The 288,358-nt window shown below is 44.5% G+C and overlaps 3 protein-coding genes and 7 pseudogenes across 10 annotated transcripts; 1 reads left to right on the forward strand and 9 right to left on the reverse strand.

The window, feature by feature from the left end:
* Positions 1 to 12,237: 12,237 nt before the first annotated feature.
* Positions 12,238 to 39,091, forward strand: LOC308164520 (NAD-dependent protein deacetylase sirtuin-3, mitochondrial-like; annotated as a pseudogene). The gene is made up of 4 exons: positions 12,238 to 12,317; positions 34,973 to 35,156; positions 35,688 to 35,920; positions 39,024 to 39,091. The product of its transcript is annotated as an NAD-dependent protein deacetylase sirtuin-3, mitochondrial-like (transcript).
* A 2,168-nt stretch (positions 39,092 to 41,259) lies between these two features.
* On the reverse strand, positions 41,260 to 61,432 carry LOC308164521 (importin-4-like; the record flags this gene model as incomplete). The annotated part of the gene is made up of 28 exons (XM_080538590.1): positions 41,260 to 41,756; positions 41,846 to 41,915; positions 42,292 to 42,396; positions 42,906 to 43,038; positions 44,507 to 44,733; positions 45,313 to 45,489; positions 47,071 to 47,193; positions 47,719 to 47,789; positions 47,900 to 48,005; positions 48,225 to 48,282; positions 48,612 to 48,689; positions 49,557 to 49,701; positions 50,117 to 50,230; positions 50,543 to 50,650; positions 50,784 to 50,919; positions 51,224 to 51,332; positions 51,526 to 51,635; positions 53,028 to 53,081; positions 55,260 to 55,409; positions 56,711 to 56,794; positions 57,158 to 57,280; positions 58,062 to 58,127; positions 58,448 to 58,633; positions 59,549 to 59,678; positions 59,881 to 59,922; positions 60,540 to 60,613; positions 60,823 to 60,909; positions 61,367 to 61,432. The coding sequence occupies 28 exons, from the start codon at positions 61,430 to 61,432 to the stop codon at positions 41,626 to 41,628; spliced, it is 3,063 nt and encodes a 1,020-aa protein (XP_080394716.1). The 3' UTR covers positions 41,260 to 41,625.
* A 209-nt stretch (positions 61,433 to 61,641) lies between these two features.
* LOC308164523 (polyamine-transporting ATPase 13A3-like) lies at positions 61,642 to 118,899 on the reverse strand (annotated as a pseudogene). Its single transcript has 22 exons — positions 118,849 to 118,899; positions 118,419 to 118,592; positions 117,980 to 118,147; positions 115,181 to 115,251; positions 114,908 to 114,991; positions 114,541 to 114,610; positions 114,274 to 114,408; positions 114,011 to 114,083; positions 113,447 to 113,578; positions 112,643 to 112,810; positions 67,230 to 67,304; positions 66,671 to 66,753; positions 66,311 to 66,500; positions 66,089 to 66,150; positions 65,665 to 65,815; positions 65,125 to 65,250; positions 64,970 to 64,987; positions 64,559 to 64,712; positions 63,636 to 63,750; positions 62,926 to 63,050; positions 62,411 to 62,577; positions 61,642 to 61,740 (listed from the first exon to the last, which is right to left on the reverse strand). The product of its transcript is annotated as a polyamine-transporting ATPase 13A3-like (transcript).
* A 62,008-nt stretch (positions 118,900 to 180,907) lies between these two features.
* On the reverse strand, positions 180,908 to 187,536 carry LOC308164524 (heat shock 70 kDa protein 12A-like; annotated as a pseudogene). Its single transcript has 4 exons — positions 187,255 to 187,536; positions 186,902 to 187,126; positions 182,816 to 182,987; positions 180,908 to 181,951 (listed from the first exon to the last, which is right to left on the reverse strand). The product of its transcript is annotated as a heat shock 70 kDa protein 12A-like (transcript).
* A 19,085-nt stretch (positions 187,537 to 206,621) lies between these two features.
* On the reverse strand, positions 206,622 to 211,689 carry LOC308163351 (fibroblast growth factor 18-like; annotated as a pseudogene). The gene is made up of 2 exons: positions 211,163 to 211,689; positions 206,622 to 206,723 (listed from the first exon to the last, which is right to left on the reverse strand). The product of its transcript is annotated as a fibroblast growth factor 18-like (transcript).
* Positions 211,690 to 224,808: 13,119 nt separating this feature from the next.
* Positions 224,809 to 226,491, reverse strand: LOC308164525 (RNA-binding motif, single-stranded-interacting protein 1-like; the record flags this gene model as incomplete). Its single annotated transcript, XM_080538592.1, has 2 exons — positions 224,809 to 225,546; positions 226,486 to 226,491. 2 exons carry the CDS (start codon positions 226,489 to 226,491, stop codon positions 224,809 to 224,811), a joined length of 744 nt encoding a protein of 247 aa, XP_080394718.1.
* A 1,563-nt stretch (positions 226,492 to 228,054) lies between these two features.
* On the reverse strand, positions 228,055 to 232,646 carry LOC308163368 (glucose-6-phosphatase 2-like; annotated as a pseudogene). The gene is made up of 5 exons: positions 232,429 to 232,646; positions 232,081 to 232,190; positions 228,878 to 228,985; positions 228,665 to 228,786; positions 228,055 to 228,572 (listed from the first exon to the last, which is right to left on the reverse strand). The product of its transcript is annotated as a glucose-6-phosphatase 2-like (transcript).
* Positions 232,647 to 234,134: 1,488 nt separating this feature from the next.
* LOC308164526 (RNA-binding motif, single-stranded-interacting protein 1-like) lies at positions 234,135 to 236,272 on the reverse strand (annotated as a pseudogene). The gene is made up of 3 exons: positions 236,245 to 236,272; positions 235,580 to 235,812; positions 234,135 to 235,038 (listed from the first exon to the last, which is right to left on the reverse strand). The product of its transcript is annotated as an RNA-binding motif, single-stranded-interacting protein 1-like (transcript).
* A 7-nt stretch (positions 236,273 to 236,279) lies between these two features.
* Positions 236,280 to 237,949, reverse strand: LOC308164527 (RNA-binding motif, single-stranded-interacting protein 1-like; annotated as a pseudogene). The gene is made up of 2 exons: positions 237,941 to 237,949; positions 236,280 to 237,372 (listed from the first exon to the last, which is right to left on the reverse strand). The product of its transcript is annotated as an RNA-binding motif, single-stranded-interacting protein 1-like (transcript).
* A 7,281-nt stretch (positions 237,950 to 245,230) lies between these two features.
* On the reverse strand, positions 245,231 to 250,014 carry LOC308164528 (heat shock 70 kDa protein 12A-like; the record flags this gene model as incomplete). The annotated part of the gene is made up of 4 exons (XM_080538593.1): positions 245,231 to 245,820; positions 246,261 to 246,432; positions 249,380 to 249,604; positions 249,733 to 250,014. The coding sequence occupies 4 exons, from the start codon at positions 250,012 to 250,014 to the stop codon at positions 245,231 to 245,233; spliced, it is 1,269 nt and encodes a 422-aa protein (XP_080394719.1).
* Positions 250,015 to 288,358: the final 38,344 nt, after the last annotated feature.

Raw genomic sequence — 288,358 nt, forward strand, 5'->3', positions numbered from 1 at the left:
GAGTGAGTTCTAAGCAGAGTGTTGAAAGTCTCTAGATCCGGCGCATATATGTGTATTGACTTAAATGTGGCAGACTTTGCATTCCTCAACACCTTCTGAGAAGGAGTGTGTGTGTTGGACCCGTGTGGTTGAGTTTACATGACAGTGGACATTACTCACTTCTCTGTTATAAAGCTCCCCAGCTCCTTCATGATACCAATACTCGTATCTATTTCCACCTACATCGTTTTTATGCACCTGATAGAACACAAACATAAATGGTTGAAAGGATTTCAACACATCCATGCTATTTAATGTAACAGCAATGTCAGAAAGATTCCCCAGATTAGAGAGGGATAACAGTCTCACTCTGGTCAAAGTGATTGCACCAGGTTGGGTCTTCGTTCGTTGGTCAGTGTATCTCTTGGTCATTCATTCATTTTGAGAGACCGCATTTCCAGTATAAATGCGCCTCCCAATCAGTCTGATTAAGAACACCTGTGCTGACCTACAATGCAATGGTTGATCTTGTTTATGGGACTATATTCTGTGGCGGAAGGATATGTATTCTGAAACGATTAATGATTGTAAATAAATGAATTTACATTTATGTTACAACTGTGTATTTTTTATATTATATGGTGGCTGTTGTAGAAAAGCAATTGACCATCGGAGGGCGGGGGTTGTGGAGACATTTACCACTGGTACTGAGCTTGGCCTCGTGCCACAACCCTGTACCAGTGGTAAATGTCTCCACAACCCCCTTCCTCTCATGGTAAATCGCTTACTTTTTATTCATATTCTTAGACCGCATGTTCGTTTACAAGACAAGAGTGCCTCTCTCTCGTTCGATCTCACCTGAGAAGTGACAGATGTGATGATATGTTTGTGTCCAACACCAAGCCTATAGAGGGACATTCTGGTTGGTCCTACCCGGTGTGACAGGCTGCATCATGTTTGTGGTGGGCTTTCCTGTTGGGCCTAATTTACACCTGTCAACATTTGAAAAGCTCCTGGGGCGTGCCACCACCCGTATACCGTTGTCCATATAGAATACCCAGAGTTCCCACACCTTCTGAAACATCACATTCAAGCACGGCAAGGCAAGTTTATTTGTATAGCTATAGCACATTTCATACAACAGGGGCAATTCAAAGTGCTTTACATACATTATTTAAAAATACAGCAAGAGGAGCATAGTAAGAAAATACAAATTACAATGAATAAAAGCAAATAAAAGAAGTAACTAGATACAATAGTTAATGGAAAAAAAGACATTGATAGAAGTGTTTGTGCTTAATCCTAACTGCTGCAAAACATGAAGGTTTTTTAGCTTAGATTTAAATATTTTAAGGGTTTGGGCCTGTTTGATTTCTTCAGGGTGTTTGTTCCAGGAGCATGCAGCAGCGTGACTAAAAGCTGCTGCACCGTGTTTTGTTTTTACTCTTGGAGTGATTAGCTGATTAGTCTCAGCTGACCTTAGGGGCGTTGCGGGAATATAGGGTGGGAGGAGATGAAGAGAAAACATCTTGGATTGAACAGCCTTGATCGTATTGTGTGTGGTGTGCGTCGATATTCCCATTTCAGCACCCCACATACATAAAGATTACCATTACGACAGTCTAGTCTCGTTCCCCAAGCCAGAAATCAAACGTGATCTAACGTAGTACCCTGACTGACCTGTACGAGGCAGCCATGTGACAGGGCAAATAAAGTGCCGAAGAACGAAAAGAAGAAGTCAGCTCGCTTCTTGATTGGCTACATTCCATCCACGTCACAATCGGACTCGCAAGTAGGGTCTCGTTCCCCAAGCCAGAAATCTAACGTCATCTAACGTCATCTAACGTAGTATCCTGACTGACCTTATAACAACTCCCCCTCCTACTTATGAAACGACTGTGTTATCACAAAAAAAGGTATAAACAGAACAACCACAAGGCAAGACAGACCCCGTAACTTCAATGTAAATAATATCTGTATTAGACCCTCTTTAGGGTTTCAAGCACACACAATAAACAACAAATGAAATACAAAGGAATAATAAATTCACTTCACTCCTCCAGCAATAATAATAAACTGAATTTCTCAATAATTATAAAGTAGGTGCTTCAAAATGATTACAGGAGTTTAGAATGTTTCTTTTCCAGTTACTCTTCTGCTTGTACATAAAGCAGAACATGCCCTCCACTTATACATCAGAACTGGACCATTTTGATTCTGATGACTGACAGTTATCTATATCTACCCCTCAGGACCTCATCACTATGAACAGTTATCTATATCTACCCCTCAGGACCTCATCACTATGAACAGTTGGTTATCCAGTATATCCACTTCCCTGCTGTGCTGCATGGCTCCTGGGGGGTATTCCACGAAGCTCGATAAAGTTCTAAGCCTCGATAAAGTTTTAAGCCTCGAAAATGTTAGCTTGCGTTCGGTGCCATCAATGTGGCTCAAATAATTCGCTGCTTGGTTGAGCTCCTTCTGAGTCAGATATAATTAGCCTGCTCGCGACCAGGCTAAAACACAGGCTATAGTGAGACGCGCGTCAAAAAAGGCACACAGGCGGAAACTAAACCCCGAACGACAGTTCCTCATGTGTCTTTTAGGAAATATTAGTTCCCACTTCACACGAGATAGATAGATTAGATAGTTTGACTGTGTGATAGATAGATAATTTGATATTTTGAAAGTGTGATCGATCGATAGATAGTTTGATTGTGTGATAGATAACTTGATATTTTGAAAGTGTGATAGATAGATCGATAAATCAATAAAGAAAAGAGTTTTAAAAAAAAAAGTAATTGTGTCAACTTGCATTGCTGTCATCACAGCGGTCTGGCTGGCGTAGTGGTTAAGGCAGCCGACTGGAGTTCCAAGTGTTCGAGACTTGACTAAGTCTTTTTTTTTTTTTTTTTTTTACATTTAACCGAAGATTTCATGCAAAGGCTTCAAACACCATTGTAATCGTGTCCGTTCTTGTAAATTAGCCTGCACCATAATTTTAAAGCCTACATACTTTTTTAGATGAGATTTTAGATTAGATTCAGACAACGAAATGCAGTAAAAAGTGTGTCTGAAGAGGGATTTGAACCACCGATATAAAATGACGAATTAATCCTATGGCAGCGGTCGGTACCACTAGGCCAGGGGTGTTCACACTTTTTGGAACCAAGATCTACTTTTCAAGTAGCCAGTCTGCCAAGATCTACCAGTCTAGTTTCAACATCGCAAACGTACATGCACGTACTACAAACACACACACACACACACACACACACACACACACACACACACACACACACACAGTTCCCAGCCTGCATAGTAAACTCACAATACACTTTCCCTCTCTCTGTCACACAGCCACAGGAGAAGACCATCACAAACCCTCCCTCTTTGCTATTCTCGCTCACACACATTCACACACACACACACACACACACACACACACACACACACACACACACATTTGCCAGTCTGCATAGGGAGCCATAGCACAAACCCTCCCTCTCTCTCCCCCTCTCTCTCCCTCTCTCTCTCTCACTCTCTTACACACACACACACACACACACACACACACTCACTTTCTCTCACTCACACACTGACAGCCAGTCTGCAGTACCATAGCCAACTACTGATCCAACAAACAGAAAAGTAAACCAGATACAAAACAGGTAGTTCCCTAGTTTGAAAGGAGGAAATAAATGCATTTCTCTACCTTAGTGGGAGACCTGGCACTGGGAGGAGGCAGCTAGTTTCTAGTAGTCAGGGCTGTAGGAGCTGGTTGCAAGGTGTCATCAGCCACTGTGGATCTGTCATCGAAAAGGCAATCTGCAGCCTCGAGAAACTTTTTTCACAATTTCGCCGTCTTTGAATGACTTCTTGTGTTTAACAAGAACGTGACTGACGCGATAAGAAGCTATCGTTGCAGCCGTACGTTTTCGCTCTTTTGCCACATTTCCCTTCTTCGAAATAGCCATCGTAGGTTTGCAGATCAGACAGACGCATTTCCAATATCACATCGTGTAAAAAAGTCCTCCTCCCATTCTGGATGGAAGTTATACGTTATTGGTTTCTTACTTGGTCCAGCTTCCCCACTCATTTGTATAGCCTTTATTTAGTATTATATAGTAAATAGTAGAAATTGGAAGGCTAACTAGGTAATTAGTCTCGCCGGTATTTTGTATTTTGTAGTTGGTGCTGTTGACTGCGCATGCGTGGTGAACCGCGTGTTAGGTGTAGGTGAAAAGATCAGATCTCAGACTGGCTTACCTGTACGTCAATCAAGTGGCAAAAGCCATAGTGAGGATGGATGATAGGCGAACTTTTTTTTTCGTTTTCGTGTTTTTTTTCTTATTTTTCTTATTTTTTTCCGTTTTGTTCAATGCCATGCGATCTACCCATACTACCTTTGCGATCGACCGGTCGATCGCGATCGACGTATTGGGCACCCCTGCACTAGGCCATTGTGGCATTATGACGGTTTGTAGCCTGCTGCTGATATCACCACAGTAGTAAATATTCATTTATTAAAATATGAACATATAACAATAACTGGGGCTAGTATGACCTACGCATTTAATCGGTCAGCAATTTCTTGCCAAACCATTTCCCTCGCCTTGTTAATTACGGCAGTATTGCACTATTTTACATCTTATTTTTCAGTCTTCATAAAAATCAATAATTCGGAATGCTGCGCAAATGTAGTACCCCTGCAGAGTGGAGTATCTTCATTTCGACAGATCGACTCTTCGGGGCTGCGTATGTCTGCATGCACGCGCCCATATCGAAGATTTGTAAGCCTGTCTTCTGTGAACACTGATGACACAAGGCTGATCCTCGTTCAAGGAATCACCTGAGGCTTGAATTCCAATCTCGAGTTGCCTGAGCGCCGCATTTATTTATATCGCGGCTATACTGATCCACCTTTAGTGGAATGGCCCCCTGGTCAGGAGAACCCTGGTAACCATGATGATGGGCGGTTATGTCCACTGTGTGCTGCTACAAGGCTGCACTCCGACCACTAACGCCAGGTGAGTCCTGTACGTTTAACAACACCAATATAAAACTCATCAATCATTTGGCAAACAGAAGAAAGTTGAAAGTTTAAACGTCAAACTTGATTACAGACGTCAGTAGGTTGAATTACAGTAATACATCATACACTAATCCAAGTTTACAGCCCAATTAGTTTCTCTACTCTTTCTATAAGATATTCTCCTGAACTGTGGGGGATAGGATATGTAGGACCCTTTATTGGGGCCATGTGGGCATTCTAAAGATGGCTCCTTGTGGCCTGGGCCCTACCCCCTGGCCTATAGCCCAGGTGACATCATGTAGGGTCTGCCTAGTTGCTACAGTAAAATGATAGGACCATTGTTGAAGCTATATTTGCATATCAAAAAGGTATAAAGGTGATGAAGGTGAAACAAATGAAATCAGCTGCCTCTTGACCACTCCAGCCAGCTCTCTCATCATTCCAGCCAGCATCACCAACAACTTGTAACTTGTACTTTTGTTTAATAAATAGTCTTAAAACTCAGAAGGTTATTCGTGATCTATCTCAAACAAGTTACTTAAGAAGAAACAACACTAGCGAGTTTGTGTTGTGATTCTCAACAACGTTGAAACATAGTTCCATGATTCAAAAAATCTGAACATTTTAATTGGTTGCCGACATGCGGACCAAATGATTAGACTGTGTCAGAAATGAGTCCACCTAGCAGTTTAGTTTAGTTTATTAGTTTATTATATCGAGGACAATCCAAATACATGAACCATATAAAATACAGTAAAAAAGTCAGTGTTAGCCTAGTCAGCTAATTTTCAGTTGAAGTCCCCGGCCAGTTGCAACATGGCATCCTGAAAAGTAACGTCATTAATTAAAATAAAACATTTCAATATTCTAAGAACACGTGACTGAGACAAGGTACCCCAACATCACACTTGACAAAAAACACAAGTAAACAAGCTGAGGTGATTACAAGCGGCTGCAACAAACACTAACAGCGCATAGGGGACAGGGACACATGAAGTCATAGCAAACACGTAGAAGCACACAAGCCAGAGCATGTTTACAAACCACACCACATACACACTTATGGGAGCAGCGACATTTCAAGCACCTAGAAGCCACAGGACAATTACAGGCCACACAACATTAAGCACTTACAAACAGCAATACATTAAACAAACCAAAACATACAAAAAAGGCGTTATGGAGAGGCAGCACAGGAGTCCATCCCAGTAGCGTAGCCACGTCAGGCCCAGGCCCGCCCACTTTACTCATGGGCCCATCCTGAGAAAGCTTCGGTGTAGTTTATTTTCTCATTATTATTAAAAAACCATCGCCAAAAACTATCACCCATTGAGAATATCCGAGCATTCAAACCAAAACAAATAAGAAAATATGTGAACAAATATCAAGTTGAATTACTGTTGTATGCAGGGGCGCCGCTAGGGGGGGGTAAGGTTAGGACGATTCTAAAGGCCGGTTTAGGCTTCTGCGTAAATTCGACGCAGAACTCTAAATCGGCCTTAAGGGCCCAGCACTGACAGGGGCCCAAGATAATCTTTTTTTTATATATTATATTTATAATAATATTATTATTATTATCATAAGGATGTTAATGTAGCCGACTTCAAATTATAATTCTATGTATTAAAAAAAGTCACAAAAGAAACAAACTGGAGTTTTGTTTCTCTATGTTTGACAAAATTAAGCCTTATTATTTACCTGTGTAGTGCTGAGAGACGGGATTCGGAGGCGGCGTATCAAATATCACAGCTAGACGTTTATTGACAGACATGAACGAGTCTCAACCACACGCTTCAAGCAGTAACTATATCTGACGTAACAACTTGGGTACCACGCACTTAACTCTCCGTGCGGAACAATACTCCCAACCCATAGTTCCGTGGGTGAATTATGTCAACCCACCACACAAGCCCCCCCATTCACCCATAGTCAAAATCCCTGTGTCGGGGAGGGACGACGATCCGACCCCGGCGGGTGCGGGACGCAGGGGCAGCCGGGGCAGGGGCAGGGGCAGGGCCAGCCGGGGCCGGGGCAGGGGGAACCGGGGCAGGGGCAGGGGCAGCCGGCGCAGCTGAAGGCACCGCGACCGGGGGCGGGGGGTGGGGCATGGGGGGGCGGCCACGGCGTGGGGGCTGAGCCAGTTCCAATGGCCGGGAACCGTCCACGTGAGCGGACTTGATCCTATCAATGGAGACCGTCTCGTGTCTACCACCAACGTCCACCACCAGGGTCTTGTCCCCGTGTTGTAGGACCTTGAACGGGCCATCGTAAGGGGGGCGTAGGGGGCCGCGGTGGGCGTCGTGGCGAATGAAGACAAAGTCTGACGAGCGCAGCTCGGTGGGGACCCGGAAAGCAGGGGTACCGTGCTGTGAAGTGGGGACGGGTGCGAACACCTCAGCGGCCTCCAGCAGGGAGGAGCGCTGCCTGGCTGCAGACCAGGGGACAGTGGCATCCGGGATGAAATCCCCAGGGACTCGTAGGGTTTGGCCGTATACGAGTTCGGCAGACGAGGACTGCAAGTCCTCTTTGGGGGCACATCTGAGGCCAAGCATGACCCACGGAAGTTTGTCCACCCAGTTGCCGTCCGTCAAACTCGCGCGTAGGGCCGCCTTCATTGAGCGGTGGAACCGCTCGCACAAACCGTTAGCCTGGGGGTGATAGGCAGTAGTGCGGTGCAGCTTTACCCCCAAACCACTAGCTACAGCGTTCCACAGTTCCGAGGTAAACTGCGAGCCACGGTCAGAGGACAGGTCAGACGGGATCCCAAAACGCGCGACCCACGTGCCGATGAACGCACGGGCCACGTCGGAAGACGCCGTCGAGGAGAGGGGAACGGCTTCGGGCCAGCGGGTCGTCCTGTCCACCATGGTGAAAAGGTAGGTGAAGCCGTGAGAGGCGGGCAGTGGTCCCACAAGGTCGACGTTGACGTGGTCGAACCTCCTCTCAGGAACAGTGAAGGGCTCAAAAGGGGCTCTGGTATGTCGGTGTACTTTGGCGCGTTGACAGGCCACGCACGTGTCGACCCAGCCCCTTACCTCCTTCTTGAGTCCCTGCCATACGAACTTCTCAGAAACTAATTTCACGGATGGTTTCCGGCCGGGGTGGGAGAGGTTGTGTACAGCCTCAATAACGGGCCGGCGCCAGTTCACAGGGACTAGCGGCCGCGGCTGGCCTGTAGAGAAGTCGCACAGCAGTTTTGCGCCTGAGTCACCGACTGCGACATCCTCCAAGCGTAGCCCTGTGTCTGCGTTCTTGAGGGTCTGGACCCCGTGATCGGAGGCCTGGTCCGCACTCATGTGGAGGTAGTCGAGACCCAGTTGAATGGCCCCGACGACCGCTCTGGAGAGACAGTCCGCGACCACGTTGGACTTGCCAGCGATGTGTTGGATGTCTGTGGTGTACTCAAATATGTACGAGAGCTGGCGTTGCTGGTGGGCAGACCAAGGCTCGGCCACCTTGGACATGGAGAACGTGAGGGGTTTGTGATCCATGAACGCCGTGAACTCACGGCCTTCCAGCAGGAACCGGAAGTGGCGGACTGCCAAAAAGAGGCCAAGGAGCTCCCTGTCGAACGCGCTGTATTTGCGCTCTCTGGGCGTCAACTGACGGCTGAAAAAGGCGAGCGGCTGCCAGGCGCCTGCGACCCATTGTTCGTGCACCGCGCCGATGGCGTAGTCAGACGCATCGGTGGTGATGGCAATAGGGGCCTTGGGTGACGGGTGGGCCAACATGGCGGCCTGGCTTAGGGCGGTCTTGGTGGCCATGAAGGCGGCTTCCCTCCCGGCCGTCCAGTCGATGGCCTGGTTGGGGGATTTGTCCTTCATAGCCTCGTACAGCGGGTGCATGGTGTGGGCTGCAAGGTGGATGAACCGGTGATAAAAAGTCACCATTCCGAGAAACTCTCGGAGTGCTCGAGCTGTGTGTGGGCGGGGGAAGGCGGAAACGGCCTCCACCTTCGATGGGAGGGGAGCGGCCCCATCTTTGTTGATGAGATGCCCAAGGAATTGGATGGAGGGTAACCCGAACAGACACTTCGCCGGGTTAATGATCAGGCCATGTTGGCTGAGCCTCGTGAAGAGGTCTCGGAGATGTGCCAGGTGCTCTTCCTCCGAGGAGCTGGCAACGAGGATGTCGTCCAAATAGACGAATAGGAATGGCATGTCTCTGAGCGTCGAATCCATTAGCCGCTGAAAGGACTGGGCTGCATTCTTAAGTCCAAACGGCATACGTAGGAATTCGAATAGCCCGAACGGCGTGATCACCGCCGTTTTGGGAATGTCTGAAGGGTGCATGGGGACTTGGTGGTAGCCACGCACTAGGTCCACCTTTGAGAAAACCAGCTTACCCGCCAGATGCGCAGAGAAGTCCTGAATGTGGGGGACTGGGTAGCGGTCGGGTGTCGTAGCGTCGTTGAGGCGGCGGTAGTCGCCACACGGTCGCCATCCGCCGTCTGGTTTCGGCACGATGTGTAGCGGTGAGGCCCATGGGCTGTCTGAGCGGCGGATGATACCAAGGCGCTCCATGTTGGCGAACTCAGACTTAGCGACTGCTAGCCTGTCGGGGTTGAGCCGCCGGGCCCTAGCGTAGATGGGGGCGCCCTTGGTCTCTATGTGGTGCTCCACCCCATGCTTGGTAGTGGTGGCGAAAAATGTGGGCTGTGTCAAGCTGGGGAACTCGCTGAGCAGGTGCTGATAGTTGTCACCCTCTGAGAGTGAGCTGGAGAGCCCGCCGTATGTCGCCTCACCGCGGACACATGCAAGTGAGGAGAATGTCAGTGCGTCCACAAGGCGGTTGTTCTTGATGTCCACGAGCAGTCCGTGAGCACATAGGAAATCCGCACCGAGGAGGGGGAAAGAGATGTCGGCCGTGACGAAGTCCCATGTAAACCGCTCACCCCCGAAACATAGGTCTACAGCTTTCGTGCCATAGGTGCGGATGGGGGTGTCGTTAGCGGACTTTAAATGTGGGCCATGACCTCCCCTGGCGGTGTCATCCACTGTCGCAGGCAGGACGCTCCTCTGAGCACCGGTGTCACAGAGGAATTTGCACCCGGAGAGAGTGTCTCTGATGAATAGTAGCTGGTTTGTTGTGCCCACACTCATAGCCACTACAGAGCGCAGGCTTTGCCGTTTCCCGCCGAGCTGTAGTTGCAAGGGGAGCGGCACCTCTTCGCTTTCGCGCCAAAGCGTGAGTGAAAATAGCACATGCCTGGGCTAGTACGGCTATCGGTGGTAGGTAGGCCCTTGTTAGCTAGCCTGTCTCTGCCAGGGGGAGTGTAATTGTGTGTCGGGGCTAGCACGTCAGGGGTAAAACGCTGGGTAGCTAGGAAGAAGCGGTCAGCCTCTTCTGCTAACTCACGGGGTTCAGTAATAGTCGTATTAGCGAGCGCTGTCTGTACATGTGCTGGCATGTGCCGAAGAAACAGTTCAATAAATAGAAAATGTGGTCCTTCCGTACCTAGTAGGTTCAGCATCATGTCCATGTGAATGAATGAATGAATGAATGAATGAATGAATGGTCTTTATTGTCATTGCTACAGTACAGGTACCAAACAACGAAATTTAGGAGGGGTGGCTCCCCTGGTGTTAGGAAAGAGAATTTTTTTTTTTTTTTTTTTAAAACACAAGAAGGGAAGGAGCTGGTTTACATAAATAAAGGCTATGTACACTATCCACTATACTATACTGTACAGATAGACGACCAGGGTTGTCATATTGCACATTTATTTAAAGTGTCGCAGTTTGCAGGCTTGAAATGTACATATTTGTGCCTCAGCACTACACCTGATTTTTTTCAGTCCAGCAGCTGCCATCAATCCGTCCAGACTGTCCAGGGCCCAGAACCTAGGTCTTTGCTGTGTAAGGCTTGCTGTCTCCCAGCCCCTGAATTGCGGACAGACGTCGGGCTCGTTCTGACCGTGACAGTTCGAAGGTCTTGAGGAGGAGAGCCTTAAACGCTGTATATTTACAGTATTCAGGGCAGGGGGAGCTGTAATGAAGCCCACCGTTCTGGCTGCAGTGGAGCTCCCCAGCGCCGAGACGACATGGTAGTAGCGTGCGGCGTCCTCTGCAATCCCACGGAGGGCGAACTGCGCCTCCGTCTGTGCGAACCATGCTGCCGCGGATGTCTCCCAAAACTCCGGCAATTTGAGAATAACAGCGTTATTTGCCATGTTCGGTTCAGTCTCGGATACTTCAACGGGACTGACGTCGGGGTCACCAGTGTAGTGCCGAGAGACGGGAGTCGGAGGCGGCGTATCAAATATCACAGCTAGACGTTTATTGACAGACATGAATGAGTCTCAACCACATGCTTCAAGCAGTAACTATATCTGACGTAACAACTTCGGTACCACGCACTTAAATCTCCGTGCGGAACAATACTCCCAACCCATAGTTCCGTGGGTGAATTATGTCAACCCACCACACCCCTCTATTTAGTCATTGCATGGTTCAGTCCACCGCGCGCGAGCTGCTAGACTAGAGGAAAGGCGAAGTCAGTCAGGGTCTCAAAAGAGAAAAGCGAAGCCAAAGTCAGGGTCTCACAAGAGAAAAGTAAAGAACGAGGAGAGTGACAAAAAATAAAAATAAAGAAGACTGTTCCGGTTACGATGTGAAAGGAGGTAGACGCGTGGAGGGTGGCTCCCAGTATTTAATCTTTTAAATCTCAACTATCGTGATCCCTTAAACATATTTTTAAGAAAAACAATTAGAAAAAGTTCAGTTGTACAACTTGTCTCGAGGATATGCCCAACAAACGCACCAAAAGGGGCACACGATCATCTACACCTCAACAGCTAACAGAAGACGCTAGCGAAGTAGCTAATATGGCGGCCGAAGCCTCAGCGAACCTGCCTACCGACCTACAAAATCTCCGCTTAATGCTAGTCACAGACATGAAGGACATGATTAAGGGATTGATTGAAAGCGCCCTCTCTCCACTCAAGGAGTCTTTAGATGCTGTGCAATCAACCACCCTTGACCATGGTAAACGCATTGCTGAATTAGAAAGGGCGCTCAACGGATACAGTGACACGACTATAGCCCTGGAAAAGACCTGTGAACGACTTAGCTCCGAGAATGAAGCTCTCGCTAGCCGCGCGGAGGACATTGAAAATCGGTCCCGCAGGTGCAACCTACGAGTCATCAATATTCCAGAGAACGCGGAGGGAACGGACACTGTTAAGTTCATGGCTGAGTTCTTTACAGAGGTCTGCAAAGATGTCTATCCAACTCCCCCCGTGCTGGACCGTGCACATCGGATTGGCCAAGTACGCCCTGGACCCACTGGACAACCCAGAGTGATGATTGTCCGTTTCCATTACTACCAGGACAAAGCCCGGGCTCTGAGATGCGATCGTAATCAGCTCGTATGGCGTGGACGTAAAGTACCATTCTTCCCAGACTACAGCATCAACACATCCAAGCAGCGTGCATCATTCGCCCGAGTGAAATCACTGCTCTACGAGAAGAAGGTCAAGTTCTGTCTAATTTATCCTGCTCTTCTAAAAGTGGACTTCAAGGACAAAATCTACGACTTCAAGACTGCCCCAGAAGCACAACGGTTTTATAACCAACCGCAGGAGCGGATGGTGGCGGGGATGCTGACTAGTATATGGCCATATGCGGTGAGCATAAGCTATTCTGTAGCTGACACCGCAAGAGAAAACGATTACCTTCATGACTGCTAGTATAAAGTTAAAGCTATGCTTAGCCTAACTAACTTCTATATAGCATTAACCATTTTTCTTTTTGCCCCGTAATAACGTTACACGAAGGATTGAATGTATATGACCCTGATCATAAGCCACCGGGGCTGGCTAGCTCTATGTTTTGTTTATACTGTGCTTATTTTTCACCGGGAGGCTGCATCGCTTTTTTGAACTGCGATACTATGAGAGGACAATTGGACCTATAACCGAACTTATATGCCTGATTCGATTGAACACTTTATACACGGACCAGTTTAATTAATCACTGAAAACCGTTCAGACTCTCCATAGGCTTCATAGGATGATGATAACGTGAGTAAACAGTCCCCAGGTCATTATCCAGCTAACTCTGAGCTAATTTCAGGGATTGCTCAACTCATTGACTGTTGTTATTACATAGTTACATAGCGCTGTATTATGGGTTTACTTCTTACCTTGACGCATGCTTAAGTTGACGTTACATAGCGCTGTATTTCGGGTATACTTTCTCCTATTGCTAATATGTGTGTGTTGGTGTGCATGTGTTTGAATTGACGTTGCGTGATGCTGTATTACGGACCTACTTCCTTCTTTGATTGAATGTGTGTGCGTGTGCTTAACAGTATTGACGCTTCAAACGCCTTTATTACTTTTCATCTATAGCCGGATAGCTCTTGTATGATAGGCTACCTAGAACTAAAATAACACTGGAGCAGTGACATATCTAAAGGGGCGTGCGTTTATACGCGCGCATATCATTCACGCGGCGGGTGCATACATGCATAGGCAGGTGTGTGTGTGTGTGTGTGTGTGTGTGTGTGTGTGTGTGTGTGTGTGTGTGTGTATGTGTGTGTGTGTGTGTGTGTATGTGTGTGTGTTGCTGTGTGTGTGCTTGTTGCTGTGTGTGTGCGTGTTGCTGTGTGTGTGTGTTGCTGTGTGTGTCTGTGTGTGTGTTGCTGTGTGTGTGTGTGTGTATGTGTGTGTGTGTGTTGCTGTTTGTGTGTCTGTGTTGCTGTGTGTGTGTATGTGTGTTGCTGTGTGTGTGTGTGTGTGTGTGTGTGTTGCTGTGTGTGTGTGTTTGTGTGTTGCATATATTCTGAACCCCGGCAGCTCTGTTTTAGCGACACTGGATATGGGCTATATTCATTCATCATATTGACACTGTTTCTTTTTGGTTTTTTGTTGTTTGTTGTTGTTTTTCTTGTACTCTGGGAGCCACCCTTAGTGCTTTAAGGTTAGAATGTATAAGAGTTGCGTTAACTGGGAACATTTTGGATGTTTTTTCCCTCTGTCTTTTTCGTTTGGGGAAGAAGACTTAGGGACTGGGGAGGGACTGTCTGCAGAAAAGTGCTACTCACACCAGAGGTTTTATTGTTTGCTTTCTCTTTTTATTCATTTTCTTTCTTTTCTTTCTGTACCTATTTTACCCCATCTATTTTGTTTTGTCATCTGCTTTGTTAAACAAGGAATCATTCGCTCTCCAAGACTCAATCGAAGTAGGCCTTGCAAAGGCATTACACTCACTGTAAGGATGCTTACAATTACTTACCTGCTACACTCACAATATGACCAATTTAGGCAATAAGGATAAATACTCAAATGTTCGGTTCCTATCATGGAATTTGAAAGGCTTGAATGGTCCAGTCAAAAGATCTAAGGTTTTTCTACACTTAAAACGTCTAAAAGCAGATGTTAATGTTAATGTTAATGTTAATGTTAATTTTATTTATAATGCGCCCCCCATCCAACTTTTACATCGGCCCGGGGCGCAGCCCGGGTAAAGGAACAGATAAAGACAAGGACAAGGACAAGGAACACAGAAAGCAAACAGATACAGACTACTTAAATGAACATCTCAAGGGATACAATTTACAACAAATAGGGAGTAGACTTAGGGAACATCATTGACGAAGAGGTGGGTTTTTAACTTGGCTCTAAAGGAGTCCAGAGTGGGGGCAGACTTGATGGCGGAAGGGAGCGCGTTCCACAGGGTCGGTGCTATCACCGCAAAGGCACGGTCACCCTTCCTCTTGAGGTTGGTGCGGGGGACCCTCAGGCTGAGTTGGGCGTCGGACCTGAGCCTGGGCCTTGAGGTGGAAGACAGGTCTAGGAGGTCCTTGATGTAGGGTGGGGCGAGACTGTTGAGAGCTTTGTAGACAAAGGTGCAGATCTTGAACTTCACTCTCTTCTTTACTGGGAGCCAGTGAAGGGAGATGAGGACAGGGGAGATGTGGTCCCTCATTTTAGTGCCTGACACCAGCCTGGCAGCGGCATTTTGGACTAGCTGCAGGCGGTAGATGGTCTTATCAGGAAGTCCAGCATAGAGTGAGTTGCAGTAGTCGAGCCTAGATGAAATTAGCATGAGGACGACCCTCCTCAGGTCACTGGGGGTGAGGAAGGACTTGATCTTGGCTATGATACGTAGTTGGTAGAAACATGACTTCACGACGGAGCTCACTTGTCGGTTAAGGTTGAGCTCGGAGTCAAAGATGACACCGAGGTTCTTGACATGTGGTCTGACAAGGGTGGACAGGCTTCCCATGTTGGTGCTGAGCTGAGTGATGGCGGTGGTGTTGCCGATGAGGAGGATTTCCCCCTTGCTCTCATTCAGCTGTAGGAAGTTCTGGGCCATCCACTCCTTCACATCGTGGAGGCAGTCCATCAGGCGCATCAGATCGGCGGGGTCGTCAGTGTTGATTGATAAGTAAAGCTGGGTGTCGTCCGCATAGCAGTGGAATGAGATCTGGTAGCGTTGAGGGATTAGACAGAGGGGGAGCATGTAGAGGGAGAACAAGTTAGGGCCGAGGGTGGAGCCCTGAGGGACCCCACAGGTGAGGTTGGCTTGTCTGGAGGAGCTGTCTGCTATGTGGACGGCATAGGTTCTATTGCTGAGGTAAGGCTTGAACCAGGACAAGGCGGTGTCGGTGATGCCAACCTCCTGCTGGAGTCGATTAAAGAGGATGGCAGATATAGCCTTTTTGCAGGAAACTCATCTTCGGCTGTCAGATCATGTTAGACTACGTAGTAACTGGGTAGGCCAATACTTTCACTCGAGCCTCAATAGTAGGTCGAGAGGTGTAGCTATTTTAATTAATAAAATACTTAATTTTGTGGTCTCGGAGGTCAGGGTAGATACAAAAGGCAGATGTGTTGTTGTGGCGGGTACCCTTTGCCAAACACCGGTACTTTTAGTAAATGTATACGCTCCCAACTGGGATGATGCAAGCTTTGCCAGCAACCTGCTATCGTCCCTTCCACACTTGAACACTCACCATCTTATTTTAGGAGGCGATCTGAACTGTGTGATGAACCCTCTATTAGATAGATCAAGCCCTAGGACTCAACAACAGTCCACTATGTCTAAACATACCCAGCCATCACCTTGTCTCGAGACATCTTAAGACTCATTTGTCAAGACGTCTTGAGACACGTCTAAGGACGTGTCTATAGACATGGGTCTTAAGATGTCTTGGAAATATGAAGATGTCTTAAGATGGCTTGAGATGTCTTGGAAATATGAAGATGTCTTGAGATGTCTTGAGATGTCTTGGAAATATGAAGAACACAATGAATGTCATAGTATTGTCTCAGCATTTTATTATTTAAAAAACAACATACACAAATACATAATCATACTGTGGATTACTAATTGATAAAGACATTTACAGGAAATTGCAGGAACTATTATAAATAGGAACAAAATGATTATGTGTACAACATTATTATATGAACAAAATTATTATATGTACAAAACCTTTTGTAGGTAGGACACTATTGGACCTCGGCCCAAATCTAGTACTGAACCTGACCCCCCATGCTAAACCATTTGGAAGTACAGTATAGTAGGACTCCAATTCAGACACACTGGGGGGCTGTCACAAATCTACTAACTCTAATTATGTAAAATACAAATAAATAAATAAACAAGAATGTGTTGTGTAACAACTCCCCCAAGATTCCCCTCCACCACAGAGAGACTAAACTGTCCTTCTGAAAGAGACTACACTGACATCCTCCATCCCAGACAGACTACAATGACCACCATCACAGTGTGACATGGGAGAGTTACTCCATATGAGAGTGGAGAAACCTATTCTTCAGGTAGCATGTGTTCCTGATGTTGTGGACTACTCTTTTATCAACAATTTCACAGCATTGCCCATTGGTGGCAGTTGACTTCATACCTATCCCAACAAGTTGGCGTGGTTCCCAAAAACATTTATGATGTAGGAACAGGAGGGTGTCAGTGATGGCTGAGGGTGGGAAGAGAAGCTTTGCTCCCTCCTTGTACTCTTCACAGCCTGTCAGGGGGGATCTCTGTGGAGTGGCAGGAACACGGTCCCTTCAAACAGGAGCTGTGGATTCTCTGAAAATAAAAGACATCAAGTATTAAGGTAGGCTATAGATTCCCATCAATATTTTTTATACAAGGTCTTTCAGTAAGACTATTTTACCTGACATGGTAGCCCATATGCCTGTGATTTTCACCGGTTGCCTGTGGTTCCTGTCTTCACCAAGTAGGGTTGGGTTGAGTTGGGTTGGGGTTGTCTCCACAAATGACCCAACTCTGATAGTCTTTATATCAAATCTGAGAACGAAATTCAGTATGCTAATTATAAAAGGGGTATGCTATTGATAATAGCATATTATTTAGATTGTTTTTAATGTATTATTTTAGATAATTCATTATTTTAAAATATTATTTTCTTTAGATAAACAACTAAAATAAAAAATCTAAATTAGATGCTATTGATACTGCATAGAAACACATTGATATAATATACTTGTATGTTTCAGGGGACAATGTTGCACTCTGATATTGAGTGTGTCTCCTCTGTGCTGCTTGCCCAGCAAGAGGGTTGTCAATATTTTGGATGACAGGCTTTCCCCTTTTCCAAACCTAGGAAATAAAACAGCATGCATATGATTCAAAGAATGCTCTCTTACAAGAAGTTAATACTGACTTATTTGATAATTAATTGTATTAAATATTGTATTGAAATAATTAATACATTTATGATCAACCCCACCCTACCATACCTTTGGTCCGAGGAAGACCTGTTCCTGTGTCAGGATTCTATTCTCCATCCTCTCCATTAGATCAGGTTGCCGCATATTTTTGGACACCTGTAGTTTTGACAGCTCTGGCAACACCTCGTTTCCATGCTGCCTTAAGCCTGTTTTGGAACGAGTTATATTTTGGTACCAACATTCTAGATATCTTTGGTATAACTGACATGCAGGAAATAATACTGTACATGATAAATACAGATAATACAGTTACTTAAGTAAATAAACACATTTTGAAGTAGATGTTCCTACCAAGCGCTCGTCTTTGCCGAAGATCAGTGGCCGATACTAATGCGACTGAACCAGATGCTCTGTATACAGGGGCATAGCCTGGCAGCCCGTGTACAGGTGTATTGTCTGCCACATGATTGGGTGCTGACAATGTGGTGATGGAATCCAAGACTGCAATCCTCTTGACCATGGTCTTCTCCATACTAACACCATTCTTGTGAGCGATGACTGAAGTACAACATTCATATAAAACAATTAGCTTTAAGCACCTATATGGCCTTGCAAATTAAATACTGTATGTGTAGTTACATTTAGCCATGTCCTTGACCCTGTGGTGGTATCGTTCAAAGCGGTTGCAGTCTCCAATCATGGGGTGGCCCAGCACATCTGTTTGCTCTCCAGTGTGATACCCACAATGAATGTTGGCACGGTTTGCAACATCTGCTTTCCATATCTTAAAGAAAATATGACACCAAAATGTACTTACTTCTGCTAAATGGTGTTAATATGAGTTAATATGTTAATATGAATTAATATCTAATCAAACCACACTGTTTTGATGCAAAATCCTGTAAGAAAAATAATATATATATAATAATGATATCAATAATAACTCACCCTCTCGAAAAGTTTGTGGTGGTCACATATCTCGACCTGGAGTTGCCTTGCTTCGTCATCCGTCAAACTAGCTGATCGGATCAAAGCCAAGTATCCACTCAGCAAGATGTTGGCTTTAGTCACTAGTCGGCAGGTGTTGCGGCCAATGTATTCAGCAGAGGCTGCTGTAAATGCCTCAGGGCAACACATGACATCTCTGGCTATGATGGGCCACATCTGAATGAGATGGAGTACCTCACAGCCAGTGGCACATGCCAAGTGATGAACATCTGGGAGCTGAAAGTATAATGTGGTGTGTAATGCAATTTCATTCAGAGCTGTTCACACTTCTCACAGGACATGGACTTTAATGACAAAAATGTACTATTTAGTGATCTTAAAACAGTTGCTTGTTATATTAAGTGTGTTCTTCACTTCAACTTCCGTAATATGGAGAAAAAAACCAACAAATTCTAGCGCAATTCAGGATTTGCAGAGAAGAGGACCAAATTACCAGCGGGTGTCACATATAACAAACAGGCAGACTATTAGAGAGAAAGCTAGTTCCCATTGACTTTGGTTGTTCTTTACTGAAGTCAATGGGGACTAGCTTTCACTCAAGTAGTGCTGGCAACCTCCCTGTGTGTTATATGGACAAACTGCACCTGTGTTTCAAGTGGCATGTCGGTGAGGAGATGACACAAGTTTCATTTTTGGGTAAACTGTTCCTTTAACAATTAAATACACCAGCGTCAAAATGTATAACTGTGACTTACCTGCTTGAGCCAGTGTGGTCTGTCAATTGCAACAATCAGATTGGATACGAACAGTTGCAATTGTGTCTTGATGTTGCCACAAATTAGACTTATTTGGAGTCTTCCAACACCAAGGGCATCTAAGTGGAAGTGATCGATTCTTGTCTGTAACAAAATACAAAGCCAACAGTTGTATTGCTTTTACATGGTTTTATCATTATATGCTTTCTATTTGAATCATTTTTAACACAAGGCAGAACAGGAGATTTTCAGTCCATTAGTATGTTTTTCTTAGTTGCAACCATTTCCAGCAACATGGCAAAAACATATACCTTGCTCTGAGCTTCATTAGGCATAGGTAACATGCATGTATAGACAGAGCTTACATTAAAACATTTACCTGAATGTGCGGTTCAATGACAATGTCATCAGAGAAAAGCAGGTTGTTTTGGCTGAACAAGGTCCCAGTCTCTGTTTCTTGTCGTTTCCTCTCCACTACACCCATCTCAGACATGCCAGCGATAATGATGTTGGTGTTGGACTTTGTTCTGCGGGGTGCTTCACTGGCAATCTGTGGGTTGGAGAGGTCGGCATTGTCGACTGTGCAAATTCTGCATCTAAGAGAGACATCATTTTAATAAGGGATGCATTTGAAAGATTTCACACAATGTACATAACCAAGAAGACCAAATGGCCAGAGAAGTTATACTGAATCTAACCGTTTGTTTGCGGTGGAAGACAAACAGTTTGCACAGTGGTTTGCCTGGGGCATATCGGCATTGATCTCCCCAATTCCTCCACATACAAACACATTGCCTCCATAGTAAGGGCAGTTTGCATAATACCCCTCCTGTAGTCTGCGTATGTATGGAGAAATGGCATTCATGCACTGCTCAAATGATGTCCCTGATTTGGAAAGAAGATATATCTCAATCTCACATGAACCATGACTTAGACATTTTAACCATTTGTTAAAATGTGCTGATTATTATGCTACCTGGTTCTCCAAGGCCTATGATGCCCATGTGCTCCCTTTTTGCCGCCTCAGAGCGGGGCAGGTTACCGACTGAAAAGTACATTCCGTTAGTGGAATGGTACTTCCTCCTGTACAGCCCAAATCCATCAAAATATAAATGGATGTAGAGTGGCAGAACTGGTACCCCTTTAACGAAACAATTTTATGGCAACCATTACTTCATGCATGTTCTTGTTCAGCTTACTCACAGCAACCTATCATATTTGATAAGCCATGAAACTATGACTTAACAGTGCCAATGAAAAGCAGTAGTGCAATATCATGGTAAGCTTTTTAGCCTACCTGTGGGTAGTTCTCTTTCTGGCTGCCCTTCACTACAATGAGCAGGGAGAGTTGCTACATCTTTGATGTATCTGCTGCTTGGCTCTTCAAATGCAGTGGCAGAGTGGTTGCTGTATATGTAGTAGCCAGTGAACTGTGGAATCTGAGGTATTTTCTGAACCACAGTATCCACTTTGATGGACTTAAATGCATCAGATATAAATAGTTGTTCTCTAACAGGTGTTAGACTGTGGAACTGTTGATGATTCCTCATCTCAAGGCCACGGAAAAGTATTCTGCACCTGAGCACTAGATCCTGGATGGAGCTGTCAAATGCTATGGACTCCACTCTTGCAAGACGCGATCTGCGGTCGATGTTGATTTTGATTATGTCACGGGCAGTTACCTTGAAATATGAAAAATGAATCAAGTTACACAAACTGATGACATGCATCTTTTTGGGTGGGCGCTATTTACCACATTTAAGGGCAGTTACCTTCCCTACATTGGTGCCAATACATTGTATTCCAAAGAGTTTGCTCTCATGAAATAGCCTGGAGTTACAGGCGTCTCAATGGCAGTCGGTCACTGGCACAAAAGTCATTTTTGCCATATGCTTGTTGTTCTCCAAAGTTTTTGCCACTGTTTTCTCCATGTCGAAATAATAAAAAGAAGAATCTTCTCCATGCACACTAATAGGCACCGTAGGCAGTTTTTTTTCTGATATTCTGAAATAAGGAATAGCAGTGGAATTACATAAATACAGTATATGGTCTTATAGTGATAGCTATTTCATTAGCATAGAAAAATTACTTGTATCACTATAGCCTACCTTGAGAGCACTGACATTAGGTGGGACGTCCTCCTTCTTGAAACTCTCATGTGATATGATTTCAAGTAAACTTGAAAATGTTGCCTCTGAAATTCCTGAGGTTTCAAAAAACAAGCTCAGGGCTGCTTCTGTGAAAGATCTCCATGGATATGGATCTGGCTGAAGGGGCAAGATAAGTGATGAGTAGAGACACCCAAGCAGATCACATCCCTATCAAAACCATAATAGTCAACAACAACAAGACTGCCAATAGCAGTTTACCACTCCATTGTCATGAGCATTTCCAATGTCCATCTCCTCCTCTTCCTCTGGCTCAGGGGCTTGATCACTGTCCATCTCCCCCTCTGAATGAGGCACCTCTTGCTCTTCATCATGACCGTTATGATTGTCATCAAAGTCAGATTCCCTGTCACTCTGAACTAGCAAGCAAGGCACAAAAAGCAATATTTTATCAATAGGCCTAGACAGAATCTGTAGGCACCTATGATTAGATTGACAAAGCTGGGGATGACATTTTCTCCATACAAACTGACACATTCATTACCCAAAGGCAAATCTTAATACCAATACAGCCAATTCGATCAAGTGAGGCAATGCCAATTTGACATTACCATATAGTAGTAACTGTTAAACGCTTATCCCCTAAACTCAACATAACAAATGAGGACTTTGTGGAGTGCAAGGTTCGTTGGATGCCCTTCAGATATATAAATCTCACGTCAAACATGACACAACACAAGAAAAGCACAACAGGTGGACAGCAACATTGTAATGATCCCACTCAGCCAACTTATAGATAATAAACCATATCTCAAAGTAATTTGTCTTAAATTGAAGTAGTGTCAGTGTCTGTCTTGAGACATAAACGTTGGAATGTCTCAAGACAGTTTAGATGTTAAAAATAATATAGGCCTACTACTACTAGCCTACCAACTGTATGTTCTCTTATTCTTAACAGGGGGGGAGTTTTGTCCAAGCGATCCGAACGAGTCCGACGCATTATATAGGCTACAAAATGTTATATTTATCTAGAGCAAAACTATCTCTATGGTGTTGCACCGAAGCTCGGATAATGTCTGGCTGTACCTGCTAAGGTTACTATGGAACAGAGTTGCGCGTGAGCTAATCTGAGTAATTCCCGCCTCTCGCTGGTGCGCGACCTACAGAACTAAGCTTTCTCCCTTACCCTTATAATGATAAACTCACCTGTGTCATCCAGAAGCAGATGTTTCTGGAGAGGAGAGGAGAGAGGATGAGAGGAGAGGACGACTCCTTGTTCCAAATTTGAGCAGATTCGGCCAGAGCAGAGGGAGAGTCGTCAGAGGTGTGTGATAAAAATATATACAAAGGTGGAGAAGAGCATTTTGTGAACGCAAACCTGGTCCTAACCATTTGTTCCTGGTCAAAACAATGCCACGTGGCAAAATGCCCTTGTACAGAAATGGCAGAAACAATACAACACCCAGAATGCAGTGGGGTTCTCCCCCTTTCCAAGGCCACTCCCCATGCCTCTTATTGGACCAGAGCAGGGCACCCACAGGCCACTCTGATTGGACCAGAGCACAGCTAGTGTGTATAACATTATTATTACCCATTTAAAACCTAAAATGTAATGATAGAAAGCTGGTTGAAAATGGGTGAATCCGTCTTTTAACTGCGAGGGCAGAGTAGCCTCCGCACTATAGTCTCACCAACCAAGAGAAAATCTACTTCAAAGCCCATTGCACACCGTTTCACACCACTTTGAGGAAACATGCAAGTCATTAATATCTGTATTTTTTCGATTGCAGATACAGCATGTTCAATGCTCTCAAGAAACGGGCCGAGAGGAAGATCCTGCCAACCTCCACAGAGGCTGAAGTGAAAAATTTGGTTCAGAGAGCCACCAAGCTTGCTTTCAAGCATATGGGAGGGAACGGGAGGGAACTGAATGAGTCGTGCCACAGCATGACAGACGTTTTTCTGTTGGCGTGGCACAAGGCAGTGCAAAGTGATAAAGATGCACAGACCGCAGCAGTTAACGCTGTTAAAGACAATGATTTATGATTTTACTTAGATTTTTGTACAGTTTTTTTTATTATTTGTTACATAAACGGCTGTCATGCTGTGGCATGACTCGTTCAGTTCCCTCCCATATTTTATAAAAATGAAATTGTATATACCGTAATAATTTAATATATTTAATAATGTAATATATTTGTTATATATTTATTCTATTTATTTAATTAATATTTATTATACTATTTACTTGTTCTAATATTTAATGATTTGTTACATATTTAAAAAGATAAAAATGAAATTGTATAATAATTTAATATATTTAATAATATATTTGATATATTTGTTCTATTTATTTAATTAATTAATATTTATTATACAATTTACTTGTTTTCATATTTAATACACTGTATTTACTTGTATTAAACTATTTTGTACTTTTCTATTTAATTGTACTTGTATTAAATGTTTTATCAACTTCCCAGAGATGTCACTCGTTGTTTATGCTCATCGTGAAGGCCGGGAGTGCATTCTGAATAGCCTAAAGTGCCTGTAAGTAAAAAATGATAGGTCAAAAAGTGTTTTATCTTGTTTGATTCCTATGCAAATCAGAGACCCTATAAAAACAAAGATATTGATTCCAAAATTACATTAACTATTATCCTTGCATTAATGCTCCGTTTTTTAATTCTCATCCATTTTATGTTATTGTTCTTGATGCCTATATAGTTTACCTTGTATTTTTTTAATTTATTTTTTATAAAATCTATTATTTATTATATATTATTTTAATTCACATTATTTAAGATCAATTCAACTTATTTAGTGATTTGTTGATTACATTTTTTGCTTTCTTACGCGATTTGAAAAGTACACGCACAGATTTGATAGGGGCAGAGAATCACGTGTTTGCACCGCGTGTTTGGAAAGGTCAGGGGTGACGCACACACACAGGCTTTGATTCCATCCAACTTTATTTGATCGTCAACGAACAAGGTGCAGCAGCACTTTTGGAGCGAGGAAGAGACCTCAGTCTTCCTTCAAATTATGAAGGAATACATATTAAAATATAATGGAATACGTCGTCGAAATAACGACATATTTAAATAATGTGTGTGACAAACTTCAGGAGGCAGGATTTGACGGAACAGTCGACAGGCGAGGTGCCGGTGGAAGAGCCCCCAGGCGGCCTTATTCAAAGGCTAAAAGACAGAAAAGCACCAGCGGCTCGAATCCTTAAAAACTGGATTAATTTCGCCGCTATGGATGAAACACTGGGACGGAGACGGAGACCACACACGTTGAAGGGGAGTGGATGTCGTCTCTGAGACCATCCACGACGACGACACCGGTGAGTTGAGCTAACTAGCGACTCTGACCTCTGAAGCTAAACTAAGCTAGCACAGACACGTGCTACAGGGTTAACTAACAATGATCACCTATGTTAGGCAGCCATCTACTTAAGCTAAGCTAAGCTAGCACACACGTGCTGCGACTACACTCCTCATACACAATTATCGTTTATCGCATACAGTTGTTATTAAGACATACAATTGTAATAGAAAAGTGAAATGTTGTGTTACACTCTAACCAAGTTACTTAAAGCTTAAAGCAAAGCGGCGACAGCATGTGGGACATGAACAATTAGTGGTCGTATTGCTACAACATCAACACATCCTAGAACCGCTTCAGTGGTAGCCGCCACTGCTCTCAGACAGGACACCAGTCCCTTAACAACACTGTCAAGCTTCTTAGAATAGTACGCCACGGGTCTATATCTGTCCCCATGTTTTTGTGGCAGAACTGCTGACATGAAACCTCCTTTTTCACATACAAACAAATGGAAAATCTTGTCATAATCAGGCAATCCTAAACAGGGAGTCGAGGACAGTTTTTGTTTCAACTGAGTGAGTGCCAGTCTGATTTCATCAGTCCAGGTTACTTTGTCTGAGGGTGCTAGCTTCTTACCATGGGCTAGATCAGACAATGGTTGTGTGATTTCCGCATAGTCAGGGATCCAGGCTCTGCAATAGCCAAACGTCCCTATAGTCCTTGGGCCAAACCATTTTTCACTACCAAATTCTGGGCAAATCCTAGATGTGATTTTCTTATTCCTATACATCCCTAGATTATGTTTTGATATGATAGACCTTTTGGATTGGCAGCTTATTAGTAGTTATCACCTCGTAAAGGTACGGAGTGCTTTTTTCAAAACCGGAGTTTTGCCTAGAAAAGTCCCCTGCCATATATTGCTCCCCTTCGTATGATTCGCGCCTAGCTGTGGTGTGGTTGTGATAGAGACATGAGCCTTTTCATGTTCTTTATGCGCCTGAGTCTCCTAAACACGTAGAGACCAACCCCGAGTCGATCAGAGATTCCTACGATGAGCTATGGTAACTTTACCGCACCTACCCCCTACCGATGAATGCCTAATTTTTGCGGTTTTCCGGAGGTATTGTGCGGTAGGTGCGGGAAAGTTACCATAGCTCAGCGTAGGAAGCTCTGATCGACTCGGGGTTGATCTCTACGTGTTCAGGAGACCCAGGCGCATAAAGCTAACCTGGCTCATGTCTCTATCACAAGCACAGCCCGAGCTATGCGCGACTGACGTGAAGGGGAGCAAAATATGGCAGGGGACTTGTGGACCCGAATGCAGGACACTGAGGCGGAGTCAGATGAAAGGTCAAACCCATGGATGGGTACATTTATTGTTTTCTGAATTTGTATGTTTAAATATACAAATGATACATTATCTACTTAAAATATGCGTTAATTTACATAGTTTTCCAGAATAACAATCTAAAACAAAGTGCTTAAAACAAATAAAGTGTGTGTTTACCTCCTCAAATAAATTAACTTAGCCCCAGCCAGATCCATATTTAGAGGTAAGTTAGCAAGCTAGTTTAGAGTTAGTGGTAATGTATAGCTGGTTACTGGTTAGATAACGAAGCGACCTTGGGTTCCCTGAAAGGTGCTATGTAAATGCAAGTTATTATTATTATTATTATTATTATTATTATTATAACTAGCTAGCTAGTTTTTTCTACCATAAATCATCTCCTGAAGCCACAACCATCTCCCACTACTGAGGCTACAGAGCAGCAATGTAACAGCTTCATTGACTTTTTCAGATCCAAGGTCAACAACATTCGCTCTCTGATGCCCAGCTCTTCCTCTCTGTCTCCCTCTGCTACCAACCCCTCGCCTGGGAGTTTGCCATCTCTCCCATGTTTCACAGAGGTTCAACAGAGCCACATTATGGAAATCCTTAGAGGAATTAAATCATGCACTTGCGCCCTGGACCCCATTCCCACTGCTCTGCTCAAGTCATACACCAACCTTGCCTTCCTGTCCAAGGTGCTAGTGAAGGAAGTTGCTTCCCAACTCCAGGATCACCTCAAACACAACAACCTGTTTGAAAGATTTCAGTCAGGCTTTCGCTCAGCCCACAGAGTACAGAAACGGCTATGCTAAGGGTGACGAATGAACTGCTAATGACATCCTCCTGGACCTGACAGCAGCATTTGACATGGTGGATCACACTATCCTCCTAGAGCGCCTCCACACCACCATTGGACTCTCAGACTCTGCACTGAAGTGGTTTCAGTCCTATCTCTCTGGCAGGACTGAATACGTCTCACTGGGAGGATGCAAGTCCAGACTTCTCCCTGTTACCTGTGGTGTTCCACAGGGGTCAGTTTTCGGCCCCATCCTCTTCATCACCTACATGCTCCCCCTCGGTCGTGTCATCACCAGATATGGGATGTCTTTCCATTGTTATGCTGATGACACACAGCTCTACATTAAAACTACCCCAAGCCCCTCTGCAGCCATGTCATGTCTCACCACCTGTCTTGAGGAGATAAAGGCATGGATGAACAACAACTTCCTTCAGTTAAACAGTAACAAATCCGAAGCTCGTCTTGTTGGCACCCCACACCAGGTTCAGTCTTCGCCCATATCACAGCTCACCTTCGAGGGTCAAGTCATCCTCTTCTCCTCCTCAGTTTCAAATCTGGGGGTTAGGTTTGACCCTCACCTGACCTTCAGTGACCAAATAAAACACCTGTGCAAAACCTCCTTCTATCATCTCAGAAATATTTCCAAACTCCGTCCCACTCTAACCCTGTCAGATGCAGAGAACTTGTCCATGCCTTTGACTACTGCAATCCGCTCTTCATCGGGATTCCTGGCAAAAGCATACAGAAGCTGCCATACATCCAGAACAGCGCTGCCAGGATCCTGATGAGAGTCCACAAATACAAGCACATAACCCCTGTTCTACACTCACTACACTGGCTCCCTGTCTCATTCAGGGTTGACTACAAAGTCCTTCTTCTCACCCACAAATGCATCAACGGACACGCACCTCCCTATCTACATGAACTCATCACTCCACAAACCTCCACCCGCACCCTCAGGTCTTCAAACAGTTTGCTCCTCCAGGTCCCCAATACCAGGCTCCGCACCATGGGGGACCGAGCCTTCTGTTCGGCTCTGCCGTGCCTGTGGAACAGCCTTCCTAGCCAGCTAAGGGCAGTACAGAGCCTGTGCAACAGCCTTCCTAGCCAGCTAAGGGCAGTACAGCGCCTGTGGAACAGCCTTCCTAGCCAGCTAAGGGCAGTACAGAGCCTGTGGAACAGCCTTCCAAGCCAGCTAAGGGCAGTACAGAGCCTGTGCAACAGCCTTCCTAGCCAGCTAAGGGCAGTACAGAGCCTGTGGAACAGCCTTCCTAGCCAGCTATGGGCAGTACAGAGCCTGGACTCTTTTAAGACAGGCCTTTGACTGTTGAACTGTGTTCATTTTTGTGATTTATTTTGAGTTGTTTTACTATGTTTTTAACTTATTATGTTTTAGTTTTTTTTACTCTGTAGCACTCTGAAATTCTTTTGAATGAAAAGTGCAATACAAATAAAATGCATTATTATTATTTATAGTTAATAACACTTTAGTTAGCTAGCTAAACTAGCAAAGTAGCCTGTTGTGTACCCAGGCTTGAGACAGGGTTTTATATTGTAGTAATATTAATGTAACTTAATTTACATTACATTTACAGAAGATTCCTTGTTTGTAGCCCCTCTAAGTTGTAATGAGATCTGCCCCAATTACTGCACCCTGACAATATTTTAGTTTAGAATAAGGTTGGTAATTTAATGTCAAACTAGATGTATTCCTCTATTTCAGAGACCCACATCATCAGCAGTAAGTGTAAGTCTAATGATGGATCCAACTTCAGGTGAATGCAGCAGCAACCTGCCAAGAAAGCGGCATGGACAGCATCATCCACTGCTCTGATGATGGACAGCATCATCCACTGCTCTGATCATGGACAGCATCATCCACTGCTCTGATCATGGACAGCATCATCCACTGCTCTGATGATGGACAGCATCATCCACTGCTCTGATCATGGACAGCATCATCCACTGCTCTGTCATGGACAGCATCATCCACTGCTCTGATCATGGACAGCATCATCCACTGCTCTGATCATGGACAGCATCATCCACTGCTCTGTCATGGACAGCATCATCCACTGCTCTGATCATGGACAGCATCACCCACTGCTCTGATCATGGACAGCATCACCCACTGCTCTGATCATGGACAGCATCATCCACTGCTCTGATGATGGACAGCATCATCCACTGCTCTGATGATGACTCCAACTCAAACCTGGTGTCACCCCAAAACCTGGACTTATGGAGAACTTTGTTGAGGGCGGCAGAAATCAGAAAACATCTCCCAATTTTGGACCACACCTACCACCGGACTCCATACACCTACAGCTTTCACTGCCTTGTGGGCTAAATAAATGTAACTGTTCATCTGCCTCCGCCTCAGTGTCCTGCATTCGGGTCCACTCCCGTACAGAACGTAGGCTAACACACATTTTAAATGACAGCAGTCCATACTTTAAGAGGGGATAAGGTATTAAACTACTAACAACAAGGTCCAACAAGGTCTATCACATCAAATAATATTCTAGGGATGTATAGTAATTAATTACTGTCTTTATCCAATCTGTGGTCCAAATGTTCTTTAAAGATATGCAAATTAACTCATATTTTAAGTAGATAATACATCATTTGCATATTTAAACAGAACATTTCTGAAAACTTGTAATACAAAAAATTATTGTCTCAATGTAAGTAATCAACTGGGGAAGTTTCATGGTGATATCTATTAGGTAAAATGTTTTACCCATCAAAAAGTCCCCGGCCATATTCTGCTCCCCTTCGCGTCAGTCGCGCATAGCTCGGGCTGTGCTTGTGATAGAGACATGAGCCAGGTTAGCTTTATGCGCCTGGGTCTCCTGAACAAGTAGAGACCAACCCCGAGTCGATCAGAGCTTCCTACGCTGAGCTATGGTAACTTTCCCGCACCTACCGCACAATACCTCCGGAAAACCGCAAAAATTAGGCATTCATCGGTAGGGGGTAGGTGCGGTAAAGTTACCATAGCTCATCGTAGGAATCATTGATCGACTCGGGGTTTGTCTCTACGTGTTTAGGAGACTCAGGCGCATAAAGAACATGAAAGGGCTCATGTCTCTATCACAATCACAGCACAGCTAGGCGCGAATCATGCGAAGGGGAGCAGGATATGGCAGGGGACTTTTCTAGGCAAAACTCCGGTTTTGAAAAAAGCACTCCGTACCTTTACGAGGTGATAACTACTAATAAGCTGCCAATCCAAAAGGTCTATCATATCAAAACATAATCTAGGGATGTATAGGAATAAGAAAATCACATCTAGGATTTGCCCAGAATTTGGTAGTGAAATGTTCAATTTGGGGGTTTGGCCCAAGGACTACTAGTAGTGACATCATTTGGGCTTTGGTTGTGGGCAAGGGTAGTGCAAGAATAGCCTCAACACGGCTAGTTGCCAACGCTCTGCCATCTTTTGTTATCACATGACCTAGATATGTCACTTGGTGCTTTACCAACTGAAGTTTTCGTTTTGACACCTTGTGACCATTTTCTGCTAGATACAACAATAATGCCCTTGTGTCTTGGGCACATGAATCTTTTGAGGCAGATGCCAACAATAGATCATCCATATATTGTACAAGGATACTCCCACAGGGAGGAACAGATCCCTCCAAATTTCGAGCTAGTTCTGTTGAAAAAATAGTAGGTGAGTCAATATATCCCTGGGGCATAACTGCCCATGTCCATCTTTTCCCCTGAAAAGTGAAAGCAAACCATTCTCTTGAGCCCGGGTCGACTGGAATGCTGAAGAACGCATTAGACAAATCAATCACAGAAAAATGTGTGGCTGTGGCAGGCACGGATGACAGTATGGTAACAGGATTTGGAACAATAGGTGCATTTCCATGAACTGCATCGTTCACAATTCTCAAATCTTTTGACAAAACGTCACTCGCCATTGGCTTTCCGGACAGGCAGAATAGCGGTGTTACAAGGTGAATCTAGACATGGTACTATAGCCCCCCTTTCTACCAGCGAAGCATGTACCTTAGCTATACCCTCTTCTGCCTCTGCTTTAAGAGGATATTGAGCGCGGCGTGGGCGGAAATAACTTTTTGGGTGAACAACAACAGGGTTAGCGTTTTTTATTCGACCAATGTCGAATTTGTCTTTAGCCCATAAAGTTTCTGGCAACCCCTGTAGTACAAATGAATCATCTTTGATGTCAGTGAGTGTTTTAACAAATATGGAGTTGTGGTATTGTCCGTGTATTCCACGGTGTACTGGTACTGTCCAGTGCCAGGGAAAACATCTCACTCCCTTCGTTGGAGAATATCTCATCTGTGAGGTTTCTACCTGCCAATCAGTAATCTGCATAACTCCCTTCAACCAGTTTCCTGTATCTTGTCTGTTGACAAACTCAGAATTAGCAATTGAGATATGTGGGACATCATTATTTACATCATATAGCTTCCTTTGTGTCGCTGTCAGACAGACGGAGAGGGTTGCTACATCAGAACTGACATATAACATATTGCATACAAGGTTCTCATTTGATAATGATAACCAAATCTTCTCAAAATCGTCATTCTGTGTCAATGGTGAGATACATGCAGTGCAATGCAACGTTGAGTGAGGCTTAAATCCTCCATCACAGGGCCAGTATGTTTTTATCTTGGAAAACAACTCATTAAGTTGAGGTGTCTCTTTCTGAACATTAAGGTCCCATGAATATGTCAAGCTAATCTGAGGCTCAGAAAACAATTGATGTCGGGGCATGTCTTTGTCCTCTCTGATTATTGTAACACCATCCTGGTTACAACACATAGAGATACCTAGTTTACATAACAAATCTCTACCCAACAGATTTATAGGGCAACAACTAGAATAGATGAAATAGTGCTGAACCATAGTTTCCCCATCAACAACAGTTAAAGGAAGGGTCAATTTTTCTGAGATCGGGACACCGGAGGCTCCCACTGTTTTTTCAGACAAATCAGATAAACCAGGGACCTTCTTCATCACACCTGTCCGAATGACTGATGAATGAGCCCCTGTATCTGCAAGGAAAATGAGATTTTCACCATTCACACAGAGAGTTACAAGGGGATTTTCACTTGGAAAAGAATGCAAAATAACACATTGTTCCAACGTCTCTTGGTTTACAATATCTTGATTGTCATCTAGCTGGGTAGTTTCTGTTTGTTCCCCCTTCGTACTCTCTTGTGTCTCCTTCCCCCCTGCTTAGTCATAATGGATGTGTATCGCCCTGTGGTCTATTCATGGTTATGTCTGTAGGAGGCGCTGAACCCCAATCGTTCCTGGTCTGATGTTGTCCTCTCTGATTGTCTCTGTGTCTGTATGAGTTGTGTCGATGAGTCGTATGTTTCTGTTTCCCATGGTTAGGAAACCTTTGTGACGTCGGACAGGATCTGTAGGAATGGCCGCCCCTACCACAATTATAACATGCAAAATCCTTAACAACCTGCTGCCTATTATTTGTTTGTGGCTGTCTATGCTGTTCTCTAGAATGTTCCTCTTGTCCTTCATAAAATCTAATTTGTGCAGCTTGTTGACGCACCTGATCCTGTGTAGACACTTTATGAGCCTCCCCCGCTATAGTAAGGTGTAATCTTTCTGCATGTTTACAGTGAGCTATCAAATTTTCTAGGGTCCCCGTTAGGGATGGACGGTTTCCAATTATTGAAACCGAAAAACCGTCAAAGACTAAAACCGCGGTTTTCCGGTTAACCGAAAAACGAAAGGAAAAAAAAAAAAAAAAAACGAAAAAAAAAAAAAAAAAAAATCTAATAATTGAGCCCTACTGCTACAATACACTCATGTCGAACACCATTAAAACACCGTAAGCACAGTCGCAACACATTTAGGCTACTTAGTTTCACAAATATAAGTGGAAAGGCAGACTTTTGTAAGCTACACCATACATGAAAACACATGAACTCTTAACACACCAGCTCCGCTGATCCAGGGTGCTCGCCTGCACGGAAGATCATCTCTTGGAACAGCGTCTTCATTGAATGAACTGCTTTCTCAATATCTTGGTTCTTAGACAAAGTTTCAGCTGCTGCTCAATGTATTTAAATATTTGAATACTGCTCAATAATCACTGAAATATTAGACTTAGAATTATGCAGTGAACATACTTAAAGCTTTTCATAAAAACCACATGCCGCGAGACTGACTCGTCCTGAACTGTCGTAAGTCAATCAACAAAGAATGCCCCATCAAAATAAAAGTGCCCATGGTAGAGCTGTCAAAATAGAGCTTTCAAAATAAATGTACTAGAGATAAATACAGAACTACCTTTGCGTCACTAAGTGACCGCGTATCTTCTGAGACATGCGTTCTGTCATCACTTTCAGTAGCGCCTTCACACACAGTGGTGCTGTGCACAAACACTCTTGATCCGTATAGCTCTTGTTTTATTATATTGTGGTTTAGTAAATACTGCACTTGGAGTTACATTCAATGCATGATTTGTGCTATAGAACATAAATAAAGTTTGATTGATTGATTGATATCAAATCAAATCACATTTTCTTTCTATAGCGCATTTCTCACAAAAGTGACCCAATGCGCTTTACAGAGAGCAGCGAAAATGATCTTATTAAATAAATGTAAGCGAGTAATTGTAAAAAACCTTTCCTATCTACCAATAACTGAAGGCAACTATCTTTCCCATAGAGTGATTTGTTACCCTTAAATATAATCCCAATTAGATATTAATCCTCAGTTATTCTTCACAACTGACCAAACCTCTCACTCATTGCGCGGCAGATTCAGACTGTATCATTGTTATTTTCACACACGACAAACATGTGACATGTTCCAGTTTTATTCTTTGAACAACATAGGAAAAAAAAAAAAAAAAATAAAAAAAAAAAATCCGGTTTCAGACGGTTTTGATAAAAAACCGTTTCTATTTTTTATAAACCCCGGTTTTCGGTTTAACCGAAAAACCGTCCATCCCTAGTCCCCGTCTCCCACCCAATGCAGGCCAGTCTCACTTGCTCACTCAAAGTCGGTCTTAGTCCATTTACAAGTGCAGGTTTCAGTAGTGTGGAGTAGTTATTATCATCCCGAGCTACACCACTGTGTAATATAAAACATTTCTCTAAACGGACATAATAGTCCTCGAACAGTTCCTCTCCTTTCTGAGTACACATCTGGACTTTGCTCCAATCAATTATCTTTGGCCACTTGTCTTTGATGCGCCTTAGTAATTGTTGGAACTGTGGGTCATAATCTCGGTCGTCCACCATCAAGTTAGTGTCAAAATGTCCCCGTACTGTCAACCATTTCATCCCTAACTTAGCCCGTCATAATGGTACCTATCTCAGCTGCAGAAGGTCTGTACATGGCCACTAAGGCCCCGTCCCAATTCACCCCTAGCCCTTCGTTTTCACCCCTATGGCTCGATTTGCGCGTTCACGTTTAGGGGTAGGGCTGTCCCAATTCATATTTCATCGAGCCATGGCTTCATTTCGAGGGCTAACTATGACTTCGTTTCGAGCGATTTCAGGACCAGACTAGCTTTGAAGCCATATGGGTACGCTACCCCTTGATTCCAGGATGCATTGCGAATCATCTACAGAAATCTTATGTCGCTCTAGGCCAACAACAGCTAAGTTCTGATCAGAGGCAGAAGGGTTTGTGTTCAGCTCAGGACAGGACAGAGAGATTCAAAGGTGCTCAACAACCACTACTACCTGCCCTCTGGAGGTAAGCATAGAACCTCATTCTGACCTCACAATAATAATAATAATAATAATAATAACAATAATAATTATAATAATAACAACAATAATAATAATAAAAATAATAACAATAATAATAATAACAATAATAATTATAACAATAATAATAACAATAATAATGATGATAATAATAACAATAATAACAATAATAATAATAATAATAGCATTCTGGTCCATAATTTGTCACACCCGACCAACTCTATGCCAGCTTTCTTTGAACTTTGGAAACCTGGTTCCTCTGGTTCTAATGACTTCTTCCATGTTTCCCTACAGGCGCCACGGCCTCTGGTGGGATGGGGCCCGAGGGCTGTTCTCCAGGGGTGGCGGGGGGGGGGGGCTCCAAGCAGCAGCAGACCCTGGAGGATATCGCTAAGAACATCAGAGAGCGAGAGTACAAAAGGATCGTGGTGATGGCAGGGGCGGGCATCAGCACCCCTAGTGGCATACCAGACTTCAGGTGACAGGATATAGAGACAAGGCTTTCCACACACCCTCCTGGCTCCTCATACTTATGTCCTTGCCGAGCTTCCTAGACACTTTTAGATCTGAGGTGATTGGATAGGTGTACGCATGTAGCTCTACCTTGCCCTCCAATAGACTTTGTGCAATTGTCAGCATCCTGCTTCACTGGCGGACTCAGGGGGGGGGCAGGGGGGGGCTACCGCCCCTCCTGGTGCCCCCACGATTGAAAAACGTCGCACTAAAGTGCCCTTTTGAGTGGCAAAATTAGAGGATGTGCCCTATTGGCTGCCCTTCCAATGGTCTAAACTTGACCATGTGCACTGATGGGGTCCCATGTTGTGCAGTAGGTGCCCTTTTTTTATTTTCGCCCCCCCTGCCCTTCAAACAGCCTGAGTCCGCTACTGTCCTGCTTATATCTACCCATTCCTTTCAGATACACACTCACTGACTTATCGCTGGGAGAGACGTTATGTGACTAGGCCTCTCATGTAAAAAAAAAAAAAAAAAAAACTCCCTCCTTTAACAGGTCCCCCGGCAGTGGTCTTTATGACAACCTCCAACAGTACGACCTGCCCTATGCAGAAGCCATATTTGAGATCAACTTCTTTCACCACAACCCCAAGCCCTTCTTTGCCCTGGCTAAAGAACTTTACCCCGGGAACTACCAGCCCAACTTGACACACTACTTTGTACGACTCCTCCACGACAAGGGTCAGCTCCTCAGGATGTACACACAGAATATCGACGGGTTAGAGAGAAGTAAGTTTGATCTCAATTATTAGTCTTATAATAAGAAATCTGGACAATTTAATATTTTTACACAGGAAATTGTGTGTGTGTGAGTGCCGGAAAAGTGTCCAAGACGAAGACCAGCAAACAGGTACTACCAGCACACCAACACTCACTGACTCAGCCATAGAGGAGTTCTTTTCCTTTGAGGATGAGGATGACCCCTCTGCTACTGCTGAAAGTGAAGTTGTGGATTATCTCAAATCAGGAGGACGAGGGATGGACACTCTTAATGGATTTCCACGGATAAAGAACATTTCACTCAAATACAATGCAGCCACTCCATCCAGCGCCCCCGTAGAGAGACTGTTTAGCCTGGGGAAGCTCGTCTTCACTCCAAAGAGGAACAGGCTCTCTGACCAGAAGTTTGAAAAGCTTCTGCTTTTAAGATACAATTACTGGTTTAATGGCTAGGATGGTTAGATGACTGGGTTGGCTGGATGAATGAATGCATGCATGGATGGATGAGTGTTAGGAAGGAGTGTACGGATGGATAGATGAATGAATGAATGTTAATCCGCTACTGCCTATAGCTAATTAAAACTTGTAAGTCCCATCGCTGTGTGGGCATGATTCGCGCGTGCATGAGAACATTTCGCACTGTTATTTTGGAGACCCCCACAGAGTTCAGCTTATAACTCGAACCCTGAGTAAACGTATGTTCAAAAAGCAGATAAGGAAACACCTGGGTACAGCAAACTTGTGACACTAGATGGAAATGTGTAGTCATCTCTAACATGGTTGTAATTTTGTTCTATTTTTATGTAACTAGAGATTTAAGTGTTTTATATTAGGCTATGCCAAATGTAAAATTGTATAATGTATGATATATTTTAATGTTTGATATTTGTAATTTAAAGTATGTTTTATATGTTAAATGTTACTTGTAATGTATGTTTTAAATGTGGACTCCAATTAGATATATAAGTGTTTTATATTATGCCAAATGTAAAATTGTATGATGTATGATATATTTTAATGTTTTATATTTGTAATTTAAGTATGTTTTACATGTTAAATGTTATTTGTAATGTATGTTTTAAATGTGGACCCCACTAAAAGTAGCTCATGCCTATGGGCATAGCTAATGGGGATCCTTCCAATAAATAAACAAAATAAACAAGATGCTTATGCAATTGAGCGTGTACGAATCCCAGTTATTTGTCTCTGAAAACTATACATATTCATGTGTGTGAACTTGTATGCGAGTCTGTCATCTGTATCTTCAAGACCTTCACTTTTTTTTAATAAAATATGAATATAAACAATATGATATGATGACAAATGATATCGTCAATTAATTAAGAATGAGATTTCTGAAACACTTCCGACGTAACTTAGAGCATCACGGACATTTCAGGTGAATGAAACAGCTGCATTACAGAGACGCTCATGTTTCCTTACCTGCGCTCATGTAACATTCACCGATCTCCACGTTTATAAAGTTGTTATGATCGACCTGCTCAACTTCTTCACGACCAGGGAGAATTGTAGCAGATTTAAGGTGTAATGTCTGCCCTCCGACACAGCTATAAACTTAATAATCACTCGTGAGGTCTTCGCTTCAGCACTCTGTTCGTTTCCACCGTCTGAGTTGTCCCTCTCGTCCCTCAGCGCTAAGCACTGAACTGAGTAGAATCTGCATCTGGCTAGCTGACAATAAACTATCAATACACCTAGGTAAAACTGAAACCATCCTATACGGATCCCCATCTAAACTCAGAAAGGCTGAACATTTTAAAATAAAAGTGGGTAACATTAATATCACAAGAAAAGAGGATATTACATACCTGGGCTCCATCTTAGAGGCAAATCTTTCCGGAGATAAAATGGCAGCAAAAGTAATCAAAAAAGTGAACCATAGAACTAGATTCTTGTATAGGATATCCTCACTTGTCAGTAAAAACACACTGAGGACCCTATCAGGAGCTCTCATTCAATGTCACTTCGACTATGCCGTAACATCATGGTACTATAGAACCACAAAGGCCCATAAAACAAGACTCCAGACAGCCCAAAATAAACTGGTTAGGCTTCTGCTAGGCCTCAACCCTAGGACACATCTAACCGCTGCTCATTTTTTTAGCCTTGATTGGCTACGAGTAGTTGACAGAGTGCAGCAGCTTGCACTGGGCCTGGTCTTCAAGATACGCTACACCACAAAGACACCCAAGTACCTGTCAACATACTTCCAAAAAGTGAACAACGTCCACACATACAACACCAGAGGAAGCTCCACGAACCACGTTCAACCGCGGTGCACCACATACAAGGGGTTAAACTCGTTTGCAAACTATGCAGTAAAAATGTGGAACGCCCTTCCTATAATCTTAAAGGAGTGCAAAACACTGCCCACCTTCAAAACCACTCTCAAAAAACATTTACAGGAGGCTGCAATCCGTAACTGGACCCTCTAAATCAAAAATCTGATTAAAAGACCCGAACTACCCACTGTACATACTTTGTGTTTTGTCCCCCGCCCCCACCTGTGGTGTATGTCCCCACCTGTCCTACCCGCTGTACATACCTTATGTTTTGTTGTATTGTTCTTCCCATGATGGATGTATGTTTATCTTGTAGATAGTAATAGTTATTTGTCTGTATTATCTTGTAGATAGTACTAGTTTTTTGTCTGTCTTACATGTAACGATGAATTGAGAATCAAGGACCCCAATTGAAATAAGCCAGTGGCTTTCTTGGGTTTTTATCCTGTTAGTTGACCTTGTATGTAATATGTACTGTCATGTACCTACTTCTGCAAATCTTCTAATAAAGTTTTCAATCAATCAATCAATCCTTCGTGTCGCTGGAATAGACTACTAGTCTGTCCGAGGACAGATTTATGACCTAAGTGGGTCATAAACCTCCTGGAGCTCAGGGTCTCTCTGGGGCTCTTGGTAGCAACAGATGGTAGTATTGATGTGCTCTAGAGTGCATTATTTGTCTGACAACACACACGCTCGACGTTATTCGCATTAACGGTTAGTTTGTGGTCAAGAAAGTAAATGTATCCATACAAAGTAACGTTAATCAATTAAAAACAGTTATTGTAACCTTACCGTTTAATCCACAGTGTCCCGTTCCCTTGTGCTGTCTTCAACTAAACCCGTCTACCTGTGCCCGATCACGGAGGTGAACTGAACATCTCAGTCAGGCTTAGTGAAATCTAATCAGAGTCGTTTGATTGGTCTGAAATCTAATCAGAGTCGTTTGATTGGTCTGCCACGTCCTCAGCCTCCTCGGTTATTGGTGCAAGTCTGAAACTTGAATTTTTAATAACATCCCAAAAACATTTTAAGAATGTTTGGGCATAATGTTTTAACAGGGTTTTCAGTAAACATTTTAAGAAGGTTATAAGCAAACGTTTTTAGAATGGTTTTTAGAGCACGTTATCCTAAAACATTCTGGGAACAAACAAAAAACTTAAGCTGAAAATGTTTTGAGAACATAAGGTGTAATGTTCTAGCAATATTGTCAACTCACATTTTAAGAAGGTTATTACCAAACATTTGTAGAATGTTTTTGAGAACATTATCCTAAAACATTCTGGGAACTTAAAGAAAACTTCCCGCTGAAAACATTTTCAAGAACATTTGGGCATAATGTTCTAGCAATGTTGTCACTTAACATTTTAAGGTTATCACACAACATTTTAAAAATGTTTTTAGAGAACATTATCCTAGAACATTCTGGGAACTTAAAGAAAACTTCCAGCTGAAAACATTTTCAAGAACATTAGGGCATAATGTTCTAGCAATGTTGTCACTTAACATTTTAAGAAGGTTATCACACAACATTTAAAAAATGTTTTTAGAGAACATTATCCTAGAACATTCTGGGAACTTAAAGAAAACTTCCCGCTGAAAACATTACGAGAACATTCTAGGTAACATTCTTTGAACATTTTTAGAACAAAAAAATCCTAGCTGGGAATGTTCTTCCTTTGTTATCGTGTAACATTGTGGGAACATTTTATAAAAGAACATTCTATAATCTGTTACCTAAACAATGTCCCCAAAACATCCTTGGAATGTTGCAGGTAAAACGTTCTTCCTTTGTTTACATATCACATTACAGGAACATTCTAGAAAAAACGTTTTGTGATCTGAGGCATCAATAACATCCTGAAAACATTATCGAATGTTGCTTTGAAAATGTCCTTCCTTTGTTATCATGTAACATTGTGGGAACATTTTATAAAAGAACATTCTATAATCTGTTACCTAAACAATGTCCCCAAAACATCCTTGGAATGTTGCAGGTAAAACGTTCTTCCTTTGTTTACATATCACATTACAGGAACATTCTAGAAAAAACGTTTTGTGATCTGAGGCATCAATAACATCCTGAAAACATTATCCGAATGTTGCTTTGAAAATGTCCATTCTTTGTTATCATGTAACATTGTGGGAACATTTTATAAAAGAACATTCTATAATCTGTTACCTAAACAATGTCCCCAAAACATCCTCAGAATGTTTCACCTAAAACGTTCTTACTTTGTTAACATTTAACGTTATAGGAACATTATTTGAAATGGTAAACATCCTTAAAATGCTCTTTGAACATTAGATGAAAACATTTTCTTTAAAACATTAGCAGAACTTGTCGGGAATGTTAGCCAATGTTGTGGGAACATTCCCTGCTAGCTGGGTCAATGCTGTTGTACCATTTTCTGAATCACACCATTATTTTTCTATGAATGTTGTACTTCTTTTGTGAACTATTTAGGGTAGAATATGTATATATTAACAAGAAAATGCTTTGTTTGATGCTATTACACTAGTGTGATGTGTTGTTTTTTCATAAAGTTTCCTCATTATCATCATCTCAATCTCTCCGTCTCTCACACACACGACTCTGTACACGTTGTGCAAAGAGAATGTACAGTATGCAAACAGAAGTTAAGATCAGTGCATTGTTGCAGGTTTGCCCTGCGTCAGAACCCCCTTACTAAGCAGGATCGGGGACTGACAGAGCGGGATACAACTGGAAGAGAAACAATGTTGTTTCAGAGAGCAGTTCCAGCTAGTCATGGGATTGGCCGTATTTAGGGTCAATTTATTACTTTCAATATCGTCAATTCATGACGTAAACTGAAGTGTCTACTTAATAATAGTTTAATTTCCATTTTTTAAATGTATTTATTGGAAATAAATGGCAGCTTTTCAATCCTTCAATTCAGTTTCTCTCTCACATATGACTGAATGAAGGGATTGAAAGAAACAGATTGATATTGGCCAGTTCTGGCAGAGAATACAGAATGACAGACAAGTCTGAGAAAAAGGCATTTATCATGAGTTCATTGCTTCACACTCTAAGGCAGACATTCATCAAATTAGTGGTGAAAGGGGACAGCAGAGAATAGATATAGGTGGCTCTCAATTATAACATGGGGTAAGCAAGTAATAGACTTTTAAAAAGAAAACAAAAAACAAAAAGAACAGAACTAATAGATAACACATGAATTCAAATCACATTTCATAAAAATAATAAAACAGACAATAAGTTAATACTTGTAACATAACTGCTGACTAGTAGTAGAATGATGGAAGTGCTAGGGTTTGTCCAATTTTAGAATTTCTCAACTGCTGTCCTATTTTCCCAGCCCTTTCGTAAAAATGTGTAAATCTGCTAGCTCATCAAAGGAGAATGGAAGACATGTTTGATGTGGACTACGATGGGGTGACTGCTGCGGCCAGCTTCATCTTCTGTTCTGCAGGAAGTGAGTTCACAGCTCCCTGAAACTCCTGTGCGTGGTGCTCAGCGAAGCCTCGGACCAACAGAAGCAGGGTGTTTTGGGTTTCTAGACAATGGAGAGATTTTGTGAGCAAGCGCATACTAATGCAGTAAGATAAGGGACTTGCCTAACATGATTTGTGGTTCTCTTCTCACCTGCGTCAAGCTCTTTGGTTCCCAAGACATGACTGGAAGCAGATATGATGGGCTTCATTTGACTTACCACCTGAGGGGGACAACGTAATCAAATATGATACAACGAAGGGACAACATAGAAATCTAGAGCACAGCGATGTTCGTGTCATGTTTCACTGCACAATTACACTGTTCAACACTGCTGAAGTAGCTATGACACAAAGCATGACCAGTGAGTACGCCCGCTGATCTTGCTGAATATTTGGTTAGAAGTAAATCACTTGGGCTGGGTTGCACCAACCTGGTTTACATTTTAAACCGGTTTAAATCAAGGTTTATCTACTAATCCTGTTGCACCAAACTTTAATCCTATCTTAAACCTAGTTTAATTTAATCCTGGTTTAAATCTAAGCCTCTGCTAATCCAGGTTTAAACCTGGTTTAAACCTGAGCTAAAAATGTAAATACCAGCGCAGGATTGCGGGAATACAGGAGGGCCAGGCAGCTGTACACAGTTTTATTCTCCTCCATGTCCTCCTTCAGAGGGAGACGTTCCACTAGGGCAGGAAACACCTAGGAGAAGAGAAGAGGTGTGCCTAGTCAGTGAGACACTCTGAAACACTACACTCCTTCAAAACATCTGACTGTGTCTACAGCACTCTTCCCTCATTTACACTACAGAGCCGGGCCAAGCTGAGCTGTACTGGACTGGCCTGGTTATCCACCATAGTTGCTGAAACAGTGCTGGAAAGGACAATTTGAAAGGAAAACCACAGTATGGTTTTGGTTGGCCCTGAATTGGATAAATCCACTTAGTAAGCTGCTGGCAAACTCTGCATGTTGACTGTTAAAGAATAGAACAATAAAATCTATTTAAAAAGGCGCTGATTCACAGAAACTAAAGAGAACTAAATAACTTGCAGTTGGCGCAGAACTCAGACTTTTACCAACTCCCAATGGTACATTTCCGCAAACCCTCTAGGTCACAACGCTTGCACTAGTTTTGAGTTCAGGAATAGTCCCAAAGCCAATCTACCGCATGTGATAATCACGCAATAACCGAGGTTAAGGCTGAACTCTACCTGCTCCAGAGGAACACCCTCCATGTGGCTCATGATCATCCTGCAGAGGGCAGCGCACAGGTTGTCGATCACCGCTTGGTCCTTCTCTTTAGACAGCAGGTTGGAGAAGAGGGACAGCATCATAGGGTAGTATCTGAGACAAGTTGAGGAACAAGACACCCTGAGAGACAGACAGATAGGACAGAACTAGGGCTACTTGTATTGGGCCCTATTACATAGTCAGTGGATAATCTTGCACACGGACATTGTGAGCACACATCTGCACACACGAGCACACGCACACAAACATCTTTAGACATTTACTGCATTGAGGACGGCAGTCACAACAGACACACACAGACACACACACACAGGAACTGAAAGGTGTAGCCTTTTCCGGAGCCTCAAGGTCAAAACTCAGAGGCTAACCAACAGCTACTTTCCCCAGGCGATCAGGCTCATGAACAAGCTTACTGTAGACCAGCGTTTCTCAACCGGGGTGCCGCGGCACACTGGGGCGCCGCCTGGCGTCTTCAGGGGTGCCGTCAAATAATTATATATTCTGACGTTCATGAATGAATGAATAAATCTATAAATAAATAAATGCAATACATCATTCAAATCTGTCTCGCGCGCCCCTTTCCCATGTCACAATGTCAATACCGGGTTCAGCGTAAGGTCAGTGTGTCTGCAATTAGCCTGCACGCTCGCCGGCAGCGTGTGGAGGTGGTTGTGCTATATGGATGATCGGTGACATTATTCTCTCGTCCGACTTCGGAAGCTAAGCAGGGTTGGAAAGTTCGGGAAATAACGCACGGTTTCGTTTTCATGCAATTAATTTAATACATCCAGACAAGGATGCGCGCAGCGGGAGAGAGAGACGCATTTTCTGGCTTAATAACTCTGCATCCCCGGTGTTTACGTTGAATGGACTGGATAGGTGTTTCCAATCAAATGTGGGAATATGAAAATGAATGTGTTCCATAAATTCCCGCGTTTGTTCGGTCACTGTGTCATGTTTATACAGCACGGTTACGTGCCTGATGCCTTTGATGCACACTTGCCTTTTTCCCTCCCTCCTCTCTCTCTCAATAATAATAATAATAATAATAATACAACTTTTATTTGTATCAATAGCCGCTGAGTGTGTGTGTGTGTGTGTGTGTGTGTGTGTGTGTGTGTGTGTGTATGGGGCTGTCTGGGTGATGCAGTGTCGTTTTTGAATAGCTATATTTTAGACTGGGGTGCCTTGAGATGTTATCGACTTTTGAAGGGTGAGAAACGCTGCTGTAGACAACTGACTATCATCCACAAACACATCCCATGCATATGGACTACCTAAGCTTAAGCTCACAGTCAGTTTACTACTGTCACTTATGTCCTGTAATATTGACACTTTTTTATTGAATTATGCCTAGTGCCTTAATGTCTACAAATTGCAAGATACTGCTTATTGTAAATAATCGAAGCCCAAGAATTTTACTCTCTTACATTTGTGTAATGTGACGTAACAATAAACTTGAAACTTACTCAAAGAGAGAGCTGAGCTGTGTGTCACTCAGATAAGATAAGCTACCGACCTCCCCTTACATAAGCGGTCTCAGACATTCAGGAAAGGATACTGGGCACCGGTAGGGCCTGCGGCCTGAGCCAGTGCTCCCAGCCCAAACACGCTGTTTTTGCGCACCTCTGCGTTGCTGTCCCTCACCCCGCCCACCAGCACCGGCAGCAGCAGGTTGGCCAGCTTTCCGGCCACGGTCCTGCCCCCAGACACACCCACCAGAGAGTGCAGGGTCTTCCCAAGTGTGCCCAGGGAGAAAGAGCGGTCAGCCACCGTGCACGAAGATTTCTACAAACAGAGTACACATTCTCTCATTCATTGACACTTCATATCTTTATGCTTTCATCTCAGCAGACTTAGACCGAGGGATACTTTGGTTAAATGTAAAATTACATTTGATTATTACAAACTAAAAACTCATGCATAACTTTATTTTGGTTGTTATTCACTAAATCAAGCACGACCAGGCGCCATTTGAAGAAGAAGGAACATTGTGGGATTGCTTGTTTGTGGAAATAGATTAAAGATGGTTTGGACAATAGACAGATTTGCTGGCTAGTCAGAGGTTAGCATATATGCAGATAGATAGAGAGATGAGAGAGAGGAAGTATAGACAGATCAATACAATTAAGAGTTTCATAAGTATGACTTATACTGGGACAGCAGTAGTGAATGGCAATAAGAAGAAAGGATGATGGCTGAGTAGTTGAAATAAAGTGATATAGTAGTATGAACAGTGGATTAAAGGAGACAAAGACGAGAGAGAGAGAGAGAGAGAGAGAGAGAGAGAGAGAGAGAGAGAGAGAGAGAGAGAGAGAGAGATAGAGAGAGCGACAGACAGAGAGAGACAGAGGCACCCTGACTCACAGCCTTGTTCATGATGAGGGGCAGCAGCTCGATGAGGTAAGGGGAGAAGACGTCGGCGGGCACGGCAGACGCCAGTAACGGGATGCCCTCGCCGGCAAACTCCTGCAGCATGGCGTCATACTCCGCCTGCTGCTCCTCATCCTCCGCCTCGTCTCCTCCTCCACCCTGACACACCGTCTGTATGGGGAAGAGGGGACAGGAGGGTCACTGAGACATTCTAATACACAGCAAAATGACTGGCTGGGTTCTGTCAGGCAGCCATATTGTTCTCCAAATATGTTTAACTGGTTGAAACAACAAAGAGAATCAGCGGGGCGGAGGATGGCCAGTTACCGGTCATTTAAGAAATAAAATACAGACATATAAGACGCTGCTTAAGCGATTGCATCATAACGACAGTCGTCTCCAGAACAGATGAAAGCTGTCTGGAGACAACCATAGCAAAAGCTTGTATTGGAATTTCCTTAGGTATCTAAAATGTAGCTAGTTTGTTGGGTAATTGAGCTTTTCATTTGATATATACAATACTGGCAAGGCAAGGAAAGTTTATTTGTATATAACATTTCATACAACTGGGGCAATTCAAAGTGCTTTACATATACGTATATTGCTTGTTAGGTGATATTCTCCCGATCTGTTTAAGTGGAGGCCGTCTCTTCTGAATAACTCTCAGCCTCCAGTAAATGTTCCAATGGTGAATAAATGTCATCCCTTTAAGTTTGCACGCTCCAGCGAGCCAAGTGTCAAGGCTTAGGAGTTGGCTAAATTCGGCCTACCGTGGGGAGGACTCCTGAGATGAATGTATCAATCTCAAGCTTGCCAAGTTTATTGAAAAGTTCTATAAAATCACGTCTCAAGTCTTGTGAGCCCATTTTACGAGAATCGATTGTTCCCACATGCAATATGAATCGCTTTGTCTCTGGGTGATCAGACAGTGTCTTTTCCAAATCTTTTGTTGTGTGTGAAACCATTGCATTGGGAAGACAGTGGATATGTCATTTTTTACCTTTCACGTTTCTGATCGTCAAGTCTCCAATAAACAAAGTATCATTTGGAGGTGAAGGCGGTGGGGTCTGTTCCAGGGCGTACTAGCTCTGTGTGGTTTGACTGGTGTCTCCGCTCCGTGTCCACGGGAGCCCACTGCTTTCCAGGCCTGTCCATCACCAGTGTCATTAAATTATTTGTTTTGTCTGGAACCTTTTTATCAGGGGGGTAGCATAAATCTAGCTCTTTTCCCATCCCGCTTCTGATGGCTGGATTACCAATCAACAAAGTATCTCTGTGAGGTGAAGATGGAGCTTGCCTCGGCTCCGTGTCGGAGTGCCTCTGACTCTTATCCGGGCGCTGTGCAGTCATGCAAGGCCGCAAGTTATTTAATGATAGGCTTCGGTTGGCTGCTTTTCAGTGATTTCTGTAGCCTGTGGAATCTTTCCGGGGGATGATTAATCTGTCCAGTGAATTTTGCAGCTGTCAGCTGTCTCATTAGCTCTGGAAAATGTGAATTATAATATTGATCCTTTAGAAAGGCTTGCGTAAGCGGAGGATCATTAGCGTAGCGAGTTTCCAGGGCAGCGAATCTTCTTTGCAGGCTATATTCTAATAAGTCGACTCTCTTTGAAAGATCCACACAGCTAACAGATAGTAGGCATAGTAAAAATAGTAGAGAGCAAAAAACGAGCGAGGAAGAAAGCAGATCTACTCTACTCAGAACCAGGAAGTAGTACTACTGGAGACCCAAGCCGGCCCAGCTTATCTCACCTTCTTCTTCAGTACGTCGCGGATGGCCTGGCTGATCTCTTGCAGGCGTCCGGGTGCCTGCAGCGCATCCCCCTGGCAGGCCTTGAGCACCGCATTCATGGCCTCCAGCACGCCCATCACCACCTGCGTTATACATGACATTTACATTATCCTGTATCATCACATTATCATACCATTATTTGACCAATTTAACTATATTATAACATCATGATTAGGGCATAGAACACTATGGATATATATATATATATATATATATATATATATATATATATATATATATAGCTGTTTCACTGTTCACAGCTATATTTATAGCTGTTTCACTGTTTATTGTTTTGTGCGTTTGTCTTTCTGACTCTGTTCCGTTTGTCCCATTCCCTTGTAAAGCGACCATGGGTCTGTGAAAGGCGCTATATAAATGTAAGTAATTATTATTATTATTATTAAACTTGGTGCGCAGGTCCATTAGACTCAGACACATGCAAATCAACCAACATTGGCGAGCAACCGCCATTATTTTGATACCTCTTGATGTGGTTCACCAAAATCTCTTAAAATGTTATACACATGCCATACATATAAAAACTGATTTCATCAAAGACAGTCTCTACTCTATTGCTATAAATGGCTCATCATCATCATAATCATCACCTGCCGCTCGCACTCCTTGCGTATTGCCTCCAGGAAGCTGGGCAGCACCACTTCTAGAAGCTTCTGGAGGACTAGGAGGGACAAACAAAGCAGCATGTTAGCTAACAACCTTTTATGGAAAGTGGGCACAGAGCAGTGATTGGGATGAAGAGAGAGAGAGAGGGAAGGGGGGGGTTTATACCCTGACGGTTGGTTTCTGAGGGACTCTCCTGACACACTTTGTGCTGAGCTCGGCAGAACTGGCCCATGGCCCCGAAAGCGGCCCTCCGCACATCCTGGTGGGGGAACTGACAGGGGGAGGCGGGCAAACAGAGGGTGTACACGGTAAGAGATGCCTCCGTTACTCACTCATAATATACAGTAGCACACTTATTCATACTCACATAGTAGCTAGCATACATCATTTAATCAGACATCCATTTACCGACACACACAACACCCTCCTCCTCCTCCTCCTCCTCCTCATTCTCCTTCTTAAGAAGGACAGAGCAAGCAGAGCTACTTACATCCTTCAGCTTATAAACCTGCTGGAAGCTGGACTCGAGGAAGGGCTGGAAGGCAGCACTGAGGAGTGGGTTCAGAACAGAAGAGTCAGAACCATAGCGGATATCCCAGTGTCCTATATCTATGGTGAGAACCGAGTGAGTGAGACTCCTAACTATCGACAGCAGCTATTAATTACTATGTTCCAAAAAGGACTGACTCCATGGCCATTCCTGTAGATCTGGAAAGAATTTGATAGGTGGTGGCAAAATGGCCACTCTACTATCATCATCAGAGTACACGGTAGAGCTGTTATTATTTGCCCTTCATCCATCTCACTCCTCTCAGATCTATAGGAGTATGTGGCTGGAGGTTGATTTGGGATTCAGCAGCATGTGTATGTGTGTTACCCAGTGTTGAAGGCAATCTCTCCTAGGGAGTCGCAGGCGTCCTCTTTCTCGTCAATGTAGGCGTTTTCTACACTGAACCTGTGGGAGAAGAGAGAGAGAGAGAGAGATCATGAGTGTGCTTGTAGAAATAGCATGGCCCCTTTCTTTCATTCTCTCCATGGCTTCATCCACATACAGTACGGTGCTTATAGAAATTATTCAGCCCTCTTTCAACACTTTCTTCTTTTGTTTCCCCAGAGCATCAAACAACTGATCTGCACACCCTATTGGACACTTTCAAATGTAAAGAAGACAGCTGCAGTAAAGGCCTGGCAAAACATCACAAAGGAGGAAACCCAGCATTTGGTGATGTCCATGGGTTCTCGACTTCAGGCAGTCATTGCCTACAAGATTCTCGACAAAGTATTAAACATTTGCATTTTATTTATGATTACGTTAATTTGTCCAATTACATTTGAGCCCCTGAAAATAGAGGACTGTGTATATATTTTTTTGTAATTCCTAAACCTTTCAATATTTTTGTTCAACAACTTAAATTAAAACTGAATGTATGTACTTAAATTGCATCTTGATTTTTTTCCTTTCAAATCCATTGTGGTGGCATACAGAGCCAAAATTATGGAAATTGTGTCACTATCCAAATATTTCCGGACCTAACTGTACAACCATACTTGTATAATGCTGGCTACAGTTTACCACAGGTTGGGCCATGTACATTAGCTAAAAAGTCAGGACACAACATAAATGAAACCTATAATGATTGGGAACGAACACATCTCGTTTAAGTCTGTTAAAACTAAGCCTGTTTTGAACTGGCTGCAATCTCCGAGTAGTGGAGTAGAAACGCCCACAGATGATCTATCCAGGCCGATCTTGGTGGAATCTCAAGACAAAATGGCTGTGTGTGTGTCTGTATGCCACTTCACACACACGGCTACTACTTACGTGCAGCGGCGCAGGTCTGGGTCGACCCACTTTGGGAACCTCGGGTCTATGGCATCGGTGAGATTGAGGCCCAGCAGAACACACTCAGCTGCGAGTGGGCTGAACACGTCTTTCCCGATGGTGCGTGCCTGCACTGACAACGTATCTGCCACGGGGACCGAGGATACATATCATCAACCTCCGTTTCTCCAACCCAGGACACACTTGTGGTAAATTAAACTGGGATGACGCTGCAGTGACATGCAGCTTGTACATGAGTGAAGTCAAAATGCGAAGAAAAACACAACACGTGTTTTAATAGGCTAGGTGCACGATCTCCACTACTTCCTGAAAGGCACCTTGCATGAACATATCCTGTCTCACTCTATTGGTTTAATTGATTAATCAGCAGTGCACTGTGTGTTCCAACAGTTTACCGCACAGCTGATTAATCAATTCAACCAATAGAGTGAGACAGGATATGTTCATGCAAGGTGCCTTTCAGGAAGTAGTGGAGATCGTGCACCTAGCCTATTGACAACATGAAAGATGACAAGATAGCAGCATTAGCGCTAGCTCACCCAGAGCCTGTGTCTGCAGGGACCTCATCTCGTCACGGGTGTCTGTGAGGAAGCCCTTCAGACTCTCGATGACGGGGGGGAAGTAAGGCACCAGCATCTCTTTAGTAGCGTTGGCTGAACCGCAAGAGGAAGGGAGGGGGGTTAATACAGTCTGAAAGGTTTACTACCCTGGTGGGTGTATTAACAAACAGAGTCTGACGTGGCTACCAATCCTCATCTCAATCTGCACTGACACGAAAGAACATAATAGCTAAAGCAATATGGTAAATGTCCACTAAGGGAACATGCTTTTTCCTAACCCTAACCCAATAATAAACTGTTAGCTGTGATATAACTAACTTTCTAAGTGTTACCAATACTAAGCTGATGTTCTGTGTGCTACCAGTGATCACAAACGTGTTCATTATTAGCAGTAATAAGCATTACCTATGGCTCCGGTGGCGCTGACCGCCAGCTCTTTGAGATGGAGACTGTCTGCGTTGCTCAAGGCGGACAACATTGTCTCCATGAGAGTGGGCAGGTAGGGTTGGATCTCTTGAGAGAGGGAAGGGGTTGAATGGTGTCAGTGAAAACCCACAACAAAGAATCTTTGATTGACCAGTTAAAAATCCCGTCTCCGAGTGGAGGCATAGCCATAGTAGATTCAGGTGAAGTGAACGGGCAGCACTCTCACCCAGGTCCTCCAGGAAGTTCTTCAGGGCGTAGAAAGCCTTGGTGACGTGGCCTATCTTGGACTGGTTTAGTGCTGACATGTAGCCCAGCAGCAGCGGCATCAGCTCCTTGCTGTACTTACTGACCTCAGGCTGAGAGGAAGGGGGGGGTTAGATAGGCTGTCCTTACTGACCTCAGGCTGAGAGGAAGGGGGGGGTTAGATAGGCTGTCCTTACTGACCTCAGGCTGAGAGGAAGGGGGGGGTTAGATACTTACTGACCTCAGGCTGAGAGGAAGGGGGGGGGGGGGTTAGATAGGAGTTCTAAAAAGTCCACATCTCAATATACAAACCTGTTCAGCTAGCTATAATGTATTTTCAAAGGATGCCTCTCAATCTCATTATTAATACGGTTAAATCTGAAAAAATCCCGACTGATCACGTCCGGTCTGACTGACCTGTAGGTGTTCAGAGAACTGTCCTAAAGCAAAGAGGCCTGCGCTGCGGACCACCTGGTTACTGTCTGACAGACTCTGGCACACTGTCTGCAGCATGGAGGACAACAACCTGACACACACAGACACACACACACACACACACACACACACACACACACACTTAACTACTGGACACATCTACAAGTGAATGAAAAGGAGAAGAAGAGGAGACATACAAAACTAACTGGGACTTTAACATGGGAAACAGTCCCAGTTAGTTGCAGTGTGCTTGTCTAGGGGACTTGAACAGGAGTTGTACTCACTTGGTCTGTATGTGGTCGGCGCAGCCTTCCGCCAGCCCGGCCATACACATCAGTCCAGCCTTCCTCTCGTAGGGGTTCTCACTGGCCAAGCATGCCTGAGTGAGGGACATCTGGGCCACAAGAGAGACAGCAGCACTTTATCATTTTTCTCATATTATTAAAAAAAAAGGAAAAAAACGTTTTTCTTCAGAGAGAAAACTCAAGGGATGACAGATGAGAGAATAAATAGAACAAGGCCACACAAACATGATAAATTGTTTAACGGATGCCTGTCACTTCACCAGTATTCAGAGTGATGACTGGAGACCTCCATTTGTTGATGTTAGTGTAACAGTGTTTGTGTGTTTGTGTGTTTAGTCAGGAATTTAGAATCATCAGAATATCAAAATGTTTATATGAAAGAGCTTACATATTGAATATAACATATTTGGAAGACATAATTGGTGTAACTGTAGATAGTCTGCTGTAAAACTTCACTTATCCCGCGCGAATGCATCACATGAAACACAGGCGTCGAGGGGGGGATTTCTAAATTACGGACCTCACCACATAATACTAGTCCCGTGCGAATATTGCTTGATGGATATTCAAAGTACTTTGATACTGTTTTTTTTGTTTTTTGCTTGCTTGCCCTCACCTTTCTGAAAATGAAATCCATTAAACAATGAATCAAGTTTGTATTGTCTAAATAGAATAACAGAAACAATAGAATGTCAGGTGCCAGGTGTAAGCTGAAATGTCTTGTGGACATACAGTATTCCGAGACGCTGAGCCCGACAACTATCATTTTACACAACTAAAACATTTATTATATAATAAATCATCAGGTTGAAAGAATATCATCAAACAGTACACATTTGAAGCAGGCACGTAAAGAATACCTCTGTGTCATTGGCTGGCATAACAGGAGAGAAACTCTGGGTGTGGCCCCCATCTTCCCCTGACCTCAACCCTACTGAGAACCTTTGGAGCATCCTCAAACAAAATATATATGAGGGTGGGAGGCAGTTCTCATCAACACAGCAGCTCTGGGAGGCTATTCTGGCATCCTGCAAAGAAATTCAAGCAGAAACTGTCCAAAAACTCACAAGTTCAATGGATGCAAGAATTGTGAAGGTGATATCAAAGAAGGGGTCCTATGTTAACATGTAACTTGACCTGTTAAGATGTTTTTGTTTGAAATAGCTTTTGATTTCAGTAAATATGACCTCCTAATATGACCTCCTAACCCTAAATTCATCAAATTACCATTTTTAGTTCTTTACAACCTATAAAATGTTTTGAAACTCTGTTGTGCATAATAATTTGGAACAGTGCATTTTGAACTTTTTATTTAAAAAAAAAATACTGTTATCATTGGGAGGTTTGTTCAATAAAATTTGAATTATACTCTAACGGTTGATGACTTGAAAATTATACTGATTGTCATTTGCATCGACTATTTAGGAAAATCTGAGAAAAATATAATTTGCATAATAATTTGGAACGAGGTGTATACTAACCAGCTGTTGGAATAGTTTCTCTGGGGGCATGTAGAGAGCCAAAGTGTCAATAACCTGCTGACAAAGACAATATTTTTATTTGAGGAAAATAAAGAGAAAGAAAGATGTCAACCTAACAGTACCTGACATAATGGGCCCTATTATGCACTTCATAAGGGCGGCTACACACTAGACGACTTTTCAAGTTGTAACATCTCTGAGCCTCTCACACTAAACGACCGTCGTGCTGGTGTCCGTGTCGCAGCGGCGTGCAGACGTCGCAGCACAGCGCAGACTACAGGATGTGTTAACGACGGGGGCTCACAGACTACAAGATTCTTCACTTGGTCAGGACGATTCCTTGACATGGACATGAACACACCTGCTACCTTCTTTGAAAGAAATCGCGATTTATTCAGTGAAAACTAGTACACCATTCAACATAGCATAACAATAGCATAGCATTCGCGGACACAGTCAGTCAATGCACCTAGCACAACAATAGCATAGCATTCGCGGACACAGTCAGTCAATGCACCTAGCACAACAATAGCATAGCATTCGCGGACATAGTCAGTCAATGCACCTAGCACAACAATAGCATAGCATTCGCGGACACAGTCAGTCAATGCACCTAGCACAACAATAGCATAGCATTCGCGGACACAGTCAGTCAATGCACCTAGCACAACAACTAGCGCCGTAGCTAAAGGCTATTATCACTCATTTCCCCGACCTCTCATTGGCTGTGCTGTCCACACGGGTCGTTGCCCATCTCAGACTAGCAGAATGTAGATTCCGTCGGCCGATAAAATGAAACATGTTTGAAAAGATCTGGAGCCCTGCGACGGCCCTAACGACGGGGTCGGCGGTCCTCCGATTGCGTCTCTGAGCCTGTCACATTAAACGAGCGTCGGAGACGGCGCGTCCCCGGGTTTGCAACGACTGGAGGATTTTGTCGCCGACCGCAAAAACTGGTCGGCGACAGCTAAATCGGGGTTAAAATCGTCTAGTGTGTAGCCGCCTTAAGTCTTAAGCAATAAGACGAGGCGGTAGATCTAAACTTAAGACGTGGAGGCGTGGTCAAGGCCACTTTGCTATTATGCGTGCGGTAGTGGGCGCCTAAGACCCGGCGCTAAGCCCAGAAATTAGTCATGGGTGTGTTTTGGGCGTCTTCTCAATCAACCCAATCAGTGTGCCAGGTGCCATTCCCTTTAAGAACCGGCTGCGTTAAGTCATAAGCGCTATGCTATTATGCAGTTCATAGGCGCTAGACTTCATGCACGTTTTGAAACACGAGCGCGCCTCCGCGGTTTGCGCATGCGCGCCGACCGACTTCTTAAGAAGTGGGTCAGCGCGCATGCGCAAACCGCGGAATAGCAAAGTGGCCTTGACCACGCCTCCACGTCTTAAGTTAAGAACTTTTCAAACCACTTCTTAGCGCTAGGCGCAAAGTCAGATCGCATAATAGCAGGGGCGCCTAGCGCACTTCATTAACATATGAACACTCCCACAATGAGTAATATATGCACGGGAGTCTTACGTCTTATGTGTGGGCGCCTAGCGACACCTGCATAATAGCAGTAGCGCGTATGAAGCGCATAATAAGGGTTGCGGTAGGTCTTAACCTGGCGGTGCGTCTTAATTAAGACTTAAGACGGCAAGTTAAGAAGTGCATAATAGGGCCCAATGTGTTTGACACATATTGGGCCAAACACAGATTAAGCCTAAAATTTACTAAAAAGAGTTTACAAACAATTCAGTTTTTCAGTTTTCAGAAGTCGTCCTAGTATGTGTTCAGGAAACTGTCCTATTATGTCTGCTGTGTATCACGCAATGTTGTGAACTGCTGTGGCGCAGCGGTCTAAGCATTAGCCTCTAGTGCAAGCTGCCCACCGGGGACTGGGATCGAATCCCGGTCTCGCCAGACCCGGATATGGCCGGGGCTCACAGGGAGCGGCATATTGAGCGGCCGCTCCCAAGGGGGGTATAGGACTATTTCCGGACAAGGATCCGTCGCGCAACACCGCCCCCGTCTGGTGCTGGAGTAACGGTGTCGGGCTCGAGGAGCCAGACAGCTAGTCTGCCTGGCGATCTCCTCTGGGGCTGCCGGCCACGGGGTCGTGCGGCGGATCCTACGCAATAGGCAGGGGATAATTGGATGCTAGGTTGGGTACAATTGGATACCAAATTGGGTGAAAAAGGGATAAAATAAAAAAATAAAATAAAAAAAAGAGGCACTAAAAGGATCACCCCAGCCGCGAAGTGTTTGGGACTGTCGGTGTCGTCCTCTGTGTCTTTCTCCTCGTCCTCAGGGTCCTCCTCCCCAGGCGGGGGTGCTGCGCTCAGCACGGCGAAGACCGTCTGCAGGATGGGGCCCAGCAGCTTCTGCTTCAACACCGTCTAAAGGGGAGGGAGAGTCATCACCAGCTCCGTATACTTTCAATGGCAAAAACGGAAAAGTGCAATGCATGCAGAGATGGCTTTCTTTTCTTCATTTCTCCAATGAAAAACTGCTGCAGCGTCCCAATTATCTACCGTCTTCTGCCTAGTACGGAGTGTGCACATTACTAGATGGATCACAAAACGGATGACGTCTTGTAATGCGTGGCATTGCACAAAAGCATGCTACAGGGGGAAAGGTAGAGCATTGTAACACAGCCTGAGTGTAAAGGGCAGAAAATGGATGAGGAAAGGATGGCACATCCTGAGTTTAAGGAGGGAGAGAAGTCACTGGGGGTTATATTAGGCATAGAGGAGCAGTATGTAGGGCATCCATTTATAGTATGGTTATAGTCAGGGGTGCACATAACTGGTGCGCCAGTGCGCATGCGTCGCCAAAATGCATGCTGCGCGGCAGATCAGCCGCATGAACGCGCTCTTGCGCACAAACAGCTGGAAACGCTGGGAGAGGAATTTACTTCCTCAAAATCCAACTGCTGACTGCTGACTGCTGCATCACTGCAGTGCAAGCCCCACTAAGTAACTATTTGCCGTCCCCTCAGCCGAAGGCCCGACGAGTAATCCATCACAACAGTCGACCGACGACGACCACGGCGACTCCCCTCACGAAAACATTCGGAAAGTATCGTAACTCGTACTTTCATTCCGCATATCGCGTATCGCACGGTTATCACGCCGCCACGTGAAAATTCAGACCCCTGACCCAGGGAATATGGTTGGGAATTCTATTAGGAAAAAAAAAAGGCTTTGTTGCACAATCAAAATAATGAGCTATTTAAAGTGATAGCCTACAACATCCTCTACCATGGTTGAAATTGAGGACAGTATTAACAGCAGTCAAGAGAGCATTGATGATGATTAAGCTTTGTAGCATAAATAAATGCTTAGGCTGTAACTTTTTGTTGAAAAGTTGATTTCAGTGTTTACAGAACAGAGCAGTGCTTAAAGAGATATCAGTTGATTTCATTGTGTTTAAAGGAGTCTGACAGACTTTCATGCTTAAAGAGCAGTCATTTGATTGTGCATTTGTTTCTTTTGTTTTGCACACAATAATTTGTTCGTTCATCTTTATTTATGAATAAATGTCGTTTTGCTAATATAAGTTATCCATGTATCCCTTTTTTATCCATCCTGTGGGACGGGTCGTGACTCGCGAGCTCGGGGAGCACCAAGCAGCATCCCTAGGTGCTCCTCTGAGCACTGGCCCCAAAAAGTTATGTGCACCCCTGGTTATAGTTTACCTTGCTCTTAAGTCTGATGAGAAAATTGATGCATGAGAGAGCCTGGACCCGCAGGGAGTCGCTGAGTGTGATGTCTGCGCTGACCTTGAGAGAGACACACACACACACACACTTCATTGAACTGCAAACAGAAATGCTGCATAAATCCACAAGAGATACTGTATGCTGCATGTATTGGTCAACATTACAGCCAGCTAAAAAATGTACGAATGAAAGGCTCACAAGAGTATGAGCTTAAAAAAACAACTGAAGTGTCAATTAAAAATGTGAATTTCACACCCAGTCAATCATGTCTGTTGGCTTAAGAAATTGTCATAATCAAAAAAGCTACTTCTTTTTGAGCATTTTAATTCTAAATGACTCTTGCCCAATCGGAATATTGAGCATATTCTGATTAATTAATACAGGAATATGGTGTGCATGTAAATGTAGTCACTGTGTTCTCACCTCCAGGCAGAAGTGGACGATTTCAGTGATGATTTCAGGCACAATGATGGACACTTCGCTCTCCATCAGCTCATCGTACACCTCCGTACATTCGTACACCTTCATGGCCTCGCTGGCCTGGTCCTGCACAATACACACAAAGGGCTCTAAATACATCCAGATAATGTGGCTTACGAGCTAGAATAGATCTGACATCCTAATCCAAAGCATCCAAGCCATTCCAGGCCAAATTTTCCAAAATTGGCAAATAAAGGTTAATGGCAAAGAGAGACATGAGCGTGCAACTTTCACTTCATATTGAGTTTAACTCACCTGAAGGTTTGCATTACTTCAAAACATTCTTTATTATAAATGTGTGTCTGTAAAACATCTGTCTTGCTCTGGCTAGATGTGTCATACTATGTGGTAGCTGTACATTTCTGGAACTTAATACCCAGCTCTATCAAACAATGTTCCACTCTGACAGGCTGATAGATAACCAATCATGTGACCACTGACCACAGACCCAAAACGTATTTCTTTCGGGTTATTATATATCATATTTTTTTACGATGTAATGTTTTCTTGAGTGTAAAGTGTGATGTTTTTATTTCCTGTAGTTCTATTTTATGTGATTTTACTATGTCCTGTAATTCTGTGATGTTTTTATTTCCTGTAGTTCTGTTTGATGTGATTTTACTATGTCCTGTCAGGGCTTGACATTAAGCTTTTTCAGGTACTTGTCCTTTGGACAAGTGAACTTATCTTTTACTTGTCCGAGAGCTCCAGTTACAAGTCCACAGCACACCACACACACACACACACACACACACACACACACACACACACACACACACACACACACACACACACACACACACAGCACAGTTCTACTGAGGGAATGACATATCAGCACATAACAAACCTGGTCTGCTTGGATGAGGTGTCTGAGGGCAACGATCAGTCTTGGGATGAGGGAACGCATTAAGTTCTGGAAGACATGTCATTACAGCTGTCAATCAATGAATGCGGAATGAGGAAAGACTGAACATGTGCTCATCCAACATGATGCATTGAGGGTCTCCCACACAATCATGCTGCCCACCCAAACCGTGCACTTTACATTATTTACTGCACATTCTCTGCTTTCCTCAGAGGTAACACAATGTTTTTCCGGGCCAGTTCAGCCCGCTTTAAAACAGCTACGCAATGTGAAAAGGAAATATTCGCATGGTATGGGTCACGGGCAGAATAGGGTGAAATGTAAGAATTTAAGTGGGCAATAATGACATGTGACTAGAGGGGACTCACCATCTCCTCTGTGCTGGTGTGTGACCGCTTGGTCATGGCGGTAAGAGTGAGGATGCAGTAGTACAGTGCATTGGGGTTGTTCAAGTCCTCCAGTACAGTGCCGAACAGCTCCAGCAGCTGGCGGTAGTGGGGCTTGAAGGACTCCGGGTTCGACTCCACCACTTTGCTGAGCAGGAGGAGACCCACCTGAGAGGAGGGGGACAAGAGTAGAATAAGTTACAATAAGTAAAAACTCTTCAGTCCATGAAGAAAGACCCAACAGTGAATCTATTCAGAAGTAATTTCAAAGTCAAATTATCTCACAAGGGAAATGTGTTTGGTGGTGCATAGCAAAACACAATAGTTTCAAAAAGATGCATCACCCAATTGACATATTTGTAAATGCACTGGCCCCCCAAAAAATCATATTTAAATAAAATAAAATATTAATAACAATTATTATCACAACATGCTCTACATTATGTAGAGTTTGAAGGACAAGTTCTGCTTAGGATTGATGTTTGATAAACCAGAGGGTTCACTGTGGATTAAAAATCATAAAATAATTGATTTTCAAAACATTAAAAAGGTGCAATATGTGTCTTTCTCCTGTTGAAAATGTAATAACCATGCTCAGTCATGACTTATGACGCATTAGCAGTCTGTGACGATGTGTGCACCTGCCAAGATGGTGGCTTTCTGCCAGAATGTTCTTTTCCAAAATGTTCAGGACGTTTGTGGAAGTTTCTGACCACTTGCTGCTCATTGGCTACCAACCTACCTACAGCAAGCACCTCGTTCTGGAAGCCCACCTAAGCACCTGAAGCTTTGTATGCAAAAACATTTCTAACATGTATTCTGATCACTTTGTCCTACTAAATATACTGTTTGACATTTGCCTATACTATTACTATGTCTGAGTTTTGTTTTGGGAATGAGGGGATTTGTTTGTAACTTTGGGTTAAAGTTGTATCCAGTCATGCAACCCTCGCCCTCGGTGACAGACATGGTTGCACAGTGATTGTATCAAGTCCACCACCATTTTAAAAAGCGAACCGTAAACTGATAACATGCAACAACAATTTATCTCTCATTACTCATTGAGGTGGTGGTGTAGCCTACCTGTCTGTCCGTTGGGTTATTACTCTTGGTAAACTCATTGAGCAGGGTGAGAAGAGCTGGCCAGCGGTCAGGTGTCTCATGTTTGACAATCACAGCACTGAGCTGTGAGAGGGAGTGACGCACTGTGTGGCTGCAACAGAGATACCACATTTACCATAAAAGACCAAAGCAAGGGGGTTGTTCATTGTATTATTAATTGTGTTTATGGTAGGATAAGCATAAAACTGGGTGCCATGACCCATTGGTTTTCATGTAGGCCAAACAAAGTTGGCCTAAAGTTTCAACATCAAATGCCACCTACATTGTCTTTCATATCAATACAACAAGCTTACTCTGTCTCCTGTTGGAAAGCTTGCAGGACCCCTGCCTTCAGACTATGGAAAAACAAAAACAAAATAAGAAAATAACATCTCAAACACAATGAAGCGTTATGGAATGAGAAGCCGTGGTATATCGTGGATGTTGGCACAGCCTCTTCTTCTTTGGTGTAACGTCAGAGGTCCAACTCGGTGTTGCGTAGCCATGCCCGCATCTCTGGTTCTAGGTCGAAGAGGCTGGCTTCTGAGGGTGGTCTATATAAGGGGCAGATGGTGATTATGTGGTCGGCGGTCTGCTCTGGGTCACCGCACTTGCATGCCGCACTGTCCGCCAGGCCCCACGCCTTCATTGATGTTTTAAAGCGACCGACACCAGTTCGTAGACGGTTCAGTGTGGTCCATTGCCGGCGTGGTAGGTCGTCTCCTCCAATGGCGCCATCTCCTGGGTCCCAGATGTAGCGGGCACATGTAGATGTTGGCACAGCTAGCGGGGTGGTTAGTTACACCCTCCAGCTGGGCCAATATCCACCATATACCACGGCTTCCAGTTCCAAGAAGGAGGAGGCTTTCCATCATTTGTTTCCTATGCCTCCTAGGCTATGACCCCCCCAAAAATACACAATGGAATAATCAACTCTTATTATTTCGTTTATGTAACAATTTTCTACTCTAACCTCTCTCTGTTATCCGGGCTAATCTTCTTCCAGCTAATCTTCTTCCTCAAAATCTCTGCGGCTGACTGGCGAATCTGAGAGAGATGGATTTATAATGCCCGGATGAAGGTGACGGTAGCAAAGACAACACATATCATTGACAACTCAACACAAGGTGAGCAAACCTGTAAGCAAACCTGTAAACCCCATTAGCCTCAACCTGTAAACCTCATTAGCCTCAACTGATTGTGAACTCTTCTCCGATGTGAGGGTTAGGGGACCCATGTTTGTACTTTGTACATACTTGTGGATTCTGGGAGCTCGTCATGACAGCACACAGAGCTGGAATGATGGCTGGGTCTTTGAACGCCTGCTCCATCTGAGCAATGGCCTAAAAAAAATGAATGAATGAATGGACTTTATTGTCATTGCTACAGTACAGGTACCAAACAACGAAATTTAGGAGGGGTGGCTCCCCTCCTAAAGAGAGGAAACAAACAACACTGTAACAGTGTTTTGCCAAGTAGTAACACATCTATATGAACATGAATGCTGACCACTGGCACTGTAGACACAGGGGACTGTCACGTGTATGAGTGACAGAAGAATAGCCTGCAGTGTCAGCTGTCAAAGACACACTGCATTTTGATCACTCTTCTAATCAATTTCTCATCTAGTAGTGACATTAGACTGGTAACTGATGTGTAGCAGTTGGTAGTAAACGGGCTAGCCCAGGGTCACCAAAGCTTTGCCACTAATGACGGTTGGTACTAATGGTTAAACACACGGTCGTGCCCATCCCGTTTGACCAGATCAATTAAGACAGCTGGTCTATCTGTTCACATTACCTGCTGAATGACGGCATCGTCAGGCTGGGTGAGCTGTAACAGAATCTGCTCTAGTCCCTCTGACATTTTGTCTCTTCCGAGATGATCAGCGTGAAACGGCAAGCGAAACTTCAAAACAAAACAACAAAGTTGACCCTTATACAGCAGCTGTGTCAGTAAGCAAATCTAAGATTAGCATATGACAGCAGATCCTCACTATCTAGTAAAATAGCTTAGATAGTTCAATCTATCTATAGTTTAATCTAGCTAACGTCTATGTTAGCTAACGCCTTACCTTAGGAAGGACTTCCAACTCCGGTGGCGGTTGGGATTGGAGTGTCGCTCCCCGGCCGCTTCGTTCCGTCAGGTCGCCTCGCGGGACGAGAAGGGTCCAGCTGCGGACATCACGCCTATCACCCGGAAGCTTGATGGACCATATTTGGTTGGAGCGCGTCATCACAGAAGTAACCGCGAGAAACCGCGAGATTTTGAAGGATCTTAAAGCAAGAGAGATTTTAAAGGACATTTAACACGAAGAGGAAGAAGAATTACAAATACAATGGCAAATGCAGCTCAGGTGAGAATTTCGAAATATTATTGTTATAGTGTTCAGATATGTATTTATTATTTAGGTTGTTGCATGTGTTACGCATTTGGCTGTATTCAAGTCTTAAAAGGAGGCATGCAAGCAACATCTCTCACTAAGTATCTATGACCGTGTGCCTGTTTCTGAATGGGCTACTGCTCCTAAAACACATACTCCATGCAACTTTATGGCACATGCAATATGTTTAAATCCCTTTGCGAGGGAGACCTGCTTAACAAGAAATGTGTGTTTATACTCTGTGTCTAGTAAATCTAGTCCATATCCTCCAGACCTGGGTCAATTCAAATACATACAAATCGTATGTTACTGTAGATACTTTCAAATACTTGAGCAACCTTTGATTTAGTTTTGATTAGTACAATGCAACCAATAGAAAAGTTCCAAAAATGAAACTCCAAGCTAAATCAAGCACAACTCAAATATGATCCAGATGTCCTAGACTGCTCTTCTCCCCACACCGTGTGGTTGTCCTTGTTCAGCTGAGTGGCATTCTCTGTGTAATGCCAGTTGATCTGGGCAGGCTGGGTTTCTTTAGGAGGCAAGGCATCTGCAATGATGACCCTCTCATGAGGGGTTATCATCCCACAGTTTCTGGCTACTGATATGGCTGTCAGCATATTGTCACCTACAGAGAGAGAGAGAGAGAGAGAGAGAGAGAGAGAGAGAGAGAGAGAGAGAGAGAGAGAGAGAGAGAGATACCACACACAGACAGGGAGAGAGAGAGAGACAGAGAAAGAGAGAGAGAGAGACAGAGAGGAGAGACACACAGGGAGAGACACACAGGGAGAGAGAGAGGGAGAGATGGAGGAAACAAGATGCTACACTTACATTGATATCAGTATAGATGTAGTAGGGGTGAGTTAGCCGTAAGTAGCTAGATCATTTACAAATCTCCAAGATTAACAACAGCTGCACGTTATCTGTAACCTGTTATCTGATAACATTTGTATTGTTATGAATGAGGTTGCCTTACCTGTAACCATCACAGTGCAAATGTTAGCACGTCGTAAGTCTGCTAAAACCCCAGCAGTCTCTTCTTTGAGCTTGTTTTGCATGATTATGAGTCCTAGGAACTCCATATTGGTCTCAATTACAGCCCTGGAGGGCATAAGAAAGAGAATTGATTTATGTCAGGACCAAAAAACATGCATATTCTCACAAGACAAATCTGAGCCATGGATTTCAGTCTCTCCTGGCTCATAGATATTCTAAATACTGTTTTCATTTGAGTGTATAATATTATATTATAATAAATATTATAATTGCAAAATCAAGAATGCCTCGAAAGGATAAGATTCCTCTTGGACACCTGTTCCCTTATTGACTCAGTAGCGAGCGAGTCGCAGGAGCCAGCATCAGGCGGGCGTGAGAGCGCCTCTCACTCGGGCTATGTGGCGGCTCTATACCGTTAACATGGGCGCCTAAATGAAACTCACACGTGCTGCTGAGGTAAGGCGAGGTTGACGCAGCCAGTGAGTTTATCCCTAAGTTGGTAGAGCATGGCGCTAACAACGCTTAGGATGTGGGTTTGATTCCCGCTCAACACTTAGGTTGTGGGTTTGATTCACGCTGGGACCATAATATACTGACACATGTATGCACTTACTGCAATGTAAGTAGCTTTGGATAAAAGTGTCAGCTAAATAGTATATATGATTATATATTTATATATATGTACTGTACCTGTTGAGGTTCTGAACTTTGTACCAGGAGAGCTTGGCCTCTAGCTGTGCCAGGGCGATCACTCTGAACCCTTGCCTGGTGTACGCCTCCAGTGTCTCTGGGAAACTCTCTGGTACTACAGGGGAGAGAGAGATGGAGCAGAATAAATCAACACTGTAAGGGCACTTGGGTAGATCTGAGAGGATGGAATAGGTTTAAGCAAAAACATGACAAAAAATTCCATCAGTCTGCATAATGCAATGCAATACAACTATATTCCTTACACCTGCCCAATCTTATATCCAGACATGTTATAATATAGTTACATATAGTATAATTATAATTAATAATCGTACACAAATACCCTAAAATAAAAGTTGAGTCTCTACTTTAACTTCATAATAAATAGAACAAATATTAAAATTAGGTTGTTGTTTTTTTAATGAAAAATAAAATGCTTTACTGTCCCATTGTTTACACAGGGCACTGTAATACATTGCCTGCAGAAATAATGAGTATCATTTAGTTTGCACCTTTTTACATTCTCTCGCTATTTCTATCAGTCCTAGTAAATTGTGTTTCCAGGTAGCGTTAAAATTGTCTAAACATTTCCAATTCCCTAATCTGCCTCTCCCCTGTCATGCTCTCTGGCATGCCAGCACCTGCAAAGAGTATAAGATCAATTGAAAGTGTGAAGCCTTTTTTTATATAGAGAACTATTGGCATCAATGAAAAACCTTCGATATTTCCAGAAAACGTCAGGTGCAGTAAATACAGTTCTTGATAGTAAGTAACTAAGGTGAGTATTCAAGCAGTCTCTCTCTCTCCACTCTTCCTAGTGAGCAGTTTTCTCCTCTGTTGGGCTAGGGTGTCACATCCACAGACTGGGCTTGACATTTTAGGCCCGTTTCAACCTCTATTCAAGGGTTTAGTAGATGGCTGACCTGTCTCCTCTCTGCAGAGGCTGGACACAACCTCTGGCGCCCCCTTGAGGTAGGAGTCCATGTGTTTCTCCCCGAGCCTCCTGACCACCACACTCATCCTCTGGAGCACCGAGGAGAACGGGAACTGGCGAACTATCCCAATCTCATAGGACTGCTGGAGGAAAGACAGGAAGACAAGATGGGAACCACTAAGTCAACCAACAGGTCCATCTGTCAGTCCAAGTCTCAATTCCTTCAAATGCATTCTTCCTTCATTTCTTGAGGTAATCACAAATCTAACCAGGTTCTAACCAGGCATGTTGTCTTCAAGATGAATTATAACCATAAGGAAACATGTGTAAAAGGCTGACTCTCCTTCTGTCTCTATACATCTAAAAAAGATACAGGAGGAAAAAGCCCCAGACTACTTACCGACAACTCAAATAGCTCCTGGAAAGGAAATAGAAGGTTTGCATTTAAAACCTCCTCGGTATATGAATATTGTATACTCAGTTCAGACAATGTAATGAGTTAGGCACACATATATTTGGAGGTTTAAGAGGTATAAGAGTATGTCCATAGTATACCATGTTCTGGGCTAGGTGATTGACACTCTGGTGGATCTCAGGGAGAATTTGCTTGGGTGGCCGCACAACAGTGGGCATTATGGGATTGTGGAGAGCTGTTTCCTGCTCTGTGGGCTCCTCCAGGATCTATACATCACAATTATTGGTGTTGAGTAACATGTCAATAACATGTCAGGTCTCAACTCTCCATCGAGAACCAACCGCCCCTTTTTGACCTGATGGAGTTAGCCTGGGTACCTGTCTGCTTATGTTTTAGGCAACTAGGTGCTGGCTTGGTGCTGTCACAAAGCAACAACAACGTAGCGTTCCTGTGCACAAAAGATGTATGGTATACAGACAAATGGAGGGGAATGACATTTATGTGTCAATACCCACACTAGCACTTTACCTTAGTATGCATGGCCAATACATCAGTTCATACTTGGTAGTGTGAAAGTTTGGATGTTGGATGTCATTCTTGTATTAAGGTTTATAGGCATGTGACTATAGTATAAGTATAAGATCCATAAAAGAACAGAAATGGCATTGAGACAGACTAACCCAGCCGGTAGCATTGAACATCTTGAGGTCCAGTGGGTCTCCGGAAAGTTCTCCCTCAATCTTAGTCAGTTCGTGGCAAGTTGCCATGCAAGCTACAAACCTAGACTTGACCAGGCTCTCTTTCTCAGGGTCATTCTCTGAAGGGAAGAAACTGAAGGAAGGGGGAAAAGAAAGGTTGAGTGATACTGAGTGTGACTTAAGGATAGGTCACCTAAATTAAAAAATCACAAGAATACAGAATCACACTTGAGTCATTTTTCCCTTTTTAACCCAGTGATGCTAATGCTAGTGTAGGCTCCGCTAAAGTAAATAAACCCAAATTATGGTTTGCTTTTTGCTGTAGTCTCCCATGCCCAGAAAAAAACTCCCCTTGCAGACAAACATTTACAAATGCAAAAACATGGACACTGCATGTCCTTCTCACCTGCCATTTTCAACTCTCTGGATACCCCAAAGATCCAAGCCATCTTCAGTGAGAGTACCAGTCTATGTAGGAAAGCGACACCAGTAACTAGACTACTCCTCAATTACAAATGATACGATGGAACCCAGTATGTCCTAGCAATTGAAACAGCCTGACACTTGGCATAATGTTTTCTGATGTGCTTTGGGCACGGGGGGGGGGGGGGGGCACTATGGGGGTCACCTTATCAAAACAGACTAGGTTGAGCTGCCCACACACGTTGATCCTCTGGGGGCTGATGCAGAAGATGCCCATCCGTTTCAGCCTGCGCTGGGCATAGACGATGCCCGCTGTCATGGCGGCAGGTAGAGCATGGTAGCACCATGATGGTGATGATGTCCAGAGACTCAATGATGATGGTTTTCGCTGGAACCTGAGAATGAACGGAAGAAAAGTGCTCAACAAACCCAAGAGTTTAAAGGGGAAGGAACTAGACATTTACTCTAAATGGCAAGCTGCATGACTAAGCACCCAATGAAAAGGCACTACACAAATGCAATCAACCCTTTAAATGGATGTACAGACAAGCACAGAACGGTGTACCTGGTTTATGATACTGAAGACTACAGTATAGATGAAGCCGATCCCTGCCACAGCCACCAGGCACAGCAGGAAGAGGTAAGCATCTCTTAGGGATGCTCCGATTTATCGGCCACCGATTTAAATCGGCCGATTTCACTCCAAATGACTCGATCGGTGATCGGCAAAAATGGCCGATCGCAAAAAACATATATATTTTTTTTTTTCCCCCCCTGGGGAAGACAGATAACTGAACAGAAAACATAGGAGGACGTAACAGTATGTAAACCATGAAGGCCACGTTTATGATGTCTTTTATACAGCCATATCGACTGACTTGGGCTTCAGGCCCTAACTGGGTGATAGGCCAGACCTTTACTATGCCATAAAAATGGGTCTGCGTTTGCTTGGTGCCTAATGGATCAAAACTTTTGTCTAAAAAGCAAAAAATATGTAGGCTATCCAGTCAGTAGGCCTACAGTTATGTATTTTTTTAAAAATCGGTATCGGTATCGGTTGATCTTGAGGAAAAAAATCGGTGATCGGTATCGGCCCCAAAAATCCAGATCGGAGCATCCCTAATCTCTGTACAGCTTGAAGTCAGTGGGCTTTGGGTAGAGGATGGAGCGCACTAGCTGGCCCTTCTCTGTAGAGAAGCCTGAGGGACAACACATATGGGAAGATAAGAGCTTGAATAGCACTTGAAAAAGAGGAGAATCACCCTCTTCCTCAGGGACCATGCTATTGTTGACTTTAAAAATAACCCGGATCAAGCAAGAGCGGTGTGGGGGGTGGAGAGATGGAAGGACGTCATCCTCTAAACCGCCCCCCATGCCGCGCCGCATCGCCCAACCCCCCCCCACCCCGGGCCTACCTCACTACACCACCAGTTCCTGCACTATCACCTTCACCACCGTTCCAGCACAAGCCCTGGTCAGCAGTATCACCATCACAAGGACCAGGAGAGGAGCAGCGCACAACACCAACAGGGAAGTTTACTGCACCTTCCACCACCTACACATGTACACAGCACTGACCCACTTCCTACCCTCACCAGAATATCACCACACACAACCCACAGCCGAACCAGCCGTCTCTGCCAGCACCACCAGCACCAGGATGACCAACACCACTGGGTCACAGGGAAGTACTGATCACCCGCCTGACACCAAAATGCACACTACACAAACCATGCACACCTCCCTTCTCTCACTCCTGTATCTTTTCAGGCACATGTCATATCCAGCTCTGACACCTACCCAGGCTTCCTGACCCAGGAGCAGAGACCGGCGGGAACCACCACGTCACCCCAGCACCAACCCCAGGTTCCAACTCAGCGACCCCAAACCCCCTGTTCCGGGCCCCCCCCCCCCAACTCCAGGCCCCCAGCTACAGGCCCAGTCCCCTACCCGCCAACCCCCAACCCCCAGCCCGGAACAAGCTGAGAAGAGCCAGGGAGCTTTTTCCCTGGATAAGCTGTGTACAGGTTTTTCGCCTCTGCTTGCCTGCCATGCGCCGAGCTCTCTGGGCCTCTCCTCGGGGGCTTCCGGTCGGCCTGCGTGCTCGATCTGCTCCGCCGCTGGGGCGCCTGGTCCGGCTAGCCTCGTGAAGGGCTACAGGAGTCTGAGCCTGGTGGGCTGGGCCGGATGCGCCGGTGGTGGGGCGGGTCGGGTGAGTCGGGTGTGTGGGGTCCCTCGGGGGAGGGAGGTGGGGGAGCCACGGCTTTGCACTGGTGGGCAAACTGGATAGTAGTCGCTCTACAACTAGAGGGCTGCAGGGGAATTTTTTTCCCGGATGCACAGCGAACAGGTTTTTTACCCCTGCCTCCTACCGACACTGGAACCTGGACACTGAACACTGAACACTGAACATTACACTACACTGGACAATACACTGAACACTGAGCACTTTAGTTAGTTTAATGTTGGTTGTTGTTGAATGTCATGTCTTAAATGTCTGATTGTTTGATTAATTGATTGTATACACGGTGTTGCGTTTTTATAAAAACCAATAAAAAACACCTTTATGCTTGGGAAATGTGTTTCTAAAGTGTCTGGTCTCGCTATCCATGATGATTATGTAAGATATTCTTTTCAGAGCATGAATCAGGTGAATAGAAATGACTGTTCATTTTTTTTCCACCATTGATGATTGTCCATTGTTCCTCAAAGGAACATGGGTGGAAAGAATATGTTCTGAGTGGGTACTTCTGCCACAGAAATAAGTAATTTGTTAAAAAATAAAAAATAAAAAGCAAGTTCAATTAATTAGGGGGAATTTGATCAAGACAGTTTTGAACAATTCTCATGATTTATGTTTGGCAGAACCGTCATAGCATGCTGTTCAATTTCCTTTTTGGAATCAGTACCATTATATTCTCCAAGTATGGAGGGAAGCGTAATTGGAAAATTGTTGATCTATGACTTACATAACTGGATTACAACAAGTGGTGACTCTTGAGAATGCAATAGAACACCGCGATGCAAATGCTGTTCTCAAGACGTTCCACACTTTGTACATTAAATGACACGCCAAGACTATACTTTCAGGGATCATTTCTATAGTTTTATGCTTGGGAAATGTGTTTCTAAAGTGTCTGGTCTCGCTATCCATGATGATTATGTAAGATATTCTTTTCAGAGCATGAATCAGGTGAATAGAAATGACTGTTCATTTTTTTCCCACCATTGATGATTGTCCATTGTTCCTCAAAGGCACATGGGTGGAAAGAATATGTTCTGAGTGGGTACTTCTGCCACAGAAATAAGTAATTTGTTAAAAAATAAAAAATAAAAAGCAAGTTCAATTAATTAGGGGGAATTTGATCAAGACAGTTTTGAACAATTCTCATGATTTATGTTTAGCAGAACCGTCATAGCATGCTGTTCAATTTCCTTTTTGGAATCAGTACCATTATATTCTCCAAGTATGGAGGGAAGGGTAATTGGAAAATTGTTGATCTATGACTTACATAATTTGATTACAACAAGTGGTGACTCTTGAGAATGCAATAGAACACCGCGATGCAAATGCTGTTCTCAAGACGTTCCACACTTTGTACATTAAATGACACACCAAGACTATACTTTCAGGGATCATTTCTATAGTTTTATGCTTGGGAAATGTGTTTCTAAAGTGTCTGGTCTCGCTATCCATGATGATTATGTAAGATATTCTTTTCAGAGCATGAATCAGGTGAATAGAAATGACTGTTCATTTTTTTTCCACCATTGATGATTGTCCATTGTTCCTCAAAGGCACATGGGTGGAAAGAATATGTTCTGAGTGGGTACTTCTGCCACAGAAATAAGTAATTTGTTAAAAAAAAAAAAAAGCAAGTTCAATTAATTAGGAGGAATTTGATCAAGACAGTTTTGAACAATTCTCATGATTTATGTTTAGCAGAACCGTCATAGCATGCTGTTCAATTTCCTTTTTGGAATCAGTACCATTATATTCTCCAAGTATGGAGGGAAGGGTAATTGGAAAATTGTTGATCTATGACTTACATAATTTGATTACAACAAGTGGTGACTCTTGAGAATGCAATAGAACACCGCGATGCAAATGCTGTTCTCAAGACGTTCCACACTTTGTACATTAAATGACACACCAAGACTATACTTTCAGGGATCATTTCTATAGTTTTATGCTTGGAATAGAACCCAAACCCCAACGCCATACAGGTAAGCCGGCTCCCCCCCCCAAACCCTCCTCCCCACCCTCTTCCTCTCTCCAGTCATCACATGCTCCTCACCCTGCACAGCCTACCAGCCACCCCCAGTCCATGCTCACCGGACCGTACGGGCCACCGAAAATCACCTCATCAACAACACAGATGAGGGGGCCACCAGGCAGTCAGTGGGGAGACAACCCCCACACCATGAGCAGCCAAGGGGAGGTGCCACACTATCTGGCCCCCAACGACCCATTGGAGGGCCTCATCCTCATTTGCAATAGCTTAGCAAAAATTGGAAAAAACCAAATCCAAGAACCATGAAGATAACAATCTCATCTCTCAACACCAGAAGCCTCCGGCAACCAGACAAACGGGAGGTCGTCTACCAGTACATCACCCAACATCAGTCAGACATGTATATCCTCCAGGAGTGCGCCATCCCATTCAAGGAGATGGACGCCACCCTGGAGGAGGAATGGACACGGGGGGACTCTCTCTGGTCAGGCTCAAACATCGATAGAGCTGATGGGGTCGGCATTTTGGTGGCCAACCCTTTTCTGCAGACCAAAAAGGGGGAGGTTGTAGAGAGCGGGCGAATCCTGGTTCTGGACCTAGAGATCCAGGGTTCGCCGCTGAGGGTCATCAATGTGTACGGCCCAACCAACGTGGCCAAGAGAGTCTCCCTTTTCAAGAAACTTCGGTCTCTCCTCCTCATTCCCACACCAGTCCTAGTGGGGGGAGATTTCAACTGTGCCCTCCGGGATGAGGACCGCAGCAGGCCCAGGAGAGACCGATCCACTACAGAACTTCAGTCCATCATAGACGACTTCCAACTGGTAGACGCCGGTGGCACCTCCCCGCCGACACACACAAGGGTGAGTTCCTCCGGGAAATCTTCCTCCAGGATAGACATGTTCTTGCTCTCGCCAGGTCTGAGGATGGGAACCCTGACCAGCCAGGCGGCCCACTTCTCGGACCACAGGATGTTGACAGTGTCCCTGGAATGGGACGGCCAAACAAGAGCGGGTAGGGGAACCTGGAGGATGAATACATCGATCCTTCAGGACCCAACAGTGGTGCATTCCTTCTCCAGGCGCTACCTGGAGTGGAGGACCCTAAAAGAACTGTTCGACTCCCCGATAGAGTGGTGGGAGATGGTTAAGGCCAGGACAAAGGGCTACTTCGGGTCAGTCGGAAGGAGGAAAGCGGCAGAACAGAGGGCCAGGTTTCAACACCACAACGCGGCCCTCCAACGCCTGAGTCTCCTACAGCTGGGTGGTCTGGATGTGGCCCGAGAACTGGCCGAGACCAAACAACACCTTGCCACCCTCTACCGGGAGCAACAACAAAAGAAACAGTTCAGGGAAAAACTCCAGGGCCTGGAGGAGGAGGAGAAATGCACACGCCACTTCTTCCACAAGCCTATCCTGTCCCTATACGACACCAATGGGGACACCGTGTCAGACAGAGGCAACATCCCGGGGGTGGCAAGAGAGTTCTACGAGAGTCTCTACAACATCAAGACAACCGACGAGACTCTCATGGCCACCTTCCTGGATGGTCTGGACCGGGTCCCCGAGGGTGGTGAGAGTGAGAACCCAGAGCTGACCACGGAGGAGCTCACCCGGGCCGTGCACTCCTTTGAATACACACAAGGCCCCTGGACCGGATGGGATCCCAGCAGAGTTCTACAAGACTCTCTGGGATCTCCTCAAGGAGGACTTGGCGGAGGTCTTCAAAGCCGTCTACAGGGAAGGGAGGCTTGGAGAGTCAATGAGACAGAGTACGGTCACACTGATCCCCAAGAAAGGGGACCTCAAGGACCTCCGGAACTGGCGCCCCATCAATCTCCTCCCAGTGGACTATAAAATCATGACAAAAGCCCTCACCCAACGGTTTCAAACCCTCCTCCCCTCAGTTATAGCCCCTGACCAAACCTGTAGCGTCCCCGGTAGGTCCATCAACGACAACCTGCTCCTGGTGAGAGACCTCATCCTGCACTCCCAGGAGCGGAGGTCCCCTTTAGGCCTTCTCAGCCTGGATCAGGAGAAGGCCTTTGACAGGGTTAGCCATGGTTTCCTGCAGAGGGTGCTGAGAGGCATGAACTTCCCCCAGCACCTGCTCAACTGGACCGAACTCTGCTACAACAACATCACGAGCAGAGTTCGGATCAACAACCAGTTGACAGACCCCTTCCCCATCAAAGCTGGAGTACGGCAGGGATGCCCCTTGGCCCCCATACTGTACGTCATCTACCTGGAGCCGTTCCTACGGAAGATCAGGAGCTCCCCCAACATCATGGGCTACCCTCTACCAGGGGCCCGGGGGGAGAGGCTCAAGGTGGTGGCGTACATGGACAACATTACCATCGTCGGCACAGATAGTCGCTCCATTTCCACAGCAACGAAAGTGGTGGAGGACTACTGTGCAGCCACTGGCGCCCTGATCAATAGGGGTAAGTGTGAGCTGTTTCTGTCGCAGCACTGGCAGGAGAACCTGGCAACCTCCTTCCCTGTAAAGACGGAAAACATTAAGCTGCTGGGGATCACCTACCAGAAAGATGGAGGAGCCTCCGGCAGCTGGAAGGAGACCATCCGCCAGGTCCAAAAGAAGATCTGTGAGTGGAGTGCACAGCCTCTCACAATGACAGGCAAGATCCTGGTCCTGAAGGCTATTGTTCTTCCCATTCTCCTTTACCTGGGCAGGGTGTTTCCCCCAGACAGAGCAGTATCCAAAACCATCGAAAGGATCATGTTTACCTTTGTCTGGGGGAGCCAGATGGAAAAACTAAAACGCACCACCCTGTACAAAACAGTGGAGAATGGGGGGAAAGGGGTCCCAGACATCCTAAACATCATTAGGGCACAGGGACTCTCCAACCTCATCAACAACATCAACAACAAAGATAGGAAAGCCAGGTTCTTTGAAATATTCTATGCCACACCCATCCTCCGGACACTCAGGGTGACCGCATCAATAAATCACACTGTGCCCTACAGCTGGGACCCCCCTCCAGTCTACAAGATATGGAGGGACTTTGCCTTCAAGACAGGATTGTCCGCGGCTGGGCTGGCCTCATGGAAATACAAAGACATTATGACCTTCATAAGGTCGAAGGAAACCATTACTCACCCCAAGGCCAGCACAGCCGTGGACTCCAAACAGGTATGGAAAAACATTAATCATAAATGTACTAACAATAAACAAAAAGACATTGCCTGGATGGCTGCTCATGGTTGTCTCCCCACTAGGGAATTCTTGCATAGGCGGCACATCGCAAAGACTGAGAAATGCCCCCACGGATGCACGGACACAGAACACATTAACCACCTGTTCTGTGAGTGCTCCGTGGCCAGGCGGGTCTGGGCCCTGTTTGTTCCCTCTGTCTCCCTAAACAGCCTGCTGACCCTGCCCCGCTTGACGGGCGAGAACATCCTGTATGGTCCTCCCGGGGGGTGCACAACCCCCCAACTACAACAACAGTGGAGGATCATCAGCGCCGTCAAGCAGGTACTCTGGGAGACGAGGAACATCAGGGTCTATCAGAAACAGAGCGTCGACCTGACAACCCTGAGGAGGAGAATCACCCTCTTCCTCAGGGACCATGCTATTGTTGACTTTAAAAATAACCCGGATCAAGCAAGAGCGGTGTGGGGGGTGGAGAGATGGAAGGACGTCATCCTCTAAACCGCCCCCCATGCCGCGCCGCATCGCCCAACCCCCCCCCACCCCGGGCCTACCTCACTACACCACCAGTTCCTGCACTATCACCTTCACCACCGTTCCAGCACAAGCCCTGGTCAGCAGTATCACCATCACAAGGACCAGGAGAGGAGCAGCGCACAACACCAACAGGGAAGTCTACTGCACCTTCCACCACCTACACATGTACACAGCACTGACCCACTTCCTACCCTCACCAGAATATCACCACACACAACCCACAGCCGAACCAGCCGTCTCTGCCAGCACCACCAGCACCAGGATGACCAACACCACTGGGTCACAGGGAAGTACTGATCACCTGCCTGACACCAAAATGCACACTACACAAACCATGCACACCTCCCTTCTCTCACTCCTGTATCTTTTCAGGCACATGTCATATCCAGCTCTGACACCTACCCAGGCTTCCAGACCCAGGAGCAGAGACCGGCGGGAACCACCACGTCACCCCAGCACCAACCCCAGGTTCCAACTCAGCGACCCCAAACCCCCTGTTCCGGGCCCCCCCCCCCCAACTCCAGGCCCCCAGCTACAGGCCCAGTCCCCTACCCGCCAACCCCCAACCCCCAGCCCGGAACAAGTTGAGAAGAGCCAGGGAGCTTTTTCCCTGGATAAGCTGTGTACAGGTTTTTCGCCTCTGCTTGCCTGCCATGCGCCGAGCTCTCTGGGCCTCTCCTCGGGGGCCTCCGGTCGGCCTGCGTGCTCGATCTGCTCCGCCGCTGGGGCGCCTGGTCCGGCTAGCCTCGTGAAGGGCTACAGGAGTCTGAGCCTGGTGGGCTGGGCCGGATGCGCCGGTGGTGGGGCGGGTCGGGTGAGTCGGGTGTGTGGGGTCCCTCGGGGGAGGGAGGTGGGGGAGCCACGGCTTTGCACTGGTGGGCAAACTGGATAGTAGTCGCTCTACAACTAGAGGGCTGCAGGGGAATTTTTTTCCCGGATGCACAGCGAACAGGTTTTTTACCCCTGCCTCCTACCGACACTGGAACCTGGACACTGAACACTGAACACTGAACATTACACTACACTGGACAATACACTGAACACTGAGCACTTTAGTTAGTTTAATGTTGGTTGTTGTTGAATGAAATGTATTAAATGTCTGATTGTTTGATTAATTGATTGTATACACGGTGTTGCGTTTTTATAAAAACCAATAAAAAACACATTTATGCTTGGGAAATGTGTTTCTAAAGTGTCTGGTCTCGCTATCCATGATGATTATGTAAGATATTCTTTTCAGAGCATGAATCAGGTGAATAGAAATGACTGTTCATTTTTTTTCCACCATTGATGATTGTCCATTGTTCCTCAAAGGCACATGGGTGGAAAGAATATGTTCTGAGTGGGTACTTCTGCCACAGAAATAAGTAATTTGTTAAAAAATAAAAAATAAAAAGCAAGTTCAATTAATTAGGGGGAATTTGATCAAGGCAGTTTTGAACAATTCTCATGATTTATGTTTAGCAGAACCGTCATAGCATGCTGTTCAATTTCCTTTTTGGAATCAGTACCATTATATTCTCCAAGTATGGAGGGAAGGGTAATTGGAAAATTGTTGATCTATGACTTACATAATTTGATTACAACAAGTGGTGACTCTTGAGAATGCAATAGAACACCGCGATGCAAATGCTGTTCTCAAGACGTTCCACAGTTTGTACATTAAATGACACACCAAGACTATACTTTCAGGGATCATTTCTATAGTTTTATGCTTGGGAAATGTGTTTCTAAAGTGTCTGGTCTCCCTATCCATGATGATTATGTAAGATATTCTTTTCAGAGCATGAATCAGGTGAATAGAAATGACTGTTCATTTTTTTTCCACCATTGATGATTGTCCATTGTTCCTCAAAGGCACATGGGTGGAAAGAATATGTTCTGAGTGGGTACTTCTGCCACAGAAATAAGTAATTTGTTAAAAAATAAAAAGCAAGTTCAATTAATTAGGGGGAATTTGATCAAGACAGTTTTGAACAATTCTCATGATTTATGTTTAGCAGAACCGTCATAGCATGCTGTTCAATTTCCTTTTTGGAATCAGTACCATTATATTCTCCAAGTATGGAGGGAAGGGTAATTGGAAAATTGTTGATCTATGACTTACATAATTTGATTACAACAAGTGTTGACTCTTGAGAATGCAATAGAACACCGCGATGCAAATGCTGTTCTCAAGACGTTCCACACTTTGTACATTAAATGACACACCAAGACTATACTTTCAGGGATCATTTCTATAGTTTTATGCTTGGGAAATGTGTTTCTAAAGAGTCTGGTCTCGCTATCCATGATGATTATGTAAGATATTCTTTTCAGAGCATGAATCAGGTGAATAGAAATGACTGTTCATTTTTTTCCCACCATTGATGATTGTCCATTGTTCCTCAAAGGCACATGGGTGGAAAGAATATGTTCTGAGTGGGTACTTCTGCCACAGAAATAAGTAATTTGTTAAAAAATAAAAAATAAAAAGCAAGTTCAATTAATTAGGAGGAATTTGATCAAGACAGTTTTGAACAATTCTCATGATTTATGTTTAGCAGAACCGTCATTGCATGCTGTTCAATTTCCTTTTTGGAATCAGTACCATTATATTCTCCAAGTATGGAGGGAAGGGTAATTGGAAAATTGTTGATCTATGACTTACATAATTTGATTACAACAAGTGGTGACTCTTGATAATGCAATAGAACACCGCGATGCAAATGCTGTTCTCAAGACGTTCCACACTTTGTACATTAAATGACACACCAAGACTATACTTTCAGGGATCATTTCTATAGTTTTATGCTTGGGAAATGTGTTTCTAAAGTGTCTGGTCTCGCTATCCATGATGATTATGTAAGATATTCTTTTCAGAGCATGAATCGGGTGAATAGAAATGACTGTTCATTTTTTCCCCACCATTGATGATTGTCCATTGTTCCTCAAAGGCACATGGGTGGAAAGAATATGTTCTGAGTGGGTACTTCTGCCACAGAAATAAGTAATTTGTTAAAAAATAAAAAATAAAAAGCAAGTTCAATTAATTAGGGGGAATTTGATCAAGGCAGTTTTGAACAATTCTCATGATTTATGTTTAGCAGAACCGTCATAGCATGCTGTTCAATTTCCTTTTTGGAATCAGTACCATTATATTCTCCAAGTATGGAGGGAAGGGTAATTGGAAAATTGTTGATCTATGACTTACATAATTTGATTACAACAAGTGGTGACTCTTGAGAATGCAATAGAACACCGCGATGCAAATGCTGTTCTCAAGACGTTCCACAGTTTGTACATTAAATGACACACCAAGACTATACTTTCAGGGATCATTTCTATAGTTTTATGCTTGGGAAATGTGTTTCTAAAGTGTCTGGTCTCCCTATCCATGATGATTATGTAAGATATTCTTTTCAGAGCATGAATCAGGTGAATAGAAATGACTGTTCATTTTTTTTCCACCATTGATGATTGTCCATTGTTCCTCAAAGGCACATGGGTGGAAAGAATATGTTCTGAGTGGGTACTTCTGCCACAGAAATAAGTAATTTGTTAAAAAATAAAAAGCAAGTTCAATTAATTAGGGGGAATTTGATCAAGACAGTTTTGAACAATTCTCATGATTTATGTTTAGCAGAACCGTCATAGCATGCTGTTCAATTTCCTTTTTGGAATCAGTACCATTATATTCTCCAAGTATGGAGGGAAGGGTAATTGGAAAATTGTTGATCTATGACTTACATAATTGTATTACAACAAGTGTTGACTCTTGAGAATGCAATAGAACACCGCGATGCAAATGCTGTTCTCAAGACGTTCCACACTTTGTACATTAAATGACACACCAAGACTATACTTTCAGGGATCATTTCTATAGTTTTATGCTTGGGAAATGTGTTTCTAAAGTGTCTGGTCTCGCTATCCATGATGATTATGTAAGCTATTCTTTTCAGAGCATGAATCAGGTGAATAGAAATGACTGTTCATTTTTTTTCCACCATTGATGATTGTCCATTGTTCCTCAAAGGCACATGGGTGGAAAGAATATGTTCTGAGTGGGTACTTCTGCCACAGAAATAAGTAATTTGTTAAAAAATAAAAAGCAAGTTCAATTAATTAGGAGGAATTTGATCAAGACAGTTTTGAACATTTCTCATGATTTATGTTTAGCAGAACCGTCATAGCATGCTGTTCAATTTCCTTTTTGGAATCAGTACCATTATATTCTCCAAGTATGGAGGGAAGGGTAATTGGAAAATTGTTGATCTATGACTTACATAATTTGATTACAACAAGTGGTGACTCTTGAGAATGCAATAGAACACCGCGATGCAAATGCTGTTCTCAAGACGTTCCACACTTTGTACATTAAATGACACACCAAGACTATACTTTCAGGGATCATTTCTATAGTTTTATGCTTGGGAAATGTGTTTCTAAAGTGTCTGGTCTCGCTATCCATGATGATTATGTAAGATATTCTTTTCAGAGCATGAATCAGGTGAATAGAAATGACTGTTCATTTTTTTCCCACCATTGATGATTGTCCATTGTTCCTCAAAGGCACATGGGTGGAAAGAATATGTTCTGAGTGGGTACTTCTGCCACAGAAATAAGTAATTTGTTAAAAAATAAAAAATAAAAAGCAAGTTCAATTAATTAGGGGGAATTTGATCAAGACAGTTTTGAACAATTCTCATGATTTATGTTTAGCAGAACCGTCATAGCATGCTGTTCAATTTCCTTTTTGGAATCAGTACCATTATATTCTCCAAGTATGGAGCGAAGGGTAATTGGAAAATTGTTGATCTATGACTTACATAATTTTATTACAACAAGTGTTGACTCTTGAGAATGCAATAGAACACCGCGATGCAAATGCTGTTCTCAAGACGTTCCACACTTTGTACATTAAATGACACACCAAGATTATACTTTCAGGGATCATTTCTATAGTTTTATGCTTGGGAAATGTGTTTCTAAAGTGTCTGGTCTCGCTATCCATGATGATTATGTAAGATATTCTTTTCAGAGCATGAATCAGGTGAATAGAAATGACTGTTAATTTTTTTTCCACCATTGATGATTGTCCATTGTTCCTCAAAGGCACATGGGTGGAAAGAATATGTTCTGAGTGGGTACTTCTGCCACAGAAATAAGTAATTTGTTAAAAAATAAAAAATAAAAAGCAAGTTCAATTAATTAGGAGGAATTTGATCAAGACAGTTTTGAACAATTCTCATGATTTATGTTTAGCAGAACCGTCATAGCATGCTGTTCAATTTCCTTTTTGGAATCAGTACCATTATATTCTCCAAGTATGGAGGGAAGGGTAATTGGAAAATTGTTGATCTATGACTTACATAATTTGATTACAACAAGTGTTGACTCTTGAGAATGCAATAGAACACCGCGATGCAAATGCTGTTCTCAAGACGTTCCACACTTTGTACATTAAATGACACACCAAGACTATACTTTCAGGGATCATTTCTATAGTTTTATGCTTGGGAAATGCCGGTCAAGGAGCTCACCCGGGCCGTGCACTCCTTGAATACACACAAGGCCCCTGGACCGGATGGGATCCCAGCAGAGTTCTACAAGACTCTCTGGGATCTCCTCAAGGAGGACTTGGCGGAGGTCTTCAAAGCCGTCTACAGGGAAGGGAGGCTTGGAGAGTCAATGAGACAGAGTACGGTCACACTGATCCCCAAGAAAGGGGACCTCAAGGACCTCCGGAACTGGCGCCCCATCAATCTCCTCCCAGTGGACTATAAAATTATGACAAAAGCCCTCACCCAACGGTTTCAAACCCTCCTCCCCTCAGTTATAGCCCCTGACCAGACCTGTAGCGTCCCCGGTAGGTCCATCAATGACAACCTGCTCCTGGTGAGAGACCTCATCCTGCACTCCCAGGAGCGGAGGTCCCCTTTAGGCCTTCTCAGCCTGGATCAGGAGAAGGCCTTTGACAGGGTTAACCATGGTTTCCTGCAGAGGGTGCTGAGAGGCATGAACTTCCCCCAGCACCTGCTCAACTGGACCGAACTCTGCTACAACAACATCACGAGCAGAGTTCGGATCAACAACCAGTTGACAGACCCCTTCCCCATCAAAGCTGGAGTACGGCAGGGATGCCCCTTGGCCCCTCTACTGTACGTCATCTACCTGGAGCCGTTCCTACGGAAGATCAGGAGCTCCCCCAACATCATGGGCTACCCTCTACCAGGGGCCCGGGGGGAGAGGCTCAAGGTGGTGGCGTACATGGACGACATTACCATCGTCGGCACGGATAGTCGCTCCATTTCCACAGCAACGAAAGTGGTGGAGGACTACTGTGCAGCCACTGGCGCCCTGATCAATAGGAGTAAGTGTGAGCTGTTTCTGTCGCAGCACTGGCAGGAGAACCTGGCAACCTCCTTCCCTGTAAAGACGGAAAACATTAAGCTGCTGGGGATCACCTACCAGAAAGATGGAGGAGCCTCCGGCAGCTGGAAGGAGACCATCCGCCAGGTCCAAAAGAAGATCTGTGGGTGGAGTGCACGGCCTCTCACAATGACAGGCAAGATCCTGGTCCTGAAGGCTATTGTTCTTCCCATTCTCCTTTACCTGGGCAGGGTGTTTCCCCCAGACAGAGCAGTATCCAAAACCATCGAAAGGATCATGTTTACCTTTGTCTGGGGGAGCCAGATGGAAAAACTAAAACGCACCACCCTGTACAAAACAGTGGAGAATGAGGGGAAAGGGGTCCCAGACATCCTAAACATCATTAGGGCACAGGGACTCTCCAACCTCATCAACAACATCAACAACAAAGATAGGAAAGCCAGGTTCTTTGAAATATACTATGCCACACCCATCCTCCGGACACTCAGGGTGACCGCATCAATAAATCACACTGTGCCCTACAGCTGGGACCCCCCTCCTGTCTACAAGATATGGAGGGACTTTGCCTTCAAGACAGGATTGTCCGCGGCTGGGCTGGCCTCATGGAAATACAAAGACATTATGACCTTCATAAGGTCGAAGGAAACCATTACTCACCCCAAGGCCAGCACAGCCGTGGACTCCAAACAGGTATGGAAAAACATTAATCATAAATGTACTAACAATAAACAAAAAGACATTGCCTGGATGGCTGCTCATGGTTGTCTCCCCACTAGGGAATTCTTGCATAGGCGGCACATCGCAACGACTGAGAAATGCCCCCACGGATGCACGGACACAGAACACATTAACCACCTGTTCTGTGAGTGCCCCGTGGCCAGGCGGGTCTGGGCCCTGTTTGTTCCCTCTGTCTCCCTAAACAGCCTGCTGACCCTGCCCCGCTTGACGGGCGAGAACATCCTGTATGGTCCTCCCGGGGGGTGCACAACCCCCCAACTACAACAAGAGTGGAGGATCATCAGCGCCGTCAAGCAGGTACTCTGGGAGACGAGGAACATCAGGGTCTATCAGAAACAGAGCGTCCACCTGACAACCCTGAGGAGGAGAATCACCCTCTGCCTCAGGGACCATGCTATTGTTGACTTTAAAAATAACCCGGATCAAGCAAGAGCGGTGTGGGGGGTGGAGAGATGGAAGGACGTCATCCTCTAAACCCCCCCCCATGCCGCGCCGCATCGACCAACCCCCCCCCACCCCGGGCCTACCTCACTACACCACCAGTTCCTGCACTATCACCTTCACCACCGTTCCAGCACAAGCCCTGGTCAGCAGTATCACCATCACAAGGACCAGGAGAGGAGCAGCGCACAACACCAACAGGGAAGTTTACTGCACCTTCCACCACCTACACATGTACACAGCACTGACCCACTTCCTACCCTCACCAGAATATCACCACACACAACCCACAGCCGAACCAGCCGTCTCTGCCAGCACCACCAGCACCAGGATGACCAACACCACTGGGTCACAGGGAAGTACTGATCACCCGCCTGACACCAAAATGCACACTACACAAACCATGCACACCTCCCTTCTCTCACTCCTGTATCTTTTCAGGCACATGTCATATCCAGCTCTGACACCTACCCAGGCTTCCAGACCCAGGAGCAGAGACCGGCGGGAACCACCACGTCACCCCAGCACCAACCCCAGGTTCCAACTCAGCGACCCCAAACCCCCTGTTCCGGGCCACCCCCCCCCAACTCCAGGCCCCCAGCTACAGGCCCAGTCCCCTACCCGCCAACCCCCAACCCCCAGCCCGGAACAAGCTGAGAAGAGCCAGGGAGCTTTTTCCCTGGATAAGCTGTGTACAGGTTTTTCGCCTCTGCTTGCCTGCCATGCGCCGAGCTCTCTGGGCCTCTCCTCAGGGGCCTCCGGTTGGCCTGCGTGCTCGATCTGCTCCGCCGCTGGGGCGCCTGGTCCGGCTAGCCTCGTGAAGGGCTACAGGAGTCTGAGCCTGGTGGGCTGGGCCGGATGCGCCGGTGGTGGGGCGGGTCGGGTGAGTCGGGTGTGTGGGGTCCCTCGGGGGAGGGAGGTGGGGGAGCCACGGCTTTGCACTGGTGGGCAAACTGGATAGTAGTCGCTCTACAACTAGAGGGCTGCAGGGGAATTTTTTTCCCGGATGCACAGCGAACAGGTTTTTTACCCCTGCCTCCTACCGACACTGGAACCTGGACACTGAACACTGAACACTGAACATTACACTACACTGGACAATACACTGAACACTGAGCACTTTAGTTAGTTTAATGTTGGTTGTTGTTGAATGTAATGTCTTAAATGTCTGATTGTTTGATTAATTGATTGTATACACGGTGTTGCGTTTTTATAAAAACCAATAAAAAACACCTTTATGCTTGGGAAAGGCCCAGGAGAGACCGATCCACTACAGAACTTCAGTCCATCATAGACGACTTCCAACTGGTAGACGCCGGTGGCACCTCCCCGCCGACACACACAAGGGTGAGTTCCTCCGGGAATTCTTCCTCCAGGATAGACATGTTCTTGCTCTCGCCAGGTCTGAGGATGGGAACCCTGACCAGCCAGGCGGCCCACTTCTCGGACCACAGGATGTTGACAGTGTCCCTGGAATGGGACGGCCAAACAAGAGCGGGTAGGGGTACCTGGAGGATGAATACATCGATCCTTCAGGACCCAACAGTGGTGCATTCCTTCTCCAGGCGCTACCTGGAGTGGAGGACCCTAAAAGAACTGTTCGACTCCCCGATAGAGTGGTGGGAGATGGTTAAGGCCAGGACAAAGGGCTACTTCGGGTCAGTCGGAAGGAGGAAAGCGGCAGAACAGAGGGCCAGGTTTCAACACCACAACGCGGCCCTCCAACGCCTGAGTCTCCTACAGCTGGGTGGTCTGGATGTGGCCCGAGAACTGGCCGAGACCAAACAACACCTTGCCACCCTCTACCGGGAGCAACAACAAAAGAAACAGTTCAGGGAAAAACTCCAGGGCCTGGAGGAGGAGGAGAAATGCACACGCCACTTCTTCCGCAAGGCACGGTCAAAACACAAGCCTATCCTGTCCCTATACGACACCAATGGGGACACCGTGTCAGACAGAGGCAACATCCCGGGGGTGGCAAGAGAGTTCTACGAGAGTCTCTACAACATCAAGACAACCGACGAGACTCTCATGGCCACCTTCCTGGATGGTCTGGACCGGGTCCCCGAGGGTGGTGAGAGTGAGAACCAAGAGCTGACCACGGAGGAGCTCACCCGGGCCGTGCACTCCTTGAATACACACAAGGCCCCTGGACCGGATGGGATCCCAGCAGAGTTCTACAAGACTCTCTGGGATCTCCTCAAGGAGGACTTGGCGGAGGTCTTCAAAGCCGTCTACAGGGAAGGGAGGCTTGGAGAGTCAATGAGACAGAGTACGGTCACACTGATCCCCAAGAAAGGGGACCTCAAGGACCTCCGGAACTGGCGCCCCATTAATCTCCTCCCAGTGGACTATAAAATCATGACAAAAGCCCTCACCCAACGGTTTCAAACCCTCCTCCCCTCAGTTATAGCCCCTGACCAAACCTGTATTGTCCCCGGTAGGTCCATCAACGACAACCTGCTCCTGGTGAGAGACCTCATCCTGCACTCCCAGGAGCGGAGGTCCCCTTTAGGCCTTCTCAGCCTGGATCAGGAGAAGGCCTTTGACAGGGTTAGCCATGGTTTCCTGCAGAGGGTGCTGAGAGGCATGAACTTCCCCCAGCACCTGCTCAACTGGACCGAACTCTGCTACAACAACATCACGAGCAGAGTTCGGATCAACAACCAGTTGACAGACCCCTTCCCCATCAAAGCTGGAGTACGGCAGGGATGCCCCTTGGCCCCTCTACTGTACGTCATCTACCTGGAGCCGTTCCTACGGAAGATCAGGAGCTCCCCCAACATCATGGGCTACCCTCTACCAGGGGCCCGGGGGGAGAGGCTCAAGGTGGTGGCGTACATGGACGACATTACCATCGTCGGCACAGATAGTCGCTCCATTTCCACAGCAACGAAAGTGGTGGAGGACTACTGTGCAGCCACTGGCGCCCTGATCAATAGGGGTAAGTGTGAGCTGTTTCTGTCGCAGCACTGGCAGGAGAACCTGGCAACCTCCTTCCCTGTAAAGACGGAAAACATTAAGCTGCTGGGGATCACCTACCAGAAAGATGGAGGAGCCTCCGGCAGCTGGAAGGAGACCATCCGCCAGGTCCAAAAGAAGATCTGTGAGTGGAGTGCACGGCCTCTCACAATGACAGGCAAGATCCTGGTCCTGAAGGCTATTGTTCTTCCCATTCTCCTTTACCTGGGCAGGGTGTTTCCCCCAGACAGAGCAGTATCCAAAACCATCGAAAGGATCATGTTTACCTTTGTCTGGGGGAGCCAGATGGAAAAACTAAAACGCACCACCCTGTACAAAACAGTGGAGAATGGGGGGAAAGGGGTCCCAGACATCCTAAACATCATTAGGGCACAGGGACTCTCCAACCTCATCAACAACATCAACAACAAAGATAGGAAAGCCAGGTTCTTTGAAATATACTATGCCACACCCATCCTCCGGACACTCAGGGTGACCGCATCAATAAATCACACTGTGCCCTACAGCTGGGACCCCCCTCCAGTCTACAAGATATGGAGGGACTTTGCCTTCAAGACAGGATTGTCCGCGGCTGGGCTGGCCTCATGGAAATACAAAGACATTATGACCTTCATAAGGTCGAAGGAAACCATTACTCACCCCAAGGCCAGCACAGCCGTGGACTCCAAACAGGTATGGAAAAACATTAATCATAAATGTACTAACAATAAACAAAAAGACATTGCCTGGATGGCTGCTCATGGTTGTCTCCCCACTAGGGAATTCTTGCATAGGCGGCACATCGCAACGACTGAGAAATGCCCCCACGGATGCACGGACACAGAACACATTAACCACCTGTTCTGTGAGTGCTCCGTGGCCAGGCGGGTCTGGGCCCTGTTTGTTCCCTCTGTCTCCCTAAACAGCCTGCTGACCCTGCCCCGCTTGACGGGCGAGAACATCCTGTATGGTCCTCCCGGGGGGTGCACAACCCCCCAACTACAACAACAGTGGAGGATCATCAGCGCCGTCAAGCAGGTACTCTGGGAGACGAGGAACATCAGGGTCTATCAGAAACAGAGCGTCCACCTGACAACCCTGAGGAGGAGAATCACCCTCTTCCTCAGGGACCATGCTATGGTTGACTTTAAAAATAACCCGGATCAAGCAAGAGCGGTGTGGGGGGTGGAGAGATGGAAGGACGTCATCCTCTAAACCGCCCCCCATGCCGCGCCGCATCGCCCAACCCCCCCCCCACCCCGGGCCTACCTCACTACACCACCAGTTCCTGCCCTATCACCTTCACCACCGTTCCAGCACAAGCCCTGGTCAGCAGTATCACCATCACAAGGACCAGGAGAGGAGCAGCGCACAACACCAACAGGGAAGTTTACTGCACCTTCCACCACCTACACATGTACACAGCACTGACCCACTTCCTACCCTCACCAGAATATCACCACACACAACCCACAGCCGAACCAGCCGTCTCTGCCAGCACCACCAGCACCAGGATGACCAACACCACTGGGTCACAGGGAAGTACTGATCACCCGCCTGACACCAAAATGCACACTACACAAACCATGCACACCTCCCTTCTCTGTATCTTTTCAGGCACATGTCATATCCAGCTCTGACACCTACCCAGGCTTCCAGACCCAGGAGCAGAGACCGGCGGGAACCACCACGTCACCCCAGCACCAACCCCAGGTTCCAACTCAGCGACCCCAAACCCCCTGTTCCGGGCCCCCCCCCCCCAACTCCAGGCCCCCAGCTACAGGCCCAGTCCCCTACCCGCCAACCCCCAACCCCCAGCCCGGAACAAGCTGAGAAGAGCCAGGGAGCTTTTTCCCTGGATAAGCTGTGTACAGGTTTTTCGCCTCTGCTTGCCTGCCATGCGCCGAGCTCTCTGGGCCTCTCCTCAGGGGCTTCCGGTCGGCCTGCGTGCTCGATCTGCTCCGCCGCTGGGGCGCCTGGTCCGGCTAGCCTCGTGAAGGGCTACAGGAGTCTGAGCCTGGTGGGCGGGGCCGGATGCGCCGGTGGTGGGGCGGGTCGGGTGAGTCGGGTGTGTGGGGTCCCTCGGGGGAGGGAGGTGGGGGAGCCACGGCTTTGCACTGGTGGGCAAACTGGATAGTAGTCGCTCTACAACTAGAGGGCTGCAGGGGAATTTTTTTCCCGGATGCACAGCGAACAGGTTTTTTACCCCTGCCTCCTACCGACACTGGAACCTGGACACTGAACACTGAACACTGAACATTACACTACACTGGACAATACACTGAACACTGAGCACTTTAGTTAGTTTAATGTTGGTTGTTGTTGAATGTAATGTCTTAAATGTCTGATTGTTTGATTAATTGATTGTATACACGGTGTTGCGTTTTTATAAAAACCAATAAAAAACACCTTTATGCTTGGGAAATGTGTTTCTAAAGTGTCTGGTCTCGCTATCCATGATGATTATGTAAGATATTCTTTTCAGAGCATGAATCAGGTGAATAGAAATGACTGTTCATTTTTTTTCCACCATTGATGATTGTCCATTGTTCCTCAAAGGCACATGGGTGGAAAGAATATGTTCTGAGTGGGTACTTCTGCCACAGAAATAAGTAATTTGTTAAAAAATTAAAAAATAAAAGCAAGTTCAATTAATTAGGAGGAATTTGATGAAGACAGTTTTGAACAATTCTCATGATTTATGTTTAGCAGAACCGTCATAGCATGCTGTTCAATTTCCTTTTTGGAATCAGTACCATTATATTCTCCAAGTATGGAGGGAAGGGTAATTGGAAAATTGTTGATCTATGACTTACATAATTTGATTACAACAAGTGGTGACTCTTGAGAATGCAATAGAACACCGCGATGCAAATGCTGTTCTCAAGACGTTCCACACTTTGTACATTAAATGACACACCAAGACTATACTTTCAGGGATCGTTTCTATAGTTTTATGCTTGGGAAATGTGTTTCTAAAGTGTCTGGTCTCGCTATCCATGATGATTATGTAAGATATTCTTTTCAGAGCATGAATCAGGTGAATAGAAATGACTGTTCATTTTTTTCCCACCATTGATGATTGTCCATTGTTCCTCAAAGGCACATGGGTGGAAAGAATATGTTCTGAGTGGGTACTTCTGCCACAGAAATAAGTAATTTGTTAAAAAATAAAAAATAAAAAGCAAGTTCAATTAATTAGGGGGAATTTGATCAAGACAGTTTTGAACAATTCTCATGATTTATGTTTAGCAGAACCGTCATAGCATGCTGTTCAATTTCCTTTTTGGAATCAGTACCATTATATTCTCCAAGTATGGAGCGAAGGGTAATTGGAAAATTGTTGATCTATGACTTACATAATTTGATTACAACAAGTGTTGACTCTTGAGAATGCAATAGAACACCGCGATGCAAATGCTGTTCTCAAGACGTTCCACACTTTGTACATTAAATGACACACCAAGACTATACTTTCAGGGATCATTTCTATAGTTTTATGCTTGGGAAATGTGTTTCTAAAGTGTCTGGTCTCGCTATCCATGATGATTATGTAAGATATTCTTTTCAGAGCATGAATCAGGTGAATAGAAATGACTGTTCATTTTTTTTCCACCATTGATGATTGTCCATTGTTCCTCAAAGGCACATGGGTGGAAAGAATATGTTCTGAGTGGGTACTTCTGCCACAGAAATAAGTAATTTGTTAAAAAATTAAAAATAAAAAGCAAGTTCAATTAATTAGGAGGAATTTGATCAAGACAGTTTCGTATATATTTTGGTATCTGTTACTTACTAAAAATGAAGAAGAGTTCTTGAGCAAATTTAAGACTTGTTTATTCAAAAAAGCAGGTTACACAGCATGGCCCCTCAATGGAGCTGATGGTCCGAATCGGTCACAGGATGGATGTGAAGAAAAAAGAGACAGAGCCCATCTGCGTAGAGGACTTTATACCCTGTCACTGCCACTTTCGCTGAGCCCACTAAACAGAGTCCACGTCACTTTAATTTGGTTGAATACAAAGTATATCAGTGAGACCATAGTAGGTGAGGCCATTCTCCGTCCTGCAAATAGGATGTCATTGTCTTATTATAATGCAACTCACCCTATGGTCTAATACAATTTCAATGCAACCTATGTTATGGGCGTCTTGCTGACTCGGGCCCCAATGCAATTATATCTTCCCATGATGACATTCCATCCTCTGCACATGCATGTCAAAAGGCCATTGTTTAGAGGGCCATGGCTATGGTTACAGAGCATGAAAATACACTACACTAGTCTTCCTGGGGTCCGACACAACAATCCTATTTGGACAGAGTGAAGTCAAATGTGTTGCCAGGAGAGGAGAAAGATTCCTAACAAACAACAGGCTTGTTTAATTTAAGAAATCTCTCCCTATCTCTCCTAACAGAAACAACACAAACGGACGGTTATCTAGTGAATAGGGGAACGAATCAGATAAATGACAAATATGTTTCTGCCCTCAAGCAAGCCCTGGATGAGTAAAGAGGGAGTCAAACAGAGTCTCCTACTGTGTTGCTTTCACTACGTGGCCGTTGGGTTGCCATGGCTACGGCCAGCTGCAGCAGTTGATGCATGCCCTGGAACGTGTTTCACTCTCTGTTTGGGCTGTCGGCTGGGTTTACACGCTAAGTCATATGAAAATACACTACACAGCCCCCCTCGGAACACGCAGAGTGTGTTCCGAAACTAAACGACAGACAGAAAAACTACATCAACCCATCAACTACATCAACACATCAACACATCAACACATCAACACATCACTCAGTTCATCATCCATAATACAAAAACTGAGATACAGAAATGTCCAACGACCGATGTTTCCCTCGTCCGAAGCGGCAGGGTCAGAGGTTGCTAGCACATGGCCCCAGTTGGAGAACAGCCTTTACCGCTGTCTCAGATTGATAACACTTTCATAGTCAGGAGCTTCCATTGTCGCGTAACCATTACATCACTTCACAACCGACATCAATCACATGATATAGAAAGAAACAAACAGGAACCGAAGCAAACAATCACAAAACATCACTTAATAAACAAATCATCAAAAGAGGAAACAAAATCAGAAAGCAAAGCAGAATCCAGCTTTTGCTCATCAGCTATGTCGGCCATCATCAAAGCATTAACCGGAACATCAGAAATACACTTTCCAAAACATTTGATTAAAATACCAAGTAACATAATACAGATGATAATGACAACAAGAATAATAGCGACGGACCTGATCATATTACCAATACCTGAAAAAGCAGAATCAAAGAAATCCAATGTATTCCAACCGTGTTCTTTACGTAAATCCTCTATACCCTTCTTGTTAGATTCATGGAAATCATACAGAGCGTTACCAGAATCCGAAATATAACTGCAACATTCACCGCCTATCAAAGCACAAGTACCACCCTGACTGGCCAAAATAATGTCCAAAGCCATTCTATTTTGGAGAGCTACATTCTTAGTTTCAGTCAATTCAGTAGCCAGGGCAGATACTACAGCATCCGAAGCATTAATGTGTTTTTCAAGAACGGATGATAGGGCACTTAATTCAGTCTGAGAGTTGTAGACACCATAACTTGGGAATATTAGGCCAAAAAACTTCTGAGCGGTAGATAACGCCCTACGACTACGATGGGTTGCTTGTTTGTGAAGTACAGACATCTCTTCCCGAGTAACTTTCCTAATCAAAGGTATCAGATGAGCTAAATAACAAAGACCCTCACTCAAAGCAGGAAGCTTAGAGAATGCATTATTATCACACACAAGAAACACACCCTCCGGGAGTTGAAGCTCCGTACCAGGATACGGGAAAATGACACCACCTATACAAGACGCGGCCCCTAGCTGACGAAGCGCGCTGCCCTTGAGCCGAGATTGTATGTCAATACAGGTTGTAATATTTACGAGAGGCATGACCTTAAGCTGCGTGGTGCCTTTCTGCCGTCTGGTAGTATTGGTATCATGTAATTTCATTTGAGGCACCATAGCACAATCAACAACTTTACATTTCAATCCAGAAATAACAACTGAACCTCTCCACCGTGTAGAAGTCACACTCCCAGAACATAACAGATGAGGACTCAATGCAGTACCATTCAATTGAACGAACATAGCTTGGATAATATATATCTTCTTCGGACCTGTTGGTTGTGACAAATGTGTAAGCCTATCAATAATAACCTTCCCCACACCGCTAGGCCTATGGTGTTCGTTAACTGCTGCTGTCAGACGTTCCAACACACCAATATCCACACCTGCATAGGAAGAATTTAAAGGAACCAGAATCGTGCTGGGCTGACAAGAAGAGCTCTGGTTCTTGCCCTGTAAAACAAATTGGGCTAAACCCTGCCAATTATAATGAAACCATTCTGCTTTAGTTAACGGTATGGGGAAAAACATAGGAGCAGATGTACTTACAGGGACCTGTTGACAAATCCAGCAATCAGAATAATTCATTTTTGAAGCAAAATCTTTCATGATACTAGTGGCAGAATTAGGGTGGGACCGTGTCCCCAGGTGATTAGAATCATACAACAAATAATCGTCAGTAGCGACTACAATCACCTTCGTAGAAGCCTTCACAGCAACATTTTCAACCTTTCCTGGTAACTCAACGTGAACATATTCATGCACAAATTTCTCACAGTCCAACCTATAGTAGTGTGGATAGTCAGGAGTGTTCCTACAAACTTTGTCCTTGAAATTGTTGGATTCACTAGACACCTGTTCACCGATATTACGTCTAGCACACCAATACGAGTTCAACACCTTGTCAACATTAGTTAATGTCACACGAGTTTCTTGCGTGTTGCTTGAGTGTTGATTAAGTGTAACATATTTAGCATCCAGTAAATACCACTCGTCCGCTTCGGCGGTATAGATCAAACAATCATCAACAGTACAACGTGAATGTGGGCAAATAAAAGATCTACCTGCTGTGATCATTCTTTTCTGACGTCCAGGCATAACAGTGTGTGAGTGAAGTGTAACATTGTCCAAGGAAGTCAATGGGGTAGGAACACTAAGGGGTATATTAGTCTCTGAAACGGCATGGCTTGAGTTTCCTCCTAATTGGCCTTGGTGTATCACTGACAGGTCTGTGTCTCTCAATGGTACCTTGGTCCGGGCAGCCGCCCGGGTTGCTGACATCTCCGTCTGGAGCATTGTCAGGGTCGGAAGGGGTGACAACAGGGGCAACACCAGGCTTGGTAGAACCCCCAAGAGGGGTGTCGCAGTCCCTTGGTCCTTCACGATCTCCATTGGCCCACTCATCTCTGGGCTGGACAGGGTCTGGGACGAGGCCCCCGGCATCATCTGCATCACGGCGCAGATACTCACCAACATCTTCGTCAGCCTGGATGTCCAAGCTGTGGACTTCCTCGTCCCCAGGGGTCTCCTCACCATCCTGCTGAGGCTCTCCCTCATCGTCCTCATTGGGTGCCTTGATGCAGTGATGAACGTGATACCAGGTGGGGGACCCCTTGATTTGGATGGCAGTCCCAGTGCACCGAACGACCTCGTATGGTCCTTCCCGTCGAGCCTCATGCCACTTCCGTCTGTAGACCTTCACGTATACTTTGTCACCCGGTTGCAACGCGTCCTTCCTCTCCTGTGCGTTCACCTCCTCTTCACGTTCCTGTTTGTGGAGCACATAAGAAGAGATACTCTTTTGCCGGTTAGTCATGTACTGTACATAGGCTTTCATGTCACTCTCCAAGAGAGCCAAACTTGGCCCTTTCCCACTGGTTCGTGCACAGGGAGCTGTCATTATTCTCCCCATAGCCAGTTCATGGGGAGTCAAGTGCAGCCCTCGAATCTCACTGGAACGACAGGCCATCAATGCAAGAGGGAGTCCTTCCACCCAATTAAGACCTGTATGCTGACAGACCTTAGAAAGACGGTTCTGAAGGACCCCGTTCATCCTCTCTACCATCCCCTGGCTTTGAGGTGAGTAAATACACCCAAATCTCTGCTTGATTCCCAACTTTTGTAGTATAAGCTTTACCGTCTTATCCACAAATTCCTTACCATTGTCTGACGCTATCCTATCTGGAATTCCAAACCTAGGTATGAATTCCCTGCATAGGAACTTTGCTACAGACTGAGCATCCTTTTTTCGAGTGGGGCATGCTTCTACCCATCTGCTGAACCTGTCCACTACAACTAACATGTACCTGTATCCTGCAACAGGACGAATCATGTCCACATAGTCAATCACCAAGTGTTTCATTGGCCCGTTTGGGGTAGGGATATGCCCAGTTCCCACTGGTATTCCAGGTCTGATATTGTTTTTCAAACAGACCACACATTGACCAAGGATATGGTCTATTTGTTCCAATAAATATGGAGCCCAAAAACCATATTCCTTGGTGATCTTGCGTCTTACCTCCCCCCTGGCCACATGAGCTAATCCATGGGCTTCCTGTATCAGCATGCCTAATAAATCTGGGGGTGCCACAACCAGTCCCTCATGATTTCTCCATAGACCTGTGTCATCCTGACTAGCCCCCCTTGTTAACCATAGGTTTTTGTCTAGCGCATTTGCCCCACTCTGTAACATCAACAAATCCTCAAGCGTGACCATGCCCTGTAACTGTGCTTCATGTGTGACCAGCAGAACTTTACCTGCTTTGTCTGCTCCTGTAATGGCTTTGGCTGCATCATCTGCAGCCCTGTTACCTTGTGTGACATGTGATGAGTCAGATCTGTGTGCGGCACACTTCACTATGGCTAATTCCCTTGGTTTCATCATGGCTTGTAACAGCTTCATGATTTGAGCGTGGTGCTGAATAGGCGAACCATCAGTTTTCTTAAAACCCCGTCCCTTCCATACAGCTCCATGTAGATGACACACATTATGGGCGTAGGCAGAGTCGGTGTACACTGTCACTCTTCGTCCGGTTCCCAAGTTGCATGCTTCTGTGAGGGCAATTAACTCAGCCAATTGAGCTGAACAAGGCTGAGGAACAGCCTCGGCTTGTTCCACAATGAACCCTGAATTTTGGGATCGGACTATGGCATACCCAGCACGTAAACTTTCTCCTACCCGGTAACAAGATCCATCAGTCCAATACTCAACGTCAGCTTCCTTTAAAGGCAAAGCTAGTAGATCTGCTCTAAGCTTAGAGTACCTCATAGCTTCCTTCACACAATCGTGTGGTTCCCCATCTTCTGGGGTTGGCAAGGTCTCTGCTGGGTTAAGTGTGTTACATCTTAGTAATGTTACATCTTCTCTTTCCAACATCCTGTAATAATTCCTAATCCTAGGCATCGTCAAAGTATACTTGCCTTGATTCAAAAGATTCCTTAGACTGTGGTGGCAGAGAATGGTAATTGGGTACCCCATTGTTAAGGTTGTTGCCTTCTCGTACATAAGATATGCCCCGGCCATTGCTCTGTAGCATGGCGCGAAACCCATTTCTACCTCTGAATATGCGACAGAGTAATAGGCTATGGGCTGTGGACTAGGTCCAATGCCTGTTGGTTGCGTAAGAACAGCGCAGGCATACTTCCCTTTGGCTGAAGAAGAAACATACAATCCAAATTCTTTGGAATAATCTGGAAGCGCTAAAGCTGGCGCTTCTTGTAATTTGTGTTTAATTGTCTCAAACGCCAAATCAGCTTCCCTTGTCCAAGTAATGCAACATTGGAGTTTATCACTACCTGTTTCCTTAATCATCCCCCTCAATGGAGCGACCAGTCTAGTGTAATCCTCCACCCATGCTGAACTATACCCAGTAATGCCCAAAAACATCATCATTTCCCTAACCGTTCGTGGTTTTGGAGCCTTCTGAATAGCTTCCAAGTGTTCGTTAGTGACACTGCGATGTCCCTGTGTAATAGATTGTCCTAAGTAAGTTACCTTTTCCTGGCAATACTGTAGCTTCTTTTTAGACACCTTGTGTCCCTTCTCCGCCAAAACCTTTAACAGTTTAACGGAATCCCTGTGACATGTTTCTTCATCTGGGGCACAAAGGAGTATGTCATCCATGTACTGAATGGCAGTACTACTTATCGTCTGCCCTAACCCGTCTAAGTCCTCCTTCAAGACCTGATTAAAAACATGAGGACTGTGTTTGTACCCTTGTGGCATTCTGGTATATTGATAATGTTGACCTTTGTAGGTAAACCCAAATAACCCTTGACTTTCTACACTAAGAGGTATAGAAAAGAAAGCCCCGCATAAATCAATCACTGTAAATACTTTGGCTGTAGATGGAATCTGAGTCAACAGCACATGAGGATCAGGAACTTCGGCTGGATAGCTGACAACTACCTCATTCACAGCCCGTAGGTCATGTACCAGACGATATGAACCATCAGGTTTCGTTACTGGCAGAAGAGGTGTGTTACTTAACGGATATTGAGTTATCTTCAAGACTCCTGCCTCTAACAATCCTTTGATCTGTGGCTCAATTCCATCAATTGCTTCCTGCTTCAATGGGTATTGGTTTTTCCAAGGGGGTTTTGCACCCGGTATGAGTTCAACTCTCAATGGACGAGCTGATTTCACAAATCCAATGTCTGTACTGTTCTTTGCCCACAGGTCTGCTGGCACATTCTGTATCATTTCTTCTCTGAGGTCTTTTTCAGGTTGTACAGGAAGGATTAGCTGGTTCATTAGCTTCACAGTCTGCGGATGTCCTATTCCTTGAGCAGAGATCATCAGTTTTGTGAACTGTCCATCAATGCTCCTCCAGATAGCAGGGTTTTCTTTTGTCGTTACAAATCTGGCTTTTTCTGAGTCTGCCATCATTGCCCCTAAATGCTTCTGTTTATAGTGTTCAGATATCATAAGTGTCACATGAGGGATGCTACCCTCAATCTTATGCTCCTGATCTAGATAAGTGTCACTGTTTATCTTCATAGCCACTCCCTGAGGGCCTAGGATTATACAACTTGTACTAAGCTGTACCTGTTTTGGCTGATGCTTCAGCCACTCATCTGGGTTTGCATCTGCAACTTCTCTAAAATACTGGAGTGTACAATGCAATGGATCAGTAGGCCTTCTGGCCTCTGACATGTGTGCCAGGATATAATTGTCCCACATCCTTGCTGGTTCCATTAGGTCTGGGCTAAGCCCTCCCACCCAATACACCATAGATGCGTTGTTGTCCATCATGACAGACAGCTGTCTGTTCTCTTGTGGCACTGTCACCCGACAGCCGTCAGGTGTGCATTTCACTGTACAGTTCAATTGGCATAGTGCATCTCTCCCTAGTAGCCCTATTGGCGTGTGTTCTGATACAAGTATTGACAGATCTGCTCTCTGTCCTTTGTACTCTAAGCTTACAAGCTCAGTAGTAGGGATCAGCTGTTTAATTCCCTCGAATCCGATTGTCTTCACATATTTCCCAGACATAGGAAGGTGCGTGGCATCTTCAGGCTTCAGACAGGTGTAGGCTGCTCCACTGTCCACCATCAATTCTAATGGACGTTGGTTGACCGACACCCATATGGTAGGTTCATCTTCAGGCCTGTTCGTCACCACCAGCTGGCACCCCCTTCTCGGATCTTCTGGGCACCCCTATAGCCCAGCTGCTGGGCCTCCGTAGGGGTTCACCACTCCTGGAGCCGGTGTAGCAGGGGGCCTATATCTTCCTTTTTGTTTCCCCCCTGCGCCCCCCTGGTTCTTCTTCCAGCAGGTACGGGCTAAGTGTCCATCCTGGCCGCATTGGAAACATGGTCCTAACATCTTCTTCCCGGCTGCGGTCCATCCCTCTTGTGGTGGTCCTTGGCCAGGCTGGTTGTATGGCTGGTACGGAACCACTTGCACCCCTGGTGGCCCCTGTGGGTATGGATACCCCCCTTGTGGCCCCTGTGGGTATGACTGGGGAGGGACAGTTTGCAGTTGCTGTGGCTGAGATGGGACCTGTAGGGCTATGGTCTGCACTCTCTCTCTGGTTTTCTTGCCTTCAGTCAATTGTACTTGAGTTAGTTTTCTGAGTGAGTCTTCGTCTTGTGCCTTCTGTATCTGAATCTTCTTTCTAAATAATTCTACTTGGTGTGCTACGTTGTCTATATAAACAGCCTTGTTCATGTGTCGTAGCCCCACCACTTCTGCTAACTTGTTCTTAACTGGGGTAGGGAGACCTTGTTGAATCTTTTCCCTGATTATGGCTTTTTCTAACGGGTTATCTTCGGCATCCTTCCCTGTCACACTTCTCCATTGAGAGTGCACACGGGCTACAAAACCCCTGGGATTCTCATCTTCTCCCAGTGGCATCACGATGATATTGTCTGGGTGAATGTGAGTAGGGTATGTCTCTCTGATTGCCTTCCACAGCCTGCCTCTGTTTGCTGCGAAGAGCTCTGGGTCATAAACTGATGTACCGATATATTTATGAAGTCCTGCCTTCGTCAATATTTCCTGCATGGTGTCCAATCCTGTAATAAAGGCTAAGAGTCTTTTCAGGTCTCCCATCGCGGCCTGCGTCCCTGTCAGTCTCACGTCCATCTCGTTAGTCCAAGGGTGACCCCCATCTTCTAGGACTGGGAGTTTTTCGATCACTTCAGACAGATCTGTATGACCCCAAGGACGATATTCTATCTTGTTATCTCGAAACAGCACCGGGAAGATCCCCTGAATTTCCTCTTCCTCCGATGCCTTCCCTCTTGGTCTAAGGCCATAATTGCTTACTAGTGGCTCCGTTCTTTCGTCCCGCCTTGGTGTCGCTGTAGACCTTGGGAGGTTCGGCTGGGATGTATGATGTGATGACACTTGACGATACTCTCTTGAGAGGTTCGGCTGGGATGTATGAAATGATGTCACTTGAGCTATCTGTTCTTCCAGTTCCTCTATCTGTCGTATACAACTTTCCTCCTCTCTTAGGCTTCTCTGGAGTTTTCTTGCCCTCTTTCTTAACTCCTCCTTATCCTTTTTCACCCTTTCTTCCTCCTCTTCCTCCGACATCCTCTTCTTTTGCTTTAAGCTCTCTTTCTTCTTCTCTATCTTCAGAGACTCCTGCTCATCTTCAGAACCACTTTCTTCTTTTCCCTTTTTATAGCGTCTTGTCCTTCCCTGTTTTTCGGCCCTGGCTATTAGTTTTCTGATCTGAGCACTGTAACCTCCCTGTGCATTGCTGTCAGCACCGGAACATTCGCCTTCACCTCCACTGCCATCTTCACTGTCATCTGTCTTGTTCTCTGGTTCGAAATCCACGGTCACTTTCGCTCTTCCCCTCTCTAGTACATTATCACCCCCATCTTTGATAGTGAAGGCTCCGTTCGTACTTAGGACGGGGACCTGAGGGTAGATCCGCTGAGAATTGTCCTCCAGTATCTTGGCATAGGGAGGAGGACTGGAGATTGGAGCTGTGTGTGAGAATGGAATGTTCACTTTCTCTTCCATTGCTTTGGCCAATTCATCTCTTTTTTCTGGATCCATGTGAGCTGTTTTCTCATTCCAAGCTAATGCTACTTTCTGCCCCTCTACCTTGAAGAGGTCTAAAATAGCTAACTCTAACCTGCGTTTCTCTGATCTAATCTTTCCTTTTTGATGCGCCTTATGTGCATTGATAAGTATCTCCAATGTTGCAATTAATTGTAAGTCAAAGGTGCCCTCTTCTGGCCATGGTTGTTCAATGTCTGCCCAACGAATATTCCATTTCGTTGACATTTTGCTAATCTCCTTAACAAGAGGATTCATTTTTTCCACTATAGCCACAGGGGATGAATTTGCTAATATTCCCTTGTCTGTATTAACAGCCCTCACAATGTTACTGGGTTTGGCTCCCATGTCTGAAATATTTATACTGCTTAATATGCTGAAAATATGCTATAAGGTGTACTTTTCTTACAACCCACCTTCTGTTGCCGTATCTGCTAAACAGATGCTAGTCCAACTTTTAACTGCGTCAACTGTCTACACAGAACATTACAATTCAGAACAACGGATTGTTTCAGTGGTATTGTGTATTATTGACTTAAATGTAATCTATGTGTGTGTGTGTGTTTTAATTTAAATTTAATTAAAATTTTAATTCAATTTAATTTAAATTATTTAAATAATTATAACTAATTAATCACCAACAATCAACTATCACTATTAATTAATATTAATTAATTATTAATAATCATAACTAAATAATCATTCAATTTAAATTTAAATTCAATTTAATTTCAATTCAATTCAATCCAAATTTAGTTTAGTTTTAATCTAAATGTTTTTCCCTTATTGTGTATGAATGTGTATCACTTAATTGCTCAATCAATACTAATTATAGTTCAGGTCAACTTTAATTATTAAACTACAAAGGCTGTTCAACACAATTATCAAATTACAAAGGCAGGTCACGCTCTAAGTCTTTCTGATTCACAAAACCCTTGACTGCTCAAACCTCAGATAGAAACTGTTCTGCTATTCTTTAATCAAAAGCTGTGAAAAAGAACTTAACTTGAAATAAAAAGATGTAAAACACGAATAATGACAACAACCTGTAAAGAAATCGATTAATTTTGGAAGGAATAAAATGATTAATTATTAATTACAATCTGTAAAGAAATCGACTTGTTATTTGAAAGGAATGCATAATTAATTAGACTTAGTCATTAACACTTCATTGATGTAACCCTGTGAAAGAAAACGTTACCATTGGACTATTACAATCTGTCCACTAGATGGCAGCAAGTTCCTTCCCCAGACCTGTCAATGAAATTTCTCCAAACCACTCTATCCCACTGGTCAATTCACTTTCCTTATCTTTTAGAATACGACACAACCCATGCGAAATGAATCCAATTTTATCTGCAAGAAATAAGTAATGTAATTAATCAAAGTCAGGTTCCTTTCTAAAGGAATGCTTATTATTCACCAAATGAACCTCACTCTAACACTCTCCATTGACCCCTCTCTGTCCCAGTATATTATCACCCGCAGCCCCCCTTTTCTCTCTGAAACTGGAGACAAAGACAGCCTTGTATGAGACAACATGTGTATCACTGTAGGCATACAGCATTAGAGAAAAAAAAGGAAGGAGGGGGGGTTTCTTTGCCTCTAGCTGTCCTCTAGAAAAAATCGCCCCTGTGGGATTTAAACTTTACACCGTACTGGCTTTCCACAATACTCTTATTTTCCACGACACAACAATTTCAAGATTATCTTTCAATGCAGTTAAATTATTAGTTACCAAACCAATCTCATTCTAATATTTTCTAATGCCTTTTTTCCACGGTCTCTCTCCCAAGAGAAATCTGAGCCTGTGTGTGTCTGCGCGTGCCTGCGTGCGTGTTTGTGCTCCGCTGACAAGGACAAAGGACCTCTTGTCTTCCAAAACAGACTTTACAGTCCAATTACACTTTTATCAAACAGGAATGCTCATTCCATACACATAATAACACATTAATACACTCATCAGAACTTTCTCTGATCTAATACACGTATTTCGGCCCACTGGGAAAACGTCTCCTCCTCAGTATTCTGCCAAAAGCTCGTCCGTAAGACGGGCACTGAAGCAATTCATTCTTTGCTCCACAACACACACGACAATATCGTACAATTACACATTTTATGTACAAATACAGATTTCTAAATCCGGCTCTTTAAATTCAATCCAATTGTAATTATCTTATATTTCTAACAGATACTCAACACAAATCTAAATTCTTTTGTTTACAGCTTAAGACCATTTAATTACATCAAAGCTGGAAGTCTGACAGAGAGAGAGAGAGGGACAGTTAGAGAGAGAGAGAAAGAGAGCAGAGAAAGGGGGAGCAGAGAAAGGGGGAGGAAGCAGAAGTCAATGGGTCACAGAGGGAGAGACAGAGAGAGCAGAGAGAGAGGGAGGGGGAGCAGCTGCTGGGTTACAGGCACAGAGAGAGAGAGAGAGAAAGAGAGAATGGTACTTACCTCCAGGCGCTGAATGAAGAGATGTAAAAATTGACGGTCACTCTAATCACTATAAGCTATATATATTTACTCGTGGGCTAGTCTCGCCATTATTTCGTATATATTTTGGTATCTGTTACTTACTAAAAATGAAGAAGAGTTCTTGAGCAAATTTAAGACTTGTTTATTCAAAAAAGCAGGTTACACAGCATGGCCCCTCAATGGAGCTGATGGTCCGAATCGGTCACAGGATGGATGTGAAGAAAAAAGAGACAGAGCCCATCTGCGTAGAGGACTTTATACCCTGTCACTGCCACTTTCGCTGAGCCCACTAAACAGAGTCCACGTCACTTTAATTTGGTTGAATACAAAGTATATCAGTGAGACCATAGTAGGTGAGGCCATTCTCCGTCCTGCAAATAGGATGTCATTGTCTTATTATAATGCAACTCACCCTATGGTCTAATACAATTTCAATGCAACCTATGTTATGGGCGTCTTGCTGACTCGGGCCCCAATGCAATTATATCTTCCCATGATGACATTCCATCCTCTGCACATGCATGTCAAAAGGCCATTGTTTAGAGGGCCATGGCTATGGTTACAGAGCATGAAAATACACTACACTAGTCTTCCTGGGGTCCGACACAACAATCCTATTTGGACAGAGTGAAGTCAAATGTGTTGCCAGGAGAGGAGAAAGATTCCTAACAAACAACAGGCTTGTTTAATTTAAGAAATCTCTCCCTATCTCTCCTAACAGAAACAACACAAACGGACGGTTATCTAGTGAATAGGGGAACGAATCAGATAAATGACAAATATGTTTCTGCCCTCAAGCAAGCCCTGGATGAGTAAAGAGGGAGTCAAACAGAGTCTCCTACTGTGTTGCTTTCACTACGTGGCCGTTGGGTTGCCATGGCTACGGCCAGCTGCAGCAGTTGATGCATGCCCTGGAACGTGTTTCACTCTCTGTTTGGGCTGTCGGCTGGGTTTACACGCTAAGTCATATGAAAATACACTACAACAGTTTTGAACAATTCTCATGATTTATGTTTAGCAGAACCGTCATAGCATGCTGTTCAATTTCCTTTTTGGAATCAGTACCATTATATTCTCCAAGTATGGAGGGAAGGGTAATTGGAAAACTGTTGATCTATGACTTACATAATTTTATTACAACAAGTGTTGACTCTTGAGAATGCAATAGAACACCGCGATGCAAATGCTGTTCTCAAGACGTTCCACACTTTGTACATTAAATGACACACCAAGACTATACTTTCAGGGATCATTTCTATAGTTTTATGCTTGGGAAATGTGTTTCTAAAGTGTCTGGTCTCGCTATCCATGATGATTATGTAAGATATTCTTTTCAGAGCATGAATCAGGTGAATAGAAATGACTGTTCATTTTTTTCCCACCATTGATGATTGTCCATTGTTCCTCAAAGGCACATGGGTGGAAAGAATATGTTCTGAGTGGGTACTTCTGCCACAGAAATAAGTAATTTGTTAAAAAATAAAAAGCAAGTTCAATTAATTAGGAGGAATTTGATCAAGACAGTTTTGAACAATTCTCATGATTTATGTTTAGCAGAACCGTCATAGCATGCTGTTCAATTTCCTTTTTGGAATCAGTACCATTATATTCTCCAAGTATGGAGGGAAGGGTAATTGGAAAATTGTTGATCTATGACTTACATAATTTGATTACAACAAGTGGTGACTCTTGATAATGCAATAGAACACCGCGATGCAAATGCTGTTCTCAAGACGTTCCACACTTTGTACATTTAATGACACACCAAGACTATACTTTCAGGGATCATTTCTATAGTTTTATGCTTGGGAAATGTGTTTCTAAAGTGTCTGGTCTCGCTATCCATGATGATTATGTAAGATATTCTTTTCAGAGCATGAATCAGGTGAATAGAAATGACTGTTCATTTTTTTTCCATCATTGATGATTGTCCATTGTTCCTCAAAGGCACATGGGTGGAAAGAATATGTTCTGAGTGGGTACTTCTGCCACAGAAATAAGTAATTTGTTAAAAAATAAAAAATAAAAAGCAAGTTCAATTAATTAGGAGGAATTTGATCAAGACAGTTTTGAACAATTCTCATGATTTATGTTTAGCAGAACCGTCATAGCATGCTGTTCAATTTCCTTTTTGGAATCAGTACCATTATATTCTCCAAGTATGGAGGGAAGGGTAATTGGAAAATTGTTGATCTATGACTTACATAATTTGATTACAACAAGTGGTGACTCTTGAGAATGCAATAGAACACCGCGATGCAAATGCTGTTCTCAAGACGTTCCACACTTTGTACATTAAATGACACACCAAGACTATACTTTCAGGGATCATTTCTATAGTTTTATGCTTGGGAAATGTGTTTCTAAAGTGTCTGGTCTCGCTATCCATGATGATTATGTAAGATATTCTTTTCAGAGCATGAATCAGGTGAATAGAAATGACTGTTCATTTTTTTCCCACCATTGATGATTGTCCATTGTTCCTCAAAGGCACATGGGTGGAAAGAATATGTTCTGAGTGGGTACTTCTGCCACAGAAATAAGTAATTTGTTAAAAAATAAAAAATAAAAAGCAAGTTCAATTAATTAGGGGGAATTTGATCAAGACAGTTTTGAACAATTCTCATGATTTATGTTTAGCAGAACCGTCATAGCATGCTGTTCAATTTCCTTTTTGGAATCAGTACCATTATATTCTCCAAGTATGGAGCGAAGGGTAATTGGAAAATTGTTGATCTATGACTTACATCATTTTATTACAACAAGTGTTGACTCTTGAGAATGCAATAGAACACCGCGATGCAAATGCTGTTCTCAAGACGTTCCACACTTTGTACATTAAATGAAACGCCAAGACTATACTTTCAGGGATCATTTCTATAGTTTTATGCTTGGGAAATGTGTTTCTAAAGTGTCTGGTCTCGCTATCCATGATGATTATGTAAGATATTCTTTTCAGAGCATGAATCAGGTGAATAGAAATGACTGTTCATTTTTTTTCCACCATTGATGATTGTCCATTGTTCCTCAAAGGCACATGGGTGGAAAGAATATGTTCTGAGTGGGTACTTCTGCCACAGAAATAAGTAATTTGTTAAAAAATAAAAAATAAAAAGCAAGTTCAATTAATTAGGAGGAATTTGATCAAGACAGTTTTGAACAATTCTCATGATTTATGTTTAGCAGAACCGTCATAGCATGCTGTTCAATTTCCTTTTTGGAATCAGTACCATTATATTCTCCAAGTATGGAGCGAAGGGTAATTGGAAAATTGTTGATCTATGACTTACATCATTTTATTACAACAAGTGTTGACTCTTGAGAATGCAATAGAACACCGCGATGCAAATGCTGTTCTCAAGACGTTCCACACTTTGTACATTAAATGACACACCAAGACTATACTTTCAGGGATTATTTCTATAGTTTTATGCTTGGGAAATGTGTTTCTAAAGTGTCTGGTCTCGCTATCCATGATGATTATGTAAGATATTCTTTTCAGAGCATGAATCAGGTGAATAGAAATGACTGTTCATTTTTTTTCCACCATTGATGATTGTCCATTGTTCCTCAAAGGCACATGGGTGGAAAGAATATGTTCTGAGTGGGTACTTCTGCCACAGAAATAAGTAATTTGTTAAAAAATAAAAAGCAAGTTCAATTAATTAGGAGGAATTTGATCAAGACAGTTTTGAACAATTCTCATGATTTATGTTTAGCAGAACCGTCATAGCATGCTGTTCAATTTCCTTTTTGGAATCAGTACCATTATATTCTCCAAGTATGGAGGGAAGGGTAATTGGAAAATTGTTGATCTATGACTTACATAATTTGATTACAACAAGTGGTGACTCTTGAGAATGCAATAGAACACCGCGATGCAAATGCTGTTCTCAAGACGTTCCACACTTTGTACATTAAATGACACACCAAGACTATACTTTCAGGGATCATTTCTATAGTTTTATGCTTGGGAAATGTGTTTCTAAAGTGTCTGGTCTCGCATCAGGAACATCAGGGTCTATCAGAAACAGAGCGTCCACCTGACAACCCTGAGGAGGAGAATCACCCTCTGCCTCAGGGACCATGCTATTGTTGACTTTAAAAATAACCCGGATCAAGCAAGAGCGGTGTGGGGGGTGGAGAGATGGAAGGACGTCATCCTCTAAACCCCCCCCCATGCCGCGCCGCATCGCCCAACCCCCCCCCACCCCGGGCCTACCTCACTACACCACCAGTTCCTGCACTATCACCTTCACCACCGTTCCAGCACAAGCCCTGGTCAGCAGTATCACCATCACAAGGACCAGGAGAGGAGCAGCGCACAACACCAACAGGGAAGTTTACTGCACCTTCCACCACCTACACATGTACACAGCACTGACCCACTTCCTACCCTCACCAGAATATCACCACACACAACCCACAGCCGAACCAGCCGTCTCTGCCAGCACCACCAGCACCAGGATGACCAACACCACTGGGTCACAGGGAAGTACTGATCACCCGCCTGACACCAAAATGCACACTACACAAACCATGCACACCTCCCTTCTCTCACTCCTGTATCTTTTCAGGCACATGTCATATCCAGCTCTGACACCTACCCAGGCTTCCAGACCCAGGAGCAGAGACCGGCGGGAACCACCACGTCACCCCAGCACCAACCCCAGGTTCCAACTCAGCGACCCCAAACCCCCTGTTCCGGGCCCCCCCCCCCAACTCCAGGCCCCCAGCTACAGGCCCAGTCCCCTACCCGCCAACCCCCAACCCCCAGCCCGGAACAAGCTGAGAAGAGCCAGGGAGCTTTTTCCCTGGATAAGCTGTGTACAGGTTTTTCGCCTCTGCTTGCCTGCCATGCGCCGAGCTCTCTGGGCCTCTCCTCAGGGGCCTCCGGTCGGCCTGCGTGCTCGATCTGCTCCGCCGCTGGGGCGCCTGGTCCGGCTAGCCTCGTGAAGGGCTACAGGAGTCTGAGCCTGGTGGGCTGGGCCGGATGCGCCGGTGGTGGGGCGGGTCGGGTGAGTCGGGTGTGTGGGGTCCCTCGGGGGAGGGAGGTGGGGGAGCCACGGCTTTGCACTGGTGGGCAAACTGGATAGTAGTCGCTCTACAACTAGAGGGCTGCAGGGGAATTTTTTTCCCGGATGCACAGCGAACAGGTTTTTTACCCCTGCCTCCTACCGACACTGGAACCTGGACACTGAACACTGAACACTGAACATTACACTACACTGGACAATACACTGAACACTGAGCACTTTAGTTAGTTTAATGTTGGTTGTTGTTGAATGTAATGTCTTAAATGTCTGATTGTTTGATTAATTGATTGTATATACGGTGTTATGTTTTTATAAAAACCAATAAAAAACACCTTTATGCTTGGGAAAGGGTTCCCGTCCCCAGACGGGAACCCAGTTCCAGACCCAAGCCAGAGTCCAAAATCTGCCGTGAGGACCTGAGAGGAACAACACCCCTAACCTAACGGCAAGTACCCTATTCCCCCCCCCCAAATTTTTTTATCTACAACCTCCCCCTAACCCTATTCCTCTCCCTCCTTCCTCCCTGATCCCCCACCCCCCCCACCCCACTCCAACGATGAACCCCGGAGCGATGCGGCGCTACAACGCCGTCAGGTTGACGCTCAACCCAACTGAGGAGGCTGCCATGGATGGAGCCCCCCAACAGAAGACTGCCAGACCAGTAACAACGATGACCCGCCTGGAATTCAGCAGGGCGGTTCTACAGAGAGGTATGGGCTTTGTGCCGTCTGATCTAAACTGCCTGGTGAAGCCCCCTGGGCCGAATGAATGTTTTGAAGTGAGCTTTAAAACCCCCCAACTGTTAGAGGAATTCTGGACCTTTCATAGGATTAATGAACACAAACCCCCACTTAACCGTTTTACAGCCCACCCACTAACGGATTTAGAATCAAAAGTGGTCACAATTCAATTCCACAATGAGGTGATTCAGGAATATGATATTGAGGTGTGGCTACACCGTCATGCCACCCTTATATCGGGGGCCCGGATGGTCCTGGATGAAGACGGAGTGTGGACGGGGGCCAAGAAATGGCTGGTGCAACTCCGTCCGGACCCGGAGGGGATAGGCGGAGTCCAACATATCCCCAGCACCATCAACCTGGGGAACAACAGGGGCTCCGTCTACTACTACGGTATGCCGAAGCTCTGCAGGAACTGCGGCCAATTGGGCCATCTGGCAGCGGCCTGCAAGGCCGTGGTATGTAAAATCTGCCGCCAAGACCACCCGACGTCGGAGTGCACCACGACCAGACCTTGCAACCTGTGCGGGGGACAGGGGCATCTTTACCGTGACTGCCCAAGTTCCTATGCAAGTAGAGCCCGGGGCTATAAATCCAACCAACCACCACCCCCACCCACACCCCCACCCCCACCCCCACCCACACCCCAACCCCCACCCCAACCCACACCCCAACCCACACCCAACATGGAGGAAGAGAAGGGAGAGACGGAGGAGGACCGGCGCTCGAGCGATGGGGGGGACGATCAGAGCTCGAGCGACGGAGAAGGAGAAGGAGAGGAACCAACCGTCCCAGCACCCCCTACAGACAACCTCAACACCCACCCCCTCCTAAACCCCATTGCCACCTCCACCCCCTGCAAAAACACCATGAAGGGGGAGCCGGCCTCTATTGAGATAGCCACCAGCAGCACACTGCAGATCCACCTCCCCTCCCAATCAGACAGTGAAAATGACTGGAGCTTGGCTCAACCAAAACGCAAAAGACCACAAAAAAAGGCAATCCGGAAAAAACCAGACAAAAAGACTACTCCAGAACCCAAACCCCAACGCCATACAGGTAAGCCGGCTCCCCCCCCCCCAAACCCGGCTCCCCCCCCCCCAAACCCTCCTCCCCACCCTCTTCCTCTCTCCAGTCATCACATGCTCCTCACCCTGCACAGCCCACCAGCCACCCCCAGTCCATGCTCACCGGACCGTACGGGCCACCGAAAATCACCTCATCAACAACACAGATGAGGGGGCCACCAGGCAGTCAGAGGGGAGACAACCCCCACACCATGAGCAGCCAAGGGGAGGTGCCACACTATCTGGCCCCCAACGACCCATTGGAGGGCCTCAACCTCATGTGCAATAGCTTAGCAAAAATCGGAACAAACCAAATCCAAGAACCATGAAGATAACAATCTCATCTCTCAACACCAGAAGCCTCCGGCAACCAGACAAACGGGAGGTCGTCTACCAGTACATCACCCAACATCAGTCAGACATGTATATCCTCCAGGAGTGCGCCATCCCATTCAAGGAGATGGACGCCACCCTGGAGGAGGAATGGACACGGGGGGACTCTCTCTGGTCAGGCTCAAACATCGATAGAGCTGATGGGGTCGGCATTTTGGTGGCCAACCCTTTTCTGCAGACCAAAAAGGGGGAGGTTGTAGAGAGCGGGCGAATCCTGGTTCTGGACCTAGAGATCCAGGGTTCGCCGCTGAGGGTCATCAATGTGTACGGCCCAACCAACGTGGCCAAGAGAGTCTCCCTTTTCAAGAAACTTCGGTCTCTCCTCCTCATCCCCACACCAGTCCTAGTGGGGGGAGATTTCAACTGTGCCCTCCGGGATGAGGACCGCAGCAGGCCCAGGAGAGACCGATCCACTACAGAACTTCAGTCCATCATAGACGACTTCCAACTGGTAGACGCCGGTGGCACCTCCCCGCCGACACACGCAAGGGTGAGTTCCTCCGGGAGTTCTTCCTCCAGGATAGACATGTTCTTGCTCTCGCCAGGTCTGAGGATGGGAACCCTGACCAGCCAGGCGGCCCACTTCTCGGACCACAGGATGTTGACAGTGTCCCTGGAATGGGACGGCCAAACAAGAGCGGGTAGGGGTACCTGGAGGATGAATACATCGATCCTTCAGGACCCAACAGTGGTGCATTCCTTCTCCAGGCGCTACCTGGAGTGGAGGACCCTAAAAGAACTGTTCGACTCCCCGATAGAGTGGTGGGAGATGGTTAAGGCCAGGACAAAGGGCTACTTCGGGTCAGTCGGAAGGAGGAAAGCGGCAGAACAGAGGGCCAAGTTTCAACACCACAACGCGGCCCTCCAACGCCTGAGTCTCCTACAGCTGGGTGGTCTGGATGTGGCCCGAGAACTGGCCGAGACCAAACAACACCTTGCCACCCTCTACCGGGAGCAACAACAAAAGAAACAGTTCAGGGAAAAACTCCAGGGCCTGGAGGAGGAGGAGAAATGCACACGCCACTTCTTCCGCAAGGCACGGTCAAAACACAAGCCTATCCTGTCCCTATACGACACCAATGGGGACACCGTGTCAGACAGAGGCAACATCCCGGGGGTGGCAAGAGAGTTCTACGAGAGTCTCTACAACATCAAGACAACCGACGAGACTCTCATGGCCACCTTCCTGGATGGTCTGGACCGGGTCCCCGAGGGTGGTGAGAGTGAGAACCCAGAGCTGACCACGGAGGAGCTCACCCGGGCCGTGCACTCCTTGAATACACACAAGGCCCCTGGACCGGATGGGATCCCAGCAGAGTTCTACAAGACTCTCTGGGATCTCCTCAAGGAGGACTTGGCGGAGGTCTTCAAAGCCGTCTACAGGGAAGGGAGGCTTGGAGAGTCAATGAGACAGAGTACGGTCACACTGATCCCCAAGAAAGGGGACCTCAAGGACCTCCGGAACTGGCGCCCCATTAATCTCCTCCCAGTGGACTATAAAATCATGACAAAAGCCCTCACCCAACGGTTTCAAACCCTCCTCCCCTCAGTTATAGCCCCTGACCAAACCTGTAGCGTCCCCGGTAGGTCCATCAACGACAACCTGCTCCTGGTGAGAGACCTCATCCTGCACTCCCAGGAGCGGAGGTCCCCTTTAGGCCTTCTCAGCCTGGATCAGGAGAAGGCCTTTGACAGGGTTAGCCATGGTTTCCTGCAGAGGGTGCTGAGAGGCATGAACTTCCCCCAGCACCTGCTCAACTGGACCGAACTCTGCTACAACAACATCACGAGCAGAGTTCGGATCAACAACCAGTTGACAGACCCCTTCCCCATCAAAGCTGGAGTACGGCAGGGATGCCCCTTGGCCCCACTACTGTACGTCATCTACCTGGAGCCGTTCCTACGGAAGATCAGGAGCTCCCCCAACATCATGGGCTACCCTCTACCAGGGGCCCGGGGGGAGAGGCTCAAGGTGGTGGCGTACATGGACGACATTACCATCGTCGGCACAGATAGTCGCTCCATTTCCACAGCAACGAAAGTGGTGGAGGACTACTGTGCAGCCACTGGCGCCCTGATCAATAGGGGTAAGTGTGAGCTGTTTCTGTCGCAGCACTGGCAGGAGAACCTGGCAACCTCCTTCCCTGTAAAGACGGAAAACATTAAGCTGCTGGGGATCACCTACCAGAAAGATGGAGGAGCCTCCGGCAGCTGGAAGGAGACCATCCGCCAGGTCCAAAAGAAGATCTGTGAGTGGAGTGCACGGCCTCTCACAATGACAGGCAAGATCCTGGTCCTGAAGGCTATTGTTCTTCCCATTCTCCTTTACCTGGGCAGGGTGTTTCCCCCAGACAGAGCAGTATCCAAAACCATCGAAAGGATCATGTTTACCTTTGTCTGGGGGAGCCAGATGGAAAAACTAAAACGCACCACCCTGTACAAAACAGTGGAGAATGGGGGGAAAGGGGTCCCAGACATCCTAAACATCATTAGGGCACAGGGACTCTCCAACCTCATCAACAACATCAACAACAAAGATAGGAAAGCCAGGTTCTTTGAAATATTCTATGCCACACCCATCCTCCGGACACTCAGGGTGACCGCATTAATAAATCACACTGTGCCCTACAGCTGGGACCCCCCTCCAGTCTACAAGATATGGAGGGACTTTGCCTTCAAGACAGGATTGTCCACGGCTGGGCTGGCCTCATGGAAATACAAAGACATTATGACCTTCATAAGGTCGAAGGAAACCATTACTCACCCCAAGGCCAGCACAGCCGTGGACTCCAAACAGGTATGGAAAAACATTAATCATAAATGTACTAACAATAAACAAAAAGACATTGCCTGGATGGCTGCTCATGGTTGTCTCCCCACTAGGGAATTCTTGCATAGGCGGCACATCGCAAAGACTGAGAAATGCCCCCACGGATGCACGGACACAGAACACATTAACCACCTGTTCTGTGAGTGCTCCGTGGCCAGGCGGGTCTGGGACCTGTTTGTTCCCTCTGTCTCCCTAAACAGCCTGCTGACCCTGCCCCGCTTGACGGGCGAGAACATCCTGTATGGTCCTCCCGGGGGGTGCACAACCCCCCAACTACAACAACAGTGGAGGATCATCAGCGCCGTCAAGCAGGTACTCTGGGAGACGAGGAACATCAGGGTCTATCAGAAACAGAGCGTCGACCTGACAACCCTGAGGAGGAGAATCACCCTCTTCCTCAGGGACCATGCTATTGTTGACTTTAAAAATAACCCGGATCAAGCAAGAGCGGTGTGGGGGGTGGAGAGATGGAAGGACGTCATCCTCTAAACCGCCCCCCATGCCGCGCTGCATCGCCCAACCCCCCCCCACCCCGGGCCTACCTCACTACACCACCAGTTCCTGCACTATCACCTTCACCACCGTTCCAGCACAAGCCCTGGTCAGCAGTATCACCATCACAAGGACCAGGAGAGGAGCAGCGCACAACACCAACAGGGAAGTTTACTGCACCTTCCACCACCTACACATGTACACAGCACTGACCCACTTCCTACCCTCACCAGAATATCACCACACACAACCCACAGCCGAACCAGCCGTCTCTGCCAGCACCACCAGCACCAGGATGACCAACACCACTGGGTCACAGGGAAGTACTGATCACCCGCCTGACACCAAAATGCACACTACACAAACCATGCACACCTCCCTTCTCTCACTCCTGTATCTTTTCAGGCACATGTCATATCCAGCTCTGACACCTACCCAGGCTTCCAGACCCAGGAGCAGAGACCGGCGGGAACCACCACGTCACCCCAGCACCAACCCCAGGTTCCAACTCAGCGACCCCAAACCCCCTGTTCCGGGCCCCCCCCCCCCCAACTCCAGGCCCCCAGCTACAGGCCCAGTCCCCTACCCGCCAACCCCCAACCCCCAGCCCGGAACAAGCTGAGAAGAGCCAGGGAGCTTTTTCCCTGGATAAGCTGTGTACAGGTTTTTCGCCTCTGCTTGCCTGCCATGCGCCGAGCTCTCTGGGCCTCTCCTCGGGGGCCTCCGGTCGGCCTGCGTGCTCGATCTGCTCCGCCGCTGGGGCGCCTGGTCCGGCTAGCCTCGTGAAGGGCTACAGGAGTCTGAGCCTGGTGGGCTGGGCCGGATGCGCCGGTGGTGGGGCGGGTCGGGTGAGTCGGGTGTGTGGGGTCCCTCGGGGGAGGGAGGTGGGGGAGCCACGGCTTTGCACTGGTGGGCAAACTGGATAGTAGTCGCTCTACAACTAGAGGGCTGCAGGGGAATTTTTTTCCCGGATGCACAGCGAACAGGTTTTTTACCCCTGCCTCCTACCGACACTGGAACCTGGACACTGAACACTGAACACTGAACATTACACTACACTGGACAATACACTGAACACTGAGCACTTTAGTTAGTTTAATGTTGGTTGTTGTTGAAATGAAATGTCTTAAATGTCTGATTGTTTGATTAATTGATTGTATACACGGTGTTGCGTTTTTATAAAAACCAATAAAAAACACCTTTATGCTTGGGAAATGTGTTTCTAAAGTGTCTGGTCTCGCTATCCATGATGATTATGTAAGATATTCTTTTCAGAGCATGAATCAGGTGAATAGAAATGACTGTTCATTTTTTTTCCACCATTGATGATTGTCCATTGTTCCTCAAAGGAAAATTGTGGTTCCTTTTGTGATGATATGCAGTTAGAGGCCTCCCACATGAACCATTAGAGAGGTATATATATCACAACACGTCCTAGTGGACCATGAGAGAACGTACCACTGGCGAGACTCAAGCTACCGCACAGGAATAACAAAACACACAACTTAAATAGAAATGTCCTATTGAAATAATAAGCACCTGCGTGCCTGAATGTTAATCTCCGCTGCCCCCTAGTGTCCAGATGGACACACACTGTACAGAGTGAAAAATGTAAAAGAACACAACAGTCTTACCAGTCCTAACCACCACAGCCTTGACAAGTTCCCTTGTGTAGAAGCGAGTCTGGATGACGTGGGTACCACAAAATAGTGTGTGTCTCTTGTGTTCCTCCACGCAGTAGGTTGTGGCCCCCTCCTCTCCAGAGCTAGGCAGGCTGGTCTTCGTGACAGGGACACTCTCTCCTGAGGATGGAGGATCCGTGGGACACTTATTCACATCATGAGGCACACAAAGTTTGTTACAGCACAATATCTAGATTAGAATGTTATCATAATATGAATGCCAAAGTGATGAATATTATTTAATTGCTAAAAATCAGGAAAATAATAGAGATTACCCTAAGATGTTTCGACTGTGTCAACATACCTGTGCCTGCAAATTGGTTATGTTTTGTACAGACCGAGACAACATGTTTGCTATCTGGCAGAAATGCTGCATTTTTAGTACATTAGTTTTCCCCCTACATAGCATAGCATGGTGAGTGAGAGCTTGATTTAAGGTGGTTTGCACTTCTATCATTCAACAATTGACTGGCTGCATCTAAAAGTCCAAAACAGGATTTGAATAAAATCCAACATTGTTGGGAGTCTAACCAGTGTTGTTGTGGTGTTGGCAGTTAGCGTACAATATCACAAAGTCACTTCTAAACCAACTTCCACCGGAGTGTGAGTGCGGCATGCAACGCAGCTGCTGTGTTGTAATCATGTACATCATATCCCATTGAAAACAATGGAGGTCCACTGGTCCTCAACTGCATCCAGCAGTCTGTCTGTTCAAGGCGTTCTTAGCATATAGAGAAAAAAGAACGTTTGTATCACCTGTCAGCATGCTCTCATTGACGATGCATGTTCCGTGGACCAGCGCTGCATCACAGGGCATGATCATCCCATTGGCTGGGATGATTACGACATCACCAGGGACCAGATCTGTGGACATGGCCTCCTCAACCTCTGGATTCAACCAAGGAAGGGAAAAAAATACTCATATATATTATTTCCAGTACATGTTGATCCAGTATTCCTTTTTTTCCTATGTTCAACACAACACCAAGAAGGTTTTGGATCATGGAAAATCAAACTTTAGCCCATAAGAAAAGCAAAACGGGGTGCCAATGGCTAAATCTAAAGACAGCCATTTCCAAAATAAATAGAAATAAACAGTCTACACTAAGAAATAAAGAGGCACTACTAACATAAGAATGAGAGATGATATTAGTACAGATAAACTACATTGTACTTGCATAGTACTTCAGAAGGCAAACATAACAACAGAAAAAGGATAATGTAACCAATTGAATGCAAACGTATTCATTACCAAGCGAGCACACATAGTGCTCTAACATTATCATGTCTGCCCCGCTCCCTTATGATATAATGACATACCTTTATTTCCTCTACACACTGAAACACGTACAATACTGTGGGCCGCCACCATGTCATGGAGCATAACATATTGCTGAGATAAAAAAGAGAGTATTTCCAATCATGATACACAAAATCATACAACATCTCTAGCAGACAAACACAGGTAATCAATTCATGGTTTATGAAAGTAAGTGATCTGAAATGTAGGGATCTGACATTAGGTACCTAAAGACAAGCATGACTGGTTTTACTTATTCAGGGTGGAAATGCTCTGCACCCACCTTTTTGACTGTGTACAGCGAAGTAGCTATTGATATGATAGACATGAAGACGATGGCAGCTACATAGTAGTAATATTGATCAGTGCTCCAGAGGATGACACTGAAGAGCTGGAAGATGTTGAAGGGATTTAGGACCTGAGGAGAATGACAGTGACTGATTATCAAGCAGTATTATATGGCTGTCTATACAATTTCTAACATTGAAGTAAATGGACAATTAACAGTATGTTTTAGACATCTTGAGAAGTAGTATACACAATAGCCTACCTCTTTTATGAGTAGTCTGAACACAGAAGGAACCCTCACAGCAATTTCATTCACCTCAAAGAACAATCTCCTATTTGAAGCATTGTGAGGTAATTCTTTGCTTCTAAACATGTTCAATGCCAACTACTGTATGTACTGTTTTGAATGACCAGTTAAGGCAAATGTTAGAAACAAATTGTGTACCTGAAGTGACAGATTCTGAGCTTGGGTGTGGTATCTGTATGGTGTCTGTATGGTATCTGTATTATATGGTATCTGTGTGGTGTCTGTATGGTGTCTGTATGGTGTCTGTGTGGTGTCTGTATGGTGTCTGTACGGTATCTGTATTATATGGTATCTGAATGGTATCTGTATGGTAGAGTAGTACCTGTAGTCCTGGAGCAGTTTGCTGAGACCTGTACTGTGGTCAGACTGGATGCTGGAACAGCTCAAGCTGATATCTTCCAAACCTCTAGAAGAGCAGCACACACAGTCATCTTCTCCATTGTAATACACACAGACACACCGAAACTCTCTCTCTTCTATTGGACAGATGAATAACCTCTATGGAATTCTGGTATTCATGTGGCTACTAAAGTCTCCCAAAATGGTTAAATTAGAACATTAAATCAGCACTTTAGGTTTGCAGTGGTACTCTTACTTAAACACTTCAAAATCCTGTAGCAGATCATTCCAGTAGTATTTTGTGCTGTGGTGGGTGAAGTAGTGTATCTAAGAAAGAGAGAGGGGAAGATTTGAGCTCAGGGGATAGCAATGCATCGATATACAGTGCCCTGCGTAAGTAATGTGACAGTGAACATGTTTTCTTCTTTTGGCTCTATACTCTAAAACCGGGGTCCCCAATAGGCGGTCTGTGGGCCACTTCTGGCCTGTGACGGGTTGATTTAAGGCCCACAAGAATTTTGGGATAAATGCCAGAAGGAAAAAAGAATAATTTCATAGGGAAATTATAATTTTTTAAAAGTTGTCTTCTTCCGTTTGGTATTTCTTTTTTGGAGGGATGACGACAACGACACTATTTCAAAGATAATTAATAATTTCAGCAATCAATCAAAGAAGAATTGTTCTCTGTTAATTCCACCCCGCATTTCCCCTATAGTCCAGCCCCCTTCCTTGGCACGCCACAGAACATTAGCATTAATATGTCAGTTGCAGTGAATCGAAAAGCGAGACAGATAAAACAAAACAGTAAGTTCATTGCTACAAAGAAATGTATAGTTGACACCGAAAATACACTGCTCAAAGAAATTAAGGGAACACTTAAATCACACATTGCGGATCTCAATGAACAAAATTTGAATATCTTTATTGATCGTGTAATTCGTCGAGAACAAAATCACCTAAGAACGGTCAATGGAAACCAAAATCATTAACCCATTGAGGGCTGGATTCAAAATCACACAGAAAATCAAAGTAAAAAATTGTGATCACAGGCTGATCCAACTTGCGTGAATTTCATCACGACAACTCATAATGTGGCTCAGTAGAGTGTATGGCCCTCATGTGCCTGTATGCACTCCCGACAACGTCTGGCCATGCTCCTGATGAGACGGCGGATGGTGTCCTGGGGGATCTCCTCCCAGACCTGGACCAGGGCATCAGTGAGCTCCTGGACAGTCTGTCTCCTCCCAGACCTGGACCAGGGCATCAGTGAGCTCCTGGACAGTCTGTCTCCACCCAGACCTGGACCAGGGCATCAGTGAGCTCCTGGACAGTCTGTCTCCTCCCAGACCTGGACCAGGGCATCAGTGAGCTACTTGGCGGTGGCGGCTGCACGATACATAACATCCCAGAGGTGCTCAATTGGATTCAGGTCGGGGGAAAGTGAGGGCCAGTCAATGGCATCAATGCCTTCATCATCCAGGAACTGTCTACACACTCTGGCCATATGAAGCCGGGCATTGTCCTGCAAAGACAGGGTACCATTGGCTAGCATGTGGAGGTTTGTGCGAGCCTCCAAGGATATGCCTCCCCAGACCATCACTGACCCACCGCCAAACCGGTCATGACAGATGATGTTGCAGGCAGCATAACGTTCGCCACGGCGTCTCCAGACTCTTTTCCATCTGTCACATGTGCTCAGGGTGAACCTGCTTTAATCTGACAAGAGAACGGGGTGCCAATGGCCAACCTGCCAATTCTGGTGTTCTCTGGCAAATACCAATTGAGCTGCACAGTGCTGGGCTGTGAGCACAAGTCCCACTAGAGTTCCTGGTTCTGGAAAATTCACTGGACAGATGAATCATCCCCCGAAAAGATTCCACAGGCTACAGAAATCACTGAAGAGCAGCCAACCAAAGCTAGCATTAGCGGCTAACCTGCGGCCTTCCATGACTACACAACGCCCAGATAACAGCCAGAGGGAAAAATAGATGAGATGAGGCAATATGCGCGTCTGGAGGGAGAACACGCAGTCTACCGCCCCCTACTGGCGGCAACTGGTACCAGTGGATGACAGTGTGCAAACTTGGAGGACTAAAGAGCAAACATCAATTGAATATTCCCATAACTCATTGCTCATATTTCTTGTTTACTGGTATTTACGTAACTTCGGTAACAAATTTACGTTTGGTTGTGTGATGGGGCTGGAGGTTGAGTGGCCCGCTATAAAAAGTAATTGGGGACGGGACCCCTGCTCTAAAAGTCTGGATGCACTTTATGTGCTAAGGGATTAATGAAATAGACATTATCTGCAGCCATCATCATAGACTCGCTGTGTCAATAGACTGAAGCTCAGCTTCTACCCCAGGGCCATTCAGGCCCTGAACACAGCAAAGACCTAGGTTCTAGGCCCTGGACAATCTAGACAATTTGATGGCAGCTACTAGATTGTAATCAAGTGCAATACTGAAACACAACTGTGAACATTTCAAACCTGCAAACTGCGACACTTTAAATGAATGTGCAATAACACTATGTGCAATATGACAACCCTCGGGTACATAAGGTTTAGAGATAGGAAATGTTAGAATAGGTATAGCATAGCATAGAGTACAGCACAGTGTTTTATTTGTATAGTATAGTATAGTGGATAGTGTACATAGCCTTTATTTATGTAAACCAGCTCTTTTCCCTTCTTGTTTTTAGTTTTTTTCCAAGCACCAGGGGAGCCCCCCCTCCCAAATTTCGTTGTATGGTACCTGTACTATATCAATGACAATAAAGACCATTCATTCATTCATTCATTCATTCATTCATTCACAATTGCTGATTGTGTCTCAATAGTCAATAGTAGATAGCTTCCTTCCCAAATCTCTCCTCCCTCTCAGGACCACTGTTCTAACCTAAATAACTACTGGACAATATGGTGGAAACCAACCCAGTGCTTTCTCTTAACAGTGGTTATGAGGGAAAGGGAATAAGGTGAGCCATTTCAGACTATCAGGAAACAGCATCTGATGTATACAGTCGTAGTAGGTAAGTAATCAAAGGGAACTACCTGTATGGGTTCGAGATGGATATATTTTCCTTTCTGTTCCTCTTGGTTAAAGATGTGTGCTCCATCCCCAGTATGGAATGTAGTCTGGAATTCCACACTGTCAAATGGCCTCTTCCCTGGGGCAAGCATCACATGCACCCTGGCCCGGAACCACCTCTTGAATTCATCCTGAACAGTATGGAGCTGTGTCAGGTCACTTTTACACATTGTAAATACACAGTATGATAGCATTGTACACACCAACTTGTCAATACGGTAGATGGTCATTACAGTCAATATAATACTGTCTTGATACAATGGCCACATTACTGTGTGTTTATGAATATTTTGCATGTCATACATGGACATGCTCTACATAGATGATACATTTGCTTCACATTAAATGGAGAGAAAAAACGGTTGGAGGATGTCAGAGGGGAGAGATCTCCAGTGAGTGTACCGTGGACCGAAGCAGCAGGGTCTGGGCCTCTCTGACGGAGGTCCGTGTGCAGGTCCCTCTCACTCCCCACTCTGGCAGCCAGTATAGCAGCAGGAGCAGGAGACCACTGCTGCACACCGCCCCGACGCCCACCAGCACCATCTTCCACAGGCAGGGCTGATACCCCCACACCTCCTACAGCACAGAGCATATACATACAGAATATGGGCACACATTTGGGTCAGAGAACAACCCCCACTAGAGGGAAGGTGGCACTTTTGAAGGATTGTGGAAGTGATAGGGTCAAAGGGGTCATTCTCCACGTCATGCTGTCTTGACGCAATGTACACTGTCCCGATGGCAGTTATCACACTGGGCTCTTGATTGGTTATGGTTAGGGATATATAGTGCAATTTGGAGGGGAGAACAGTGCTTTGATCTGTATGTTCACCATCTCTTCCTCCAGGCCCTGGTTGACCATCTTCGATTCTTTCTTCTCCATCCTGTCAGAAGTGTTCAAAGGACCGACTGAAACAAAGAGGTCACATGTTAGAACAGCACCTTTCTCCATCCCTGATGATCCTGTGCTTGGGTATCATTTAGTCCCATCACTATTTGTGTAATTATGTCAAAGTTAGGTTTCAATACTGTCACAACCCTGTGTAACACATGTGAGCATCTCCTCCATGTGAATGAACTCTCTTAACCCTCATGGGGCAGTAGCGAGCATGGGCAGTAGCTAGCACGGGCAGTTCGATCCACGCTTAAGGCAAGATCCTCTACCCTGCCGGTCTCTACACTGGTATTAGAAGTGGTGATGGTCACCATGTGTGCCATTGGAGAGGCATGTCCACATAAGGGACTTAAGATATAGTGAGGGCACGCTCTCCTGAATGGATGGGACAGTGTAACGACCCTGTATAAGGCCAAGCTGAAGGCTGTGAGTTTGTAGCTTGCCCATTTGTATCTGAACATTCAAGGTTAATTTTTTATTGCCGCTGTTACCTTGATAAACTTGGGTTTGCTCTAAACAAAACATGACTGATTGATTCGGCTAATTTGTGTTGGGCTGTGTTTTAAATAATAATAATAATAATAATAATAATAATAATAATAATAATAAAATAGTGTTTTATTTGCCATGCAATCAACTTGTCAATCAATTGTTGGAATGTGGTATTTTTTTGCTCTAGGCACAGGGTCAGCCATAGTCAGTGCCCCTGTAGCGATTAGAGTTAGGGTTAGGGTTAGGTGCCTTGCAACAGCAGTGGTAGGCGCCTTAGATATAATGCCAGCAACCCTCCAGTCACCAGCAGCTCCCTCCTGAGGCTGGGATCGAACCAGCTAGCAATTGCTAGCCTGCCTCTCTAACCTCTAGGCTACCGCTGCCCCCACTTTTTACTTGTTCAGTTCGCCTTTGGAGCACAAGGCCGTCGTATCACATACATTTCTCAACCCTGTCTGGTCTATAAACATGTGGCAACTAGTATAGCATTTGCACTCTGTCAAGAACTAGGCTAACTAAATCTATAGTCTATATCAATAATATCATTCTCCATTAGTTCCGCAAGTATTTCATTTCAAAGCTGTAAATGTGTTTCTAGCAGTAATACATTCTATACTAACTAATACTCAATTCGTTTTTTTATCCATGTTTTATGTTCTGTTGTCATGTTCATTCATAACTTTCATCAGGCTACTGTAGCCAACTCTTGTCCTCCATGCTTGTTGTTTGTGTCACAAAGTGATGATGTCCTAACTGTCCTATAGGGAGTGACGAAAAATCACTTCAGGGCAAATAAGTTTGAAATGTGGTTTAAAATAGCCTATTCCACGTGGTTTCTGTATGTTCAAACATATTTTCGAATCAGATAGGAGATTTTTTTTTTTTTTTTAATAATAATAATAATAATTCATTACATTTATATAGCGCTTTTCCGAGGCTCAAAGACGCTGACAATATAGGGGATATGGGAAACACAAAAACAACAATTAACATGGAACACAGAGTCAGCGAACGGGGAGGGGGGGGGGGGGGGGGGTGGGGACAGGGGAGGTGGTTAGGGGTAGGGGGGGCTGTATGCATATCAGGGGGGTGGCAGGGTTAGGGGAGATGGGTAGGGGTAGCGGAGGTTGTATGGGTGTCAAGGGGGGGGGGGGCGGGGGCGCCGGGATGGGGGAGATGGCTAGGGGTAGGGGAGGCTGTAGGCAAGGGAGAACAGGTAGGTTTTGAGGTGGGATTTAAAAATGAGAAGTGAGGGTGAGTCTCTGAGTGGTTGGGGGAGAGAGTTCCAGAAGGATTCAGTTCCATGAGTTCCATGAGGGATTCAGCAGCGGACGGGGAGAGGCAGTGTCTGATTTTTGCTATATTGCGGAGGTGGAAGTAGGAGGTCTTGACGATGGAGCTGACGTGGGGATCAAATGAGAGGGTGGGGTCCAGGATGAAGCCGAGGTTGCGAGCCAGGGGGGAGGGGGTGATGGTGGTGTCATCGATGGTGAGTGTGATGGGTCTGGTTTTATTGAGGGTGGATTTGGTGCCGATGAGGATGACTTCGGTCTTTTCACTGTTGAGTTTGAGGAAGTTGTGTGTGAGCCAGGTTTTTATTACCTTAAGTATGTACCTTAGGTATGAATTAGCAGTCGAATGGAAGAGGCGAGTAGGCTAAATTCATCAAATAACATACATGAGGTACTTCAAATACAAACACGATCTTGAACAGAATAAATAACACAACACATGTATTATTGTTTCACATAGGATTCACCATTATACTGTGTTGCAACTATTTTATGGAGCATTTTATTATTATTTAAAATACCTGTTTCCATCAGTATTTCTGAGGAAATAATGTGCTGTAATTATGAGGAAACGTCCATGTCAATGCCATATTGCAACAATGGCTACTTTCTGGCCTGCATAAACAACACAAAAAACGATTACCAAAGACTACCAAGTGATGCTGTATAATGGTTCCCAAACAAACAAACAAGTATCAATACAGATTTGCTATTCTACTAATTTCACACAAATCACCATTAAAAAACTGGCTGATAATACAGTGCATTAAAAAGTGTTTAACCTCAAACCGATTAAAACAACAATATCTTATGTGCAAGACTGTTTGTATACTTCTATAAAATCAAAGAAAACATGACAGGAAATACCAATAAGAAATCATCACAACAAGCACCTGGGGAAACTCACAACAGACAAAATCAATTATACCAACTGTTTTCAAGTGTTAATTATATATGCTAAATAAGATGCTGTCAAATGAACAATCAGGATGCAATGTCCCGCAGTGTTATCTTCGCCTGATTACTTGTCTTTTCTTATAGTAATTGTTGGATAACAAACAAGAGACATTCAATACAGAATAGGAAATAACGTATTTGCAACTTCAGTTGAATCTTACAGAGCCTGCAAACTCCCCAACATAGTCTGTATGTGTAGTTGTGGATAACATCTCGCCCACCTCTTGTCTATGAAGTGATTATAACAAACTGATAGGGTTTCATCATTGTGAAAAAGGATTGATCCGTTTATTCTGATGTGGGCTGTGGGCCTTCTGCTTCTGATGTGAACAGAATAACACACTATAAGTGACAGTAATCTGTTTATAACAACACTGACTTAGATCAATCAATCAATCACACTTTATTTATATAACACAAGTCATGCATTGAATGCAAGTGCTGAACATAAAAACAATAGTAAATATATTACACTACAATAAGAGGTAGGAGATATGAAATAGATACATTGTATTTGTGTAAAATAAATACAACACAATAAAACCAGGAATAAAACAAGATATAGAAGATAACATAGGAGTAAAAGTGCAAGTTGACATATACTAGATAAAAGCAGGCTAAAAAGTTTTTTTTTTAAGTCCTCCGGCAAGCCGTTCCACAGTGTCGGGCAATAGTGGATAAAAGTGGCCTCGCCATGGGTCTTAGACCGGACCCCTGGAACAACCAAGAGACCAGTACCAGAGGACCTGAGGGATCTATAGTCGGTACAACTCATCCCTGCGAGTTATTTCTCAGGTCACCTTAGGAAGCAATCCCCACCAAATGAAGAATTTACTTAGATAGGGGATAGATGTCCAGTGCCTCCATTCAGAGTCTGTGTTCTATGGGATGTTTTGTCTCCTACTCTTTACCTTACAGACTTATGTAACAGAGTTGGGAATGTATGTTTAGTTGTGGTGAATGTAGATGAGTTTCGCCGTGCTTGAGCAGCCCTGGTTGTTGCTGGAGCCCCCTTTGGAGTTTGGGTGTACTGCAGGTCTGCGCGTTCTTTTGTCCTTCTGTTGTTGCCGTACTTACGGTGGTACCAGAATATGGCTGCCATCTTAATGGGTATGTGCGCGATGTAAAATGCTCCTCGTGTTTTGTTGTTTGTGTGGAGAATCTTGTAATGTAGGGTGAAAATGTTGGTGTAGTACTGTGCTGTTTGTTTTTACATGTATTGTGATGATGTGATGTATTGTGATGATGTGAAACAGAACATTTATTGTATGTTATTTTGAATGCGCAGATTCACAAGAGTTGCAGACCAGAGGAAGATTTGTGTTTTATATGTCTTCCATGCAGGTATGTTGCTCCACATGTTGTTTGTAATTGTTATTTGTAATGTTTGAGGGAAATTTGTGTTCTTTCTGTAAACAAATTATCCTGATGTGAAATATACATACACGGTGGGACAACCAGAATATGGCTGCCATCTTAATGGATTCACAAGAGTTGCAGACCAGAGGAAGATTTGTGTTTTATATGTCTTCCATGCAGATCAATAAAAAGAATTGGTTGAAAGAAGTTTGCCTGTTTGACCATTGTTACACTTACCTTATCCGACCGGTCTCAAAATGTAGCCTATAATTAATGCAAGTGCAATCAGGCTAACGTTACTCATTCTCGCAGTTCCAAATTAATGAACGTTGAAGCGCACTGCCGTCGGGTTGTAAAATAGCCTAGTTTGATAGGCCTATTGACAGCGAATAAAACAGTGAAGATGACAATTGTTTCTGCTGTTGTTATTAAAATCTGTTCTCCGTTGGTTGTATCTCAAAATGTGGCCTATTAAAATCTGTTCTCCGTTGGTTGTATCTCAAAATGTGGCCTATTAAAATCTGTTCTCCGTTGGTTGTATCTCAAAATGATGTGGCCTAACTAATGATGTGGCCTAACTAATTAATGCAAGTGCAGCCAGGGGCGTGTCCAGGGGGTGGCCTGGGGTAGCACGTGCCACCCCTGAAATCTGATTGGCCACCCAAGGTGCTACCCCCCTGATTGATTGGCACACAGCTGACATGATGTATATAATTTGATGTAAAGAACTCTCAAGAAACACATACGAAATATTGTTTTAAGTAACCCTTAACCCTGTCTCGTTCTGAATGTCGTCAGTGAATTGTTACTGCTGGGTCTTACCCCTCTCTCTCTCTCTCTCTCTCTCTCTCTCTCTCTCTCTCTTTCTCTCCTTCCTCTCTCTCGCCCTCCTCTCTCTCCCTATCTATCCCCCTCTCTCTCCCTCCCCTCTCTCTCTATCTCCCTCCTCTCACTCTCTCTCTCCCTCCTCTCTCTCTCTCTCTCCCTATCCCTCCTCTCTCTCTATCTCCCTCCTCTCCCTCCTCTCTCTCTAACTTCCTCCTCTCTCTCCCTCCTCCCCCTCTCTCTCTCCCTCCTCTCTCTCTCTCTCTCCCTCTCCTCTCCTCCATCAGTTACCTGGTTGTGTTCATCCCCTCTACGGCTCCTGTTGGTTCTGAAGTGGACCAGGCAGAACGCGACCAGGCAGAACGCGACCAAGACCCAGAGCAGACAGGACCAGTCCTGGACCAGCCAGGAGGTGGCCTCACTCTGGACCTCCTGGGCGGGCCACCCCGCCTGGGGGGGGCATCTCCATACCCACCTGGGACCAGGAGGGAGACTCAGACAGCATCTCACGGATCATCTCTGATCTGTCTCTGTCTCTATACTGTTTTCTACCACATATTTTCCTTCCCTTCGCCTCTCTATTAATTTGCTTGGACACAGAGCTCTGTGAACAGCCAGCCTCTTTAGCAATGACGTTTTGTGTCTTGCCCTCCTTGTGCAAGGTGTCAATGGTCGTCTTTTGGACAACTGTCAGGTCAGCAGTCTTCCCCATGATTGTGTAGCCTACAGAACTGGACTGAGGGACCATTTAAAGGCGTTTGCAGGTATTTTGAGTTAATTAGCTGATTAGAGTGTGGCACCAGGGGTCTTCAATATTGAACCTTTTCACAATATTCTAATTTTCTGAGATACTACATTTGGGGTTTTCATTAGTTGTCAGTAATAATCATCAAAATTAAAAGCAATAAACACTTGAAATATATCAGTCTATGTGGAATGAATGTATACATTATACAAGTTTCACTTTTTGAATGGAATTACTGAAATAAATCAACTTTGTGATGATATTCTAATTATATGACCATCACCTGTATTAATGGTGGGACACGTGACAGAACGGACATTGTAGGAGGTAACTGCCTCCAGCAGAGGGCAGTAATGCAGCATCAAGGACGCACGCTGCCGTTAAAACCAAAAGAAGAAGAAGAAGACGACGACGACGTGGTCTATTCCCGCGATACCAGGGAACGAGAAGTCGATCTAAGATGGCGGAGTCAGTAAACACACACCGTGCTGAAGACCTTACGAGTGATTATTAAGTTTACAACTGTGACAGAGGGCAAACATTAGTCACATCTAGTTAAATCGATAGATAGTTACATCTCTGTATTTGGTTTCCTTTACTGCGTATGAAAACATCTCAACAGTGAACAAGGAAGGTCAGTAGAAGCCTTTGTCTCAGCTCGCTGCCTCACTGTCTAACATGTTACTACTGACCACTTCTGTCTGCAGAGAAATGCTATTCTGTCACTATACAATGTTGTTATATATATATATATATATATATATATATATATATATATATATATATATATATATAACACTATACAATGTTGTTATATATATAACACTATATAATGTTGTTATATATATATATATATATATATATAACACTATCAGTGTTCCCTCCAGGAATTTTTACAATGGTGGCGGGTGGCCGTGACCGCGCGCGCAGCGCGCGCGATTTTTCGCGTGCACGCGCATGAAACGCGCACGCGCGCTCAAAACAACGTTTTTTTTTTTTTTTTTTTTTTTTCTAATCACAGCCAAAACTAGAGGATGGCCCAAAAAAAAAATAATTAATATACAGATTATAAACTTGTGACTGACAGTCACATACACACACACAAAGATCATCAGCTATAATATAATACGAAGTAGGCCTACATGAGCACAAAAGCGGCTAACGTTACTGATTAACTGTAGGGCTGCAACTAACGATTATTTTGGTAGTCGACTAATCTGTCGATTATTTTTTTGATTAGTCGCGATTAGTCGTGTGGCTTTTCGCTGCGCGTAAATGGCGACGCAGAAGCATAAATCCGGCTTAACTAGCTATCTAACCTAACGTTACGCCAAGCTACAGCTGCTCACAGAGCTAGTTGACTGGCTAGCTAGCATTGCTGGCTAGACTACAGACAGCTCACGTTAGTAGGCTACGCTTGGCGCTGTTTATCTTACAGACAGCTCGCTGGTGGACTCAACATAATTGAAATAGCATTCACTTATCAAGCATCATTCATGATCATCCACCATGACTACCTGGTATTTTAATAGCGACCACCCCTCACTTCATTTCATCTCGCGTTCTCCTGGCTTCAACATGGAAAACCCCTGCTACGTAACGTTACATACAAGCGCCTCTGTCTGTCACATGCGTGCCACAGGGCAAATAAATTAATAGCACAAACGCTCATAGCATGTACAGCCCTGTCCATGAGACGTTGTTTTCCAACATGTAACAGTAAAGCTAACATAAACATTACGACCCTAACAATATAACGTTAGCCAGTTGGCTAACAACGTTAGCTAAAACTTACCCAGCTGATTCTTGCATGGCTCCCGTAAAAAAAAAAAAAAAAATCCTGTTTTTTTAATATAATTTTTTATGCGATTAGTCGACAGCAACATTCCACGCCGACGATTTTTCGTCGTCGGTTAGTCGTGACTAGTCGACTAATCGTTGCAGCCCTAATTAACTGTTTACTGTAGTGCAGAGAGATGGTAGTCGTAGGCGGCGTATCAAATGACAAAGCTAAACGTTTAATGAAGGACATGAACGATTGTCAACAACACACTCAAGCAGTAAATAGAACAGTCTTAACAACTTGGGTACTACGGACGGAACAATAGTCTCAACCTATAGTTCCGTGCGTGAATTATGTCAACCCACCACATTACAGAAGTAAAATCACAGTCAGATGGAGCATTCGGTAAACAGCTGAGTATCAGCTGAGTTAAAGAAAACAAACTCTTACCTTTGATGAGACCCACATGAGCCCTGTTTTCCCGTACTTCTCCCGTGTGTCTCTTATTGTCCAAATGTTCCCTGAATTTTAGCTGCATGTTTTTCCAGCATGTAATTCCGTTGTCAATAAAAAAATCGTCTCCCCTTCTTTTCCCCTTGACAATACTGTGTCGTTGCTAAAGTGACGGCACATAAGAATCGTTTTTTGACTTGCTAATGTCTGCTAACGTAGCACTTGAAACTGGCGCCGTTCTCTGGACTGCAGCTGCTCCCGCGTTAGCATTAGCATCCATCTTTTCTTCTCCCTTCTCACCGTCACGAGCTCAAATGACACTTGTCGGCCGATCTAACTCTTAACACTCACTTACAGGACTTCTGACACCATGTCGTGTTATTCTATTAAACATACACGTGAGTCCTTCTGTATTTCAATGTAAGTGTCTTTATTTTAACTCGCTCTGTAAGCTCTACAATACCGGTCTCTTGTTGTCTCGTCGTAACCTGCCCACCTGACCTGGGGGGTATTCCATCAACGTCGCTAAAGGAAAATCCTGGCTTATTTTTGATAACTCTCGCGAGACCTATCAGAATATGCCTGGATATTTGTAAGAACTCTCGCGAGATTTATCAGACTAAACCTGGATTTTCCCTTTAGCGATGTTGATGGAATACCCCCCGGATGTCACTACGGTGGCCTGTACACAATAACAATAATACCACAGTTCACATTTAGACCAATCAGGAGCCCTTGTGTCACGTCGTCAACTGAATGTCATTAATCTGATTTTGGATCAGCGGTTAGAGAGAGATGGGCGTGGATTTAGGTGCACTTTTAGTCAACATCCATTATAGCGCTGATCTAGGATCAGATATATTTTAATCAGCTAAAATGTTCTTTTTTTTTTTTCTTTTTTTTGAGAACTTTTTTTTTTTTTTTTTTTGTGGACTGAATCAATTCGTGGCGGAGGAAATTCCATCGTGGCGGCCCGCCACCAATAAATGCATGTAGAGGAAACACTGACTATAGAATGTTGGCGGAACTTGTTATCAGTTTATGTCCGTGTCGCCTGGTCTGGACAGCACACGGAGGTACTGATGGCGCTTCTCCACTATGGAAGGCCATCAACGCAAATAACGTCTAGAAATCCCGTGTCCACACGTAGCGCCATTGTAGTAGATTTTGGCACACATGCACACATAAACCGTATAAACTGTATAGTTTGCCTTTTGCTATAAGGACCCTCCTGACTATGGGGGCTAGGGGAGGGGGGGCTAGGGGAGGGGAGGGTTTACGACCCTTTGTTAAAGCCATGTGGTCATCTCAAAATGGCTTCCTGTGTTCTGAGCCCAACCCCCTGACCTATAACCTGAAGTGACATCAGTCACATGAAGCAACAATACTATGTGCAATATGACAACCCTTGTGTACATAAGGTTCAGATATCGGAAAAGGATATTTATAGCATAGCATAGAGTACAGCACAGTGTTTTATTGTATAGTAGTATAGTATAGTAGATAGTGTACATAGCCTTTATTTATGTAAACCAGCTCTTTTCCCTTTTATCGCACCTTGGGCTTTTGGGCTTTTCTACAGTAAAGGTGATGGGATATTATTTGAAACTGTATTTACACATCATTGTTTACAAATAGGGGAGTGGAGCCAAGGGGTGAGGCTCTCTTCACCTCAGCCAGCCCCTCACCACCAGCAGCAGCTGCTCTTGTAACTGTTCCTTTGTTTGATAAATAGTCTGAGAACTCATTGGCTGACTGCCAGTTTAGGACAGAATGCTTCAAAGCATAACAATCATATTATTATGATGTCATGTTGTTTGTTATATTGAAATATATGGGTTAGGGTTAGAGAGGTTTTAGGTTTTATTTCATTTCTAACATTTCCCCATGCCAGTTATCCGGTATGACATGTTGTGAGTAAATAGCCTAATAGCTCTTGACCTTTGTAAGGCAGTGAGGGTATGTCCAGAATGTCAGTAACACTAGGCTATGCTACACCCTCAAAACATTTTCATATCATTTAATAAACAGAGATTAATAGATTAAATAAATGTTTTTTTATAAACATTTTCCTTATTTTAACTTCATAAAGGGGTTTGGACATCACGTCACGTCATTGGGCCAGTTGCTTATGGTCCCTTGAAAAGGAGGGTGCCACGTATTAAAGAGCTGTAACATCTAAACCATTCCTCCAACTTGGATCTGGATACCCTCAAATTAAAGAGGGTGTTTGACAGTCTGCACTTTAAGGCCATATTCATTCTATAACTTGAATATGTTTTGGTAAACATAAAATGACAACAGTTCTGTCAAAGAGTCCAAATGGACCTAACTGTAGCTTGGCTACTGTTTTCCAATTCTGGAAAAAGAAATGTTCAATGTTTTGATTACATTTCCTCACTCTGTTTTAATATTTTGATCATCTGTGTTGGTAGGATTCCCTGCACTGTGAACTGTCCATCTGGGCAGAGAGATGGAGGCTTCTGCTTATTCAGTGTCAGAGAGCCAGAGGACACACCTTGGGTCCCCTGATGCAGAGGCAGAAGGACAGAACCACCGGAAGGACAATCTTATTAGGCTCCAGCCACCACCACCACCACCACCTCCCACCCACAGGGACCATCACTCTCCCAAAATTAAAGAAGAGTACGACACACCGTGGGACAGCTTTCTACGGGACTTTATCAAAAACCAAAAGGCCAAAGATGAGATGCTCAGCAGATCTGCGTCAGGGTGTCACCTCTCTGAAGCAGCGAATGACATGGATAGTGACAGTAATGACATGGATAGTGACAGTAACGGCAGTTCAGAGGTCAAGACTGGAGGTCAGGAGGTCAAGATCGAAGAGTGCTATGGTAGGAATTCCTCTCAGCAAAGGCCAACCACAGGCCGCGCTAGAGCTGACCAATCACATCCTGAGTCAGGTGGTCACAAGAGCAGCTCAGTGATTGGATTACAGGAGCAGCAGAGAAGGACAGCGGCAGGGCAAACCTCTGAGCAAAGGAAACATGGTTGTGGTCATGAGGACATGCGCCAGTGCTACGTCCATTGTGGGAAGAAACTAAACACGGCGGATATTGTGAAAATACAGCAGCGAATTAGAAGACCAGACCAACACCGTTGTGCTACAACTGTTCAGTAAGTCACACATGCTGCTAACGCTAACACGTGCTGCTAACGCTAACACATGCTGCTAATTCTCACACATGCTGCTAACCCTAACATGCTGCTAACCCCTAACACATGCTGCTAACGCTAACACATGCTGCTAACGCTAACACATGCTGCTAAAGCTAACACATGCTGCTAACGCTAACACGTGCTGCTAACACATACACGTGCTGCTAACACATACACGTGCTGCTAACCCCTAACACATGCTGCTAACCCCTAACACATGCTGCTAACGCTAGTAGAGCCTAACTAGAAGATTATTTTCATAGTTTATTATGTGTTAACATTTTTCCTGGACACAAAATACATTTGGAACCATTTAATGTTTACTTTCCAGACCCTTAAATTACAGCAAATGCAATCAGTAATATTATTATTGCATTTGCAGGACGTGTCAGTCTAGATGGGAGTTCAGTGAACTGTTTGTCTGTCATGTCTAATCGACCTGCGTTGTTTCTGCCTCCAGTGTTTCCAGCCGCAGGTCCTCTTCAGCTCATGTAACCATGGTAACCATGTATGAACCAGAATGCACCGAGTCCCCCATATCTGGCCGTGGTTCTCCAGCCCTGAAAAGCCCACATTGGGGTCCAGAGATGGTGGCAGTGAAGCTGGAGGAAGAGGATGTAGAGGAGAATGGTGTGATGGTGAAAGAAGAGGATGGAGGAGGCCAAAGGAGGGAGGAGGGAGTGATGGTGAAAAGCCCACAGTGGGGTCCAGAGATGGTGGCAGTGAAGCTGGAGGAAGAGGATGGAGAGGAGAATGGTGTGATGGTGAAAGAAGAGGATGGAGGAGACCAAAGGAGGGAGGAGGGAGTGATGGTGAATCAAGAGGACAGAGGAAGAGTGGAGATGAAAGACAGTGAGATGGATGGTAAGTTTTTGTTATTGGTGAGTGTCATTGCACTGTTGTAAAACCAATGCTGCCAGTGCAGTGTAAGTCAGTCAGTACCTGCATCGTCTGACAGTCCTGCTCTCTCCCGCTGTGTGGGGTTGATATATCAGGGCTAGTTCCCCAATCTAACCCAGTCCTGGACTACAGGACAGCCACATGTAAACACTTTTATCCCCAATCTAACCCAGTCCTGGACTACAGGACAGCCACATGTAAACACTTTTATCCAAAGTGACTTACTACATTTGTCTAAAGTAAGTGAATCAGTTTACAAAATTGGGGAATAAAACATAATAAAAAAGAGAGAAATATGATAGAAAATCCATTTTAGGAATAGCAACTGCACTCTACTGCTCTCTACTGCCCTCTACTGCTCTCTACTGCCCCCTACTGCTCTCTACTGCTCTCTACTGCCCCCTGCTGTTCTCAACTGCTCTCTACTGCCCCCTGCTGTTCTCTACTGCCCTCTACTGCACTCTACTGCCCTCTACTGCTCTCTACTGCTCTCTACTGCCCCCTGCTGTTCTCTACTGCTCTCTACTGCCCCCTGCTGTTCTCTACTGCTCTCTACTGCACTCTACTGCACTCTACTGCACTCTACTGCCCTCTACTGCCCTCTACTGCCCTCTACTGCTCTCTACTGCTCTCTACTGCCCTCTACTGCCCTCTACTGCTCTCTACTGCCCTCTACCGCCCTCTACCGCCCTCTACCGCCCTCTACCGCCCTCTACTGCCCTCTACTGCCCTCTGCTGCTCTCTACTGCTCTCTACTGCCCTCTACTGCCCTCTACTGCTCTCTACTGCCCTCTACCGCCCTCTACCGCCCTCTACCGCCCTCTACCGCCCTCTACCGCCCTCTACTGCCCTCTACTGCCCTCTGCTGCTCTCTACTGCTCTCTACTGCCCTCTACTGCCCTCTACTGCTCTCTACTGCCCTCTACTGTCCTCCACGGCTCTCTCCTCTACTGCTCTCTACTGCCCTCTACTGCTCTCTACTTCCTTCTACTGCTCTCTACTGTCACACAATTATTCAGAGCTTTGAACGAGATTATTAACACCCGAACAGCCATGGTTGGGGTCATTAACACTAGAACAGCCACGGGTGGGGTCATTAACACTAGAACAGCCACGGGTGGGGTCATTAACACTAGAACTGCCATGGGTTGGGTCATTAACACTAGAACAGCCATGGGTTGGGTCATTAACACTAGAACAGCCATGGGTGGGGTCATTAACACTAGAACAGCCATGGGTGGGGTCGTTAACACTAGAACAGCCATGGGTGGGGTCAATAACACTAGAACAGCCACGGTTGGGGTCATTAACACTAGAAGTCACGGATGGGGTCTTTTTTTGGGGGGGGGGGGGAAATTTTCTTTTTATTGTCAATGGTCATTGGTTACAACAATCGTCATTACATTCAACATATCACAATCAACTCAGTTCCTATGACTCAGTCTTTTTTTCTTTTTTATATTAACTAAAGTAAAGATAAGACAAAACGAAAACAAAAACAAACAAAGAAAAAAGAAAAACAATAGCGAGTGAACTTTGGGAGCTTTCATCTTACATATGATAGATTAGAATAGAAAATTATTCAAGAAAATAAACACAATTACATCACCCTCTCATGTTCTTTTAACAATTCAACAGAAATCTGACCTTACAGGTTTAACATATCCAGTCCATTTCGTCCAGATCCGATATAATTTTTCTACCTGAATTCTAAGGGAGTATGACATCTTTTCCATTACATATATATCATGAATTATATCTATCCATTCATCCACTGTGGGTACGTCTGGCTTTAACCATTTTCTTGTGATAGCCTTTTTACTTGCTACCAGAAGTATCAATATCAATTTTCTGTCGTTATTGTCCCAATTTTCGAATGGGATGTTTCCCAGGTATAAGGTGTCACATTTGAAGGGGATGTTAATTTCAAAAATAGCTTCCAGATTATTGTGTATCTCCCGCCAAAATGGGACTAGATTTGGGCATTCCCAGAATACATGGTAGTGATTGGCTTCATTCAGTCCACAGGATCTCCAACACGCTACACCCGTCCCCTGATGTCGTTTTTGTAGGGGGGTGATAAAAAACCTTGTAAGGTTTTTCCAACTAAATTCTCGCCACGTATTTGAGCATGTCGTTTCCCATTGTAGTTTACATAATCTGTCCCAATCCTCCCCAGAAATAGTAACATTACCCTCTTTCTCCCATTTCTCTTTAATATATATTGTATTGACTGTTTTGAGATTGATCTGGCGGAAGCCATTGTATAGTCTAGATACCACCTTGTTGCATATCAATGATTTGCTTGCTGATGTAAATACTTCCATAATTCCTGTTACCCCCTCTTCTGATACTCCCCCTAAATTCTGATTGAAATGGTGTCGGACCTGGAGATACCTATAGAAATCATTTTGTTCCAAACCATGTTTTCTCTGTAGCGATTCAAAGCTATGGAATGCCCCCTTGTGGACAAAAGTTAAATAGTTCGAAAGGCCTTTTTCAACCCAGACTTTAAATCTAGCATCTGTTTTGTTTGGAGGGAAGTCTGTGTCATATGCAGTGCACACCATCTTAGCATTTTAAGTGAGTCCCTTATACCACACAGTTTCACTGTCTCCTGCCAAATCTTCAAAGCCACGTTAATCCAGGGATTATTTTTATTTGTCATGTTGTTTATGAATTCACTATCTGCAACTATCGCTGCTATTTGAACCCCTTCTGTCATTGCACTCTCAATTTCCTTCCATCTTGCAGAGTATGATGGAGTACACCAACAGTTTTGCCCAACAGAGTTTTTTATCTGATTCTGGGTTTTTTCCCTTGCCATAAATATCTAGATATTAATTTGTCCCATTCTATAAATTGCTTAGCAGGTATCTCCACTGGAAGAGTCTGGAATAAATACAGTAACCTTGGTAGGATGTTCATCTTAACAGACTCCACCCTAGAGCTCAAACTCAAGAAGGGAATGAGACTCCACCGTAGTACATCTGATTTTAGTTTTACATTCAAAGGGCCATAATTAAGATCAGATAATTGAGACATCTTTTGGCAGGTTAACATCTAGGTATTTTATTGAATCTGCATCCCATTTCAGGTTATATTTCCCTCTAATATCGTTGGGTGGGTCATAGTTAAGTGTTAGTACCTGGGTCTTCTGAATATTTAGTTTGTAACCTGAAAGTGTCCCATATTCCTCTAATAAACCCATCAATTTTGGGATTGTCTGTGTGGGCTGTGTTAGAACGGATGGGGTCATTAACACTAGAACAGCCATGGGTGTTGTCATTAACACTAGAACAGCCATGGGTGGGGTCATTAACACTTGAAGTCACAGATGGGGTCATTAACACTAAAACAGCCATGGGTGGGGTCATTAACACTAGAACAGGCATGGGTGGGGTCATTAACACTAGAACAGCCATGGGTGGGGTCATTAACACTAGAACAGCCATGGGTGGGGTCATTAACACTAGAACAGCCATGGGTGGGGTCATTAACACTAGAACAGCCATGGGTGGGGTCATTTGACCTAGTGAGTAAAAATAGATTCTACCTTTGAAGTCGATCAAATTTCAGGACCCTCCTTTCATGACTTTTCCGAGATAAGTGCGTTCTACCACCCAGTGTCCTGACATGTTCTAAATCTACCTCGTATAAAGCTATTTCTATAACAGGTTTTACCCCAGTTACATACGCAGTAGTGATAGGATATTATATGTCTATGTACAGACAGTTATGAATGATAAACTTAACAGTAGGTCTCGCTATAGCTATCGCAGCAAAGTACTTGCAGTAGCCTACATTTGATTATGTCTGTAATCCTCAACGGATTTTCATGGAACATGGAACAAATACAATTTTATTTATGATACAGTATATAATGTGTATAAAGTGTATTTATGATACAGTATATAATGTATATCAATTAAAAAATATTAGCATATTTATTACTATTATTTTTTAATAATGATAATCAACCTCTTCTGCATCATATGTGCAGCCACTCCCCGTGATAATCTGACCGTAATCCTGTATGGTGGTACGATGCTTGTAGGAGGTGCAGAGGTTTGTCTCTGAGACATACTTAGATAGATTAACAAATGTTGATATTTAATTTCTCTCTATATTTTTTTTTCTTAATATCCTAATGCTGTATGTAAAGCACTTTGAATTGCCCTTGTTGTATCAAATGTGCTATACAAATAAACTTGCCTATGTAACCCTGTATATGTTCCTATTCTTACAGACCAGCAGAGCTCCAACCCAGGTTCAGACAGCGAGATGGAGGCTTCTGCTTACTCGGTGTCAGAGAGCCAGAGGACACACCTTGGGTCCCCTGATGCAGAGACAGAAGGACAGAACCACCGGAAGGACAATCTTATTAGGCTCCAGCCACCACCTCCCACCCACAGGGACCATCACTCTCCCAACATTAAAGAAGAGTACGACACACCGTGGGACAGGTTTCTACGGGACTTTATCAAAAACCAAAAGGCCAAAGATGAGATGCTCAGCAGAGTTACGTCAGGGTGTCACCTCTCTGAAGCAGCGAATGACATGGATAGTAACAGTAATGACATGGATAGTGACAGTAATGACATGGATAGTGACAGTAACGGCAGTTCAGAGGTCAAGACTGGAGGTCAGGAGGTCAAGATCGAAGAGTGCTATGGTAGGAATTCCTCTCAGCAAAGGCCAACCACGGGCCGCGCTAGAGCTGACCAATCACATCCTGAGTCAGGTGGTCACAAGAGCAGCTCAGTGATTGGATTACAGGAACAGCAGAGAAGGACAGCGGCAGGGCAAACCTCTGAGCAAAGGAAACATAGTTGTGGTCATGAGGACATGCGCCAGTGCTACGTCCAGTGTGGGAAGAAACTAAACACGGCGGATATTGTGAAAATACAGCAGCGAATTAGAAGACCAGACCAACACCGTTGTGCTACAACTGATCAGTAAGTCACACATGCTGCTAACGCTAACACGTGCTGCTAACCCCTAACACATGCTGCTAACGCTAACACATGCTGCTAACCCCTAACACATGCTGCTAACCCCTAACACATGCTGCTAACACCAACACATGCTGCTAACCCTAATACATGAAAGGGCAATTGGTAATTAAACAGTAGGTAATTAAAGAGTAGGTAGTTAAAGGGCAGTTGGTAACTAAACAGTAGGTAATTAAACAGTAGGTAATTAAACAGTTGGTAGTTAAAGGGCAGAACTATAAGCACGTCTAACAGATGAATGTCATGTATGATAAGGCAGCAAGCTGGCTTGGAAGGGAGCTGCCAGTCAAGCGTGCAAAGGCCACGCCCACACAGCCTCAGAACTGTCTGAACAGGAAGTAGAGCCTAACTAGAAGATTATTTTCATAGTTTATTATGTGTCAACATTTTTCCTGGACACAAAATACATTTGGAACCATTTAATGTTTACTTTCCAGACCCTTAAATTACAGCAAATGCAATCAGTAATATTATTATTGCATTTGCAGGACGTGTCCTGTCAGTCTAGATGGGAGTTCAGTGAACTGTTTGTCTGTCATGTCTAATCGACCTGCGTTGTTTCTGCCTCCAGTGTTTCCAGCCGCAGGTCCTCTTCAGCTCATGTAACCATGGTAACCATGTATGAACCAGAATGCACCGAGTCCCCCAGATCTGGCCGTGGTTCTCCAGCCCTGAAAAGCCCACATTGGGACAGAGGAAGAGGACAGAGGAAGAGTGGAGGACAAGAGGACAGAGGAAGAGTGGAGATGAAAGACAGTGAGATGGATGGTAAGTCTTTGTTATTGGTGAGTGTCATTGCACTGTTGTAAAACCAATGCTGCCAGTGCAGTGTAAGTCAGTCAGTACCTGCATCGTCTGACAGTCCTGCTCTCTCCCGCTGTGTGGGGTTGATATATCAGGGCTAGTTCCCCAATCTAACCCAGTCCTGGACTACAGGACAGCCACATGTAAACACTTTTATCCCCAATCTAACCCAGTCCTGGACTACAGGACAGTCACATGTAAACACTTTTATCCAAAGTGACTTACTACATTTGTCTAAAGTAAGTGAATCAGTTTACACAATTGGGGAATAAAACATAATAAAAACAGACAAGAGAGAAATATGATAGAAAATCCATTTTAGGAATAGCAACTGCACTCTACTGCTCTCTACTGCCCTCTACTGCTCTCTACTGCCCCCTACTGCTCTCTACTGCCCCCTGCTGTTCTCTACTGCTCTCTACTGCCCCCTGCTGTTCTCTACTGCTCTCTACTGCACTCTACTGCACTCTACTGCCCTCTACTGCTCTCTACTGCACTCTACTGCCCTCTACTGCTCTCTACTGCTCTCTACTGCTCTCTACTGCCCTCTACTGCCCTCTACTGCCCTCTACTGCCCTCTACTGCCCTCTACCGCCCTCTACTGCCCTCTACTGCCCTCTGCTGCTCTCTACTGCCCTCTACTGCCCTCTACTGCCCTCTACTGCCCTCTACTGTCCTCTACTGCTCTCTACTGCCCTCTACTGCTCTCTACTGCCCTCTACTGCTCTCTACTGTCACAAAATTATTCAGAGCTTTGAACGAGATTATTAACACCCGAACAGCCATGGGTGGGGTCATTAACACTAGAACAGCCATGGGTGGGGTCATTAACACTAGAACAGCCACGGGTGGGGTCATTGACACTAGAACAGCCATGGGTTGGGTCATTAACACTAGAACAGCCATGGGTTGGGTCATTAACACTAGAACAGCCATGGATGGGGTCATTAACACTAGAACAGCCATGGGTGGGGTCGTTAACACTAGAACAGCCATGGGTGGGGTCAATAACACTAGAACAGCCATGGGTGGGGTCATTAACACTAGAACAGCCATGGGTGGGGTCATTAACACTAGAACAGCCATGGGTGGGGTCATTAACACTAGAACAGCCACGGGTGGGGTCATTAACACTAAGGGCCGGTTTCACAGACATGGCTTAAGCCTAGTCCTGGACTAAATCACACTTTTCAATGTAAAACCTCCATTGAAGATGCTTTTTAGTCCAGGATTAGGCTTAGGCCATGTCTGAGCAACCGGCCCTAGAAGTCACGGATGGGGTCATTAACACTAGAACAGCCATGGGTGTTGTCATTAACACTAGAACAGCCATGGGTGTTGTCATTAACACTAGAACAGCCATGGGTGGGGTCATTAACACTAGAAGTCACAGATGGGGTCATTATGAATGAATGAATGAATGGTCTTTATTGTCATTGATATAGTACAGGTACCAAACAACGAAATTTGGGAGGGGGGGCTCCCATGGGTGGGGTCATTTAACCTAGTGAGTAAAAATAAATTCTACCTTTGAAGTCGATCAAATTTCAGGACCCTCCTTTCATGACTTTTCCGAGATAAGTGCGTTCTACCACCCAGTATCCTGACATGTTCTAAATCTACTTCGTATAAAGCTATTTCAATCACAGGTTTTAGCCCAGTTACATACGCAGTAGTGATAGGATATTATATGTCAATGTACAGACAGTTATGAATGCTAAACTGTACAGTAGGTCTCGCTATAGCTATCGCAGCAAAGTACTTGCATTAGCCTACATTTGATTATGTCTGTAATCCTCAACTGATTTTCATGGAACAACATGGAACAAATACAATTTTATTTATGATACAGTATATAATGTGTATTAAGTGTATTTATGATGCAGTATATAATGTATATCAATTTTCAATTAAATGATAATGATAATCAACCTCTTTTGCATCATATGTGCAGCCACTCCCCGTGATAATCTGACCGTAATCCTGTATGGTGGTACGATGCTTGTAGGAGGTGCAGAGGTTTATCTCTCTGAGAGACTTACTTAGATAGATAAACAAATGTTGATATTTAATTTCTCTCTATATTTGTTTTTCTTAATATCCTAATGCTGTATGTAAAGCACTTTGAATTGCCCTTGTTGTATCAAATGTGCTATACAAATAAACTTGCCTATGTAACCCTGTATATGTTCCTATTCTTACAGACCAGCAGAGCTCCAACCCAGGTTCAGACAGCGAGCCCAGCTCCACCACACCAGGAAACCATCAACAACACAGGAGCTCGAGGCGGAGGAATCACCTTAAAACACACCCACAGACTTACACCGGAGAGAAGACCTACCGCTGCCCACTGTGTGGGAAGAGTTTTAGTGGAGGAGGAGCCCTGAAGATTCATCAGAGAATACACACCGGAGAGAAACCATACCACTGCTCCCAGTGTGGGAAGAGTTTCAATCAATCAGGAAGTCTAAAGATTCACCAGAGAATACACACCGGGGAGAAACCATACCACTGCTCCCAGTGTGGGAAGAGGTTCAATGAATCAGGAAGTCTAAAGATTCACCAGAGAATACACACCGGGGAGAAACCATACCACTGCTCCCAGTGTGGGAAGAGGTTCAATGAATCAGGAAGTCTAAAGATTCACCAGAGAATACACACCGGGGAGAAACCATACCACTGCTCCCAGTGTGGGAAGAGTTTCAGTCAAGCAGGAGACCTGAAGATTCACCAGAGAATACACACCGGGGAGAAACCATACCACTGCTCCCAGTGTGGGAAGAGTTTCAGTAAAGCAGTAAACCTGAAGATTCACCAGAGAATACACACCGGGGAGAAACCATACCACTGCTCCCAGTGTGGGAAGAGTTTCAGTCAAGCAGGAGACCTGAAGAAGCATCAGAGAATACACACCGGAGAGAAACCATACCACTGCTCCCAGTGTGAGAAGAGTTTCAATGAATCAGGAAGTCTAAAGAATCATCAGAGAATACACACAGGAGAAAAACCATACCACTGCTCCCAGTGTGGGAAGAGTTTCAGAAAAGCAGGACAACTAACGATTCATCAGAGAGCACACACAGGAGAGAAACCATACCACTGCTCCCAGTGTGGGAAGAGTTTCAGTCAAGCAGGACACCTGAAGAAGCATCAGAGAACACACACAGGAGAGTAACCATACCACTGCTCTGGAAACGATCGTAGCTGTACGTCGGGTATTACCTACTGGTTATGCAGAGTTATTACAGGCATGTGAGCCGCACTGCCTATACTGTAATTCATGCGAAGTGAATGTGGCTCGTAATAAAATTAACGATGTTGTTATCAGCCGAGAAAATGAGTTAAGAAATGATTTTCTTTTACAACTTGAGTACAAGCATTTGCCTGGTTAGTAATCGAACGTTAAATCACCCTTCTCTGCCCTCTCCCGCTTCCAGACGAACGCCTACCCTATATTTTAGCACTTGGCTTAATTCAGCCGCTTTTCTTTGAGCCGCTATTCACCTGCTGTTACGGCTGTAGTGGTTGCAGCCGTAGTGTGTGTTGTTTCTTGTGTTGTTTCTCCCAGGTGATTGTCCTTCCTCCTGCCTGCGGCCATGGCGACGGCCTGATTGAGCACAGGTGTGCTTGAGAGTTGTTCTTGTTTTGGTTATTGTTAAATGCAGCTGTAATTTTGTATACCTTAGTTTTGTAGTTTGTGTTCATTAGTCTTAGGTTCAGTGTTTAGTGTTATTTGTAGTTTGATCACTAGGCCTATTAAGTTTCTTCATTTATTCTTTATTACCGTTAATATTATATATTCATTCACTCTTTGTTTTGATAGAGTAGTTTTGAGTTCAGGAGTTTCACGGAAACCAGTTTTTTGTTTATTCTAAAATAAATCTTGTTTATTTTACATTGCCGTTTCTCCTCTCATTCTTGTCCCCCCGGTTTTATTTAATTGTTACCCCCTTTAATTCCTAGACCATCTAGGGGGTCGTAACACCTGCGTTCTTTTTAAAGTATATTTGGTATTTATAGAAGGAAGCACGTATGCAATGTTAAACAAGCGCAGCTCGTTTTATAAATTATGCTTACGTCCGTTTAGAAAAATGTGCTCACGTGAAAGTCAAAGACGACGTTCAAGTACCTTTTTTATAAATGAGGCCCCAGGGGTGGCCAACCAGTTGGAGACTAAGAGCCCCAAATAATTGTTGGGGTACCAGAAAGAGCCACATCATACATGCAGGCTCACAAAAGCTCTCACTCACACACACGCAATACATTTCCAATAGGCTATGAGACCAGTGGTGTCATTTCAGCAAAAGCCAAGGCATGGCAAGGTACAGAATAGGGGGGTTGAGGGGGGGTTTCAAATCAGTTGTGCAATAGTCTATTTTGGTGAGTTCTTTCTATACAATTGACTTATATTACATTAAGGTAATGAATAAAGGAGACAGCTACAGTATGTAGGTAGTAATCTACATCTTTCCTAGCAGGTGGACCTGGTTCAATCTCCTTAGAAACAAAATAGAATAGATAGAATAGAATAGACTTTATTGTCGTTGTACAGTTGCCTATACAATGAAATTGTAGTGGCTTTTCCGAAGGTGCAAAAAAACAGAAAACATATTCACATATTCACAAACATAAACACATAAGATAAACATTTATGAACATGTCTTATGTCTACTGTTCAGTGTTCTGATGGTCCATGGGTAGAAACTGTTGGACAGCCTGTTTGTTCTAGCCTTTATGCTCCTGTACCTCACTCCAGAGCGCATCAGGCTGAACAGGTGGTGACCAGGGTGGAGGTGGTCTTTAAGAATCATTCCTGCTCTGGAGAGGCACCGAGAGCGTGCCACGTCATCCAGGGAGGGCAGGGGACAGCCGATTATTTTTTCCGCTGACTTCACCACTCTCTGCAGTCTCTTTTTGTCCACTACCTTGCAGCCAGCGTACCATGCTGTGATGGAGAATGTCAGCACACTCTCAATGATGGAGTGGTAGAAGGTTACCAGCAGCTTCTCCTCCACCCTGTTTCTTTTGAGAACATTACAGATTTAGCTATTCTCAACTCTAAATCAACTGCACTGTTAAAACATTTTTTTTATTTTTTATTATTTTTTTACATATTTGTGTTACAGCTCACCTATTACAAGTGAGACGATTGACAATATCAAAAACATGCTTGCACACACACATATAACTTACTCACACACAAGTTAGTGTTACTGGCCCCAATTTGGTACAATTATTACAGAAATTATTGAGAATAGAGACATGGTTGACATTAAACTAGCTGTTGTACCCTTTAAAATTCGCTAACTAGCTTGTTACAGTTAGCTTCACAATCGCGGGTGACGTTAGGTCGGATTTTTCTCTAAAATAAAATGTAATTAGAACATGTTTGTACTGACACAACATGACATGAACTTGTTCATTAATATATTACATTTGAACCAACAGTATTATGGCGTTTATACAGTTTGTTTAACCCACCTGAATGAATGAGAATCGTGGACAAGGTTTTAACATTAACGTTACTCATGGCTTGTTTATTGAGGAACCGATGTCCCGCTCCAGTGTTAGCAGATTGGGCTACTTTTGGTCACTCTGGACGGGTGGATTCGGCAGCTTTTAGACTGAAATTGTCAATCCCGTCTGGCAACCCTGCGCTCCACTACAGCGCCTGGCTGGGGGGGGTGAGATGGAGCCGGGAGGATGTTGAGTTACCGTTGTGGATAAAATCACCAACATGACAACACGTGTTTCAGATACAATTTTCAGGGGATTATTATTTTTTTTTGCAGGTATGGCGTGTGCCATGAATTGCTAAACCAAAACGACGGCTATTGAGACACAGTGAGCGAGCCACACACTTTTAATGAATGGATTAAAGAGCCGCACACAGACAGGCAAAATAAAATTGCGTACGTACTAAAGTCTATAAATACCAAATATACTTGAGAATGAGCTTTGTATTTACGGCCTGAGATAGTGGCTCAATTATAGCGGCTGAATTAAGCCAAGTGAGCGGGAGAGGGCAGAGAAGGGTGGCTTTTCTGTAAGTTGCATTTGTAGTGAGGCTGATAGGCATAACAATTGTGCATTTTATGACTAAAGCATGAAACTTTCTACAGTGTTTCTATAGACTGTAAAGTTGTAAACTTCATTTTTAGACGTGGAACCACTTCAGATTTGACCTCTGGCGTCAGGTAGACTAAAGCCCCGGGCTGGCCTGCTTCTTTGGCGCTTTTCCATTTGTCGCCCGGGTCGCCTCGGCTCGGTTCGGGTCGCTTCTTTAGCTACCCTTCTTAACCAGGAACCAAATTTAGACCCGGAACCTTTTTGCCAGGCTGCGTGTGACGTGTGACGCTGCACACCGTTGATTGGTCAATGGAAATCGTCATCCCATGTTCATAGATTTCTTCGCTAACCGCCATCTTTAAATACCACATTCGCTCTTGGAAAATGTCACTACAGTTTCTGTAATAGCTTATTAATAAAGATTCGAAAAATTATGCTGACCATCGTATTATCTTAGTTTAATGTCATTTCAATGCATCATAGAACTTTTATTTACAACAAGCATAACACAAAAATCGCTATTATGCACCGTCTTTGCCCGTGAATAACACCGGCTGTGAATGTGGTAGAAACACAATACTCCTTTGCTAACTTCACCATCGGTATACGGTCATTTTGAGCCCTTAACCACCGCGCTGACACCCAGAGAAGTTATGCTTTTAACCGTAAACTCAATGAACCGGGAGTTCACCTGCTGCTGCCTGCAGCACCGCGCCTGCTGGTTGAAACTCCCGTTGACAGCGGGGGGAGAGAATCGTTTTAACAGGGAATTCGCTCCTTGCTGTGTCGACGGTGATAGGAGTGTAGGATCGACACCATTCAAATGGTTTTGGATTCCCTGTCCTCTCCCCTATCCGGACACGTTTGAATTGTTATCCTAACCCACTGTAAACCGAAGTTATTAACCCGCAAAGGGTGCCTCCATTTACCGTCTTTGCCCGTGAATAACACCGGCTGTGGAGGTGGTACAAACACAATACTCCTTTGCTAACTTCACCATCGGTATACGGTCATTTTGAGCCCTTAACCACCGCGCTGACACCCCGAGAAGTTATGCTTTTAACCTTAAACTGAACCGGGAGTTCACCGCTGCTCTAAGCAGCAGCACGTCATGGAGGATATCAGCGGGGGGAGAGACAATTTCTACCAGGGAATTCGCTCCGCGCTGTGTCAACTGTGATAACAGTGTCGTATCGACACCATTCAAATGGTTTTGGATTCCCAGTCCTCTCCCCTATCCGGACGTTTGAATTGTTATCCTAACCCACGGTAGATTACAGTTATTAACCTGCAAAGGGCACCGTGTTTGTCCGTGAATAACACGGCACACAATGATACTACAGTTCATAAAGCAGACAAGTGAAGGCAGTGGTTTTAAGGGTTAAAAAAACATGACTTTATTATGTGTACATAGCTTCCTCTCTCTCTTTCTCTTTCTCTCCAAAAAACCACGGTTAATAATATACCACATGCCGAGGGAAAGGCATACGATAGCTTCAAGTTCCTCCATGTCGCTGTTGTTGTAGCTGTGTTGTGTCTCGTGAAAATATACGTCACCACCATGGCGCGCTTTTATGACGCGTAACTCCGCCTACTATCGCCTACTCCTCCTACTCGTTCCTGGTCTGTTGTGTATAGTGGAAAACCAGAACTGTTCAAAAGCGTGCCGAAGCGTGCCGAAGCGACCCGACCCGAAGCGATCCGGGCCGCTGATGGAAAAGCGCCATAAAGGTAGACACTAATTTTCAGGAGTAAAATATTTCGGCAAATCATTCTAGAATTTTGCTGTGCAATCTAGAACTTCCATTAACTGCAATGTATAATGTCTGCTTGAGTGCATTATGACATCAAATGGAATATTTAGGATGTATGCAACATTCTTAGAACATGGAAGCAATTTACCATGAGAGGAAGGGGGTTGTGGACTCATTTACCACTGGTACAGGGTTGGAAAACCCTGTGATCATCAACCCTGTGATCAACCCTATGATCATTCGATAGTATAATGATATATTATCATTCTAAGGAAAAAATAAATAACGTTAAAAAAAAGGACATAGTAATATACTATATTCTTTTTCCATTTTTTTCCACTTTATTATTTTTTTAAAATCATTTTGATCATTCTATGATCATTCTATAGTATAATATGATATATTATTATCATTCAAAGAAAAAAAGTTTTTTTAAAAGGATGGATATATTAATGGTGGGACACATATGACAGAACGGACATTGTAGGAGGTAACTGCCTCCAGCAGAGGGCAGTAATGCAGCATCAAGGACGCACGCTGCCGTTAAAACCAAAAGAAGAAGAAGACGACGACGACGTGGTCTATTCCCGCGATACCAAGGAACGAGAAGTCGATCTAAGAGGGCGGAGTCAGTAAACACACACTGTGCTGAAGCTGAAGACCTTACGAGTGATTATTACGTTTACACAGTGGTGTGCCGTCAGGGCCAGCAAGGCCTTCTCTGCTGGCCTAAACATCATCAGAATATACATTTTATTTTAATATATTTTTTCCACAAATATGTATTAATGATTCCCCATAGTCTATTCTCTTAATTTCATAGCTTTCCTCTTGGTTGCGCTGCTTCCAGTCTCCGATTGAGATTTGGAGGGCTGGCCTTTATGTTAGAGCTTTTATCCAATCAAAATGTGTTGCTAGGGGGCTCCAAAATCTGCCCGCCTGCACGTTAAACGGTGCCGCGAATCCGACCTGTAACTTGACGTTGGAACGAGAAAACCTGTGGCGTACCTAGTAAACCTACGTAGATGCGAGCAAAAGCAACAACGGCGCCTGCTGTTAGGCTCAATGATGTCAGCACCCAGCACGTCTTTTGATTGGATACGCACTATTGATACGCACTATTGATACGCACTATTGATATTCACTATTGAGATGCGTAACTATGCCGGTAGATGTGAAACTTTTGAAAGTGCGCAGGGAAACGGAGCTCCGTTGACTGATCGATAATACTGATCGATTGTGTCCTGTTTTTGGGTAAACAATAACTTTCATTTTGGGGACACGATAAAAGCGCCGAGTCCACAAACAGAGGAAACTACGTTGAGCTTCTTTCTTTTCTGGCTGAAAACAACCCAGATTTACATTACCACCTGTCCACTGGGACGTCAGGCAAAATACAAAATGACCTGATTTTTGCTATTGCTGAAGTGATGGGAGAAGAGATCAAAATGGAGATTAAAAAGGCACCCTTTGTCGCTATTATGGTGGACGAGACGACAGACGTGGGTAATGTAGCGATCTTAAAGATGTTAGTTTAACACTCTTCATTGTAAATGCGGATTTATTGATTAAAAATGCTTCGGAAATATTAATATAACTCTGTTGTACTTGTCTGACTATGTTAAGGTGATGCAACGCCCGGTTATACTGTGTTTCTGTCTAGTTTCTAGAGCCATGGCGTCATAACGATGGTATTAAGAGGTAGAATAATTCAGGTAGGAATGTGTCGGACATCACTGAAGGCCTAGGTGTGAAATGCACCGCCCGCCACTGCGTTTACAACTATGACAGAGGGCAAACATTACAGCAGCAATGCAACATCTGTAGTGATGGCGAGATGAAGCTTCATGAACTGACTATGTTACATAGTGAAGGACTTCGCACAAACTAATGTCAGGAGGAGAGGACGTGTTGGTCATTGTTAAAGGTAAGAATGGTCTATTATTATTTGATTTTATTAGAGATATTGTATTAATCTATGAATCAAATTAACTCGGGGTGGTGGGTATTAGGGTTAGGGTTAACTAACGGTCTATGCTGTAGTAGGGTTAGGGTTAACTAACGGTCTATGCTGTAGTAGGGTTAGGGTTAACTAACGGTCTATGCTGTAGTAGGGTTAACTAACGGTCTATGCTGTAGGGTTAGGGTTAACTAACGGTCTATGCCAGGGGTCGGCAATAGGCGGCCCGTGGGCCATTGCTGGCCCGTCACCAATAATATTTGGCCCAGCAGATTATTTTGAGAATCCACTTTATTTTTTATTTTTATTATAATATCGGACCGACAGTCCCACATCTAGCGCCTATTATGTCCGAATAGAGAATCGAACTCCACCTGAATAATGCTTATTGTACTTTTATCCATGTTGAGAGTGAATGACACAGGGACAGACAATCAGGCAGCAAGGTGCACCGAAGCGCACTGACGCTGAACCCCTCAGAGTGAATCATAAGCAGGTGGACAACGCGTCACGGTGCTGAAATAGCCGACATACCGTGTGTGGTTTGAACAAAATAACACGAGCTCAGTAAGCCATTCAAACGTAATGTTTACGTATATGTGACTGCAACACACATATGAACAGTAACAACGCAAATTCTGTTTAATTTTCTGAAAAACATTGAAAACAAAATCGGCGCAAACAAAAAGCATCTCCCATCGGTCGGTATTTGCTTGATATCTGGTGATATTGACGTCACTTTAATCCACAGGCAGTTCTCAAGGTTTTTATGCATCCATCGATTCCTCTCGTGCGTCTTTATCGCATTCATTGACGAAAAGGACGACTCGCATGTATAGAAAGGGAACATTGTGAGCACGGAAAATGTCTCTCACAACGGCTTTGCATTGATGAAACCAGGTAGGATGAACGTATAGTTCGCTGTCCATTCCTCTTTAAATGCCCTGTTTCCACCGTCAACTTTCCTCTTTAGACCTTTGGAGAGTGACATTATGTTTCTCTTGCTAGCAGGTTAACTGTTTGGCTAACTTCACCCGGCACGCAAACAACCAATCCAATAATAATAATGTGACCTTGTCTGGGAGGAGGGGGGAATAATTATCAGAATGAAACTATGTTACATAATTATTCGAATAAGTTAGGCTACGCTACATCGTCAGTCCACACATTTATTATTCAAAAATATGGAAAAGTGTGAAACTACGTTTCAACGTTGTTGAGAATCACAACACAAACTCGCTAGTCAAGCCAAAATACTGCAACATAATGGATTGGACAGCTACCTAGTTAACTAGAACACTACTTTACATTGTTAGCAGGTTCACAAAACAAGCTGTGTTAGTTGACTAGCGATGTGTACAGTCGAAAGAAAAGTCAAAGCATTAGAACGTGTCACATTTTTAAACAATCAATTACTTAAATTAGCCTTTGATTATGTTCGGGCCCGCCATCTAGTGGCTCAAAAAAAAATGGCCCGAGGCCAAACCTAATTGCCGACCCCTGGTCTATGCTCTAGTAGGGTTAGGGTTAACTAACGGTCTATGCTGTAGTAGGGTTAGGGTTAACTAACGATCTATGCTGTAGGGTTAGGGTTAACTAACGGTCTATGCTGTAGGGTTAGGGTTAACTAACGGTCTATGCTGTAGTAGGGTTAGGGTTAACTAACGGTCTATGCTGTAGGGTTAGGGTTAACTAACGGTCTATGCTGTAGGGTTAGGGTTAACTAACGGTCTATGCTGTAGTAGGGTTAGGGTTAACTAACGGTCTATGCTGTAGTAGGGTTAGGGTTAACTAACGGTCTATGCTGTAGGGTTAGGGTTAACTAACGGTCTATGCTGTAGTAGGGTTAGGGTTAACTAACGGTCTATGCTGTAGTAGGGTTAGGGTTAACTAACGGTCTATGCTGTAGGGTTAGGGTTAACTAACGGTCTATGCTGTAGGGTTAGGGTTAACTAACGGTCTATGCTGTAGTAGGGTTAACTAACGGTCTATGCTGTAGGGTTAGGGTTAACTAACGGTCTATGCTGTAGTAGGGTTAGGGTTAACTAACGGTCTATGCTGTAGTAGGGTTAGGGTTAACTAACGGTCTATGCTGTAGGGTTAGGGTTAACTAACGGTCTATGCTGTAGTAGGGTTAACTAACGGTCTATGCTGTAGGGTTAGGGTTAACTAACGGTCTATGCTGTAGTAGGGTTAGGGTTAACTAACGGTCTATGCTGTAGTAGGGTTAGGGTTAACTAACGGTCTATGCTGTAGTAGGGTTATGGTTAACTAACGGTCTATGCTGTAGTAGGGTTAGGGTTAACTAACGGTCTATGCTGTAGTAGGGTTAGGGTTAACTAACGGTCTATGCTGTAGGGTTAGGGTTAACTAACGGTCTATGCTGTAGTAGGGTTAGGGTTAACTAACGGTCTATGCTGTAGGGTTAGGGTTAACTAACGGTCTATGAGTAGGGTTAGGGTTAACTAACGGTCTATGCTGCAGGGTTAGGGTTAACTAACGGTCTATGCTGTAGGGTTAGGGTTAACTAACGGTCTATGCTGTAGTAGGGTTAGGGTTAACTAACGGTCTATGCTGTAGTAGGGTTAGGGTTAACTAACGGTCTATGCTGTAGTAGGGTTAGGGTTAACTAACGGTCTATGCTGTAGGGTTAGGGTTAACTAACGGTCTATGCTGTAGGGTTAGGGTTAACTAACGGTCTATGCTGTAGGGTTAGGGTTAACTAACGGTCTATGCTGTAGTAGGGTTAGGGTTAACTAACGGTCTATGCTGTAGTAGGGTTAACTAACGGTCTATGCTGTAGTAGGGTTAGGGTTAACTAATGGTCTATGCTGTAGGGTTAGGGTTAACTATTGGTCTATGCTGTAGTAGGGTTAACTAACGGTCTATGCTGTAGGGTTAGGGTTAACTAACGGTCTATGCTGTAGTAGGGTTAGGGTTAACTAACGGTCTATGCTGTAGTAGGGTTAGGGTTAACTAACGGTCTATGCTGTAGGGTTAGGGTTAACTAACGGCCTATGCTGTAGGGTTAGGGTTAACTAACGGTCTATGCTGTAGTATGGTTAGGGTTAACTAACGGTCTATGCTGTAGTAGGGTTAGGGTTAACTAACGGTCTATGCTGTAGTAGGGTTAGGGTTAACTAACGGTCTATGCTGTAGGGTTAGGGTTAACTAAGGGTCTATGCTGTAGGGTTAGGGTTAACTAACGGTCTATGCTGTAGTAGGGTTAGGGTTAACTAACGGTCTATGCTGTAGTAGGGTTAGGGTTAACTAACGGTCTATGCTGTAGTAGGGTTATGGTTAACTAACGGTCTATGCTGTAGTAGGGTTAGGGTTAACTAACGGTCTATGCTGTAGTAGGGTTAGGGTTAACTAACGGTCTATGCTGTAGGGTTAGGGTTAACTAACGGTCTATGCTGTAGTAGGGTTAGGGTTAACTAACGGTCTATGCTGTAGGGTTAGGGTTAACTAACGGTCTATGAGTAGGGTTAGGGTTAACTAACGGTCTATGCTGCAGGGTTAGGGTTAACTAACGGTCTATGCTGTAGGGTTAGGGTTAACTAACGGTCTATGCTGTAGTAGGGTTAGGGTTAACTAACGGTCTATGCTGTAGTAGGGTTAGGGTTAACTAACGGTCTATGCTGTAGTAGGGTTAGGGTTAACTAACGGTCTATGCTGTAGGGTTAGGGTTAACTAACGGTCTATGCTGTAGGGTTAGGGTTAACTAACGGTCTATGCTGTAGGGTTAGGGTTAACTAACGGTCTATGCTGTAGTAGGGTTAGGGTTAACTAACGGTCTATGCTGTAGTAGGGTTAACTAACGGTCTATGCTGTAGTAGGGTTAGGGTTAACTAATGGTCTATGCTGTAGGGTTAGGGTTAACTATTGGTCTATGCTGTAGTAGGGTTAACTAACGGTCTATGCTGTAGGGTTAGGGTTAACTAACGGTCTATGCTGTAGGGTTAGGGTTAACTAACGGTCTATGCTGTAGGGTTAGGGTTAACTAACGGTCTATGCTGTAGTAGGGTTAGGGTTAACTAACGGTCTATGCTTGATATGATGATGGTTTCTCCCCAGAATGAATCAATTGAAATCACCAAGGTCGGCTCAGATGGGACAGTTTGAAGATATCATTTATTTCAGCTGATCAGGGCCCACATCGTTCATGCTCCAAGTGTGAGTGGCTTCTCACTCCAGTACACAATTCTTATAGTACAAATTATTGCTGATCTAGCTATCAGCTGTACAGTGTCAATCATTATTCTGCTGTCAACTTAATAACATGAGATTTCCGGTCGCCTCCCCTTTATCCCATAACGGGTTGGTCGTCATGGCAACCCAGTCACCCGATTCCTGTCGGTCCCTAAATATACTGACCCCTTGACCCAGTCTCTTCACTGGCCCGACTAGTCAACAAGGTCCATGACACATAGGGATAGACTGGCTGGCAGTTTAACAACATTATAGCTTAATTATGTTTACTAATGATTTCATGCGTAGTGTCTACAATTTATCTATGCACACTTGAAAAACACATCATAACAATCCACTCTTTTTTTCCCTCTAATCTGGGAAATTATTTTTAATTATATGATTAATATTTCTTACTGTCACATGGCTGAAACCTCACATTCCCCTCCTGGGGACATCATTAAATGATCTCTTCCCATAGACAAATGTGAGCCCCCAGTCATGCCTCAATGGCCGATCAAACGTCTCATCTCTCAATTACTTAAAGATGAGTAAAAGGTCGTCCATGGTTAACCTACTCTAGTTAATAATTGCCTTCTTTGGATAAAAACCTTTTGATGTTTGAAGGAGAAAATATCCAAATAGGCTCTTATTACTAATGCCTAAGCACTCAACTTGCATATAACAGTTATATTTTTAATTCTATTCATTCTGTGCGTTACTTGAGATTATAATTCACATCAAATTGACTATGTCTTCCATGATTTGTTTACAATTATGCATGTTTAACAAACTGGAGGTTGTTTCGTTATCTTGATTCTTGTCAATCTTCAACAGAGGGACCTCATGCGTTTCCTGGTTGCAATGAGGTACTATCTGAGATGATAGAATGACGATTCTTCATGGTCGTCTGCTTTTAGCCTTGGTTGTCCTTTTCTCTTGTTGCTGTGTTATTGAGAGACTCATAGTAGAAATTATTTCATTCACACCATAATTTCACTTTTGCTCTCCTTTCTCCCTTTCTCCTTCTGTTGATGAGGTATCAGAGCTTGATGTAGGGCTCTGTCTCCTTTGTGCAAAGTTCACATGAATGTCTCTGGTTGCAATCATTGGCATGTTAGTTGTGACATTCATGGATCGCATAATGAGTGTTCGGAAAATCGGAAAACAGCATCCCATGATCACAATAATAATCATCATGATTATTATCACTGGTGTTAGGAGTCCCATAATCCATGTCAGTGTTGTGTTACCATTGAATAATTTTGCAAGGTAATTGAACACTTCTGCTCCATATCCCCCTCCTTCTCTGGCCTCTCTGTTAGTTCTCACTATCCCTTGTTGAATCCTTTTGATGTTCCTAATAGCATTGGACAAGTTACCCAAACCTTCTGACATTGAGGGTAAATATGTGCAACAGGTGTCTGATCCTACAATTGCGCATACTCCTCCTTGTGCGGCTGTAATCGAATCTAGGGCAATGCGGTTGTCAATGGTGAATTGTCTTATGGTAGCAATTTCGCTGCTTAAAGCTTGAAATCCCATTAGAGTCGCATTGGCCACTTGGGAAAGGTCATGACGGGTTAATGCTATCAAGTAATGGTTGGCATACTGTAACTCGGTATTCCAAAATATGGACTTGAACACTAGTTGTGCATGTGTGAAGATTCTAGACTCTTCAGGTAGCTTGTAATACTTTTTTTTCAACTCTTTTGGGTCAGTGTTTTTCAAGTGTATGTAGCCATCTACCTCATTACTCTGCCTTTTCTGTCGTCTACTGCTATTGCGTGGTGTCAAGTCATTGTCTTCGTATTGTATGGGTTCAACTAAATACACCAGGTCATTCAGCATGCACATTCCACAGATTCCACGAAACGATGGTGGTAGGTTTGTCCAAATCTGGTTTCCACAACACCAAAGGAAACCTGGAATCGCTACCGTGCCAATCTTAGATATCTTTACTGTGTTGAGGCGGTAGTCGAAAAAGTGTTTGCATTTTGTGGGATATAAATAGCCGACATCCGTGGCTCCGGTGTCCTCGGTAGGCTGTCCCATTACACATACATCAAATACTGCTGAGTCATTAACCGTAGCAGATATTTTTGTTGGTTTAGTGGCCAAATCACTGGGTACATTAAGGATGCTGTTCCTAAATAGTGTGTGACATCCAGTTAGTGATGGGAAGTAATCCAAAGTGGTGTAGGAGTTTGCCTGTGTGTAGTCTGTATCAACGCCATTATCCTGTCGTACAGATATGTTAGAATTAATTATGTATGAAATCACTTTGTTCACTTGACCTCGTTCCATGACGGACATTTTAGTCGTCTTACCTATGTACATATATATTGTTGGGTTGTACAATGGGTCTAGCGGTTGCGCCAGTGTAATATTGTCCTGTAGTGGCTGGATGTACCGTATTTTCCGCACTATAAGGCGCACTTAAAAGTCCCCCCCAAAAAAAAAAAACGACAGTGCGCCTTATAATCCGGTGCGCCTTATATATGGATCAAAATGTAAAAATGACATGACCAATATTTTTTTTTTAATATAATAATAAAATGTTTCAGTACGACTGGTAAACTACAAAGCCGCACCGCTTGCAGCATTACGGTAATCAGTAAACGACGGCCGCCATCTTGGAATCTCCGCGAATGCTATGCTATTGTTATGCTATCATGTGCTCTGAATGGATGCCGTACTCACCCAACTGTTCAATTCGGACACTGAAGAAGAATAATTCAAGGGATTCGTGGACGAGGAATGAACTGAAAAAGTGAGCTTTACGTGTTATACATAACTGAACAATGTTGAGTTATGCACTAACGTTTGATTTAGTGGTATCAGACTGTTTCTTTTACTACGTGTTTACTGAAATAAAGTTTGAATGTTTGACTGAATTGAATTAATGAACATCTCATCCCTCTGTCTCCATGTCATTGTAGAACACCCATGCCTTTGGAATGTGAAGCTTGAGGTCTACAAAGACAAAGAAAAGTTCCCCTCCACGTTTGGGAGAAGAGTGAACAAGGCTGGGAGATATTGTTAATATTGTTAATATGTTATTGTTAATATTGTTATGTCTCCATGTCATTGTAGAACACCCATGCCTTTGGAATGTGAAGCTTGAGGTCTACAAAGACAAAGAAACGTTCCCCTCCACGTTTGGGAGAAGAGTGAACTTGTTATATTGTTTGGGAGATATTGTTAATATTGTTAATATGTTATTGTTAATATTGTTAATATTGTTAATATGCACATTAACGTTTGAACAACGTTTGAACGTTGAACAACGTTTAAGAACGCTTAATAAAGTTTGACTTTATTTGACTGTTGTGTTGACATTCCCTTTAGCACAGCTCCATCTAGTGGATGCATAACGCAACCCCAGTCAAAAAAAAAAAAACGACAGTGCGCCTTATAATCCGGTGCGCCTTATAATCCGGTGCGCCTTGTATATGAAAACAATTCTAAAATAGGCCATTCATTGAAGGTGCGCCTTATAATCCGGTGCGCCTTATAGTGCGGAAAATACGGTACTTGCAATATGTAGTGGTATGCTAGGACACATAGTGTAGATAACCCCTTATCATCAGTGAGTGGCACTGCATAAGATGGAAATAATTCTGTTGTTGATTGAGGAAACATAGAGCATGCGTAACATGAGTTTGGTGTTAGTTTCCTAACTTTGCTTGTCATTGTTTTATACCACAGGTTAGATGCAAATGGGTGAGTGTCTTCTTGCTTCAGGCCAACTTCATTATAATCAATCACTCGTTTTTCGTCTGGTGTGTCATGTTTGAAATTGTCACGTTGGTCTTGTCCTAGTCCCATTTTGCTGGTTTTGTCATAATCAATGTTGTCAGACCAATAAGGTGCACATCGACCATGCCAGAAACTGGGCAGATAAGTGTAGACATTTTCTCCACACATCCAAATGATATAGTCTGTGGCAGGCCATGGTTTGTTGACATCTAAGAATATCCGCTTGTCAGGGCACCTTAGGGTGATCCCCACGTCGTGCAGCGTCTGGTGGCTTTTAATAGGGTCCACACAAGTTAAAGGTCGTTGTTGTTGTCTAGCAGTCGTGCGTACGGTCGGCAAATTATCAAATGCCTCTAAGTCTCTCTGTACCGGGAAATCAGGTAGTCATTTTTTCCACAATGTGTTGCAAAACTCATTGGTAGGGGTCGATGCGCCCATTGCTGGGAGTGATAATGGTAATATGTGAAGATTCTCTCCCTCTGGGGACCTGAATTTCACATCGACATTTACCGATCCCTCATTTAGAGCGATGAATGTCACATTATCGATGTAGAACGGTTTTCTACCTGAGGTCCTGAGTGGGTACCAGAAACAGTGCATTTCGTCCTCAGTCATAGGTGTGTTGTGCCAATGTCAATCACGGGTTCAACCCTTTGTATGTTACGTTTCATGCGCATGAGCTTATCATTAGTTTTGTCATTCACTCTCGTCTCTTGTTTGTTAATACACATGTGTATAGATGTATATATGACCGTAAACATCGCGGCCAGTCCCACAGTCCATAACGTGGCTCTGATTGTGTTGGTCTTTTGTTTCATTTTTTGGTTGGTGTCCCTTGTCTTCTGGTTCTGTGATCTTAACATACAACATTTCAGAAAGAGAGATCATCATAGCAGAGATACTTGTCACACATTTTCTGGATCATATATTAAATGTTCCTTTTTGTGTGTGTGTGTGTGTGTGTGTGTGTGTGTGTGTGTGTGTCATTCTATCTCCTCCCCGTCACTCAGTTAATCTAATTTGGGAGTGCTAAGGGGGGGGCTGCTTTCAGCCTAGATGCATGTATCCATTGCGGCTGGTTTGTTACCTTAACCGCCGTTCGGGTGATCAATAATATTTGGGTAGGTGGGCCGTATCTCGGTTCACCTCCCAATGTTACCGGTTTGAGAATGATTTTGTATTGTGACGGCAGTGCAATGAGACCTGACGACAAAACAACTTTAGCTGCATATGCAATAGTTGACGACAACGGTCATTGCATTGAGGCATACAGACTACCAGTTTCATCAGCACAAGCAGCTGAATTGATAGCACTAACAAGAGCATGTAAATATGCTAAAGATAAAGATGTATCCGTGTTTACCGATTCAAAATACGCATTTTCAGTTGCACATGACTTTAGCAAAATCTGGGAAAACAGAGGTTTCATCACTACTGCAGGAAAGCCAATACAACATGCTATGTTAGTAAAGGACTGCCGGATTATAACCTGATCTTCCACCTGTACATGTCATTATGTTCAAGTATCGTCTGCTGTAAGTCAGCTCTTACACTGCTCGTTGCATTAATCAATTCCATACAGTCATGTTCACTATCCTTTTCACTTTGGTCGAAATCGTAAGATTATGCGTGCCAGTCAAAATGTGTTCGTAATTACTTCGTCTTTGGCTCGTCATGTGTTGTGTTGTAATATTCCATAGTATTGTATTAACCGTATGTGATGTATGTAACGTCATAGGGTGGGCTAAAACAATGACTTGTGATTTGTCTACCATAATTGCCGCGGCTGCTACAGCTCGGAGGCAATTGGACATCCCCTTAACAATTTGTGGTAGATTTTTGCTGAAATACGCCACTGGTCTCATTGCATCGCCATGTAGTTGCGCTAGCACTGCCGATACCACGTCACCATCATCTGCAGTGTACAGGTGGAAGATCAGGTTATAATCCGGCAGTCCTAGAGCGGGACTGTGACATAGCAGGAATTTGATATGTCTGAAAGCTTGTTTCTTGTCCTCATCCCATAGAATGGTGTTAGGCGCTGTCTTTAATGTGGCCTTTCGCAGCACAGCATCATAAATAGCATATTCAGCTAGCCAGTTCCTGCAGTAATTTACCAATCCCAGGAAAGAAAGTAATTCAGTCTTAGTCCGTGGTTTCTCCATGTCTTTGATTGCCTTGACTCTGTCAGGTGATAGGAAGCGGCAGCCATTTTTCAGTACATATCCCAAATAATTGACAGATTCCATGCAAAATTGCAGTTTTGATAGCGAAGCTCTGTGCCCTCCCTCAGCCAGGTGCTTCAGAAGTACGATTGAGTCCTCAATGCATCCTTGTCTGTCAGTTGCTGCTATTAACAGGTCGTCAACGTAAGTCAGAAGTGCTGAGTTACATGGCAATGTCAAATGCGACAAGTGTTGATTTACAGCTCTGCTATAAATGACGCTACTATCAATAAGTCCCATGGGTAGACGAAGCCAAATGTATTGTTGTGATAAAAATGTGAATGCAAATAATCCTTGTGTGTCTTTGTGTACAGGTATTGAAAAGTATGCGGATGATAAATCCACTACTGTGTACCATTTCGAGTCTGCTGGCAGTGCTGTCAAGATAGAATTAGTGTCAGGTACCACTGGGGCCAGAGGAATTATGGCTTCATTGACCTTCCTCAGGTCCTGTGTAAACCGATATTTGTTAGTGCCTGGTTTTAAAATGGGATTAATAGGAGTGTTATTTGGTGAACTCTGCTTTGCAATGACACCTTGTTCTAATAAGCTTTCAATTACTGGCTTAATGCCTTCCTCCTTTTCCTTAGAAAGGGGGTATTGTTTAATATACACTGGATATTTATCAGGATTAATCATAGCTTTATAGGGTTCAATGTTCAAGAGACCCACATGATTAGCATGTAATGCCCACAATTTTGACGGTACTTCGTGTAATATGCAAGGTGGTAGTAGAGATATGTTGTAATCTTTATTATCACACCATATCTCAGGCATTACTGTGTTATTCAAATTTTTTATGAAGAAATGCGTGGGAGTTTTTCCATAAGACCAAATGATACAATTATTGTTCTTTTCCTCATTATCTGGTGGTAAGTTAATATGTTCTTTAAATGACTTTATTAAATCAGATACATCGTTAAAGTTATTCCTTAATGCACATACAAAGGGTTCAATGTGTTCTTTTATGTCTTTCCATATTAATAAGAGTCCTAATGGTGATACGAAAAAGTTCTGAGGTATCTCTGTCATTTCTTCTGTCTTAATTACTTTGTCAGAGAATGGTTCGCTAAGAATTTTGAAGTGTAATACCGTAGCTGCTGCGGCTGCGCTGCAACGGGCCAACTTCTGAATTCCCTGTATCATAAGTAATTGCTTTACAAAATCAATTTTGGATAGAATAGTCTGAGCCGTGTGTGTTTTCAGAACGTTTTCTGCAAACATTTGGTATGCTCTATGTGGTGGTATAGACATTTCAATCCCATCTGGTGTACAATAAATTGTTGCGTTTATCTTGCATAGTAAATCCCTGCCCATCAATGGCATGGGTGTCGTTGCTGTTATGGTAGCACTAGCAAAAGAGTCAAGTGTGGCAGAACCCCAGAACAGACGGACACAAGAGGCAAACTTACAATAAAAGGATTTATTAAAATGATGGACAAAAGAATAAACCTACTCTAACGGGGCCTAAGTGGGGGGAATGTGTGGATGCCAGAGAACTGGATAATGTAAATGAGGTGTGAGTGGGACTGTACTCTATGTGTCTGGGTGTGAGTGTCTAGCGTGCAAAACTAGTGTGGTGTAGATATGTAGATGAGTGAAGTGTTGAAATATGTACGTGTACTAACCAGTCCAGAGCAGAGAGGGGGAATAGTCGGCAGGCAGGCAGACGGGGGGGTTAGGCAGGAGGAGTAGGCGGCAGGCAGGCAGGGGGTTAGGCAGGAGGAGTAGGCGGCAGGCAGGCAGGGGCATAGGCAGGAGGGGTGGTCGTTAGGCAGGCAGGGACATAGGCAGGAGACGTAGTCGATAGGCAGACAGGGGTCTAGGCAGGGGGAGGCAGGTTCCTTTGGGGAGCGAGGATCAACAAAGAAAACAACTAAGGTTAGCAAAATAACAAACAAACAAAACTCTGAAGTGAAACTACTTGAACGAGAATAGACAACAGGGAGAGCCAAACTACTAACCACATGGGTCAAAATAATCAAGCGTCGGAGGAAGGTTTCTGGGGCTTCTTATAGGGCTGCCTCCTCCTGAGTTGATAGCTGGACCCAGCTGTCTCCACTTGAGCCTGATGAGGCTCAACGAGCGCCAACGAGGCAGGAGGGGGCGGAGCCGATGAGGGATTCACAACAGTACCCTCCCCCTTAGGGGAGGCACCTGACGACCGTCCTGGAGCGTCCGGGTGGGCCTGATAGAAATCCTCCAGGAGTGTGGGGTCGGCGAGGTAGGATGGGGGCACCCAGCTCCGGTCTTCGGGGCCGTAACCCACCCAGTCCACCAGATACTGGAACCCCCGTCCCCTACGGCGGACAGCCAGTAGGCGGTCAACCGTCCACACCTGGTCGCCATCCTTCAGGACCCGGGGAGGTGGGGGGGCTGGAACGGGGGGGGACAGGGGGCTAGTGGAAACAGGCTTGAGGAGGGACACGTGAAATACTGGGTGGACCTTGAGAGCAGGGGGAAGGTTTAATCGAACCGCTGCAGGGTTAATAATCCGGTCAATAGTGTAGGGCCCAACATAACGGGGATTTAGCTTACGGGAGGAGGTCTGGGCGGTCTGGAGGGGCAGGTCCCGGGCCAACAACCAGACCTTCTGGCCGGGACGATAGGCCGGGGCTGGCACCCTCCGCCGGTCGGCACAGCGACGGGACCGCTCAGTGGCCCGCAGCAGAGCGGTCCGGGTGGTCCTCCAGATGCGCCGACACCGGCGGAGGTGGACCCTGGTGGACGGGACTGCCACCTCCAGCTCCTGTTGGGGAAAGAGAGGAGGTTGATAGCCCAAGGAGCATTCAAAAGGGGACATACCCGTGGCGGAGCTCTCCATGGTGTTGATGGCATACTCCACCCATGGTAGGTACTTGGCCCAGGAGGCGGGGTTGCTGGTGGTGACACAACGCAGGGCTGCCTCCAAGGCCTGGTTGGTCCGCTCGGCCTGTCCGTTGGACTGCGGATGGTATCCAGAGGTGAGGCTGACCGAGGCCCCAATTCCCTTACAGAAGGCCTGCCACACCTTGGAGATGAACTGGGGGCCCCGGTCGGACACAATGTTGTGGGGAATGCCGTGAAGCCTCACCACATGGAGCGTGAGGAGGTCAGCAGTCTCGGCCGCGGAGGGGAGCTTGGGAAGGGCGACAAAGTGGACAGCCTTGGAAAACCTGTCCACAATGGTTAGGATGGTGTCCTTACCCTTGGATAACGAAGTCTAAAGCGATGTGGGACCAAGGACGACCGGGGATAGGGAGGGGACATAGGAGGCCCGAAGGAGGACGATGGGAGGCCTTACTCCGGGAGCAGATGGTGCAGGCACCCACAAACTCCTTAACGTCCCCCCGGAGTGTGGGCCACCAAAAACGTCGGCTGATAAACTCCGCTGTCCGGTGGGAGCCAGGGTGGCAGGCAAAGTGACTAGAGTGCCCCCACTCAAGCACTTGCGGCCGGACAGTGGAGGGAACAAAAAGTCTGTGCCGGGGTCCGGTACCTGGGTCCGGCTCGGCACGCTGGGCCTGTCTGACCACCGACTCGATGGCCCAGGTGACGACACCTACCACCCGGGTAGGGGGGAGGATGGTGTCTTGGGTCACCGGCATATCCGGGGACTCCCCCGGGAACAGCCGGGAGAGGGCGTCCGCCCTGACGTTCTTTGACCCCGGGCGGTAGGTGAGGGTGAAGTCGAATCGGCTGAAGAACAGGGCCCAGCGTGCCTGTCTAGGGTTAAGCCTTTTTGCCGTCCTCATATAGGTCAAGTTCTTGTGGTCAGACCACACAAGGAACGGCAGCTTAGCCCCCTCCAGCCAGTGCCTCCACTCTCCGAGGGCAGCGTGGATGGCCAGCAACTCCTTGTTGCCCACATCGTAGTTCCTCTCGGCAGGGTCAAACCGGCGAGAGTAGTAGGCACACGGGTGGACCTTCTGGTCCTCCTCCGACCGCTGGGTGAGAACGGCCCCGACGCCCGTGTCTGAAGCGTCTACCTCCACGATGAACTGCCTGGCTGGATCCGGGTGGGCCAACACCGGCGCGGTCGTAAAGAGGCCCTTCAGGGTGGAGAAGGCCGCCTCAGCCTCAGGGGTCCAAGAGAACGGGCGAACAGTGGAGGTACAAGCAGTGAGAGGGGCCGCCACCTGGCTAAACCCCTTGATGAACCGCCGGGTAAACCCGGCGAACCCGAGGAAGCGCCGGAGTTGTGTTCGGTCGGTGGGTCGTGGCCACTCTGCCACCGCTTTAATCTTAGCCGGGTCGGCGCGCATTTGCCCTTCTTCCACGACGTTACCCAGGTACGTCACAGAGGAGGAGTGGAAGACGCATTTCTCCGCCTTGACGAAGAGACGATTCTCCAGGAGCCGTTGTAGGACCAGGCGCACGTGTTGGTGGTGTTCCTCCATGGTCGGGGAAAAGATCAGGATATCATCCAGGTAAACAACCACGAAAACATTTATCATGTCCCTCAGCACGTCATTGACCAGCTCCTGGAAGACTCCGGGGGCATTGGACAGGCCAAAGGGCATGACCAGGTACTCGAAGTGACCGAGGTGGGTGTTGAACCCGGTCTTCCACTCGTCCCCCTCCTTGACCCTAACCAGATGGTAGGCGTTGCGGAGGTCAAGTTTAGTGAACACCCGGGCGTGAGTGAGTGGCTCGAAAGTGGAACTCATAAGGGGGAGTGGGTATTTATTCTTAACAGTGATGGTGTTTAAACTACGAAAATCTATACAGGGCCTCAGGCCACCATCCTTCTTCGCCACAAAGAAGAAGCCCGCCGCGAGGGGGGAAGACGATGGTCGAATTACACCCGAGGCTAGGGACTCAGCTATATAATTGCGCATTGCCTCCTTCTCCGGGACCGAGAGGTTGTAGAGACGACCCTTGGGAAGGGCTGCCCCGGGAAGGAGGTTGATGGGACAATCATACGGCCGGTGAGGAGGAAGTGAAAGGGCGCGGTCCTTACTAAACACCATGGCCAGGTCAAGATACGTAGAGGGGACACCAGTGAGGTCCGGGGGAGAGACTAAGGGCCTGGGACCGCTGGACGGAGAGAGGGCGGAGCGTAGGCAGTTGGCATGACAGGGGATGCTCCAGCCCAAAATCCGTCCAGTGGTCCAGGAGATGTGGGGATCGTGTCTCTCCAACCACGGCCTACCTAATACTAGGGGTGCAGTGGGGGCGTGGAGGACAAGAAAACGTGCCGTCTCGACGTGATTACCGGACATGGTGAGGGTGAGGGATTCAGTGCTATGCGTGATCCTACCTAAGGGCCTCCCATCGATGGCTTGGGGGAACAAGGCATGGTCGAGGGGAACGAGCGGGATGCCGGCCTGCCGAGCGAGGGTGATGTCCATCAAGCACTCGTCGGCCCCGGAGTCAATGAGGGCGCCGGCAGAAAGGGACTCCTCACCCCAGGAGAGGGTGGCTGGGAACAGCCGGTTGTGGTTCTTGATGGGTTGGGGGATCGAGGCACGGCTCACCAAAAACCCCTCCTTTAGCGAGCCGGGTCTTTTGGCCGCGCCGGGCAGGTTCGGAGGACGTGTCCGGGTCTTCCGCAATACAGGCACAGCCCGCCCCGCATTCTCTGCTCTCTCTCTTCCTGAGAGAGGCGGGACCGGCCGACCTGCATGGGCTCCTCCGCTGACTCAGAGGTGGACGGGGCTGGGGAGAGCATGGGAACCCGAGGGGGCAGGGCCGAGTGGGCGGCCGCAAAACGGGGGAGAGAGGACGTGCGGCTGGGGACCGAGTGAGGGGGCCCCACGGCGCGTTGGCTGCGCTCCTGGCGGCGCTCCCGCAGGCGCTCATCCATTTGTAGGGACAAGGTGACCAGTTCTTGAAGGGAGCCTGGGCGGTCCCGGACGATAAGGTCCTTCACCGCCTCACTCAGACCCCGCCGGTAGGCGCAAAGGAGCGCTATGTCTCCCCACCCGCTGTCGGCGGCGAGGATCCGGAACTCTAGGGTGTAGTCCGCGACGGTCCTGGAGCCTTGCCGGAGTTCCAGCATCCTGGAGGCGGCGTCCGCGCCGTCAGAGGGGTGGTCAAACAAAAAGGAAAACTCCCGGCGGAACGCCTCGTAGTCCTGGGCAAGATGTGGGTCTCTGCCCACCACGGCTATGGCCCAGTCTAGAGCCTTGTCCACCAGGAGGGACATAACGAAGGCTACCTTAGCCTCTTCTGACCCATACTTGGACGGTTGGAAAGCAAAAAAAAGTTCACACTGGGTCAGGAACCCTCTGCCCAGATCAAAGTTCCCTCCAAAGGGTCGAGGGGTAACCAGGTTGGGCTCGGGTTGGGCGGGAGCTCGCCCTGGGGGGGCTGGAACCCCCGGTGAATCAGCAGGGGGAGCAGGGACTGCAGCTCCTCCAGGGAGCGTGTTCAGCCTCAGCTGGATGGAAGCCACCGCAGAGGCAAGAGTGCCCATCTGGACAGCAAGGGAGGCGAGAGCAGCTGAGGCGGAGGTGGACGACTTCTGGAGCTCAGCGATGTTACCCTGAACGGAGGGGAAAGCCTTACTCAACTCCGCCTGGAGGGACGCGAGCTCGGCCGCGTGGGCGGAAACAAGCTCGTCAACTGAATGGGATACTGGGTTGGGCTTAACTGCGGGCGTCTGCCCCGAGGTGCTGCCTTGACTCATGAGGGCTTGATTATTCTGTTATGGTAGCACTAGCAAAAGAGTCAAGTGTGGCAGAACCCCAGAACAGACGGACACAAGAGGCAAACTTACAATAAAAGGATTTATTAAAATGATGGACAAAAGAATAAACCTACTCTAACGGGGCCTAAGTGGGGGGAATGTGTGGATGCCAGAGAACTGGATAATGTAAATGAGGTGTGAGTGGGACTGTACTCTATGTGTCTGGGTGTGAGTGTCTAGCGTGCAAAACTAGTGTGGTGTAGATATGTAGATGAGTGAAGTGTTGAAATATGTACGTGTACTAACCAGTCCAGAGCAGAGAGGGGGAATAGTCGGCAGGCAGGCAGACGGGGGGGTTAGGCAGGAGGAGTAGGCGGCAGGCAGGCAGGGGGTTAGGCAGGAGGAGTAGGCGGCAGGCAGGCAGGGGCATAGGCAGGAGGGGTGGTCGTTAGGCAGGCAGGGACATAGGCAGGAGACGTAGTCGATAGGCAGACAGGGGTCTAGGCAGGGGGAGGCAGGTTCCTTTGGGGAGCGAGGATCAACAAAGAAAACAACTAAGGTTAGCAAAATAACAAACAAACAAAACTCTGAAGTGAAACTACTTGAACGAGAATAGACAACAGGGAGAGCCAAACTACTAACCACATGGGTCAAAATAATCAAGCGTCGGAGGAAGGTTTCTGGGGCTTCTTATAGGGCTGCCTCCTCCTGAGTTGATAGCTGGACCCAGCTGTCTCCACTTGAGCCTGATGAGGCTCAACGAGCGCCAACGAGGCAGGAGGGGGCGGAGCCGATGAGGGATTCACAACAGTTGCACTTGCAAAATGGATGTTGTATTTTGATGTCGTCTAAGTCAACCTGTAAAGGTATGGATACTGGATCATCTTGCATTGTCCCACTTATTCCAATAGTTCTTATCGTTTTGTTTGTTAATTGACATTTCAAATCGTTTCGCCTTAGACATGATACTGTCGCTCCTGAATCTATTAAAAATTTAATTCTTTTACCATTTATTTTTAAAGCTATCTCTGGTATTTCTGAAGGTGTATTTGTTATGTGGAATTGTGGTGTACTAACTATATATTTGATCATGTCTGTAGGCTGAAATTGTCATTTCTTCCATAACAAATTTGTGGGCGTTTCCCCTCGTGGTTGTTTATATGACTCCGTTTGTGGTCGTTCATTTTCTTGTTGTCTATAATTAGCCCGTGGTGAGTACCAGCTACCTTAGTTTATCAGGTTTAATGCGTTCCTTTTGTTCTGCATATTTCCTTTCCGTTGCGTGGAAGGCTTTAACACAATTATCCAGGAACAATTGATTACATAATTTTTTCCAATTTCTTAATGAGAAAGTGTCATTGTCAGTTTTAGAAAAGATGTATGTTGCTGTAATCTTTGGATTAACCTTTGCACCTTTATCATCTTTCTTTATGTTTTGTCCTTCTAACAGAACCCAATTAATGACGTCATCGTCATCATCTGTTAGTGACGCATATGTTGGTGGTTCCTTTATCAGAGATAACTGAGGGTACAATGGAGTAACAGTGGGCGTATTTGTCGTGACATCTTCATTATGTATTTGTTTAATTTCGTCGATAGTCTGTTCCTCTATTGGGGATAATACATTACAGTCTATAATACATTTCTTTTTATTCTTTCGTTTTTCCTGTCTTATTATATTACCTGGCCATTGTTTTGCCATCAGCATCCACGCAATATATACTTCTGTCATGTATTGAGGGTCCCATTCTGGATTGACAATTGCATTATTTGATCCCAAATAATCATTAACAATTTCTAATTTATCCTTATCAAAACTTCCTTGATTGGGGTATAAGTCATCTGACCATTCAGACAGGTTGCCTAGAAATGGTTCAACGTAATATATTCCCAATTTCAAAATCATCCACTCTCGTGGGGATAGATCAGCTTTATTTTTAATTGGTATATTTTTTTAAATGAGGGTTCGTACTTAATAGCTTTTTAAGAGCTTTTCTCTCCTTTTTAGGTAAATCATTCTCCGATTTATTCCTAAGATAAATCTTTTTGATTGGCTTTGGCGTTACACTGGTCTGATTCCCCATATTTAATCACAGCACACGTTGTTAGTTTTATTTAAAATAAATCAGTCTTAACCCTTGTGTGGTGTTCACTTTTTGGACCCTTTCGTACTCTTCGGGTCAAGTTGACCCGGGACATCATTGGGGTTTTGAAAGCACTTTTCCTGACACGGTGCTCCTAGTCCCAATGGTGACCCGTACAAGGGAGTATGCTCAGGGTGCAAGATAGCCCCAAAATAGCCCATAATATTAAAGAGCGCCTCCTGTGGGCACAAACAGGTACTGTACCCATTAATGCACAATAGGTACTGTGTTCACATTCAAAAGTGTATATTTTGTTCTGGTGGACCTAGGGGGCTGCCCTTTGGAGGGGCTGGAGCAGAGGGTGCCTAATTATAACCCTCAAAGTGTCAGACCCCTGGGAATAGGTGGGGCCGAACGGCAGCATGATGAGTAGAGGCGTTTTTACGCACATGATGCTCCTAACTTCCACTAAACAAAATCCACTATAATAAAGACTTGGTTGTCATAAATCATACTTATCTAGGAAAAATGTAAATGAAACAATGTTTTTATTGATGTTTATTATTTTGAACTTATATTCTCAATTGATTTTCAAAGCATTATAATCAAAGCTGTAAAAAATACAGGTGATGAACAAGAATAATGCTACAAATGCTGAAACACAAAACATGTGGAATGTACACTGTTTTAGTCACTGAAATAACACTGGTTACAATTGTGTGTGCATGGGCATGTCTGTCTACACAACACATGAAGTACAGCATTTGACAGTATGTGTACCACAAATGTACTTTTTGCAGTTGCTGCATGTGGTCCCTGTCTTTGTGTCCTTTGAGGGTCCACACACCTCGCAGCGCTTCCTCTTTTTGCCATGGGCTGCAGTCTAGAATAATGAAAAGACTTAGTTCAGGATTTTTTTTTCCACCACGTCTCCTAATACTCTAAATCCAGTGGCGGGCGGTGCATTTCACACCTAGGCCTTCAGTGATGTCCGACACATTCCTACCTGAATTATTCTACCTCTTAATACCATCGATAGACGCCATGGCTCTAGAAACTAGACAGAAACACAGTATAACCGGGCGTTGCATCACCTTAACATAGTCAGACAAGTACAACAGAGTTATATTAATATTTCCGAAGCATTTTTAATCAATAAATCCGCATTTACAATGAAGAGTGTTAAACTAACATCTTTAAGATCGCTACATTACCCACGTCTGTCGTCTCGTCCACCATAATAGCGACAAAGGGTGCCTTTTTAATCTCCATTTTGATCTCTTCTCCCATCACTTAAGCAATAGCAAAAATCAGGTCGTTTTGTATTTTGCCTGACGTCCCAGTAAACACTTTGTTTGTGGACAGGTGGTAATGTAAATCTGGGTTGTTTTCAGCCAGAAAAGAAATAAGCTCAACGTAGTTTCCTCTGTTTGTGGACTCGGTGCTTTCATCGTGTCCCCTAAATGATAGTTATTGTTTACCCAAAAACAGGACACAATCGATCAGTATTATCGATCAGTCAACGAAAGCTTTCGTTGTGAGCTCCGTTTCCCTGCACACTTTCGAAAGTTTCACATCTACCGGCATATACGCATCTCAATAGTGAATATCAATAGTGCGTATCAATAGTGCGTATCAATAGTGCGTATCCAATCAAAAGACGTGCTGGGTGCTGACATCATTGAGCCTTCCAGCAGGCTCCGTTGTTGCTTTTGCTCGCATCTACGTAGGTTTACTAGGAACGCCACAGGTTTTCTCGTTCCAACGTTAAGTTACAGGTCGAATCCGCGGCACCGCTTAACGTGCAGGCAGGCAGATTTTGGAGCCCCCTAGCAACACATTTTGATTGGATAAAAGCTCTAACATAAAGGCCAGCCCTCCAAATCTCAATCGGAGACTGGAAGCAGCGCAACCAAGAGGAAAGCTATGAAATTAAGAGAATAGACTATGGGGAATCATTAATACATATTTGTGGAAAAAATATATTAAAATAAAATGTATATTCTGATGATGTTTAGGCCAGCAGAGAAGGCCTTGCTGGCCCTGACGGCACACCACTGTCTAAATCACTCACACGCACACACGCACACACACACACACACACACACACACACACACACACACACACACATATATTTACATTTACATTAAAAATGTTGGCATTTAGCAGACGCCTTATTTCAAAGCGACTTACATTTACCAAAGCGATCAATACATTTGACTAAGCAAGTGAATCAACACAGACACACACACACACAAACAACCGCAACAGGACACTTACCTCAGGCACTGGAGATTGTGGTTGTGTGGGTTGTGCAGGTGGAGCATCTGTAATCCTCCTCACTATGGCTAGAGAAGTTGGGGTCCTGGGCATATGTTGTCTCCTTTGGATATGCGGTGTCACCAGTGCCATACCTAGCTCCTCAAGGAAAAGACGTCATCTTTGGAGCTTCCTTTGGTTCCAGTCTGGGTTGACTGCCATCCAGATTGAAAATGCATTGTAGGCTGAAACATCCAGGATGTTGAAGAAGATCACGAGAGGCCACCGTAGAGTTCTTCTTTGGCAGCTGTAGCAGGCCAGCAGCTTGTCCAGGTTGTCTACTCCACCTTTGGTGGCGTTGTAGTCAAGTATGATCTCTGGCTTACGGTCCTCCCGGCCACTGATTCTTCCATCCCTATGTAGAGTGCTCATGAGCATCACATTCTTACCCTTTTTTGTTATGTAAGACACCAGGGTAGTGTTGGCTGTAAACACAAAGTTGGAGGAATGGACTGGCCTGTTCTTCACATTTAGAAACTGGGGTGGGAGCTCCGTCTTGTTTTTTCGGACTGTTCCAACCATTGTCACCTTTCGTTTGAGAAGTTCCTGTCCCAGGCTGTAGGATGTAAAGAAATTATCACAGGTGATGTTATGGCCACTGAGGCCCTGTGACATATCCAACACCACCCGTGTCCCCTGGTTTCTCTCAGGGGCTCCTCCCTCTGGCTTCCCTGTATAAATGTGCATGTTCCATGCATACGATGAAACGGCATCACAGGCAACCCAGATTTTTATTCCGTACCTTGCTGGTTTGGAGGGCATATACTGCCTGAAGGGGCAACAACCTCTAAACCCCACAAGCCGTTCATCCACAGTTAGATTGGGCCCAGGGTTGTAAAGAAGTGGAAGCCGGTCCACCCACTTGTCCCACACCGTGCGGATTGCAGCCAACTTGTCCCTACGCCGTCTAACAGGTCTTGATTCCCGGTCATCAAACCTGATGACCCTCGAGTAGATATTGAAGCTCTTCAGAGACATTGTGGCTCTAAAAATTGCTCTCCCTGTCTCCACATCCCACAGACTTTCAGTCGACTCCCCTCTTGACCTATAGACACCTGCTAGGATGAGGATCCCAAAATAGGCCTGTAAGTGTGTGTTGTCCATTTCTTTCCACTCCTCCCCGAAAACACGTCTCCCCTCAAGGTTGGTCATATCAAGAATTATTTTCTGAATTGAATCAGTAATCAGCAGCTCAAAGGATGACTTGATATCATCAACATGAGTCACTGCCAATCGTGTGGGTCCTGGTACCATCCTTATAATGTTAGCAGCTGAGCGGGGGGGCTCTCTCATTGGGGATGAAGACCATTCAATTTGGCCATTCTTGGACAAATATGTGTGGGCTCCTGCAGTGGCTGGCTGTGGGGCTCCTGCAGTGGCTGGCTGCGGGGCTCTTCCAGTGGCTGGCTGCGGGGCTCTTCCAGTGGCTGGCTGTGGGGCTCTTCCAGTGGCTGGCAGTGGGGCTCTTCCAGTGGCTGGCTGTGGGGCTCTTCCAGTGGCTGGCTGTGGGGCTCTTCCAGTGGCTGGCTGCGGGGCTCTTCCAGTGGCTGGCTGCGGGGCTCTTCCAGTGGCTGGCTGTGGGGCTCCTGCAGTGGCTGGCTGTGGGGCTCCTGCAGTGGCTGGCTGTGGGGCTCTTCCAGTGGCTGGCTGTGGGGCTCTTCCAGTGGCTGGCTGCGGGGCTCTTCCAGTGGCTGGCTGTGGGGCTCTTCCAGTGGCTGGCAGTGGGGCTCTTCCAGTGGCTGGCTGCGGGGCTCTTCCAGTGGCTGGCTGTGGGGCTCCTGCAGTGGCTGGCTGTGGGGCTCCTGCAGTGGCTGGCTGTGGGGCTCTTCCAGTGGCTGGCTGTGGGGCTCTTCCAGTGGCTGGCTGTGGGGATCCTTCTGCTGCATGCTCAGAGTGAAACTCATCTCCAAATTCACTTTCAGAATCAGAATACTCAGAATTAATTTCTACATTATCCTCATCTGAAACATCCTCCCCCCCTTCAACTTCACTATGTTGCTCACTCTCTTCTAATATTATCTCCACGGCCCTCTGAACACTGTATCTTTTCTTCATGTTGCTGGTGGAGGATTGTAGTTGAAATGACCTATACACTGGGATGGAGAGCTATTTCTCTCTTTTATCACTCCCATGATGTGCAGGTGCAGTACAATATTATTATACATTTTTTTACAACATTGCACTTCAAAGGGTAAAAAGCGCGAGAGCAGACAGCTTCTCGGCGCGGGAAAGCCAGAGCAGACGGCTTCTTGTGCAGGTGTGAGGAGTCCAGTACAATATTATTCTTTATTATTATTATACAATGTTGCATTTCAAAGGGTAAAGAGTGCGAGAGCAGACGGCTTCTCGGCACGGGAAAGACAGAGCAGAGGTGTGTGAGTGAGTGTCAGTGTGAGTGTGTGTATGTTTCTGTGTCTCTGTGTATCCGGGTCAAAATGACCCGAACACCTTATGAAGGACATAAATGTGTTGGGGTATTGTAGGATGTGTAAAAAAATAAAATGATTTTTGTTTTTTGTTTTTCATATAAAATGAGCCAAGGCCATGGAGTTTCAGATTGATAAAATGTATTCTTGTACCATTTCTCTTTAAGTAAAAATTGAAAACGGGTCAGGTTGACCCGAACACCACACAAGGGTTAAAACTGTCGTAATAGAGCTTAATACCTTATTTTTCTTCAAATATGTTTTGTCATTTACTGATCATAAAGTCAATTATGTCACAACCACAGTCCGTTCTCTCCCCTCGTTTTGTGCTGTAAAAACACCTCCCCTCTTTCTGTCACTATTTCTGTCTCGCTCGTCTCAATTGCTGTTTTACAACCATACATTCCTGTTACTGCGTGTCACCTGTCAACGCACCATAAATCATCTCTTAATTACCACTCCGATGTCCAACTGAATCCTGTTTTCCCTCTCAAGTCACACAGTCAGTTAAATCTGTCTTACGTTTTAACATTAACACAATCTTTAGTCACCTTTCAAATTACATACCACACCCATTCTTGTGCTAATAATATCTTATTCACACAACCGTCTTTAACATTCTACTTTTAACAGTATCCCCTTTATGCTTCCTTGCTACAACCAATTTATCGTCACGTACTTTGTCAATTATCTCACATTCGTATTACGTGATCCTGTACCTCACAGGATATCACAAACCATATCTTTACAAAATAACACTATAATCTTAATCTCTTATCTCTATTGTCTTATTGACTCAAAGCGTGCTGCAGTTCACGTTTATTCCCTGTCAATTACTTCAATACAAATACAAATACTTCAATATGAATCTCTGAGCAATTATTTTTCAATTGCACACACTCCGCCGGAGTGACGGCGCACTCTGTATCTTTTACACTTTAAACCATATGATTGTTAATGACATTTGACCTTTGTTTAAGTAATTAAATCAAGTTTTATCATACTATATCATTGCTTAGCATTTTTGTTTTTTAATGATTCAATTATTCATTCATAATTAACACATCATCACAGGTTCGTTTAATCCGTTTTATCTAACAGAGGCAGGCTATAATGTTTGTGTTAAATTTGCATAATCTCACCTGCCTCCTGTTGTTTTAATCGGATTTCTCTGTTCGAAAGACGCCAATTGATATGATGATGGTTTCTCCCCAATGAATGAATCAATCGAAATCACCAAGGTCGGCTCAGGTTGGACAGTTTGAAGATATTTATTTTATTTGATCAGAGACCCACATCTTTCATGCTTCCAAATGTGAGTGGGCTTCTCTCCTCCGTGCACAGTTCTTTATAGCACAAATAGTGGACTGCTGATTCACATGCTTAGTATTCAAATGTATTGATTGTAAGTCGCTTTGGAATAAGGCGTCTGCTAAATGCCAAAAATGTAAATGTAAATGTAAATTACTGCTGATTTAGCCATCAGCTGTACAGTGTCAATCATCAACTCACTAACATGAGATTCCCTGTTCTCCCTCTTTACCCCTTAACGGGCCGGTCTCCATGGCTACCTCAGTCATATGATTCCTGTCTTTCCCTAAATATATTGACCTCTTGACCCTCTCTCCTCGCTGGCCCCTTGACCCACTTTCCTCGCTGAGCAACAAGTCTCCTGACACATATGGGACAGACTTGCTGGCAGTTTCACAACATTATAGAGTTCATGCTTAATGTCTACAATTTATCTATGCACACTTGAAAACACATCATAACAATGATGTAACAATCATGCTATTATCACATGAATGCCATTCCCATGTGCTTAACATAATCTATTCTATAGTCTCAATGAATGTGCCTTTTTTTAAACAAACCCCCCCATTGTATTGGCAATAGCAACTTCAGGCTCATGTGTTAAAATTACAGTGTTAGCACTTTTCAGTGTAAAGTGTTATGATTTCAGTGTTCCTTCAAGCATGTTAACACCACTTGTTGTTAATACCCTATTGAGCACAGAGTTGGATTCTGGTGTTGATCATAATTAACACTGAACACCACATCCGGGACATTTACGTGCTGTGCGTGAGGTGAGCGCTAATTGTCTCGATCTCCGCCATCTTTCTCTCTCTTGACTTGATGCAGCGAGGTGAGGTACTCAACATCGCGTCGCTCGACATTACCTTTATCAAGGTAAATTTCATCGACATGTATGTTATCATTTTTGTTAATTCGTTATATTATATATGCTTGTGTCGAAAACAGTGTATTTGTGTGGTATGAAACTTAGTTTGAGAAAGTTTAGCAAGCGTGGGGGGGCACTAGGCTAGCTAACGTTATCAACCATAAATTCAAATGACAGTGGAAAAGAATGACTCCAAATATTGACACTTTTGTGTGCATATTTATAGGCTCAAATGTAATATTTGAAAATGTGCATATTCGTTTGTGTAAGTTAACGTTACGCTAGCCTGCTAATGATATGGTCCATGCACCTGCTGGCTTTGCTAGCTATCATTAACCATAGCTGGCTGTCGAAATATGTATTATTTGATTTATTCGTTTATTGTAATTGTATTTATTTTGTATACATTTAAGTAGCACTAACTGTTATTTCCTTTCTAATGGTACATTCTGGTCGGCCATCAAGTAACCATCCACAAACCAGCAACGGTATGTTTGGCCATCTGCTAGCTTAACGTTACCTAAGAATGGTTGTATTGCTGCGCACTGAATTTCATCGACATGTATGTTATCATTTTTGTTAATTCGTTATATTATATATGCTTGTGTCGAAAACAGTGTATTTGTGTGGTATGAAACTTAGTTTGAGAAAGTTTAGCAAGCGTGGGGGGCTTTAGCTTGTTAGAGTTGACGCTGCCATGCCAAATTGTTTCACGGTGATGGAATCGGAATCCTCTTGCGCTGGGAAACTTTGGCTAACGTTAGCTAGTTTACTATCAAGGTAACGATAGCTGGGTAGCTTGCCGCCACTGCGATGAGGAACAGTGATATTCCGACATCGCCCGGACAGTATTTGACTTGGCAGTGTTATGACACGGGGGCGAGGGGGCTCAAGGACACGACAATGGAGGCAGAATACTGTGAAGCCCCGTAGGGTATTTGATGGTTGATTGGGAGTGGAGACATCCCACTGATGCTGTGTGTCGTTTTCTGTTCCCCTGGCTACATAGGAAGTGTCCCAAAAGTGAGCCTAAAGTTCCGGAGGTCGCCAATGTTAAACGGCTGAGTAAATTGAAGGCTGACTAAATTGAAGAGAGGTGAGTGACTAAATTGAATGCGGTTTGGTGATACATTGGGCTAGAGACTTGAAATCACTTTTTACAGTATATAGCAGGAACCTAATTTAATTAGTATGTTAGGAATTCCTAACTTGGTATCAGGATCCTGATACAGACACACCCATAGCTTCACAATGAACTACACTGAGAGGAGTTCTGCTGAACTCTAGGATTTTCCCATTTTTGCTTTGATGGATTTTAAGTATCCAATAAGGACTAGATCCTTTCTCTACTAATTTGGCAGGGGATATTGTTGTCCTCATCACATTTAGCTCAGGTCTACATTTTTGGACTAACTTTAGAATTTCAAAACAAAAGTCATTTCACACCTTTCTTCCCTGTGTAGCACACATTGTTAACACATTGAGACAAAAACGGAAAAAATAGATATATTGAAAGATATATTCATATTTTTGGTCTGATGTTGCCTTGTTTTACAGGAACAGTTCTATGATCTTGCCAGTGGACAGGGTTACCTGGGCTACAGATTGAAAACAGTGCAGCGCAACATGAGAAGTGCCTCCAAAGAAACCCGGAGGAGCTCCAAGTCTTCTCATCAAGATGGCCCCAAGAGTCAGCGTGAGACATCTACACCCGCACAGCTGTCAGGTGATGAATGCAGAGAAGCAATATCCATGATGAAAATTATGGAACAGAGTACCCCATTGGAATGTATGTTTGCACTTATGTTGAAAATGTAATGCCTATTTTCAATAAGATTGTCAATGTCATTATTAAGGATGAAGAAGCATTGTTTTTGACCACTAAGGTCATTACGATGTATTTTGACGATCACTTGAATGCTTTCAGTATTGGTGAGGTGGATGATGTGTTCACTGTCATTAGTGTGTCTTAGTTGGTGTATTATAGACCGTATGACAGGCAGTTTTCAACTGAGAATGATGAGAGGACATACATTGTGCCCTATTGCAGTTTTGTCTGAACCCAAGTGCAGAACTTTTATTTTTATGGAATGTGCCATTTTATTATTTCATGTACAAAGTACATGGCTGGGTCAATAAAGATGACTTAACAACCATTTCTGCAATTTGTCTTGTATGTATTTAGGCTAAGTGGGAAAACTGTTTTGTTGTATCCACACTACACAGGGTTGTTCTTAACACTGTATTTTAACACCCAACACCAGTGTAGTGTGAATACAACATTTTTGGTGTTAATTGTTACATTGTGGAGTGTTGAATCACTGCAAATTTGGTGTTAAATCAACAAAAAAATGGTTTTGAATCAACAAAAATTTGGTGTTTAATCAACAAAAATTTGGTGTTGAATCAACACAAATTTGGTGTTGAATCAACAAAGATTTGGTGTTTAATCAACACAAATTTGGTGTTGGATCAACACAAATTTGGTGTTGAATCAACATAAATTTGGTGTTGAATCAACACAAATTTGGTGTTGAATCAACACAAATTTGGTGTTTAATCAACACAAATTTGGTGTTTAATCAACAAAAATGTGGTGTTGAATCGACACAAATTTGGGTGTTGAATCAACAAAAATTTGGTGTAAAATTTTTAACACCATCAAAAGTGTTACTTTAACACTCAATAAAGTGGATGCATATGCACACTTTGCTGGTGTTAAAATTAACACTGTGGGTGTTAATTTAACACTAGTGATTTTGCAGTGTAAGGTTCAGATCCTCTTTGAACCCAGCCCTGGGAAGAGAAAGAGGGGCAAGAGTGAAACCACAGGGCCTATGTTGGCCCCTGCCAAGAGAAAAAAAGTGTGAAGGAGACCTCCTGGGAGTCCAACAGAAACAAGGAATTGCCTTGTTGTGATCCTGCCAAACAGAGAGCATTGTCAACACAGATCCCACACCTCTCAAAATGCAGTTGAACAGAAGCCAGTAAAGCTTTAGATCAGCAGGAAAGTCCAAATGTCCTACCTCATCACAATGAAAATGATGTGAATTACTATCATTATAAACACATCACCCTGCAGTATCTTCAGTTGAATTAATGAATGGATTTAATCTAAACTATGTTTTTAGGGCATTTCTGAGATTGACAGGACGGACGGATGAGAGAGAGCATGCCCCATGAATGGATTTAATCTTAAGGCCAATGCACACGGCGTGCGATTTTGTCGCACGACAACATTCAATTCTCAATTCACACCACCGAAGTGTGCGACAAAATCGCACGCCGTGTGCATTGGCCTTTATATGTATTATTAGAAACAAAGCATCAGGCCAGTTAATCCCACCATTGTGAATGACGTCATGTTACAGGCACTTTTAATCACACATCTATAGTCTGCAATGGGTTTTAGATTAATTTTGCGATTAAAGATTGTTCTGCTTGTTTTACTTTCAAGACATAATAAAGTTCTGTAGAACGGGCCAAATTGATGTAATTGTTTTTTTTGTTTGTTATACATCACATGCATTTGTTGTAATATTCTATTCAAGTGTCCTAAGATGTGATTTTATATTTCTTACACAGTGGCACATAGGTTTGGAATGACTACCTTGTACGGTACCAGTACGGTATCGCAGTGATGCAAAGACTGGAAAATATTTATCTTTAGAATTTGAATATTTGGCCTACTTATTGGCAATTCAGTGAAACACAACTTTATTAACATCAGGATAGATGGAATGTTATAAAGTAAAGCACATCTGTAGGTGATAGAAAGAAGAAATTAAACATGTCACACTTAAGTTAACGGTTGGAGTATGCCAGCAATGTTCCAGAGAAACTGGTCTTTCTGGATGGATGAGGATGGTTTTTTTTCTACAGCATTCTGTACTTAGTGCTGACCCTCCACAGAGAGCTCTCATTTCAGTTTATGTTCAGTGTCCTGTGATCGTCCTGCTTATTGTTTTGTAAATACCTGTACAAAGTTGCCAGCTATATTTCTACCTATTTATAAAGTTCCACACACATTTTTTACTTGCCCCGGGCAATCGGGCAACTGTTAATGTCGAATCCTGCCGGGTAATACAGAAGTAGTCTTTAGGCCTATGAAAAGACATTAGACACTGGTGATAAAGGTGGAATCATTGTCAACTAGTTGTGTGTTTGGCAAAAAAAAAAACTACATGGTTGTGTGAAGTCAAAAGTCAAAGCTTGTCTTTATAAGTTTGATTATATTCCAAACACAACACTGTTTTATGCAGCCAAAAGACTACCCCGTGCTGACCCCCGAAAATGACACACGCATGAAGAAAAAACTGGACAAGATGATGAAAGAGCTTCATCCAGTGCCGTCGCCACCTTTTTGTAAGACACCTCTGTTCATCTGAAGAATACTATAGTTGGCGTCTAAAAGAGCTTTGTGCTTGAAGGTGGTTTCATTTGAACATGTTCTGTATTACAGATGTGTCCACTTTCATCATTGATGAAGAGAATGGAATAGTCTACAGCCCTGGCACAGACACCATGGCACAGCGCTGAAAGAGATGAGTGAAAAGGGAGAACCTCTCTCCCACAGGTATATCTTATATACGTATATCACCAATTGCTTGACCCGAGGGTTACAATTGAACCTGATATTTACAGTTATGATAATGTATAACAAGCACAAGGACAGTTATGACACACTCATTCTGCTGCCACCAATATGAGCAAGATCTTTTACAATTTAGCAGACACTTTTATACAACAGAACTAGCAACACATCTAGTCTGCAATGGGTTTTAGATGAATTTTGCGATTAAAGATTGTTCTGCTTGTTTTACTTTCAAGACATAATAAAGTTGTGTAGAACGGGCCAAATTGATGTAATAGTTTGTTTTGTTATACACCACATGATGCATTTGTAATATTCTATTCAAGTGACCCAAGATTTTTTTTTCTACAGCATTCTGTACAGATACCTTAGTGCTGACCCTCCACAGAGAGCTCTCATTTCACTTTATGTTCAGTGTCCTGTCATCGTCCTGCTTATTGTTTTGTAAATACCTGTACAAAGTTGCCAGCTATATTTCTACCTATTTATAAAGTTCCACACCTTGGGCATGCACCTCAACATTGTTGTCCTCTTCCCCTCTGACACCACCGTAACAGTGTCTCCCTGACTAACAAATTTTCTAGTTTATGCAATATACTGGCCATCAGGGCACACACAATAAAGTATTTTCACACTGCACTTCAAGACGTTTTCGCTAAAGGAAGTCGTGTCAATGCCACAATCTAAGTACCAGTTAGTGATCTGTGAGATACTATCATCACTGCTCAAAATAGGAATGTAATTTACTGATAAGACACATAGTTGTGTGGAGGATTGGCATTAAGGTATCTGTACAGAATGCTGTAGAGAAAAAGCATCCTCATCTTTGCAGTGGAAAATTCTGATTTGAACGTATTCCAAGTCTTTGATATATCTCAACATTGTAGATGTCTCTGATGAGGAAGATGAATTACATTTACATTACATTTTTGGCATTTAGCAGACGCCTTATTCCAAAGCGACTTACAATCGATACATTTGGCTAAGCAAGTGAACCATCAATTCATCAGTCGTAGCAGAAAGAGTAATCTAGTTCAGGCCAGGGGCCATTGGCAGTCATTGGGATAGAAGAAGTAATACTTTTTTATTTAAAAAAAGAAAGAAATGGACACAGGAGATACAGTACAAGGGGGGAAGTAGAAATCTTAGGAGACATAGTCTCTGCCAGTCGCTGGTATAGAGGGAGAACAGTAGGGGCCCTAGGACAGAGCCCTGAGGGACCCCAGTGGTGAGGGTTCATGAAGAAGACAACGATTCTCTCCAAGTCACCTGGTAGGAGCGACCCACCAGGTGGGAAGCAAACCAGGAGAGTGCAGTGCCAGAGATGCCCAGTTCTGAGAGGATGGAGAGAAGGATCTGGTGGTTGACTGTGTCGAAGGCAGCGGACAGGTCCAGGAGAATGAGAACAGAGGAGAGGGAGGAAGCTTGAGCAGAGTGGAGGGCCTCTGTGACAGCAAGGAGAGCAGTCTCAGTGCAATGCCCAGCCTTGAAGCTGGATTGGTTGGTGTCCAGATGTTCCATCTTCCGGAGATAATCAGTTGCTTGGATGCAGCACGTTGAAGGGTTTTGGAAGGGAAGGAGAGAAAGGGATACTGGTCTGTAGTTGTGGACAGAGGACAGGTCAAGGGTGTGTTTCTTGAGGACAGGCTTGACTCTGGCTATTTTGAAGGCAGCCGGGACAGATCCTGTGTATAAGGATTGATTGATTGATTGATTGAAAACTTTATTAGAAGATTTGCAGAAGTAGGTACATGAAAGTACATATTACATACAAGGTCAACTAACAGGATAAAAACCCAAGAAAGCCACTGGCTTATTTCAATTGGGGTCCTTGATACTCAATTCATCGTTACATGTAAGACAGACAAAAAACTAGTACTATCTACAAGATAATACAGACAAATAACTAGTACTATCTACAAGATAAACATACATCCAACATGGGAAGAACAATACAACAAAACATAAGGTATGTACAGCGGGTAGGACAGGTGGGGACATACACCACAGGTGGGGGCGGGGGACAAAACACAAAGTATGTACAGTGTCAGTAGTCTCCATTCAGGTCATCGTCAAGTTGAGGAGGAGTTGATTACGGTGGTATGGTAAGGAAGGATGTCGGAGGAAATGGAGAAGAGGGGAGGGGATGGGATCGAGAGGGCAGGTGGTTGCCCGCTTGGATGTGATCAGTGTGAGAATCTCATCAGGGAAAGGGGGGGGGAAATGATAAGCCAGGGACCGAGTGTCGAGCAGAGAGTCTGGAAGGGGTGTTAGCAGCGTTGGTAGGAGGAGGGGGAAAGTTGCTGCTAATGTCACCAACCTTGTTTTCGAAGTAGGTGTCCATGTCCGACCCATGGAGCCCCTCCACTCTCAGCTCATTATGGACTAATGTAGGGCACCTGTGTGTCTCAGCTCATTATGGACTAATGTAATGTAGGGCACCTGTGTGTTTGCTCTCCTGTGTTACTGATGCCCTCACTCCTCTGCACTCCCTGCTCAGTCTGCTCTGTGTATCTTGTCATGTGACGTGTTCCATGTCAAGATAGTCTGTTCCTAACGCAAGTATTGAGACCTTGATCTTACAGTTTCTTTGTTTTCGTGTTAGTCCATATTTTGTATTTCTGCCCTTGTCCTTTTCTCAGTAAAGATATTTTTTATTTTGCATTCGCTGCCTACCGCCTGCTTCTTCCTCTGCACCGCACCTGTGTCCACACCTTACAGCAAACCCTTACCATTGTCAGAGATGATTGGGTGCAAACCTCACTTTAGAGTCATATTGTACTGCCAAATTCAGGACAAAGCATTTCTCTGAAGTTTGATTGATATAAAAAAAATGTTTAACTGTTCTTTGGGAACTATACACTGGATGCTTAAAACACATGCTAAAAACACTAATCCAACTTCTATCCCAACTATATCCTTTGAGATGTTTTAGGTTACTGTACTGTGAATGCTATGGGGATGGTTGCTTTTTGTTTTTGGTCTATTGATGTAAGTGAATACCATGTGGGTTAGCATAAGAGATGGATTCCCTGGGTGTTGTCAGGTGACTGAAACAGAAAGACTATGAGCATGGTATGTGTCAGTTTATTGTATATTTTCATCACAGGCAACTTCATACTCCAACTACAGTCAAATACAAAACATTTTTATGATTAGAATCTTATTACCCTGAATGATTTACAATGCATGTTGTTTAATTAATATCAACATCACAGCACAATTGAAAAATATATGACACAAGAATTTACATGAAAAGGGAAAAGGGAAGTTTCACTGTGTCACAGTGGGTTATTTGCTGTGGAAAGAACACATTGGTATGTTTATGTACAACATTTACTGTATTAAGAGTACTTTGCTTTACTTTACTTTTATTTATTTGTATAGCACTTATCAAGACAGCAGTCACAAAGTGCTTCACAGTACATTTGGTAGTATACAGCATAACACAGCAAGTAAACAGGCAACAAATAAAATATATTTGTATAATTCATAAAATGTAAACAAGCACTTCACAAAAGCAATGAAACAAATGATCAAATGATCAAATCAATACAGATATCAAGAAGTAAAACGAGAAAACAACTTATATAAAATAATTGGGTTTTTAAATGTTTTTTTAAAAAGTGGTACAGACCCAGCTAAACTGACAGTGAGGGGGAGGCGATTCCATAATGTTGGAGCTACAACAGTAAAAGCTCGGCCCCCCTTTGTTTTGAGCCTAGACCGTGGGACAATTAAAAGCCGTTGGTCAGACGATCTAAGTGATCTAGGTGCAATGTATTGTGTTAAAAGATCGGAAATATAGGAGTAAGTAAATTAAATCAATTAACAAATCTAAATGTATAACATTATAGTGCAATAACATTATACTGCATGAAACAATACGATAATAAGCAAAAATCTAATGATGTTGTCACACTGAATGTACCTACATTAAGGTGTTTCAGTAGATTAAGTCTCGTGGAAAGGAAAGATTGTCAATTTAGAAACATAATGTGAATTTTGACATTATGATTTTCTCATGAAGTCAAGTTTGATATTCTCAGTTTTATTTGAAGTTATGTCAGTGGCTGTGGCTTTCATTTCTGTGGAGCCAAACTTGATTTCTAAGCTGACTTTGCGGGCCTTGCCCCCAAGGATGTCAGGCATCGGAACAGTGAAGGAGCCAATCTGTTCTATTCCCCACTCGTCTACATACTTGATAGATTTAGGATTGCGTCTATCTGTGCTGTAAAAGGTGAAGGTCATTCCTGTCTGATCTGTTTTTATGGGAGAGAAGCTGTGCTCCCTGACTTCATCACAACCCACTGACTGATCCATATAAACCAGTTTCTTCAAATATGTCATTACACCACTCTCCGTCTTCATTTGTGAACTTCTTTGCAGGTTTGTGCGCGGATTCATCAAAGATGGCAGAAACAGCAATCCCATAAGTCAGGCCACTTACTCGTGCTGACATCACCTTAGGGTTTACCCCAAAAAGGACAGCTCCCTTGACAATGACCTCCTGGGGATCAAGAGGGCAGAGCACTTTGCACTGATGATTTCCAAACTTCTTCTTAATGTGACTCTGCAGGATCTTACTTGAGGCATAACCTCCCACTAAGACAATGAATTCAATCTTGAAATCTTTTTTCAGGATTTCCTTAAGACTATTAGTTATTCCTCTAAGGCTCTCCTCAAAGAAGGAACACAGTTTCTTACTTGTGATTTTGATTGACCCTTCATCCCAGGATGCTCCATTGACCTTCTTGAAGAAGCTTTCAATGTCTTGCCTTTTCTGAGCTAATGTTGCCAAGTTAAAAGGGCAGGGTACCTCTATGTCATCATCTGTACGCTTAAGTACAGAGAATTCATACATTATCTTTTGCATCTCGCTAGGAAACTCTCTCTCATACTCATCCCAAAGACCATCAGAGAATATTTCTCTGAGGAAAAGTTTGAACTTCTTATCCACAGTTTCTCCTCCCATGTCATTTCCAGAGGCCCTGGTGAGCTCCTTCAGTTCTCCACCTGGCAGCATCTCATGTACAGTGATGTCGATAGTTCCACCTGGGGAAGCACAATATTAGACCTATAATACAGTACAACAACAACAACAGTAAGATAGTCTTCTCCTCTAATGATAGGCATTTTTAATCATTTACCTGAACTGAAGCATGTATATCAGTTTATCTACGAACAAATCACTAAATCCTGATTGTCGCCGCTTTGCTAAATTGCTGACGTAGGCTATGTACAGTATATATAGTTCGTATGAATTAATAAGGATAATAGTATTTAAATTGAAGCAGGACCCCAAACTGAAATGTCCATATTTATAGAGATTGAATGACAAATGCCACTAATTAAGGCAGTCTTAAGGCTGAACAGCGCAACACAAAACAATAGTGACTGCTGCTGGTGTTTCTGGACACCTCTCGGAAATGAGAAAGACGTCAAATTCGTCTTGAAAGTTTTTTTTTTTTTTTTCAGATTTTCGTTTTTTTAGCTAACATTCAACTCGAAGATGTGAAGTACCCACTCGTTATTTTTCCGAACAGTTTTACGTTCATTAAATAAGTGTAATCTATAACACAATGACTTCGTTTCTTGTTGTTTGATGGGGATTCATTATCTTTGATGGGGATTCTCTGCTTAGTGATTTCAGGTGTAGCAACTTTCAAATACTCATGTCGTCTTCAATTTGTTTCCAATTTCAATGTATGATGCATCATTTGAAAGCTGACAATCTGTAGTTTAAGCACATGTAAAAGAAAGAAAAATTATTTCGCCTACAGGTAGCACTTTTCATTGGCCTGTGTCACAATAGTAACAGTAATAGTTACTGTGGCAATTCATATCAAGGTAGACACAATTTTGTTTTGTCACAATACCAAGTCGTGGCTGTCATAATAAATACTTAAATTACCATACCTCCGCAGTCTACAACGATGTACTGTGTCCCAGGTTTTTGCTCCAGTGTGTTCTGGTTTATCTCGTCTGCTATGAAGCCATCAGATGGAAGCTGCTTACACCAGACTGAAGCTGCCTCTGGCTCCAAGGCTATAATCAACTTGTCGGAGTTTGTCTCCGTCACAAGACCAGCCTAGAAATTAGATAGTAAAACATAATACTTTAATGTGTCGGAAATATGGACTGTTTATGAAACCTCTCAACAATACAATCAAAGATAATAGAACACATTTTTGCCTTGAATGGGGAATTTGCCTTAATAATAATAATAATAATAATAATAATAATAATAATAATAATAATAATAATAATAATAACTTTATTTGTATAGCGCTTTTCCTGCAAACGTTGCAGCTCAAAGTGTTTTAATCATTATATAGGCTAATCATCATTTTATTATTTAGTAATTTAAACGCAATATTAAAAAGATGGGTTTTTAGTCTTGACTTGAACATATGTGCTGAGGTTGCATCGCTAATGTAAACTGCCAGTGCATTCCACAATCTGGGTGCATAAAATGAGAATGCAGCCTCACCAAATCTCTTCTTTTGTACATGTGGTACACAGAGAAGACCAGTGAAAAATGATTTCCCAAGCATGCAATAGATAATACAATATAATATGAATATAATCATGGGCGTCACCACCATATATTTGGGGGGGGACGTGTCCCCCCCACCTTTGAAACAAGGTCGTTTGGACCCCCCCACATTTGCCATCAAAAATATGTTGCATGACTGGTCAGCGTTATTTTCATTGCTTCACAATCAAATCCGTTCCACTTTATGAGTAGGGGATTGCCCATATCCAGAAATCCACTCCGCGTTTTACTTCTGTTTTTAACGGCACGCAGCATCAGACACGCACGCAGATTCGAAACATTCAGACTGAGGCAAGACGATATTTAGATCATCCACCAAGATGGATATAAGGATTTTTTTTTTCTAAGAAGAGAAAAGTAAGTCAAAGTCATCCAAGTTTTCCCGTGAGTGGCCAAACAGCAACATTGCGTTCTCCCAAGGTCAAACACAGCCAGCTTTTCTGATAAGAATGTTAGCACCTTATGAGACATTCTCTGTATTAGCAATAGAATTAGCATAGCCTACTAGCAACCAAATACGAGCTAGATCAGCTATATGGCACTAGCAGTTTTGTTAGGCATTACTAGTGCGGTTAGACATGTTTAAATGCAGAACAGACACAGGCGAAATGTCATCAAAAGCACAGAATGGCGACAAACACCTCACAGTGCTTACCTGTCCTGTCATTATTGCATCTCCTGCCCGTGTTCATTGCCCTGAGCATTTGCACTATTTAATTTGGCCATTGCACCCACCCAAAGAATAAATTTTGCATCTGATTGCTTGAGCTAGGGTTAAAAAATAAGAAGAAAACACCTGTTCCATTTATTTTTCTATTTCTAAAATGCTTGTGATTGTATTTTTTGTATTGATGATTGTATTTCTATGTCAAATGTTCTATTAGAGAAAAACAATATGAACAAGTGCTCAATGCATCCCCATTTCTCCTGATATAGGTGGTTGAGAGTGAGAGTGAGTCAGAGGCAGTGAGTCAGAGTCAGTGAGTCAGAGTCATTTGGCTCTGAACGAATACTTTATATTTGTGTTATTATATAAATGAATTTAGTTCAAATAGCCAAATCTATACTCAACTTAAAACACTTTAAACATATAATCAGCTAAATGCATTATGGCATTTACAAAAAAACATAAAATAAACTAAGGGCAATTCGATTGAAACTATAATTTTGTGTTGGGATTCTTAATAGGACTAGATGTTAAAATCCCTAAATAATTAGCACAACAATTGACTGAGTGGAGTTGGAGATGTCCTCTTGGGTGGAGTGGAATTTGGCAATGATCACGTGGTGCCACCAGTACGACACATCTTCAGTTGTGGTCCCCGACCTCATTGGGTGTTTCGGCCATTTATCACAAGACACCCTCTGCCGAGGTTGGCCCACCACAGGCTGATCAGGCCTGGGTGTGTGTCGCACGGTGGCACCACGTGGTCATTTGGGAGCCCATGTTGGGTCCCTACGTTTCAGCCACAGCCAGTGACTGCTCCGTTCTGCTGCAGTGGACAGTTCTTTAATTGCCTTCCGTTGGGCCTGTCCTCTGATCCCTACTGCCCTCAGGAGCCTTGTGGTGGAGCTGGCTACAAAGCCTCTGCAGCCCACCTCCACTGGCCACACCTTCACGTTCCAGCCCCGCCCCTCTGCTTCGACTGCTAAGTTGGCATACCGCAGCCTCTTCCGTTCGAATGCCTCATCGATGGCCTCCTCCCATGGGACCGTCAGTTCTACGATGAAGACACGCCGGCAGGACTTGGACCAGAGGACTAGGTCTGGGCGCAGGTTGGTCGCTGCAATTTCGGGTGGGAAGGTGAGCCTCTGGCTGAGGTCTACCCGCATTTCCCAATCCCGGGCTGCGTTCAGTGGGCCTGAGTCTGGAGGTGATGGCTTGGTCCGCTGTTTCTCCCCTTCCCGGATGAAGATTGTTTTCCGTGGAAAGGTAGTCTGGGCATTTAGAGGCATGGCGTTGGTGGTTACCCTCTTGTGCTCAAGTTCGGCAGCCAAGCACTTTAGCACTTGGTTGTGGCGCCAGGTGTATCTTCCTTGAGTTAGACTGGTCTTGCAACCCACCAAGATGTGTTTGAGGCTTGCTGGGGCTGCACACTGGAGACAGGCTGGGTCCTCTCCATACCAGAGATGTAGGTTGGTAGGAGAGGGCAGGACATCATATGTGGCTCTGATGATGAAACTTAGCCTATTAGACTCCATGCTCCACAGCTCATTCCATGTGATTTTCCTCCTCTCCACGCTCTCCCACTTCATCCAGCGGCCTTGCTGGGCTTGGGAGACTGCCTTGGCGCACCTGTCTGCTTCCTCCTGGTGGCGCACCTCCTCAACCACCATCTTCCGCCGTTCGGTTGGAGTAGCCTTTTGCCATGTGGGTGTTGTTGTTTCCAAACCAAGGCCCCCTCTGCCATGTTGGACATGCCCCACTTTATCCCGGTGTCTGAGGGCGGTCTTTGCCACCGCAACTGCTGCAGATGGCTTCCATTTCCTCCCCGTTGCTAGGATCGGAGCAGCACCTCTGACGAATGGATCCCGGGATTCTGTGAGAGTCATTTCCAGCCTTGATTTGGCACATTTGTACTCCTCCACAAGGCTTGAGATTGGTAGGGAGAGGGCTCCGTTGCCATACAGGCCTATGCTGCTAAGGCCTCTCGGCAGTCCAAGCCACTTCCTCACTTGTGCATTCACCAGTCTCTCCAGCCGGTTGGCATGGGATAGTGTGACCTCGTAGATGGAAATTGGCCACATGAGACGGGGCAGCAGCCCAAACTGAAAGCACCACAGCTTCAGCTTCCCAGGGAGAGCAGTGTTGTTGATCTGCTTGAGGCCACTGATTGTATCCTGCCTGAGTTGTTCCACCTGCTTCGAGTCTTTGAGTTCTGCGCTATACCAGCGGCCAAGGCTTTTGATAGGCTTCTCCAGAACTGTTGGTATTGGCTCGTTGTTGACGTGGAACCTCTCATTGGCGAGCTTGCCTTTGACAATGGAGATACTGCGGGACTTGCTGGGTTTAATCTCCATTCGTGCCCATTTGATGTTTCCCTGGAGTTTATCCAGCAGGCGTTTGGTGCATGCGTTTGTTGTTGTTATTGTCGTCATGTCATCCATGTACGCCCTGATTGGAGGAAGACGCAGCCTGCTCTTCAACCGTTCCCCTCCAACGACCCATCGGGATGCTCGAATAATGAGCTCCATTGCCATGGTAAACGCCAGTGGAGAGATGGTGCAGCCCGCCATTATGCCTATCTCGAGGTGCTGCCATGCAGTTGTACTGGCTTGTGCTGTAACACAAAACTGGAGGTCCTGGAAGTAGGCTTGTGTTGAATTTTAAATGACAAACTGAAAAGGTAAATTGCATTTCAACAAAATGTGTTAATTCTGTACCGTCAGATGATTAAATTAGGATGTTTTGAAAACGTGCCTTGCACGTAACTGTCCAATCTCACCTCTGCTGCTGCTTCTCTCATGAACTGCTTGGCTGCACCGTCCCATATGGCTGGAACAGTCAGAACCCAGGAGAAATCAGAGGCCAGGAACTGTCTTCCGGACGTGTGTTCTGCGATTGTTTTCAGTGCATGGTCCTTGAGATACCGCAGACTCTCTGTGATCACCTTCATGGCGCTCATCGATTTACCATTCTTTGCAGCTATCATAATATCATTATTCAAAGCCTGTAAAATAATGAAAACGATATGTTTTTTAAAAGAAAGAAAATAAGTATAGGCCTATATAGTATATGCTACTAGTATATTCTAGTGAATAGAAGATAATCATGAAGATAATTTATTAATAGGCCTACTTTGCCGTAAAGTTCCATTTTGAAGTTTTCAAAGAGATAATTTGTCTTCGCATCTGGTCCTTTCATTTTTGTGTATGCCATTTTAGCATCATAACCAAATTTTGGGAATTCTTCATTTTCATCAAACAAAATGCAGGTAGGAGTCTTCGGGGTGTTGTAGCCATGCTCCTGTCCCCAGCGCGGTACCCTGGGTTTTGGTTCCGAACCTTTTGTCAACACACAAAAGGAGTATCCACTATATGCAGTGCCAAAGTCAATTGCTACAATAAATGAATCACCCATTGCATAACCAAAGGCTAGCAGGTTTGAGTTAGAGAAATTATAATTCTACAGTAGGTAGACTGTAACAACTAAACAAGACTACAAGACAGTACCAGTCCCCAGCTGCTTGTAATGGTACAATTTGAAAATCGTGGTTGTATTCATAGCTGAAGTATCTGCTTTCATTTTGAATCCCTGAGAAGCCCACCCACCAAAGTGGGTGTCAGCTAGAGGTATAGCTAAAAAGGAAAGAAACAGACTGACTTAGCAAATCCATCTGAAGAGGACAAGAGAAGAGCAGCACGATGAGCAAAACATATTATAACATCTGTTCATGTTGTGCTGAGATGAAAAGGACCTTACAGAAGATCCTGAAGATCCTGGAGAGGCTAGTGCTGCAACACCTTAAGCCCCAGGTGAAGGACTTCCTGGACCCCCGGCAGTTTGCATACCAGGAGAGCATGGGGGTGGAGGATGCCATCATTTACATGCTGCACAGGGCCTACACACACCTGGAGAGGCCACAGAGCATGGTGAGGACCATGTTCTTCGACTTCTCCAGTGCATTTAACACTATCAAGCCATCACTGCTGGCTGACAAACTAGCAGTGATGTGTGTGGAGGACTCCCTGACGGCTTGGATCCACAACTACCTCACAGACAGGCGTCAGTATGTGAGACTGCAGGGCTGTCAGTCTGAGGTGGTGGTGTGCAACACCGGTGCCCCCCAGGGAACTGTTCTGTCACCCTTTCTCTTCACCCTCTATACCTCCGACTTCCAGTTTAGCTCCGACCAGTGCTACCTGCAGAAGTTTTCTGATGACTCCTCTATCGTCGGTTACATCACAGACGACAGGGATGAGGAGTACAGGGCCCTGGTGGAGAGCTTTGTGCAGTGGTGCGACACCAACTACCTTTTGCTTAACACCAGCAAAACAAAGGAGTTGGTGGTGGATTTTAGGAGGAAGAGAAGGACCCCAGCCCCCATCACCATCAAGGGGGTGGAAGTCGAGAGGGTGGACTCCTACAGGTACCTGGGAGTACAAATTAATAACAAACTGGACTGGACTGACAACACCGAGGCTCTTCTCAGGAAAGGGCAGAGCAGACTGTTTTTCCTGAGAAGGCTGAGGTCTTTCGGTGTCTGCAACAAGCTGCTGCGAATGTTTTATCAGTCGGTGGTTGCCAGCGTTCTGTTCTTCGCCGTGGCCTGCTGGGGTGGAAACATCTGTGCCAGGGATGCTGCGAAGCTAAACAAACTGGTGAAGAAGGCCAGCTCTGTGGTGGGGACCGGGCTGGACAGCCTAGAGGTGGTGGCAGAACAGAGGATGGGGAAAAAACTGGCGGCCATGCTGGCCAATCCCTCCCACCCGATGTACTGCGAGCTGGCGGGGATGAGGAGCAAGTTCAGCCACAGATTTGTTCTCCCCCGTCAAAGTACAAAAAGATTTGGACAGTCCTTTGTTCCAGCTGCACTCCGACTCTACAACCAGGCCCTGCAGGGTGGGGGAGACCTGGAGCTGGAACTTTGGAACTTGGAACTTTTTACTTATTGAGCCTGCACTGTTTTATGTATTTTATTGAATGTTTTCTGTCTGCCCTAACTGAGCTGTTTGACAACAAAATGTCCCCATTGGGGACAATAAAGGTTTTCAATCAAACAGGACCTGACAGCAAGAATGCAGTAAGCGTGCTTCTTTTCAGCAATTATTTTATTAAATTGTTTTAAAATGTAGCGTAAATATTTTTCAAGACTCCAAATTCCTTTAAATGTCCTGAATCAAAAATTGTAAACGGTGTAATAGTTGAATTTATTGTATTCAATTACAAATAATAATAATAATAATAATAATAATGAAAAAAAAATATATATATATATTTCTATTTCTATTTCTATTCTTCTGTAGCCATGGCCCACATTCTGCAACAACCATTGGGTGTGGAAGAAAGCAAAGGTATGTTAGGTTATCGATGGCAAGCTTCCTACATGGACACTGCGCAATGTTACAAACTTCCTACATGGACACTGCGCAATGTTACAAACTTCCTACATGGACACTGCGCAATGTTACAAAAAATGTACTTCAATCTCAATGTTTGCCTGTCAGATGGAGGGGTTATGAGTATATGATGAATGGAAACGATAAGATGAGGGGAGTGGAAATTAATTTACACATATCTTAAATTTGGATGAAGAGCAAAGTGCTCCTCTATTATAATGTTTTATTGTCCTTCAAATAGCATTTTGCACATAGCACATTCATTGAATGCAATACAAAGAAAGGTTTGGCGCAAGGGGCTTAAGTGACGTTTTATAGAAGCCAAACAAAGCGTTCGTGGTTGCATTTGAAGTAACACCTTAACCCTTAAAATGATGTATAGTGTTACAATGTGTTTTATTATGTCATACAATATTGAAAAGCATAACAAACTATTGTATTCTAGTACAAATGACACTAACCTGGACTTGCCAATGCACTTTGGCCCACGCCCTTTCGCCAAGCATTGTGTTGGTGGGGTGTTTGAGGTCTTTTTTCTTATCCACTATTTATAGATGTCAATATTCTGATTCTGCAAACAAAAACGTTCATGTACTTGTTGGCTAATACTTTAATTACTAATGACGATTGTTCCTTTGTTTCGATTACAGACAGGAAACTGAATTGCGGTAACAGTTTTTTATATATATATATAATGTCAACTCATGACTCTTGTCATGTGTTCAAAGATATATGTAGGCCCATATTATGTCATTTGAACATTGCACCGTATTATGCTGGGATATGGTAACTTAATAGATGGCAGATAGATGTACAACAATGTAATTATGGTTGTTTCAACAAATTCACTGCATTACCTGTTCTCTTCTGATCAGATACAAAAATGTTGCATGCCAACAAGAACATGTTTCCCTTCAGAAGTACTGTATTATTTACTAAACTATATTGGCTAACAATTTGGATCAGCAATACTGAGAGAGATAAACTCACAAGAGTTGAATCTTCTAAATGAATACAGTATTGTACTACAACAACTTACCAGGGGATTATGATCTTATATGGTTATTCATTTAAATTGCATCTGTGTGAAGTCCAGTATAAAGTTAAGCAAATTACAGTATCAACTGACTGTGTCTATGTTTCTATAGCCTGCTGTATGTACTGCATTTCCCTTCTGAATATCATTTACGAGGTTTGACAAAACAAATAAATAAATAAATACACCAAGAAAGAAAAAAAGAAAGAAAAAGAAACTTGCTGAGCCGTTAATCACTGTATATTTAATATGGACATCTCTATTTTCATATAGCAAAAGTTCATTTCTCCCAAGCTTCCTGCCTTGGGGATGTACAAACTGTGAGAAAACACAGAAAATGTGGGGGTTTTCCACTTACATACCATGGCACACCTCCAATAATTATACAGCATACATGGACAAAAACACTGTAATGTAATTCTATATTTGAGAGGGATTATGAAAACTGTTACAGAGTGAAGACATTATAGCCTAACAAATGCAGATATTTTTTTAAATTATTATTTGTATTTGATGATGTGAAAATTAGATACTGCGTAAATAATGATTGTCTGAAGGTAGGCCATGGTCATGTAGTCATGTGGTGAAATCAAGATCAGTTATTGAAAACATTTTCATTACAGTATGAACGCGATGGAAACCGATTTGAAAACGAGGCTCAACGAGATGAGGTAAATGCAACTGTCAACAAACGATCAAACTATCACATGCAACTCTTTAGGTTAGGGTCAGGGCTCAGGTTAGGATATAAGGTTAATGCATAGTGTGCTGAAATGTTGTTGACAGTTAGTTGAACATCTATTGAACATCTACAAATCTATTATGGACTATCATATATATTTGATATGGCTAATATGGATAAATGGCAGATAGATTTAGAAATAAAGGGTAAGTGAGGGATGGGTAAACAAATTAAAATGTCATTTGTGTCATTATTTTTCTTTTACACTTTTTAAACACAGGTCCAAATATGAAGAATGCAAGCAAGAATATGCTATTTACAGGTATGATATGCTGAACTATATACAAAAAAATGAAGTAGCTGTTAAACATGAACGAGAGATGATACAGGAGGCGACCAGTTTGTAAGTTGTAGTTTATTTATCTATACAGTTCCGTACCTACAAAAGTAAAATAAATTAAATAAATTAAGTACATTTTCATTAAAAAAGAAGATGTAATGAAACAAAATAACAAACAAAACAAAACAAAAGTAGCAAACTTTATTTTTTAACACAGTTCTGGGGTAAATCTGGAAAAAATCTGGAAAGGAGTGATAGTTTAGTTAATTCTGAGACATCTCTTACAGTCAGCCCATGACTGGGCTGTGTATTATGAACAGTAAAATATACAGTCATGTGAAAAAGATAGGATACTTCATGAAAACCGTTATCTTTTTCATCATATTTAAACATGGACATTTGATATTAATATTGAGAGATGGAGGTAATATATCTACACAAATAAAAAATATTTTTTATTAATAGAAATGCAAATACTTAATACTTAAAATGCCTAACATTTTGGAGGAGCCTTTTCCTTTGTTTTTTTGTGTTGTTCCAATGCAAACAAAATAAATAAACATGTGAATACCAAAGCATTTGTAATTGCAACAATTGTCTGGGAGAAGTGGTGGATTATCTGACAGAAATGAGGAGTGCCAATATTTTGGGCAATGACTAGGCTACACATTAAGGAATCATTATTAAAAAAGAATTAAACCGGAAGCTAAAATGTATCAGTCAGTCATCTTTTTGTCTAAAATAATAGTGATATATATTTATAGGTAAGAGTTGCTGTTTCCCCTATGGGAATTATAACATGAAAAAGAAACCTAACCCAATGTCTTTCTTTTAAAATATTTGTTATTGAATTTCGATTTTTTTCCTTTTCCTTTTTTTCCTTTTCCTTTTTTTTCAGAGCTTGTGGGGCAGGGCAAATGAATTCACGTTGTTTGCAGAATAGGCTACACATCAACATGTAAATAAAAACAAACAAACAAAAAGAACAATGGCGATGTTAACAGTAAGACTGTAAAATAAGACAGCCCCCCCCCCCTTCCACCCTCACCTCTCCCACCAGTTGCTAATTAAATTAAATTGCCTTAAATTGCCATAGGCAGCGTCTTGCGCAGTGAGGATTTGTGTATTGATGTGAGGATGGAATCCTATTGATCATCAGATAGTGCCTGTCCCAAATCATGCTCCCAAGCCGCTTTAATGCTGTCCAGAGGTGGACATGTCAACATGGAATTGTTCCCACACAATGTGGACTGTGCACCTCTGGGTAGCGGGCCAAAAGAGATAAATGTGTCATGATTAGCGTCAGGTTCTTCAGGAAAACACAGTAAAATAGAGCGCATAGTGTCTGACCTGTAAGTATTGAAACAAAGTCGTATTTCTCAGACAACTGGTCGAAATATAAAACAGTTATCTTTAAACGGGTCTTTAAGCCATCTGATGCCTTTCCTGAGGCAGTCTTGAAAGACTGAGTCGTGTCGGGAATCGCTAACCCAATCTCTAAGGAGTTTGATATACGCTCATGGTCAGAAAGTCTCTTGTTAAAAATGTTTTACATTTAAAATGTTCAGTATGACACTCACAAGTCCAAGAAATTAACCCTATACAATGTTTCCTTGCATTACAGGTCTGACACAAAAGAACATGAGCAACAACAAAGGTGGGCTCTTTATTATTCATTTGGCACAACTCTATATTATTGGGTATTGTGTGTGGATTGATAGAAAATTATTAGATTATTATAATAATCCACTGTGTGTATCTGCCCTACCCAGTGCAGTTCATTTAATTGTAATTGGTGTAAGATTACTGATTGAAGACATTGTTTTTAACACAGGATCGAGATGGAATCACATTACAAATCCAAGATCAAAGACATAAGGTACATTTCATTAACTGTGTGTATGTAGTGCCTCTACATACCAAAATCACAAGGAGTATGTCATGTCCTTTGATCCTGCTCATAACTGTAACAAAGCAACTGTGTTAATAATGATTGTATTTTTCTTTTTTACACTTTCTGACCACTGTTCCATGTATGAAGCTTGCAAGGCTGAATACGCTTCCTTCAAGGAGAGGTACTGTATGTCATGTTGAACTACAACAAAATGGAATAAAAAGTTGTAATGTATCGGAGGTGGTTTGGAGACCACACCCATTTGACAAGTAGGTTGGCCCCTCACACTGACAGCTCGGCTTTAGCTTACACGATTGTGCAGATAATGGGTGTTGAAGTGTAACATTCTAACAACATTAGCTAGTATTGTATGGCGATGACACTAGTGTGATAACCTTGTATGATATCTGAATACATGCCTTGGCTAATACCTAGGCTTTAGCTTAGCAAGTTTATGCATATCTTCCATGTATGAGACATGGGTTTAAACCACGGTTGGACACATTAAGAAAATTGCGATACTGCATACAATGCATGAGACACTTATTCAGTACATTATGGTAACGTTTGTTGGTTCTTGTTTCTTGTTGTCTGTATTTCTCTTCTCTCAAGAATGGCAAGTCAAATGTCCTCTGAGATACAGAGCAGAGGAGATTTGTCTGAAGACCTCACAGACCCCTGCAGAACTTCACAACTCAGACATTACTATAAAACTAAAAAGTGAATTTGAAAAGCATCTCAGTATCCATCTTTTGGACATCATGAGTTTCAAGGCAAGGCAAGGCAAGTTTATTTGTATAGCACATTTCATACAACAGGGGCAATTCAAAGTGCTTTACATACATTAGTTAAAAATACAGCAAGAGGAGCATAGTAAGAAAATAAAAATGACAATGAATAAAAGCAGTAAGAAGTAAATAGATAAAACATTTAAGAATAGTTAATGGAAAAAATACATTGATAGAAGTGTTTGTGTTTAATCATAACTGATGCAAAACATTAATGTTTTTAGCTTAGATTTAAATATTTTAAGGGTTTGGGCCTGTTGATTTCTTTAGGGAGTTTGTTCCAGGAGCATGCAGCAGCGTGACTGAAAGCTGCTGCACCGTGTTTCAAAGCTAAATATTCAAGACATTGTTTGAGTTTTTCTAATAAAGTCACTAAATCATCTTGAATGTTTATATGATCTCTTGATAGAACATTTTTGAGGATGCAAGAGCTGAAATGGAGAAAAGAAAAGAAAAATATGATGAAACAATTGTTTCCACTCAGCACAGAACAGAACCCCCAAAAAGTAGGCCTTCACAATAACAATTTTGTTGGCTATTCACACTCAATTTAGCCCCTGCTGTTTTGGCATTTTGTTGTTTAAATGCTTTGAGAGGTATTCTTTTTGTATTATAGGTATCAGAGTATATGCAATTATCCATCCAAAATCTTCAAATCGCAATTTTTCACAGCCAGAAAGATGATAATGTTAAGGTAATGTATTTGCTTCCAATGTATCCCAATAATACATTTTAATTGTGCATGAATATTGAATTGTTCAATATATTATTTGCCAAGACCATGACTTCTGTTTTACACGTTGTACCTCTGCTAAATACAGGTTCACCTCCGGAAATACCAGCATGAAACCTATCACGACCAGGACACTTATGGTCATCTAGCTGCTGAGTGCTTCTGGTTGGGTAGTTTGATGGCTCTGAACAACCCACCTCTACAACCTGACTGGAAGAACTGGGATAAGAAACAATGTTTTCCACCAAACGTGACTGAGGCTAAGGTGGAGACTGAGCCAATGGAGCAACAAGATGTTGCATTTGAGTAAAAAATGAGTAAAAAATGGAGATGACATAATTAATCATCCCTTGTGAAGAGCAGCATTACGTAAAAACAATTATTAAATCATAGTGATTCATTCAATTATGCCAATAATCAATGTCAAAAGTAGTCAAGGGTTGTTATAGTACATAAAGGGGCCCATTCACAGTGGAGATACAGTAAATGGAATTTAGTTAAACACTGTGCACCTCTCCTGTTCATTGGTAAATGTTTTTTAGACTTAAATGTTAAGTGTGGGTTGTGTGTTTAGGGTGGGGTTTGCCTGAAATAGTGGTGTGTCCGAAGATGCTTGGAACAGTGACTTAGTTCAGTTTTGGCTATGTCGTCACTGCTTGTGGTCACTGCTTGCGATCCTGCCTTGTGGTGTTGTCTAGCGCAGTCAAGTGGTATGTTGAAAAATATTAAGTACAATATAGCTGCAGCTACAGTATACAACTTCTTTTTCTTTTTTACGTCTTTTGTAATAATGAGAATGGGTCAACTCCAAATCAGGCACAACATGTATTATTAAGGCTGATCTTATCCAGGGACTATGGGTGTATATACGTTTCTCTGACACATTTACATTGATGTGAAAACGGTTTTTTTTTTATGTGCACTGTCCCACTGACTCACTGTCAACTTAAGTGTTAAACAAATACATTAATCCAGCTGCTTAGAGCTAGCATAACGTTTGAAAGGTAAATTTGATTAATTTAGACATGTGAACATGATGTGTTAATGTGATGTGTTGATTTGTGTCCTTTTTAAATCTGTCTTGTTTTCACAGAGGGAAATACATCATTATTGGAATGTTCCCTTACAGTGCAGTATATACTGTCTGTCTATTCTTTGTAAAATATCAACAAATAAAGTATCTGAGACTCTGAAGAGGATCATTGTTTTTTAATCTAAAGATGCAAAAATATCCTCTTACACATACAAGGAGTGTATGTGGGTTATTTGTCTCAGTTGAACCTAGCCAGATATTATCCTATGCAAGTCTGATGGACTGCAAAGAGTCCAAGACTTTGTCCTGTAGGCTATCAAAATAAAAACACAGTTTCAAATAAAATCCTTCTTTCACTCACTCTATAGTCTGGTGTCTGACCTGTAGAGGGACCAGGACTGTGGTGGAGAGAACCCTCTTTGAACCCAGCCCTGGGAAGAGAAAGAGGGGCAAGAGTGAAACCACAGGGCCTATGTGGGCCCCTGCCAAGAGAAAAAACATTAAGTGTGAAGGAGACCTCCTGGGAGTCCAACAGAAACAAGGGATTGCCTTGTGATCCTGCCAAACAGAGAGCATTGTCAACACAGATCCCACACCTCTCAAAATGCAGTTTAACAGAAGCCAGTAAAGCTTTAGATCAGCAGGAAAGTCCAAATATCCTACCTCATCACAATGAAAAGGATGTGAATTACTATCATTATAAACACATCACCCTGCAGTATCTTCAGTTGAATTAATGAATGGATTTAATCTAAACTATGTTTTTAGGGCATTTCTGCTTTATGGGATAGATACAGTAGAGATTGACAGGAAGGACGGGTGAGAGAGCGAATGAATGGATTTAATCGTATATGTATTATTAGAAACACAGCATCAGGCCAGTTAATCCCACCATTGTGAATGACGTCATGTTACAGGCACTTTTAATCACACATCTAGTCTGCAATGGGTTTTAGATATTAGCTGTGCTGTGGTTCACAGCAATTTTGCGATTGTTTTACTTTCAAGACATAATAAAGTTGTGTAGAACGGGCCAAAGTGATATAATAGTTTGTTTTGTTATACACCACATGCATTTGTTGTAATATTCTATTCAAGTGTCCCAAGATGTGATTGTATATTTCTTACACAGTGGCACGTAGGTTTGGAATGACTACCTTGTTTAGCACATCTGTAGGTGATAGAAAGAAGAAATGAACCATCTCACACTTAACATTTAATTGAATTAGTCGTTTAATCGTTTAATGACCAAGGTCGGTGGAATTTGTTGTCGGTACAGATGGGAAAAACTCAAACAGCAGTGTCAAATACATGAAACATACACACATTACACATGTTACACATGACAATCACAAAGGCCAATGTACACACATAACCACAAGAAGAAATCATATGTCAATATTTACAACTATAAAGTGCAGTACATCTGGCAGGGTTAGTGCAGTGAGTCAGGTGTTGAGAGTCCTTATAGCAGAGGGGAAAAAATGGTTGCCCCATTGCCTAATCCTTGTGGGAAAAACATTGTTTTAACATGCTGTTACATAGTAAATGCTTTATGATTTGAAGCAGTTTAGAGGTTTGTTACTCAAATAATGACTCTTCCTTATTCCACAAAAATAACAAAGTGCATAGTGTATGTCATGGGCAATGACCATGTCGGTATGCATTCGAATCTGGCCCATGCCCTGCTGACATGGCCTCTTCTCCTTACTTATGTCTATCTTCAAAGGACAGCTCCCTTGACAATTACCTCCTGGGGATCAAGAGAGCAGAGCACTTTGCACTGATTTCCAAAAAAAACATCCTCATCCAGAAAGAGCAGTTTCTCTGGAACATTGCTGGCATACTCCAGCCGTTAACTTAACCATGGAGTCGTTTTTCAGAGAAAAGATTGTTTGAGGGAAATCACGCATTGTGTCACCTCCCCCAGGGCTTCTCTCAGGGGGCTTCAGGGGGCTTCTCTCAGTCTATTAGGTTAGACTAGGTAGATGATTAGGCATCTTTTGGTTTCCAGAGACCTCCATGTAAAAAAGTGCACTTTCAAGTTTGTAACTTTTAAACATAGGTACTAGGTACCAAAACCAAATATCATAGCAATGGCAGTTAGACCTCTCTGCACATTTTAAAGTTGGATTGGTGTGAACGGCTTCAAAGTTGAAGGAGGCAGCTCATCATATGAGCCTATCTGGAATCTGTTGAGCTTGATATTGGAAAACAAAGGGTCGGAAACTGTAGTCTGGAATTATGGAATGAAAATATGGTTATGTAAATTGAAGGAAGTATGTAATATGTATTCATATAATGTATATGTGTTGTTTCCTTTTTTAAACTGATTTTACTACAGTATGAATAGTCTTATAGCTCAGTATTTCCTCAATGCCAAAAAAACTAGTAAAAAAAACTTGTCTGTGTTTATTTTCGTTCTTTTTGAGAACTCTCATTTCATTATTTCAGTTTATGTTCAGTGTCCTGTCATCGTCCTGCTTATTGTTTTGTAAATACCTGTACAAAGTTGCCAGCTATATTTCTACCTATTTATAAAGTTCCACACCTTGGGCATGCACCTCAGCATTGTAGAAGAAAAATGAGTTACTGTCTGATTTCTAGTTGTTTCAGTTCTCTTTCATAGTATTTTTTTCGTATCTCACTATGGGGAACGCCCCCTGCGTGACCTCATCAGAAACTGAATTACACTGCGCCAGCCCATTGGCTGGCCCAGGCGACGCTTGTGTCACGAGGGACGGGACCCTCCGCCTATATAACGGCATCTGTCGTCATTCAAAAGCCTTTCCTCTCTTCTCACTGGAGCTGACAACAACTGTGCGGGTGGCTAGAGCTAAACAGTCCACAGATACGAGCGACCACAACACACACACACACTGTATGGAAAGTTTGAGCGGCAGTGACGGTGCAGTGTGTGTGTTAGCCCGTCAGTGACGGTGCAGTGTGTGTTTGTTAGCCCGTCAGTGACGGTGCAGTGTGTGTGTGTTAGCCCGTCAGTGACGGTGCAGTGTGTGTGTGTGTTAGCCCGTCAGTGACGGTGCAGTGTGTGTGTGTTAGCTCTGCTGAGCCGTGCTGTACATTAACAAACACGTTTCTACAGCTGTTCCTTTGTGTCGACCTCCCTCTGTGCCTAGAGACTCTTACACTAACGTTACCACCAGGTGCTAGCTAGCTACGGTAGCTAACGTTACCACCAGGTGCTAGCTAACTAAGGTAGCTAACGTTACCACCAGGTGCTAGCTAGCTACGGTAGCTAATGTTACCACCAGGTGCTAGCTAGCTACGGTAGCTAACGTTACCACCAGGTGCTGGCCAGCTACGGTAGCTAATGTTACCACCAGGTGCTAGCTAGCTACGGTAGCTAATGTTAACACCAGGTGCTAGCTAGCTACGGTAGCTAACGTTACCACCAGGTGCTAGCCAGCTACGGTAGCTAACTTTACCACCAGGTGCTAGCTAGCTAAGGTAGCTAACGTTACCGATGCATCATCAGACAGAAATGAGCAACTGCGACTCCGCTGGCAGAAGGGTGAAAGAGGAGAAACGCTTTGAAATGGATACCATTTCCACCGACATAAGAAATATTGCCTCTCACGTAGGCTATTATGAAGGAGTGCACACAAAGGATACGTGCACACTGCACATATCGTATTCGTCCATGTGCTTTACGCATCACACTATATACATATATATTTACTGTTCATATCATATTGATATTCATGCAAATATATTTACTTTTTACATTCATATTTATTGCATGTATAGCGCGAGGTTGACCACCGTCCGCATTGACTTCACAGTAATGTACGTCTTTGAATGAATGAATGAATGGTCTTTATTGTCATTGCTATAGTACAGGTACCAAACAACGACATTTAGGAGGGGTGGCTCCCCTGGTGCTAGGAAAGAAAAAAACCCTAAAAAAAACACAAGGGAAGGAGCTGGTTTACATAAATAAAGGCTATGTACACTATCCACTATACTATACTGTACAGATAGACGACTAGGGTTGTCATATTGCACATAGTGTTATTGCACATTTGAAGTGTCGCAGTTTGCAGGCTAGAAATGTACATATTTGTGCCTCTACTACTTTATAAGGGTAACATTCCCGATAAGTCCAATGATTGCAATATCCATACAGTGAAGAACATGAACAGGCCCACTGTAGACAATTGACTATCATCCCCAAGTAGGCCTGTATGCATGTTATTTAATTATCTTGTATCCACCTAAGGTAAGGTGACCAGATTTCTCAGATGCAATCTGGGGACATTTCCAACTTTTTAGGAAAAATGTATACATTTTATCATGATGAAATACAGAAACGGGGACAATTGCTGTTTCATTTATTTTGACCTTATTTTGACCAATGTATACACATTCAAGCAAGAACTCAAGTGTAACAACTGGAATGTGCCTCTCAACATTAGTGTCAGTGTACTGTAAGTGGTATTAAAAGTAATTCTTAGAACTGTTCAGGTTGACGAGCCAACCAAAGCTGTTCTGGTTGCATTATGGATGATGTGGGCAGGACAACCCAAGCCAATCACCTCCCGCTGCAGAGAATCTTTTACTTTGGTGTGGACATTGACCCTCCCTGCCCTATTCAGGCCCCCAAAGTTTGTGTTTGTATTATCTGCAGAGAATGCCACCACTTTGTTCTGAAGAGTGTATTTCTCTATGACAACAAAGATCTCACTCTCACTCCATGTTTTTCCCAGGAAATCAATAGGACACATGCTGTATTTCTCGACTACATCAATATGCTATTATATGTGTCCACATCCATGCCAGTATTGGGAAACAAGCTTTGATATTTTAGGCTATCTGATATTTTCATTCGTAGGCTAGTGGCCACAATATTATTCAGTGTGTAGCTGGAAAACAAAGTGTCCTGTCCTCCATAAGTATGGGAAAGAGGAACATGTTATCTTCTTTTAGCTCTACACTCCAACAGTTACTATGGAGTCAAAGTAGAGATTCTCAGCCTTAATTCAATGTTGTTGCTTTCAGATTGGTTCCACCATTTAGAAAGACCATTTAAAAAAACAAAACAAAACATGCTCCCCCTTTTTCAGGGCTTCAAAAGTACTGAAAAAAGTCTAAATAAAGCTCTCATGTTCAGTATTTTGGTCGTCAGTGATCCTTGTTGTTGGCCAGTTGACGACTGTGGTTACACGTCTTCATCTTGAATATCGTCAAGGCAACCCAGTTGGTCAGCCCTTCAACATGTGTTAGAGTGTTTTTCTAGGGGGTGGGGGGCGTGTGTGTGTGTGTGTGTGTGGGGGGGGGGGCCTAATTAGAACCCATTCTCCAAGTCCCGGACCAAATGGAGCATTTATCTGGCCTAGCGGGTAGATCATTCCCTCCCATTCATCTCTCACTGTCAGGGTACCCCCCCTCCCCCCCCACCACCATCACCACTGTGGGCTGTGTGTATGTGTATGCAGAGGTGGGGGGGGGCTGCCGACAATGACCCCCTCCACCATACACTCACGCTCGCACACACACACCTACACACACACACAGACACACACACGCACACACACACAACACACCTACACACACACACACCCCCTCTAACACTCCCCCAACGGTCTCCTATAGCAACGGCCAACACGGTGGGATCACCTGGTCGATAAGTTCTTCCGTGGCTGTCACATACCGATGAGAAAGTCCAGAACAACGGCCGCTCCGTCTCAAAATGCCGCCGACATTACCGAAACGGCAAAGGAAAAGGACAACTGACACATTTTAATTTAAAATCATTTGGGCAGCAGAGTACAATTGAGGATATCATATTTGATGGAGAAATTGATAAGAAGTTGATAGGTAAAATGTATAGAACTCTACAGAAGACCTATGTAGCTGAAAAACTGTTAGAAAGTAGGATTGAGATGTGGAATCGAGAACTAGGAAGAACAGATATAGGTTTAAAATGGAAAGAGTGTTGGAATACTACAAATGACATGACAGTTAATGAAAATCTACGTTTAATCCAATATAAAATAATGTATAGAGTCTACCACACGCGAGATAAAATCCATAAGTATTATAGTAATGTATCAGATAACTGTTTAAAGTGTGGAAAAAAAGACTCACTAATACATGCATTCTGGGAGTGTCCCAGAGTACAGAAAACCTGGGTTGACATAGAACATTGGCTCTCAGGGGTACATAAGGAAAGATTCAAATGTGATCCTTCAATCTGTCTTTTCCAGGATGTAGCCACAGTAAGATACCCTAGGGGGTGGATAATTATGTACTCATCAATTATATTTAAAAAACTAATACTTGGAAGTTGGAAATCAAGTAAACCTCCAACACTACAACAATGGAAAAACGAAATTCTTTATTATACACAAGATTAAGTGTAGCGAACGGGAATCTTCTAGTGTAACTCGCCCCATGCGGGAGTCGAACCCCGATCTCCCGCATAACCGACGGCCGCGCTAACCATTAGACCAAGAGAGTTAACTCCCTTGGTGGAGCTGTTAACGGGCCTCATACAGGATCGTTACACTATCCTCACCGTTCGGGAGAGCGTGCCCTCACGCTTCACTATGTCAAGTCCCTCACGTGGACACGCCTCTCCGATGGCCTTCCTTCCATCCCAACTTTCTGACACCAGTGTAGTAGCCAATTTGTTATATACGGAGACAGGTTTATGACTGCCATAAAACCATAAAGTAGTCGGAGCACGGAGCTTCAGTTAGTGCGTCTTTATTTCCACTCGGTACTTCAATACAAAGACAACAACCCCGTTTCCCAACATGCATTGCACTTCCAGCTACGGCAAACAGCACAGACCAAAATACATAACATCTCCTCCTCCCTTAGAACAGAGGCCCTCCCCCAACAATTACAACTGAACTTTAAACTTCTAATCTTAAGGCACAAGAACAACAATATACTGTATAGTTATATCGTTTCAAACAGTCTGTTTTCCAAACACAAACCTAACTACGAGATGAGGGTAGACTACCTCATCCCGTGACCATACCCATGGGAATTATTCTGTCCCAGTTGTTTGGGTGGTCTTAAACTTAGAGTCTATAAGTTCAGGCGTTCTGGAGGACGACGATCTCTTCCCGGGTAACGCTGCTCAACAGAATGTTCAGTCTTACTGTCTCTGTGAGGGGACTCTGGAACAACCGCAGGTGTAGGAACATCCATCACCGCCCCTTGTAATGGGAATTCAGGCACGGAAGTCTCCCCATCGGGTTCAGGTGCACCTGGAGGTGGTGACGGTGGGCGATGGGGTGCTCTGAACTCTGACTCGTCCGGGACATCCACCGAAGGTTGGTCTCTGGGCGATGCTGCCAGAATTTGATCGACGTGTCTTTTCCACACTAGTCCGGCAGCAGTTTGGACAGTGTAGGAGACGGGACCAGACCGCTTGACGATGGTTGCAGGAACCCACTTGGGTCCAGTACTGTAATTTCTGGCCAGTACTGACTCATCTGGAGAGAAGGCTCTTTCTTTAGCCCGCAGCATCCTTTGTTGGATCTGCTTCTCCTGCTGATGCTGAACTACATCTTTCACTGTTGTCGGCTTTAAGAGGTCGAAGTTGGTTCGTAGATCTCTTTTGAACATCAGGGCAGCGGGTGAAACTTTAGTAGTGGCATGTGGCGTGTTGCGATAGTTTAACAGGAATCTATGCAATCTCTGATGTAGTGTTCCTTTGCCTTGAGATGTCTTTAGTGCTTTCTTCAAGGTCTGAACAAACCTTTCAGCCAAGCCATTGGTCGCAGGATGGAACGGTGCCGATCGGATGTGTTGGATGCCATTTGCTTGTAGGAATGTAGTCATTTCTTGTGACACCAGTTGTGGTCCATTATCAGAAACCAGCTGAAGGGAAGACCCGAAACGGCTGAAGATCTCTCCAAGCTCTTCAAGCTTTTTCCCAGTGTAGCGAACGGGAACTTGTAGTGTAACTCGCCCCATGCGGGGAGTCGAACCCCGATCTCCCGCATCACCGACGGCCGCGCTAACCATTAGACCAAGAGAGTTAACTCCCTTGGCGGAGCTGTTAACGGGCCTCATCCAGGATCGTTACACTACCCTCACCGTTCGGGAGAGCGTGCCCTCACGCTTCACTATGTCAAGTCCCTCACGTGGACACGCCTCTCCGATGGCCTTCCTTCCATCCCAACTTTCTGACACCAGTGTAGTAGCCAATTTGTTATATACGGAGACAGGTTTATGACTGCCATAAAACCATAAAGTAGTCGGAGCACGGAGCTTCAGTTAGTGCGTCTTTATTTCCACTCGGTACTTCAATACAAAGACAACAACCCCGTTTCCCAACATGCATTGCACTTCCAGCTACGGCAAACAGCACAGACCAAAATACATAACATCTCCTCCCCCCTTAGAACAGAGGCCCTCCCCCAACAATTACAACTGAACTTTAAACTTCTAATCTTAAGGCACAAGAACAACAATATACTGTATAGTTATATCGTTTCAAACAGTCTGTTTTCCAAACACAAACCTAACTACGAGATGAGGGTAGACTACCTCATCCCGTGACCATACCCATGGGAATTATTCTGTCCCAGTTGTTTGGGTGGTCTTAAACTTAGAGTCTATAAGTTCAGGCGTTCTGGAGGACGACGATCTCTTCCCGGGTAACGCTGCTCAACAGAATGTTCAGTCTTACTGTCTCTGTGAGGGGACTCTGGAACAACCGCAGGTGTAGGAACATCCATCACCGCCCCTTGTAATGGGAATTCAGGCACGGAAGTCTCCCCATCGGGTTCAGGTGCACCTGGAGGTGGTGACGGTGGGCGATGGGGTGCTCTGAACTCTGACTCGTCCGGGACATCCACCGAAGGTTGGTCTCTGGGCGATGCTGCCAGAATTTGATCGACGTGTCTTTTCCACACTAGTCCGGCAGCAGTTTGGACAGTGTAGGAGACGGGACCAGACCGCTTGACGATGGTTGCAGGAACCCACTTGGGTCCAGTACTGTAATTTCTGGCCAGTACTGACTCATCTGGAGAGAAGGCTCTTTCTTTAGCCCGCAGCATCCTTTGTTGGATCTGCTTCTCCTGCTGATGCTGAACTACATCTTTCACTGTTGTCGGCTTTAAGAGGTCGAAGTTGGTTCGTAGATCTCTTTTGAACATCAGGGCAGCGGGTGAAACTTTAGTAGTGGCATGTGGCGTGTTGCGATAGTTTAACAGGAATCTATGCAATCTCTGATGTAGTGTTCCTTTGCCTTGAGATGTCTTTAGTGCTTTCTTCAAGGTCTGAACAAACCTTTCAGCCAAGCCATTGGTCGCAGGATGGAACGGTGCCGATCGGATGTGTTGGATGCCATTTGCTTGTAGGAATGTAGTCATTTCTTGTGACACCAGTTGTGGTCCATTATCAGAAACCAGCTGAAGGGAAGACCCGAAACGGCTGAAGATCTCTCCAAGCTCTTCAAGCTTTTTCCCAGTGTAGCGAACGGGAACTTGTAGTGTAACTCGCCCCATGCGGGGAGTCGAACCCCGATCTCCCGCATCACCGACGGCCGCGCTAACCATTAGACCAAGAGAGTTAACTCCCTTGGCGGAGCTGTTAACGGGCCTCATCCAGGATCGTTACACTACCCTCACCGTTCGGGAGAGCGTGCCCTCACGCTTCACTATGTCAAGTCCCTCACATGGACACGCCTCTCCGATGGCCTTCCTTCCATCCCACTTCTGACACCAGTGTAGCGAACGGAGACTGGTAGTGTAACTCGCCCCATGCGGGAATCGAACCCCGATCTCCCGCATAACCGACGGCCGCCCTAACCATTAGACCAAGAGAGTTAACTCCCTTGGAGGAGCTGTTAACGGGGCCTCATACAGGATCTTATAACATTACAAAAAGCTTGGAGAGATCTTCAGCCGTTTCGGGTCTTCCCTTCAGCTGGTTTCTGATAATGGACCACAACTGGTGTCACAAGAAATGACTACATTCCTACAAGCAAATATTTTTTATTCCAGTGTAGCGAACGGGAATCTTCTAGTGTAACTCGCCCCATGCGGGAGTTGAACCCCGACCTCCCACATAACCGACGGCCGCGCTAACCATTAGACCAAGAGAGTTAACTCCCTTGGCGGAGCTGCTAACGAGGGAACTCTTTATGCTCTTGTAGCGGAGAATTCCTTCCTTCCATGCGGGAGTCGAACCCCGATCTCCCGCATTACCACCGGCCGCGCTAACCACTGAACCAAGGAGATTAACGGGATAACTACTACCTGTCAATGTTCCTGGGTTGTGCAGGGGAGTAGGCCAGGCCAACGAGCTGTCAGTGATGGACTGGGTCTGATAGCAGGGTTAGCCATTAACGGTTAGCATGCCCGGTGAATGAACACGATAGGGACAGAAGGAAGCGGAACTGGGACAGCTAGCAGGGCTTACAGGCAACTTAGCGGTTCTAGCGCTAGCCCGGTTAGCATTCGTCAGGGTCCGGAAGAAGGTACATTTTTATCCCAGTAGAGGGAAGCGTTAGGTGGGGGGTGGGGGGAGGGGTGTCCTGTGACAGGAGTGGTGTGGGGGTGTAGAGATGAGCGGGTACAGACAGGGGGTGGGCAAGGCGGGTTGGCGTTAGCCATTAGCGGGGGCCAGTGGCCCGCACCCTCTTGCTCCTCTTGCTGACGGTGGTGAAGCGGAAGGGCTGCAGGTCAGGCTGCTCTCCGGGGGGGTAACGGTTTTACTCGTTGACTTCGTTGTCCGGGGTGCCAGTCAGGGCGAGGCCTGACAATTTTAGTTAGTGTGGGGTTGGTTTAGTCAGTCTTTAGTCAAGTTACCGTTACAAGCGCTACATGCATCAAAACATGAACCCTTTTTTGTTATACACAGGTGAATAGGATATTGTAATATTATAGCATTGCACAACAGACGAAAATTAGTACACAAGGACATGTGTTGCAATTCAGGTGGTACTGTATTGTCACAATAAACAAAGAACTCTCAAAACATCGACTCAACAGTTCATCACAACCCCAAAAGTTCAGTTCAGCTCAATCACCGTCAATTGTATCTCACCCCGCTCCCACACAACGAACGCAAGACTTACAGTTTTAACAGTCTGTCAGTCCGATAGCTTAGTGGTGTCGGGTTACCCCCGCTGCTTAAGATGAGCCTCTACTGCTCTCTCCCCAGCTCCGGTGTAAGCGTATGACATTCCACGGCCTTATATCCAACTGTATCCTTACGGTGTATCCTTACGGGGCATTGTATCAAAAAGTATCATCCAGCTCTTCGCGGTCCGAGTAGGCTAAAACATACCGAGACGCAGACAGCGAACGCGAACTGCGGCACAAACACGAACGGACGGAATAATCCACTTCCTGGTTTGTTTGAATCATTCCGCCCTCAGCACTCGGTGAGAGACACCTTATCATTTCCCGTCGTCTGTCGAGAACGGGGATTGGCTGATTTACGACTGGATACCGGCAGCGTGTGACGTGTGACGGCGTGTGAAAAAAACGTGGAAGTGACAGTCGGCGGCGGAGACATGGCAGAATCGCCACACTCCCTCCCCTTTAGAAAAAGCCGGACCATGGGGTAGGCGTACTCCAATCCACTTTGGATATGGTATTTCACTCAAAACCTTTGAAGTCTTCCTCCTCACTCTCCTCAGCGAAGATGTCCAAAACCCGCTGACGGTCAGTCTTCACGTGGCTTAGAGCAGTGCTGGAGGGATGGTCTGGTAGCGGACAGTCCTCGGATGGAAAACCTTTGAAGTCTTCCTCCTCACTCTCCTCAGCGAAGATGTCCAAAACCCGCTGACGGTCAGTCTTCACGTGGCTTAGAGCAGTGCTGGAGGGATGGTCTGGTAGCGGACAGTCCTCGGATGGAAAACCTATGAAGGTCTCCTCATCACTGCCGTCCTCAAAAAACTCAAGGACCCGACGACGCTCTTCCTCCTCCACTTCAGCAGCCGACGGGTAGCAGGGTTTAAGTCTGGCAACATTGACCACTCGATGGTCCTCTCCTGTCTCTTCCAGTACAACCTCATACGGGAGAGGGCCCACTTTCTGGATGACACGGTAAGGTCCCTTCCAACGTGGTGCGATCTTGGCCGAGAAGGACCGTGCGGCTTTTGAATAGGGGTGAGAGCGCATCCACACCCTGTCTTTATCCACGTACGCCACCTCCCTCCGATGTTTGTCGTAGTGCTGTTTCTGCTTCTGTCGAGCCTGCTTCAGCTTGCCATCCACATAGTCATGCAATTCACGGAGCTGACTTTCCTTCTTGTAGGCTGGGGCATCAGGGGTGCAAGTCCTTGGCAGCAGCATGACCTCCATGGGTCCTCGGATCGGTCTGCACAGATTAGCTTCGGCAGGTGTCACACCAGTTGATTCATGGACAGCTGAATTCAGTGCAAACCGAAACTCCGGCAGGTGTTTGTCCCAGCCTTTGTGGTTGTCCCCGACATATGAGGCTATCATAGTCTTCAGGTTTCTGTTGATCCTCTCCGTCAGATTGGTCTGGGGGTGGTATGCTGTCGTCCTCTTCTGTGCCACATTCCACTGTTTGCAAGTGGCTTCAAACACCGAAGAGACGAACTGCGACCCTTGGTCGGAGAGGATGTACTCAGGGACTCCCCAGCGGGTCAGGATTTCCTCTGTCAGGACCTTTGACACTGTTTCAGCAGTGGCCCGCCGCAGGGCAAAGAGCTCCACCCACCGGGAGTAATAGTCCACAAACACAAGGAGGTAGATGTTTCCCTTCGAACTCCTAGGGAATGGGCCCATCAGGTCGACTCCTAACATCTCCCAGGGCCGATGGACTATGGTCTGCTGGAGCTTCCCGGCAGGCTTCCGGCTCTCAGGCTTATACTGCTGGCACACTTGACAACGCTGGACATGCTGTTTGACATCCAAACTGAGGTTTGGCCAGTAAGCCAGAGCCTGTAGCCTCTTGTAGGTCTTAAACCTGCCCAGATGCCCAGCCAAGGGGTCCTCGTGGAAGGTCTGCAGCAGCTGTTGTCGCAGAGGGGGAGGAATGTACACCTGGTACAAGGTCTTGTGAGGTAGGTGGACCACTCTATAGACGTTGTCCTCCAAGATGGTGAATCTGGTGGTAGAGTTTACATCAACCTCGCCTGTGTTTGTGATGTTCTCATACAGCCTCTGGATGACTGGGTCGGCTTGCTGGGCCTTCCAGATGGTTTCATCAGAAACATGTAGGTCCTTCCCAGTTTCCCAATGGGAGGAGACAGACAGCAGGATGGCACAGGTGGGTGTGGTCAGACAGGAGGGGTCTGCCGGGGCTCTGGATAGAGCGTCGGGGACTGTGTTATATTTCCCTTTCCTGTACTCCACTGTAAAGGTGAACTCCTGTAGTCGGAGAGCCCATCGGATGAGTCGGGTGCTGGGTTTTTGGGTTTTGAAGACCCACACCAGGGAGGAGTGGTCTGTTACCACAGTGAAAAACCTGCCTTCCAAGTAATGCCTCCACTTTTCCAGAGCCCAGACTACCGCCAGGCATTCCTGCTCTGTGGTTGAGTAGTTCCTCTCTGCATGATTCAAACTGCGGCTGGCGAAGGCCAGGACCTCTTCCGTTCCGAGTCCAGTGTGTTGTACCAACACTGCACCCAGCCCGTTTTTTATTTTATTTTTTATTTTTTTTCAAAAGAAAAAATGCATTTTATTTATCCAGGTAGGTAAACACAGAACACTCTTTTATAGTAACAGTCTGGTCAATACAGCAGGCAGCAGACATCACTAATTAACGTACATTAATTATGTCAAAAGGGGAGAGAAAAAACTTTTAGGCAAAACACAGGAACGGTATAGCCATCAAGAACTGTTATGGGTTACAAACAGTCATAGCAATGCAGAGAGAAGCTGAACAAAAAAAGATAACGACACAGACATTCAGAAATGAACACAAAAAGTGTTTACAAAAAAAAAATGTTGGTCTACATGTTGTTGTCGACCCACTCATTGAGACCGTTGTAGGCTTGTGTCTGGGTCCTGGAATTGGCCCCAGTCGCATCCTCCAGCCAGCCTTTGAACACCACCGGGTCTCTCTTCGACACCAGGAGCTGACCCAACATCTCACTGGCCGTGTGGTAGCCCTTGTTCTCCAGCTGCCTGCCATGGCCTGTCCCAATCCCTGGAACATCTCTCACAGACTTTGTTCCCATTGGCTCGGACACAAAGTTGCTGTGTTTCTGGGTTGTGGTGGTGGGTTTTGACTTTTCAGCCATATCTCAGGAAGATTGTCAGACTGCCTCTGTACCTGTGGGAACTTCAGAGCTCCGGAGGGGATAAACCAACTCAGACGGCTGCCTTCCAAGTAATGCCTCCACTTTTCCAGAGCCCAGACTACCGCCAGGCATTCCTGCTCTGTGGTTGAGTAGTTCCTCTCTGCATGATTCAAACTGCGGCTGGCGAAGGCCAGGACCTCTTCCGTTCCGAGTCCAGTGTGTTGTACCAACACTGCACCCAGCCCGTTTTTTATTTTATTTTTTATTTTTTTTCAAAAGAAAAAATGCATTTTATTTATCCAGGTAGGTAAACACAGAACACTCTTTTATAGTAACAGTCTGGTCAATACAGCAGGCAGCAGACATCACTAATTAACGTACATTAATTATGTCAAAAGGGGAGAGAAAAAACTTTTAGGCAAAACACAGGAACGGTATAGCCATCAAGAACTGTTATGGGTTACAAACAGTCATAGCAATGCAGAGAGAAGCTGAACAAAAAAAGATAACGACACAGACATTCAGAAATGAACACAAAAAGTGTTTACAAAAAAAAAATGTTGGTCTACATGTTGTTGTCGACCCACTCATTGAGACCGTTGTAGGCTTGTGTCTGGGTCCTGGAATTGGCCCCAGTCGCATCCTCCAGCCAGCCTTTGAACACCACCGGGTCTCTCTTCGACACCAGGAGCTGACCCAACATCTCACTGGCCGTGTGGTAGCCCTTGTTCTCCAGCTGTCTGCCATGGCCTGTCCCAATCCCTGGAACATCTCTCACAGACTTTGTTCCCATTGGCTCGGACACAAAGTTGCTGTGTTTCTGGGTTGTGGTGGTGGGTTTTGACTTTTCAGCCATATCTCAGGAAGATTGTCAGACTGCCTCTGTACCTGTGGGAACTTCAGAGCTCCGGAGGGGATAAACCAACTCAGACGGAAGTGGACATCCTGCTGGTTGGGCAGGGTGTGGGGGCCGCGGCGAGGGCGCCCCCTCTTGGTGAAGCCCACGTACCAGCCGGAGTAGCGCGCAGACATCAGCGCCGTGTAGTGGTTCTCCAGGACCTTCTCCACGAAGACGCAGTCTGCACTGCGGTTACTGGCCTTCTTCCCCACCAGCTTGCCGCGGCGGTTCATGCACAGGTAGAAGTTGGTCTCCTTGCCTCGGATTCTCACCTGGCTACCAAAGGTATCGGCCTCCACTACGAGCATATTTGTCTCCGTCCTCCCCGCGGGCGCTGATCCGCCGGCCCAGCACCTGGACGTGCTTCCCGCTGGTGCGGCTGTAGAGCTGGTAGACCCGGTGGTGCCGGCGGCTCATGGCGTCCCGGACACGCGTCTGGTTCTCCACGTGCACGCTGAAGTTCACCCCGTCCACGCCAAACACCTGCTGCTGTAACGGATTGCACATCACCATCAACATCTGGATACATAAGACAACCAGCGTGGGGAGAAGGGGCCACATCGCTTCCCCCCTCCACTACGGAACTTTGCCCGGAGTCAGTCCCCTCGCTCGGCCAGAGGCGGTCCGACAGTACGGAGAGTGTTCTCTGTCTGTGTTTATAATCCGTTGGACGGAGTGGAGGGTCAAAGAGTCAGCGGACACTCCCGTTGGCATCGGCGGCGTGGCCCGCTTCCCCCGGCGGGGATGGGTGTGTGGGCGCGGGCAGGCAGGGCGGGGTGTGAGGAGGAGAGGGCGGCCGGGCCACTGTGACCGGAGGGCTACCCTCTGGGCTGTCCCCGGCGGGCGGTGCTGAGGGGGGGGGGGGGGGGGCGGGGTGGCGCTGGAGGAGGTCAGGGCATCAAACGGCTGCGCGCCGCCGCGGGGCTGAGAGGAACAGGTGAAAGCGCGTTCACAACTCACACCAGCAAAAACTCCAGTCGACTCCACTCCGTATGAACAGAGGCGCCCCGTCCATAGAGGCAACCAATTGCTTGGGGCCACCAAACAAAAATGGCCTTTTTGTCAAACTAAAACTGTCCTTGGATGAATGTATTTTCAATGGAAATCATGGCATTCAGCGTTCAGTCGCTCTGAGTCTGCTCGCGCTGCGCATACATTCTGTTGTGGATCCCGCTTCGGCTCCACTCGCTTCCACCTCAGCGCCGCTCGGGGAGACCAATCAGGCTGTCATCTGAGCCATAAAGGATATACGATATAGGATATTACATTACATAATTATAAAGGATATAGCTTTTTATATATTCCAAGACGACTTTTTCTGGAATAGCAATCTCGATGCAGGGCGACTCTCCTACCTCTTGGCGGCAGCTGGACCCTGTACACGACTTCGCTCAGTCTCTCGAGGACCCTGCAGGGCCCCATCCACTTGCTGTCTAGTTTGGGGCACCTGCCTTTCTTTCTCTGGGGGTTGTAAACCCAGACCAGCTCCCCGGCCGTGAAATGCTGCCCTTTGGTGTGCACGTCGTAGTTCCTCTTCTGTCTCGCCCCTGCACTCCGCAGTTGTTTTCTGGCGAACTCGTGGGCGCACTCCAGTCGATCCTGCAGCTTTCGGGCATATTCCGGGTCGGGCGGTCTGCCCAACATCATCTCAGCCGGGGTCCTAATCTCCCTGCCCAGCATGAGAAGTGCGGGGGAGCAGGAGGTGGAGTCTTGCGTCGCAGACCGGTACGCCATCAACACCAGGGGGACATGCGCGTCCCAGTCTCGCTGGTGTTTAGCCGTCACTATGGCCAGTTGCTGTCCCAGCGTGCGGTTAAATCTTTCAACTAGTCCGTCGCTTTGTGGGTGGAGGGGTGTGGTGCGGGTCTTGTGGGAGCCAAGCTTTTCGCACATGGCCGCAAACACGCGAGATTCAAAGTTCCTGCCTTGGTCGGTGTGAATGACCTCAGGGACCCCCAGTCTGCTGAACATCCCCTCCACCAGTGCATCCACTATTGTCTCTGCTTCTTGGTCCGGCAGGCAGTACGCCTCCGGCCACTTTGTGAAATAATCCATGGCAGTGAGGATGTAGCGGTTTCCTTTGTCTGAGCGAGGAAACGGCCCTAGCACGTCAATCCCCACTCTCTCCATGGGACAGCCTGTGGGAAACTGTTGGAGTTGGGCGTGAGATGTGCCCGTGGGGCCTTTACGTGCTGTGCAGCTGTCACAGCGGCGGCAGTAGTCCCCCACGTCCCGCCCATGTTGGCCCCAGTAGAACCCCTGACGAAGGCGGCGGAGCGTTTTGCTGACCCCGAAATGACCAGATCCAGGGGCTCCGTGGACTGATTGTAGCACCGTTTCCCGCAGGGTCCTGGGTACGACCACCTGCCACAGCGTCTCTCCTGTGGCCGCGTCTTTCCACCCCCTCTGCAGTACCCCGTCGCACAGGCGCAGGTTGGTAAACATACTCCACAGCCCCTTCGTAGCCCTTGAACACAGGCCGATCTCTTCCAACCGGGGTTGGTGTTGCGCCGCTACCCACGTGAGCACGGTCCGATGTCAGCATCCTCTTCCTGTTTGCGTCTCCACTCTCCCGCGTCGATAGCTGTTAGGGCCGCTGCGGCGCATCTCACCCCTTGTCGCAGCTGCTCCTCCTCCCGCACCTCTCTTCTTTCACAGTAGGTACAGCCGTCAGTGGCGCAGGGCCGGCGGGAAAGCGCGTCCGCGTTTCCATGCTGTCTACCCGCACGGTGGATCACGTTGAAGTCGTACGCCTGTAGCTCCTCGATCCAGCGTGCCAGCTGGCCCTCTGGCTCTCTGAAGGTCATGAGCCACTGTAAGGCGGAGTGGTCACTCCTGACTGTGAAGTGGAGGCCCCCGAGGTAGTACTTGAAATAGAAATGAAACATACTAGAAATGTTGGACAGCCCTGACCACGGCGAGCAGTTCCCGCCTGGTGACGCAGTAGCGGCGTTCATGTTTGTTGAGTGATCCGCTGTAGTACGCCACCACCTTCTCCCCCTCCGAGGTCACCTGTGACAGCACCGCCCCCACGCCGACATTGCTGGCGTCCGTGTCGAGTATGAAGGGCAGGGTGGGGTCGGGGGGGGTGAGGATGGGGGCCTCCAAGAGGGCCTTCTTCAACGAGGTGAATGCTCCCTGGCACTCGTCTGTCCAGATGAACTTCTCCCTGGGCCGTTGTAGCCGGAACAGGGGCGCGGCTATGGTGGAGAAGCCCCTCACGAATCTCCTGTAGTAGGAGGCTAGTCCTGTGAAACTTTTCACTTCGGAACTGGAGTTGGGGGTGGGCCAGTCTTCCACCGCTTGCACCTTCTCCTGTGTGGTGCTGATACCGCCAGACCCCAGCTTGTGCCCCAGAAAGTTGACCTCCCGTCTCATGAAGTGGCATTTCTGGGGGTTTAGTTTCAGGCCCGCAGCAGCCACCCTCTCCAGCACGCGTCTGAGCGCCCTGAGGGCCGTCTCAAATGATTCTCCATGGGCCAGGATGTCGTCCAGATATACGACGCACTCCTGGCGGGGGATCCCAGCGAGCACGTTGTCCATTAGTCTCTCGAATGTGGCGGGTGCATTGCAGAGGCCGAAGGGAAGAACTTTGAACTGCCACAGGCCCCCGTGTGTGACGAAGGCGGTTTTGGGTCTGGCGTCGGGGGTGAGGGGGACCTGCCAGTATCCGCTGCGTAGATCCAACGACGTGAACCAAGAGGACCCCGCCACCGCGTCGAGGGACTCGTCGACTCGTGGGAAGGGATAGGTGTCCCTTTTGGTCACGCCGTTGAGGCGTCTGAAGTCCACGCAGAAGCGCCAGTCGTCCTTTGTTTTCTTGGGGACCATGACGATTGGGGCGGCCCAGGGGCTGGTGGAGGGTTCAATGAGACCCGCACGCTGCATGTTCTGTAACGCCTTCTCTGCCGCTGCCTGTCGAGCCATCGGCAGGCGTCGGGGTCTCATCCTGATGGGTGGAGCATCCCTCGTATCGATGCTGTGTTGGGCTAGGTGGGTCTGTCCCACGTCGTCCTCTGACAGGGAAAAACTGTCCTTAAACTCTAATAACAGTTGCCACAGTAGGCCCTGTTCAACATGCGACAGTCCATCACAGTTCCCCTGCCACACCTCCCTCACGACCGAGACCCTCTCTCCGTCTTCTCCCCCCCCCTTACCAGCGGGCGCAGCGGGTGTGGGGTGCGGTTGCGCCTCTGTGGTGGTGGGTGGGGCATGGGGTAGTATCGGGTGTCTATCCGGGACGCCGCCGGAAGTCGTGTTGGCCGCTGTCTCAGTCGTCAGCACTGCAACGGTGGGGGTCGGGGAACGTTTCGGCGGGGTGGGTTGTCTAGTCATCTGCACTACGTGTCCGTCTGGGAATGTGAGTGTCCCCCTCCGGGTGCTATGCACACAGTCCAGTCTTTCGAGCACATCCAGTCCCAATATGCAGTCTTCTAGATCCGCTACCCATACTGGGCAGTGAACTCTCTCCCTCCCGACCCCCACGGTCTCCAATGCCTCCCCCACCATGGGTGCCCTGTCCCCAGTTACTGTCTGTAATCTCACCGTGGTGGGTAAAACTGTGGTCCCGCTCCCCACCGCGTCGGGTCTCACCAGGGTGGCCGATGATCCCGTGTCGACGAGGGCGGAGCAGCATATCCCCCCAAATGTCACCGGGGTGTACCAGCAGTTTCCCGTCCCCGTCTGCCCCAGCATGACGACCTGCACCTGCTGGCCGCCCCCACCCTCCCCTGTTTGTAATGTCCCCACCTGGTCGTGTCGTGTTGTCTTCCCGCCTGTGCGGGGTCGGGACGCCACCCCGGGGAGTCGCACCGTCCCGGCTATACGTTCCCCGTACCGTTTCCCGGTTTCTCCGCCGTGTTGGTGCACTCTCTGGCCAGGTGGCCGGGTTTTCCGCATGCCCAGCAGAGCCTCGGTCCCATCCATGGCCGCTGTTGTCCACTCAGCGAGGCAGCCCGTACCAGTTGTGTTAGCTCCACCGCCCAGGCCGGCGCCGCTTCACTCCTCTCCGACACGACAGCAGCCCTCACCCTCGGTGCGTCCTCCAACGTAGCAGCGGGGGTGCCAGCGCCCAGCATCTCCCTCTCCGAGGCTAGCTCCAACGCCTCCAGGAGAGATTTAGGATGAGCCAGCAGCGTCTGGACGCGCAGATCACTCGGCAGTAGTGCCTGTAGGAAGTGGTCTCGAGCTAATTCACTCAGGATGGACGGGGGCATGTGAGCATAGGCACGGTGAACGAGCCTTTCCACTTCATTGGCGAGATCTCTCAACGGCTCCCCGGGCCGCCTCTTTCGACTGCACAGTTCAGAGCGAAGCAAGCTGTCCGCTGAACATTGTCCAAAACGCCTCTTTAATGCCCCCACTAAAGCATCATAGTCACTTCTATCATCCGGGGTCAGTAACAGCAGGCTTGACAGAGCATCACCAGTAAGACACATTGCAAGCTGTAGCGCCTTACTTTCTTTGGACCAATTGTTAGCCCTGGATAACAGTTCGAATTGTGCATGAAAAGCCTCCCAATCAGCCTTGCCATCATACCTGGGTGTCTTCACTGAGAGGGGAGCAATGTTGACGTCATCGCTCCGTGCCCGTGGCCCTCTGCGCGCCGCACGTCTGTCCATGTTGTGTGCAGCTGGTTGAAATCCGGCCTCGTTAGCCATTTGAGCCGTCATTCTTCTCACCCGCTCTCTGTGTTCCGCCTCCTCGGTCGTCTCGTGCTGGCTCCGCTCACGGCGTTCCGCCTGCCATGCTGCCGTGTATCGACCCCACGCGCTGTCTTCCTCCTCCCGCTTGATCTTGTCCGCACCGGCGGGCAGCATGACTCCGTCGGGGAAGGGCGAGTGCGTCAGGCTAGCTTGCGTTAGCGGTTGTAGGCGTACTTCCCTCGTAGCTTCGTGTTTCTCTTTGTTTTTTTTGTTTTTTTACTTCTGACACCAGTGTAGCGTTTGTCACAGACCAGACGGAGGGTTCTTGATTTCCAGCTTTATTCTCAGTTACAAGTTATAACTCTCTTAATATCACACACAATCTAAATCAACACCCAGCACTCAATCCTCTCGTCTCACTCTCCCGCTCTCCCTCTAAGCCCCTCCTCTTCCGCCAGAACCCTCCCTCCCCCGGATGAACGTCATCCAACAACAACAACTCTTAAAGACACAGTAATCTTAACCCACTAAAACTCAGTCCGTTACACTACCAATATAGAGAAGAATTTAGCCATAGACAATAATAAGAAAGATCAGTTTGAAAAGATATGGGGAGAGATAGTGAAGGTGTTAGTGAGGTTATGGGAAAGGACTGTATACGGTGAATAGTTCAATGGGAGTATGCTCCATTCGCCCCCGGGGCGTCGATCAGGACACACATGACAGGAGATTGACTTTTGGTTCAGGTTTCTTTAGTGGGTCAAACAGGGTACAGTTCAGGCATGGGTAGGATGCTTGCAAACACTACAAGGGGTGTATGTGTGGTTCTGCAATAAACAGAAAGAGGTATTACAGTACACATGTTGTTACTAATAATACAGTACTGATCTACAATATCAAATGCATTCTACAGTACAAAAGTACATGTAACTTAACCATACACATTAAGCTACTTAACAGTACACTTTGCCATACAATCTGAATTATAACACCAACTTAAGACAGTACTCAAATAACAAACTCTGCAGCGTGAACTGCGCCAAACAAGCTTCATTGAAGAGCACGCAATAACGGCGGCCATAGAAAGCACATGTCCAAACTAATTGCTATTGCTAGTATAGAGTGCAGAAAACGGCAGTATCCAAATCAACACAACAAATATGTACAACCTAAATACTGGGTGAAACATTGTACTTACAGTAGTTCAGTGACGCACTTTACACTGTAATGCTGCACAATGTTTCTAACTGATTGAATTGGTAACACGAGACACTTGTGTGGTACTTCCAACTTCTTCTCCGATCTGAATCAATGCGGCCCAGATTCCCAGAATGCACTGCGCACTTAAGGTGGCAGGTGATATCACGCACCTTAGCTCTTAAGGTGGAAATGATAACCAAATATAACCTAGAACATTGGAACCTTTCTAACAGAAGGCCTTAGCTAAGACGTAAAGATAGTGCAAGAAACATAGTACTAAGAGATTAATTTGATTATGCATTAGAATTATTAGTTAGATAAGTATAGGGGGTAAACTGGGATAAACTTTAGACGGTTTAAAAAAAAAAAGTGGGGCTTTGGGATGTTAGGATGTGTTGTGATGTTTGTCAAGGTGTGATGTCCCTGATTTGGAAAGAAGATATATCTCAATCTCACATGAACCATGACTTAGACATTTTAAGTTAGTGATATAACTGTGTGAGATGGTGCCTCTTAGCCTCCTCCATCACGGCCAGGCGCTTCGTCATGGTGTCCATGTATGGCGGGACCGAATAGCCCTTGTCTCTCTATTGGAGCATTCAGTAGGGCCGTCCGGTCCGCCCGGGTCATGGTGGTGAGAGACAGCCACATCTGCACCACCGCGTTTGGCCACCAGGCGACCCCCGCAGACCGCGACGCCCTGGGCCAGGTACATCAGGCGACCCCCGCAGACCGCGACGCCCTGGGCCAGGTACATCAGGAGAGAGAGACGCCGCTCCTGTCTGGCCCTCAGACATCCTACACACACTCTCTACGATAAAACACTTTAAGATAAAACACTTTAAGATAAAACACTTTAAAACACTTTAAAACTTTAAAACACTTTAAAACACTTTGTGTCTGCTGGTTCAGGCTGGGTCTGTCATCCATCCGCCAGGAATACAAATAAATACAAATCACATACAAAATATGGTACAAAAATATACTACAACAGCTGAGTAGAAACAAAACTTCTTGGTAAAGCACCAAAAATGTCTCCTGGTCGAGGCCAACATGGAGGTGTTGTAGGAAATCTGACACGGCATAAGTAGAATGATCTTCCTACAATTCTGTTGTATACCAGTTCCAGATACGTACGCTGACTGCACTCCATCATATACTGTTTGCGAAGAGTTTGATGTTTTGTAAGTCATAGACTGATTACCAAGTCAGGGTGAGAGACAGCCACATCTGCCGCTCGCTGCTGCACCACCGCGTTTGCCAGCTATACAATACAAGTGTCTTTGACAGCAAAGCTCCCTACAAACATGTCATTCTTCGTAAGTTACATTTATTTATATAAGTAACGTTTATTTATATAGCACACATTTACAACCACAAACAGCCGCCCAAAGTGCTGAACAGATAAAAAGAGAAAACACTGGTAAAACAAGCAGTGGTAAAACAACAGTTAAAATAGATAAAATACACTAAAAAACTTTAAAATTATTAACCATTTGTGACTGCTCCTGGTGTTTCTGGACACCTCTCGGAAATGAGAAAGACGTCAAATTCGTCTTTAAAGTTTTTTTTGTTTTTTTTCAGATTTTCGTTTTTTTAGCTAACATTCAACTCGAAGATGTAAAGTACCCACTCGTTATTTTTCCGAACAGTTTTACGTTCATTAAATAAGTGTAATCTATAACACAATGACTTCGTTTCTTGTTGTTTGATGGGGATTCATTATCTTTGATGGGGATTTTATGTGCTTAGTGATTTCCGGTGTAGCAACTTTCAAATACTCATGTCGTCTTCAATTTGTTTCCGATTTCAATGTATGATGCATCATTTGAAAGCTTACAATCTGTAGTTTAAGCACATGTAAAAAACTGAAAAATGATTTCGCCTACAGGTAGCCCTTTTCATTGGGCTGTGTCACATTTGTTAAAATGTGCTGATTATTATGCTACCTGGTTCTCCAAGGCCTATGATGCCCATGTGCTCCCTTTTTGCCGCCTCAGAGCGGGGCAGGTTACCGACTGAAAAGTACATTCCGTTAGTGGAATGGTACTTCCTCCTGTACAGCCCAAATCCATCAAAATATAAATGGATGTAGAGTGGCAGAACTGGTACCCCTTTAACGAAACAATTTTATGGCAACCATTACTTCATGCATGTTCTTGTTCAGCTTACTCACAGCAACCTATCATATTTGATAAGCCATGAAACTATGACTTAACAGTGCCAATGAAAAGCAGTAGTGCAATATCATGGTAAGCTTTTTAGCCTACCTGTGGGTAGTTCTCTTTCTGGCTGCCCTTCACTACAATGAGCAGGGAGAGTTGCTACATCTTTGATGTATCTGCTGCTTGGCTCTTCAAATGCAGTGGCAGAGTGGTTGCTGTATATGTAGTAGCCAGTGAACTGTGGAATCTGAGGTATTTTCTGAACCACAGTATCCACTTTGATGGACTTAAATGCATCAGATATAAATAGTTGTTCTCTAACAGGTGTTAGACTGTGGAACTGTTGATGATTCCTCATCTCAAGGCCACGGAAAATTATTCTGCACCTGAGCACTAGATCCTGGATGGAGCTGTCAAATGCTATGGACTCCACTCTTGCAAGACGCGATCTGCGGTCGATGTTGATTTTGATTATGTCACGGGCAGTTACCTTGAAATATGAAAAATGAATCAAGTTACACAAACTGATGACATGCATCTTTTTGGGTGGGCGCTATTTACCACATTTAAGGGCAGTTACCTTCCCTACATTGGTGCCAATACATTGTATTCCAAAGAGTTTGCTCTCATGAAATAGCCTGGAGTTACAGGCGTCTCTATGGCAGTCGGTCACTGGCACAAAAGTCATTTTTGCCATATGCTTGTTGTTCTCCAAAGTTTTTGCCACTGTTTTCTCCATGTCAAAATAATAAAAAGAAGAATCTTCTCCATGCACACTAATAGTGGGCTTCTCCAGCACGTCAGTGAGCCTAGACTGGTTTCCAGAGTGTATCTGCTTCTTCATGGCGGAGAGGTATGAGTCTTCCACCCCCAGTGAGGTCAGAGTGAAGCACATCATCGTATCTGTCTGTGAATCTCTGAGAACTCTGTCCAGCTCTTCCTGAGATTTCACAATGGGGAGGTTCCGTGTTTTGTAGACATTGACAGCCTTCACCTCTGTCTCTTTGTAGTCAAGCCACTCGTTTAGAGCCTGGGGACTAAATGGGGACTGACTGTAGCCTTTAAGAAGCTCTTTCAGTCCCTCCACGCCTGATTCTCCACTCTCTCGAATGAACTCTGTTGCTGTGGCCAGCTCTTTCAGAAACGCTGTCTGGTACAGTAGCAGCAACTCTGAAAACTGTGTCAGTTTTTTTTTGGTACTCGGGAACCATTTCATCACATAGGCATTGGTGGGGTCCATCATCATGTCCTGACATCTTGTTGTGACCTGTCTCAGTTGTTCTATTACATTCTCAGCCCTAATCAACAGGTCGAAGCTGACTTCAAATGTAACACAAGACGCTTCAGTGTCCAGATTCTTTAGAGGGTACAGCCAGATGCGCACAGGCACAGCCTTTTCTCCTTGTTGTCCCAGGCGACTCGGGAGGGACTTGTACACTTCCACGGCTGCAGCATAATCCATTGTGTTGGTTTCATCAACATCACTGTAGAGGGTGCAGTGATACGACAGACTGCTGAGTTTCTCTGAGTCTGTTAGACTTGAGGGAATGTCCTCTGAAGGGAAGGTGGTTGTCATCTTCTCGATCACATTTATGAGCATGTTCTTTTGGACTCGCGTACTTCTTTCTTTGATGTTACTAGGTTCGCTATCGAAGACGAAGAATGCCTGAGCTCCATATAGAACAGCCATTACCACGTGCGTTGCCTTCCGACGTTCTCCAACACTCTCCTCCTCGTCAAATATTCTATGGCTAAGCATGTCCAGCCTGGTAGAGGATCTGTACTGTAGGGTGACCCGCTCCAGAAGTTTGGACTGGGCAGGGTGGCTTACATATCCAGCAGCCCCACCGACCTCCACCAACCCAGAGAGGACGCTAGCCCTCAGGGGAAGGGTTACATCCAGAGCTGTGAATCTGTCCTGCAGGGAGTCTCCTTCGATGCACCTGACGTATGTGTGAGGCCGAGGCAGAGACAGACGCATAGAGGAAATGGTGCTGTCATCCCACAGGCACACGTCTGAGCAAAAAGAGTCATTGTGGCAGTCATACAACATCCCAAGATCTAGGGGGCGACCAAGGGCAGCAACCATGACATAATCTGCTGGACAATCTCTGGGGACGTCCTCCTCAAATCCTCTGCAGAAACGTTTTGCTTGACGGGTTAACTCAGTGGTAGCATTTTTCACGGTCTGTTGAATCTGTTCACGATCTCTTTCCTGTTTGACTGATACGACGTCATGGCTTCTGTGCTCCTCTAATGCACATTCGAGACAAACCAAAACCTGGTCTGTCTTACAGAAGACCTCCAGAGCTCTGCGGTGCAGCTTGCAGAGTTTCTCCTCCAGGTCTCCAGTCACCTCCACCAGTTTGTGTCTCTGCAGTGCTGATACGGTGTAGTGCTGCCTAACATGGGCCTCACAGTAGGAGGCAGTGCAGGTCAGACAGAGCTTCACAGCTTTGAGCTTTTTCTCAGGCAGGCAGAGGTCACAGGCCACATCTCCGGGTCCAGCGTAGCAGCGATAAGGCAAGGCAGGAACCTTGAAGCCTGCCTGCTGGAGCTTCTGGATCACCCTTTCCAAGGCTGAGTTTGTGTAGAGAGTTGGGCGTGTTCTGAATCTCTTTCTGCACTGGGGACAGGAGTAGTCCTCTGGCTTGTCTGTGTTCTTCCAGTGAGTCCCAATGCACCTCCTGCAGTAACTGTGACCACAGGGGATGGAGACTGGGTCTTTCAGAACCTCAGTGCACAACGAGCATCTGAAGTGATCGTCTGTCAGCAGACTGTCTGTCAGCTCGCTGGGACCTGGAGAGAAGGCTTCTTTTCCAGATGTGACTGGCTTGTCCAGGTCACTCTTCACGGACAGACCAGGCGATAACCTTTCCTGTTTGACACTGAGATCTCCGTTTTTAAATAGTATTGGTTGATCCATGGAGTGGTCACTTTTCATGGAGAGACCGCTAGGAGCAGGAGATGCTGAATTCAGGGGCCTGACATGTCCGTCTGTAAATGTTATTGGTCGATCCAGGGAGTGGTCACTTTTCATGGACAGGCAGCTCGGAGCAGGAGAAGCTCCTTCCGGAGGCCTGACATGTCCGTCTGTAAATGTTATTGGTCGATCCAGGGAGTCGTCACTTTTCATGGACAGGCAGCTCAGAGCAGGAGAAGCTCCTTCCGGAGGCCTGACATGTCCGTCTGTAAATGTTATTGGTCGATCCATGGAGTCGTCACTTTTCATGGACAGGCAGCTCGGAGCAGGAGAAGCTCCTTCCGGAGGCCTGTCGTCACCTTCAGGACTGTCCATATCCCTCCAGTGATCACCGATGCACTAGCTGGCAACCCAGATACGCTAGCTCTCTTCTCTTCTGTTCTTGTCTTCTGTTCAACACCTCATTCACTCTTCACGACAGCTGTCAATCAAGCCACGATGACGTCCGTGTGGGTGTGGTTCGCGTTGACAGTGACCAATCATAACATGGTATCTACTGGTATCTCGGTATCTAGGTATCCGCCCCAAATTGTCCAAAGTCACGTGATCTCCTCGAGCAGAAATGAACCCCTCGCGTAACAAAGTTGACCGAAATAAATGTATACAAAAATGTGTAAAAAGTTGACTGCGGGAGGCAGAGAGAAACTCGCGCGCGCAAAACTTAACTGCGCGCACGCAAAATAAATGTATGCGCGCCCGCGCCCGCGAGGTGGATTTATGACCGTGTGAAACTTGCGAAGTTAATATCTGCGAGTGTGGAATTTATATCTGTGCTTGTGGAAGTTAATATATGCGCGTGTGGAAGAGAGCTCTCTCCCCCCTTCCTCCCCGGGCGTAGAGAGCTCTCTCCCCCCTCCCTCCCCGGACGTAGAGAGCTCTCTCCCCCCTCCCTCCCCGGCCGTAGAGAGCTCTCTCCCCCCTCCCTCCCCGGCCTTAGAGAGCTCTCTCCCCCCTCCCTCCCCGGTCGTAGAGAGCTCTCTCCCCCCTCCCTCCCCGGTCGTAGAGAGCTCTCTCCCCCCTCCCTCCCCGGGCGTAGAGAGCTCTCTCCCCCCTCCCTCCCCGGCCGTAGAGAGCTCTCTCCCCCCTCCCTCCCCGGCCGTAGAGAGCTCTCTCCCAGAGCAGCAGGGTGAAGTCGCTCCTCCATCCACTGACATTAACTCCAGCAGCACTTGGGAATGGAGGCAGGGGGGCATACCGTCTCTCAGGTAACGCGAAAACAACTCTCCTAAAAATAAAAACCAGTAACATCTCACCAAATGAACACTCATTGCAAGCAACATATTTTTTTTCATATATCTGACTAATAAACTAACTGTAAAAATCATTGAAATCTTTTATAGAAAAAAACAAACTTTCAATCGCATGCATTTTCAATATCACATCACGCGGTAGGCCTACGTGTCCCATTGCATCAACTTGAGAATCCTTGGTGGAAAATACACGTCTTTCGTCTACCTATTTTTCTGTATCTTTCTTTTTTGGGAATAATTCGTTTAGTCCATTTACACCTTTTTCCATCCTCCGCCATAGTAGTTTCTGTTGACTCTGTCTTCCACAGATGTTTGGTTGAAGCTGCAAAAGAGGGTCCCGGGTCTGGTCCATCAACAGCGGCTGAGACTGCCCTCAATGTGACATCATCTGTCATCGCCCACAGCATCCATTAGGGCTCACTGAGGTCATCTGCTCATTACTTGCTTTGTTGACTATATGGAGAGGAATTGTTGGACGAATCCACCTGCTGCTGCGTGCCGTTTTCAGCAGCAGCCTGCATGTGGGAATACTGGGGGATGTAGGCTCCTTGCATGGCTGTGTTAGCAGGAATGTACGCGCCGCTGTTCCCCAGTGAGAGATGGCCCATCTGCTGTGTCATCATGGCGGTAGGCTGCATTGACATGGTGTGGTCCACAGAGGGCGACATCACAGCTGCCGGGTGTTGCATAATGTAAGGCTGATGGGCCATCCAAGAATGATTCTGCACCTGGTAGGTGGAGACAGGAGACATATAAGGAGACATGGCCGTCTGAGCCATCATCCTGTTAGTCAGGGTGTACGGAGACGCGTAATACCCATTCTGCATAGCGGCTGAGGATGGATCATAGGCCAGAGTCATCCCACCCAGTCGCAGCTCCGCCTCCCTGGGCCATGTCCGTCCGTTGGGGACAAACGGACTGTGACTGTGCCTCTTCCTCTGACCATCAGCAAACTTACAGAGCAGGGGCTCAGGGGGCGCCAAAGTTCCTGGCACCATCTTGATAAACTTCCCATTGAAGTGGGAGATCACTGCGTTGCACTTCTCTGTGGACTCCATCCTGGCGAAGCCCACCCCTCTGCTGTTCCCACTGTAGTCCCTGAGGACGCGGGTGGAGATGACCTGGCCGAAGGGCCTCAGCAGGCTCTCCAGCTCCTGCTCGTCCACTGACAACCTCTTTCACTAACACATTATGTTTGCATGTCCTGGCTCAGAATCCCCTCCACAGACTGCCAATTTCCAGCAGAGTACACCACTGCGAGGTCGTCTGCATAGGCGTACTTCCGCGAGAGTGTGTTGGCCAGGTCATAGGTGTAGATATTATAGAGGAGGGGGGCCAGGACCGATCCCTGAGGGACACCGTTCTTGAGGCGTCGAAGCCTGCTTAGCTGTCCGCAACCGGTGGTGAGGGTAAAGCTGCGATTACGGATGAGCTCCATGATCATTCTGACCATGATAATGACAGTGTATAATATTGTTGATAGTGTGTATTGCTTAGGACACTTTAAAGAACTGATAAGGTCTCGCTGTGGTTTGTTTTCTGTAAGGTCCCACTATATTCAGAGCTCTTATTGCAATGTTGTCTTTCCTTTTTCCTGATGAAGCCACAGACAACACCCAAAGGCAAATCATCAACTTGATATGTACATACAATAATACAATAAATTCCTCATTCTTCCTGACATATTTGACTTGATTATTAATCTGAGGTTTTGAAATGCCATCATCGATTGAAACGCTGAAGAAGGCAGCTTGCTGCCAAAATGTTGGTCCAATAAATAATTAGCATCAGAGCAAGAGTGTGTGGCTCTCTTTCTTTCTTTGAAAAGCCATCCAACACCTCCCTTCATGAGGAGTGCTGAGCCAATATATGAATTAAGATCCCTCACATAACACCAAGCCTTTGTGAACAATTTATCATGTTTGGTGAGTACACTATGCAGTAGGTCTACATGCATACCTGTGGCACACTTACATGTGTGATGAATAGGTATACTGTATACTGAATCCTGCTGCTGATTTATGAGTAATGTGACTCTCTGCTGAACCCTCCATTTCCCTCTACCATCAGCACTGAGCCATAACAACAGACTGAATGATCACAGATGTCTCTACAGGCATGACTAGACGAGCGGACAGTTATATTGTATCATCAACAACAACAGATGTTGGGGGATATGTCATGTAAAGTGACATACACGAAAACATACATATTCCAAGAGTATAAGATAGTATTGTGACGGCCCTGGCCCCATATATTGTCCTGGCCTGTACTAATATCTGTTTCCCTGTCTGCAGAGAGGCCTCCTGCTGGACAGGGTTACTAATCAGTAGAATGCAGGTCAGCTGGTGGACAGCTGATTGTGCCCCACCTGGTTCCAGGATCCAGGGCATAAGAGACCCATGCAGGCCTCAGTATGGAGGCCTCCTTCTAGGCACCATTATTTTCTTATTTGTTTGTTCCTTGTTTCACACCATGCAACACTCACCTCACCACTTTCCACTACACTCACATTACACCACTGATTTACTGACTACCACACCTCATCTTATTATTGTTATTAGCCTCATTTAGTTTATAATAAAACATTTATTTTCATTACTTTAAGATCGTGTGTGTGTCTCCCGTCTTTTGTCATGGTCATGAGCCTGGCCGTGACAGTATCAACACAGTATCTGTAGGTCAACATCCGAATTGCCTTGTATAAACTGAGTGATTCATAGATAATGACTTGAATGTGACATTAAACAACAAAGTGTTCACTAAGAGGAACAACTCAATCAATCAACTATGCATATTCATATGAACAATGTCACTCTTTGGTACATTCACTGGCTACATGCCAACATGATATGGGCATGAGGTGAGGACTAATTTACATGGATTCTATAAAGATCCTGGAAAGGATATTGTGCTGTGAATGCAATGTACTGTATTTCATAAGTAATGTTAAAGATACTTTCCTGCCATTACAAATGCATCCCTTTTTAAAAGTAGAGTATGCCAAAATGATCCAACAGCGTATACAGTGAAGAGTTTCTAGTCCAAGATAGACATTTACCAGATATTTCTATTAATAGAAACTCACTTTTTAAATTTGACCCCAGTAAGGTTTGTGAAATTAGGATTATCCAGGACACTGCAAAGGAGTGCAATCTTTAATATAGGTGGGAGTGAAGAAAGTAACAGTGTTTTCGGTTGGCAGAAGAATATTATACTATAAGCCCGGCAATTACATATTTACCTATTCATTCACAAATGGTCTACAAGATACATCATTATTTAAGAAAACACTCACCCAGAACCAACTACTGATAGAGCAATTCAAGACTTCTCAAGGGATATTTGATAATAGTGTTTTTATTAGAAGCCCTTTCTCAAGGAAGAACATTCATTAGAGGTTTATTTACACAGAAGTACAGTACTAGAACACATTTTATTTACAATTGACTTTCATACATATTCATGGAACAATATCCTTCTCTTGTTTCACATTGTACATGTAATGTAACAAATGTGCAATGAACTACATACACATTGACTAACATGAAATATAGATGAGCTTATCAACAATCAACTACAGCACCACATAAAGAAATGGATATACAGTACAGTACAGGTCAGCCAATCTACAGTACTAATGTGTATTCTATGCTGTACGTCACAGCAACCAGTACAAACATCTAATCCAATTTCCTCTCCTCATCCTCGTTCCCTATCAACAAGTGAACACAGTAGGGGACGATGGCAACCACACTGAGAGGCACTGCTGCACTCTTACAGAAGGAGAGCGTATAGAACAAGAGCTCTGTGTGGGTGGGGACTTTAATAAAATCATAGAGCTGCAGAGAGGTCAGAGTGGCTGTCACACACATTAGTTTGAAACTGGTCTTGTAGCTGTTCTTCCCCTTGCAGCCCTGTATGAACATCTGAGAGTTGATGGCCAGGCCCAGTCCAAACAAGGCTCCTAGGTTCCTCACCAGACCTGCGAAGGGCGTAGTGTCGAGGTGGATCCAGTCAGGATTGGCACACCATTTTTTGGCTTTCGGTATCGACCACAATAAGTCAATGTCTATCATTTTTAGGAGCAAGTAAAAGCTGACGGCGAAGGAGAACATAAAGAGGATAGTTTGAAGGTAGACTTTTAAACTTGCTGTGTGGATTGAGGGAATATGCTCAAATGCCTCAGCAACCAGCATACCTGAGAATAGAATTTTAAAAAAGGTACAAGTGTAACACCGGTAGTATAGTAGCAATGTCTACTATTATTTGCAAACTCATTTTTGGTCTTACCTGCTAAAACACCAAGGATGACCTGGTGAGGGAAGTGTGTGGCGATAAACACCCTGGAGATGCAAACACTAACTTGGATGACCCAGAAGGTCATCCACAAAAAGGGCCATACAAGACGGAACCTAAAAGGATGGGGGAATTGAGGCAATTATGACATTATAAAGATGCACAACTTTTTTTTACAAGGCAATATAACAGATTGCTAATAGTTACCTCTGGCAGCCCTGTATTGAGGTGTCACTGGGGGATCTGGTTAAGTTGAGGGCTGAGGTGATCATCACATACCACACACATGAGGAACCCATGGCATGACCAGATGGACTACCTGTACAAACAAACACAGCTTCGCTGTCATACAAGCATTAGACATCATAACATCTTCATAAACATATTGCTCAGTTGACAGGATTCTTAATAGGACTGGTTGTTAAAATCCCTAAATATTCAGCACAACAATTGAGTGGAGTTGGAGATGTCCTCTTGGGTGGAGTGGAATTTGGCAATGATCACGTGGTGCCACCAGTACGACACATCTTCAGTTGTGGTCCCCGACCTCATTGGGTGTTTCGGCCAGTTATCACAAGACACCCTCTGCCGAGGTTGGCCCACCACAGGCTGATCAGGCCTGGGTGTGTGTCGCACGGTGGCACCACGTGGTCATTTGGGAGCCCATGTTGGGTCCCTACGTTTCAGCCACAGCCAGTGACTGCTCCGTTCTGCTGCAGTGGACAGTTCTCTGATTGCCTTCCGTTGGGCCTGTCCTCTGATCCCTACTGCCCTCAGGAGCCTTGTGGTGGAGCTGGCTCAGATTTATTGTCAAAGTGAGAATATACAGAATTACAATGAAAGCAAACATTGAAATATGAAACAGAAAATATAATCAAACATGCAATGAAAACAAACCTTGAAATTGCAGAAATAACAGGTAAAAACACATCAGAAGTATATACAATGTCTGCCACTCAGTCATTTGCACCTGCATTTATTTTGCACTAACTCTCCTCAAAACAGTTCCTATAGTGCAACATGCCACTCTTCAAAACAGCTCCTTTTTAATGTGAGGCACAGAGGGACCTGGCCCTTCCTGCAGTATACAGGTGTCTTGACCCTGTCTTTGCCAGCGTCCTTGCACCTCTTGCAGTACCTCCTCATCTCAGTACCATCCGAAGAATATACAGAATTACAATATGCATCCCAAAATGTTTATCCATAGACTCAAGAATCAAGCTTCATTTAACTGTAATTTTAGAAAGACAGACATTACACAATACTATTTCAACCAAAAAACATATATTGGATAGGCAATATGAAATAATATGAATAATGAAAGCAAACTTTGAAATATGAAACAGAAAATATAATCAAAAATACAATAAAACCAAACCTTGAAATTGCAGAAATAACAGGTAAAAACAAATCAGAAGTATATACAATGTCTGCCACTCAGTAATTTGCACCTGCAATTGCACTTCCTTCACCACAAGAATGTTTCCTGGATAGGATTTCACTATGAGGACAATAGTGAAATAAGATTCATTTTTATCTAATCATGAAAATAGGTTGAACCATCCCGTTAAAAGCCATGATATCTGTGACCACTAAACAGTCCGATACTCCAACCCTACTCCTACACTTAACTCCTAACACTGAGGACCATGTGTTGGTTATTACAATATTTCTAATGAGGTCAAATACAGAATCCATTAGAGGACACAACCTTCCTGTTCTGTGAACAAAGACCACAAGTTACTATAAATACATGGATGAATCTGTCTTCGTTTTTACTATAATAATAATAATAATAATAATAATAATAATAATATATGCAAACACTTTCATCCAAAGCAACTTACATTGCAGTGAGTGCATTCAACAACACCTCCATATATAGACCTTAAATAAGCTACTTCAACACCTTCATATAGACCTTAAATAAGCTACTTCAACACCTCCATATAGACCTTAAATAAGCTACTTCAACACCTCCATATATACCTTAAATAACCTACTTCAACACCTCCATATAGACCTTAAATAAGCTACTTCAACACCTCCATATAGACCTTAAATAACCTACTTCAACACCTCCATGCGTATGTCCAGAAAATAAGCTGATCTAATAGAAAACTGAGAAGTGATAGGATGTATATCTTAATGTGATATGATGTACAACATCTCAGTCTTCCAGCTGAAACGTTAGGAGGATTTATTGCAAACTTAACAACATACCAGTATTCAGTCACACTCGGCTTCTAAACACCAAGGCCACATCTGGGTGGAAGGGGCGGTGACATGACGCAGGAGGGGACAAGGACATCTCAACTCCTACGACCTCGATTCCTCCTTCACTCTCCAGGAGGGAGAGGAGGGGAGAAGATGAGAGGAAGGGAGGAGAGGAAGGGGGAGAGGAAGAGAGGAGAGGAAGGGGGGAGAGGAAGGGAGGAGAGGAGGAGATGAGAAGAAGGGAGGAGAGGAAGGGGGGAGAGGGTGGGAGGAGGAAGGAGGGAGAGGAAGGGAGGGTAGGAGGAGAGGACGGGAGAAATTGAGAGAAAATAATCTAGAAAAGGCTAATGTTATGACACAACCTTCTCCCTGATCCGATCAACAAGCACATGTACATACAGTAGATGATGGTGCAGCCAGAAGACCCCCCCCCTTCTTCTTTAGGGCTCCTGCCTCCTTTATACACCTCCCACACTGGGAGCAGTCGTGTTAACTAGTGTGTGTGTTCTCTGGTGTTTCTTTAGGGATCCTGCATGACTGAAACTCTTCCCACACTGGGAGCAGAAGAATGGCTTCTCTCCTGTGTGTATTCTCTGGTGTGTCTTTAGGTTTCCTGCCCCACTGAAACTCTGCCCACACTGGGAGCAGTGATATGGCTTCTCTCCTGTATGTATTCTCTGGTGTGTCTTTAGGTTTCCTGCCCCACTGAAACTCAGCCCACACTGGGAGCAGCAGAATGGCTTCTCTCCTGTGTGTATTCTCTGATGACTCTTTAGAACGTCTGCGTGTCTGAAACTCTTCCCACACTGGGAGCAGTAGAATGGCTTCTCTCCTGTGTGTATTCTCTGGTGTGTCTTTAGGTGTCCTGCCTCACTGAAACTCTGCCCACACTGGGAGCAGCAGAATGGCTTCTCTCCTGTGTGTATTCTCTGGTGACTCTTTAGGTTTCCTGCCTGACTGACACAACAAATACATAAAGCAGTTTTGCTTTTTGCCAACTATTATACAGACGTGTTGAAGAAATTCAGATATAATCGTTATATCATGTTCATTTCTGTCTCAGGTTAAAACTATTGATATATTATTGATATATTGATATATCACTAGCTAGCTGCAGTACATTAGATTGACAGCAGTGTCTGTGCAATAACAGTATGGAAATGATTGTCATTATGCTACAAACACACTGCCACTGACCTGGTCCTGTCTCACAGGTGATGTGAAACTGTTCCAGGTGAGGGAGTGAGTGATTCTGGTAATAGTGAGTAGCACCCACCAGAAAGGCCGGTGACCAAACAGAATCCTGAAAACAAGATGGAGTCAGTTGAACATTAAAAACAAAAACAAATGAGTGGCATTCAAATGACATTCAAATAAATGATTGATGCTGGGCATTGGATCAAAGGATTCATGCAATTGTCATACAGATCACTTTAACAGCTACCGTATTCCAAATTGTACGCATAAACATAATTCACATTCTCTCTATCTATCTATCTCTCCCTCTCTCTAACCTCTAATCCAACTAATTACAGGTTTACCATTTGAAAATTAGGTTGAACCAGTCTCCGATAACTGCAACCCATATCATCTTAGTGCCGACAAAATGGCTGAGCTGGAACCAGAGAGGGAAATAGACAGAAAAAATGTTATGAGGGTCTCCCACAGATGACATGAAGTTGAGGAAGTCATGGTAGTCCCTGTAGTTGTGCTGGAGATGCTGGATCACCAACACCTCACTGCTGTGAATGAAGTCCATCTGGGGTTGGCCTCACATACAGTCTCTGGCACAACTGGAACAGCTGCTCCCTCGGCCAAAGCTATAACCACCATGGCTCCCCCTTTTAACCCCAAAGTGATCCGTATTTATATAAAATCCTGGTATCATAAATCATTCACCAGCTATGGCAACCATGGGCAGATTGGCATGGTTGGAGTCACCCACAAGATGAAAATAAAACGTTGGGCATCATGAAAACTCAGCATTTTAAGGCATGTTACCCAAGGTTGTTTACAGGATAGGTGTGTGGACATTAGATTTTCCACAGGCCATTGCTTTTATTAGTTAATTATTAGTCATTCTATCTACTCCTGGGGGCAGTGTGCTCATGCAGATATACTGTTACAGCACTAAACAGGTTTAATATTTCAGATTGCAATGTTATGATTTTGCATTTCCTATTTCAAGTCCTGTCATCAAATGTTTATGGTTGTTTTTCTAAACTGGAAAAATTGCACTTTCAACATGGCAAAATGGAGAGTTCACTGGGACACTTAATGATTATGTTGAGGAACAGTTAGTAGGGTTAAATGAGCCAAACCATAATTGACAAGGCCCCATTATCTAGACAACATCCAAGTGCTATATCAAGGCTGGCACTAACTGTTAAAGGTTGACTGCAGTCCTCCAACTTCACTGCCACCATCTCTGGACCCTGCTGTGAACCCAGGGACTCTGTGGACTTGGCTTCAGACATGGTAGCTGGGCTGTGAGATGGATATTTCTGCGTTTTCACCAATGTGGAGATACCGGCGCTGCTCAAAACGGCCCTGTCGGAAGTCTTCTGTCCTTATAATATAATATTATGGTCATAGAGACGTTACCTTGCTGTCTGTCCTTATATGGTCATAGAGACGTTACCTTACAAGCTGGCGACCTCGACGGACTCACTATTCCACTCGTCTTCAGGGCATGGACTGCCTTCAGGGCTGCTGCTGGACTGTCAAAGTCCACAAACCCATAGCCTTTACATTTATTTGTTGTCTTATCAAGGATGGCCTTAGCCGATACGATCTTGCCATACGGCTGGCAGAGTTTGACTAGATCCAGGTCGGTGGTTGCCGGGGGCAACCCGCGGATGTACAGGTTGGTTGCTTAAGACCAAAATAAAACCAGTAACATCTCACCAAATGAACACTCATTGCAAGCAACATATTTTTTTTCATATATCTGACTAATAAACTACCTGTAAAAAACATTGAAATCTTTTATAGAAAAAAAAAAACTTTCAATCGCATGCATTTTCAATATCACATCACGCGGTAGGCCTACGTGTCCCATTGCATCAACTTGAGAATCCTTGGTAGAAAATACACGTCTTTCGTCTACCTATTTTTCTGTATCTTTCTTTTTTGGGAATAATTCGTTTAGTCCATTTACACCTTTTTCCATCCTCCGCCGTAGTAGTTTCTGTTGACTCCGTCTTCCACAGATGTTTGGTTGAAGCTGCAAAAGAGGGTCCCGGGTCTGGTCCATCAACAGCGGCTGAGACTGCCCTCAATGTGACATCATCTGTCATCGCCCACAGCATCCATTAGGGCTCACTGAGGTCATCTGCTCATTACTTGCTTTGTTGACTATATGGAGAGGAATTGTTGGACGAATCCACCTGCTGCTGCGTGCCGTTTTCAGCAGCAGCCTGCATGTGGGAATACTGGGGGATGTAGGCTCCTTGCATGGCTGTGTTAGCAGGAATGTACGCGCCGCTGTTCCCCAGTGAGAGATGGCCCATCTGCTGTGTCATCATGGCGGTAGGCTGCATTGACATGGTGTGGTCCACAGAGGGCGACATCACAGCTGCCGGGTGTTGCATAATGTAAGGCTGATGGGCCATCCAAGAATGATTCTGCACCTGGTAGGTGGAGACAGGAGACATATAAGGAGACATGGCCGTCTGAGCCATCATCCTGTTAGTCAGGGTGTACGGAGACGTGTAATACCCATTCTGCATAGCGGCTGAGGATGGATCATAGGCCAGAGTCATCCCACCCAGTCGCAGCTCCGCCTCCCTGGGTCATGTCCGTCCGTTGGGGACAAACGGACTGTGACTGTGCCTCTTCCTCTGACCATCAGCAAACTTACAGAGCAGGGGCTCAGGGGGCGCCAAAGTTCCTGGCACCATCTTGATAAACTTCCCATTGAAGTGGGAGATCACTGCGTTGCACTTCTCTGTGGACTCCATCCTGGCGAAGCCCACCCCTCTGCTGTTCCCACTGTAGTCCCTGAGGACGCGGGTGGAGATGACCTGGCCGAAGGGCCTCAGCAGGCTCTCCAGCTCCTGCTCGTCCACTGACAGGGGCAGGTTGGAGATGTAGAGGTTGGTAGGGTCCTGCTCCTGCTGCTTAGCCATCTGAGCTTGTATTCCACTCGTCTTCAGGGCATGGACTGCCTTCAGGGCTGCTGCTGGACTGTCAAAGTCCACAAACCCATAGCCTTTACATTTATTTGTTGTCTTATCAAGGATGGCCTTAGCCGATATGATCTTGCCATACGGCTGGCAGAGTTTGACTAGATCCAGGTCGGTGGTTGCCGGGGGCAATCTTCCTCCTCCACTTCCTCTTCTATTTCTTCTTTCACCATCATAGCTTTTTCCTCCTCTTCCTCTCTTCCAGCCACCATCATTTCTTCTTCTTCCTCTTTCACTAACACATTATGTTCCAGTGGTTGACTGCAGTCCTCCAACTTCACTGCCACCATCTCTGGACCCTGCTGTGAACCCAGGGACTCTGTGGACTTGGCTTCAGACATGGTAGCTGGGCTGTGAGATGGATATTTCTGCGTTTTCACCAATGTGGAGATACCGGCGCTGCTCAAAACGGCCCTGTCGGAAGTCTTCTGTCCTTATAATATAATATTATGGTCATAGAGACGTTACCTTGCTGTCTGTCCTTATATGGTCATAGAGACGTTACCTTACAAGCTGGCGACCTCGACGGACTCACTATTCCACTCGTCTTCAGGGCATGGACTGCCTTCAGGGCTGCTGCTGGACTGTCAAAGTCCACAAACCCATAGCCTTTACATTTATTTGTTGTCTTATCAAGGATGGCCTTAGCCGATACGATCTTGCCATACGGCTGGCAGAGTTTGACTAGATCCAGGTCGGTGGTTGCCGGGGGCAACCCGCGGATGTACAGGTTGGTTGCTTAAGACCAAAATAAAACCAGTAACATCTCACCAAATGAACACTCATTGCAAGCAACATATTTTTTTTCATATATCTGACTAATAAACTACCTGTAAAAATCATTGAAATCTTTTATAGAAAAAAAAAAACTTTCAATCGCATGCATTTTCAATATCACATCACGCGGTAGGCCTACGTGTCCCATTGCATCAACTTGAGAATCCTTGGTAGAAAATACACGTCTTTCGTCTACCTATTTTTCTGTATCTTTCTTTTTTGGGAATAATTCGTTTAGTCCATTTACACCTTTTTCCATCCTCCGCCGTAGTAGTTTCTGTTGACTCCGTCTTCCACAGATGTTTGGTTGAAGCTGCAAAAGAGGGTCCCGGGTCTGGTCCATCAACAGCAGCTGAGACTGCCCTCAATGTGACATCATCTGTCATCGCCCACAGCATCCATTAGGGCTCACTGAGGTCATCTGCCCATTACTTGCTTTGTTGACTATATGGAGAGGAATTGTTGGACGAATCCACCTGCTGCTGCGTGCCGTTTTCAGCAGCAGCCTGCATGTGGGAATACTGGGGGATGTAGGCTCCTTGCATGGCTGTGTTAGCAGGAATGTAAGCGCCGCTGTTCCCCAGTGAGAGATGGCCCATCTGCTGTGTCATCATGGCGGTAGGCTGCATTGACATGGTGTGGTCCACAGAGGGCGACATCACAGCTGCCGGGTGTTGCATAATGTAAGGCTGATGGGCCATCCAAGAATGATTCTGCACCTGGTAGGTGGAGACAGGAGACAGGAGACATATAAGGAGACATGGCCGTCTGAGCCATCATCCTGTTAGTCAGGGTGTACGGAGACGCGTAATACCCATTCTGCATAGCGGCTGAGGATGGATCATAGGCCAGAGTCATCCCACCCAGTCGCAGCTCCGCCTCCCTGGGCCATGTCCGTCCGTTGGGGACAAACGGACTGTGACTGTGCCTCTTCCTCTGACCATCAGCAAACTTACAGAGCAGGGGCTCAGGGGGCGCCAAAGTTCCTGGCACCATCTTGATAAACTTCCCATTGAAGTGGGAGATCACTGCGTTGCACTTCTCTGTGGACTCCATCCTGGCGAAGCCCACCCCTCTGCTGTTCCCACTGTAGTCCCTGAGGACGCGGGTGGAGATGACCTGGCCGAAGGGCCTCAGCAGGCTCTCCAGCTCCTGCTCGTCCACTGACAGGGGCAGGTTGGAGATGTAGAGGTTGGTAGGGTCCTGCTCCTGCTGCTTAGCCATCTGAGCTTGTATTCCACTCGTCTTCAGGGCATGGACTGCCTTCAGGGCTGCTGCTGGACTGTCAAAGTCCACAAACCCATAGCCTTTACATTTATTTGTTGTCTTATCAAGGATGGCCTTAGCCGATACGATCTTGCCATACGGCTGGCAGAGTTTGACTAGATCCAGGTCGGTGGTTGCCGGGGGCAACCCGCGGATGTACAGGTTGGTTTTGCTGAGCTGGTCCCAGCCTGTGGTGCTGCTGTTGCTGCTGCTGCTCACCGTGCTGGGGTTGAAATCTGTTTGCTTGCTGTGACTCTAATCAATGCATTCTCTCAGCTTCAGAGATGGCAGAGTCCAGATTATCACCTGAACTCGAGCCTTCTCTTGGGAATACACCATCACACATCTCCCAGCTGGGTAAGGACTTGGGAATCCTTTGTTGATTCTCTGCTTTGGATTGTTCTTGGTCTAATCTGTAATACTTACCTAATGGGAGATGAGTTTGATGATTGATTAAAATGACTGGTTAGAATTAACCTATATTACTTCACTTATTCTCATATTTTGTCCATGCAGATACGGATTCTGATGACCCATATGTTGGTGCTCAGCCTTGCTCAAAGAGGAAAGATGGAAAGAAGCAACAAGAAGACACTAGTGACAACTGTCCTGGAAAATCCCTGCACAAGAACGACCAGTGGTTGTCACCTTGCAGTGATGTGTCGAGACCAAAATCATTAGATCCAATTTCTTTCCCTGCTTTATCAGCTGAAGACGAAGGCATAAAACAAGACAAAAAGCCAAGGTTGACCAAAATCAAAAGAGCTGGAGTCAAGAAACACATTTCTTCAGAGAGTCCTGATGGTAGCAAGAGTGTGTTTACCTTTGACATGGCTGTTCCAGGAAACTCAAGACGATCAAGCAGAAGTAACAAAGCAAAAGGATTACCATCAGTCAACCAAAAACATACAGTGCAGTCCCCCATAGAAAGTAAATCAACCACAAATAAAGATGCTTGTAGTATTTCTGCATCTCTGTCCGCACGGTCCTTTGCTCTCTCAAAAGGATTACCATCAGTCAACAAAAAACATACAGTGCAGTCCCCCATAGAAAGTAAATCAAAATCAACCACAAATAAAGATGCTTGTAGTATTTCTGCATCTCTGTCCGCACGGTCCTTTGCTCTCTCAAGGGGCTCAGTGAATGCTTCTTCCTGTCCCAATGAAGATGATGGAGTGTTTGAGGACTACTTTTCTCCAGTTAACAACCCACAAAGGCCTCTTTTGCTCAACTTGCCCTCAAAGACTAAGGTTCAGATCCTCTTTGAACCCAGCCCTGGGAAGAGAAAGAGGGGCAAGAGTGAAACCACAGGGCCTATGTTGGCCCCTGCCAAGAGAAAAAAAATTAAGTGTGAAGGAGACCTCCTGGGAGTCCAACAGAAACAAGGAATTGCCTTGTTGTGATCCTGCCAAACAGAGAGCATTGTCAACACAGATCCCACACCTCTCAAAATGCAGTTGAACAGAAGCCAGTAAAGCTTTAGATCAGCAGGAAAGTCCAAATGTCCTACCTCATCACAATGAAAATGATGTGAATTACTATCATTATAAACACATCACCCTGCAGTATCTTCAGTTGAATTAATGAATGGATTTAATCTAAACTATGTTTTTAGGGCATTTCTGAGATTGACAGGACGGACGGATGAGAGAGAGCATGCCCCATGAATGGATTTAATCTTAAGGCCAATGCACACGGCGTGCGATTTTGTCGCACGACAACATTCAATTCTCAATTCACACCACCGAAGTGTGCGACAAAATCGCACGCCGTGTGCATTGGCCTTTATATGTATTATTAGAAACAAAGCATCAGGCCAGTTAATCCCACCATTGTGAATGACGTCATGTTACAGGCACTTTTAATCACACATCTATAGTCTGCAATGGGTTTTAGATTAATTTTGCGATTAAAGATTGTTCTGCTTGTTTTACTTTCAAGACATAATAAAGTTCTGTAGAACGGGCCAAATTGATGTAATTGGGTTTTTTGTTTGTTATACATCACATGCATTTGTTGTAATATTCTATTCAAGTGTCCTAAGATGTGATTTTATATTTCTTACACAGTGGCACATAGGTTTGGAATGACTACCTTGTTAAGTACGGTATCTCAGTGATGCAAAGACTGGAAAATATTTATCTTTAGAATTTGAATATTTGGCCTACTTATTGGCAATTCACTGAAACACAACTTTATTAACATCAGGATAGATGGAATGTTATAAAGTGAAGCACATCTGTAGGTGATAGAAAGAAGAAATTAAACATGTCACACTTAAGTTAACGGTTGGAGTATGCCAGCAATGTTCCAGAGAAACTGGTCTTTCTGGATGGATGAGGATGTTTTTTTTTCTACAGCATTCTGTACTTAGTGCTGACCCTCCACAGAGAGCTCTCATTTCAGTTTATGTTCAGTGTCCTGTCATCGTCCTGCTTATTGTTTTGTAAATACCTGTACAAAGTTGCCAGCTATATTTCTACCTATTTATAAAGTTCCACACACATTTTTTACTTGCCCCGGGCAATCGGGCAACTGTTAATGTCGAATCCTGCCGGGTAATACAGAAGTAGTCTTTAGGCCTATGAAAAGACATTAGACACTGGTGATAAAGGTGGAATCATTGTCAACTAGTTGTGTGTTTGGCAAAAAAAAAAACTACATGGTTGTGCGAAGTCAAAAGTCAAAGCTTGTCTTTATAAGTTTGATTATATTCCAAACACAACACTGTTTTATGCAGCCAAAAGACTACCCCGTGCTGACCCCCGAAAATGACACACGCATGAAGAAAAAACTGGACAAGATGATGAAAGAGCTTCATCCAGTGCCGTCGCCACCTTTTTGTAAGACACCTCTGTTCATCTGAAGAATACTATAGTTGGCGTCTAAAAGAGCTTTGTGCTTGAAGGTGGTTTCATTTGAACATGTTCTGTATTACAGATGTGTCCACTTTCATCATTGATGAAGAGAATGGAATAGTCTACAGCCCTGGCACAGACAGCATGGCACAGCGCTGAAAGAGATGAGTGAAAAGGGAGAACCTCTCTCCCACAGGTATATCTTATATACGTATATCACCAATTGCTTGACCCGAGGGTTACAATTGAACCTGATATTTACAGTTATGATAATGTATAACAAGCACAAGGACAGTTATGACACACTCCAAACATTCTGCTGCCACCAATATGCGCAAGATCTTTTACAATTTAGCAGACACTTTTATACAACAGAACTAGCAACACATCTAGTCTGCAATGGGTTTTAGATGAATTTTGCGATTAAAGATTGTTCTGCTTGTTTTACTTTCAAGACATAATAAAGTTGTGTAGAACGGGCCAAATTGATGTAATAGTTTGTTTTGTTATACACCACATGATGCATTTGTTGTAATATTCTATTCAAGTGACCCAAGAATTTTTTTTCTACAGCATTCTATACAGATACCTTAGTGCTGACCCTCCACAGAGAGCTCTCATTTCACTTTATGTTCAGTGTCCTGTCATCGTCCTGCTTATTGTTTTGTAAATACCTGTACAAAGTTGCCAGCTATATTTCTACCTATTTATAAAGTTCCACACCTTGGGCATGCACCTCAACATTGTTGTCCTCTTCCCCTCTGACACCACCGTAACAGTGTCTCCCTGACTAACACATTTTCTAGTTTATGCAATATACTGGCCATCAGGGCACACACAATAAAGTATTTTCACACTGCACTTCAAGACGTTTTCGCTAAAGGAAGTCGTGTCAATGCCACTATCTAAGTACCAGTTAGTGATCTGTGAGATACTATCATCACTGCTCAAAATAGGAATGTAATTTACTGATAAGACACATAGTTGTGTGGAGGATTGGCATTAAGGTATCTGTACAGAATGCTGTAGAGAAAAAGCATCCTCATCTTTGCAGTGGAAAATTCAGATTTGAACGTATTCCAAGTCTTTGATATATCTCAACATTGTAGATGTCTCTGATGAGGAAGATGAATTACATTTACATTACATTTTTGGCATTTAGCAGACGCCTTATTCCAAAGCGACTTACAATCGAAACATTTGGCTAAGCAAGTGAACCATCAATTCATCAGTCGTAGCAGAAAGAGTAATCTAGTTCAGGCCAGGGGCCATTGGCAGTCATTGGGATAGAAGAAGTAATACTTTTTTATTTAAAAAAAGAAAGAAATGGACACAGGAGATACAGTACAAGGGGGGAAGTAGAAATCTTAGGAGACATAGTCTCTGCCAGTCGCTGGTATAGAGGGAGAACAGTAGGGGCCCTAGGACAGAGCCCTGAGGGACCCCAGTGGTGAGGGTTCATGAAGAAGACAACGATTCTCTCCAAGTCACCTGGTAGGAGCGACCCACCAGGTGGGAAGCAAACCAGGAGAGTGCAGTGCCAGAGATACCCAGTTCTGAGAGGATGGAGAGAAGGATCTGGTGGTTGACTGTGTCGAAGGCAGCGGACAGGTCCAGGAGAATGAGAACAGAGGAGAGGGAGGAAGCTTGAGAACAGTGGAGGGCCTCTGTGGCAGCAAGGAGAGCAGTCTCAGTGCAATGCCCAGCCTTGAAGCTGGATTGGTTGGTGTCCAGATGTTCCATCTTTCGGAGATAATCAGTTGCTTGGATGCAGCACGTTGAAGGGTTTTGGAAGGGAAGGAGAGAAAGGGATACTGGTCTGTAGTTGTGGACAGAGGACAGGTCAAGGGTGTGTTTCTTGAGGACAGGCTTGACTCTATTTTGAAGGCAGCCGGGACAGATCCTGTGTATAAGGATTGATTGATTGATTGATTGAGAACTTTATTAGAAGATTTGCAGAAGAAGGTACATGAAAGTACATATTACATACAAGGTCAACTAACAGGATAAAAACCCAAGAAAGCCACTGGCTTATTTCAATTGGGGTCCTTGATACTCAATTCATCGTTACATGTAAGACAGACAAAAAACTAGTACTATCTACAAGATAATACAGACAAATAACTAGTACTATCTACAAGATAAACATACATCCAACATGGGAAGAACAATACAACAAAACATAAGGTATGTACAGCGGGTAGGACAGGTGGGGACATACACCACAGGTGGGGGCGGGGGACAAAACACAAAGTATGTACAGTGTCAGTAGTCTCCATTCAGGTCATCGTCAAGTTGAGGAGGAGTTGATTACGGTGGTATGGTAAGGAAGGATGTCGGAGGAAATGGAGAAGAGGGGAGGGGATGGGATCGAGAGGGCAGGTGGTTGCCCGCTTGGATGTGATCAGTGTGAGAATCTCATCAGGGAAAGGGGGGGGGGAAATGATAAGCCAGGGACCGAGTGTCGAGCAGAGAGTCTGGAAGGGGTGTTAGCAGCGTTGGTAGGAGGAGGGGGAAAGTTGCTGCTAATGTCACCAACCTTGTTTTCGAAGTAGGTGACAAAGTCATGAATGTCATGAATGTGCTGCTGGATGTAGTCTGATCCAGAAAGACCAGTTTCTCTGGAACATTGCTGGCATACTCCAGCCGTTTACTTAACCATGGAGTCGTTTTTCAGAGAAAAGTTTGAGGGAAATCACACATTGTCTCACCACCCCCAGGGCTTCTCTCAGGAAGGACTATTAGGTTAGACTATGAATTATGTTTTACAGAGGCTTTATAGTGTTGTTTTATTCTGCTCTTATATACCCAAGGTTTTATTTTATATGTTTTTATTTAACCAGGTAAGACCATTAAGAACAGATTCTTATTTACCATGCCGACCTGGCATGGGTGGGGGGTAGGGGATAAAAGAAATACGAAAACGTTACAACACATTAAACATGACAAACAAAACAGAGCAGAGAACAAGAACAGTTACAAGCCAAGGACAAATCAGACCAACAAACAATCAACAACAGGCGAGCAGGGGACAGGTCCTAGTTTAGAAGCAATTGCACGTGTCGTTAAAAGTGTCCATGTGTGAGTTCTTGAAGGCTGATTTGGAGGTGAGTTTAACCAGGTGTTTCCATCCGGCCGACCCATGGAGCCCCTCCACTCTCAGCTCATTATGGACTAATGTAGGGCACCTGTGTGTCTCAGCTCATTATGGACTAATGTAATGTAGGGCACCTGTGTGTTTGCTCTCCTGTGTTACTGATGCCCTCACTCCTCTGCACTCCCTGCTCAGTCTGCTCTGTGTATCTTGTCATGTGACGTGTTCCATGTCAAGATAGTCTGTTCCTAACGCAAGTATTGAGACCTTGATCTTACAGTTTCTTTGTTTTCGTGTTAGTCCATATTTTGTATTTCTGCCCTTGTCCTTTTCTCAGTAAAGATATTTTTTATTTTGCATTCGCTGCCTACCGCCTGCTTCTTCCTCTGCACCGCACCTGTGTCCACACCTTACAACAAACCCTTACCATTGTCAGAGATGATTGGGTGCAAACCTCACTTTAGAGTCATATTGTACTGCCAAATTCAGGACAAAGCATTTCTCTGAAGTTTGATTGATATAAAAAAAAATGTTTAACTGTTCTTTGGGAACTATACACTGGATGCTTAAAACACATGCTAAAAACACTAATCCAACTTCTATCCCAACTATATCCTTTGAGATGTTTTAGGTTACTGTACTGTGAATGCTATGGGGATGGTTGCTTTTGGTTTTTGGTCTATTGATGTAAGTGAATACCATGTGGGTTAGCATAAGAGATGGATTCCCTGGGTGTTGTCAGGTGACTGAAACAGAAAGACTATGAGCATGGTATGTGTCAGTTTATTGTATATTTTCATCACAGGCAACTTCATACTCCAACTACAGTCAAATACAAAACATTTTTATGATTAGAATCTTATTACCCTGAATGATTTACAATGCATGTTGTTTAATTAATATCAACATCACAGCACAATTGAAAAATATATGACACAATAATTTACATGAAAAGGGAAAAGGGAAGTTTCACTGTGTCACAGTGGGTTATTTGCTGTGGAAAGAACACATTGGTATGTTTATGTACAACATTTACTGTATTAAGAGTACTTTGCTTTACTTTACTTTTATTTATTTGTATAGCACTTATCAAGACAGCAGTCACAAAGTGCTTCACAGTACATTTGGTAGTATACAGCATAACACAGCAAGTAAACAGGCAACAAATAAAATATATTTGTATAATTCATAAAATGTAAACAAGCACTTCACAAAAGCAATGAAACAAATGATCAAATGATCAAATCAATACAGATATCAAGAAGTAAAACGAGAAAACAACTTATATAAAATAATTGGGTTTTTAAATGTTTTTTTAAAAAGTGGTACAGACCCAGCTAAACTGACAGTGAGGGGGAGGCGATTCCATAATGTTGGAGCTACAACAGTAAAAGCTCGGCCACCCTTTGTTTTGAGCCTAGACCGTGGGACAATTAAAAGCCGTTGGTCAGACGATCTAAGTGATCTAGGTGCAATGTATTGTGTTAAAAGATCGGAAATATAGGAGTAAGTAAATTAAATCAATTAACAAATCTAAATGTATAACATTATAGTGCAATAACATTATACTGCATGAAACAATACGATAATAAGCAAAAATCTAATGATGTTGTCTCACTGAATGTACCTACATTAAGGTGTTTCAGTAGATTAAGTCTCGTGGAAAGGAAAGATTGTCAATTTAGAAACATAATGTGAATTTTGACATTATGATTTTCTCATGAAGTCAAGTTTGATATTCTCAGTTTTATTTGAAGTTATGTCAGTGGCTGTGGCTTTCATTTCTGTGGAGCCAAACTTGATTTCTAACCTGACTTTGCGGGCCTTGCCCCCAAGGATGTCAGGCATCGGAACAGTGAAGGAGCCAATCTGTTCTATTCCCCACTCGTCTACATACTTGATAGATTTAGGATTGCGTCTATCTGTGCTGTAAAAGGTGAAGGTCATTCCTGTCTGATCTGTTTTTATGGGAGAGAAGCTGTGCTCCCTGACTTCATCACAACCCACTGACTGATCCATATAAACCAGTTTCTCAAATATGTCATTACACCACTCTCTGTCTTCATTTGTGAACTTCTTTGCAGGTTTGTGCGCGGATTCATCAAAGATGGCAGAAACAGCAATCCCATAAGTCAGGCCACTTACTCGTGCTGACATCACCTTAGGGTTTACCCCCAAAAAGGACAGCTCCCTTGACAATGACCTCCTGGGGATCAAGAGGGCAGAGCACTTTGCACTGATGATTTCCAAACTTCTTCTTAATGTGACTCTGCAGGATCTTACTTGAGGCATAACCTCCCACTAAGACAATGAATTCAATCTTGAAATCTTTTTTCAGGATTTCCTTAAGACTATTAGTTATTCCTCTAAGGCTCTCCTCAAAGAAGGAACACAGTTTCTTACTTGTGATTTTGATTGACCCTTCATCCCAGGATGCTCCATTGACCTTCTTGAAGAAGCTTTCCATGTCTTGCCTTTTCTGAGCTAATGTTGCCAAGTTAAAAAGGCAGGGTACCTCTATGTCATCATCTGTACGCTTAAGTACAGAGAATTCATACATTATCTTTTGCATCTCGCTAGGAAACTCTCTCTCATACTCATCCCAAAGACCATCAGAGAATATTTCTCTGAGGAAAAGTTTGAACTTCTTATCCACAGTTTCTCCTCCCATGTCATTTCCAGAGGCCCTGGTGAGCTCCTTCAGTTCTCCACCTGGCAGCATCTCATGTACAGTGATGTCGATAGTTCCACCTGGGGAAGCACAATATTAGACCTATAATACAGTACAACAACAACAGTAAGATAGTCTTCTCCTCTAATGATAGGCATTTTTAATCATTTACCTGAACTGAAGCATGTATATCAGTTTATCTACGAACAAATCACTAAATCCTGATTGTCGCCGCTTTGCTAAATTGCTGACGTAGGCTATGTACAGTATATATAGTTCGTATGAATTAATAAGGATAATAGTATTTAAATTGAAGCAGGACCCCAAACTGAAATGTCCATATTTATAGAGATTGAATGACAAATGCCACTAATTAAGGCAGTCTTAAGGCTGAACAGCGCAACACAAAACAATAGTAACAGTAATAGTTACTGTGGCAATTCATATCAAGGTAGACACGATTTTGTTTTGTCACAATACCAAGTCGTGGCTGTCATAATAAATACTTAAATTACCATACCTCCGCAGTCTACAACGATGTACTGTGTCCCAGGTTTTTGCTCCAGTGTGTTCTGGTTTATCTCGTCTGCTATGAAGCCATCAGATGGAAGCTGCTTACACCAGACTGAAGCTGCCTCTGGCTCCAAGGCTATAATCAACTTGTCGGAGTTTGTCTCCGTCACAAGACCAGCCTAGAAATTAGATAGTAAAACATAATACTTTAATGTGTCGGAAATATGGACTGTTTATGAAACCTCTCAACAATACAATCAAAGATAATAGAACACATTTTTGCCTTGAATGGGGAATTTGCCTTAATAATAATAATAATAATAATAATAATAATAATAACTTTATTTGTATAGCGCTTTTCCTGCAAACGTTGCAGCTCAAAGTGTTTTAATCATTATATAGGCTAATCATCATTTTATTATTTAGTAATTTAAACGCAATATTAAAAAGATGGGTTTTTAGTCTTGACTTGAACATATGTGCTGAGGTTGCATCGCTAATGTAAACTGGCAGTGCATTCCACAATCTGGGTGCATAAAATGAGAATGCAGCCTCACCAAATCTCTTCTTTTGTACATGTGGTACACAGAGAAGACCAGTGAAAAATGATTTCCCAAGCATGCAATAGATAATACAATATAATATGAATATAATTGATATATACACATTTATTATTTGGCTCTGAACGAATACTTTATATTTGTGTTATTATATAAATGAATTTAGTTCAAATAGCCAAATCTATACTCAACTTAAAACACTTTAAACATATAATCAGCTAAATGCATTATGGCATTTACAAAAAAACATAAAATAAACTAAGGGCAATTCGATTGAAACTATAATTTTGTGTTGGGATTCTTAATAGGACTAGATGTTAAAATCCCTAAATAATTAGCACAACAATTGACTGAGTGGAGTTGGAGATGTCCTCTTGGGTGGAGTGGAATTTGGCAATGATCACGTGGTGCCACCAGTACGACACATCTTCAGTTGTGGTCCCCGACCTCATTGGGTGTTTCGGCCATTTATCACAAGACACCCTCTGCCGAGGTTGGCCCACCACAGGCTGATCAGGCCTGGGTGTGTGTCGCACGGTGGCACCACGTGGTCATTTGGGAGCCCATGTTGGGTCCCTACGTTTCAGCCACAGCCAGTGACTGCTCCGTTCTGCTGCAGTGGACAGTTCTTTAATTGCCTTCCGTTGGGCCTGTCCTCTGATCCCTACTGCCCTCAGGAGCCTTGTGGTGGAGCTGGCTACAAAGCCTCTGCAGCCCACCTCCACTGGCCACACCTTCACGTTCCAGCCCCGCCCCTCTGCTTCGACTGCTAAGTTGGCATACCGCAGCCTCTTCCGTTCGAATGCCTCATCGATGGCCTCCTCCCATGGGACCGTCAGTTCTACGATGAAGACACGCCGGCAGGACTTGGACCAGAGGACTAGGTCTGGGCGCAGGTTGGTCGCTGCAATTTCGGGTGGGAAGGTGAGCCTCTGTCTGAGGTCTACCCGCATTTCCCAATCCCGGGCTGCGTTCAGTGGGCCTGAGTCTGGAGGTGATGGCTTGGTCCGCTGTTTCTCCCCTTCCCGGATGAAGATTGTTTTCCGTGGAAAGGTAGTCTGGGCATTTAGAGGCATGGCGTTGGTGGTTACCCTCTTGTGCTCAAGTTCGGCAGCCAAGCACTTTAGCACTTGGTTGTGGCGCCAGGTGTATCTTCCTTGAGTTAGACTGGTCTTGCAACCCACCAAGATGTGTTTGAGGCTTGCTGGGGCTGCACACTGGAGACAGGCTGGGTCCTCTCCATACCAGAGATGTAGGTTGGTAGGAGAGGGCAGGACATCATATGTGGCTCTGATGATGAAACTTAGCCTATTAGACTCCATGCTCCACAGCTCGTTCCATGTGATTTTCCTCCTCTCCACGCTCTCCCACTTCATCCAGCGGCCTTGCTGGGCTTGGGAGACTGCCTTGGCGCACCTGTCTGCTTCCTCCTGGTGGCGCACCTCCTCAACCACCATCTTCCGCCGTTCGGTTGGAGTAGCCTTTTGCCATGTGGGTGTTGTTGTTTCCAAACCAAGGCCCCCTCTGCCATGTTGGACATGCCCCACTATATCCCGGTGTCTGAGGGCGGTCTTTGCCACCGCAACTGCTGCAGATGGCTTCCATTTCCTCCCCGTTGCTAGGATCGGAGCAGCACCTCTGACGAATGGATCCCGGGATTCTGTGAGAGTCATTTCCAGCCTTGATTTGGCACATTTGTACTCCTCCACCAGGCTTGAGATTGGTAGGGAGAGGGCTCTGTTGCCATACAGGCCTATGCTGCTAAGGCCTCTCGGCAGTCCAAGCCACTTCCTCACTTGTGCATTCACCAGTCTCTCCAGCCGGTTGGCATGGGATAGTGTGACCTCGTAGATGGAAATTGGCCACATGAGACGGGGCAGCAGCCCAAACTGAAAGCACCACAGCTTCAGCTTCCCAGGGAGAGCAGTGTTGTTGATCTGCTTGAGGCCACTGATTGTATCCTGCCTGAGTTGTTCCACCTGCTTCGAGTCTTTGAGTTCTGCGCTATACCAGCGGCCAAGGCTTTTGATAGGCTTCTCCAGAACTGTTGGTATTGGCTCGTTGTTGACGTGGAACCTCTCATTGGCGAGCTTGCCTTTGACAATGGAGATACTGCGGGACTTGCTGGGTTTAATCTCCATTCGTGCCCATTTGATGTTTCCCTGGAGTTTATCCAGCAGGCGTTTGGTGCATGCGTTTGTTGTTGTTATTGTCGTCATGTCATCCATGTACGCCCTGATTGGAGGAAGACGCAGCCCGCTCTTCAACCGTTCCCCTCCAACGACCCATCGGGATGCTCGAATAATGAGCTCCATTGCCATGGTAAACGCCAGTGGAGAGATGGTGCAGCCCGCCATTATGCCTATCTCGAGGTGCTGCCATGCAGTTGTACTGGCTTGTGCTGTAACACAAAACTGGAGGTCCTGGAAGTAGGCTTGTGTTGAATTTTAAATGACAAACTGAAAAGGTAAATTGCATTTCAACAAAATGTGTTAATTCTGTACCGTCAGATGATTAAATTAGGATGTTTTGAAAACGTGCCTTGCACGTAACTGTCCAATCTCACCTCTGCTGCTGCTTCTCTCATGAACTGCTTGGCTGCACCGTCCCATATGGCTGGAACAGTCCGAACCCAGGAGAAATCAGAGGCCAGGAACTGTCTTCCGGACGTGTGTTCTGCGATTGTTTTCAGTGCATGGTCCTTGAGATACCGCAGACTCTCTGTGATCACCTTCATGGCGCTCATCGATTTACCATTCTTTGCAGCTATCATAATATCATTATTCAAAGCCTGTAAAATAATGAAAACGATATGTTTTTTAAAAGAAAGAAAATAAGTATAGGCCTATATAGTATATGCTACTAGTATATTCTAGTGAATAGAAGATAATCATGAAGATAATTTATTAATAGGCCTACTTTGCCGTAAAGTTCCATTTTGAAGTTTTCAAAGAGATAATTTGTCTTCGCATCTGGTCCTTTTATTTTTGTGTATGCCATTTTAGCATCATAACCAAATTTTGGGAATTCTTCATTTTCATCAAACAAAATGCAGGTAGGAGTCTTCGGGGTGTTGTAGCCATGCTCCTGTCCCCAGCGCGGTACCCTGGGTTTTGGTTCCGAACCTTTTGTCAACACACAAAAGGAGTATCCACTATATGCAGTGCCAAAGTCAATTGCTACAATAAATGAATCACCCATTGCATAACCAAAGGCTAGCAGGTTTGAGTTAGAGAAATTATAATTCTACAGTAGGTAGACTGTAACAACTAAACAAGACTACAAGACAGTACCAGTCCCCAGCTGCTTGTAATGGTACAATTTGAAAATCGTGGTTGTATTCATAGCTGAAGTATCTGCTTTCATTTTGAATCCCTGAGAAGCCCACCCACCAAAGTGGGTGTCAGCTAGAGGTATAGCTAAAAAGGAAAGAAACAGACTGACTTACCAAATCCATCTGAAGAGGACAAGAGAAGAGCAGCACGATGAGCAAAACATATTATAACATCTGTTCATGTTGTGCTGAGATGAAAAGGACCTTACAGAAGATCCTGAAGATCCTGGAGAGGCTAGTGCTGCAACACCTTAAGCCCCAGGTGAAGGACTTCCTGGACCCCCGGCAGTTTGCATACCAGGAGAGCATGGGGGTGGAGGATGCCATCATTTACATGCTGCACAGGGCCTACACACACCTGGAGAGGCCACAGAGCATGGTGAGGACCATGTTCTTCGACTTCTCCAGTGCATTTAACACTATCAAGCCATCACTGCTGGCTGACAAACTAGCAGTGATGTGTGTGGAGGACTCCCTGACGGCTTGGATCCACAACTACCTCACAGACAGGCGTCAGTATGTGAGACTGCAGGGCTGTCAGTCTGAGGTGGTGGTGTGCAACACCGGTGCCCCCCAGGGAACTGTTCTGTCACCCTTTCTCTTCACCCTCTATACCTCCGACTTCCAGTTTAGCTCCGACCAGTGCCACCTGCAGAAGTTTTCTGATGACTCCTCTATCGTCGGTTACATCACAGACGACAGGGATGAGGAGTACAGGGCCCTGGTGGAGAGCTTTGTGCAGTGGTGCGACACCAACTACCTTTTGCTTAACACCAGCAAAACAAAGGAGTTGGTGGTGGATTTTAGGAGGAAGAGAAGGACCCCAGCCCCCATCACCATCAAGGGGGTGGAAGTCGAGAGGGTGGACTCCTACAGGTACCTGGGAGTACAAATTAATAACAAACTGGACTGGACTGACAACACCGAGGCTCTTCTCAGGAAAGGGCAGAGCAGACTGTTTTTCCTGAGAAGGCTGAGGTCTTTCGGTGTCTGCAACAAGCTGCTGCGAATGTTTTATCAGTCGGTGGTTGCCAGCGTTCTGTTCTTCGCCGTGGCCTGCTGGGGTGGAAACATCTGTGCCAGGGATGCTGCGAAGCTAAACAAACTGGTGAAGAAGGCCAGCTCTGTGGTGGGGACCGGGCTGGACAGCCTAGAGGTGGTGGCAGAACAGAGGATGGGGAAGAAACTGGCGGCCATGCTGGCCAATCCCTCCCACCCGATGTACTGCGAGCTGGCGGGGATGAGGAGCAAGTTCACCCACAGATTTGTTCTCCCCCGTCAAAGTACAAAAAGATTTGGACAGTCCTTTGTTCCAGCTGCACTCCGACTCTACAACCAGGCCCTGCAGGGTGGGGGAGACCTGGAGCTGGAACTTTGGAACTTGGAACTTTTTACTTATTGAGCCTGCACTGTTTTATGTATTTTATTGAATGTTTTCTGTCTGCCCTAACTGAGCTGTTTGACAACAAAATTTCCCCATTGGGGACAATAAAGGTTTTCAATCAAACAGGACCTGACAGCAAGAATGCAGTAAGCGTGCTTCTTTTCAGCAATTATTTTATTAAATTGTTTTAAAATGTAGCGTAAATATTTTTCAAGACTCCAAATTCCTTTAAATGTCCTGAATCAAAAATTGTAAACGGTGTAATAGTTGAATTTATTGTATTCAATTACAAATAATAATAATAATAATAATAATAATGAAAAAATATATATATATATATTTCTATTTCTATTTCTATTCTTCTGTAGCCATGGCCCACATTCTGCAACAACCATTGGGTGTGGAAGAAAGCAAAGGTATGTTAGGTTATCTATGGCAAGCTTCCTACATGGATACTGCGCAATGTTACAAACTTCCTACATGGACACTGCGCAATGTTACAAAAAATGTACTTCAATCTCAATGTTTGCCTGTCAGATGGAGGGGTTATGAGTATATGATGAATGGAAACGATAAGATGAGGGGAGTGGAAATTAATTTACACATATCTTAAATTTGGATGAAGAGCAAAGTGCTCCTCTATTATAATGTTTTATTGTCCTTCAAATAGCATTTTGCACATAGCACATTCATTGAATGCAATACAAAGAAAGGTTTGGCGCAAGGGGCTTAATGACGTTTTATAGAAGCCAAACAAAGCGTTCGTGGTTGCATTTGAAGTATTACCTTAACCCTTAAAATGATGTATAGTGTTACAATTTGTTTTATTATGTCATACAATATTGAAAAGCATAACAAACTATTGTATTCTAGTACAAATGACACTAACCTGGACTTGCCAATGCACTTTGGCCCACGCCCTTTTGCCAAGCATTGTGTTGGTGGGGTGTTTGAGGTCTTTTTTCTTATCCACTATTTATAGATGTCAATATTCTGATTCTGCAAACAAAAACGTTCATGTACTTGTTGGCTAATACTTTAATTACTAATGACGATTGTTCCTTTGTTTCGATTACAGACAGGAAACTGAATTGCGGTAACAGTTTTTTATATATATATATATATATATAATGTCAACTCATGACTCTTGTCATGTGTTCAAAGATATATGTAGGCCCATATTATGTCATTTGAACATTGCACCGTATTATGCTGGGATATGGTAACTTAATAGATGGCAGATAGATGTACAACAATGTAATTATGGTTGTTTCAACAAATTCACTGCATTACCTGTTCTCTTCTGATCAGATACAAAACTGTTGCATGCCAACAAGAACATGTTTCCCTTCAGAAGTACTGTATTATTTACTAAACTATATTGGCTAACAATTTGGATCAGCAATACTGAGAGAGATAAACTCACAAGAGTTGAATCTTCTAAATGAATACAGTATTGTACTACAACAACTTACCAGGGGATTATGATCTTATATGGTTATTCATTTAAATTGCATCTGTGTGAAGTCCAGTATAAAGTTAAGCAAATTACAGTATCAACTGACTGTGTCTATGTTTCTATAGCCTGCTGTATGTACTGCATTTCCCTTCTGAATATCATTTACGAGGTTTGACAAAACAAATAAATAAATAAATACACCAAGAAAGAAAAAAAGAAAGAAAAAGAAACTTGCTGAGCCGTTAATCACTGTATATTTAATATGGACATCTCTATTTTCATATAGCAAAAGTTCATTTCTCCCAAGCTTCCTGCCTTGGGGATGTACAAACTGTGAGAAAACACAGAAAATGTGGGGGTTTTCCACTTACATACCATGGCACACCTCCAATAATTATACAGCATACATGGACAAAAACACTGTAATGTAATTCTATATTTGAGAGGGATTATGAAAACTGTTACAGAGTGAAGACATTATAGCCTAACAAATGCAGATATTTTTTTAAATTATTATTTGTATTTGATGATGTGAAAATTAGATACTGCGTAAATAATGATTGTCTGAAGGTAGGCCATGGTCATGTAGTCATGTGGTGAAATCAAGATCAGTTATTGAAAACATTTTCATTACAGTATGAACGCGATGGAAACCGATTTGAAAACGAGGCTCAACGAGATGAGGTAAATGCAAAATAGCTCAAATAAAAAGTTATTTTTCCCCCCTTTTTTTTAAAGAGTATGTCAAACTTAAGTTTACTTTTTTTTATATAAGCACAGGTCACACTTCATTTAGATAGTCCTCTATAATCACAGTTGCTCAAACTGTCAACAAACGATCAAACTATCACATGCAACTCTTTAGGTTAGGGTCAGGGCTCAGGTTAGGATATAAGGTTAATGCATAGTGTGCTGAAATGTTGTTGACAGTTAGTTGAACATCTATTGAACATCTACAAATCTATTATGGACTATCATATATATTTGATATGGCTAATATGGATAAATGGCAGATAGATTTAGAAATAAAGGGTAAGTGAGGGATGGGTAAACAAATTAAAATGTCATTTGTGTCATTATTTTTCTTTTACACTTTTTAAACACAGGTCCAAATATGAAGAATGCAAGCAAGAATATGCTATTTACAGGTATGATATGCTGAACTATATACAAAAAAATGAAGTAGCTGTTAAACATGAACGAGAGATGATACAGGAGGCGACCAGTTTGTAAGTTGTAGTTTATTTATCTATACAGTTCCGTACCTACAAAAGTAAAATAAATTAAATAAATTAAGTACATTTTCATTAAAAAAGAAGATGTAATGAAACAAAATAACAAACAAAACAAAACAAAAGTAGCAAACTTTATTTTTTAACACAGTTCTGGGGTAAATCTGGAAAAAATCTGGAAAGGAGTGATAGTTTAGTTAATTCTGAGACATCTCTTACAGTCAGCCCATGACTGGGCTGTGTATTATGAACAGTAAAATATACAGTCATGTGAAAAAGATAGGATACTTCATGAAAACCGTTATCTTTTTCATCATATTTAAACATGGACATTTGATATTAATATTGAGAGATGGAGGTAATATATCTACACAAATAAAAAATATTTTTTATTAATAGAAATGCAAATACTTAATACTTAAAATGCCTAACATTTTGGAGGAGCCTTTTCCTTTGTTTTTTTGTGTTGTTCCAATGCAAACAAAATAAATAAACATGTGAATACCAAAGCATTTGTAATTGCAACAATTGTCTGGGAGAAGTGGTGGATTATCTGACAGAAATGAGGAGTGCCAATATTTTGGGCAATGACTAGGCTACACATTAAGGAATCATTATTAAAAAAGAATTAAACCGGAAGCTAAAATGTATCAGTCAGTCATCTTTTTGTCTAAAATAATAGTGATATATATTTATAGGTAAGAGTTGCTGTTTCCCCTATGGGAATTATAACATGAAAAAGAAACCTAACCCAATGTCTTTCTTTTAAAATATTTGTTATTGAATTTCGATTTTATTTTTATTTTTTTCAGAGCTTGTGGGGCAGGGCAAATGAATTCACGTTGTTTGCAGAATAGGCTACACATCAACATGTAAATAAAAACAAACAAACAAAAAGAACAATGGGGATGTTAACAGTAAGACTGTAAAATAAGACAGCCCCCCCCCCCCTTCCACCCTCACCTCTCCCACCAGTTGCTAATTAAATTAAATTGCCTTAAATTGCCATAGGCAGCGTCTTGCGCAGTGAGGATTTGTGTATTGATGTGAGGATGGAATCCTATTGATCATCAGATAGTGCCTGTCCCAAATCATGCTCCCAAGCCGCTTTAATGCTGTCCAGAGGTGGACATGTCAACATGGAATTGTTCCCACACAATGTGGACTGTGCACCTCTGGGTAGCGGGCCAAAAGAGATAAATGTGTCATGATTAGCGTCAGGTTCTTCAGGAAAACACAGTAAAATAGAGCGCATAGTGTCTGACCTGTAAGTATTGAAACAAAGTCGTATTTCTCAGACAACTGGTCGAAATATAAAACAGTTATCTTTAAACGGGTCTTTAAGCCATCTGATGCCTTTCCTGAGGCAGTCTTGAAAGACTGAGTCGTGTCGGGAATCGCTAACCCAATCTCTAAGGAGTTTGATATACGCTCATGGTCAGAAAGTCTCTTGTTAAAAAATTTTTACATTTAAAATGTTCAGTATGACACTCACAAGTCCAAGAAATTAACCCTATACAATGTTTCCTTGCATTACAGGTCTGACACAAAAGAACATGAGCAACAACAAAGGTGGGCTCTTTATTATTCATTTGGCACAACTCTATATTATTGGGTATTGTGTGTGGATTGATAGAAAATTATTAGATTATTATAATAATCCACTGTGTGTATCTGCCCTACCCAGTGCAGTTCATTTAATTGTAATTGGTGTAAGATTACTGATTGAAGACATTGTTTTTAACACAGGATCGAGATGGAATCACATTACAAATCCAAGATCAAAGACATAAGGTACATTTCATTAACTGTGTGTATGTAGTGCCTCTACATACCAAAATAACAAGGAGTATGTCATGTCCTTTGATCCTGCTCATAACTGTAACAAAGTAACTGTGTTAATAATGATTGTATTTTTCTTTTTTACACTTTCTGACCACTGTTCCATGTATGAAGCTTGCAAGGCTGAATACGCTTCCTTCAAGGAGAGGTACTGTATGTCATGTTGAACTACAACAAAATGGAATAAAAAGTTGTAATGTATCGGAGGTGGTTTGGAGACCACACCCATTTGACAAGTAGGTTGGCCCCTCACACTGACAGCTCGGCTTTAGCTTACACGTTTGTGCAGATAATGGGTGTTGAAGTGTAACATTCTAACAACATTAGCTAGTATTGTATGGCGATGACACTAGTGTGATAACCTTGTATGATATCTGAATACATGCCTTGGCTAATACCTAGGCTTTAGCTTAGCAAGTTTATGCATATCTTCCATGTATGAGACATGGGTTTAAACCACGGTTGGACACATTAAGAAAATTGCGATACTGCATACAATGCATGAGACACTTATTCAGTACATTATGGTAACGTTTGTTGGTTCTTGTTTCTTGTTGTCTGTATTTCTCTTCTCTCAAGAATGGCAAGTCAAATGTCCTCTGAGATACAGAGCAGAGGAGATTTGTCTGAAGACCTCACAGACCCCTGCAGAACTTCACAACTCAGACATTACTATGACATTCTGAGACTACAACAATGGCCAAAAATCAGGGATGAATTAAGGTCAAAGGCTGAATACCGCCACATTGCAACTTGGTTAATTCAGGTAACTCAAATGATAATTTTTAACAAGATAATTAATGACCTGTATGATAGCTGAAGTAAGAGAAGACCAGTGACACACACACACCATATTGTACTTATTATGAGACGCTTTCTTACAAACATTCATATAGCAAAAACTAAAAAGTGAATTTGAAAAGCATCTCAGTATCCATCTTTTGGACATCATGAGTTTCAAGGCAAGGCAAGGCAAGTTTATTTGTATAGCACATTTCATACAACAGGGGCAATTCAAAGTGCTTTACATACATTAGTTAAAAATACAGCAAGAGGAGCATAGTAAGAAAATAAAAATGACAATGAATAAAAGCAGTAAGAAGTAAATAGATAAAACATTTAAGAATAGTTAATGGAAAAAAGACATTGATAGAAGTGTTTGTGTTTAATCATAACTGATGCAAAACATTAAGGTTTTTAGCTTAGATTTAAATATTTTAAGGGTTTGGGCCTGTTGATTTCTTTAGGGAGTTTGTTCCAGGAGCATGCAGCAGCGTGACTGAAAGCTGCTGCACCGTGTTTCAAAGCTAAATATTCAAGACATTGTTTGAGTTTTTCTAATAAAGTCACTAAATCATCTTGAATGTTTATATGATCTCTTGATAGAACATTTTTGAGGATGCAAGAGCTGAAATGGAGGAAAAGAAAAATATGATGAAACAATTGTTTCCACTCAGCACAGAACAGAACCCCAAAAAGGTAGGCCTTCACAATAACAATTTTGTTGGCTATTCACACTCAATTTAGCCCCTGCTGTTTCGGCATTTTGTTGTTTAAATGCTTTGAGAGGTATTCTTTTTGTATTATAGGTATCAGAGTATATGCAATTATCCATCCAAAATCTTCAAATCGCAATTTTTCACAGCCAGAAAGATGATAATGTTAAGGTAATGTATTTGCTTCCAATGTATCCCAATAATACATTTTAATTGTGCATGAATATTGAATTGTTCAATATATTATTTGCCAAGACGATGACTTCTGTTTTACACGTTGTACCTCTGCTAAATACAGGTTCACCTCCGGAAATACCAGCATGAAACCTATCACGACCAGGACACTTATGGTCATCTAGCTGCTGAGTGCTTCTGGTTGGGTAGTTTGATGGCTCTGAACAACCCACCTCTACAACCTGACTGGAAGAACTGGGATAAGAAACAATGTTTTCCACCAAACGTGACTGAGGCTAAGGTGGAGACTGAGCCAATGGAGCAACAAGATGTTGCATTCGAGTAAAAAATTAGTAAAAAATGGAGATTACATAATTAATCATCCCTTGTGAAGAGCAGCATTACGTAAAAACAATTATTAAATCATAGTGATTCATTCAATTATGCCAATAATCAATGTCAAAAGTAGTCAAGGGTTGTTATTGTACATAAAGCGGCCCATTCACAGTGGAGATACAGTAAATGGAATTTAGTTAAACACTGTGCACCTCTCCTGTTCATTGGTAAATGTTTTTTAGACTTAAATGTTAAGTGTGAGTTGTGTGTGTAGGGTGGGGTTTGCCTGAAATAGTGGTGTGTCCGAAGATGCTTGGAACAGTGACTTAGTTCAGTTTTGGCTATGTCGTCACTGCTTGTGGTCACTGCTTGCGATCCTGCCTTGTGGTGTTGTCTAGCGCAGTCAAGTGGTATGTTGAAAAATATTAAGTACAATATAGCTGCAGCTACAGTATACAACTTCTTTATCTTGTCTTTTGTAATAATGAGAATGGGTCAACTCCAAATCAGGCACAACATGTATGATTAAGGCTGATCTTATCCAGGGACTATGGGTGTATATACGTTTCTCTGACACATTTACATTGATGTGAAAACTTTTTTTTTTTTTTATGTGCACTGTCCCACTGACTCACTGTCAACTTAAGTGTTAAACAAATACATTAATCCAGCTGCTTAGAGCTAGCATAACGTTTGAAAGGTAAATTTGATTAATTTAGACATGTGAACATGATGTGTTAATGTGTAAACAATGATTGATGTGTTAATGTGATGTGTTGATTTGTGTCCTTTTTAAATCTGTCTTGTTTTCACAGAGGGAAATACATCATTATTGGAATGTTCCCTTACAGTGCAGTATATACTGTCTGTCTATTCTTTGTAAAATATCAACAAATAAAGTATCTGAGACTCTGAAGAGGATCATTGTTTTTTAATCTAAAGATGCAAAAATATCCTCTTACACATACAAGGAGTGTATGTGGGTTATTTGTCTCAGTTGAACCTAGCCAGATATTATCCTATTCAAGTCTGATGGACTGCAAAGAGTCCAAGACTTTGTCCTGTAGGCTATCAAAATAAAAACACAGTTTCAAATAAAATCCTTCTTTCACTCACTCTATAGTCTGGTGTCTGACCTGTAGAGGGACCAGGACTGTGGTGGAGAGAACCCTCTTTGAACCCAGCCCTGGGAAGAGAAAGAGGGGCAAGAGTGAAACCACAGGGCCTATGTGGGCCCCTGCCAAGAGAAAAAACATTAAGTGTGAAGGAGACAGAGCCCTGTGGTACCCCAGTGATGAGGGTTCATGGAAAAGACAAAGATTGTCTCCGAGTCACCTGGTAGGAGTGACCCGCCAGGTAGGAAGCAAGCAAGGAAGCAAGTGTGTGGTGCCAGAGATGCCCAGTTCTGAGAGGATGGAGAGAAGGATCTGGTGGTTGCCTGTGTCGAAGGGAGCGGACAGGTCCAGGAGAATGAGAACAGAGGAGAGGGAGGAAGCTTGAGAACAGTGGAGGGCCTCTGTGACAGCAAGGAGAGCAGTCTCAGTGCAATGCCCAGCCTTGAAGCCGGATTGGTTGGGGTCCAGATGTTCCATCTTCCGGAGATAGTCAGTCAGTTGTTTAGATGCAGCACGTTGAAGGGTTTTGGAAGGGAAGGAGAGAAGGGATACCAGTCTGTAGTTGTGGACAGAGGACGGGTCACAGATAGGTTTCTTGAGGAGAGGCTTGACTCTGGCTATCATGAAGGCAACCGGGACAGATCCTGTGGATAAGGAGGAGTTGATTACGGTGGTAAGGTAAGAAAGGATGTCAGAGGAAATGGATTGAAGAAGAGAGGAGGGGATGGGATCGCGAGGGCAGGTGGTTGCCCGCTTGGATGTGATCAGTGTGAGAATCTCATCAGGGAGAGACTTTTTTTGGAAGTAGGTGACAAAGTCATGAATGTCATGAATGTGCTGGATGTAGTCTGATCCAGAAAGACAAGTTTCTCTCGAACATTGTTGGCATACTGCATAGATGCAAGGCATACTGCCTTGAGGACATCAGGAGCTGGATGAGCAGGACTTTCCTGAAGCTCAACGGCAGCAAAAACGAGGCCCTGCTCATCGGTTCCAAATCCATCCTCACCAACACCAGGGGCCTCATTTATAGAAAGTACTTTGGGGGTAGAAAACCACGGTCAAAGTAGTGATTTATAAAATGTCAACGTGAGTCAATTTGACCGTGGAAACGATTGTAGCTCTACGTCAGGTATTGACTTGACATATGCACATTACCTACTGGTTATGCAGAGTTATTACAGGCATGTGAGCCGCACTGCCTACTGTAATTCATGCGAAGTGGCTCTTAATAAAGTTAACGATGTTGTTATCAGCCGAGAAAATTTGTTTAATTCAAGATTTAAAGGGAACTGATGTTTATGATTGTATTTCAGTCTTCCTTTATATCCCTCCAGAGCTGTCAAGGCAACGCCATCTCCCCTTCAACATGCCTATAGTGTGCTCCACAACGGACCTTGCCCGTTCATGCGCTAAATTATACTGGATTTCCTCCGGTGTCTTGGGGTTCGCAAAGGGAGTGAGCAGCCATGTTTTCAATGTCACCTGAATAAGACCATTATATTATTATAGTATAAGCATTTGCCTCGTTAGTTGTCATGATCAAATGTGACAAATGCAACTTACAGAGAAGCCACCCTTCTCTGCCCTCTCCCGCTTCCAGACGAACGCCTACCCTATATTATAGCACTTGGCTTAATTCAGCCGCTATAATTGAGCCGCTATCACAGGGCGTAAATACAAAGCTCATTCACCTGTGTTCAATTTCAAGTATATTTGGTATTTATAGACGGAATAACGTACGCAATTTTAAACAAGCGCAGCCCGTTTCATAAATAATCCATTTAGAAAAATGTGCTTACGTGCAAGTTAAAGATGACCTTGGTCATCTTTATAAATCACTACTTTGACGTGGTTTTCTACATACGACACAGATACGATCAAATTTGATCCAAAGTACTTTCTATAAATGAGGCCCCAGGTGAGCAGGGGACAAGTCCTACTTTAGAAGCAATTGCACGTGTCGTAGAAAGTGTCCATGAGTGAGTTCTTGAAGGCTGACTTGGAGGTGAGTTTGACCTGGGGCCTCATTTATAAAAAAAAGTACTTGAACATTTTACTTGAACACTTTAACTTGCATTATCAACATCACAGCACAATTGAAAAATATATGACACAAGAATTCACATTCAAAGGGGAAAAGTTTAATTGTTGTTTATTTTGTTTGGTTATTTGCTGTGGAAAGAACACATTGGTATGTTTATGTACAACATTTACTGTATTAAGAGTACTTTGCTTTACTTTACTTTTATTTATTTGTATAGCACTTATCAAGACAGCAGTCACAAAGTGCTTCACAGTACATTTGGTAGTATACAGCATAACACAGCAAGTAAACAGGCAACAAATAAAATATATTTGTATAATTCATAAAATGTAAACAAGCACTTCACAAAAGCAATGAAACAAATGATAAAATGATAAAATCAATACAGATATCAAGAAGTAAAACGAGAAAACAACTTATATAAAATAATTGGGTTTTTAAATGTTTTTTAAAAAAGTGGTACAGACCCAGCTAAACTGACAGTGAGGGGGAGGCGATTCTATAATGTTGGAGCTACAACAGTAAAAGCTCGGCCACCCTTTGTTTTGAGCCTAGACTGTGGGACAATTAAAAGCCGTTGGTCAGACGATCTAAGTGATCTAGGTGCAATGTATTGTGTTAAAAGAAAAAAAAGAAAAAAAATCGGAAATATAGGAGTAAGTAAATTAAATCAATTAACAAATCTAAATGTATAACATTATAGTGCAATAACATTATACTGCATGAAACAATAAGATAATAAGCAAAAATCGAATGATGTTGTCTCACTGAATGTACCTACATTAAGGTGTTTCAGTAGATTAAGTCTCGTGGAAAGGAAAGATTGTCAATTTAGAAACTTAATATGAATTTTGACTTTATGATTTTCTCATGAAGTCAAGTTTGATATTCTCAGTTTTATTTGAAGTTATGTCAGTGGCTGTGGCTTTCATTTCTGTGGAGCCAAACTTGATTTCTAAGCTGACTTTGCGGGCCTTGCCCCCAAGGATGTCAGGCATCGGAACAGTGAAGGAGCCAATCTGTTCTATTCCCCACTCGTCTACATACTTGATAGATTTAGGATTGTGTCTATCTGTGCTGTAAAAGGTGAAGGTCATTCATGTCTGATCTGTTTTTATGGGAGAGAAGCTGTGCTCCCTGACTTCATCACAACCCACTGACTGATCCATTTAAACCAGTTTCTCAAATATGTCATTACACCACTCTCTGTCTTCATTTGTGAACTTCTTTGCAGGTTTGTGCGCGGATTCATCAAAGATGGCAGGAACAGCAATCTCATAAGTCAGGCCACTTGCTCGTGCTGACATCACCTTAGGGTTTACCCCAAAAAGGACAGCTCCCTTGACAATGACCTCCTGGGGATCAAGAGGGCAGAGCACTTTGCACTAATTTCCAAACTTCTTCTTAATGTGACTCTGCAGGATCTTACTTGAGGCATAACCTCCCACTAAGACAATGAATTCAATCTTAAAATCTTTTTTCAGGATTTCCTTAAGACTATTAGTTATTCCTCTAAGGCTCTCCTCAAAGAAGGAACACAGTTTCTTACTTGTGATTTTGATTGACCCTTCATTCCAGGATGCTCCATTGACCTTCTTGAAGAAGCTTTCCATGTCTTGCCTTTTCTGAGCTAATGTTGCCAAGTTAAAAGGGCAGGGTACCTCTATGTCATCATCTGTACGCTTAAGTACAGAGAATTCATACATTATCTTTTGCATCTCGCTGCAGAGTACCAACTAAGAAAATGCTCTTTAATGATTACTAATGACAGGGTGTTCATGTCAAGGTTCATTTGGGTCATGTAGGCTGTTTATAGGCAAGGTAAACCTATAAACAGCCTACCGGTACATGATCCACCAGATAACAGTACCCAAAGACCCATTTACTTCATATCTTATGCACAAAACTGAATGACTCAACCTGACCACAAATCCTTCAGTGGCAAAAATCCAGTCCAAGCCATGCAAACGATTTATGTATTGGTCAAGACAATGGTAATCCTGCATGAACTGTCACTACTTCAGTGCATCCTAATCAACGGCTGAACTCCTTCTACGCCCGGTTCGACGAGGGGCGAACGGAGGTAACCACAACACAAACACCACTCTCTCCAGCTCTCAGCAGCCTCACCCTTACAGAGCATGAAGTGAGACGCGTGCTGAAGGCGGTGGACCCCAGGAAAGCCTCTGGGCCGGATGGCGTCCTGGGACGGGTGCTGAGGGACTGCGCCGACCAGCTGGCCGAGGTTTTCACCAACATCTTCAACCAGTCCCTGTCCCAGGCCACCATCCCACCCTGCCTGAAAACCTCAACTATCATCCCAGTCCCGAAGAAAAGCACGGTGAGCTGCCTAAACGACTACCGCCCGGTGGCACTCACACCAATCATCATGAAGTGCTTCGAGAAACTAGTCCGGGCCCACATACTCACACGCCTCTCGCCCAACCTGGATCCATACCAGTTCGCCTACAGAGCCCACAGGTCCACAGAGGACGCCATCGCGACGACTCTCCACGCCACTCTATCCCACCTGGAGAGGGGAAACAGCTACGCGAGACTGCTCTTTGTGGACTTCAGCTCTGCCTTCAACACCACCCAATTAGGCTGAGAATCGTTAGGGTCTGAGGACATCTGGTGTGTTCCGACCGCTTGAATCTCTTCCCACACTGTGTATCGGCAACTGGTTAGTCCACTAGTTAGTATATATGGAGTGTTTTTCTCCTATTCGTCACTATTTTAATCACTTTTGTCACACTTGTTGTTTTTTGTATTGTACTGTGGTGTGTGACATCTCACTTGCAGTAACCAATAGTCTACATATGAAACTGAACATAGGAGTAAGCAGTGAGGAGCAGATATCTAGAGAAACTGTCTTCATTGTGTCACAGGCTGTTACACACCCGAAGGTAGTAACAAATAAGGGAGTCCACACGTGTTTAAATGATACAATTAAAGTTTTATTTAAGTAAATTAACCAAAATAAACTAAATAACATGTATATGATTATGGATAAGAATCAGTAGTGTATGCCATGAGTGAATGGTTGTCAGGGCTCGACATTAAGGCTTGTCCGCTTGTCCGGGACAAGTACATTTTATGTTCGGACAAGTGGACTTCCTCCTGCAGTTGTCCGATGGACAAGTCAAAACAAAAAAAGAAATCAATATGTATTAATATCTGCAAACATTAATTCCTCCTTCCGATCTGAATAGTAAAAAAAAATAGCAAGCAAAGCGATGCCGCGCCTCATTCTCGCTGTTTCACTCTCTCCTAGTTCCTTATCGTCATAGTTCGTAAATTCGCTCAGAGCGCCAGAGCGCACACTGCGTTCAACGTCATAAAGACGTGATTGGACAAAAGGCATTCCATGAGTGCTGATCAGATTCCAGAGCGAGTTTACGAACGCAGCCATAGTGTTGCGGGTCTCCTGTCACTAGTGCCATTCACGTGAACGCATATTCGCTTCTTCTCAATGCCTATGTCTTATTTTCATGTAGTTCGATGCGATCGTATATTTTAGGTTTGAAGTTTTAAGACCAGCACATCGCAATACGAACTTCAGAATGACACTAATTATAGATTTCTCAATTGGAATATAGGATAGGCTACTACAGAGCTGCCAAGTTTCACCAAAAGTTTGGAGTGAGATTTGGAGGTGGAGCGACCCAAAACTGTGCACGTTTTGGCAGCGGCGGCCCCTCTCTCCCACCCAATTATTTGTGCTAGTTTCCTGCAATTTTACATGTTGTTCATAATGAACCAGCACAAGAAATGAAAATAATTAACATTTTATAAAACAACACAAATACAATATATCATATTTATGAAATCTTAATAAACAGCCTACAGACTCTAAAAGAAAATTGGCCCCATCAACAGGACTCAGCCCCTTGGTCATCAGCAGAAAGACCCTTGGTCATCATCTTATATACAGTGCATTGCTCATAGATGGCTATCATGTTATACAGTACATACCAGGGTTTTTCCAGGGTCAGAATGAGGGCTTGGTGGTTGATCTTGTGCGCGCCCAAATTTTTTGGGGGGGACCCCCAATTGTTGTATTTGTATTTGATAGTGGGTGAATATTCAGATGAGGGCGGAGACCGAGAGGTGTTGTTTCCTTATGATAATTAATTAATGCTCGAGGTAGACAATTAAGATACAAGTTTATTTACGACGCCGGGTGTTATCTGCCGCAAGCACAGACAGAACGCACACAGAATGACATCTTACAGTGCCTCCTGATATTCTAGATTTCCTGCTGACACAGGCATCAGCTTAAAGTTAGATGTGGCTTTCGCCTCTCTTCCATACCATAACGGTTTAGTGTCCCGGTCAACAGTTACCTGACTCTAGTCAGCTGACTGGCCGTTCCTAAATATACTGACATTATTTCCCATACATGTCTCCATCCTGTGTTCATGCTGTTCTGCTCTGCAGCTGACCACTGCAAGGCTCGTATGTCCTTAGAGTTAAACTGGTCTCCACTACCCGTGGTTTCTAAATCTGGCCCAGTTCCAATTACACAGAAACGCATGTTGCCTCAGAGTGGTCAGTTTCTGTCCTGAGAGTGACCATACTTAAAGTATGCTTAAGGTTAAACAATGAGTATTGCTATATGGAATGGAATGGACTTTATTTGTCATTGCTACAGTACAGGTACCAAACAACGAAATTTAGGAGGGGTGGCTCCCCTGGTGTTTAGGAAAGGAAAAAGAAAACACATTTTAGAAAGAGCATAGATGCATAAAATCACAAGAAGGTAAGGAGCTGGTTTACATCAATAAAGGCTATGTACACAATCCACTGTACTATACTGCACAGATAGTCAACTAGGGTTGTCATATTGCACAAAAAGTATTTTTTCACATTATTTTAAAGTGTCACAGTTTGCAGGCTTGAAAATGTACATGTTTGTGCCTCAGCACTAGCTGCCATACAATCCGTCCGGACTGTCCTGGGCCCAGAACTTAGGCCTTTTCTGTGTTCAGGGCCTTGACGGCCCTGTGGTAGAAGCTGTTCTTCAGTCTGTTTGTCTTAGCGGCCGGGGTCCTGTACCTCCTGTTCGAGGGCAGCTTGACAAAGTGTTCGTGCCCAGGGTGGGTCGGGTCCTTGGAGATCTTGGAGGCCCTCCTGAGACAGCGTGTTTTGTACAGCTCCTCCAGAGAGGGGAGGGGGGCGCCGGTGATCTTCTGTGCTGTTCTCACGACTCTCTGTAGCTCGTTTCTCTCCGCTGTTGTGCAGCTGTGGAACCAGTTGGAGATGCCGAAGGTGAGGATGCTCTCCACTGCGCCGTGGTAGAAGGCCACCAGTATCTCCTGCTTGTTGTGTTGTTTCCTGAGGCATCTCAGGGTGTATAGCCGCTGTTGTGCCCTCTTGATGGTGCCTTTAGTGTTGTCCTTCCAGGCCAGGTCATCCCGCATGTTGTGTCCCAGGAATCGGAGGGTTGAGACTATCTCCACGCTCTCTCCGTCGATGAGCAGGGGCTGGATCTCGGACTTTTTCCTCCTGAAGTCTACGATGAATTCCTGGGTCTTTGACTTGTTTAGCAGCAGGTTGTTAACCTTGCACAGCTTGCTCAATTGCTCTACCTCATCCCTGTACGCCGCCTCGTCCCCCCCCGAGATACATCCCACCACGGTGGTGTCGTCTGCAAACTTTACAATGTAGTTGCTGGGGTGGATGGGGGTGAAGTCGTGGGTGTAGAGGTTGTAGAGGATGGGGCTTAGCACGGAGCCCTGGGGTGACCCAGTGCTGAGGCCAGTGGCGTAGCGGACGGGCCCGCAAGCGACGCACCGCGGGGGGGCCCCAGCCACTAGGGGGCCCCCTAACATTGGATCCAAACTTTTTTTTTTTTTTTTATAATGAAAAAATATATAAAATAAAGAAAATAAGTGGCCCTTCATTGTGTCAACCTTAATTTTAATATATAGGCCTATATTTAAAAATATATACATAGTTAGCCGTATCCAATAGCAACATGACTTTGACGTCACACGTAGGCAGCGAGACACAAGGAAAATGAGCAAGCGAAAATACAATACAAAGTACAATAAGCATTCTTTAGGTGGTGGTAGATTCTCTATTCGGACATTATAGACGCTATATGTGGGACTGTCGGTCCGATATTGTAAAAAAATCAAATAAAAAATGTATGTTTACGGAAGTACATGTCTCAAGTATTATCTCGGCGGTTAGTCGAGTCACAGTGAAAGAAAAACAACATACAGATGATAATTCACACAATATAATACCACGAAAGCGTACAGCACTAAACAATAACATTTATTTGGGCAGCATCATACTCAAACTCAGGCAGAAGGGCAGGGTCCGGCCAGGTTCACAGTCACAGGCTGTCAGTGCATCATACAGGTACATACTGTAATTCAGCATGGTTAGGCTATATATAGCTGTTTCTTTTTTCTATTCTACCATTCGAATCTACTTCTGCTGTCTGCGTCTCCCTGGGTATTCCTAGACCAGATGGCAAACAGTAAAGAAATGCCACAATATACCAATATACGAGATGTCCAACAAAGGATTTGACTAACCCTGGCCAATTTTACGCAACAAGTAGACTCTGATGCAGCGGAGACAGGGTTGCCAGATGGGCTGGTTTTTGGTGGATTTAGAAGTTTTTAGATTGGTTAGGTTGGAAATTCTCAATCCCATCTGGCAACCCTTAACGGAGAGTCTACAGATATGTTTACAGATATCACACTGCTGTGCACACCACACTTTGTTAAAAGAAATAAAGCTTGTACTATTCTACTTATAATACATTCTACTAATGTAGTGTAGTCTACCATTTGGTTTTAGTTATAGGCTATTGCTCTCACTTGTTTGTACCTTTTGCTAAGTCAAGCATTTAGAATGTAGAGTGCATATTGCGAAATTTCGCAACGTCAATAACGCATCGGCCTCTAAAAAACGCACTTTTTTTTTTTTTTTTTACTCCGTTGCGAAAGGGCCCCCGCCGCCACCTTGCGGGGGGGCCCCGGGATTTTGCGCTACGCCACTGGCTGAGGCTGAGGGCTGTGGAGGTGTGGGGGCCCACCCGCACCCTCTGGGGGCGGTCGGTCAGGAAGTCCTTGATCCACGCACATATAGAGTGTGATAGACCCAGGTCTAGTAGTTTGGTCACTAGCCTGTCTGGAAGGATGGTGTTAAAGGCGGAGCTGAAGTCCACGAAGAGCAGTCTCGCGTAGCTGTTTCCCCTCTCCAGGTGGGATAGAGTGGCGTGGAGAGTCGTCGCTATGGCGTCCTCTGTGGACCTGTGGGCTCTGTAGGCGAACTGGTATGGATCCAGGTTGGGCGGGAGGCGTGTGAGTATGTGGGCCCGGACTAGTTTCTCGAAGCACTTCATGATGATTGGTGTGAGTGCCACCGGGCGGTAGTCGTTTAGGCAGCTCACCGTGCTTTTCTTCGGGACTGGGATGATAGTTGAGGTTTTCAGGCAGGGTGGGACGGTGGCCTGGGACAGGGACTGGTTAAAGATGTTGGTGAAAACCCCGGCCAGCTGGTCGGCGCAGTCTCTCAGCACCCGTCCCAGGACGCCATCCGGCCCCGAGGCTTTCCTGGGGTCCACCGCCTTCAGTACGCGTCTCACCTCGTGCTCTGTGAGGGTGAGGCTGCTGAGAGCTGGAGAGAGTGGTGTCTGTGTTGAGGTTACCTCCGTTCGCCCCTCGTCGAACCGGGCGTAGAAGGTGTTCAGCTTTCCCGCCAGCAGGGGGTCGTCCTCTGCGGCTGTGAGCCTGTTGGCTCTGAAGTTTGTCATCTGCTGAACCCCCTGCCACATCCGCCTGGAGTCGTTGCTCAGGAGGCATTCCTCAATCTTCTCTCTGTGCTCTGCCTTGGCCGCTTTGATGCCGCGCTTTAGGTTGGCCCTGGTGGAGCTGTACAGCGGTGTGCGCTTCCCTGCGAAGAAGGCGTTGTCCCTCTCATTTATCAGTTTTTGGACCTTCCCAGTCATCCATGGCTTCGTGTTGGGGTAGACACACAGCATCTGCATATAGTTACACAAAACGCATCATATCAGTATTGTAAATTGTAATTATTATTAATGTACCATGTACCTGGTTATGTTACAGTAGAGAAACAAAAAACAGTTACCAAAACTAAATGCCTGCATTTAGTAATGACTTACGCCAAATTGGTGCAACCCAGTCCAGTAGGCTACCAGATACGATGTTGTAATGTATGCACATATTTTGCTACCATGGTTGCCAAACGGAATTGACAATGTCCATCCCAACCGGTCTAAAAGCTGCCGAATCCACCCGTCCAGTGTGACCAAAAGTAGCCCAATCTGGCAACACGGCTTGCTACATTCTTGCAGCTCGCGTGAACACAGGTTGAATGAATGAATGAATGAATAGTTTAATGGAATTTGTTGTCGGTACAGCTCAAACAGCAGTGTCAAAAACATACACACATTGTACATGACTATTACATGGACATGAACACACATAACCACAAGACAAGACAAGAACATATTTACCATTTACAATTTATACAGTGCAGTGAGTCAGGTATTGAGAGTCCTTATGGCAGAGGGGAAAAAACTGTTTTTGAAACGGGATGTTTTGGTGGCCAGGGATCGGTAGCGCCGTCCAGAGTGCAACAGTTGAAACAGGTGGTGAGCAGGGTGGGAGGGGTCAGAGATAATTTTATGTGCTCTGTTTGTGGTGCGTTTGAGATACAGTGATTCAACTGATGGGAGAGGGGTCCCGATGATCTTGGATGATTTCCTTACTATTTGCTGTAGTTTCCTTTTTGATTTACTGTCCGAGCTGCCGTACCAAACTGTGATAGATGAGGTGAGTATGCTCTCAATGATGGCGGTGTAGAACTGAAGGAGGAGTTTTTGTTTTACTTTGAATTTTTTGAGCTGTCTAAGAAAGAATAGTCGTTGGTGGGCTTTTTGGGTGATGAAGTCTGTGTTGGTGTTCCATTTGAGGGAGTTGCTGATGTGAGTGCCAAGGAATTTGAAGGAGTCCGTTATGGTTATGGGTTATCCAAGGATGTTGATGGTTTTTTTGGGGGGGGGGCAGTGCCTGAAGTCTACGATGATTTCTTGTGTTTATGATGAGTTGAGCTGGAGGTTGTTGTTGAGGCACCAAGTGACTGCTTGGGCTATCTGCTCGCGGTAATGGTCTTATTATTTGTTATGAGTCCGATTATGGTAGTGTCATCCGCATATTTCATAAAGGTGACTGAGCTGTGGAGAGATATCAGGTGGTTGGTGTAGAGGGAGAAGAGCCAGGGTGAGAGGACGCAGCCCTGGGGGGCGCCTGTGCTGAGGGTCAGGGGTCGAGATGAAAGGCTGTTCATCTTGACCCACTGTCGTCTTTTCCACAGGAAGCTCCGTATCCAGTGGCAGATGCAGGGGTCAATGTTCATGTCCACCAGTTCGTTGAAGAGATTGACCGGGTCTATTGTATTGAAGGCTGAGCTAAAGTCAATGAATAGGATGCGGGCGTAGGTGTTGGGTGATTCCAGATGTAGTAGTGTGTGATGGAGGGCTAGATTGACAGCATCCTCAACAGATCTGTTGGCACGATAGGCAAATTGATAAGTGTCCATCAGAGGGGTGGTGTGGGTTTTTAGGTAGGAGAGGACGGTGCTCATACGCCTTCATGGCCACAGATGTCAGAGCGATTGGCCTGTAGTCGTTGAGGCTGGAGATCTTGGTTGATTTTGGTACTGGGATTATGATGGAGTCTTTGAAGCACTGAGGAACTGTGCATTGGCGGAGGGAGGTGTTGAAAATTATTGTGAAGATTGGAGCCAGTTGTTCAGCACAGACATTCAGGACAGCAGAACTGATCCTGTCTGGGCCTGCTGCTTTCCTTTTGTTCGTTTTCCGGATTCTTCCATCTTCCATCTTCTTCCATCAGCGCTCGCCTGCCGCTTCGATTGCAGACTCAAGTTAACGCGCGTGCAGAAAGATGCCACAATACTCATGTCCGGTAGCTTTCTTTCAAGGAATTTCAAAAATAAATGTCCCGTAAAACAAATTGTTACTTCTCGCCGTGAGAAATAGAGGTGCGGTGTGAGAGCGTGAGAACTGGTTGAAATGCGTGAGTCTCACGGCGATTTCGTGAGACTTGGCAGCTCTGCTACTATGCAAAAGCTAGCAAATAAGATTGCTTCCATTGGGGAGAGACTATAGTTACAACATTTTTTGTAAATATTCCTAGATATTCATCCCTTTTGTGGCCAATCTTAATCTAAAAGGGTTAGGGTTAGGGGTTACGTTTTTAAATAATTACAAAATATTGAATACATTTGAAAATTAAGGATACATCATTATCAAATCAATAGTAGTCAAATGTGTTATTTGCATACACATACACTCACTGGCCACTTCATTAGGCACACCTTGGGGTTGGACCCCCTCTTTTGCCTTCAGAACTGCCTTAATTCTTTGTGGCATAGATTCAACAAGGTGCTGGTGTTACGGTCAGATAAGGAACCCAAGCGCAGACACAGACCAGAGACAGATGTAGGAAAATAAAGTATAATTTATTTACGGACTGAGGCAGAGAATGGTCGTAAGGCAAGCGGGGGGGGGGTCAGGCAGGAGAAGTAGTCGGCAGGCAGGCAGGGGGAGTAGTTGGCAGGCAGGCAGGGGCTTAGGCAGGAGGGGTAGTCGCTAGGCAGGCAAGGGTCAGGCCGGTAGGGCAGGCAGGCAAGAGGGCAGGTAGGGCAGGCAGGCAGGTAGCAGGAGGGCAGGTAGGGCAGGCAGGCAAGAGGGCAGGTAGGAAAGGCAGGCAGGAGGGCAGGAAGGGCAGGAGGGCAGGTAGGAGGACTGGTGGGGCAGGCAGGCAGGCGGGTAGGCAGGAGGGCAGGTAGGCAGAGAGGCAGGAGGGCAGGTAACAGGAGTCAGGCTGAATAGACTGCAGGCACAGGGAATAAGGGTTTAGGGTACAAAGCAGACTGACTGAACAGAATTCTAGTAAGGCTGGAAGCGTGACTAACAGTGGAACTGAAGCTACGAAACCACTCCTGCCAATTAAAGGGAGAGAGAGAGGGAGAGAGGGAGAGAGGGAAAGAGAGAGAGAGAGAGGCACTGCCCACTACCTAGGGGTAGAGGGCGTGACAGCTGGAAACATTCCTCAGAGATTTTGGTCCATATTGACACTATAATATCACGCAACAGCTAGGGCTGCAACGATTAGTCGACATAATCGACGACGTCGATCATAAAAACTTGTCGACGTGGAATTTTAGTGTCGACTAATCGTATATATATATATATTAAAAAAAAACTGGCTAACGTTATATTCAGGGGTGCACATAACTTTTTGGGGCCAGTGCTCAGAGGAGCACCTAGGGATGCTGCTTGGTGCTCCCCGAGCTCGCGAGTCACGACCCGTCCCACAGGATGGATAAAAAAGGGATACATGGATAACTTATAGAAGCAAAACGACATTTATTCATAAATAAAGATGAACGAACAAATGATTGTGTGCAAAACAAAATAAACAAATGCAAAATCAAATGACTGCTCTTTAAGCATGAAAGTCTGTCAGACTCCTTTAAACACAATGAAATCAACTGACATCTCTTTAAGCACTAACTGAATGTCTGTTCTTTAAACACTATGAAATCAACGGACATCTCTTTAAGCACTGCTCTGTTCTGTAAACACTGAAATCAACTTTTCAACAAAAAGTTACAGCCTAAGCATTTATTTATGCTACAAGCTTAATCATCTTCATCACTGCTCTCTTTACTGCTGTTAATACTGTCCTCAATATCTACCATGGTAGAGGATGTTGTAGGGCAGGCTATCACTTTAAATAGCTCATTATTTTGATTGTGCAACAAAGTCTTTTTTTTTTTCTCTAATAGAATTCCCAACCATATCCTGGGTCAGGGGTCTATGTGCGATAATGAAGCTGTAAAACAAACGTCTGAACGTTTGAAAGCTTCAGAGAAAAAAAACGTGAAGTCCCTTGGTGTTGTTTTTCCTTTTAGCGACGAGTCGTTCGGGACTGAATTTTCACGTGGCGGCGCCGCGGCGTGATAACCGTGCGATACGCGGAATGAAAGTACGATTTACGATACTTTCCGAATGTTTTCGTGAGGGGAGTCGCCGTGGTCGTCGTCGGTCGACTGTTGTGATGGATTACTCGTCGGGGACGGCAAATAGTTACTTAGTGGGGCTTGCAGTGATGCAGCAGTCAGCAGTCAGCAGGTAGATTTTGAGGAAGTAAATTCCTCTCCCAGCGCTTCCAGCTGTTGGTGCGCAAGAGCGCGTTCATGCGGCTGATCTTCCGCGCAGGATGCATTTTGGCGACGCATGCGCACTGGCGCACCAGTTATGTGCACCCCTGGTTATATTGTTAGGGTCGTAATGTTTATGTTAGCTTTACTGTTACATGTTGGAAAACAACGTCTCATGAATGAATGAATGAATGAATGAATGGACTTTATTGTCATTGCTACAGTACAGGTACCAAACAACGAAATTTAGGAGGGGTGGCTCCCCTGGTGTTAGGAAAGGGAAAATAAAAAATAAAAAAAATCACAAGAAGGGAAGGAGCTGGTTTACATAAATAAAGGCTATGTACACAATCCACTGTACTATACTGTACAGATAGACGACTAGGGTTGTCATATTGCACAATAGTATTGTTTCACAGCCAGGGCTGTACATGCTATGAGCGTTTGTGCTATTAATTTATTTGCCCTGTGGCACGCGTGTGACAGACAGAGGCGCTTGTATGTAACGTTACGTAGCAGGGGTTTTCCATGTTGAAGCCAGGAGAACGCGAGATGAAATGAAGTGAGGGGTGGTCGCTATTAAAATACCAGGTAGTCATGGTGGATGATCATGAATGATGCTTGATAAGTGAATGCTATTTCAATTATGTTGAGTCCACCAGCGAGCTGTCTGTAAGATAAACAGCGCCAAGCGTAGCCTACTAACGTGAGCTGTCTGTAGTCTAGCCAGCAATGCTAGCTAGCCAATCAACTAGCTCTGTGAGCAGCTGTAGCTTGGCGTAACGTTAGGTTAGATAGCTAGTTAAGCCGGATTTATGCTTCTGCGTCGCCATTTACGCGCAGCGAAAAGCCACACGACTAATCGGAAAAATAATCGACAGATTAGTCGACTACCAAAATAATCGTTAGTTGCAGCCCTAGCAACAGCCCGTCTGGCACCAACAACCATGCCAGGTTCAAAGTCACTTAAATCACCTTTATTTCCCATTCTGATGCTGGTTTGAACTTCAGCAGATCGTCTTGACCATGTCTACATGCCTAAATGCATTGAGTTGCTGCCACATGATTGGCTGATTAGATATTTGCGTTAACAAGTAGTTGAAAAGGTGTACCTAATGAAGTGGCCGGTGAGAGTATAATATATTATTATTCATATTATTGCTTTTTCAAAATCTTTGGATTTGGACAAGTAACTTGAGCTCTCGGACAAGTAGAAGATAAGTTCACTTGTCTGAAAAAGCTTAATGTCAAGGCCTGGTTGTATAATGTATGTTGTATGTGTAAGAGGTGTATGAATGTATGTAGTGTAAAACTAAAAGGCCCCAAAACCGGGTACCCCGAGACCTTACCAACAAACCCCAAAGGAACCCAAATCAGAAGGAAGGAAGAGAGAGAGAGCTGAGGACACCCATCTCACATATACATCCCCAGCTCCCCAAACCCAGGTGACACCACTCAGCCTAACGACCCACCCACTCTGCCCAGGCTCCAGCCACAGCCAATATGCAGGCAGAGTGGGAGGCGTCACACAGGCAGACAGACATTATTGCCCGTTCACTGTAGCAGCAGCAGCTCCATTAACACACAACAAATAGGTAGAAACACTGAGACTCACTTCTCTACAGAAACAGTCTTTATTGTGTCACAGTTGAACATACATTACTACCCAATCACTGGTTGAGATGCCCTCCTGCCTTCCTGAGGTAGATGGTCAACAGGGTAAATCAACAGGGTAAATCAACAGGGTAAATCAACAGCTTAAATCAACAGGGTAACAGCTTAAATCAACAGGGTAACAGCTTAAATCAATATTGCACAGGGTAAATCAACAGGGTAAAACGGTAAATCAACAGGGTAAAACATAAATCAATATTGCACAATTATCTCCCTCCCCAAAAATTCAAGTAAATACTAGTACTAAATAATGATTAATCTGATTGATTTCAGAATATTATTGAGTCGAACGCCAGGCAAGAGTTAGCAGATGGGCAACGGAGATGGTAAGTACATAAAACCGGGGGAGAACAGTCATACTGTTTGAGAATAAAGATTGGTAGCTGGGATCAGTGGAGACAAAAAGTTTCCGCCTGCTTGACTACACTGGTTTCTCTCTAGTGTGAATTCTCTGGTGTCTTTTTAGGTTTCTTGCAACACTGAAACTCTAATCACACTGAGAGCACTGGTATGGTTTCTCTCCTGTGTGAATTCTCAGGTGCCTCTTTAGGTTTTGTTCCCGATTGAAACTCTTGCCACACTCTGAGCACTGGTATGGTTTCTCTCCTGTGTGAATTCTCAGGTGGCTCTTTAGGTTATGTTCCTGATTGAAACTCTTGCCACACTGTGTGCACTGGTAAGGTTTCTCTCCTGTGTGTGTTCTCTGGTGTCTTTTTAGGTTTCTTGCAACACTGAAACTCTTCTCACACTCTGAGCACTGGTATGGTTTCTCTCCTGTGTGTATTCTCAGGTGTCTCTTTAGGTGTCCTGCTTGAGTAAAACATTTCTCACACTGGGAGCACTGGTAAGGTTTCTCTCCTGTGTGTATTCTCTGATGCTGCTTCAGGTTTCCTGCATGATTGAAACTCTTGCCACACTGGGAGCAGGGGTGTGTTTTCTCTCCTGAGTGTCTGTGTTGTTGATGGTTCCCTGATGTGGTGGAGCTGGGCTCGCTGTCTGAACCTCTGTTGGAGCTCTGCTCATCTGTAAGAATATGAACATATACAGGGTTACAAACACATTTTGTGCAAAACATTGAGCAAAGTTGTCAAAAAGAAGAATATAATTTTAAATAGATATATACCTATAGTGTATACTGCAAAACATGGTGTCTCTCAAATATATTGTTAAAGAAAAGGTGTAATAAAATAAAATAATATAAACATGCCTGTCCGTCATATACGTGTGAGTTTGTCCCAACATAATACAAGGGTCAAAAGGTCAAATTGTATGACCAAGTGGATTGGGGGAGTAACACAATGGTTAACCCATTTAAACCGGGGGCGCTGTTGCGTTGTTCTACCTTTCAAGCCGGTAAAGCGGATACGTCATTTTGTAGTATGTGTATTTTTTCCACATTCTTCTGGTCTCTTGGCCAATGGAATGCATCAACATTGATATGATGCGTTTTTGTGTGACTATGCAATTGTTGTGTGCCTATCAAATATTGCAATACTCATTGTTTAACCTTAAACATACTTTAAGTGTGTCCACTCTCAGGACATAAACTGACCACTCTTAGTGAACATGCTTTTCTGTAACTGGACCTGAGCCAAATATAGGAACCACGGCTAGTGGGGACCAGTATAGGTTACCAGTGGTCAGCAGCAAGACAGAACAGCATGAACACAGAATAGCCATGTATGGGAACTAATGTCACTATTGTAAGTTACGAGGTAAAGCTATTTCCCTCTCTGAGAACTGTATATAAGCTGTAACAAACATCAGTACTTTGCTTGGCATCTATTTATGCCACAGCCAGGCTCGGCACCAGCCATGTCGTAGCCATGCTTGAAGCTTGGACTTAACAGAGCATGCTGCCTTGGAAACATCTGTACATGGGAATGCAACCCAGATCTGCCTAATACAATGATTACGATTCAACCTTCTCTCTGAGTCATCAATATATAATTTCCGGCCACGTGACCAAGAAAGATCTCCTTATATCAAATGGCGTCACGAACATATTATCAAACATATACACGTGGGAGTATCTACACACGTACAGATTATAATTTTTTTCACGATATCTTGGCAACAGCGGAGAAGTTTCTGAAGTTAGTTCGGAAGGGAGTGATATTGATGATGAGCTGCAACGTTTGCAGGAAAAGCACTATACAAATAAAAGTTATTACTATTATGACAATGTTAAAACTGATTTGGATGATTTAGAAGGCTTTGAAACGGAATGGAAGACGGACAACTAGCACCGTAATCCTTGGAGGCGTTTCAACCGCGTCTCGTCAGCCTCGACAGCCTACAGTAAAGGGCCCTCCAAACTCATCACAGCTGGCTGAACTGCGCCCTTCATTTGCCAGGGCAAGACAGATCGTTAGCCAACTTGTTGAGCCACTAAAGTGACGGTGCAGCCCCCCCTTCTCCCCCCCCACCCTCACTCCCTGCTAGGGTTGGGTACCGAAAATCGGTACCGGTAGGTACCGGTTACTTTACATTCGGTATTTACCGTACCAAATTGCAAAGGAGATTTCGGTACCTCATTTCGGTACTTTTCTACTACAGTCAACCACACGTGACTGAGTCGTGACGTGACATCGCCTGTTAAATTTCATGTCAGACTTCTTCTAGTCTTCAGAGACTACTTCTCCGCTTGCTGAAGTACTAAAAGTCGGAACAGCGCCACAAAACGAACTAGTGGTCGAAGACATAAGAGTTTCAGAGTAACTCTTCCCGACTCCGGAGGGCCCTGGTTCATGTCTCATGTGCAGGTAATGCAATTAGTCAAGAGAGGTATCGTATTTTGCCAGAGAAGGCAAATATGCTGATCTTTTTGCAAAAGAATTGCTGAGGTGGGAGTTTTATTTTTATTTATTTTAATTTGAGTGTATATTTAACTGTAATATTATATATATATATGTATATTGTGCCTCAGTCAGCAGGAGTTTTATTTCCATTTATTTTAATTTGAGTGTATATTTAACTAATATATATTGTGCCTCAGCAATAAAAAAGTGAAAAGCTGTTTAATGTTGGCGACCGTGTTATTATTATAATATATATATATATGTCATATTTAAAAATCAAAAGTACCGAATTAAGTACCGTTTCGGTACCGGTACCGTTTTTAAAGTATCGGTTAGGTACCGGTACCGGATAAAACCCAAACGATACCCAACCCTACTCCCTGCCCCCAACTCCACAAACCACTCAACCCCAAATGAAGGTCCTTAATGACATTCGTGTGAACACTGACTCCAGAAAAATCTCCGTTTTAGTACTACTAGACTGGTTTAGATCCTACCTACAGGACAGAAGCTATTATGTCTCCATTGGCAACTTTGTGTCCGACCAAATTAAAATGACATGTGGGGTTCCCCAAGGGTCAATCCCCCCCCTCCTATTCAATCTCTAGAAGCTTCCATTGGGACACATCATAAAAAAGAACAAAATTGCCTACCACAACTATGCAGATGACATACATAGCCCTGTCACCGAACGACTATAGCAGGGGTATTCAGCAAAAATTCAACAAGGTCCAGTTAGAGAAAATGTCTTCAAGCAAAGGTCTGGAACATTATAATGTCTAGATTGCGTTGATGAGGTGATGGAGTACACGGTTCCATTTATAAAAACTCTCTATGTGCCATTCGTTCTCTAAACCCTCTGAATACTTAAATGAGGCTAACATAACAATATTGCAGAACATAAAAATGATGCTAATACCAGGGCTTGACATTAAGCTTTTTCAGGTACTTGTCCTTCGGACAAGTGAACTTATCTTTTACTTGCCCGAGAGCTCAAGTTACTTGTCCAAATCCAAAGATTTTGAAAAAGCAATAATATTAATAATAATATATTATACTCTCACCGGCCACTTCATTAGGTACACCTTTTCAACTGCTTGTTAACGCAAATATCTAATCAGCCAATCATGTGGCAGCAATTCAATGCATTTAGGCATGTAGACATGGTCAAGACAATCTGCTGAAGTTCAAACCAGCATCAGAATGGGAAATAAAGGTGATTTAAGTGACTTTGAACTAGGGATGCTCCGATCTGGATTTTTGGGGCCGATACCGATCACCGATTTGTTTCCTCAAGATCAACCGATACCGATACCGATTTTTTTTTAAATACATAACTGACTGGATAGCCTAAGTATTTTTTGCTTTTTAGACAAAAGTTTTGATCCATTAGGCACCAAGCAAACGCAGACCCATTTTTATGGCATAGTAAAGGTCTGGCCTATCACCCAGTTAGGGCCTGAAGCCCAAGTCAGTCGATATGGCTGTATAAAAGACATCATAAACGTGGCCTTCATGGTTTACATACTGTTACGTCCTCCTATGTTTTCTGTTCAGTTATCTGTCTTCCCCAGGAAAAAAAAAAAAAAAAAAAAAAAAATCGGTTTTTGCGATCGGCCATTTTTGCCGATCACCGATCGAGTCATTTGGAGTGAAATCGGCCGATTTAAATCGGTGGCCGATAAATCGGAGCATCCCTACTTTGAACCTGGCATGGTTGTTGGTGCCAGACGGGCTGTTGCGTGATATTATAGTGTCAATATGGACCAAAATCTCTGAGGAATGTTTCCAGCACCTTGTTGAATCTATGCCACGAAGAATTATGGCAGTTCTGAAGGCAAAAGAGGGGGTCCAACCCCAAGGTGTGCCTAATGAAGTGGCCAGTGAGTGTATGTGTATGCAAATAACACATTTGACTACTATTGATTTGATAATGATGCATCCTTAATTTTCAAATGGATTCATTAAACAATAATTTGTAATTATTTTAAATTATTACTTAATCTAGACCCTTTTAGATTAAGATTGGCCACAAAAGGGATGAATATCTAGGAATATTTACAAAAAAATGTGTAACTATAGTCCCTCCCCAATGGAAGCAATCTTATTTGCTAGCTTTTGGATGGTATCCTATATTCAAATTGAGAAATCTATCATTAGTGTCATTCTGAAGTTCGCATTGCGATGTGCTGGTCTTAAAACCTCAAACCTAAAATATAGAACTACATGAAAATAAGCGGCATTGAGAAGAAGCGAATATGCGTTCACGCGAATGGCACTAGTGACAGGAACCCACAACGTAGGCTACACTATGGCTGCGTTCGTAAACTCGCTCTGGAATCTGATCAGCACTCATGGAATGCCTTTTGTCCAATCAAATTACTTGGTCTCTTTATGACGTTGAACGCAGTGTGTGCTCTGGCGCTCTGAGCGAATTTACGAACTATGACGATAACGAACTACGAGAGACTGAAATAGCCTCAGCGAGAATGAGGCGCGGCATCGCTTTGCTTGTAATATTTTTTTTTACTATTCAGATCGGAAGGAGGAATTAATGTTTTGCAGATATTAATACATATTGATTTCTTTTTTTGTTTTGACTTGTCCATCGGGCAACTGCAGGAGGAAGTCCACTCGTCCGAACATAAAATGTACTTGTCCCGGACAAGCGGACAAGCCTTAATGTCGAGCCCTGCTAATACCGACGCTTGCATTAGAGCGATGCGCACATTTTGGACTATTATAGCTGTCCAGCCTCAGACTCTCGGAAAACAGCAACCAATGAAATGTTTTTACTCACATCAAAACCTGAGAATCACTGCCTGCCAGCGTTAGATCCCATCGCGGTTTCACTTCAACTTTACGTTTTGACATCTCTTAATAGCCTTTCTCCTTTCGCACTTTCAGCATGGTATCTACCATTGAGCCATGAGATGTAAACATGGTATCTACCATAGAGTCATGAGATGTAAACATGGTATCTACCATAGAGCCATGAGATGTAAACATGGTATCTACCATAGAGTCATGAGATGTAAACATGTTATCTACCATAGAGTCATGAGATGTAAACATGGTATCTACCATAGAGCCATGAGATGTAAACATGGTATCTACCATAGAGCCATGAGATGTAGACATGGTATCTACCATAGAGCCATGAGATGTAAACATGGTATCTACCATAGAGCCATGAGATGTAAACATGGTATCTACCATAGAGCCATGAGATGTAAACATGGTATCTACCATAGAGCCATGAGATGTAGACATGGTATTTACCATAGAGCCATGAGATGTAAACATGGGATCTACCATAGAGCCATGAGATGTAGACATGTGATCTACCATAGAGCCATGAGATGTAAACATGGTATCTACCAGTGTTTCCCCTACCATTGCCTTGCAACGGAACCCCCCGCCCCCCCAAGAAAGAGGAATTATTACGGACGTAGACACCAAACATCTGACAAGTAGGCTAAAATATCAGCTTTTTTAAAATGCACCCAACCCGAATCTGGCGAGTGGCAAGCCCATGGGCTCGTTGGTAACGTTAGTCCGGCAGTAATCTCGCATGGCCAAACCACACAAGATTGTGCGCGAGTGTGCGCGCGCGACGCGAGAGAGTTTTTGCAGGGTGAGATGTCTGCAGATGGAAAGTAAGCAAGTTGAAACGTTAGCAAATATAATAGCTGAGTGTTCTAACAGAGCAAGTTGGTTCAAATTGGTCGTTATTATTGTGACTAGAAAGTGTCTGATTATAGTTCCATGGTATGTAAAATAGTGTCAAAGAACTAGCAAGCTAACTAGCTTACTTAGAGGTGATTAGATGAGCTAGTCTGCTGCACACATGCCAGCTAAAGAGCTAACTGGATGCACTTTATTATTTTACTTAAAGTAGATATACTATCTTTCTTATTCTGCTAGAATTGGGCTTCATGGTAATACCATATTGGCATATTTACAGTACATGGACAGTGGATTGAAGCATTGGAAATGTCTGTTTTTTTAATAGTTGGACATACGATTTTTTTTCAGGTGAGAGAGTAAAGTCAAAATGACATTATCTGACTGCATTGCCCACAGCAATCCAATATTCAATTATAATTATGTTATAAATTGATATGGATCAATTTATACCTCTTATTAGATTATAAATACTCTGGTTGTTATGTTTGCCTTTTGGTTGACAGTAAAAGAGGGAGAGAGGAGGATAGAGAGGGAGAAAATGAGAGCGAGCAGGATGGTGCACCAGAGAGAGAGCGAGCAAGAACCAGGTGAGAAAGTTGACAGGTAGTCAAGACCACATAAGTAAGTAGCCTTGAGAACCAATGGTTCTGGAGCCTAACGGCCCATAGGTCTGTTTCCGTAGCGTGAGGCGACTTAATGTACAAGTTAGTACACCCCCTGGACATGACGCTGGTATGTCGCAGGGTCTTACCCCCTGGGGGGGGGGTCCATGCCACGGTCCATGCCACCCCCCCAAGGCAGCAAACCTAGGGGAAACACTGTCTACCATAGAGCTAGGAGATGTAAACATGGTATCTACCATAGAGCCATGAGATGTAGACATGGTATCTACCATAGAGCCATGAGATGTAAACATGGTATCTACCATTGAGCCATGAGATGTAGACATGTGATCTACCATAGAGCCATGAGATGGAAACATGGTATCTACCATAGAGCCATGAGATGGAAACACTGCTATTGCTACTAGTGTAGGAATATGCGTGTTTTGTTTGTCTCAAATAGCAGTGTTTACATCGCTTCATTAGGACAAAACAGAGATAATTGTATTCGGTGCACCTGACAAAAGATCGAAAGTCAGTGCAAAACTTGATTCTCTCTCTAAACTAAAAAACAGGTCAGAAATATTAGTGTAATTCTAGACTCTAAACTTCAACAGCCACATGAACTCGATAAAAAACTCATCCATGCATTTGTTTCGAGTAGACTTGATTATTGTAATGGTCTACTAACAGGCCTATCTAAAGGGGCTGTTCGTACATTTACATTTACATTTTTGGCATTTAGCAGACGCCTTATTCCAAAGCAATTTACAATCAATACATTTGAATACCAAGCATGTGAATCAGCAATCCACCATTCGTTGCAGGAAGAGTAATCTAGCTCGGGCCCGGGGCCACTGATAGAAGGAAAAACCTTCTCCCTATTCTGCCTTATTATCTGATTATTATCTAGATTATTATCTGCCTATTATTGCCTTCTACTTCTACTTTTTTTTTTTTTTACTGGAGAAACTGAGAAACAGTACAAGGGGGGCAATAGAAGTTCTTAGGGACACAGTAGAGGGGAAAGCGGGTGTCTTTAGGAGACGTAGTGGTGAGGGTCAGAAGATGTCTCAGGAGGAGCAGTTTAGATGTAACCTGAAGAGATGGGTCTTCAGTCTACGACGGAAGATGGGTAGTGACTCTGCCGTTCTGACAGCCGTGGGGAGCTCATTCCACCAGCGGGGAGCCAGTGTTGTGAAGAGACGTGATCGGGCAGCCCGACTGCTGTGTAGAGGAGGTGGGGCCAGTCGGCCAGCCGAGGTGGAGGAGCGGAGTGAGCGGGCAGGGGTTTGGGGGGTTACCATTTCCTTCAGGTAGGCAGGGGCTGTCCCTTTAGCTGCCTGGTATGCAAGCACCAGGGTCTTGAATCTGATGCGAGCTGCTATCGGGAGCCAGTGCAGGGTGCGAAGGAGAGGGGTGACATGCGAGTATTTGGGGAGGTTAAATACCAGCCGGGCAGCAGCATTCTGGATGAGCTGCAGAGGTCTAATGGCTGAAGCGGGGAGCCCAGCTAGGAGTACATTGCAGTAATCCAGGCGGGAGATGACCAGTGCCTGGGTCAAGAGTTGCGCTGCCTCTCTGGTAAGGAATGGTCGTATCCTTCTGATGTTGTAGAGGAAGAATCTGCAGGAGCGAGCCGTTGCTGCAATGTTCTCCGCACAGGATAGTCGGTTATCCAGGATCACTCCAAGGTTCTTGGCTGTCAGGGAGGGGGTTACAGTAGAGTTCTCCACTGTGATGGAGAAGTCTTGGAGAGGGCAGGCTTTCCCGGGGATGAAGAGGAGCTTGGTCTTGTTAAGATTGAGCTTGAGATGGTGGTCAGCCATCCAAGTTGAAATGTCAGCGAGACATGCTGAGATACGGGTTGCCACGTGTACATCAGACGGGGGGAAGGACAGGAAGAGTTGAGTGTCGTCTGCGTAGCTGTGGTAGGAGAGCCCATGTGAAGAGATTACAGAGCCAAGAGACTTGGTGTAGAGGGAGAAAAGTAGGGGCCCTAGGACAGAACCCTGGGGTACTCCAGTGGAGAGGGTTCGTGGAGAAGATAGCGATTCTCTCCAGGTCACCTGGTAGGAGCGGCCCGCCAGGTAGGAAGAAAACCAGGAGTGTGCGGTGCCAGAGATGCCCAGGTCTGAGAGGATGGAGAGAAGGATCTGGTGATTGACTGTGTCGAAGGCAGCCGACAGGTCAAGGAGAATGAGAACAGAGGAGAGGGAGGAAGCTTGGGCTTGTTCGTAAGCTGCAGCTCATCCAAAACGCAACTGCTAGGGTCCTAACAAAAATGAATACGTTTGAAAACATTACACAAATCCTGAGATCCCTACACTGGCTACCAGTCTCTCACAGAAAATGGTCTGGGACCAAAATACATTTCAGATGTCCTCCCACCCTATATTCATATCAGATCTCCTCCCTCCCTATATTCATATCAGATCTCCTCCCTCCCTATATGCATATCAGATCTCCTCCCTCCCTATATTCATATCAGATGTCCTCCCACCCTATATTCATATCAGATATCCTCCCACCCTATATTCATATCAGATGTCCTCCCACCCTATATTCATATCAGATGTCCTCCCTCCCTATATTCATATCAGATCTCCTCCCACCCTATATTCATATCAGATGTCCTCCCACCCCAGTGTTTCCTCTACATGCATTTATTGGTGGCGGGCCGCCACGAATGAATTTCCTCCGCCACGAATTGATTCAGTCCACAAAAAAAAAAAAAAAAAAATCTGAACATTTTAGCTGATTAAAATATATCTGATCCTAGATCAGCGCTATAATGGATGTTGACTAAAAGTGCACCTAAATCCACGCCCATCTCTCTCTAACCGCTGATCCAAAATCAGATTAATGACATTCAGTTGACGACGTGACACAAGGGCTCCTGATTGGTCTAAATGTGAACTGTGGTATTATTGTTATTGTGTACAGGCCACCGTAGTGACATCAGGGGGGTATTCCATCAACATCGCTAAAGGGAAAATCCAGGTTTAGTCTGATAAATCTCGCGAGAGTTCTTAAAAATATCCAGGCATATTCTGATAGGTCTCGCGAGAGTTATCAAAAATAAGCCAGGATTTTCCTTTAGCGACGTTGATGGAATACCCCCCAGGTCAGGTGGGCAGGTTACGACGAGACAATAAGAGACCGGTATTGTAGAGCTTACAGAGCGAGTTAAAATAAAGACACTTACATTGAAATACAGAAGGACTCACGTGTATGTTTAATAGAATAACACGACATGGTGTCAGAAGTCCTGTAAGTGAGTGTTAAGAGTTAGATCGGCCGACAAGTGTCATTTGAGCTTGTGACGGTGAGAAGGGAGAAGAAAAGATGGATGCTAATGCTAACGCGGGAGCAGCTGCAGTCCAGAGAACGGCGCCAGTTTCAAGTGCTACGTTAGCAGACATTAGCAAGTCAAAAAACGATTCTTATGTGCCGTCACTTTAGCAACGACACAGTATTGTCAAGGGGAAAAGAAGGGGAGACGATGTTTTTATTGACAACGGAATTACATGCTGGAAAAACATGCAGCTAAAATTCAGGGAACATTTGGACAATAAGAGACACACGGGAGAAGTACGGGAAAACAGGGCTCATGTGGGTCTCATCAAAGGTAAGAGTTTGTTTTCTTTAACTCAGCTGATACTCAGCTGTTTACCGAATGCTCCATCTGACTGTGATTTTACTTCTGTAATGTGGTGGGTTGACATAATTCACGCACGGAACTATAGGTTGAGACTATTGTTCCGTCCGTAGTACCCAAGTTGTTTAGACTGTTCTATTTACTGCTTGAGTGTGTTGTTGACAATCGTTCATGTCCTTCATACACGTTTAGCTTTGTCATTTGATACGCCGCCTACGACTACCATCTCTCTGCACTACAGTAAACAGTTAATCAGTAACGTTAGCCGCTTTTGTGCTCATGTAGACCTACTTCGTATTATATTATAGCTGATGATCTTTGTGTGTGTGTATGTGACTGTCAGTCACAAGTTTATATTCTGTATATTCATTTATTTATTTTTTTGGCCATCCTCTAGTTTTGGCTGTGATTAGAAAAAAGAAAAAAGAAAAAATATTTAGATCGTTGTTTTGAGCGCGCGTGCACGCGAAAAACAATCGTGCGCGCTGCGCGCGCGGTCACGGCCATCCGCCACCATTGTCAAAATTCCTGGAGGAAACACTGCACCCTATATTCATATCAGACCTCCTCACCCTGTATTCATATCAGTCCTCCTCACCCTATATTAATATCAGATCTCCTCACCCTATATTAATATCAGATCTCCTCCCTCCCTATATTCATATCAGATCTCCTCCCTCCCTATATTCATATCAGATCTCCTCCCACCCTATATTTATATCAGATCTCCTCCCACCCTATATTCATATCAGATCTCCTCCCTCCCTGTATTCATATCAGATCTCCTCCCTCCCTATAGTCATATCAGATCTCCTCCCACCCTATATTCATATCAGATGTCCTCCGTTATTCCCTAAGGCCCCTAAGGTCAGCTGCTGTATGCTCCTGGAACAAACTCCCTGAAGAAATCAAACAGGCGCAAACCCAAAAAATATTTAAATCTAAGCTAAAAACCTTCATGTTTTGCAGCAGTTATGATTAAACACTTCTATCAATGTCTTTTATCCATGAACTATTGTCTTATTAAATGTTTTATCAATTTACCTCTTATATTTGCTTTTATTCAGTCGTTTTTATTTTCTTGCTATGCTCCTCTTGCTGTATTTTAAATAATGGATGTAAAGCACTTTGAATTGCCCGTTGTATGAAATGTGCCATACAAATAAACTTGCCTTGCCACTGGCAGCATTGATTTTCCAGCAGTGCAATGACCCTCACCACTATACAACAAAGACTTACCATCCGTGTCTTCAATCTCCACTTCTACTTCTACTTCGACCTCTTCTTTCACCATCACTCCCTCCTCCCTCATTTCTTCTCCTCCATCTTCTTCTTTCACCATCACTCTCTTCTCCTCCACTTCTTCTTTCACCATCACTCTCTTCTCCTCCACCTCTTCTTTCACCATCACACCATTCTCCTCTACATCTTCTTCCTCCAACTTCACTGCCACCATCTCTGGACCCCACTGTGTGATTTTCAGGGCTGGAGAACCACAGCCAGATCCGGGGGACTCTGTGGACTCTGGTTCATACATGGTTACATGAGCTGAAGAGGACCTGCAGCTAGAAACAGTGGAGGCACAAACAGTGCAGAGTCAGATATAAATGACAGCCAACCAGTTCCCTGAAAGCCCATCTAGACTGAGAGGACATGTCCTGCAAATGCAATAATCTATGGATTACTGATTGCATTTCTTTGTAATTAAAGGGTCTGGAAAATAGACATTAAACGGTTCCAATTGTATTTTGTGTCCAAGAAAAAATGACAATAATCTTCTAGTTAGGCTCAACTTCCTGGTCAGACAGAGGGCTGTATGGGCGTGGACTTTGCATGCTTGACTGGCAGCTCCCTTTCAAGCAAGCTTGCTGCGTTATCATACATGACATTCATCTATTAGATGTGCTTATAGTTCTGCCCTTTAATTACCAACTGTTTAGCTGCTGCTGAAATGTACTGAGCTAATACAATGACTTGGCTAAGATTATAGTTATGCACCTGGCAGTATAATTCATCATATCAATTCAATGACCACCATTAGCATACTGTACACCTGGCACCCTATGGTGAATTATTGAACCAGGGTTCGACAGTAACGCTTGCCAGCTTGCCCGGAGCAAGTAAAAAATTCACCGGATTTGTTTGCGCGAGCCCGACAACGCTGCTGGATCCTGGATATTTTTACCTGTGTGCAGGAAGAACAACAGACGGCGCAGGCGCCAGACCAGACAAGATGATCGTGGAGTGAAGATATTATTATGCCGTCTGTTGTTCTTCCTGCACACAGTTAAAAATATCCAGGACCAGCAACAAACCCGGCGATTTTTTTCCTTGATCCGGACAAGCGTTACTGTCGAACCCTGTGAACACAATAGGCTACTTGTGGACAGGATTCACAGCATGTGTATGACTTACTGATCAGTTGTACCACAATGGTGTTGTCCTCCTTTTCTAATTCGCTGCC

Source organism: Nansenia antarctica, assembly GCF_963989245.1.
Source record: "Nansenia antarctica genome assembly, chromosome: 8".
Taxonomy (NCBI): domain Eukaryota; kingdom Metazoa; phylum Chordata; class Actinopteri; order Argentiniformes; family Microstomatidae; genus Nansenia; species Nansenia antarctica.